Below are 288,358 nucleotides of genomic sequence, written 5' to 3'. Positions count from 1 at the left end.
ATAAATAAATTTAAAATCACAAATTAATATGAAATTTAATTTTCAAATGTGAAATTTGGCAACAGGTTCCAGCATCTTTGGCAATTAGAAGTCTAAGTCCAAAATCAAGCTGAGACTAGAATAGGAGGATTATCTTTGAAAATAAAACCCTTGACGTCCTTAAACTTTTAAAGCAGCTCAGTACTTTTAAAAAGTAGAATACAGTTCTGCCTGGGCCTGGCCTTCTAATTTCAGTATGGCTTTGAACAGAAGGAGGAAGCCTCACAGTTTGAGTAGGACAGTATGTGACATGGAGCATCTGCGCATTCCAGGGACAACAAAACATATAATGTCTATGTTATTTGATCTGTAGGTTGGAATTTAGCTGATGTGCCATCTATAACCATAAGCATATTCAACTCACCTCTGAATGGATGTGTTTTAAAAGACTTCCATGGCATTAGTGTGTTAGGCTACCTCAGCTTTAAAGTCTGTGAAAGTGATATGGAAGAAATAGGGATATGGTTTCTAGAGAAGAAAAGCCTGCAAGTGTCCTTTGGTTGGATGGAAGATCCCGCTGAACAGCTAACAAGAAGTGTGATAATGTATTGCCTGGCAGATCTGATAAAGTAAATAAAATCCACTAGATGGTGCTAAATGCACACCTATTACTTACAACCTATATGTTCATTGCCTTTTATGGATATGAAATAATCTAATCAGTAGAACACTATTTCAAAGAAGTGTCATGTAGTCCAAATCTTCACAGTAGATAACTCATCTCTAATTTATCCATTGTCTGCATTTCAAATCAATACACGAAGCAACGTAGAAGACATGAAATGTATCCGCACCCATAGCTGCCTGTGAATTGACAACTTGATGGAGATTTCCCATCTGTTCCTGCAAAGCTGTGGTGGAGAATTGCTATTCCATAACAGCTCGGTGGTTTAGGCAGAGGTTGAGAGTTTGATTCCCCACTGTGCCTCCTGGGAGAAGAGCCAGCCTGTGTGGCCTGGGGCAAGCTGCACAGGATTCCCCCAGAAGAAGGGAATAGTAAACAACTTCTATGTATTCTCTACCTCGAAAACTCTGGAAAGGGTTGACATCAGTTACAGTTGACTTGATGACATACAATTATTATTGTTATTAAGAGTCTCCCATCCCTCTTACAAGTTTCTCTTCTTTCACAGTTACTTTTGACCAGTGATTGGAAATGAGAGATTATTTGACGCAGAAATACGTTGCACACGCCTGACCTGTGCTCTGCAGTCAGAAAAGACATGAACAGGAGTCAGTTTTCTGCTTGTATTCTAGGTGCAGAAATACCCAAACGGGTAAGAGTGACATTTGGCCCTGCCTGTTTCACTTCTGCCTCGCTCTGCCCTGCCCTTGGTCATACAATGCTCCCCTTACTTATATCTGCTGCTGGAAAAAGGCCTGCAAAACCCTTCTCAAATTGGAATTCAGGATCTTCCAGGCCCCGTGTCATCTGAGGACCAAACTGTACCTACAGTGGGGTCTTGACTTGAGAACTTAATCCATATTGGAAGGCGGTTCTCAAGTCAAAAAGTCTGTAAGTCAAGTCTCCATTGACCTACAGTGCATTGAAAACCGATTAATCCCATAACAGGCCGTTTTTGTTCCATTTTGGTTTTTTTCTGGTCTGTAAGTCAAATCTCAGTCTGCAAGTCAAACCTAAATTTTGCGGCCAGAGAAGTCTGTAACTCAAAAAGTCTGTAAGTCAAGCCGTCTGTAAGTCAAGGGTCCACTGTATTCTGCTTTAAGTTTTCACTTTTAATTTCTTTCTCCCCACATGCTAGGACAGGTGCTGAGGCAGTGTGAATGCTAATGTGGTGAATGAGCCATTTGAGGGGTGGGGAGCCAGCACACGTGTCCTCACATTCCCCTGTGCTTGTTGGGTCAACTTAAAAAAACAGAGTGGCTGAATAGTGTAACTTTACATTTACCTGTAAATTCCTACTGTGATGAGAAGCCTATGGCACAAATTACACACTGGCTGAAATCCTGTTGTACAGTTTTGTGTGCACAATGGTGATGTCATCATCAGTGCAAACTGATACCAATTAATTGCTTCCTTTGGGGATTTCAGGGGGTGTGCAACTGGTACAGAATACAATGCAGTTGTGTGCACCCCTAAATCATCAAAGGAAGCCTTTCATTAGCTGCAGTTTGCTACTGCTGCTGATGTCATTTCCCACTGCAGAGCTGCATAACAGGATGTCAGCTAATATTTTATAAAGAAAGGTGGAGCTGTAAAATATGTTCAGGAAGGCCTGTATGCTTTCAAGGGGAAAAAGGCTGGATATGATAATAATTATTATTCTCTAAAACTCTTATTGTTGTATCTGAATCTTTCACTCTCAACCTGCAAAACTACCCCAAGGCTTCTAGAATTGGTTATTTTCCATCAGCCTTTGTTTGAGAGCTGCTCATCAGTTACTGTACACATAACACATCAATTGGAAGTCCAAGAGATCTGTGCTTACCATGCACAAAATCTCAAAACATTTCCCAAGACATCCCTAATTATTTTCAATGTAATCTACATTTATAGGGAGACAGGAAGTGAGGCAGTCATTACACTTTAGACTGGCAATGGGCTTTTGGTGGGAGTGAAAACACATGATATATCCTTATGTTTCACAGTGAATTACTGTGAACTGCAATTTCCCCCCACTCTGTTTCGAAGCTGACAAGAAGTCGGTTGTGATGGTGTGCTTCACACATATCTATAGTAGACACACCCTCTGTGCAAGGGCACACTCTCTTCTTGACCAGGTTCTTATTTGTACTTACAGTCCACCAGCTTGTTTCCCCCATTCTGTCCTCAAAGTGTTGCCTTCACTGGAGTGCCACTAAAGCTACATTACATCACAGTACATTTACTCTTATTCTCTCTCCTTGGCATTGACTACTTGTGGTGCCATGAAAGCATGTTGGTAAGCTCTGACCAGCACTGGGCACATGGCTGGAGAATGCAATGCTAAATTCTACTCTTGTAGTTTTTGGGGTTTTTTTAAAATTTTGACTCACTGCCATTGAATAAATGGCAGTTTGTTGAGTCAACTCCTCTGTAAATTCCGTTAATTCAATGGGCCTATTCCAGTTGTGATTTACTACTGGATTTCAGCCACATGTGACTTCCCTGACACTATGATGACAAAGTGACATACAAGATATTATCATGAATGATCATACAGATCCCACCAATGCTGATGCAAAGAAACTGAGTGTGGTGTGACACACATACAGCTGGGGAGGCTCACGGTTTGCCTTTTGAGTTCCTTAGCACACCTACATGGGTGGGGCAAACATCACAATAACAACTCATAGTACCAAAGGAAGAGGATGAGGAAAAGAGGAGGAAGAGTAAAACTAGCATGGAAGGGGCATGTGGTAAGTTGTGGTATGAAGGGAAAGAAATTAGCATGTGGCAGACAGCAGCATATCATCCAGGGTCTGTTTTCCCTTACTTCCTCATGCAAGAAGATATTCAGTGAGACCATTCATTTTAAACACGGAGAGATGACCTCACAGCAAAGCTTACAGATCAGTTCTCATATGTTTGGCAGGGTAAAAAATGTTTCTCCTCCTCCTCCTCCTCCTCCTCCTCCATCTCCTCCTCCTCCTCCTCCTCCTCCTCCTTCTTCTTCTGTTAATTCAGGTTCTAGGGCTTGTCCCCCAGCATTGTATTTTACAAAGAAGGTAGGGAGAAGGAGGGAGAATGGATGGATGGGAAGGAGAAGTATTAGTAAAGTATTATATCTGAAACCATTTAGTTGGCTGAAAGGGTGTGGGAATGAGAGGGCACATTAAAGCCCCACCCCACTCCCTCACCACCAAGAAGTCCTCAGCAAAATATACTTAGAGGACTCATATAATAGAGGGTTCTGCTTTATCTGAGTTCCTGGTCATGCAAGCCCCACGAGAGCCTTGAGGTGGACATAAATACAGTGTCTGCTTCAGTTTCATGTTCCTCTCAATAAAGTGTCAATGAATCTGGAGTAGGAATATGTAAGGTAGGCTGCAAGTGTTCTGCATCACCACCAAACTTCAAGGACTACCTGGATTTAGATGGTAATGCCTAAAGAGGGCTAGGAAAAGATAGCAAGGATGGAATTCATGACAATGACAGCACTGTTCTGGGAAAACAAGCCACTTTGCTATGTCACTCTCCCTTTATGCCTGTAGAGGGAAGCAGATAGTTGTTTCATGACTACAGCCTCAGCATTCTAGCTCATGAGTCCTTGTCTTCCATTCTCAGGCTCCACTAAGCCCATTTTCACATGTGACATTTAAATCAGTTTTTGCACTCCATGTATTATAAACTTATATACACAGCCTTTATTTTATTGTTAAAGGGCGTTCTGATTCTTTTTGTGTCATATTAACAGCCCTCTCACCAAAAAAGGACTCATTTTTATTCAACCACGGGCCTACCTATTTCTAGTCTGCATCACTTCTGCACATCATCTAAGTACAAACTGTCCTATTGCTTCAGTGCTTTGTAATATTACTTCAGATAGTGGTTCCCCTTCAAAGTTATATTAAATATTTGCTTTGTCTCAGAGTATACATTTGTGGATGCACTTTAATTTAAAATGAAAATCCAAAATAGCATCACAAAATTCAAAATACTATAAAATCTGAAGGATAACAGGATCTGAAGGATAATGCCAACCTGCACATTACTCTTGGAAGCAGAATCACTATTTGACCCACTTTACACTTTAGACTGAATGCAGCCCTTGGGTATCCCTATCAGTTTCATACTAGAAGGTGTTTTGAGGGCAGATACATAGCTACAAATTTAGATGGGAAGACAGCACAATGTAGTGTGGGGTGTGTGAAACTAAGTTAGGGGTGGGTAAGGTCTCTTGGATGGGTTTTGCTGGACTGCAGATGTGTCCCCTAGTCTTGAGGGGGCAGTGTGTGACAAAGCATACTTGGTGTTCCCTTCTGCAGGCTTCATCAAGCCTGAAATGGATGGACATTGCCATTTTGTTTTTTAAAAAAGTGTACAAGAAGTTTTGTTTTGAGGGGTGACAAAGTCTTAGGGGAATCTCTCCAAGATTCTGGAGTGGAAAAACACTACTTCTTTAAAACAAGCTATTTTGACCCCCCAAAATAGGCTTTTGGATTTAAGGGATGTGACCACTGGGGCCACACTTTGCTAATCTCTGGATTAGGGTTTGACTGATAGTCAAATCCCACACACGTTTGTGAAGCTAATGGGTCCAGTTCTAGGAAACAGATGGACCTAGTGCAGGCTATAAATTTGTCCAGTTCCCCATAGGTTTTATGAAAGGGGCTTCCGTTTTTATTTTTAGCCTCATTCTCAGGGGCATTTAGATTTTTTTTCAGTTCCATATTTTAACTTCCAATGTCATTCATTACATGGTGCTCTTCCTCTTTTTCTTCTATTACACATTTCTTTAGCACTTTGCGGCTTCCTTGGCTACAGTATGTGGAAAGAGTTAAGTTACATCTTCCTCTGGATTTTCCTAAAGTATAGGAGGCTGGGGAGGTGGCTAGCCACCACAGAAATGATTATACCGGGAAAGACAAGATAGCTGAGGAACATGTGACCTATCTGTTAAACAGTGTTAACATGATAATCGTGACTGAAATGGTTTTGCACTATATGTGTTATGTGTCAAAGTCAAATGTATGCCAAGAAAACAAAATCCACAGAGGAGTACATGATTTACGGTAGTTTGAGTCTGTAGGGGTCCATCACAGCTGACACTTTTCCACTGATAGAGTTAATTTACAATATCAGACTTTGACATGTGTATACAGGTTTGCATTTGCTTGAATGGTAATAGATGAATTTTCAGAACAACAATAGCTGAAATAAATATGTTCATTTCTCACACTTCAAAGGATAAATAACAATCACTTCTCTTTCTTCCAGGCAGCACAACCTGACATACACAGGCCCCATTACCCTTTCTATCCTTATGATAATGCAGTGAGGTAGGTGTCACATACAGCACTGATGGTACCTGTCTGTCATGGGTTTGGAGGGAAAGTTCCATCCTATGGGGAGTGGAAGGCGGGACATCAGGGAGGAGGGGCTGTACTGTATATATATTTAGAACTTGTGTGGAGTTGAGGAGTTGGAGTCTGTGTGTCAGACTGGGTACAACTGTGTGTCAGTTAGTACCTACCTGATAGGTTCAGGTTTCTATCTGGGTAGCCAGAACTGATAGGTTCAGGGTCTGTGCTTTACTTTAAAGTGTTCTGTGTGAACCAATTTGTTATATGTATATGGTTGGGACTTTGCCACGTTACATTATCTTATTTACCTGATCTTTTTATTTACCCTGTTTGTTATTTAAATAAACCTTGTTCTTTTGTTTGTTAAAAATCCATTCCTGGTCTGTGTGACTCCTTATAGGGAATGGTTGGTGGCAGCATAGTTATAGTGTGGCATACTCCAGTAGGTCTGGGGTTGTCACATTGATTGGTGTCCAGCGTGTGGGATACGTCTAGTCCAGTGGTCCAGTGGTCCAGCAAAGCCTTGGCAAGTGTGCCCAGAGCAAGGGGGGTCTAGTCAGGGACAATCTGAGGGCGCGTAGGTAATCTTCTAGGCTTACCTCACGGGGAGGTAGGCTAGTGGAAGAATGTGCACACTCAGATTGGGGACTAGATTAGGGAGCTCTGAGGCAACCCGTTTTGGCGGGAAACAGCTGAGGCAAAGCTGTGTGAAGTAACAGTGATCTAGCCTGTCTGCTGAGAGGCCTAGCAGAGGGGGTGAATTCTGCCTGGCAACAGTTGCAAGTTAGTGCTGAAGGAACAGCAGCAATCTATAGAAGGCTGTTCCTGAGGCAAAAGAAAAAAGTCGTCATTTTACTTTGAGGCTTGACTTTTGAAGGCAGCCTGTTCTGGGGGGGGGGATTATGCCCTTGACTCGAAGCCAAATGGCAGAAATGGGGGAAGTAAGAGACCCACAGGTAGACCAAGGTTCTGAGGAGGAATTTGGCTCAGTGCAGGATGAGAGCACGGGAGAACAGAACCCAGAACTCAGAAAAATGCTCCTAGCCCAACAGCATGAACTGAGGGTGAGGGAGATGGAGCAAAGGGAAAGGGAGAAACAAAGACAATTTAAATTAGAGAGAGAAAGAATGGAGGAAAGGGAGAAACAAAGACAATTTGAAATGGAGAGGGAGAGAGAGAAAATTGCTCTGGAAAAAGAAAGGATGGCGTTTGAGTTAAGAAAATTGGAAATGATGAACCAGAATAATAATAACAATAGAGATTCTGAGGTGGGCCAATTGTCTAAAACTGACTTGAAGAAATTCCCTGTGTACCACAAGGGAGATTGCCCTGAGGTGTTCTTTTCCCTCGTGGAAAGAGCGTTTGTGGACTTCTCAGTAAGGGAAACTGAGAAGATGACCATTATGCGATCTTTAATCAGTGGCAGCCTGGCAGAAGTCTATGCAGAGATGCCAGTGGAACTACTGAAAGACTTCGCTGAGTTTAAAAAACTGGTGTTTGCCAGATATGGGATAAATGCGGAACAGCTGAGGCAAAGATTCAGGTCACTCACAAAAAAACCAGAGCAGACTTTTACCCAAGTGGGGGCCCAACTGGTGAGGTTGCTAGAGAAATGGCTGTCTCAGGAGGGGACAGAGACCTTCCAGCAGCTCAAAGACCTGATAGCGCTGGAACAATTTTATTCAGTCCTGCATGGGGAACTAAAGTTCCATGTGAGGGAAAGGAAACCTAAATCTGTGACAGAGGCGGCAGAGATCGCAGATTTTATTTACCAAATAAGAAAGCCCTTAGGTGCTGAGGGGAAATCTGTAGGTAAACCCAAAGAAACCTACAGCAAGTACTCTCAGGGACCAGGGAAAAACCAGCAAGGGGGAGGGGCCCATGTTGAAGGGAAGCCCTCAGACATGAAACCACCAAGACCTCAGATTTTGGAGGGAAAACCAAAACCAGAGGAGAAAGACTCCAAGTACAGCAGAAAATGTTATTTCTGTCAAGGAAAGGGCCATCTAATCTCAGAGTGTGAGAAATTAAAGCAGCTAAAGGGAAATTTGCCTCATGATTTGAGTGGAACCAAGCCAAAAGCTGTGTTCTGTGTCCAGAAAGAGCAAAGCTCCTTGCCACTGAGGGAGCCTGTTGCTATGGCTACTCAATCTGGAACAGTTACATCTGCTGATCAGGCTGGGGAAAATGGTCCTCTTGTGGAGGTCAAGCACTGCTTACTAGTGAGGACAGATTTGCAATTGTTTGAGACCGCAGGGGTGGACGTAGGAATACTTGACCATCAGTATAGGGGGCTAAGGGATACTTGTTCCCAGGTGACCCTGTGCCATCCAGACATTATTCCTAGGGAGTATATAATCCCAAATGAGAGCTTGAAGGTGGCAGGGATTGAGGGGCAGGTGATCTCACTGCCAGTGGCTGAGGTACCTGTGAGCTTTCAAGGCTGGAGGGGAGTTTGGCGGCTAGCGATTTCATCGACTCTGCCAGCAGCCGTGCTCGTGGGAAATGACTTGGCTGAACATGTGAAATGGGTGCTAGTGATTACACGCTCACAAGCTACCACGGAGACAGTTCAGGGGGGTACTGACGAGCCCAAGGCTGAAGCAGATGAGGGTAGTTCCGAAGCTGTGGTAGAAACCTTAACCACAGACAGCAAATTTGGCCAAGAGCAAAAGGCAGACGCCACTCTCCGAAAGTGTTTTGAAAAGGTGACAGACACCCAGTTAACACCTGAAACCCCAGCGAGATTTCGTGAGGAAAAGGGAATTTTATATAGAGAGACCCTGATGAATATCTCAAAAGGGGGAGATGGGATCAGAAGTCAGCTAGTGGTACCTGAAAAGTATCGCCCCATGATCTTACAAAGGGGGCACTCTGACATGTTTGCTGCGCACTTAGGGGTGAACAAAACCCAGCAGAGAATCACACAAAATTTTTACTGGCCTGAAATAGGGAAGCAGATCAAGGAGTTCTGTAAACAATGTGATGTGTGTCAGAGGCAGGGGAATAACCGTGACAGGACCAAAGCGAAGTTGTGCCCTTTGCCTGTGATTGACACCCCGTTCAAATGTATAGGAGTGGATATTGTGGGACCTTTGCCCAAGGCCACAAAGAGGGGGAACAGGTTCATTCTCACCATTGTGGACCATGCCACGAGGTACCCCGAAGCCATTCCCTTGACTAACATTGAAACTAACATAGTGGCAGATGCCTTGGTGGGGTATATGTCCAGGATGGGATTTGCCTCAGAAATAATCACAGATTTGGGCACATCGTTTACATCAAAGCTCATGAAACGGTTATGGCAAATCTGTGGAATTAAACACAAGGAAACCACTGCCTATCACCCCGAAAGTAATGGGTTAATGGAGAAGTTCAATGGGACGCTGATGCGCATGATTAGGGCTTACTTGGCAGAGAATCCAAACAATTGGGACCAGAAGCTGCAATCCCTTTTGTTTGCTTATCGGTCAGTGCCCCAAGCCAGTACCGGGTTCAGTCCGTTTGAACTTTTGTTTGGGAGAAGGGTGAAAGGGCCACTTGATTTAATCAAACAAAATTGGGAACAGATCACCCAGGATGACCCACAAGAAGTTGTGACATATATAGACTCTTTAATGAATGACCTAAAGAGAAACCTAGAGCTAGCAGCAGAGAACCTGCAAGCTCAGAAGGTTAGACAGAAAACCTGGTATGACCAGAAAGCCAGGGAGAGGCACTTTAACCCAGGGGAGGAAGTGCTTTGGCTTAGGCCCTGCAAAGAGAACAAACTGCAGCTCAAATGGGCAGGACCATACAGGGTCATTTCCAAGATGTCGGATCTGAACTACCTTATAGAGCAGGAGGAACACCAAGCACGAAGGGTGGTACATGTGAATGCCCTGAAACCCTACTACAGAGGGGAACAGAGGGTTTTATTTGCAATAAAAGCAGCTGAGAGTGAGGAAGCTGAATTACCCTTCTGGGAGGGTAGAGGGGAAGTAAAATACAACCCAGATGAGGTAAAGATCAGTCCTGCACTCACCCAAGACCAGCAGCAAGAACTAAAAGTGCTGCTCACCAAATATCAAAAGGTGTTTTCAAATAAGCCGGGGATAGTGAAGGGAGTGATGCATCGGATCCATACAGGGGATGCAACCCCACAAGCAGTATCCCCATACCGAGTAACGGGACCCTATAGGGACAAGGTGCGGAAGGAGCTGGACGAGATGCTTAGGGAGAACATAATCGTCCCCTCTTCTAGTCCTTGGTCCTCTCCGATAGTCCTGGTGGACAAGCCTGATGGGAGCATTAGGTTTTGTGTAGATTACCGGAAATTAAACCGCGTAACCACTCCTGATGCCTACCCAATGCCCAGGCTAGACAACCTGATTGAAACCATAGGGGGTTGTCGGTTCATTTCATCATTGGACCTAGTAAAGGGATACTGGCAATTAAGGATTGATCCCAGGGATCAAGAAAAGACCGCATTTTGCAGCCCTTTCGGTCTATATGAGTTTAGAGTCCTGAGTTTTGGTCTCAGAAATGCACCAGCCACATTCCAAAGGCTGATGGACCAGACCTTAGCAGGGCTCAGTGACTTTACTGTGGCCTACATTGACGATATAGGGATCTTCAGTAATACCTGGGAAGATCACCTGAAACACCTGGAGATAGTGCTGCAGAGGTTAAGTGCAGCAGGGCTAACGGTAAAGGCAAGCAAGTGTCAGCTGGGTAGCCCAGAAATAAAATACTTGGGTCACATAGTAGGGGGAGGAGTGATCAAACCCCTAGAGGCCAAGATAGAAGCCGTTCGTGATTGGCCTAGACCCAACACCAAGAAAAAAGTCAAATCATTTCTTGGGTTGGTGGGCTACTACAGAAAGTTCATCCCGAGGTTTAGCGAGATGGCGGCTCCGCTGACCGATCTGACGCGGAAGAAGACTGATGACCGCATCCCGTGGACCAGCGACTGTGAGAAGGCGTTCCGGAGGTTGAAGGAGGCGCTCATCAATTATCCAGTGCTGCGTGCTCCTGACTTCGACCGGGAGTTCATCATCTACACCGATGCGTCTAACAGCGGGGTAGGAGCAGTTCTTTGCCAGGAGGATGAAAATGGTGACCAGCATCCAGTGTCCTACCTGAGTAGGAAACTCCAGAAAGGTGAGAGACATTTGGCAACCGTGGAGGAGGAGTGCCTGGCCATAGTATACGCGATTCAGAAGGCCAAGCCTTGCATCTGGGGAAGACATTTTGTTCTGTGCACTGACCACTCACCACTGCAGTGGTTAAAGACAATGAAAACCCATAATAGTAAACTTATGAGGTGGGCTTTAAACCTGCAAGATTATGACTTTGAAGTGAAGGTGGTCAGAGGGTCAATGAACTGTGTTGCTGACGCCTTGTCAAGAAGACCCGAAGAATGAAGACGGCGAAGAAACCATGGACTATGTATATTTTGGTGACCAAAAGTTAAATGTACCTGTTTATTGATCAGTCTTGGTTTGTAGTAATAAAGGTAACTTAATGTATTGTAAATTTTAATGTTTAAATGCATAAGTAATATGTTTAACATAGAGTGTAAGTATGGGATTGTATGTTATTGTATAACTGTTTTGTGTTTTGATCCTGGTTGTTTTTTGGAGAAAAGCACTTTAGCTTTTCCCCTGCAAAACAACTTATAAAGAGGGGAGGTGTCACATACAGCACTGATGGTACCTGTCTGTCATGGGTTTGGAGGGAAAGTTCCATCCTATGGGGAGTGGAAGGCGGGACATCAGGGAGGAGGGGCTGTACTGTATATATATTTAGAACTTGTGTGGAGTTGAGGAGTTGGAGTCTGTGTGTCAGACTGGGTACAACTGTGTGTCAGTTAGTACCTACCTGATAGGTTCAGGTTTCTATCTGGGTAGCCAGAACTGATAGGTTCAGGGTCTGTGCTTTACTTTAAAGTGTTCTGTGTGAACCAATTTGTTATATGTATATGGTTGGGACTTTGCCACGTTACATTATCTTATTTACCTGATCTTTTTATTTACCCTGTTTGTTATTTAAATAAACCTTGTTCTTTTGTTTGTTAAAAATCCATTCCTGGTCTGTGTGACTCCTTATAGGGAATGGTTGGTGGCAGCATAGTTATAGTGTGGCATACTCCAGTAGGTCTGGGGTTGTCACAGTAGGTTCAGCTCAGAGATGTTGGCCAGCCTGAAAAAGAAAAGTACCCAAAAAATAATTTTAAAAATTGTAACTTTTCCCATCCCTGTTAAGAGGAACTGGTGATATTTGTGACCACTATTCCTCATGTGACCTAACGTATTATAATAACTGCAATAAAAAAGACAACCATGCAAATAGTTCTGCTTGGAACTACTTGACATTGCCTGCAAGATTAGTAGTCACCTTTTGGAAGTGGGCATTTCTTCTTTCATAAGGGAAATAAAAGGGCAGAAAATAATTTGTTATGTAGAGCACAGACAGAATTCTGACTCCTGTCCTCTGAAGATGCCGGATACAGAGACTGGCAAAATGTTAGGAAGAACAACCTTCAGAACATGGCCAGACATCCTGAAAAAACTACAACAACCATTTGTTATGTAATTTATTGCTGCATTTTTAAATGCTAGAGAAAAGCTGAGGGACTCAAGGGACATTTTTTTGCATGTTGTGCCCAGAAATGACTGAGCTATGCACCTTCTGTTTTTTTTTTTTTTTAAGGGAGGTGCCGTTTGTTGTTCCACTTGGGTCTGATTAGGTCTCCTAACATAAATGTTACATTTTGAGGTTGATTCTGTGTTCCTGTTGAATATACTCAGGTAATTGGCAGATGTATGGAATTCTATAGACAGACATTTTATTAGGTTATTGACTGAATGATCACTGCCAAGAAATGTCTCCTACTAGAACACCAACCAACCTGGCAGTTTCCTGATATTCTGGGCTACTTCCCTTGCCAGCAATCCTTTCCAACATATGGTGATCATCACAGGATTTGCAAGATACGTGAGATATTCAGGAAGAGGTTTACCATTGCTAACCCGCCAAGAGTGTCCGTGGCCAAGCAGGGTCTTGAACCCATGTCTCCTTAACCCTAATCCATCACTCTGTTCACTACACCACACTGACCGTCACTAATGCAGTGTTAAACTGATTCTGACTTATGGCATCATTCCCACGATTTCCCAGTTCTACTCAGAAGTGGTATACCAGTCCTTTCGTATGGTAGAACTCTGGGTGACACAAGCAACATGACATGTAATCACACTAATGGTGCATGCTTAGGGTGATCTGGCCTGCCTCCCTATCCAGGATCCACAGTGTGAACTTGAACTCCTGGTCATTGGTTCTGCAGTCACACACTTCCCTCCATTGAGCTATACCAGCCGAGAACATATTACACAGATAAAGTCGCTTGGGGAATGATTTTCAACAGACATATGGCAAGAAAGGAAAGAAGCTATTTCTCTCCCCACAGGTCTTTTCCTTCAGATTTCAGCAGCTGCAATGTATTTTAAAAAGAGGAATATGGAAGAAGAGTCACAGACATGTTTAGAAATTATACTTCTGTCCTAAGATGTAAGAGCTGTGATGCTTTTTGCAGAAATATAATGTGGAGATATTATTTTAGGTCAAGAACACACAACTTCCAAATCACCTAAAATTGTTCATTCATTCATTTAGACCTTGCAGGGAGAGAAAAAATACAGGATACTGTTTCCATTAAAGTCCCACACAGAAGCCAGATTGTAAATGTTGCAGATTACGAATTGTGCAGATTTACATTGTTGGGTTTTTTTAACCAATGAGACTTCTTCTACTACTACTATTTTAAAAACATGCTTTCAAAATCATTAAATGACAGTTTGAGACAATAGGTATCGGTTTGCACTTCCCCCAAATTTCCTTGATAATTACAAGAACAGTTGAATTTTACTGTTAGCTGTTTATGCATAAAACAGAATAGTTAAATTGCAAATTAACCTCTCAACACACAAAAAGGATCGGGTCAGGTGAATGCAAAGATCAAGATTTCCTTATTACTTCCATTATCTCTAGGAAGCAATCTGGAAGAAACCAACTGGTAGGTTGAGCACTCTGCCCCCCAAACACAGATCTGACGCTTTGTGATTAATGGGCGTATGGCTCACCTTTTGTCGCCTGGCAAACTATATTTAACCAGCAGTTTGGCTTTATTTTATGAGCAATGTTCTTGTCTGAAGGAAAGTAGCAGGGTGGCGATGATTTACAAGAAAACCACAGTTTTAAGATTTAAACTTGTCTAAATCATTATCATCATAATGATCATAGAACTGCAAGACTGGAAGGGACACTATGGATCATCACGTCCAGCTGCTGTCAGGGAGCCACAGTGGGGAACTGAACTCCCAGCCTCTTGCTCTGCCACCAGATTCCTAAACCACTGCAGTTAGTTAGCAGTTCTTTAATGTTTGAGAATGTGGCAAAGCACTATTTAGATCATTCCCCACCTCTCAGAAATCTAGGATACATGCCCTTTTTTTTAAAAAGCATCAACTCTTTTAACTGAGCATCAGTACCAATGATTGGGATATATGCATGCCCTAAAAACATTTCTAATCTTTAAATGTGTGACATACTTGTACTAGCAATCTGAAAATGACTCTGACTGATATAACACTGATTTAACATGAAATACCAGTTACACAGAGAGTTTGGTCACCATGCAAAAACTGTGATTTTTTAGAACCTTAACCCCCATGATTATGCAAAGCTAATTTATAGTGCCTTGCCTGAGAGTGATAGCTGTTAATTTCCTTCCTGGATATAGAACAGAAAATAGTTGTCTACAACAGAAAGGTTATATACACTTAAAGATGGTTGAATCAGTGAGAGAAGCAAAATCTAAGAAGTTCCTATTGATGCCACATTATTCTGAGAAGCATTGTTTGCACCTGTAAGGACCAGAAAGAGAAGTGTCAAATACTTTCAGTAAATACATCTAGAGAGGGGTACCATATTAATTTTTTGTTACAAAAAGAACAGAAATCTATTTAGAGCAGTGGTTCCCAAACTTTGGTAACCCAGATGTTCTTTGACTGCATTCCAAGAAGCTTTCACCAGTCAAAGCAATAATGCAAAACAATCTATCTAAAAATCACACACAGGTAGCTGGTTACTGAGGGAAGGCTTGCCTGAAGAAAAAGGTCTTTGCCTGCTTGTGGAAGAACAGCAAAGATGGGACCAGTCTGGCCTCCTGTGGGAGGGAGTTCCAAAGGACACACAGGGAGGAGTTCCAAAGGACACACAGGGAGGAGGGGGAATGAGGCAGCCATCACTGGCAAGAGGGAAGGCACTCCGCTGAGTGAGGGAGTGGCAAACCCCACAAACACAATTTACACTGACAGAGGCATTTACAGTATATATACTAAGTCAATTTCAAAGGCAAGTTAAAATAAATGAAACTCTTACCAGTAAAATCCCTTGCTTTCCAACAAAAAAAATGCTTCCTGAGAAAAAATATTCGGCACTTCCATGCACGTTGTTTAGTCACCTTTTAAAAAACTGATTTAAAACATGCTAAACCCGATTCAAATATGGTTATTTTCCTAGTATAACCATACTCTTTGATTGTAAATTGATCTTTAGGACTCATGTGTGGGATTCCTTTTCAGTCTGATTTCACAAACCCAACAAGACTGCCTCAGTCACCTCTTACCAACATTACTGTAATGTAATTTCAGTTCCGATTACAGGCTGTCTTTAAAGGCTGTCCCTGGCTTCAGTCAATGAACATCCATGCAACAGCAAGAAAGTATGCTTCATTTTTCCAGCCAGATGACATCTGCTCCAGATAAAAATTAGTAGAGCACAGCTTTGTTTAATAAGTTTTGCACTTCTACAAAACACACAGAACTTGCGCCACTTTTGACACTGCCTAGGGAGAGGGTGTCAAAGGCACATTTATAAGCACATTTCCAATTTTCAAGAATGGTGGTTAAGCTTACATTACCTTAGAGGAGATGGACAGGGATTTTTTTCTTAAAACAAACAAACAAACAACACTTTAACTCCCATTTGTAATATTGGTAGTAGATATTCCTTCAGTCTCCAGCCACATTTGCTGAACCCAAATCCCCATGAGACTGATGCCAGGTAACCACATAAGCCTTGCTCCATTATTATTGAAGTAGGTATGCGTACTACTGGTAGAGGGAAGTGATCTAGCTCTAGCTCCTTCATGTTCCACTGCCCCAAATCATGTAGTAAGATTGCACAAAGAGCACAAAACCTCAGTTTCACAGACTCTTCTTGTGTAGGGCTGTGATGAAATTAGAAAGAAAGGGGCAGGGCTAGATTACTCCCCTCTGCCTACATATGGTAACTACACCTGCTGTGCTAATGACTGAATAGGGCTGTAATGTTCCCATGAGGATTCTAGCCAAAATTCAGAAGCAAGTAACAACATTACCTGTGCGACCACTTACTTTTATCTTTTAATCTGGTAGTAATCTGTATTATGTATTAGTCAAGGGGGCTATACAGGCTTTTAAAATTGTTGCATGTGTAAGCAAATTGGTACCATGGGGCTCCAGCTTCTTATTTTTCTGGGTCTCTTGTCTTTAATAAAAAAAGAGAGAAAGAGAGACTCGTTCCACTGCTTCTCCTCTGTCCCAATTTCAAAAACAAAGCTGGGGGAGAGAAGTGGCTTACATGGACACCCAGAAATGTATGTCAGCTTGCTAGCTCTCTCTTGAGCTCTCTGTTAAAGTGGGAGGGGGGCACAAAACCAACACCATGACAGATGCTGGATGAGAAATAGTTTGATTGCCTGGTGTCAATGGGGAAAGGGAAACGGGAAGAAAGTGACAGAGGCACTATTGCCACCACCTCCTCATTCCTTCCTTTCTTCATCTCACTTTGGAAATGTAGGTTTTGCCTTGATCAAGGTGCTGTAACAGCAACAGCCAGTCCCTTCCTTCTTCTCCTTTTTTTGGCTGGAAGCCAGCTGCCCCAGCCACTGCACATCCTTGGAAGGGAGAAAGAGCAGGCAGGCTGAAACAGTTAAATTGATATTTTTTTAAGAGCCCCGCATCATGTTTTAATTTTTAATTAAAATTGAAATAGCACTATGTCAGTGTTACAAATAGGGAAAAAATACAAATAGGAAAACAAAACAAAACAAAACAAAACAGCAGACTCCTGTAGCGTGAAATTTGTGATCCTGACATCAAGTACTTGAGAAACCCCACAGACACAATTTACTCCAACACAGACTGTCGCACACCCCCGGTGACCCCTGTGTGTTTTTCCTCTCACACAAGTTCACCTTCGGACACGACTTGTTCTTTACCCCTTTTTCGCTGCCACCTCAGGATATTATCTTCACTATATCAATTATGAGTCTCACACTCTTGCTGCCAAATAAAACAAGGTTTATTTAAGGATAAATAAGTGAATCACAGAAGGAAAATCATGGATGTTTTATTATCATTCATTCATTAAACGTGGGTTTGATTACTTATAAGCTTGCTTGTATTCATTTACTTTAATCAAGATCTCAATATTTTCTGATTGTCAATGTACTTCTAATTCCTTGTAACTCTTTAATATTCTCCAACTAATCAACTGTCCAATATCTTGTCTAAACACTTCATAGTCTTCTCTCTAACTGTCTAAATGCTTCACCATCTTTTCCCTAACTGACTCTCTGTCTCTCTCTAACTGCCTCTCTGGCACTCCCAGTTCTGTTGACTCTGCCCCTCCTGTCCTCTCCTAGGCTCCTGTACTAGAACTCTAAAATGACTGATAGGAGTGAGGTGTGGACTGTCTGCCACACAGGCAAATACATATGCCAACATGATACAAAATAAATCACATTCACAATCATGTTAAAATAAACAATTGCCTTATGATTGTTTAAATAACTCACTTTCTGACCCCCAAAAAATGTGCACATAGCTGTACATCGCATAGGAGGAAATTGTTTTGTCAATTTCAAGTGTGCCAAATCAGATGCAAAACTAGGATTGTTACAATGTGTAACTAAGCCCAGAGGCACTGTAAGGGGCCTTGTTGTTGCTATGCATGATGATGGAGGACTTTTTAAATGTAAAAAAAGAGAAAGAAATAATACGCTAGGGACCTCATGTAAAGAAAGAGAACAGCCTGCTTCTTCCCAGAAATTATTTTCAGTTATGTACCTTTCATTGGAGGTGCTGTCTAACTACAGCCACATGCATTGCCCCGTCCCAAAAAAACTAGGCCAAAGGCTTCTGTGGTGATCTAGTTCCACCTCCACAAGAAAATGGGAAAACTCTTGCATGGGGTTATCTCCAGACTGCTCTATATGGAGAAATCTAGCTTGATTATTGTGTTCCACCAACCAAAATGCATGACAGTTCCAGGACACTGAACACCCAGGGCCAATGAAGTCAGAGGTTCTAACTACATAGAGAAACCCATTTCCTAAAGGTCAAACACTAACACAGAAACCCACATTTGCTGCCAATAGCTATTGCCTTCAGCTTCAGCATCCTTCATGGCAGATTCCAATTTTCAAATATTAAGAGGAAAGTCTGCTTTTTGCCTTTCCTTACGGCAAGATCAAAGGCAATATTTGACACTCCTGGCATCCATGGAAATAAATAAATAAAAGGAAAGGAACAGAGGGAAAACATACTTTCAGAAGAAGAAAAGCAAAACCTATCAAAACAGCAGTGCTTTTGTTCCTGGAGGAATTTCTTTGTGTTCAACATGCCTACATCTCTTTCAGTTTATTTATATTTAACCAAACTCCCTGCCCAGAAACCTGAAGCATTTCCTTTCACCCTAGTTTGCTCTTGCCAGCTACTATGACACATTTACTGCACAAACACTGGTTTTGTTGTGAATGACAGACAGCGAGCAAGGATAAAAACAAACCCAGGTAGGCTACTTGGCCTTGCAAAGTATGAATAGAACCAAAGGCAACAAAGGGATTTCCTAATTGTGTCTCAAGGTTAATTGATACTGTGTCACAGCACTGTGTTACTATAGCGCATGTTTTAGGGTTATTCTTTTCAGGACTTCTAGAATGCCGAGGCTTCTCTTTGTCTCTTGGTGGAGATGCACTTTAGGAGCCCTTCAAGAGAGATTCTGCTCAGCATGTAATTTAAAAATGTATATATGTTGTTATGAAGGAGAAAGAGGAGAGGGAGAAAAAGAAGAAGAAGAAGCTGTATCTCAGAGGTGGGCAAGTTTCAGTGATCTTGGGGTGTCACATATACCTGTGATTTGGACGGTTGAGGCCACTTCCCCAGCCCCCAAGGGGGGGTGGAAATGTCTTATAGAACTATTTTTTAAAGGAACAGAATGCCTCTTGTACCTTCTAGTCGCCATATATCTGGTATATATAGTGTTAGGGGTGCATGTTGCCAATCTCTTCTCTAGCTTTTGGAATCCCTAGCATAACAGTGGCTAAAACCTAACATTGTACAATGCTGTCTATCACAGTACTATAAAACATGTACAGGTGTCATCTAGGCTTATGCACTGGAAGTCAATAGTGCTAGGGCATTTGGCAGTATTTTGGACTATATTTTAGCAGCAGTACAGGAGCTGAATGTTAGGAGCAGACAGCAGGAATGGGAAGTGATCTGTTAGTTGCTCCCTGGACCATGAGTTTGTATTCAGCAAGGCTCCTTCCAAAGTAAGTAAATTTTGATCAGTGCAACTGGATTTAATTGAGCTCAGATACTAGAAAAGTTACCATTCTTAAGTATAATTCCTAGAAACCTCAGCAAGCATGGCCATTGGATGCATGTACGCTAGGATAGTTGTAGCCCTAAAATATAACTTCGGCAAGCTCTGACTGAACACTGTTACATTTACGTTTCACACTTTTCCCCTGTAGTCATGAGGGGATTAGTGAATGGAGGAGATAGGAGGACAGTACTTAGCCCACTTTCCCCCCCCCAAAAAAAACCCCTAATGCCTGAAGAGGGCTAGTGTTAGGCAGCTTCTATGATGCTGCATAGCTTTTCCAGGGGCCCTGTCATGAGGTTACTGTTCACATGCCTGGGCATCATTTTTGCACATGTAAAAAGCTGGGCTGAACTATTTGCCACAAGCGCTCACCCACCCTTTGCAAAATATGTTGAAGCATGTTGGCAATCTCTACCTCTGAAGGACTGGGATAAGGAAAACCAATTCCCTTCAGGTACTGTTTGGTCTGGGCTTAAAGACTACAATAGGCTCCCTACATAGATGGCTGTTTGACTCATTTGTTCAGCACGTCTATGCAGCAAAATGAACACCTGCTAACCCCATCATCCTATCAATTTTTATACCACTGCCAGATACAACCTTTGATGCAAATATTTTCCTCCAGCCTGTGCTTATATTTATGCAGTATTTCACAGCATATCTCCATTATATACATAGATCTAATACCTGTTTCCACATTGACCTCCATTCTACTTCCTTTTCAAAGTAACTTGCCTTTGATTAGATTCTAAGCAGGGTGTTATTGTACAAGGAAGTGCACAGTGCTGATTTGTTGGAGATGCATTATAAGCAACATAATCTCAACATCTGTCTATCTGTCACGGAGCCAGGAAGCTATCCGTAGTTACCAAGCTAGCAAAGTTTCAGGTTCTCTCTGTGCCTCTGTTTACTATTCTCAAACAAAGGCTCGTGTCGTGTTCTCTCTTCACTGCCACCAGTGGATTACTTCAATCCACAATATAAACGACATTTGTCTGAACACTTGTCATGTAAACAAAATGGAACTTATTTATTGAAGTGAAGCAGTATGAATAATAACAAAAGTCTTCAAAGTATTCAGTGTACACAAGCATTTCATCATCAGTTCCCTCAGTACGTAGTTTTCTCAGCTTACAATCTCATTACCACCCTCTCTACCTGTCTCCCTAACCAACCTGACTTCTTCTCCCACCAAGCCTCATGGAGCTGTTGACTCCACCTCTCCAGCCCTCTCATAGGTTCATGTAAATCAGCTCATGAATATGAGTGACATGAGTGAGATGGGCGGCCGCCACACAAAGCTCTTCACTTTGCTGAAGTATATGTAGAAATGTAAAATTAGACTCTTTTTTTATATATATAATTTAAGCAGAAATGCAATGCATGTTCCTTGAGGCAGGAAGTGACTTACCTGCCTGCTGAGTCTATGGCCAAACATTCCAATGTCAAGGTGCCTGATCAACCTTCCTTACGGTTTTTTGCTTTAACTCAGATTTGGTCTGGGCAACCCTTCAAATGGAGAACACTGTAAACGGGAAGATGGTGCTTTGACGGCATTTCAAATGGAAGACTGTCTTCCCTTAAAGAGGTTTGTGGCCACTCTTGGCCCAACACATGTCCAAATGATTCTGTTGTTTGAATGATTAAACAAAGAGGAATGTCCCTGGCCACAATTGGAATAAACATAAGGGGACTATCTCAAGCGGTAGCTTCTCTAGGGGGGAAGTAGAGTGAGAGAAGGTAGATCTGAGCTGTTTCTCTCTTGTGAGGGAGATGCCTAGGTAGAACACATTAGGTGTCCTAGGGCATCTAAACTACCCTGCTATCGCAGGAAAGATGGAGGACACTAGTCTAGCTGAAATGTACAAGCAGTGACTCCACAGCAAGGATTCTCAATGGAGAATGGAGAAGAAGTACCATATGCTCATTTGCCCCCAGCAGCAAATATTTTAGGAGAGCCCCACAATCAAACTTGGTTATGAACTCTGACTGCTCTTCTGTATTCTGCAGAGTGAGGTCTTAATGCAAGCAGCAGCTGTGCAACTCTGTGGCACATTCAGTGCAATATTTTAAAAAATAAGTATGTGGTATTTCCTATTTCATTATTTTTAGAAACACACTTATGCTTTTTCTACTCATCATGTTGCTGTAAATGATTATCATTCATTAACACTGCTGATGGTGTGAATGTGTCATGAAGGAGTGTCTACTGCACATTGTTTTCATAAATAGAAATAGTTTGCTTGTGACAAAAGCAGGTCTCAATTTTTCTTTGAAGGAAAGAGTGAGGTGAGAAATACCATTTGCCTACAAGTGAGAAAATATCTACTTTTGACAGAAAATGCTAATACCCAGAGCACTAAAGTATGTCATTTAAAGCAAGTAGTTCAAAGCATGGTATGAACTGGAAGGGAAGCCAATAAGTAGGTGGATAACTCTTTCCATTTCCCTGCTTTTGCCTTTTCCAGATCTATCTGCTCAAGGTCTTCCTTCCACATTCACTGAGGGCAGTTTCTGCATCTTTTTGGTCCTCCATCTTAGCAAGATACAGTAACAGAACTCTAAGCATGGGAGGCAGCTTGAAGGCTTCTATAAATAAGTTTTAAACATCTTTTTTTCCTTCTGCACTATTATTAAATGGGCTTTCTAGTTAAAACAGTGGCCAAAATCCTATTGTTTTACAAGATCAAGTAAGGCAAATTGTGCAGGTAATCCTAGCTGCTGTCTGATGCATTCTCCAAGATCTACTGGTCACATAAAGAATCATCTTCCTGGTGGTGTGTTTGGCAGGTCTAAGGGGAAAACTGATTGCGCTGTTGCTCTTACACATATGGCTTTCTCCAATAGGATCTGGGCCAGCAAGAATTTATTTTGTGTTAATGCCAGTTTATGGAGTAATTATTGTCTTCAATGGTCAAAAGCCTTTGCACTTACCAGTAAAAATTCCAAATCATTCTAGCAAATTTGTCATCATGGGTAGCTATGCTTTTGAGCTCCCAGGGCTATTTCAGAAATATCAGTGGTTAGAGATTGAGCTCCAGCATTTGCACATAGAAGAAGAAGGTTTGCAGAAACTGCTCTCCGATCCTTCTCCCCAAATCCCGGACACACGTTGTAAATCAGCTCCTCTTTATATCCTCTCACACAACTTTCTTTCCTCAGGTTGCCTACCCCAAGGAAAGGGTTTCGAAATTGCTTTCTAATCTGCATTCTGCAGAACAGGCATGGAAACAATAGTTTATTTGAGAGAAGTTAAAGAACAGGTATGCTTGTCCATTGTATGCCTTGCACTCACTCACATTTAGCTTTGCCATTTCATTAAGTCCAAAACAAATGTCCAAAACATCTGGCACAGAGGGACTGCAGGGAAATCCCATGTGTTCTTGGTTCTGTCCTCCCCCAGCAACCCTATTACAGATCATGTGATTCATCTTCTGGGATCCTATAGCACTGAGTAATTCTTCACAAGGGAAGTCACTATTGGGATTTGTGTGTAGTTTATGTATTTTTAAATTCCCGTTTTAAAAACCAGGAAATGTAATTCTTCAAAGAACCACCAGTTTATGATGGTTGGATATTGTCCTTCTGCATTCACAATTCAGAACACCAGGAAATGACCTGATTTTGCTGCACAATATCATGCCTACATTACCTAGCAAAAGGTAAAACGTTGATGGCACCAATGCCAATAGTCAGCATGATCTATAGAATTCCTGCTTGTCCTCATTCACAAGGAGATACCAAGTGGGGAGGGGGGAAATCTCAGAATCCTTTTTTTTCATCACTTCTCACCCAAACACAACACAATCATCAGGGCTTTTTTTCAACAAATTATCTGAGTATTGTTGTTAGCCCTCATCCAGTTCATAATGCCCAGCTGTACAAGATGATTATGGTTACTGCCCAGAGTGGTCTTTTTCCTCAGAGTAGCATTTGGAAAGAGCAGCAGAAACACCAAGCTGTAAAGGATTGCTATAATGCCTGTGCAGAACATCATCCTTCCTGCACAGCATTCACCATGTCCCAAGCCACTTAGAGCTTCAAAGGCAAGGGCCCAAGGCATGAATTGTTTCGGGAAACAAACAACCAACACATTCAGTTCTTATAAGTTTAGAGTGATGTGACCCTACCTGACACTACCATGCCAGTTAAAATTCATACCTTTCAACTTGTCTTCAGTGGTAACTTCACACATAATACATGGAAATTCCCAGAGAACAGATCACAAAGGCCAGAGTGTTTCCGTCCACAAATGATCCATGTTAGTGGACCAGCTGAAGTTAGTAAGAGCTACTCTATGCCACCAAGACTGCCTGAATACCTAATGACTAAGTAAAACCAACTCTGCAGTATGTTCTTTCAGAGGAGGTGTGAAAATAGGAAAATGGAAAATACTGTAGGTTGGCTTCCATTGTCCCCATGCTGAGAACTTTCCACTCATAGTGCCTCCTTTTTGTCAGAATGCAGCCTCACTTTATTAGCCTTTTCATATACAAGATATATCCTAGAATGGGTGAATTTGGGATTATAGAGCAAAATGCAGCCTCAAGATCGCAAAGCGCTATGATGTGTATTTTAAAAGCAAATATTCTCGCATATGTGGGGAAAGAGGTGTCAGAAGGAGTGTGTTCTTTCCCAAGGTCTGCCTACCCCTATCCCTGTTAGTGACTTTAAAGCTGAATAAAAATATCACTACCCGAAATTGGCTAAAATCAATGTGCCCCTGCTACTATATGCAGACAATGCAGTTCTCATGTCATTCTCAGAAATTGGCCTTAAGTGAATCATACATGACTTTTTGAGCTATTGCAGGAAAAAGCCCACAATCAATTTTGACAAAACCAAAATAATGGTCTTCTCTAGACATAGTAAAACCAAAGATTGGGTTATTGAGGACTAACGGATAGAACAGTTTAAAAAATTCAAATATTTGGGAATTACCTTTTCACACTCCCTCTCCTGGACCTTCCACAGACAAACAGCAGTAAAGGTGCCAATAACACAAGTAAACTACTTAGACGATTTCACTATGTTCAGGATGGGGAGTTCATTCCTGCAGCCCTACAGATAGTCAAGCATAAAATCCTTGCACAGCTGTTGTATGGTATTGCTGTTTGGATTAAGGATTTTAACCCCTGTATTGAAAGTGTTTTATCAAATACATTGCAATTCTTATTTGTCATGCCAAGATGCACCTCTTCAGACGGTCTGTGGCTTGAGACTGGTATGCCCTCCGTAGAATGTCAAGAGTGGCTACATGCATTTAATTATTGGTTAAAGGTGGTCTATGCCCCAATAACCTGTGGCTATCTATATTATTTGCAGAAAGATGTCTTTGCTAGCTCATGGCACAAGGGATTTACAGAAAAACTGTATCTCTTAGGCTTCTCTATGGATTTCCTAGTGAGATAGCCTCAAGGTAGCATTAAGCCAATATGTATTCAAGATATAGACCTTCAGTACTCTCTAGCTTGTGCAGACAGGACATGTTCACCACTGTGTTTTGGCCTAAATTTTAACTTCCCTAAGCCTGCTAACTACTTATACCAAATTACAGCGCCGAGATATCGCTTTGCCTTTCCAAGGGTTAGGTTTGATTGCTTTCGCTCAGCCCTTTGAAAATGGTTGTGACAAATGCCTTGCATCACTCCTGTCACTCATAGAGGAACCTCATTTGCATGACCCTATGAGAGAACTGGAGGGGTGGGATCAGAGAGTCAGTTATGGCAGTTGGAGAGAGAGAATGAGGAAGAAGAGAAGGAGAGAGGTTTTAAGAGAGAGACAGTCAGAGAAAGCTTGAGAATTGTAACTAACAAAGATAAACTGGTTTAAGTGAATAAATAAAACAGGAGGTAATCGAATGTGTGGCAGAATATATGATACTCCATTGATTGTGATTCTATGAAATGTATGAAGAATACCTGTGATTCTGAATTACCCTAATACCCTTTAATAAACAAGTTCTGTTGTTGGCAGCCAATGTCAGACTAAAGTCCTTTATAGCGTGGATAAAGAAATCCACTGGTGGCAGCGAAAGTAAGAGAGAATGTCACTTGCATGAGCCCTGGTTTGGAGAAAAAGAAACAAGAGCACGGGTAAACTAACAATGGTTTTTTAATAACACCCCATACGGTGAAAGGATTTGTTCCTGTGGGAAAGAAATTATTGAGACCTTAGCACACATTATTTTAGAATGTAGACTATATAGGATCAAACGTATTCGATATCTTGGTTCACTCATGACTAAATGTACTGGTCTACCTTCCACAAGCTATTTGAGGTTTCTGTTGTCTGGAGTGAATTAAATATGTGGTGGTGCTGCGGGTTAAACCTCAGAAGCCTTTGTATGCTGCAGGGTTAGAAGACCAGCAGTTGTAAAATCGAATCCACGCGATGGAGTGAGCTCCCGTCGCTTTGTCCCAGCTCCTCGCCAACCTAGCAGTTCGAAAGCATGTAAATGCAAGTAGATAAATAGGTACCATATCGGTGGGAAGGTAAACAGCGTTCCGGGTCTAAGTCGCACTGGCCATGTGACAACGGAAACTGTCTTCGGACAAACGCTGGCTCTACGGCCTGGAAACGGGGATGAGCACCACCCCCTAGAGTCGAACACGACTGACTAAATGTTAAGGAGAACTTTTACCTTTACCTTACCTCAACTTACGAATGTCTCCACTTGCGAACGTTTCAAGTTATGAATGGTTCCATTTGCAAAAATGTTGCTTTGACTTGCTAACGAAGCCTTGACTTACGAATGAAAAAAAACTTTCCTGCCCTTTTTTTGACCTAAGTTCATTATCCCCCTAGTGGCTGAGTACGGATTAACCAGCTTTGCATTAGTTCCTTTGGGAACTAATGCCTCTACTTATGAACAGCGCCTCGACATATGCACGAAAAACAGCCTGAACTGATTAAATGGTTTTCAATGCATTCCTATGGGAAATGTTGACTCGACTTACAGTATGAACTTGTCGACGTACGAAAGCCATTCCAATACTGATTAAGTTCGTAAGTCGAGGTACCACTGTAATTACACAGTTGTTGGCTACGGTTTTATTTTCAGCTATAAGAATTCGCAAAACGCTGTAGCAAGATTTTATATTATGTCTTTATTTTATCTATTTTATCTTTGTACGAATGGGTCTATGACTGCACAATAAAACTACTAATGAAAAAATGATTTTAAAGAGGAAGCTTGAGATGCAATTGCAAAACAGTGGGGCTGGGGCTGTGTGCCTGCAAAAGTGTCTGAGCAAGATTTCTTGCACTGCCTTCTAAACAAATATTTAGGGCAAAACACATGCACACATCTTTGTGCTGAGCCAGTGATCCCTAGTGCCAGCAAAGAGTCAGCAGAAGAATGACATCCAGGCACTAAAGCCACCATGCACAAAAATCAAACCTTTTCTTCCTCCAGTGACCTGGCCCTGAGATTTGTCTCCATGTCTGGAAACCCAAGGATATAGCAATTCCCTGAGACTTCAGCCACTCTCCTGAGACTGGTAGCTCCTAGATCCCTTGAAGTTTACAGCACACTATATTCTTAGTGTGCTGTAAACATAGCGCTTATCCATATTATATGAGGGAAAGGAGATGTTCTTTCCTTAGGTGCCTCTGCTATGAGTGGCCTCAAGCCAAAGCTAGCCCTAGCTAAAGTAAACTCATTCAATGAATTTCTGAATGGAAAATCAACAGTTATGTAAACCTCATTGATTCGATGGATTTTCCTGAGTTAACAGTATCAATGGGATTTAGGCTGATCCAGCCCCCTCATGTTTTGAACAAAGCCTATGTCCCTCTACCTGGACAAGGTTTTTCATATCTGTATTCTCTTAGTTTTATTTTTTACTTTTTTGTCTGTCTTACTTTCCCTTTAAATGTGTTGTTTGGCTTTTCTCACTTGTCCCTGTCTCTTTATCCTTTTTCTTCTCCCCTCCTTGGAATATCTATTTCTCGTTTCCAATCCAAGGGCCATTTGAGGGAAAAAAACTGCATGATGAGGGAGGGAGACAGGAGTGAGGTAAGAAGCAGGAACATGGAAGGTTTTTATTGGCAAACCATAAGATAAAGTTCTTTCCAAGATGAAACATTTTTCTGAAGGCATATTTCTGTCTATAAATTTCAATTTACCCTTTGGAATTATTAGGAATGTCTAAGGAGAACCGAGTATTAAACCAGTGCCAAGATCAGGCCATTACGTTTTATTGTTCCAGATATGAATAGCTGAAATGCATATTCTGCTTCTCAAGACCACATTCAAGATTTATTTTATTTTTATTTTTTATTTTTACTTTTCCATAAATTTGCATGGTTTTCAGATCACAGGCATTTAGGGAATTAAAAAGAACAAGTCATTAGTCTTAATTTGATAGTGAATTATGAACATACCTGACTTGGAGTTACTATATAGTCATAATCACCCACATATCCAGGTGAGGAATCATATTGTTTCCTTATGGGCCAGGGGAGGAAGAGGAATCCACAGAAATGGCCTTCTTGCCATTCCTAAGTCTTTGCTGGATTAAAGTGCCTTCCATGAATAGAAGTACACAACTGGCTACAGCCCACAGTAATTCAAGGTACTACAAATCACAGTGTAACCACAACATCAGGCATTTCTCACTGCATATGAAGTAAAAAACTTTTTTGCAACATCTTTAATATCACTTTGCTTGCACAAGAAATCAGAGCAATGGCCCTATAGTTACTGTACTCCTTGGCATCTCCTTTCTTGGGGATTGTAATGTATGTTGAACATATCCAGTCTGTGGGCCTTTATTTTATTTTCCATATTTGCTGGCCTTTCTTGTTAGTATTTTGACAGATTTGGTCTCTTAGGCTTCTAACAATTCTATCTGTATCCCATTTATCCCTGGTGATTTATTTATTCCCAGTGCTTTCAGAGCAGCTTTCACTTTTAGAGTTGCAGGTTCTTTGCCATCAGATTCTTCTTCAAAGGAGTCTGTCATTCTGTATACATTTTCAGTATACTGTTTCCACCTTCTCTTTATTTTCTCCTGGTCAGATAGTGTGCTTCCTTGTTGGTCATTCAACATTTCTAATCTTAAATTAGAATTAAGAATTCAGTCTTTATCCTTAAATTTCCCTTTAAATTCTTGGATCTTCTGGAAGAGATCTCTTGTTTTTCCTCTGCTATTTATTTGCACTAGCCATTGCAATAGGTCTCTTTGTCTTTGTCATTGTCTCTGCATGACATTCACTGAAAGTCTGCATTCAGCATTCTGACCCTACTTCTGTCACCTTTTACTTTTTGTTCTTTCCTGTCCTTAACAATTTGAAATGTTTCTTTCATCATCCATCTAGGTTTTTCCCCCCACTACATATGCATTCTTCCTTAGCAATATCTCTGGTTTTAATCCACAGTTCTTCTGTTTCTCTGTCACTTGAGTTTAGCAATGCAAATCTGTTCCCTATGTGAACTTTAAATTCATCAGGAATGTTGTTTAGATAATATTTTGACACTATGATGCTTTTAGTGTTCTTTTTCAGTTTGACTCTTGTTTGGATATTCACAATTCATGATCAGTACCACAATCTGCTTCTGGGCTTGCTTTGGCAGAGCAAATACAGCTTCTGCATCTCCTGCTTCCAATTATGTAGTCTGTTTGATTTCTGTATTGACCATCTGGTGATCCCCATATGTACAGTCATCTCTTTTGTTGCTTGAAGCACACGTATGCAATAAAAAGATTGCTTCACAGATCTCTATGAGTCATTCTCCTGCTTCATTTCTTTCCCTAGGCCAAATTTTTCAAAAATATTTCATTCTACTTTGTTCCCTGTTTTTGTGTTCTAGTCATGTGTTCTACTATGATTATAAGCATGTCTTCTTTTAGTGTGTGATCAATTTCCTCCTGGATGCTTGCATAGAAGCTTTCAGTTTCATTTTCCTCAGTGTCTGTAGTTGGAGCATAGCCTTGAATGATGGTTATGTTGATAGGTTTTCCACAGAGTATTATTAATATTATTTGGTCACATCTTGCACTATAGCCCTTAACTGCCTATACTGCATCTTGTAGTATTAGATCCACTTCATTTCTTCTTTGTCACTTCCAGAATGAAAAAATTGTAGTTGTCTGATTGAAAATGCCCCATTCTAGTCCACTTTAGTTCACTTACCCAAAACACTGCAATATTTATGTTCCATTTCTTTCTTTATGATTTCCAGTTTACCTTGATTCATGCTTCTCACATTCCATGCTACAATTCTTTGTGTTGTACAGCATCAAACATTCCTTTCACTTCTGTGTATATCAGCCACTATACATTCTCTTGGCCTCAATCTAATTATGTCATTGGTGACAGAGCTATTTGTAAATGTCCTTTGCTCTTCCACAGTAGCCGATTAAGTGCTTTCTGATCTGGGAGTCTCATCTTTCAGCACTATCCCTTGTTTCATTTTGGACTGTCTCATCATAGGGTTTTCATAACATGTAAAGTTCAGCAGGAGTTTATCATTGCCATTTCTGTGCTGTACCAACAAAGGTTAGCTTGAGTGTTGCCTGCTCTGCCAGTGCCAACCTCAGCTAGCTACTACCCCAATCAGCACTGGAACTATCTGTTTTCTTCTGTTGATGCAGTCATTACTCTGAAGAGGGTGGATGCATCTTAGTTTGGTGCCTCAGCTGTGACCATTTTGCTGTGGGTGATTCTGTCAGGAGTTCTGACTAGTAATGGAATCTGGCGTCCTGGTGGCATTGTTCTCAGTTGTTTTGGTCACTCAAACCCCTTCACCGCATTAAGATGTGCATCCAGGAAGAGGGGCTTTCAAGATAAGTGAGATATTTAAGGAGTGGTTTTAGCAGTTCCACAACCCCAGTGAGTTTCCATGGCATCCTAAGTCCTCATCACTCTATCCACTACACCATACTGCTTATTTAAACATTTAAAAAGCTGTTAGTTGCATTAGGCATTATTTTATATTATTTTTTCATGCTGTGTTGTGAGACCTTTATGACTGATAAGGGACTGGGGGAAAAGAACATTTTAAAAATGTCTGTTAAATGCCTCCAAAAATATCTTTTAATAAAGAAACCTCAAAAGTAACTAGAAAGTGTTACTCATGACACCTTTAAAAAAATAGGGAAGGAACAGGTCACCGTTAGCAGAAGTCTATACTGATCACTTGGAGAGGGCTTTTGAAATGAGAACAGCATGGGTTACTAGGGCTTCCGGTTGCTGACCCAGATGATCTAACTAAATACGTTCGTGCTGGTGGTTGCTAAAGCAATGACCACACAGGTGCAAAGAAGAGTGCAGGAAGAGAAGAAGTGGTTAATGTTGTTCCAGTGTGCACTGATTCTGCACCAGTTATATAACATGGAATGGTACAATACCAAAGAGTCCCTTTGCTTTTGTTAAAATCTGCTTTCTAGAATGCGCAGAGTTTGTACCCATAGAAAGCTATAATAATAAAATAAAGAAAACGGTGTCATTCTGTCTTCAGGAGGAGATTGTTATTTTCCCTGTTAGCTGGGAAATGGCAATGACAATAACCCTGTTTTGCTCTCAAAGAGCAATCTGATAAGCAGATTAGTCTTCAAAGTCGTTGTACACCAGTTAGAGTTCTTACTTTATTTATTTAGTTCATCTGTCTCCAGTGGAGATTTATTTTTTTGAATAACCAAAACACTTCATGTACTAATATTTCTGACTTTGCAGAATGCACCAGTCATTATGGGCATGATCATAAATAAAACTTCCCTATAAGAGGCAAGTTATACAGCTGGCTAGCACCAACACCTGTCAGTGTAAGCATTTATTCTTCTACAAGCTTAGGTCTCCAATCACAAAGCCTTATTAATACAAGAGTTGATATATTTTCACTTCACGCTCCAGTGTGCTTTGTCAATTTGGCTGATCTGGGCATAATTCAAGTCATTTATTTAGGAGGAATGGAGCACTCAGCCTTATGTGGCATCAAGTTGTGCCACAGGATTTCAGCCATTGTTTCTGTCAAGGACAGGCATGTAGAGACCTTATGCATTTTCTACAAAGATATGTTACAAAATCAGACAATGATAAAACAACATGTGTACCAATATCAATTAAACAATTAAAACAGGATGGGAAGAGTGCAGCCTGAGCACCTCTGACCCACCATTCAGAAAAAAAAAAATCTTTAAAAATCCTCCATGCTCTCTAGGGACTTGAGTGTCGATTTTAACCTGTTCTAGTGCACCCACGTCTTCCGTCACCTACCCTCAGTCTGTTTTAGGCTGAGGGGGAACTCCTCCTCTCCCGAAAAATTAGAACATCTCAGCAGCTCATCCCAAAAATGGTGAATTCATTGTCTTTGGCCACTAGAGGGGGACTTTTCAGTTAGCTGTTCAAAAAAACAGAAGAAAACAAAATAATATTCTTGGGCCACAGCTGTGGCAGCAGCAACCAAATTCATAACAGCTAAACTTGTGATTCACCAGAGCGGTAAAAACAATAGCAGAACTAAAAAGTAAAAGATGTATTTAAATGGTTTTACCTTGCAGCTTATGTATCTTAAAGAGGGGTGCTTTTTGAACCTGTGTGAGGAGGGTGTTTTTTTTTTATAAAAAAAAACAACCCTCCCCTGGCAGCCATTAGTCTCACCTCCTCACAAAGCAGAGTCCTAGAGAAGGGTTTCAAATCCTAAAGGTCCTACAGGTTCACATGGCAGAAATAAATAAATAAATAAATAAATAAATAAATAAATAAATAAATAAATAAACAAATAAACAAACAAATAAACAAATAAATAAATAAATAAATAAATAAATAAATAAATAAATAAAATCTAGTATTTGTTGTCTATAACAGCAAACGTGTTACTATGCCAGGTTCAACCAGGAATGAACACATGCTGCTCTTCTTTCAGAATGGGTTGGAGTTGTCCCAAGCATTTTTGGCTCCTTCTCAGGAAGCTCAAACTCTGGGAAACAAACAACCACCTCCCCATCTCTTAAAAATTCAGATTAGCTGCTGACACCAACAGCAGCAGCTGCCTTCTTGATTGTTTGTTTTCCTCAGGAAATAAGGCCCATCTTGCTATCTGTACATGGTAACAAATAAGGCCCTTTAGTGTCATCCAACATACTACCGTAAATGCTACCCAATAAGAAACGATGGTATAGACCCCAAACAAAAGTAATAATAGGAGAGAGAGAGAGCCACCACTAGCATCCATGTCTCTTCATGTTAACCTTCAAATACAATGCAATGCAAATGTGCTGTATTGCCTACTGTGGATGGCCTGCTGGTCACAGAGATGCAGGAGTGTGTGGTGTAATGGTGCTACCTCATACATTCTTCACCTAACTCATGGATGGCCAACCTCCATCCATCCAGGGGTCATTTCTCCTGCTGAAGGCTGTGGAGATCCACACCATGCTGTTGTTCAAATTTTGCAAAAAGTGGAAGTACAGCACAGGTAGATATGCAGGTGCACACTTCATTTTAAAGCAAATTCATACTTCTGGGAGGCTTCAGGGAGCATGAATCTGCTTTAAAGCAAAGTATTTTTATATGTGTCTGGTATGAAAACAAAAGTGAAGGAACAGCTATTTTCCTGTTGTTGTTGACTTATTACACTGGGCAAAATTCTGCTGGTGAGGTGCCCAGAACTAGACACTATACTCTAGGTCAGGTCTGACCAAAGCAGAATAGAGTGGTACTATCACTTCCCTTGATCTAGACACTATATTCCTATTGATGCAACCAAGAATTGCATTGGTTTCTTGGCAGCCGTATCACACTGCTGACTCATGTTCAGTTTGTGGTCTACCAAAACTCCTAGATCCCTTTCACAGGTACTGTTGTCTAGCCAGGTGTCTTCCATCCTATATCTGTGCAGTTCTTTTTTTCTGCCTAGGTGTAGGACCTTACATTTCTCCCTATTGAAATTCATTTTGTTAGTTTTGGCCCAGGACTCTAATCTGTCAAGGTCATTTTGAATTTTAATCCTCTCCTCTGGGGAATTAGCAACCCCTCCCAATTTGGTATCATCTGCAAATTTAATCAACATATTCTCTATTCCTTCATCCAAGTCATTGATAAAGATGTTGAATAGCACAGGCCCAGAACAGAACCCCGGGTCACCCCACTAGTAACCTCTTTCCAGGATGAAGGGGAGCCATTGGTGAGCATCCTTTGGGTTCGGTCACTCAACCAATTACAAGAGAGACTCAGATGGATCAGATCTCAGATTAAAAAGGCTGAAATGGCCATGATCAAATTTTAATTGGGGTCCAAATATTTTAAATCAGTGGTTCTTAACCTTTGTTACTCGGATGCTTTTGAACTGCAACTCCCAGAAACCCCAGTCAGGACAGCTGGTGGTGAAGGCTTCTGGGAGTTGCAGTCCAAAACTCCTGAGTAACCCAAGGTTAAGAACCAGTGTTTTAAATGATACATTTTAGCTATAAAATGAAAGTGTCTGGTGGGGGGGGGAGAATGTCTAAAATAACAAAATACAGTTCTAAGCATGCTCAAATTGTAAGCACCATCAAGGGGAAATACCACTATCAATCATTCATTTTCACCATTAAGATTAAATTACAGTTGTGGAACATTAATAAAAGACACATGAAGGCATAAAAATGTTGTGCTTAATTATGTCTTCTGAGCACTATTCAAATACCAATATTTACCTCTGAGTCTACAACTAAATTGCATGTTTTCCAAGCCCACAGAGGATGCTTCCTGGAGTCAATATGCAAATTGCTTTGGGGAAGGCATCTAATAATTATGCTACTGATTGGAAGTTTCTTCAATAATTTACAGGAAGCAATACTGGCAAATTACATTTTAAAAACCAGCAAATCTGTTTGTTAGCTGGGTTAATGAGCAGGCTTTGCACTATCTTTCATTTTTAAAAATTCCATACCTTTTGAATATAGACATTTACCTGTGTTAAGAGACCATTGTTTTAATGACAAACCCTTCCCAGTTTCTAGGCAAAAGACTGAGACAACAGGAGATGTTTGTCAGGAAGCTGCGTCTGTTTTCTCTAAGAAACCCTGAAAGACACCTTCTTCACTATGTACATTTATTCAAAATAAAATAAAATAAAATAATTAATTAACCCATCAATTAATTTATGTTCAGATGCTACTGTGAAGCATTTCGTTTCTCAATTTCCAACACTGCTGGAGAGTTCAGAGTTTTCCTTTAGTCCAGATCACCACCATTTCATCAAATACAATGAATATCCACTGGCTAGAAAGCTAACTAAGTGTTTATTTCTTTGTTTGTTCGTTCATTCGTTCGTTTGTTCATTCGTTTGTTTGTTTGTTACTTATTGTTATCTTCCACCCATCTAGGAGTGAACCACTAATCTGGGTGGCTTACAAAGAATGTATAACAGCATATTTAGTCCACATAATTTTGATTTGACTTGCTGTGGCTTATTGCATCATATTCAGGAGATGTTTCAACAGCCTACTTCAGCTGTGGCTGACTAGGCTATGCAAGATGATTTCAGGAAATGAACAAGACACTGACTGAGGCTGCAGCCCTTCAGACTCTTGACTGGTAGTGTGTCCATGTAATTCAGTGGGCCTTTCTTCTCCATAGACTTCCACAGGATTGTGCTACAAGTAGCATTTGATTGTTTCGGACAAAACATAAGCATGCATTCTAATTGCATAAGAAACTTGGAAGAAAAATAATTAGCTCAGTAAAAATATTTCTAAACACTTTGACAGCATTTTAATTAACATTTTATTAGTTTTTCAATGTATCTACATTCAGTTCATGTTTGTTATACATTGTGTTACACGGGTTGCTTATAATTATTAGTTTCTGTATCTTGGTGTCTTCTTGTCTCTTCAAAATCTTTACATTTTTTAAACACTGAACCAATCATGTATGTATTCTACTGTACAATATTGGCTACTATTATAATATTGCTCTCATAGTATACAATGTTGTCAAATCATCTAATAAAGTAGTTAATACAAGCAATTCTGGTTTCAAGTCTATATAATTTTGCGGCAATTTAACCAACCAACTTTATATTTTATACCAATAACAATAACTATTATTCCTAACACATAATAAATGTTATCTAAAACATTTTATATAAATTTTCTTTATATAATTGCTTAGCCATTTCTATCTCCACATTTTCTATCATATCTATATCAATCATATCTAATATACGTTAATTAATAATAATAAACAGTTAATACTGTTTGTTTTACTTCTTTTTTATGTCTAGTTTCAATTTCTCTTAAGAACCACCTTGTTATGCCTTAACCCTGATTAATGATCCCTTATTTTAGTTTGATTCCCTTTTCTATGTCCCCTTACAATTCCAGAAGGTAGGTGTATACATGTTTCAATGTTGAAGGCCACCTTGATGTTTTTTTACGTTTGCATCTTTCTAAGTAACTCTTCTTATTTGTCTTTTACCAATTCTTATTCCTATCTCTCTAAAAATCATGCTGTCCCTTGTACCATCTGTGATCATTTTTTGTACTTGATCGATCTCCAATAGATCTTCCAGGCTATTTTAAATTAAATCTGCTGGTTCTCTCCCCTTATCTTCCCTTAGCACACCTAAGATTCTCATTGGCTCCAGGGTTAGAATTAGATCTCCTAAATTTTCTCCTCTAGTTCCCTACAGCCCCTCCTTTGACTGGCATGCATCATCCACCACCCTCTCATTTCCTTGTTTATTATTCCCTGTCTCCTGTTAACTATAGTCCTTCTTTAACTGCTCATTGAATATTTTCACCTCTTCATTGTGGGATCTCACTATTTCTAAAATTTCTTCAAGGATAGATTTTGTTTCATTCCAAAAATTTTCTTGTTGTAGCATTATGTCCCAAATATCCAATGATTGTATTCCAAGGGAAGGTTGTCCAGTTGCTTAGTAGTAATCAGTCTAATTCCACCAATACTTGCTTCCATGGATACATTTAATAGATTGGTCATCTTTAAACTTGAGTCCAATCTCAGACATGTAGGGTTATCCCTGCTTGGAAGCTGAAGGGCACTTGCTCATCAAATAATTCCCTCAATGTTTATATTCATGACCTAATGTATTTTGTAATCCAGCCCCAGAAGCAGTCCATTGCTGTATTAATTCTATCCTAGCTTGTGTTCCAGTCAAGTTCAGAAGTCAGGATACAGTTTAGGAAAAATTCCACTTTTGCAGAATTAGACTTTTGAGTGTTAATTTGTCTATATTTCAGTCAGTATTCAGAGAAAAAAAGAAGTCAAAATCTCCATAGAGTCTTCAAGGTCAATTTTCTGGGCTTTTTGCCAATGCTGTAGATAGCTGTAGATAGCTGTAGCCATAATATAACTAATTTAACTCTAGAGTTGTTTTATTAATAAAATTTTAGGAGAAAGATTTCTTAAGTTTCTAACACCAAAATAATATCAAGCTTCCTTCCTTGAAGTATAATTAAATGTCTAATTAGTGCCCAATTTATTTTCTTCTCTTTGCTTTTCTTCCTCTCTCTTGATTCACCACTGTTCTTTAAGAGACACTATTTCTATTAAAAGGATTGTCTCATATAGGGATAGTCATAAAACAGTATAGTTATAAATGTTTCTCACGCCATGATAACAGTGTTAATTATCTGGTATATCGCTTCTCAATTGCTGGCTGCCGACAACTTGCAAGCAAGCTTTTCAGCTGAATGTTTCCGCCCACTAGTTGATTGGGGAGTTTCATGGATCAAACAGGGGTAACTACCATCCCCCCTGTGATCAACAGGCAGCTCTCCCATTTCACCTCCTCTTTGGGGTGGTTTTAACCTCCTGAGGTTGGAATTCAGCCCAGGGGACAGTGCTCCATCCTCCTATTGCTGTCTCATCACAGCAAAATTGGAAGTCCACTTGACAGCGTTTTATTCTCTGCAAAGATATCTGAAATTCTGATCATTTCAGCATTTTGCAGGACTTTGCAGATAGGACTTCACTGAAACAAACAGAATAATACATGGTATTGTTCCAAACTTATAAACCAAGTGCACTCTGTAACGATTAATAGAAGGAAAATAAACTGAAATAATGTGATAAATAATGATCTGTAATTGATCTTCCAAATCAAAGAGTGGAGCCTTCTTTAGGCATTCTAAATATTCTATGTAATGGAACATGGGGAGAGAGACAAGACACGGATGTTAGCTCCACTTATTTCTGATCTTATTGCTATCATACAGATCAACCCTTGAAAAGAGATATTTTTCTCATGTAGGCTGTCCTCACATGACGTAGACTTCTTTTTTTTTCCCCCAGAGATCTGCTTAATGTATGCACATTGACTAGCTAAAATATACTCCATTAAGATTTCTCCAGTCAGGTTATACAAGAGTTTGAGTTTAGCAGCTTAGACAACAGTGTGTCTTCCCTGCTCTTCTAGCTTTCTAGTTTCACTGGAGTTCTGTTGAAGCATGCAAGAAAGCCGCATTCTTTTATGCTGTGAATTGTATTGCTCAGATAAAAAAAAATGTTATATCAGCTAGACAAATCAGTATCAGAAGCTTTCCAGTCATGGATCTGGAGTCAGGAAATATCACAGAAAACTGACTCACTGGAAAGAAATATCAGAGCTCACCCAAGGAAGATCAGAGGTAGATAGGTGGTGGGCAGCCCAGAAAGCTGCTTATTTAGAAAGGAGTGGGGAGAGAGATTGAGAAGCAACAAGGCAGGGACATTTGCAGAGCATGGACCCACAGTAGGAAGCTTGCATTGGAGGAAGGAAGGAAGGAAGGAAGGAAGGAAGGAAGGAAGGAAGGAAGGAAGGAAGGAAGGAAGCAAGCAAGCAAGCAAGCAAGCAAGCAAGCAAGCAAGCAAGCAAGCAAGCAAGCAAGCAAGTACATAGCTGAGTTATTTGAGATCTACTGCCTTCCTAGGAAAAACATCTCCATAAAAAGAAAAAAAAATGGTGTGAGAAAAGCTAAGCTCTAAAATAATCTACTTGCACTAATGGGGTGGCATATACATTGAATTAACTAATTAATTAATGATTGGTGTGCATGCATTATCCAAAGTGTTGCTAGACAATCACAACCTAGCAGCAGGTGCTGCACAATACAAGAGTAAAAGTGCAACGGGGACACATGCCCCACGTGGTGTGCAATGCAACCCAGAACTTCAGCAAAAAAGTCAAACCACATCCACATGCAACAAATGTGCACTTGAGCACCTGGAAAAAGCCATGAGTCCTAATGAAGGAAAACTTTGTATGAACTGCCATTGAACCTGCTTTCTGCTTCAATGGGGAAAGAACTAGAAGACGTATTGGGCACATTGCTATGGATGAAGGGCAAGCTGGGCTATATAATCAGGTTGACTCCACTATGTTGCAAAGAACAGAAGAAGACAAGATGAAGCCCAAGCAATCATCTTATTAGGACTGAGAAACATACCTGTAGATTCAAAACTATCTCTGGAACACAAGTGAGTTGCATCCCACTACCTTAATCTTTTCTGGGATAGGTTACTTGAGACTGTGAAAAATGACATTAGCCTAAAGGCCAATCTGAACTGTTTGTGTGAAAGAGAACACATTATAGGTTGATTGATCACAAGCAGCAGTTGGGAAAGCACTGATATGGTCAATGACGTTGTTGCAACAAAACTGCCCAGAGGAAGAGTTTTCCATTGTTACTGGCTGCCGGAAACTTTCAATATATACATACATAGATTTGTCTCTCTGTGTGTAGTCCCCTAATAACTGTAGAGACTGATCACAAACTACTCAAGCACATCCTGGAAAAAAACCTCTTAACCTCCACTCTTACACTCTTGGAAGCTGTAAGCATTAAACCTACAAGTATTACACAAGCCAGACAAACACAGCCCATAGTTGACTTCCTATTGTACAACTACAAGGGATGGGCCCCCTGTATTTACAGAAAAGGAAAATAAAACATGGAAAAGGCTGTCTTCTGGTTTGATTTCTGTTCTTTTCTTGATTACCAAAAAAAAAAAAAAAAAAAAAAAAAGGTCATCTCTGTCCCCTTATGGACAGGAGATCCCTAATAACACTGGTTCATGCATTGGTAATCTTGAGGATTGACTATTACAATGCTCTCTTCGTGGGGCTGCCCTTGAAGGCGGTTCGGAAGCCTCAGCAAGTGAAAAATGCAGCAGCCAGGCTGGTCACTGATACATCTAAATTTGACCATATTTCACCTGTCCTGGCTCACTTGCACTGGCTGCCAGTATGCTTCTGGGCCAAAATCAAGGTATTGATGCTAACTTATAAATCCCTTTATGGCTTATGACCTTGCTACCTGTCAGAGTGCCTCTTCCTCAGGTAATCTTTTCATCCCACCCACACCTCCCAGTCTTTAATGTTGCGGATGGCCACTCCAAAAGAGGCCCGGGAAGTATTAACCAGAAACCAGGCCTTTTCAGTAGTTACTGCTTCACTCTGGAACTCTCTCTTACTGTGGAGGTGCGACTGGCCCCCACCCTCCCGAGTTTCTGGCTTTTTAACCCAGACCTTCTCAAGCACCACCCTTTCATGAAACTATAGTGGCCTGTTGTCTGCCATCCTATGTCCCAGACTGGTGATTTTATGGGAGGTAGGGTTTTGTTTGTTTTCTTTTAATAGTTTTAATATTTTGAGCTGCATGTTTTATAATAGTTTGTAAAGTGGCCAGAGTAGTGGCGTGCTCACTAAATGGGCAGGGTATAAATGAATGAATGAATGAATGAATGAATGAATGAATGAATGAATGAATAAATAAATAAATAAATAAATAAATAAATAAATAAATAAGGCTTGTGGTGACGAAAAAACAGTACATGAATATTTTGTCTGGAAGTTGAGTCATGGCAACTGGACTTCTTTCTTATTAGGATGAAACATTTTGCTATTCATCCAAGTAGCTTCTTCACTTGGTTTCATTTCCCCCTGGTCTGAATAGACAGTGAGTGAAAATCCCACTTCTGCAGTCCTTCTCCACCCATTGTCATGGATTGTTAATGGTCGTTAACTGTGGTCTTTCTGGTGGTTGAGCTCCTGATCTTTCTGGGAACCAATGAAACAGCAGCATGATAAACAGGAGACAGATTGTAGGCCTCCACTCCTGTTGATTGAGGGATTTTCTATATGCATGTGTATGGCCTCCCTGACCCCTCCCTCAAACCACCTATCTTCTTAGTCCAAAATGAGTACATCTTGGTCATCAAATGAGTGTTCTTTGTCCTTCAAATGAAGGAACACTGCTGATTGTGGTCCTGAGCTATTGTTCCTCCTGTGCTGAGCCATTCTTCTGTTTATTGGCTGTTGGTTTCTCCAGTGTAGCACTCTGAACACTCCCCTTTGCATTGGACTGCATATACTATATTGCTCCTATTGTGTTTTGGTGTCCGGTCTTTTGGGTGGATGAGTCTCTGCCTTAGTGTGTTTGTGGGTTTGAAGTGCACGGGTATGTGATGTTTACCAAAAATCCTTTTGAGCTTTTCAGACACATCCACCATATAAAGGATGACTAGGTTCTTCTGTCAGCTCTGGGTCTCTGACTGTTCCATTGTCCTGCTGATTCAGGACATTGCCTTGTTAAAGGCCCATTTTGGTTATCCACAGGCCTTAAGAGCTGTCTTCAGATGTCTGTCCTTCTTCTTCTTGACTTCTGTGGAGATGGAGATGTTTCTTGCTCTGTGGTTTAGCATGCATTTTCTTATGCTGTGAGTTATCTACAACCCATAAGCAGTTTTATCATGTGAAGATCAATCTGTGCAGATGAGCCAGAGGTATGACATGCCATCTATTACGTATGGCAGGGAACTTGAAGGAGATGAGTAGTACTTGTATGCCTTCAGCCTGCTCTTGTTCTCCCCTAAATATTGTCAGGGGAAAGAATGGCTAGAAAGAAAAACTGCTTATGTTGCAAGACAATACTTTGTGACTCAACCTGTTCCCACTATGCCTAACACTTCACTGGTGCTGTCAAAAAAAGAACAGAAGACCTTTCAGGCAGAGCCGACTGGGAACAATTTTCTTGATCTGAGTAGAGGTGAAAGACGGCTACCGAAGGGAGTCTTCATTGGGCAGGAAGAACACTCATTAAGAAGTAGAAACCATTCATCACTACAAACTGTGACAGTGGAAGAGCAAAAAGCTCCTCCAAAAGAACCAGATGTGACCCTTCAAGACCTGCCATGGCCACAAATTTTTATACATTTGAGCTATCACGGAAATATCAATAAACCAAAGGAACTGGCAGCTCTTTCGCATAGCCATATCCTCTTCCAATAACAACCAGCTGGTGCAGCTAATTCTTACATTTTAAAAACTCATTACATTTTTCAAGGATCCTTTTTACGGAAAAGTTGTTTACTATTGTAACATTTTACGCAGGTGGCAGCAATACTACATAAGGGGAATAATTTTATATGGCAGAGTTCTGTTGTTGTTTACAGTCAGATTTACCTCAGGCTTACGATGAAATGGAGCCTGGAGAGGGATTCCACAAAGCAGCCCAGTGGGTAGCCTTGGTGCAGAGAGGCAGGAGCAGGAGCAGAGGAAGCTTCGAAGAATTTGAAAGCTGCTACACTGCTATGTTACTTCACACTGGCCCACCAAATTCTGCTTCACAGCATGTGTACCTACATCTGGACAGGTATGTGCAGAGCTTGAAAATTTTTAGAACATCTCACTGGTCAATCAGAAATTTCACCAGTCAGCATGACTGGACTATAGCCTTGCAATTTAGGTTAACAAATTTAAACTAGCCACTTGTTCACTTTTATTTCTACGTAACAATGCGTACAAATCCAAAATAAACTGTATTATGTACATGGGCATCACTGATCTATACCCTCAGACTTGGGTTGCTTTATGTGCCTGTGGAGTCATGAAGCTTGTATTTTGAATGCCTTTCTTTTGAATGTCTCCAGGAAAAATAAAACTGAAAACAAAAGTGCATGGCCTCTTAAGGAGCCACGGTTGCCTCCCACCCCAGGATGTGTCCTTGTTTGGTTGAAACTGGGAGCAGGAAATCTCCATATTCTCCAGCATGGGACTACTCTACATTCCCCTGCAGAGCTATATCTCTATGTGCCACTCAAACTCTCTTCTTGTGAAAAGAGGGCAGTTTTCCTTTTGCAATGGGAGGGGGGGGAGGACTGCAGGATGAGAGAGAGAGAGAGAGAGAGAGAGAGAGAGAGAGAGAGAGAGAGAGAGAGAGAGAGAGGATCATCAAACAGCATTTTTCACTTGTCACAGATGAATGGACGAGTGCATTTTTCAGCGTCCTAAACTTATCTGTTCAGTGTGTAGACAAAACATATTGTATGCAAAGCCAGACTAGATTCAGATAAAGGTGGAGTGAAAATTGGCGAGGGGGGGGGGAATCATCAATTTAAGATATGCAGATAACACCATTATGACAGATGCCCTACCTCACGCCTGTCACTCAGAGCTGGGGCTCATTTGCATAGCCTATGAGAAGACAGGAGGGGCGGATGCAGAGGGTTAGTTGAGGCAGTTAGAGAGAGAGAGTGAGAGAAGAAGAGGAGGAGAGAGGTTTGCAGAGAGAGAGAGAGAGAGCCTGAGAACTGTAACTAATAAAGACAAACTAGTTAAAGAGAATAAGTAAAACAGGAGGTGATTGAATATATGATATTGCAATGATTTTGATTCTGTGAAATGAATAAAGAACACCTGTGATTCTGAATTACCCTAATACCCTTTAATAAATAAGTTCTGTCATTGGCAGGCAGTGTCAGACTAAAGTCCTTAACAGTGTGGATAAAGAAATCCACTGGTGGCAGCGAAAGAAAAAGAGAACGTCACCAGCATGAGACCTTGGGGTTGAGAAAAAGAAACCAGGGCGCTGGGTGAATGTCACAGCCATCTTAATGGCAGAAAGCAGCAATGGCTTGATACGACTATTAGGAAAAGAAGAAAGTGCCAAAGCAGGACTGCAACAGAATGTTAAGAAGACAAAAATCATGACTACAGAAAAGCTGAAGAAATTTAGCCTTGACAATGAAGAAATTGAAATAGGGATTTTGCATACCTTGGTTCAATCATAAGTCCAAATGGAGACTGCAGCCAAGAAATCTGAAGAAAATTGAGATTTGGAATAGCAGCAATAAAGGAATTAGGAAAGAGAATCAAGTATAAGGATGTGTTACTGGAGACCAAGAAAAAATCATCCATACTCTTGTACTTCTGATCACCATGTATGGGTGTGCAAACTCGGCAGTAAAAAAAGCTGAGAGGGAAAAAAAATGATTCGTTTGAAATGAGAGCTTTGCAGATATCCTGGACTGCCAGAAAAATGAACAAGTAGATCCTACATCAAATCAACTGAACTATCTCTGTAGGCAAAACTGTTGAAGCAGAGGCTGTCCTATTTTGGGCACATCACAAGACAGCAGGATATTCGGGGAAAGACAATAATGCTGGGAAAGGTGTAAGGTAATAGGAAAAGAGGAAGATCAAATACAAAATGGATAGACTCCCTCAAGGAAGCCACAGGCTTGAGTTTTCAGGAACTAAGCGGGATGCATGAGGATGGGACATTTTGGAGACTGTTTGTGGGGTCACCATGGGTCAGAAGTTACTTAATGGCACATAACAATAACAACAATACAGAAATTTTTATCACTACTAATTTTTATGTAAAACTGCTCATGTTCATATATAGCCTAAGGTGATGTATAAGGGCACTGAGAACATTTCCAGGAAGGAAGCCAAATCAGCACTAGAGATGCCTAAGTAAGATGATTTACAATGGATTTTGAGGAAATGGAACAGAACACAGTGGAACAATAAAGTACTGTTTGTAGCTTAAAGTCGGCCGGGGACATGCTTTTAAAACTCAGTTCATAACTTGGCAACCCACATAAAATTACCTCTGGAGATATGCAGCTGAGGCATGATTTATATGAATAAAAAACTCTTAAATGAGGCCCGTGTTTCAACAGATGATTATTAGCTGATGATGATCCAGAAATTGAACTTTCCTTTTACCATAGGACGACTGTGTCTGCTCTGAAGCTTTTGTGAAGGACTTTGTCAAGTGCACACTGGTCCAGTAGAAACCCAATAGCAAGCTGCATCTAGAGTAGAGTTGCATCATTGAGTCAGTGGGAGTTTGATGAATCAGCTGCTCCATAAGTTCTACTGATTCAATGGGCCTGTTCTTGTTACATATTATTGGTGGATTTCAAACAATATGTTAATCCTCCCTATAATCTAGATGCCTAGTTGTTGTGCACCCCAGTGTCCCCTGTTTGTTTTCCCACTCATACAGGTTCACCTTTGTACAAACTTGTTCTTTTCACCCTTTTACGCTGCCACCAGAGGATATTACCCCCAATGTACCAATTATGAATCTCAGACTATTGCTGCCAGATATAATAAGGTTTATTTATGGTTTGGTATGTAAATCACAGAAGTAAAATCATTGATGTTCTTTTATTATTATTTTATTCAATAAACATGGATTAGATTACATATACGCTTGCTTGTATTTATTCACTTTAATCAACGTCTCAATATATTCTCACTATGTATTTCTTATTACTTTTAACTCTTTTATATTCTCTAACATGCCAACTTTTCAATCTCTTGTCTAAATACTTCACAATCTTCTCCTTAACTGACTCTCTGTCTCACCCAGTTCTGTTGACTCCGCCCCTTCTGTCCTGTCATAGGCTCCTGCACTAGAGCTCTAAAATGACTGACAGGAGTGACGTGTGGGCTGTCCGCCACACTAGTGATGCTCTCAAAGAACTCTAAAAAGTTAATGACATGAAACTGATCTTACAACTGATTCTTCTGTTATATATACTGACAGACGTTTTGAGTTTACCACACCCCTATGAATTTCTGCCTTCCAGTTGTTGCAATATATATATATATATATTTTAGCCTATGTTTCACTACACTGGTAGAAATCCAATTCCTACTCCTAACAAAAGTAGAACCACTGAATAAATGGAATACTGACTCACCAAGTTCTTACTGGTTTAATGGCAAAGATCCTATTGCTTAGCATAGTAAGTTGCAACTGGAATAGGCCCACTGAATTAAAGAAACTTACAGAGGAATTTACTCAATAAATCTCCACTGATTCAGTGGCATTACTCTAGTGCAACTGACTATACAAAACAACAGGATTTCAGCTATTGTGCCTGTTTTAGCTGTAGCTAACAATTGAATTGAGGCCATTTTCTTTAATCAAATTTTCCACCACTTTGCCCAGAACAGATGCTAAATTAAATGACTTTATCCTGCTTCCAGAGTTAGAGGCTCCACCCATTCTGAATATCACCTACTAGGTAATGGCCAATACTCTCATGTCCTAGTTGTAAACTTCTCAAAGGCACCTGTGTGGCTACTGTGGGAAATAGGAAGTTATACAAGATGGACCTTTGGTCTAATCAGCACCAATTTTCCTGTTTGATCCTGTAGGCCAGGAGTATGGATGGATGGATGGATGGATGGATGGATGGATGGATGGATGGATGGATGGATGGATGGATGGATGGATGGATGGATGGATGGATGGATTAAACATACCCGCCCATCTAGTGGACAAGCCACTACTCAGCTTCCAAGAAAGTAACATAAAAATACAGGCAACATTGGAATAATAAACATATAAAATCAAAACCCCATTCTAACCACCACCCCCAGTCTAATGGACATTACAAAACACAAGATTGTGAGTGATGAGGTAATCACAAAATTGTCTCAAAAGTGAGATTAAAATGGGGTGAAGTTTTTGAAGCCCTAGGTAAATAACCAAGATTGATTGATTGATTGATTGATTGATTGATTGATTGATTGATTGATTGATGCCCCCCATCTAGTCGATTAACTATTCTGGTGGCTAATTTGCTTCCTGACACTCAGGATGGCAAGGGCCAATTGCACCTCCACCATGAGGGAGGTCCACTAGGAGTAGGAAATACAGTGGTGCCCCGCATAGCGAGGTTAATCCGTTCCAGATTAACCCTCGCGATGCGAAATCGTTGCTAAACGGGTAGGGGAAATGTATTGAAACGCATTAAACTTCGTTTAATGCGTTCCAATACCTTTGTTACTTACCCGTTCAGCGAGGATTCCAGTTGGCGGCAGCCATTTTCGCGCCTTCGCTAAGCGAGGGCAGGGCGCGAAAACGGCTGCCGGCAGCCATTTCCGGGCTTCCGGCGGCCATTTTGGAACCGCCAATCAGCTGTTCGGCGGCTCCAAAATGGCCGCCGCAATACCCGCTCTTCGCAATGTGGGTTTTCCCCATTGCAACGATCGGGGATGTTTCCGTATAGCGATCCCGAAAAAGGGATCGCTATACGGAAACATCGCTATACGGTGCACTCGTTAAGCGAGGCACCACTGTATGTGGCTTTCTGGACACTGGAGTGCAACTTTCCCTTACCATTTTTTAATTAATATTTTATTTTTAACAAAGGGTGACAAAAAGGAAAAGGGGATTGAGGTTAAGGGGGAAAAGGAGAAACAATGACATACTAACATCCATTCTATACATATTGCCATGTCAAAATTCCAAATTGCTCTTTTTACTATTTTCTGCCTTCCAAATTTAAGTTCTCATTTCAATGTATGCTCTTTATACGATGTCCGTTTACTCAATCCATTTATAGAATAAGTCCCATCTTTCAGTTGCCTTTTGTAAAGGACAGTCCTTCATCACTTCTGATAAAATGTCCATTTCCGTTGTTTCCCGTATCTTCTCTATAAGATTTTCTTGTTTCGGTACCATTGGACTTTTCCAGTTTTTGGCATATAGTGACTATGTGTATAACTACAGTATATACTCCTTTGTCTTATCTATGTTATCAGGTATCATACTCAATAGAAACAGTTCTGGGGTTAATGGCACCTTACAGAGCAATATTTGTTGCAACACAGCATGCACTCTTTTCCAATACTGTTTCACTACTCTACATGACCACCATATATGATAATAGCTTCCCGCATGTGCTTCACATTTCCAACACATATTTGATACATCTGTATACATCTTCGACAATTTTTCTGGAGTCATATGCCACCTGTAAAACATCTTGTATATATTCTCCTTAAAATTAACCGATCTTGTAAGCTTTATATTATTTTGCCACATTTTCAACCATTGATCAATATCAATATTGTGCCCTATGTTTTGTGACCACTTAATCATACATTATTTAACCATTTCATCTTGCATTTTGATTTCTAACAGATAGTTATACATTTTCTTAACTATTTTATCTTTTGAACCTAGTAAAAGCTTATAACTTTTCCTTACCATTTGTGATGTTCACTAGGACTGACAGAAAGTACAGACTAACAACATTGAGAAGCTGCCTCTCCCTACTGTTGGTTCTACCCAATGAAAAAGCCCTGCATTTTCCCATTTGTAAAGATGTATCATGGAACATGCAGTGCTTTCTTGGGTCACTCTACAACATTCAGTATTTTGCAGTGCTGAGGGTGGATAATTAAGTCAGTTTTTGTCTGCTAATTACTGTGTAAATAAATGTTCCAAATTCTTGTAAGATACACTGGGTGTCAGCAGAAAGAAGCCTTCTTGCAGATTAATTTTAGGATAGTTTCCACAAAGGTGAGGCAGTCTGTTAAAAACTGTTAAAGTGAATCACATGAGAGCTGGCATTATGTTGTGGCATTTCCACAAGTCATCCATTTCAAAAGAAATGTCCAGCGCCTGGACTAAAAAGCTGTATAATTTTATTCTCTAAATCATGGACATATGAAGTATTGACATTTTGAGTCTATGGGCCAGACTTAAGATAGATATAATAAGGGATGTGAAAAGAAGCACTAAGGTGGAGAACAAATTATTTGCAACTACATATAAGTCTGATTTTTTTTCTTTTTTTAAAAAAATTACAAATTGAATTACATTTAAGGCTAATGTGTAGTGTTCTCTATTCCACTTTACTGATTGAACAGCTATAAACCAGTGCCTTTTATGTTACAGAGGTGCATTCACTGTACTTATTCCAAATAAAAAATTGTTTTGGATTGCAAAATTTATGATTGTAGTGTATTTCCTACGAAGGAAACAGAAAATAGAGTAGGACCCCCATATCCACGGGATCAGTATCCACTGATTCACTTATCCATGATCTGAATATATTAATTTTTTTTTAAAAAAAGCCTAGAAACTGGCCACTAGAGGGAGCCAGAGACCATGTATGTATTTTGTTGTTGTTGTTTAGTCGTTAAGTCGTGTCCGACTCTTCGTGACCCCATGGAGCACAGCACGCCAGGCCCTCCTGTCTTCCACTGCCTCCCGGAATTGGGTCAAATTCATGTTGGTAGTTTCAATGACTGTCCAACCATCTTGTCCTCTGAACGTCCCTTCTCCTCTTGCCTTCACACTTTCCCAACACCAGGGTCTGTTTTCAGTGAAACACTGTTTTCAGTTAAACACAGAGTCACTATACAAGTATGTATAGTGTTCACAATTAGAATAGCATTTGCTGTAATCTGTGTTTTTTAGCATGGGACGGTTGGAACCAACCTCCCATGGATATAGGGATCCTATTGTGTTTACAAATACCTCATCTTGAGGGTTTTTCATCCCACGAGGCAATTGTCTAGTGAGGCACCACTGTAAAGGGTTCTCAAGACCAGTGATAGACACTTTGCCATCTGCTTGATTCAGTGGCAGTTATTTTCACTTGCTGATTACAAACCTGAAACTAACCCCAGAAAATATTCCCTGTTCATAGTCAGGAATAGAAAAAAGGATTTGTGACATGAATGTAAGAGAAAAATGAAGTAAGATGTCATACAATAAAGAGAAATATTCATACTAAGCAAAAGCTTGGTGGTTGGGTCCCCAATGACATATGTAATGCACAACAATCAACAAGCGTTTCACTGAAAACAAAATGTAGAAGTTTATAGATTTATGAAGCAATTAGCACTATAGTTCATGTAATTTTCCAATTGGAGTAAAAGTGGATTAAGGGATTTTATATTAAAGAACTCTTATGCTTATGTCTATTGGGAAGCAGATGTAGATACCTTGATGCTGTGAACACTGATTGCACAGAAGACGAATCCTACAAGTCCTGAGCCCATAATGCCACAAAGAGCCTCCTTCATAATTAAAGGGAAAGGGACCTTTATACCCATGCTGTCTGACAAGTTGGGGAGTTTTGGTCTGAAAAGGGAATTTTTCCAAGGTCTGCTCGTACTTCACCTGGGTACACTATCACCATGGAATCATAGAATAATGAAGTTGGAAGGGGCCTATAAGACCACTGAGTCCAACCCCCTACTCAAAGCAAAAAAACACATACAACAACAATACAGAAAAACAAATACAACCACCACCTGGCAGATATCCTTTAATATCTGTCAGGTGGTTGTCTGAATTTCTCTTCAATGCCTCCAGTGCTGGAGCACTCACCACCTCTCGAGGAAATTGGTTCCTTTGCTGTACTGCTCTAACAGTTAGGAGACTTTCCTGATATTCAGCTGAAATCTGGCTTCTTGTAACTTGAGCCCATTGTTGCATGTCCTGCACTCTGGGATGACTGAGAACAGATCCTGCCCCTCCTTTGTATGATAGCCTTTCAAGTATTTGAAAAGTGTTCTCATATCTCCCCTCAGTCTTCTTTTCTCAAGGCTGAACATGACCAGTTTTTTCAATCTTTCCTAATAGGGTTTGGTTTTCAGCCCTGGCGTCCTTGTTGCCTTTCTCTGAACTTGTTCCAATTTGTCAGCATCCCTCTTAAAGTGCAGTTTCCAGAACTGGACACAATACTCAAGATGAGGCCTTACCAGTGCTGAATAGAGGGGAACTAATACCTCATGGGATTTGGAGACTGTACTTCTGTTAATGCAGCCTGAAATAGCATTTGCGGGTGTTTTGTTTTGTTTGTAGCCACATCACACTGTTGGCTCATATTCCTCTTATGATCTATGATGCTTCCAAGGTCTTCTCACTTGCAGTATTGTTAAGCCAGATATTCCCCATCATGTAACTGTGTGTTTGGTTTCTTTTTCCTAAGTGCAGTACTTTGCATTTATCCCTGTTGAATTTCATTCTGTTGTTTTCAGCCCAGAGCTCAAGCCTCTTCCGATCATTTTGAATTTTGTTTCTATCTTCCAGGCTATTAGCTATTCCACCCAATGCTGTGACGTCCACAAATTTGATTAGCATTCCCTGCACCCTCTGATCCAGGTCATTAATAAAAAAAAATTAATAGTACTGGGCCCAGAACTGCGCCCTGGGGTACCCCACTTGTTACCATCTGTCAGTCTGAAAAGGAGCCACTAATCATCACCCTCTAAGTATGATTCTGTAGCCAAGTGTGTATTCACCTGATACTTGATCTATCCAGCCCACACCTAGTTATCTTGCTAATCAGAATATCATGAGACACTTTGTTAAAAGCTTTGCTGAAATCAAGATGTACTATGTCTACAGCATTCCCTCTGTTGGTGAGGTTATCTGATCGAAACATGAGATCAGATTAGTCTGGAGGGATTTGTTCTTGACAAATCTGTGTTGGCTTCTAGTTAGTACTGCACTGTTTTCTAGATACCAATCCAACCTCTCTCAGCCTAAGCCCCCTCCAACTTGAGGTGGGAGAGGTACTACAACTTCACATCATTGCTACAACCAGTGCCATTTCCTGATTCCTCTCTTTCCCCTTCCGGAGCTGCTGCCTTGTCTCCACTATTTCCTCCCACACATACAGTACCTATATACTGCTTCTTCTTGGAGTTTTTACCATCTCACATGCTCTCTCTAGTAGGTGCGTCTGGGAGGGGCCTTTCTGGGCTTTGGTGACTATCAATCTAGCCAGCATTAACCAATCGTTCCTTCCCTCTGAATTCAAAGAGAGCCCTGCCTGTCTGCTCTGTGCTTTCCCTCTCTCTTTAATCTGTTGAAAGCAGTGAGTTTGTTGAAGTCTGTTGCCGACAGCAGTCATTTCTGTCAGTTTGACGTATTCAATTGTAAATAATGAAACCTTCTGTTCTTTCTCATTCTAATGTTTCAGACTGAATTATTGAGACTGTAAGTGCCAGTTGATGGGAGAGAGGGGTCGTCTACTCTGGAGAACTTGAAGCTATTCTGTTCTGTGAATCCCTGCACTTCTGCTGTGCAGCAAAAGGAATCTGACCAAAATTCAAAACTCTGCAACACTTCTTTCCTCCGTCAGCCTATGAAAATGCATTTGCCACAGCCAGATCATAGTAGCCTGGGGTGGTGACAAAATTGGCCAACCCCTCTTTGCTCAAAGCCAGTGCTTTGTGTGGAGAGGCAAAGCACTAGCATTGCCAAAAGGCACACTAGAATTGCTGTATACTTTGTTTGGCCAGTCTATCCCAGACTGAGGGCAGGCATGGAGGCAAGCAGCAAGGTGATGGCAGAAGGCAAGGCAAGGCAATAATACTCACCACACACTGAGGCATGAGGACTAATGGGGGAAAGAAACAGTTCACTGCTCCATGAGCCCCATCACAAGAGGTGGCCTCCTCATGCAACCTCGTGGTTTTGCTGGCTCTCCCATTAAGAGAAGGCCTCAAAGGGAAGCTGGTCGTGTTCTTCCTCATGCATTTGCAATCAGAACTTTCAGCCTTCAGAAAAGGTCTCTAAGATTACAGCAAGCTTCTTTTCCAGTTTTTGTTAAGTCTTGGTTCAACAAGTGCAGGTGAAAGCCTGCTGAAGGTCAAGCTAGTAACCCAAGTCTACTGTGGAACCTCTTCATGTTATCAATTCTTGATGGGGATACTTACGTTATATTTTCAGCTGCAGCAAGAAGAAGAAAAGGAAGAAACAACACTTGGTTCTTAACAGCTAAGCATTACAAGTTTACTGACTTTAGTTCTCAATCAAGTAATGCCAAATATCAACAAAATGGTTAAAAAGGAAACATCGCTATTCACACAATTACTTAGGAATGCATGGAATGATATTATGAAAACCATGCTATATGAATTTATAAGGTGAATGTACCTCATAGCTCTGATATACTGATCTTAACAACATTCCAGGTAAGTATGAAAACATGAGGATCTGTATATTATATATATTTAATTTAGGAACTGGGAGATGGAAGAAATAGTTCTCCATTGCAGATGTGAAGAATATTTGCAAAATGTCTCATTTTTGACAGGATATTCTTGACATGACATGTCTTGATTCCTGACATGTCTAGACAAAGAAATTACTAGCGTCTACAAGAGATTTTGCTTCTAGTGGAAGACCAGGAAAAGAAGTGTGGGGGGGTTGGGGTTTTTTTAAAATCAAGGTTTCCATCATCTACACGAAATGTATCCACATGAATGTTACTATTGTCTTTTCCATCTGTGCAGCAAACATACATGTATAACAGTGGTCCCCAACCTTTTCTGATCTGGGGACTGGTATAGCATCTGGGTGGGGTAGGGGCGTCCATGCATGAGAGGGCAGGGCACCGGCACATGGGTGGGTCGGGCACTTGTGCGTGCATGCATACATGGGCAGGACATCCGTGTGTGGGTACATGAGGGGCAGGAGATATTTATCCGTAGCCCGGTCCTGTCAAGGTCACAACCTTAGAAAGAAGGAATGTTTCTGATTTATGAAAGGCCATCCAAAAAGAGAACAGCTATGAAAGCTTTCCAGAATTTGCACAATTTGTTGTTGACTTGTGGCTGAACAGTCCTGGTCAGCAGTGACAAAACACACCCATATCACACCAGCTTATGGAGTTTTGACCATTTAAATTAAAATATCCATTTAAATTGTGATTTAAAGCATGGCTAAAATTAATCTGATTTTTTGAAAAATCATTGCCTTGCTCACATTCCAATTTCCTTGAAACTTAAACCCTCATAAAGAGAAATTGTCAGGGTTGACTGGTAGCAGCTGCAATGCAGACTGTATGTCATACTTTACAAACAGCACCTTGGGGTCTGCCACCCAGACCAAGAAAACTGCATGGTCCAATGATACATAATGCACTTAGCAGTATTCTGATGGCATGGCAACATTGCCTTTTGGGACAGGAGAGGTTGTGAACAATGTGGTATTCACCTGGAGCTTTTATTTTTGGTACAAAGCCCAAGGGGAAACCCACAGGTTCCGTAAGCAGCGGTAAGGAAAAGAGCTTACTAGCATCCCTGCCAGGAGTTCTTCCTGGGTTTTGGTGGCTGCCACATGTGGCAGGTCCCCTGCTGATATCACATTACCACATTGGGTCCGAGATATGTGACAGAGGTGCTGCGTTACCAGACTACGCCAGGGGCGTAATGGTGAAGTGAACTGCCCAGAGATTAAACCAAACAGACACTGTTGTGGTGTTGAAAATATTATTTACATTAAAGTCCATATATACAGGGGTAAATACAGCTTCTCTTGGTCTTTATACAGTCCTGGTCATTCACAGTAGTTCTTCAGTTAGCAATGGTAAATTACAGTTTTCAGTAACCAAAGATTGTTACCAATGTAAATAGTCCAGCATCCACGAAGTCTTCTCCTCTCACCACGGAGATAGTCTTCTCCCAGGATCTTCTCCTTGCAATATGGCAAGTCTTCATCCAACGATGCAGTAAATACAGTTCTCAGCAACACGATCACCAGCAACACAACAGTACAACCACCCAAACTATCCAACAGCCCAACTACCCAAACTACCCAACCTACCCAACAGTTTGTCTCTGTAAGCTTGGCTAGCTTTATTCTTAGTTTCTCCAATCAAATTGGTTGTCCCACAGCTGCCTCAATTAACTCAGCTGTGCTCCTTTGTTACATGTTGCTTACTAAATCTGATCCTGTAACAACTTATCCACTGAATTGCAATGAACAATTCCCTAGGTTGACTTTGAGACCTGTCAATCTCCTCCAATTGTTTATAGCAATTCTGTTACATACATTGTACATTGCCTTGAACATATACAGAGTTCTTTTTTTACATTCACATACATATTTTATATCATTCCCAACATTTCACATGCTTTGTTATGTTTAGTTGGCCCCAATACTTTTGTTAAACAATCAGCTTTATTATTTTCTGTTCCACAGTATATCAGTTCAATTAAACCATTTTCTATACTTTGCTTTACATTTTGGTACCTGATATCTGTGTGTTTAGATCTGCTTTTTACATTTGGTGAGTTTGCCATTTGTATGGCAGCTTGATTATCTTCAAAAACCTTTATTTGTGATTTTATATTCACACCCAGATCTTGTGCCAATTGTTTATAGAATACTAGATCTGTACACAATTCAGATAATGCTGCATACTCAGATTCGGCAGAAGACAACGATATAAATTTCTGTCTAGCTGTCTTCCAGCTTATCAAACTTTCTCCCAAATGCACAGTCATGCCTGATGTTGATCGTCTGGTTGTTAAATCACTACCATAATTTGCATCGGCATAAGCAGTGATAGACAGTTCTCCCACTGGTTCTAAATTTAGCCTTTTATTTTGTGCTTCCTTTAAATACCTAAGTACTCTTTTTGCTGATTGCATGTGCCTTTCATTCGGCTTGCTCACGTTCCTAGATAGCAGGTTTACAGCTATAGAGATGTCTGGCCTTGACCATCTGCTCAAATATAGTAAGCTGCCTACCAGTGATCTATATACATCAATATCACAATCTGGGCCACTAATATCTTCTTTCTCGAACTCTATGTTCATTGGAGTTGCTGCACCTTTACAATCCTCCATCTTATACTGTTTTAGGAGTTTTAATATTTTGCTCTTTTGGGCTATTTTAAATCCTTTCTTACTTCTTTCTATTTCTACTCCTAAGTAGTTACTTATTTCTCCTAAATCTCTCAATTTGTAATGTTTCTTTAACATTTGGATTATTTCTTCAGCCTCTTTCTTACCTTTGGTAAATATGGCTAGATCATCCACAAATACTAATATTATAGCTTGTGTTCTCTTATTTATGAATAAACAAGGGTCAGCCTTTCCTTGCACAAAACCATTATCTTTTAAAGTTTTAGTTAAATGTTGGTTCCATTCATGGCCACTTTGTCTGAGACCATATAGACTTTTCTTCAATATCCAGCATTTACCTTCACTTTCAATTCCTGGTGGAATTTCCATATAAATTATGTGTTTCAGGTCAGCATATAAATAGGCTGTTTCTATATCAACATGCCTGGTCATGAGATTATGCTTGGCTGCATAGGTTAAAGCAAATCTCAATGTCTCTGGTCTTAGAGCCGGTGCAAAAACTTGATCATAGTCGTTTGAAGTTTGTGCATATCCTTTTGCCACTAACCTTGCTCTATACCTCACATTACCATCGGCATCCACCTTCCTTTTAAATACCCATCTGGAACCAATTACTTTTGATTTTTCAGGCAGTTTCACCTCCTCATAAACTTTCAGTTGTTTTAATGAATTTAACTCCTTCTCCATTGCCTCTTTCCATTTTATTTGTTCTTTCTCAGGCATATTACATATGTCATCATATGTCTCTGGTTCAGCCACATTGAGACAATAATAGGTCTCAGGCTTGTACCTGTCTGGAGTTTTTCTCTCTCTGCTAGACCTCCTAGGTAATTCTCTGTCCTCCTCTAGAGTTTCCCTCCTTTCTGAGTTGGATGGAATTTCTTTATCTGATTGCATTTCCTCAGGTTCTACCTCTCCTTTAATTTCTTGCTCTGTTTGTGAGTCACTTTCATCTGCACTATCTTCACTACTTTCATTCCTTTCATGCAATTTAATTATTGTTTCTGGGGGTTTGCATATTTTGTCCCAGTTACTGTGCTCATTAAAAGAAGCACTGCTACTTATTACAAGTTTGTTGGTATTTGGCAACCCAAACCTAAATGCTCTCCTATTTTGCTGATATCCAAGGAAATACATCAACCTGGCTTTCTTCTCTCCCTTTCTCCTTATTTCTTTTGGGATGTGAACCCATGCAGGAGATCCAAATACGTGTAAAAATTTTAAATTTGGTTTTCTCCCAGTCCAAACTGTGTAGGGTATGTTGTTTATTCCACTGTGCCAAAGAATATTAATATAAAAATTCGCACAAAGTGTAGCTTCACCCCAATATTTCTCTGATAGATTACTCCCCCTAATCATTGCCTCAGCCATGTTCTGCAGAGTTTGGCCCCTTCTTTCAATAAAGGCATTCTGAGTAGGTGTATAGGGAGCGGCTCTCCTGTGAGTAATGCCATTTTTCTTTAATATTGCTTGAAATTTGGCATTTGTAAACTCTGTTCCATTGTCAGTTTGTACCACCTTAACCTTTTTCCCTGTTTTACGCTCTACAAATTTGAGCCATTTTTCAAACTCTACATGTACTGCACTTTTATCTTTCATAAGATAACAGTATCCAAACCTGGACTTTTGGTCTTGGATAGAGAGAATGTATCTAGCTCCTCCTAATGATGCACTTTTGGGTCCAATTACATCAATTGACACCAAATCTAATATATTTTTCACTTGTACATCACTATGTTTCATTATAGGAGCTTTCTTACTCTTGGCTAATTGGCATGCTTGACAATTCACATATTCATTACATTGTTTTAGATTAACTCCTACTGAGTTTTCAATTGTTTTTCTAAGTGTTTTGTAGTTTGCATGTCCAAGTCTTTGATGCCATAAATGAATACAATCTTTGTGTATACATTTGTTCTCATAGACATTGTTAGCCTTAGTACAGTTTAGTCTATATAAATTATTTCTAGCATAGCAATTCAATTTTTCATTGTTCTTGCTAGTTATTATACATTTACTCTCATAGAAAGTGCTAACAAACCCATTCTTTGCTAATGAACTCACAGAAAGTAAATTATGCTTCAAATTTGGAACATGTAAAACATCTATTGGTCTAGCAATATAAGGTAATTTCACTTTACCTTCTCCCAGTACCTTAGCACTAACACCATTTGCTAAGCATACTTGTTGGTTGGATACAGGTTGGTAGTTAAATATTAGCTGTTTGCTCTTACACATGCTGGCAGTTGCTCCTGAGTCGACAATCCACTCTTCACCCTGTTCAGAGTTATAAATTTCCTCAGTCAGGCTTAGTGTTTCTCTCTTGCGTCTGGTTTGTTTTTCTTTTCCTTTCTTAAATTTACAGTCTTTCATCAGATGTTTTCTTGAGCCACAGGAAAAACAGCGTTTTCCAGAATGAATGCTTGCAGCTGTGTCTCCTTCCTCCTCACTTTCTTTCAGCTTATCACGTTGATTAGTGAGTTTGGAGTCTCGGAGCTGTTTGTTATCTTTTCTCTTTTGTTCCTCTTCCAACAGTTTGCTCGTTATATTAATTACTGTTAGCTCTGCTTGAGGAAGAATTTCTAAATTGGTCACCAGCTGATCATATGACTCATCTAATGAAGACAGAATAATAAATGCTTCTTGTATTTCTGTAAATGTGATGTTCTTTTCCCGTAAGTCCATCAACATTGACTTCATTGCCTCTAAATGTTGAAGCATACACCCTCCAGCTTTCAGTCTAGTTCGAAAAAGTTTCCTGGCAATTTGAATCTGGCTTCCAACGTTATCTCTTACGAAGAGTCTCCTTAAATCCTCCCATGCTTTCTTTGCTGAGTTTTGGCCTCTCAGGTGGATAAGAAGACGGTCTTCTAGAGTTAACCCAATAATAGCCAGAGCTTTTGCATTTAGTTTCTTTTTCCTCTCATTTAGGACTGCTGGGGGATTTTCTACAATGTCCCATAATGCTTCTTTTTGCAATAGCAACTGAACCTTCTGCTGCCAAGTTGCATAATTTTCCCCATTCAACTTTTTTATGCACAGTTCAGCCATAGACATTTCGTTGGCCATTTTCACCACAGACTGTAGCCCACACTACTTGGCTCTCTCTGTTCAGCAGTTTCTTCAATAACTTCTTAAATTTATACCTGGATGCAGTCTGGTGCGCTGTCTGGGCCCATAACCAATTGACAGAGGTGCTGCGTTACCAGACTACGCCAGGGGCGTAATGGTGAAGTGAACTGCCCAGAGATTAAACCAAACAGACACTGTTGTGGTGTTGAAAATATTATTTACATTAAAGTCCATATATACAGGGGTAAATACAGCTTCTCTTGGTCTTTATACAGTCCTGGTCATTCACAGTAGTTCTTCAGTTAGCAATGGTAAATTACAGTTTTCAGTAACCAAAGATTGTTACCAATGTAAATAGTCCAGCATCCACGAAGTCTTCTCCTCTCACCACGGAGATAGTCTTCTCCCAGGATCTTCTCCTTGCAATATGGCAAGTCTTCATCCAACGATGCAGTAAATACAGTTCTCAGCAACACGATCACCAGCAACACAACAGTACAACCACCCAAACTATCCAACAGCCCAACTACCCAAACTACCCAACCTACCCAACAGTTTGTCTCTGTAAGCTTGGCTAGCTTTATTCTTAGTTTCTCCAATCAAATTGGTTGTCCCACAGCTGCCTCAATTAACTCAGCTGTGCTCCTTTGTTACATGTTGCTTACTAAATCTGATCCTGTAACAACTTATCCACTGAATTGCAATGAACAATTCCCTAGGTTGACTTTGAGACCTGTCAATATGGAGTCCAAAAATCTTAGCTGAAATCCTCCCAACATGTATAAAACAGATTTCCCATCAGAATAGGCAAACAGAAGTGAGCCTGATAGGAACGTGGGCTTAAATTAAACAGGCTTCTGCTGGCCCTGGTGTCCTCACTTGCCTGACCCTGGTGTGGGGACTGAAGAAGCCCCACCAATGGATCCTCCCTCCCTTCGAGCGGTACCTTTGGAGGGGGGGCGAACTCTATGAAAGGGCTCCTGGGCAGCCTGTTGATTTAGTGTCCTTGGGTGGGGACCAAAGCAGCTGTCATGGTTGTGATCAAACTTACAGTGCAGCTGTTGCCATTTTTCCATATTATACCCCCAGAACACTAGTTTCAGAGCCTCCTTTCTCCCCCCAAGCCATTTCATAGTGTTGCCCTCATCTACTTTGTCACAGCTTGTCATTGATGAGGTCCCACCTCATGTTAGCATTCTGAGATGTGCATTTCCTCAACATCTTGTTACATTTCATTGCTAGAACTATATTTAAACAAAACACTTTTCATTTATTTATTGTCCTGCTTTCCCCTTAGTTTTATCCATGTGTGAAAAACAGGTCTTCTTTTAAAAATCACAAACGTTGCACTCTCTTTGTATGATGGAAATCCATTATTTTAATCAAGGTATGCTAGAAACAATTTTTGTGATGAGATGATTGGAAAATGAATGGTTCTGAGGCATAGCTTGATTAAGAGCAGTCAACTTGATTTTATGAAAATGGAGAACCATCTTTGAATGACTGCAAGACAAGATTTCATTCCAGAAATCACTGATAACAGTAAAGTTCCATGTTGTACACTTGTAATATAACAATAGAAGAGAACCACACCATATTCCCAGATCTGTTTTCCACTTTTCTTTTTCAAAACAAGAGGGTACCTGTCACAGGCAACATTAAGTCCTAATGTAACTTGCAACAGAAAACAAAGTGTATTTGATAAACTGCTAAGGAGAAATAAAGGCTGAACGAAGGATAATACACCAGTCCAGAAACATTTCCCAGGTGAAAAATGGTCTAGTAAGCACATTCTATTATTTAGAATGCATTTATTTATTCTCTGACTTTCTAATATTGCTGGGTTCATCATCGTTCAGATAAAATGAATGATGCAGTGAGTTTTAATATTTAAACACAATTAAATTAATTAGCATACTAAAGCAGAAACAGTTTCCAAATCACACTAGGGCAGTGGGAAGTGCAATATTTATTTTTATTTTATTTTATTCTATTTCCTCTCATTTCATTTCTATACTGTCCCATTAATGCAACACCTTCTTTCATTAGACAACAGTTCCCCGAAAATGAATCAATGTCCAAAAACCTGCTGAATAATCTCCATCTTTCCAATGGAGAAGGTAGAATAAACAAATACTAAGAAAAACAACAGCCCCACATTAGCAAATAAAAATATTCCTTCTCCCTTTTACTTCATATCTGCAGAGCAATGGATAGCAGGTTTTCCAACTGATCCTAACCATCCCCACTTGTTTTCCATTGGTTCCTGTCTGGTCAACTGGCTGCTCACCCACCTTGCCCCCATTCATTTTTTGTTTTGTCTTTTTTTAAAAGCTGCACACCTTAAAGCAGACAGACGGCTTTTGTATGGCACTGTATCCTTGGTTGTCAGAAGTGGAAGTGGCTGCACCCATTAATGGAATATTTGATGCAAAAGTTGGCAATCCTAATGGAAAAACCTCTGCAGGAATTAAAAGATTTAAAATGTGCTGCATTGTGAATAACTTATAAGGATGAGCTATATGAGCAATTATACCAGGATGCAAGCATGCAGCTGTTAAAATATTGATCTAAATGACCTAGCAAAATGCCTTCACTTTCAGTGGAGCCAAGTCAGATAGCAACCCTTGAAGATCTGCATTCTCAAATGTAAGTGGACAAGGACTGGAATGTGAAGGGAAAACTGAAGACAAGTAAAGGCAATGGCCATGAACAGAAGGCTGGACTAAGCAGGCCTTTGGATTCATCCAACACAGCACTTCCCATACTCTTCTTCTGTTACATCTACACCAGTGGTGGGAAGTAGCAGGGCCTGTCACTGGGGGCAGGAGGGCCATTCGTCTTGGGCCTCACATTCACAAAGGGCCTCAAATTTTAAAAATCCTCTTTAGGTATTTCTTCATGTCTAAAACTCAAGTCATGAGTACCAAAAAAACCAAAAGTTACTCTCTTGACTTCTGAGGGGCCCTAGGAGGAAGTGAAAGAGAGGCAAACACTACAATCCTGGTAGCAGGATATTATGCTTAACAGATACAGTACTAGTGGCATAGTGTGTGACTTATTCACACCATTAAACCTTGGAATTGTAACCTCATGTGAACAGCACAATGATGGAGGACGGGATGCGAACTAAGTGAAGCATAGCCCCACAGCAAAACCAGATGTGAATTATGCAAAAATTGGACAAAGGACAGTTTTGGTGGCCTTTCCAGTCATGTCCAAGTCACAGTATGAACACTGCCACGTGCTGCCTTTACCAAGTTTCTTGGGATGCTGGCTACAGATATTGTGCAACAAAAATAGCTGGAAATGGATAAGGTAGGAACACCAAGAAAAATAGTTTGAGACAGAGCATGCCCTACCAAGACATATTTTTGTGAGAGATGACATGTTTGCGCCTGTCTGTCGGTAAACATGGGAGCATATTGATGCAAAGAGATCAGTGTTCTTCTGCAAACAAATACAAGAAACCATGCATATAAGGGGTATGCATAAGAAGGTGTGCAGAGTGACCAAGTGCATTTATGTTCATCTTTGCAGTGTTTGCCGTGAAAAGCGACATGTGCCATGGAAATAAAGAAGCCACGGCATCAACTCAGTGGTAATCATCATGGTCCAAATAGAAAATAAGGGAAGGGAATGTCACAAATCCCAGTGCTGATGTCTCAGATAGAGAAAAATCCTCTGTCTGATACCCTGGAGTGCCAATGCCAGTCAGTACGCAGAGACAATCCCGAGCTAGGCAGATCAATTGTCTGACTCAGTATAAGGCAGCTTCCTATTTTCCAATCCAGGTCCTTTGGGATGATGGCTGCAAGAAAAGCAGTTGTCTGCTTGCGGTTAGATTTAGAGAAAGGGATTTCTCAGGTGAAGCAAGCTGGCAAGAGTGGTGATGGTCTCCAATGGTTCCTAAGGAACCAGTGATATTGAACCATACATTGAACCATGTATATTCCCTCCAATTAACCTGTTTTCGTCCTACAATGAGGCTTCTAGGCAATCCCTCAGCAATCAGACTTGCAGATTAAATTTACTTTCCAAGGTCCAATCAGATAACAAAACTGTACCAATACACACTAAATGCAAGACAGATTTGTACACTGAGTTGCCTTATGGTGGCATTTCTAGAGTGGAAAGATCAGCTGTCAGAGCACTGATGTCAACCAGGGAATGCCAAAACATTTTCATATCCTTCAAGAAGAATCCTTCCATGTTTCTCCAGGTTTACTTTAATATCAGAAATAGTTCTTCAAATGAATAATTATTTTTCATAATTTGAGCAACATTCTTTGAGTGAAGAAACTATTTTGGATAGGCAGCAATTAATTTCTTCAAACCAAGGAACTGTGAGATAGTTTAATTAAACTCATGTAACAAATAAGCATACCAAGAAAAAGTCAAAAGGCCTGGAGATTATATTGGCTTAGCAATGACCCAAATAAAGGTCTTGTTCATGCAAACATTTCAGCAAACCAAATAGCCCACCAACTCCTCATTAATGGCAGATCTAATAATCTCCACAGAGAACCAGAACTTAAACTTGAAAGCAGCAAGCTAGGAGAGAAGATTGATCTTACGAGACCATTCAGTTTAAGCAAACTTCCTCCCCATTTTTATCCTCTATCATTCAGTGCTCCCTCAGCATCTCCCCTCAGCATCTCCCCTCTCTGGCCCTAAGGCAGCCACATGCTCTTCTTCCTGTTCGGCCTCTTCACTCCAGTCCAAGGGGAAGATACTGGTAGGAAATTCTCTCTTGACTAAAAGGGTGGTCTGGCCCACTGGCTCCAGCCACAATGTCCTCCATGGGGCTCGTTCCACTCCCACAAGGACTATTCGGCTTAACCAAGTTGGAAAAAGATATTTGTAGCTGCAAAATGGCAAGGCAGCAGCCCTGGGTGACATCCATGTAGAACAGATAAAATATTTTGGTACAATAACAAAAAATGTATCTCCTTAATTTATTTCTCAACTGTCTTGATGCTCTCAGGATCTAAAATCCTGGAGAAAGGCATGAGTGCTCATTGGAAAAGAACCCACAGACCTCCCAAAATTCAGGCTGATCATTGTCATTTTTATAAACTCCCTGGAAAAATTATTCTCAACCATGTGCATCTGTTAACTGGTGTTCTATAATTTCAAACTTCCCAACTGAGCACCAACTGTGGGATCATCCACATAAATATAACATGGAAGTAACAGAACCACTCCTCATCCTACATCAGGCCGCCTTTACATCTGGGAAGAGTAGTATAGCACAAATACTGCATTTAATGCAACATATTGCTGATGGCTGTAAAATTTACCAGATCAGGGGCATAGCTTTTATAGCCTTCTCAGCCACTTACAACACTATTCATCATCAAGTATTATGGCACAAAATTATAATCTAACTAAGGTTCAAAACTGCACATTTTTTGTTAAATTTCAAGGATAACACAACTGATGGAGGACTCAAAAGACAAGTCTATATCAGAGCAGTGTACTGACCCTTTATATATATATATATATATATATTCACCAACAACCAATCACTTCCTCAGTGCACCAGAAATTTAATTTCTGCTGATGATGCCACAGTTGATGCTCAGTTGGAGATGACAGAACACTTGTTAACAGCTGTACTAGAAGAATAAGACATATATGTATTATGACAGAAACCAACTTAAGCCCAACCTTGCTAAGACTCAAATATGTTCCTTTTACCCAGAAAACAAGTAGGCAGTTTGGAAACTACAAGTGGTGCTTCTAAAAGAAAGAAAGAAAGAAAGAAAGAAAGAAAGAAAGAAAGAAAGAAAGAAAGAAAGAAAGAAAGAAAGAAAGAAAGAAAGAAAGAAAGAAAGATAAAAAAATAATTTTGCATGACAAACAGAAAATGTTCTGTGACAAACCTTTGAGCAAGTATCTCTACTAAAAAAATACCAAGCATATGTAGTTGGACCCAAAATCTATTTTAAAAAACAAGCCACAGGTCTGAACTGGTTAATTCTTTTTGAGACATCCTAAAAGCAGCTGTAATTGCCAAATTAAGAATGACTCACTGAAAGTACTGTGCATCATTTGTGATCAATACCATACATTTTTAAAATGGATATCCAAATGCATGTATAGTTTATTACCCTAATTAAAAATCTGTGTTTCAGTACAAGCAGTACAGCTCATTTAGTACCACAATAAAACACCCCATCCTGAGTCCCTTAAGCATTTATGATCTGAGAAATCTATTTGTGGAAGGGAAATCACAGTTACACAGGTGACAACCTGAAAAGAGAGTTTGTCCTTACTTCACCCAATATCTTGCCAACCCTACCCTCTTCTCGTCAGTACTCAGATTTCAGGACAAATGCTTCTAGTTCTGGCTGGCTGTGTTGCTGTTCTTCACAGGAGCTCTATTCATTTTTATTGTCCTCATAAAATTGTAATGCTTTGAATTTAGTTTCATGGAATACAAGTCTGATCCTGAATTCCTCAAGGATGCATGCATGCATACGTGCATGTGTGCATGCATGCACACACAGAGACCATGGTGCAAACTGAGGTTCAAGTACCCCGTATGACAGAAGTGAATTGCCTGGAAGGCACCCTACAGTTATCCTGCATGAGTGGTTCAGTCATAACGGATGGCTTCAAATAGAATCCAACATGCCTCCTTTTCATCTAGCATCTGCATGAAGTGAATACAAACAGATTCTTGTAAGTAGATAAATCCACCAGTGGTTAAAACTTTGATGATAGAAACTCATGAATTATAACTGTAAAACACTGTCTAGTTCTGGAAAAAGTGCCATCTTGTGATGGACTGTCACTGACTTTACCACTAATTTGTTGAGATGTTCTCACTGTTCATCAACCTATTGATATGCTCTGATGTGATGTGAGTAACTGATTTGTAGTGAACACCTCCTAGTTGAGGACACTGTGACGTCCCTCAGTGGAAGCTCTCTTCTGCTGCCAAAATAAAACATGAATTCTTTGTCTCCTGGCTCCACATTCCTTCTCCCTGTCAACCTCTTTTCCTGCTGGCTTCTACCTTCATGACTGCCTGTTCCTAAGTGCCTTGACTAGTGTAGTGTACTATAGTCACAAAACACTCTACAGCCAAAATTCTCTGGCCAGTCAGTTTATTAGTGGGTAGAAACACATACACACCTTGGACAAAGAGCTATAACACAGAGATTTAGAATATTCCCTATCCAACCAATAAACTTCATGATATTTCACATCTACCTATCCGCATATGTCAAAAGCTTCTCCTTTTCATATTATCAGATCTTTGTTTAACTTTCTAAGATACAAGACAGAAATTTACTTGTTACTTTGAACTCCTGACATTCAAAGACCACAACATTCTCTGGCCCAAGTCATCAATGAAATATACAGTTTCCCCCTACTTTACTATTAACACTTGATTCCTCAGGCCTTGTTTTGAAACAGAACACATTTACCTTTTCCATCAGGTAACAATGTCATTTTTCTTTTTTTGGACTGTACATCAAAACAGATTGATAACAGATTCACACCATAGTTTAATACTAAAGAGGAATGCTCTTGCCCAATCTTTTTCTTTAAAGGCTCTTCTTCATGAAAGGCATACTTAAGTAGCAGAACCCATATTCTGGTGTCATTGGCAGAGACGGCTTGAAAGAAAGTCTTGGAAAATTCAAGGAAGATAAGTCAGTTGCTATTAGTCCTGTAACTTAGGACACTTCTAGTCAGGGGAAGTTGAAGTGGTCTGGTTCATGCTTATGGAGTTCTTATATTGAGTATAATCGATTTGATCTCTTACCCCAAAGTTTTCACCTGTGAAAAGAGTCCAGACAAGTTATTGGATCACTCTAATTTGTTTACCTTAATATATATTACCTTCATGGATTGCTGCCTTGTTGTGGCGAAGGGGCTTGAGTAATTCAAAGAAGCTATGGGCTATGCCGTGCAGGGACACTCAAAATGGACAGGTCATAGTGGAGACTTCTGACTAAATGTGATCCACCTGGAGCACAAACTGGCAAGCCATTCCAGGATCTTTGCAAAAAAAAACCAAAAACAAAACCCATGGACAGAAACAAAAGGCTAAAAGATATGACCCTGGAAGATGAGCCCCTCAGGTCGGAAGGCATCCAAAATGGGCGAATTCAATTCAGACGATTACCATATCTACCACTGTTGGAAAGAATCCCATAGAAGAAATGGAGTAGCCCTCATAGTCAGCAAAAGAGTGGGAAAAGCTGTACTGAGATATAATCTCAAAAATGACAGAATGATTTAAATACAAATCCAAGGCAGACCTTTTAACATCACAATAATCCAAGTTTATGCACCAACCACCAATGCTGAAGAAGCTGAAATTAACCAATTCTATGAAGACTTACAACACCTTCTAGAACTGACACCGAAGAAAGATGTTCTTCTCATTACAGGGGATTGGAATGCTAAAGTAGGGAGTCAAGAGATAAAAGGAACAACAGGTAAGCTTGGCCTTGGAGTTCAAACAAAGCAGGGCAAAGGCTAATAGAGTTTTGTCAAGAGAACAAGCTGGTCATCACAAACACTCTTTTCCAGCAACACAAGAGGTGACTCTACAAATGGACATCACCAGATGGGCAATATTGAAATCAGATTGTTCTCTGCAGCCAAAGATGGAGAAGCTCTATACAGTCAGCAAAAACAAGACCTGGAGCTGATTGTGGTTCTGATCATCAGCTTCTTATAGCAAAATTCAAGCTTAAACTGAAGCAAGTAGGAAAAACCACTGGGCTAGTCAGGCATAATCTAAACCAAATCCTTTAAGAATACACAGCTGAAGTGAAGAACAGATTTAAGGAACTAGATCTGGTGGACAGAGTGCCTGAAGAACTATGGATAGAGGCTCATAACATTGTACAAGAGGCAGTAACAAAAACCATCCCAAAGAAAAGGAAATGCAAGAAAGCATAGTGGCTGCCCAACGAGGCCTTAGAGAGAGAAGTGAACGGAGACAAAATGCAAGGGAGACAGGGAAATATAAAGAAAATGGAATGCAGACTTCCAAAGAATAGCAAGGAGAGACAAGATGGACTTCTTACATGAACAGTGCAAAGATATAGAGGAAAATAATACAAAGGGAAAACCCATAAATCTGTTCAAGAGAATTGGAGCAATTAAAGGAACATTTTCTGCAAAGATGGACATGATAAAGGACAAAAATGGTAGGGATCTAACAGAAGCAGAAGACATCAAGAAGAGATGGCAAGAATACACAGAGGAAATTACACCAGAAAGATCTGGATGTCCTGGACAGCCCAGATAGTGTGGTTGCTGACCTTGAGCCAGACATCCTGGAGAGTGAAGTTAAGTGGGCCTTAGAAAGCTTGTCTAACAACAAGGCAAGTGGCGGTGATGGCATTCCAGTTGATCTATTTAAAAGCTTAAAAGATTATGCTGTTAAGGTGCTACACTCCATATGCCAGCAAGTTTCGAAAACTCAGAAGTGGCCAGAGAATTGGAAAAGATCAGTCTACATCCCAATCCCAAAGAAGGGCAGTGCAAAAGAATGCTCCAACTACCGTACAATTGCACTCATTTCACACGCTAGCAAGGTTAAGCTCAAAATCCTACAAGGCAGGCTTCAGCAGTATGTGGACTGAGAACTCCCAGATGTACAAACTAGATTTCGAAGAGGCAGAGGAACTAGAAACCAAATTGCTAACATGTGCTGGATTATAGAGAAAGCCAGAGAGTTCCAGAAAAACGTCTACTTCTTCTTCACTGACTATGCAAAAGCCTTTGTCTGTGTGGACCACAGCAAACTATGGCAAGTTCTTAAAGAAATGCGAGTGCCTGACTTATCTATCGCCTGAGAAATCTATATGTGGGACAGGAAGCAGCAGTTAGAAATGGATATGGAACAACTGATTGGTTCAAAATTGGGAAAGGAGTATGACAAGACTGTATATTGTCTCCCTGTTTATTTAACTTATGCCCCGAATATATCATGCAAAAGGCTGCACTGGATGAATCCCAAGCCGGAATTAAAATTGCCAGAAAAAATATCAACAATCTCAGATATGCAGATGATACCACTCTGATGGCAGAAAGTGAGGAGGAATTAAAGAACCTCTTAATGAGGGTGAAAGAGCAGAGTGCCAAAAATGGTCTGAAGCTCAACATCAAAAAAATAAGATCATGGCCACTGGTCCCATCACCTCCTGGCAAATAGAAGGGGAAGATATGAAGGCAGTGACAGATTTTACCTTCTTTGGCTCCATGATCACTGCAGATGGTGAGAGCAGCCATGAAATTAAAAGACACCTGCTTCTTGGGAGGAAAGTGATGACAAACCTAGACAGCATCTTAAAAAGCAGAGACATCACTTTGCCAACAAAGTCAAAGCTACAGTTTTTCCAGTAGCAATGTATGGAAATGGGAGATGGACCATAAAGAAGGCGGACCGCTGAAGAATTGATGCTATTGAATTGTGGTGCTGGAGGAGGCTCTTGAGAGTCCCCTGGACCACAAGGAGATCAAACCTATCCACTCTGAAGGAAATCAACCCTGACTGCTCACTGGAAGGACAGATCCTGAAGCTGAGGCTCCAATACTTTGGCCATCTCATGAGAAGAGAAGGGGATGACAGAGGATGAGATGGCTGGACAGTGTCATTGAAGCTACCAACATGAATTTGACCAAACTCCGGGAGGCAGTGGAAGACATATTAAATATGTCTTCTACTCTGCCACTTTAATATATATATATTAAAGTGGTAGAGTAGATGAAAATAGATGATGGAGGTTCTCTGTTGTCCCTTTTAATTTCTCAGCTCATCAAATACATCACAGGGTTGTCACCTCACATAACACCACTCATAATTCTGTTTGGAGGTGAACTAACCATCCTCAGATGCTGAAGAATGGGATAATTAGGAGTTTACAAATCACACCCCAAAAATGTAACTCTAATTCCATGTCAAAAAGGAGCAGCAAAGATCTTAAAAAGAGGGCAGGTTAGATCTCTGTAAGTGAAAACACGTGTGGACACTCTAATTTGATTTGAACCAAACAGCACCAAAAGTGACCCAAATAGTGAGCTACATGCCCATCTAGACTTGCCCATTATATATATTTATCTCCTGGAATAATGACTGACTAGTTTTTCCAAAATATTTTTGGTTCCAAAAATGTGACAGTGTATGATGTGACCTGGTCTGAGCTTTCATTAGTTAAAGAAAAAATATTCATGGCGATTTCCATACATCTATTTTCATCAATGGTTTAGGTCTTTGGCTGCAGAGCCAGAGGTTGTGAGTCTGATCCTCCACTACGCCTTCTTGACAGGAGCTGGACTTGATGATCCATAGGGCCCCTTTCAGCCCTGTAGTTCTAAGAGAAGATATAAAAATAAGAAATATATATGGCAATTTCCTTTTCCCCTTCTATGTTTATACATTTTGACCTAAGTCCTCAAATTGGCAATGGTTGTAGTCATTTGTCCAGTTGAGAGGAAGATATGGACTTGTGACAAGCCCAAGGAGAACATTGGCCATTTGCTACTATCACTTTCAGTGCAATGATTTGCAGTGTATTTTACCAACCACATACGCTTTTGGAAGGAATTTCTCAGAACACATGCAAAGCATTTGATATTAACTGTGGAAAAAGTTTGAGGCCATGAATGAAGGACAAATAGTTGTTATATATTGATTGCCATCCACTTCGAAATCACAGTGAGTTTGTACCTACTTTAACCCATCAGATGCATTCTGCTGTCTGTGGTTCCAAACTTATAGCCTTTAAAAATAGAAACAAACAAAAACAAAAACCTGAAAAACTGGTGTGTTGTTTTATTTAATGGGGAGGGAGAGAAACAGAAGTTATATACAGCCTTGTAATTAGAGCTGAAAGCATGTTAATTGTGATTGAGGCAGTCCTTTGGGTTAATGAAATCAAACATCAGAGGAATGCTTAAATCTTCAAGACTAATCACCAAATCGAGTAAGCAAATGAAAGAATCCCAGAGGTGAGTGGAGGCCCTGTAGTGATGCTTGGCTTATTTGAATTAGTTAAGGATTTTCCTCTTCAAGTCACTGACTACTACTTAATGTGAGTTTCTAGTCCTACTTAGTATTGAATCACTCCTGGTCATGAATTGTCTTTGACATCTGTTTTTGTCCTAATCTAAGGCAATGGAAAAAATCATTTTAAGTGTTAAAATTGAAGAATAATGCTAAAAACAACATGAATCAAAAAAATACAACATCATTTTAAAAAGACTTCTATTTTTGAACCACAATAGCTATAGAATCACAACAGCAGAGATGGCACAGACCTTAAAAGCTCTTGTGGTAATATGTAGTTAGAAACTGCATACTAGCTACCTGATTCATTCCATGCCCAAATACAGGCTCACAGATCAGAACCCAATTTGCCCTGTGCCTTTTAGGGACACACTGATCTGTCCTTGGTTCCAAGCTGATATTTGTGTGTTAAATTTCTGCAGCAAAAAGACCTCATTGCTGTGAATGGGGAAGCACAGTAACCTATAACTTGAGGAAGAGTTACACAGGCGATCAGAATTATTTCTGTAAGAATCCATTATCCAACTCTAGCATAGAGAAAGTAAGAAAAAGAGAAGCATGGAAAAGCTATTGTGAACACTGGCAATGATGCAACCACATCAACAACAACAAAAAAGAGAAACTAAGAGGATGATGAGATAGACCCTTAATATCTTAAAAGTTCAAAACCAATGCAGGAAAGCAGACATTCACCTGCACATATATACACACATGCAAGGTGAGAGATAGACAGGGCTATATCAACTCATGGCCAGGCCCCTAGTCTTTTAGGTATTTGGGGGCCCCTCCCGAACATCATTCATTCACCTCACTACAGCTGACAGCCTGACCCCAAAACTGGTGGGTCCCTCATCCCTCCAGGGTCCCTCTGCTTCAACCTAGTCAGCCTTATGAATAATACAGCCTTGATCCTAGCCATGTAACTATATTTTAAACAAGTAAAAGAATACCTGAGAATGGAATATCAAGGCAACAGCTCCACTATTGTACTGTAAATTCTGTGGGCAGCCATTGAACTCATTTAGAGGTTCTCCCCAGCTCCTTGGCAGTTATGAGATATGGATGTGTTCAGTCTCCTTTTCTTCACCTTTTCATCATACAGTGTCATTTTCATTTTCATTTTGTTCACCCCATGAATATGTTAGATTGAACCCAGAGAACCTGAAGATGCTGCTGCTCCAGCACTCGTGGACTGTTTCCTACCTCCTATGGTCTCCGTGGGAATGTGCAAACAGCCCTGGTTCATTTAGTGTTTCAGCTTTCGTCCAAATACAGTGAACTCTCCCAATAACAATGTTAGTTTTTAATACTAAATGTTGTGTTTTTTTAGGTCAACCCTTTGAGGTAGTTCAGTCATATCCAGTTATTGTAGATGTAGTATAAGGTAGTGGGTGGGCTGGCTGGAGAGACAGAATGACATGCCCAAGATTCAAGCCATTCATAGTTCAGTCTCTTGACTACCTGTGCTGTACCACATAATACCATGTCCTTTAACAAAAGATTTACTGCACCAAAACCACAATGAAATTAAATTCATTCCATTCTGAAACAGATGTTAAAATCTATTCTAAAATCATACACATCACAAGAAAGTAAGCAAGCTTACACACATACACCAGGCAGCTTGTTCTTTGTCTCCCAGCTGAAACAGCCACAAATTAGATCCAGCTACTTCACTTATTATTTAAGGCCCAAATGTCAAACTCCTTAATTCAGGGAGTAAGTAAACCTGTAATTAAATGCATCATGTGAGGTGCTGTTCTTCTTCAATTAACAGTAAATACAAAACTTACATTTTAAATTTGGACTGCAACACTTGAGGAGAAAAAAAGGTTTCCCTTTCCTGACAAAATTTTTCTGTTTGTGACAGAAAAAAAGGGGGAAACTTTCATTGGCACTAATGAAAGCTTGCCCCTAAGACTATTATTGATCAGTCCTTCAAAATAAAACTCTGAATGTGTGAGACAGTTTCTGAGCCCATTATTCAAAATTGCAGGTAACTCTCAGACATTGCCCTGCAATATCATGCACACATTCTCTCCTCCCGCGTTGTGACTCCTGTCTCTTTTTGTGGCTCCCCCCCCCCTCAGACTCTTTCTCTCCTGCTGATTTTCTCAAGCCCTGGAGAAACCTTGGAGCAATTACTACAGAATACTTTAATGAGCATTTACAGTCAGAGCTAATGAATGATTTCCCATGTAAGAAAAACACTTTTAACGACAGGTATCTTTTAAGCAGATGGACTGATTAATTTCAAATGAAGAAAAACAAGCAGAAGAAAGCACATTCTTTTCAGGAAGCAGAGGTGGCTGCAAAAAGCATTCACAGAAGGAAATTGGAACTTTAAATCTACTTGTCTAAATTTTTCCAACATTTAGCATGCAACATACCCACAGTAGCTACTGTACTATTATCACTCTACCAAATATGGTCTCAATGCTACCACTGGTTCAAAAGTTATAACTTTCTGTTTGACCTCACCCTTCTTATCAGCAGGAGCCTACAAGATGCTGTACTGACTATCCATGCATTGGAGAGCTTGATTTCTAGTTTCTCCTTCTTATGACACTCTGGGACCATGTAACTTGTCCAAGGTCATGGGGGAGGGCATGCAATCCCATCAGCAACACATATTCTCCTGAAGATTTCTCCCTGGAGGCACAGTGGGGATTTCAAACCCATTCCCTGAGTCTACAGCCAGGACAGGAGTTGTAGGAAATTAAAAAGTTACATAGCCAAAATTTTGTATGACAGGTTGGCGGGGCCTATAGTACTCAGGGATAAAACAGAAAATTTATTTATTTATTTATTGGATTTATATACTGCCCACCTGGCAGCCAAGGACACTCTGCGCTGTTTACAACAAATAACAAAGAATAACAGAGTAACAATATAGCAAATAGCAACATTAATACATAGGGGTGAAAAATAAAAAAAGCATAAAGTGAAGTGAGAGTAAAATTATAATACAATAAATACAATTAAAAGCATAGAAAAATAAAACATGGAGCATGGCAGTATGAGAGAAGTTACAGGATAATATTGTATCAGAGTACAGTATAGTTTGTTCAGGAAAGGCCTGTCTAAATACCCAGGTTTTTAGTAGCTTTTTGAATGTGCCCAGTGAAGGGGCCAGTCTGACTTCAGGTGGAAGAGGGTTCCATAATTGTGGTGCTACCACCGAGAAGGCCTGATTTCTAGTGGTTGTTTTCCAGGCCTCTCTCAGGGTCAGAACATTCAGCTTCCCTGCCTGTGATGATCTTATAGGACAAGCAGACTTAACTGGAAGGAGGTGCTTGGCCAGATATACAGGTCCCAAACCATTTCGAGCCTTATAGGTTAGTACAATCACGTTGAAACTGGAACGGAAGCGAACAGGTAGCCAGTGTAAGGCGGCCAGGGTGGGGGAGATATGTTGGTATTTTCTAACCCCACTCAGAAGTCTGGCCACCGCATTCTGGACCCATTGCAGTCTCCGCAGCAGTCCCAATATAGAGGGCATTACAGTAGTCTTATCTCAATATTACCAGCACATGGCCCAGGTAGGTGCCGGGTAGGTGGGGCTCATCAGCCATGGAAGGCAGCCCATCTAGGAGAAGGAAAACTCCAATTTCAAACCTCCACTGCCTTGTGGCTATATCCACTCATGGAAAAGGCTTCAGGAGTTAACCTCGAGGCAAAATCCGGAGCTGGAGTCCCGAAGGCAGCATGTGTCGTTCTGCCAACTCCTGCAACATTGCTGGAACCAGTTGTATTGGCTCTTGCCTTTCCATTGGACTATTTCAGCAATGTGGAGAGGGGGGATTTGCTGCTTGGGTAACAGCCTATCCTCCATATTACCTTACCCGGGCTTCATGCTCTGGAGAGGACACTCCTCGATTCAGAGCATGTTACCATAGTCTCTCGAGACTGAAGGATGCCTATGATGGCCCAGCATGGTGAGGGACCCGGTGTCAAGGTAGGGACATAGCTGGGTGATACACTTTAGGTGGAAATAAGCAGATCAGACCAAAAATGCTATCTGAGATGTCATTGATAACTGTGGGTCCAAAAGCACGCCCAAGCTACAAACCTCATCCTTCATAAAAAGAATACCCCCCAAAAGATAGGGAGGCACCCAGGCCACAGACGCTAGGGGCCCCCACCCGCAGGATTTCCATCTTGTCCTGGTTCAGCCTCAGTCTGTTGTTCCTCATCCATCCCAGCACCACATCCAGGCAGCGCTCAAGGGATAGGACATCATCCACTGCAGAAGGATGAAAGGAGAGATAGAGCTGAGTGTCATCCACGTATTGGTGACACAAAGCTCCAAAACTCCTGATGACGTCCCCCAGCGGCCTCATATATATATATTAAATAGCATTGGGGAGATGATTAACCCCTGTGGGACTCCATAATTGAGACTCCACAGAGCAGACATCTCCTCAAGCTGAACTCTCTGATGATGATCCTCCAGGAAGAATCAGAGCCAGGACAAAGTCTGACTACTGATTCCCAACCCCAAGGAGGATACCATGGTATCAAAAGCCACTGAAAGGTCAAGGAGGACCAACAAGGACATTTTGCCCATTGGCCCCCCTTCAAGAGGTCAATTTGCAGGCCAACCAATGCTGTCTCCATGCCATGATGCGGCCTGAACCTGGACTGGACTGGATCAAAGGCATTGGTCTCCTCCAGGAGAGCCTGAAGCTGATTGGCTACCGCTCTCTCCACCAGCTTGCCAATAAAGGGGATATTGGTGACTAGACGATAGTTGTTAATATCATCAACCTCCAGATAGGCTCTTCTTAGTTTTGCCACATGCTATTTTCATGCCAGATGTTCATTTTTCAGACAGTGCCAGGGTCTCCATATGTTTCATTTATGTATGTCCAGAAAGTCCATATAAGTATTGACAGTGCTGATGGATAAGGGGAGCTGCAGTTCAGCAGCCCCTGATGAACCATACATGGGGCCTCAGATACATTTCAAATCTGTGAAGTTATCTTTCGTACTGCCAGAATATGGCTGCCATTGGAAGTGTTTGAACCTTAACTATAAAGCCACATATTTGACCCTACAGAGCAGAACAAAATATCTGTCTCACAGAAGGAAAACCAGTGATGTTGACACACACATTGCATCTACAGTCAAAACACATCATACCAATAACAACCCCACCTCATCACCAACACATACATCCCACAACCACTTTCACCACCATAAAACAAAATTTTTACAGGAAAATCACATGCACTATAAAAGATCCAGAAGTCTCCAGGGTGAACAGAAAGCACTGAGGTTTGTTTGTTTGTTTTGCATCTAGGGACAGTTTAGGCTTTATTTGATCCACAACCCACTTATTTGTCTTTCTGGCAATCTATGCCATCCGTAAAACCAGCACATATCAAAGAATACTAGACACGCTGCCATTCTTCTCTGAACCCAAATGAAACAAAGAAGCATCCTGGAGAAAGGGAAAAATCCTGGAGAAAGGGAAAAATTATTACAGGTGGCTGGATTCTCCTTTTACTCCACCCCTTCACATTAATATTATAAAAGAAACTAAATGGGAGGGCTTTAGAAGGCAATAATAAATGTGTGTGCATATGCTGTGGCATTTGTTGATATGTTCAGATGCCAGCTGTAGGTGGTAGCACCTGTTGACACCTGCTTTGTACCCTTCAATCCGCAACAACCTTCTCATATTTGTCATACATTTCCTTAATCTTTTCTCTGTACAACACATATATACTTCATTTTGCTTTTCTTCATGTCTTTCAATATTATCATATACTAAAATATCCTACAGGATCCCCAATTATTCTAGGATACAACTACTGGCACATCTGACACTTTTGTCAATTGGAAACCATTCTATTTCTCTCTACAGTTTAGGCTATGCGCCAGAACAAACAAATATGGGATACAGCCATTTATTTTAGAATATCCCTGGATTTCCACAGTACACACAGTGAAAGGCTTTGCTGTTATCTATAAAGCATTTCTTATTAAATTGTTTAGTATGTTCCAGTAGCCAAAGTATATTTGCAATATGATCTTTAGTGCCTCTTCCTTTTCTGAATCTAGCTTGAACATTTGGCTTTTCTCACTCCACATAAAAGCTAGGCAGTAAAGAGAGCTGACAGGATGATAACTGATTTGATTGAAATGTGGTGCTGGAGGAGAGTTTTGCAGATATCTTGGACTGCAAGAAAGATGAACAAGTGGGTGGTAGATCAAATCAAGCCTGAAATATCTCCAGAGGCAAAAGACAGTAGTGCTAGGAAACGTGGAAGACAGCAGGAAACAGGAAGATGAAATATGAAATGGACTGCTTCCTAAAGGAAGTCACAGACTTAGGTTTACAAGAGCTGTGCAGGGCAGTTGAAGGCAGGACCCTTTGGAGATCATTCATTCATACAATTGCCATGAGTCAGGAGCAACTTGATGCCACATTATAAGAACAACAATGTTCCTCATGTGGCAAAAGACTTTTTTGCTTTGCTTGCATGGGAAATAAATGCAATGGCTCTGTGTTTTCTGCATGCATGCTCAAGGCTAATTCATCACAGCAAGCCATTACAAAATGCAATGTGAAGGAAGCACAATGTCCTCATTCAAAGTTAAGTAGGCCATTTCCTTTCCTTTTCCTCCCCTCCCCTGTATTTTTTCAGTGACTCAAACTTAAAATATAGTTTCCATTTTGTACAAAGCACAGTGCCAAATGAAATATCACAAGGTTTATGTGTGCACATATGTTTAGTTATAAAAATAAAATGTTCTGGCATTGTTATGTTCATCTTAGACATCCGTTAAAATAATTCACACATGCAGTGTTGCCTTCAACTTTAATCAACACATTGCTGCAAAAAGATTTTAGCTGCTCATTTCACAATTGATTTAATTTATTGCACTGGTTTTCCTCATATATTCACCTACACCTAATACTGTATAGCAGAGTGGGAACATCAAGGAAAGAATAGGAGGTCCTGTACTTATAGTAGCTGGCTTGTTGAAATCAAAGGCAAAGAGAGGCTGGGTTGCATGTTACAGATATCTCAATTCTGTGTGGCCTGGGTTGCATGGCATGGATATTCAGACATAACAGATACACTGTGTTTCTGCATTGGTTGTGATTTTTATTTCCTTATTTTTAAACTGTGCACAATTTAGCATTTTTGGGTGATGATTTACCAAATATATATACATTTTTACTCAAATTTTCAGCTAAGACCAGAAATGCCGAATTTGGAGAAGTGCACAGTCCAGAGCATAACTGGGTTTTGATCCATTCATCATAAGGTGCATATAAAACCAGTTCACTTACTTTACTTTTACTTTATTTTTATTGAATTTATACCCTGCCCCTCTAGACAAAGTCTACTCGGGGCGGCTTTTCTGTATCCAGGAAAGCAATGTTCTCATGCTTTGAGTAAGAGTAAGAGCTATACAGAGATAGTTGTCATAAATTCATCTGTTACTGAAAATTAACAGATCAAAGTGCATGCATTGAGAATTACAAATAATAGTAATAATCTTAGAACTGTAGAGCTCGAATGGACCTTATGGATCCTTGAGTCCAGCCCCTGATTCCCCAGGCACAGTGGGGGACCGAACTTCCAACCTCTGGCTCTGCAGCCAGATGCCTAACCCCCTGAACTATGAAATATTTATTTTTAAAAATTCCATCAGTCAAGTTTCTCAAGAGTTTTCTCAATTTTACTTTTTCTCTTGTTGATCCAGACATTTGGCAGGCATAGGGCAGCAGCACCTGAGATCAAGTGATACAGCTGGTTTTCACTAATTTCCTAAGGGTACTTAACACTTGACCTTGCTGGCCAATATGAATGAACAATTTACACCACCCGTGTATGAGGCTGTAGACAATAGGCAATATTCTTTTAAATTCCTTGACGTTAAGTGGGTGTCACTGATTTACTGCTAAAGAAAAACGTACCAAATGAAGCAGCCCAACTTAAAATCTACATGGATCACATAAAAGGATTTAAAGGCTTAAACTAAAGTAAGAGTGTTGGGAGTGGATTCTGAAACTTCTAGGTAAGGGTTGGCAGGGTGTTCAGAAAAAAAAGAGAGTGTGCCAGCATCATTTGTTTAACAGTTTCTTAGGGCAGTTTGTGGCAGACTACATGGCCTGTACTTCCACCAGGAATGGACAATTCCCACAGGCAGGATTAGGGCTACCCAACAATGGTTTCTCACAGACAGTGTGCTTAAGCTAAGTTTAGAAACCTCTTATCTGAGGGCAACGAGCAGTAATCTAGGAAAGCTTGCCAAATAAGTCTCAGCTCTTCCTTTTGAAATTAAAGAGCTGTTTGCCCTTTAAGGTTAGAGAACTGCCTCCCTCTCTCTCTCCTTCTCCTTCTTCTTTTTGAGGATGGGAGGGGGAACTGAAATGATCCCAGCCTTGACTCCAAAATGCAGCATTCACTTATCTCAGACTACAACCCTTGAGAGCTGCTCAGTATCGCTAACTCTAGCAGCTCCCTGCTATCCATCCCTACCCGGCTGTCCTTTCCTTTGACTGAGAGGGAGAATGTGGAGTCTGGCATTTGCCATTCAACTGACCTACTGCATAGGATGGTCTTCTACCCTGTCTTCCAGCTCAAAACAGAAAGGACAGCACATGCCATGCAGAGCTGCTGTTTCCAAGCCTGCAGGTCCCCATGAGGTTATCTCACTTCCTGCAAGGCCACAGACGTTCGTACCTCCTTCCACTCTCCCAGAGAGATGGGAAACAGCTGCAGAGAGCCCAGCATGGTGCTCAGGCAGCTGTCAGCTCCAAAAGAGGCCTGCTAGGCTGACACAAGGCATCATGCTGCTCTCTGCCATCAAAAGACACAGAGAGAACTCATATAGGCAGCCTTCGTTTCACTTGTTTTTGCCCTTCCTTTCAGTTTAGGACTTCAAGGCTAGAAGGACTTAAGACTTAAGGTGGGAGCCACAGCTTTGCCCCAGTAAGAACATGCCATGTTTGTATCTCTTTAGAACTTTATAGAAATAGAGAGAAGGCCACTTGTGTTGTTCAGTTAATGATTTCTGGCAGCTACACAAGAGACAGCTTCTTGTTCTGATAACAGAATTTGAAAAGAGATTTCACTCATTATGGTGCTGAATGAGCAAGTTATTTTAGTTACATGTTCAAACACTGGAAAAGTAACTCAATACATTGCTTAAATGATACTTGAGGATTGATAAGAGAATGGTATTAAACTTGGAAAATGCCATAAAAGGACCTCTAAAAGCAACTTTTAGTATAACACTCATTATACTGACAAAATAACTTTGATCTTACTTGTTTTTGTTTTTGCTGTTTAACTTTGCTATGCACTTGCTACCTTCAAAGGTAAGCATTCACAGGTAATTATGATACGTGGTGGCACTGTGGGCTAAACCGCAGAAGCCTGTGCTGCAGGGTCAGAAGCAGTCGTAAGATCGAATTCATGCGACGCAGCGAGCTCCTGTTGCTTTGTCTCAGCTTCTCGCCAACCTAGCAGTTTGAAAGCATGTAAATGCGAGTAGATAAATAGGTACCATCTCGGTGGGAAGGTAAAATGGCGTTCCCTAGTCACGCTGGCCATGTGGCAACGGAAACTGTCATCGGACAAGCGCTGGCTCTATGGCTTGAAAACGGGATGAGCACCCCCCCCTAGAGTCGGACACGACTGGACAAAAATGTCAAGGGGAACCTTTACCTTTTACCTTATGATACTTGTAACTTATTCTAGGAGAATCCCAACACACATGTGATCCTCTCACCTATTTCGTAATTGAGCCACATATACTAGTTCATAATGACTGTGACCAGCATGTCACCAAGTGCAACAGCGGCATATTTACGACAGCAAGCAGGAGAATAAAAGTTGGAGAAAGGGGAGAATACTGAAAATTAGAAGGAAGAGAAAGAGAGAGCAGAGATTGGAGATGGGAAGAGAGTGGTAGTCAGAGAGGAGAAATGCAAACAGAATCTTTCTAAAATATATATACATGTTTAGCTGTTTCATTTTAGTTTAATTTACTTGACATTATTTGCTTATTTTAAGGCATGTGATTTCTGCCAGAATTAAGTTATAGTTTTCTCATTGAACTTATGAGGAAATTGAGTTTGTCTGCAACAGCTCATCTTGTCTGGGAACCAATTAAGTTGTAAATGTAAGAGGCCTGCTGTATGTTGGAATTACTAATCATTACAATTTCTTTCACGCAGACAGCCTCCTTGCAGTATCAGGCCTTTTGACCATACTTCACATCTGGCTGTTCCTCAATAGCCTTCATGTTGTTATTGTTACAGCTACATATTGGAGTTTTTCAGCTCATGCTAGTTTTGCAACTGCAGTCCCTGACAGGGCCTTCTTCATGTACTCTTCACACTACCATAGGTGTACAGTACTGAGTTGTGTGATTGCCTATACAGTATATAGAGATGGTTACTAGTAAAAAGAAGAATCATTTAAACTGTTAAAATGATAGACAATAGTTTTTCTTCCCTTCAAACCCATGGCTGAAGACAACATTCAACATAAAGTCTGCCTCACAATATAGAGGACAAGCAACAAGAACTAATCAAAAAACAAAATGCCTCAGAATTGAAAAAGGTTAAGCACCTAGTGGTGGGAAGGAATGAGAGCTGTTGATTAGTTGCTTAAAAACAAGTGAACAAACAAGTTAGTTTTCCTAGAGATCTTTTATCTTCTAAAGGAGATCATGTGAGTCTCATCTCAGTAGTTAATCCATGCATAGCACTTTGGTTTGTTACATATATCAACAAGGTATACCAGCCACCTTTAAAAGGTAGGTCCTGCCCCAAGTGAACCTTGCATTTTAGATTTTCATGCTGTTGCTAATAAGGGGTCACTTAAAATGCTGGCTGCCACTTTTCTTTAAAAAAAAACACATCACCAGTGATTTAAGCAGCACACTTTGCTTTGCTACAGAGAAGGAGTCTTTTGTTTTAAGTGTACAGTACTTCAGTTTTTTTCCCATGTAGTGTTTCTGACAGAAACCAAAACATAGGATCCTAGTATGGGAGAAAGTTGAAGTCCTGGTATGGATGTGGGTTTTTTATTTGTTTGTTTGTTTTGTTTTGTTTTGTTTTTTTGGGGGGGGTTAGGAAAAAGTGGTGGTATATCTGCAACTTGATGCAAGGAAGAGGTGTCTAGGTTTGAAATTTGCTTTATCCAGACAATATATATGTACATTCCAACGTGTCCATGATAAATTTAGAGTTTTTCAAGTATTCGTCAGAAAAAACAAGGCAGTATGATCCTCAAAATAATGCTAATATAATGTAGGAACAGTGATACCTTTTTTGGACTGTTAAGAAAATTAAAAAAATAAAGTGAGCTTTCGATGATACTTCATCTTCCTCAGGCTATGCACCAATTTCTCTGAAGAAGATGAAGCATCATTGAAAGCTCGTTTTATTTTAATTTTTTAAAAGGCCAATAAAGGTATATCCTGTTCCTGCATTTGTCAAGTATTCTTATTTAGCTGTTTCTGTTTTGCAGAATTTCTCCAAGAGCAAATAATTGAAATTAAAAATAAAATAAAAAAGAAGGTGAAGGGGAGTGCGAGGGGGATACAGAGTCCTTGTATAAAGAGTTGGGCGAAAAATACCAAACTACTGGTGGCACTGCATTGTGGCGCTGCAGGCTAAACCGCAGAAGCCTGTGCTGCAGGGTCAGAAGACCAGCAGTCGTAAGATCGAATCCACATGACGGACTGAGCTCCCATCGCTTTGTCCTAGCTCCTCACCAACCTAGCAGTTCGAAAGCATGTAAATGCAAGTAGATAAATAGGTACCACCTCGGTGGGAAGGTAAAAAACAGCGTTCCTTAGTCACGCTGGCCACATGACAATGGAAACTGTCTTCGGACAAGCGCTGGCTCTATGGCTTAAAAACGGGATGAGCACCGCCCCCTAGAGTCGGACACGATTGGACTAAAAATGTCAAGGGGAACCTTTACCTTTACTGGCTGAGGAGAAGTTTGAAATCACACCCTCCACACAAGCCTTTTGCAAACTGCATCTGTATCTCAAGAAGCTAACGTGGCCCCAACAACTGCCATGAAACTTTTGAACGCTAATAAAAGTATATAATTTTCTGAACTACACACAAGAACTTGGTGCACAGCCTGAAGACGATGAATTATCATTGAAAGCTAGCTGTTGTTTACTTGACATTTTAAGTGGTGTAATAAAGGTATCACGTCCTCCAGTTTCTTGGATGCTTTATAATATTTTGGCTTCTTGAATTCTTAAGATAAAAAGCTAGATTCCAGGAAAAAAATTAAGGAAGTACTATTCTTCCTTCTAGAATCTTCCTTGTTCCTTCAGTCTAGTAGATGTCCTGGGGAGGACTAACTTGGAGCATTGTAATATACTGACTTACACCAAGTAATAATAGATCTGTCTTAAGCACTGCACACATGATCTAATAGCTTTTGTAAGAGTAAGTAGCCAGAATTGTTCATGTGCTCCTTTGTCTTCTATAAAATCTTAAGGCTCGCAGCTTTTAAGAAGAGCAAGTATAAAAGGAAATGTTGAACCTTTAGAATGCAATATATTGAGAGAGAGAGAGAGAGAGAACAAGAATAAGGGGACAGATTGTTTTTTGACATGAATTGTTTATGTTCCCGTAGTCAGTTACCCCTGTGTATTATTATTTACACATAGTTCATTACATATTAATTTGGCTAGGTTTGTCTAAAAGGGTGGAATAGAAATCTAATATATAAATAAATATTTTGCCCAGAACGATGGTTCACAAGAAAATTTAAATAAATACAGATAAAACAGATTTTAAAAGTAGAGGAATAAGATGATCATTTAAAACACAATTAGTTTTCTATCTGGCGTAACAGTGCTACTAAAGAAAAGTGTCTGTATGTTGCTCCAAATGGCAGCATGTGTACACTCCAAATATGTGAATCCACTGGCTTTCTTCCCTGACCCCTCCTTCTGCTTCTCTCATTTAGGGATGATCTAGACAGATGCATGAGATAATGTCTTGTTTGCTTTATTGCTAAGTTGGGTGCTTCAAAATGCTTGCACATATTTTGTGTACTTAAGCTGTGTCAAGGGAAGTAGCCCTGTGCTATTATTTTGCATTCTTTTTGTGAAGAAAGAACCATAGTCTTTTTTGTTTAATAAGGATTAGGGTACTTCATCTTGGATGAAATTCAGCCTACCCAGTGCCTTTTATTGACAGGCAAACCAGCAATATCCGTGGCTAGTGAATGGATAAAATATAGCACTTCGGTTTGTTTATCCAAGCAGATTGATTGATTGATTGACTGACTGACTGACTGACTGATTAAATATGTTATCTTTATCCCCATAGGGGACCCAAGGTGGCTCACAGATAAAACAACAAATTTTAAAACATGGTATCAACATTATTTATTTGTTTAAAATATTTTTAAAGTAAGAACTCATGTTCTTATTTTAGTTACACATATAATCTCTCAGGTTTACTTTTGCTGACATCAACCAAATAGTTTAGAAACACCACACAAGCAAAGTTCTTAGACGATACCACTATGTCCAGGGTGGGCAGTTCATCCCTGCTGCTCTACAAATAGTTAAGTACAAAATTCTTGCACAGCTCCTACTGTATATGGTATTGCAATTTGGATAAATGGTTTCAATCCTTCAGTTGAACGTGTTCTGTCAAACTTGTTGCGACTCCTATTTGCCATGCCCAGGTGTGCCTCTTCAGCTGCTTTGCATTTGGAGGCTGGTCTTCAATCAGTGGAATGTCAAGCTTGGCTGTATGCATTCCGATTCTGGTTGAAGGTGGTATATGCTCCCACAACCAGTGGGTATTTATACTATTTATAAAAATATGTTTTTACCAGCATAAGGGATTTATTAACAAATTACATCTTTTAGGCTTCTCTATGGACTTCTTTCTGAGTCAGCCTTATGATAGTACCAAGTCAATGATTGTACAACGCATTAAAGACATAGATCTCCAGTATTCACTAGCTTGTGCAGACAGGTCCTGCTCACCAATGTACTTTGGCTTAAATTTTAACTTTCCCAAGTTAGCAAATTATCTATATCAAATCACAGTACCAAGGTATCCTTTTGTCTTCTCAAGGGCTAGGTTTAACTGCTTTCCCTCAGCCTTGTTAAAAGGGTGCTTTAATAACATTCCTTATAGAGAAAGGATATACCTCTGTGGGGAACAAACAGTTGAGTCCTTGGCACACACCATTTTAGAATGTAGCTTATATAGGTCTGAATGTAACCATTACCTCTACCCAATAATGTATAAATGCACTAGTACACATCCCACAGACTACCTGAAGCTTTTGCTGTCCGGAGAGAACCAATTAATAACACAGTCGGTGGCTAAGTTTTTATTCACAGTTTTAAGAATTCGCAAAATGTTATAATAAGACAACTACATGACTCATGTTTTATACTGCTGATATGTTTTAACAACTTACTTATTCTGTTTATTTTATATAATGTGCTTATTTTTGTATTTTTGGGTCTATGACCATATAATAATAAACTTCCTTCCAACTTCCACTCTTCCCTCTACTTTCCTAATTTTCTCATAGTATCATAATGGGGAGAGGAAGCAGTTTTACTTTTTTAAAAATTAAAAACTCTTTGTTCAAATTTCCATAAATGTGGGTTCAAAGCCCAGTTTAACATTTGTTAATTGGAGGGTGCCCCCATTTTTAGAATTGCCTTGTAGAATATTGGTTTGATTTGGTGCACAATATCATTGGTGTACCCTTGTGCTGCAATAACTTCTGAAAAAATGAAACTGATGGCAAAAGATTACAAGCATATGGGAAGAAAAAAAACCACCATAGCTTTGACTAGTGCAATAATATTTTTCATTATATTAGTGTATATTAGATTTTAGTGAAGAGATGTTGCCAATGACATGTGGATGATATTTCAAGGCATATCAATCTATCTTTCATTGCATGTGACAGTTTTTAAAATTCTCTCTCATGTACATAGCCTTTAAAATTTTTCCAGACTAGGAATGGGTATGAATTTCAGTTTCATGGAGCCCAGGAAAGTAAAATCTGTCACTGCCTTCATATCTCCTCCTTCTATTTGCCAGGAGGTGATGGGACCAGTGGCCATGATCTTAGTTTTTTTGATGTTGAGATTCAGACCGTTTTTGCACTCTCCTCTTTCACCCTCATTACAAGGTTCCTTAATTCCTCCTCACTTTCTGCTATCAGAGTGGTATCATCTGCATATTGGCGGTTGTTGATATTTCTTCTGGCAATCTTAATTCCAGTTTGGAATTCTTCCAGTCTGGCCTTTTGCATGATGTGTCCTGCATATAAGTTAAATAAGCCGGGGGACAATATACAGCCTTGTCCTACTCCTTTCCCAATTTTGAACCAATCAGTTGTTCCATATCCAGTTCTAACTGTTGCTTCCTGTCCCACGTATAGGTTTCTAAGGAGATAGATAAGTCAGGCACTCCCATTTCTTTAAGAACTTGCCAAAGTTTGCTGTGGTCCACACAGTCAAAGGCTTTGGCATAGTCAATGAAGTAGATTTTTTTCTGGAACTCTCTGGCTTTCTCCTTAATCCAGCGCATGTTAGCAATTTGGTCTCTAGTTTCTCTGTCCCTTCGAAATCCATCTTGTACTTCTGGGAGTTCTCGGTCCACATACTGCTGAAGCCTGCCTTCGAGGATTTTGAGCATAACCTTGCTAGAGTGTTCCAGATGTTATCCATCTATAAATTTGGCCACTTTCTGTTAACAGTATGCACAATACAAACACAAGATAAATGTTTGTAAAAAGAACAAACTAATCAACACAAACTGAAACCAAGTACAAGCCTAAATGAACAAGCAAGCCAAACTAGTACCAATATAGAAAAGGTGTAAGAAGATGAGTGCCATTGTCTTATCATGTCCTACCATGTGTGTGTGTGTACACACACACACACACACACACACACACACCATGTTTGGTCTCAGAATGACAACTACAGTAGTGTGTGTACAACACAGGGTTGATTCTGGCAATATGAAGGAAGGAGAAAAACAGTCTATATTAAAACAAAATACTATATTACTACCACCAAGCACCAGCAAATTGCTCCAGATGGGCCCAATCTGATTTGGCCAAAAGCGTTGCACGGTCCTTATAGAAATGTTACTTGTGGGAAATGCCAGCAGCTATGGCCACAGTCGGTTGCAGAGTTCTGAGTACTTCCCATGCAGTCTTATTGAATTTGGGTGTGGCAATTCCTAAGTAAGTAGAGCAAGGTGCAGCAATTTAGGCGGGTCTGAGGCTGAATTTCTTTCCCTGGAGTCCCCCAGATGCCTTTAAGACCACTAAAAATGCACAAATTTGCAGAAACAGAGAGAGACCAGAAGCAGCTGGAAAACCATTGCGTTTAAATAACTTGTATTTCAAGGGTACTAAATGTTTCAAAAAGGGATGTGGTGGCGCTGTGGGTTAAACCGCAGAAGCCTCTGTGTTGCAATGTCAGAAGATCAGCAGTCGTAAGATCAAATCCATGCGACAGAGTGAGCTCCCATCACTTGTCCCGGCTCCTGCCAACCTAGCAGTTCAAAAGCATGAAAATGCAAATACAATGGAACCTCGACTTACGAACGTAATCCGTATTAGAATGGTGTTCGTATGTCGAAACACTCGTAAGTCGAAGCAAAATTCCCCATAGGAATGCATTGAAAACCATTTAATCCAATCTGGCTGTTTTTCGTTCTTATCTAGAGGTGCCATTTGCATAGGAATTAATGCAAAGCCGCTTAATCCATACTCTACCACTAGGGGGAGAATTTTTTTCTTCTTTTGACCTAAGATGAACTTAGGTCAAAAATGGGCAGGAAAGGAGGGAGGAAGGAGGGAACACATTTTAAACAGAACACACTTTTTCCGTTTGCAAGTCGAAGCACAATTTTGCAAATGGAGCGGTTTGTAAGTTGAAATCTTCGTAGGTAGGGATGTTCGGAAGTCAAAGTTCCACTGTAGATAAATAGGTACCACCATGGTGGGAAGGTAACAGCATTCCGTGTCTAGTTGTGCTGGCCACATGACCATGGAAACTGTCTTTGGACAAACGCTGGCCTTACGGCTTGGAAATGGGGATGAGCACTGCACCCTAGAGTCAGACATGACTGGACTAAATGTCAAGGGGAACCTTTACCTTTACCTTAAATGTTTCAAAAGGGCCTCTGACCTCTCTAAAAGAGGAATAACCACTCATGAAGATCTCTAGGAGCTGCACGTTATTTTATTTTCCATGAAGTAAATAATCCTTTAGGAAATTCTCCAGGAACCGGTTTTTCAAGGACTTTGGAATCATCAGGGACAGCTGCAAGTGGTGCACTAGTTTTAAAAGTTGAAGTTCACTCTTGGCCATCACTGAAATCTGGGCTTCCAGGTAGAAGATCTGTTCATGGAGAACACCCAGGTCACAAATTTGGAAAAAGAATTTGGAAACTCCACCCAGCAGAGGCAAAAACAGTGCAGGAAAAAAAAAAGCACAATATTTTTTGGCACTGACAAAAGCACCGAATATTTATGGTCTTTCTCAGAAATTTCTTCGGTTCCTTAACAGAGTGAAGGATAGTTTTGACAAGAGAAAACTGTGAGCTGACAACGAAAAGACCTGTTATGTTGGTTAACTGTCAAAATCTTCTCCATAAAAATAGTGAAAATTCTCCCTGTGGCAAGTCCTAATTTGTCCACCATAAATCAATGCTTTCTTCACATTTGAAGCTTTGTTTTCCTGCTGAAATGATTTCTCTGGCACTTGGATACAATTCCTTTTGAACACATTACACATTTCTGTACATTATTGGGCCATTTGGCACAGATCTAAGCTTCAGGCTTACCACTACTACCATTCAGTCTGGAGCATGTTTTTTGGAGATATTGATGGGTCCAATTCAGTCTGATCTGATTCGGATTTGATCTGATCTGTTTCAGGTCCAAATCCCTGCAGAAAACTTACAGTTCTTCACATTTCCTATTGCTTTGCATTGGGAAACATAATTAGCTCTGCTGCATTTCAGACTGGCAATTCCAGAGAGGGTTGTGCTAGCTATCTTTAAACTTCATTTTAATATGTTTCAGCTAGGTAGCCATGGGTGCTGCTTCTCTGCAAGATGGTAGTGCATGTATCTGTGTTGTTTATGCACTAAGACACAGTATATACAGTACAGACAGAATTAAAGAAGCGAAAAAGAAAAGACAAAACAAATGCACTAAACAACACACTTTGAAATGAAAACTAAACCTGCCTAAGAAATCTGGGTCAAACTTGGGAGGTAGAGACAAGGAAAACAGCACAGTCTAATCAAGGAACTCTGAGACATACAGTACTGTCAATTAAGAAAGTCTAGATGTAATTTAATTCCAAGGGTGAAGTACATTCTGTAACGATCACCTCTCCCTAAAGAGAGTATGATGTTTGGACAGGGAGTAGTCACTCTGGGCGCAAAACTATCACCTTTATCCCCGAGGTAGGTCGTTTAGGCCTCAGAAGTGCATAGTACAAGCCCCATGTACTATCCTGACCTTAAAAAGAAAAGCTTTGCTTACTTTCCAAGTAACCAAGCATTGACTTTGTGCTTTCTTAGACAACACAACAGCCTTGTTAGGTAGGGCATCTTAAATATAGTAGCAACTTAGTGACCTTCTCAAATCTCCACTGGATTTAGGTGTAAGTCCTACTGTTATCAAGAGACCAGTCCTCTGCTTAAGAATTATATTTGTTTTTATTAAGAAAATAAAGATTCATTAGCATACAGTTGTAGCATTAAGGCATAAGCTTTAAACACATCCATCCATTACAATGGTTAAATAAAACTACTATTTTAAAATAAAATAAGATCAACTAAACCTCTACTAAGTAATCATTTTGGCTTCTAAGCTGGGCTATTCACTCCCCCTTCTTCTTGAAAAGAAAAAACAAACTTCTGTGTCTCTCACATTCTACAGCATTCATGAACCAACCTTTCACATACACAAACAATGATTTTTCTACATGTCTAGGACCTCCTTCTTCCTGACACTTTCTAGCTGTCAACCAATTTATTGCAAGAAGGCTTAACACAACTCTCCACCCATATTCCACATGAGATCCACAGGTGTCATATCTTGCTTTCAATTAAGCAATATTGTTGTTTGGTCTTCTTTCTAGGCCTCTTTGCCCTTGCCTTCTTACCTCTGTACCAGGCATCTCTGTACCAGGCAAGTAACTGCAAAAACAGTCCCACACATTCCATTGTTTTAACTCATCTTACACAGAACCTAACAGATTCCATCTTTATATGACTACAATTCCTAGCATCCTTCAATTCATTGCACATTCTGCTAACCATTCTGATATCTTGGGTGCTGAAATCACTAGTTAACACCAAAAAGGAAAGAAGATCCTTAACAGAACTCTGGTTGGTTGTTGTGGGTTTTCTGGGCTGTTTGGCCATGTTGTTAAGGTTTTTCCTTTAGTTTTGCCAGTCACTGTGGCCGGCATCTTCAGAGGACAGGAGTCAGAACTGTCTGTGCTCTAGAGACTGGTGAAATATTTGTTTTGTTTTGTTTTATTTATATCCCGCCTATCTGGTCTTATGACCATTCTAGGTGGCTTCCAAATACATACATAAAATGACAGGTAAATATAACAGAAAAAATTATTACATCAGATAGGAAGAAAATTATTACATCAAATACGTTAGGAAGAAAAACCTTAAGAACACAGCCAAGCAGCCCGGAAAACCCACAACAACCATCAGATCCCAGCCGTGAAAGCCTTCAAGAACTCTGGTTCTTTGGAGCATGTTGTCTGTTAGGACAATCCAACTTATTTTAGGGTTGGTGTTATTGATTTTTTTAGTCTAATTTTTAAATATATGTCTCTCTCTTTACAATTTGCCATTAGTTTTCTGTTTCAGCAACCAATCATTTGATTTGATGATTGCACTGTCCATCTTGTTTTTGAAGAAGCATGCATTGATTTGGCATTTGTAAATAAAAATATGGGGAGGTATTCACTTGGCAAATGAAAGGATCAAATCAAAGCACACAAACAGCTACAGTGTGTGGGGCTGCCTAACCCTACCTGAGTCATCTGGTGTGCATCGTCAGCCTCCATTTGGTGACAGGAGAGGAAACTCAGTCTCTGTCCCTCCCTTTTTCCAGCCAGTTTCCAGACTTGCAACTCTACCAGCAGTGACAGCTGGTACATTAGAGCAAATGGGGCACCAGGAAACCACCCAACATCAAGATCAGGCTGCCCCCAATAAGCCTACTCTTCCGTGTCTCCTCACCAGAGATGCTGCTTAGTCTGCTCCTTAGAAATTATTGGCTCAATTTATTCCATAAAAGAAACACTGTATGAATCTATGACTTGAAAGGCTCTTGAGAATGAACTTTTCACAGATCTATATGAAGCACATTTTCCATTCAAAACTGTGCTCCTACTAAGTAGGACATGCACCTATTGTTTCAGTTGTTCAGTTTTCTTCTCAGCTGCACTTCCTTGTATCCATGGTAGCAGCAACTGACATAATGGGCTTTGCTGAAATACACCCTCCAAATACAGTCTCAAAGCTAGGATGTATGGGCAGCTTGGGAGGTGGAGGGGGTAGGAAGCAGACACAACAGTTTCTAAACCCAACAGGACTACCATTTCTGTAAGCCTAATTAAAATGCTTATTCTATTTTACAGTGAACAGAAAGGGTCAGGAAGCAAACACATGGGTGATGGATAATTAATAGCCAGAAAAAGACAAGAAAGAAAATTAACACGATGGATGCATTTACTTTAAAAGCGTGTGTGCACCAGGCAATTACCCATGTCTTAATTTGCCATGTACATCATCACCATGAGTATCAGTGAGGCATGAAATACCATACTTGGCTACTCAGGTCAAATGTTTTCTCTCATTTAACCCTTTGCAAATGGAAAGAATGGCATATAGGTGATAAGCAAAGTAATGGCAATGTTCTCTAATTTGCTCTGCAAGTTATTAATATCCTGCATATGGTCAACATATACTGATTATGGTTAGAGTGGCCACCTACACAATAGCAACAAAAACACATGTGCCACAAAACAAAAAGAGGACAGAGGACGACACTTTCCTTCATGTGTAAAATTTTATATGTACTTAAAATTACATATATTTTTTAATTTTAGACAGAATTAAAATGTATCGCATTCAAGTGGAAAAAGATTGTGACAAGGGGACCTCTCTGCCTACTGCCCTCTGTAAAAGAAGGGCCACACCCCACCTTAACTACAGCAACCCTGCGGGAGCATTCTCCCTAAAAACTGCTCTTTACCAGGACTGGTGCACTGGGCCCATAGAAAGATGCTTAGGATTTTATTTTATTTTTTAACCATTCTCTTTTCTAAACTGAGAAACAACAGAGTTAAATCCAATATGGCACTAGCATTATTAATGTGGTGTGGCAGTCAATAATAATAATAATAATAATAATAATAATAATAATAATAATAATAATAATAATAATAATAATAATAATAATAATAATAACAACAACAACAACAACAACAACAACAACAACAGCAACAACAACAACAACAACAACAACAACAACAACTATTATTATTATTATTATTATTATTATTATTATTATTATTATTATTATTATTATTATTATCTGTCTCCCTATGTATTTATTTTTGAATTCCAGGAGTCTCCAAAAATTCCCCAGGTAGAATTCTGCGGATTACAACTCACAAAAACATCTGAAGACGCATTCATTTCACTCATTTGGACAAGGCTGAGGCCTGCTTCTAGGCCTTCATTTCCTGCTGTAATGTTTCCTGGGGGGAAGCAGCTGGAGCTGGGATTAGCAGTTATTCAGAAGATACCCTCTCTGTAGAGCAGAAATGACAACAAAACTTTATAAATGTGTCTCTGTCACACATATTTTCTTATAGGCTATTTCTGCCCTTCCAATTTACTGTTTAATAAAGATTGTTTCATTTTCAGTCAATAACCAGAATTGCATCTATTCATTCATAAATCTGTTTCATTTTCACATTGGGGGGGCAGGACAAACATTTGCATTATTTTAATGTATAGTTGCACAAAATGTGACACTTTTTTGCTAACAAGAGTATCACAAAATAGAAGGAAATATAACAATCAAAAGATATTTGTGCTTCTAGCTGCATAATAGACTAGATCTGAATAAGGTCACACTCCTTATAAATGTGCATTGAACAAAATAATCATGCATACCTGTTGTTAAAGCATAAAACTAATATCAGAACACCTTTCCATCCTATTGATCACAATGTCCTCAAATGGTTTGTGTTTAACAGATACAATACTTATTTATGATCTCTCTCGTCACTGAAGAATATTGTCCTTGTCACAAATAAACAAACATTTTGTTTACCCAGTAGGAAACAGAAGCAAAGTTGGGAAAAATTACTTTTATAGGCTACAATTCGCAGCCCCCCGCCACAAGACCTGTCCACCAGCCTCAAAATACCAGTACAACAGAACACTGCTATTAAAGCAACTACAGACTATGACAGGGAAAGACTACAAAAATTAGAAGCAACTGAGACAATATAACCTTTTCAAATGCCATGGCAAATAGAAATGTTTTTGCCAGGTGCCAGAAACATTATAATGTCAGTGCCAGTCATAGCTCTTTAGGGAAGACACTTCATATTTGGGGGAAAGAGACGAGCAGAAAAAAACAAAGAGACCTGTTAGGCGCTCCGCTCCATATATAGCACAACCGTAGTGATATGAAAGAGCTAAAGTGAAACGTGGGCTCTGATGGTATCAACAGTATCCACGGTGGAGTCCAATTAAACCATATTTAGGGGAGGTTCCACTGTTTTTGTTGGGCTTAGTCCTAGCAGGAGAGATTTTATTCTCCTTTAGAAAACAAAAAGAATGTAACTTACTTCTTGCGTTCAGTGGAGATGGAAGTTAAGGTGCAAGAGGTAGAAGTTAAGATACACTATTGGATGGAACTCACAAAAATCAGAGTCATGCCTTGCTTTTACTGTATTATCTACTAAGGAAAAATAATTGTAATACCTTATTTAATGTGCTAACTGGAGGTCAAACTACTCATTAAGGGACATGTGCATTCCCTATTATTGACCCTATTAAGACATTTTCCATTTCTTCAGAGAAACATGCCTCAGAAAACTTACAAGCCAAGTCTGTGTTTTGTCCAAACATGCAGTGCTAAACAGATTTCTTTTTAACCACACAGGGAGCCACCAGTGTTACTAATTTGGAAGTAAGTTTCATTTAAATTGCTCTGTTGCATTCCATTCCTTGCCACTGGTATCCAGCATAACATTATCTTACCTGTAACAGTACAATCTGGAAGTGAAAAAATGTATTTACAAGTATGAATCAAGCTGGTGTTCTCCAGTACAGAAATTGAAATAAAATATCCTGGAAGGTTAATTGTACTTTGAAAACTTCTCCTTTTTCCTATTCTTTCAAACATTTAGAACCTATTCAGCTGTTAGCAAAGTTAAAATACACCATCTCATTATAGCAGCATGTATTGTGTAGAGATATTATACCAGTACAAATAACAACAGGACGTTTCAAGTATTGAAAGATAGAAATAGGTCACAACATTGTGGTAATCCAACTATAAATCAATGATAAATTTCTATTCCTGTGATGTATGTCTCTGAAAATTACAAAAGAAGGAACCCAACACAGCACCAGATGAGATAGCATGATAGATGGGATGGCAGATTGGGGGGGGGGTATAAGACCACAGATCACTTCCAGTACTAGAAATTAAGCATTCACTGTCACTTAACCTGAAATAGTATAATAAACCTATGAGTTATGAAAGGCCCAGTGGGTCCAATCAGCCACTGATGCATTAGAGATAAGGTAAGGCAATGACATGCCTCTACATAATTGGTTCTCTCCCCCTCCTTCCCCCAGTGGAGGCTGTGAATAAAAACAAAAGGTTTTGCAAGATGGCTTCTTTTCCACCAAATAAATCAAAATGAAAACAGGAGTAATTCTCCTCAACACCAGTTCTGCAAAGTTGGCATGTGACTGAATTTGATTGGTTCTATGGCAATTGTCACAAAGCCAGTTCAGAGGAATGGCAGAAAAGATCCCATTTGCTCTGCAGAATAGTAAGTCAAATAATTAGGAGTTACATAAGTCAAAAGAATAGAATAATGCCATTTTCTTTTGCCCTGCTTCTTTGTACTGTATATATTGTCTCAAAATCAATATTCTGAAATGTCTCCCTTTAACTGGGACCAGGAAATCCTGAGAGCTTTGGGACAAATGCCTGGGACAGCCACATCTCCCTCTCTGTTCTCAGTCTCTATTCAAAACAAGGAGTACACTTTCATTTGTTCTGCCTTTCCGAGAGAACCATCCTCATTCAGAGTTCCTTGCCTGATATGAAGATCATAACACATACATTTACAAACGACAAACTTCTATACCTTTTACAATGTGATTCTCAGCTCCAAGACAGTGTACAAGAAAAGTTTATGCAAAACATGTGGAGGAGGGAAGGTTATGTACATAAAAGGCATAGTTAAAGAAAATTGCATACAAAAAGCTATTTTAGGGGAAATTGCCTATGAAAGAAAGATGAATTTTGATCCATTTTAAATAAAAATAAATTACAGAAATGGCTAAGAATGCATGAAAAGCTGTTCACAGCTTGCTAATGTCACTTTTTGCAGCTTGTTAAAGTAGCTCTGCTGTAGCTATGCCTCCTGCACATCTGGATGGCTAGAGCAGAGCTACCTTTAAAACACTGCAAACAAAGTAGATGGCCAACTTCCTCCTCTCTCTCTGCTGATTCCTGTGTGGTCAGCTAAAGGGAATTCACTTGGAGAAATCGGATTCATTGAATGAAACTTTACAAAGGATTCATTCACATTTTTCCCATTGTATAGTCACAATGTGAAGTTTTTGATACAAAGGGACTTTTCCTAAGTGCTCATGGTCACAAGAAAGAAAAGTGCTAAATGGGAATGTGACTGCAAAAGAAATCCTGGACGTTTTGCATTATTTTGGTGGGTGCCGTGTGTCAACTATGACTGATAGGAAAGCTTCATCTACTAGAATTCTACACAACTGTTTGAGAAACATGAAAGGAAAGGTTTTACACAAACATGCTTTGCATACTCTTGCCATTCTAAGATAGGTTTTGTGAGTTTTTAAGGGTTCCCTCAGGCTAATCCCGAGTGCATGAAATTTCATGTCCTCTTTGCATCAGTGAAAGAGAAAGGGAGATCAGACATATCCCACAGTGCATTTGCATAACACATTAAATTTTAAGTCAATAGTTTGTTCTCGTTTAAAACATCATAAGTTTCCAATTAGCTAAGTATAAAGCTCAGATTGTTAAGAAAGTACATTCTATTGACTCTTAACCATTTGTTTGCTTGCTGCATATGACCTAGTATTGCTCTATTATGATAAGCAGACACATGTCCAGAGTTGAAAATTAACCTGCTTCAAGAAGGATTTCCACCAGATATGAAATTGTAGCTCAGTTCTGAAATCTCAAGGCACCTGAGACTTCTTTTATCCATGTTTAACACCAGCTTATTCACATGACATAGGAATAGATATCTATCAGATTTCTTCTGGATCTCAGGAGTCAAATGCATAGCAAATTCAGAAATTACAGACTATGTTATGACCTCTGTATAAAGGCACACTATTATATTTCCTAACTTGTCTAAAAGCTATAGCCTAGTGATTTTATATACTGTAACAGTGTTTGCGTGAATATAGGAAAGCTCCAGAATTAGCTCATATTTTCTAACCTGCTCAAGATGAAAATGAAACTCGCCTTTTCTGCAGAGAAATCTGTGGTATGTTTTTGGCCTGCAAAAGGCAGAGGTGTATCCTTTGCAGGACAGAGCTTGTAGTCATAGTGGCTGGTAGATTTGGGGAGTTGTGAGTGCAAAGGGAAAAAAAGCCCCCATTAGAGTTTGATACTCTGTCTGTTTAAGAGTATCAAAACTGTTATGGGGGAGATGTAACATATTGCCAAAAATTGTGCTTTTAAATGTGCAGCATGAAAATATTGTTTACTACAAGTGTTGTTAAAACAGTGTATCAGTCCGGCAAAGTCATTTAGATCATAACAATACTTTGGAAATTGTTCGGTTTTGCTATCAAAAGTACAGTATACACAAAAGATATGAAAATAATAAAAAGTGACATCTTTTGGGTAATGGTGTAAATACAGTACAGGCAATTAACTGCTTCTGGGCAGTTGTATGAAATACACTGTTTATGCATCTGCTTGTTGGCTGTCACAGATGCTGGAAAGCAGGCAAAGTAAACAATTGCGAAGTACTTTATACCTAGAAAATCCTGGAAGAGCCGCTGTATTTTGGAATCCATACAACAGCACGTATATGTTAATTATAAGCTATGCCTATCTCCTGGACTCTTATCACAGGCTCCCACTACAAGCGTCCTGCTGCCCCAACTCACACTTAATATTTTCTAAGGGGCATAACTGGCAGTTGGGGTGGGGCTAACTAAGCCAGTGTATAACTTAAAAGCATGGAGAAACTGGAACGTACATAGATGACACACATTCCATTGCCTGTAAATACATTTGTACAGATAGGAACTACTAGACAATAGTTTCTGGATAAAAACAGAGCTGGCCATGATGACCCTAAATCCTGGCAGTTTGGACCACTCAAAAAACAAACTGCAAGCTCTGGTTCATGGGTTTGCCATCTTCCCAGTGAAGCCTCTTTCCTTATTGCTCTTTACTCTGTTTGGAAAAAATTATATGTAGGTCTATTTTCCAAATGTCTTTAATATAGTATGTTTGAGTGATTGGTGATTCTCATCAGGAAAATGGCAGGGAAAAAAGGTTTCCTTCCCCTGCCCTCAGTAATGTAAGGTTCTAGGACTGGTTTAAGACATTTTTCTGCCTGCTGAAGAAGGAAGGATGGCATTGTCATCCAGATCCAAATACTGAAAAGGGTGGCACAGATCAGTCCTACTCCACCACTAGTAATGGGATTATATCACACAGTGTGGCTGGCTAGTTTAGAATATGCACAGAACTGTCTTCTAACAAAAAGGAATGGCCATAAACCTCAGTAAGTACAGTACTGTACTGCCCAAGGTGAGGGGTGGAGAGAAGCCAGCAGCTGGCATGGTTGGGTGTACTCTGTTTTATAATTATTGTGAGAAGCAAAGCAATTTGATCTCTCAATTATTTCTTCTAGAAGGAGTGGATGCTTTTGATAGCTTCTCATTGAAGAGGCAGGATATTCTTGATCTGAAGTAGTGCTTTCAATGTCAAGACTGTTTCTTGTGGTTATAAGGTTTCAAACACACACACAAAAACTCAGAATCACTTAAAAGTCAACATAATATTTAAAGAAATGGGGCTATGAAGTGCTTTTCTTTAATATGGTTACACTGGAGGCACTCAGTTAATATAGATTCCATGCCTAATAGGAAGGATTCTATTACAAACGTTCATTGGCTGGGATAGTGTCCCCCAAATAAATAGTACCAGAGGATAGTAAACCTGAATAGTAAAGTGATTTTGGGGCCTGTTGTGGAGTATACAGCTGAATCACAGAGGAATACTTTCAGAAGCCTTTGGAGCTATGAAAGGCTCAGAAAATCTAGACACAGTGAACCTCTGTCTTTTGGAAACACCTTCAGAATTCATCTCTTTCTCTCTCCCCTGCCCCCTCAGCTCCCTTTAATAGTAGTTGAAAGAGCTGATTATAAACAGAGTTATAACTGAATTATCAAGTTGAGGATACAAAAGTGTCCTATAGGTTTTCATAGCCTGGTCATTAAGGGGCAAACTAGATGATACACTTAGAACATTTTAGAAGAGGAGCTCCCACAAGTAATAAAATATTTCTTCTTCCCATGGCACATAGTTATCCTCACTTACTATTTGTACCTTGCATTTATCATGCTTTGCGCTCATAAGATAAACAATAGCTTACTTTACAAATCTGATTTCTGAAGCACTTGTCTTTTAAGAAATCTTACTGTAGAAGGGAAAGCAAGTTAAGCATAGGAAATATAAATTGTGTTGGTTGTTGTAGGCTTTTTGAGCTGTCTGGCCGTGTTCTTGAGGATTTTCTTCCTAACATTTTGCCAGTCTCTGTGGCCAGCATCTTCAGAGGACAGGAGTCAGAACTCTGTGATCTGGTGCAGTTTGTGGGGTAGTTGAGTATTTATAGCTGTGGGATCAGCTTTTTCTCCTTTTCAGGAGATTGGGTGATTATGGTGATCAGTGTGCTTTTTGTTCTGGGTTTACTCAACAGGCTTTGTTGAGTTTTAGACTTTCTTCTTTTTTGTTGAAGCTCTGCTGGTGTTTGTGGATGCCCATCCACCCAAATATACAGTTCACGATGGAAAAAGAAATAGAGGGCCAACTTCCTTTCTTAGATGTACCAAAGCACAGAGCTATTCATCCAGAGTAGATTTCTGTATGAAGTAGACTGGAAGATACATTTACTAAACTAGTGGCCATTTATTAGTCACTTTTGACTTAGGTCCTTATAGAGAACTTCAGATGTTCTAAGTGTGAAGTGATTAAAAGTCTGCAGACTTTGGATAATTTAAAGAAGGACAAAATACTGCTGTAAAAATCTGAGAAAATGATAGGTGTTACGCAGGCAAGGTAATTTATTTTACTTTTTATAGAATTAGACCCTCAAGAAGGTTACTGACTTTTGCTTGTTGAAAAAGCAAGAAATAGATTAAGGAAGTTTCTTTCTGTCATTTAATGATCACAGTTGGAGGAAGGTAGCTTTATGGAAGTAGCTTTTGTTAATCAACATGCATTTTGCTAGATAATGTGTGGAGATGATTTATATATTTTTCTGCCTTCAGTGTACATATATAATCATAGAGAGATAAATGTTAAAATGTAATTAGTTTTGATACATTGTTAATTTCAGAACAGACAGAAGAATGATCTGTCTGTTCTTCAGCAAGTTGAGGAACAAAGACATGGAGAGACAGAAAGTTTAAGTTCCGAGGATTTTTTTTTAATTAAAAACATTTTGTGGCTTTGCAATTGCCTCTAAAATATGAAATGTTTAGGATTCTGAAAGACAGGTTAATAAGAAGTACAGGTTTCTTTTGTTTTCCATCTTTCAGATTACCCTGCTTTTTTGGCCTTTTATTTTATTGATGCTTGGAAGCATTCCCCACTCCAATAATTTTCTTCTTCATTGCCTGAAATGCCTGTCTGCCTGCCTGCCTACTCTTCACCTGGTGGGCTACTGCCTGTGCCCCTGAACTGAAGCTGTCAAAGTAGAAGGAGGGAAAGCTATCTCCCCAGTCCCCCATATTTGGTGGTGGTAGGGAGGTCAATAACATTGGGATGGGTCAATAACATTGCCCTTAGTGAGTGTTTGTGTCCTTTGTTTTGATGATGATCATGTTGATGATATCTTTCTCATATTTATTGTTTCCTGCTTATGAAGTGATGAGGATGAAATGGATGGAGATGTGATGGTAAGTGTGAACATTAAAGTACTATTAGTGCCTGCAAAAGTCTGTGGACCATTGATTTGTCATTCTCATGTGCTGTTGCTATTGCTCTCATAATATACAGTGTTCTCAAAATCCTCTAATAAAATACCTAATAAAAGCAATTCTGGTTTCAAATCTATATAATTTGAGGTAATTTAACTGGCCAAATTTGGATTTTGTACCAATAATAACTAAATAGGTTTCTAATGCATAATAAATGATGTCTAAAGCATTTTATATACATTTTCTTTATATAATTGTTTAACCATTTCTGTCTCCACAGTTTCTGTCATGTCTATATCAATATCATATCTACATGTTAATTAAGTACTATTTGTCTTACCTCTTTCTTATATCTAGCTTCAATTTATTTATTTATTTATTTTATTTATTTTATTTCTATCCTGCCTATCTGATTGTATTAGACCACTCTAGGCGGCTTACAATAAAAACAACAATGTAATTTTAAGACATTACCTTAAGAGCCACCTTGTTATGCCTATACCCTGATTATTGATCCCTTATTTCAGATTGATTCACTTTTCTAATATATGATATGTCCCTTTACAATTCCAGAAGTTAGGTATATACATGCTTTCAACCTTGAAAGCCCCTTAATATTTTTCCTTTACATATTTCTAAACAACAACAACGGCGTTGTTGTTGTTGTTGTTGTTGTTGTTGTTGTTTACTAAACCAATGCCATTTGAGCTTCCCCAATACCCACCCCAGTCAACCTTGTACTTGTAAGATCTAACTATTCTATGTTTTTACCAAGCTTAGAGAGAAGGAAGAGAGAGGACAGAGGCTGGACTGGAGTGATGTAATTCTGAACGAAGAGCATAAGAAAAACTGATTCTCAAGACCTACCTCTGCTCTAAGCTGTCAAGGCTGAAGAAGTTGTGCTGAGACAAGGGGTGGCAACAGGATGTGGGAGGGATCCTTGTCTCTCTTCTGCAGATGGAATGGGAATGGTGTTCTAGGTAGCAGGGAAAGTTGTGAAGGAAAGTAGAGTTATGGAGTGGGGGGCTTGATCAAGGAAGCTCTAAGGAAAGTGAGAAAAGGAAGTTAAGAAGCCCCCTTACCCAGGATATTTATTAATTTATTTTTTTAACTATGTACAGCCTGCCTTTCTCTTTAAGACGGTGGCTTACAGTATTAAAACAAACAATGTAAACACTGGAAGAGGGGCAATAAAGGTATTTATTTCTGATTCCTAAAAGCCAGCTCCAGATTTTCAGCTCTCTACTCTAGCCATGATTGTTGTTGTTATGTGCCATCAAGTTGCCCCAAGTTCATGGCGACCCATCAGTGAACAATCTCCAAAAGCTGCATTATTTAGTTCTTGTAAACTCAAACCTATGGCTTCACTTAGGGAGTCAGTCCATCTCATGCTTGGTCTTCCTTTTTTCCTGCTGCCTAGTCTAATCAAGAACAGTTTCTTGTAAACTGAATTCCAATTTTTGGCATCTTTTGCTTTTCATCTTCTCAGGTTTTTTTTTTTAATTGCTGTGAGTACCAGTGAAGTGTGGTCCAAATCTCCATCCCCCATCCCAATGATTACCTGTAAGGCCATTTAATTCTTTTTAAAAAACAAGTCAGTGTTATTAATGTGGAATACTGCTATAAAAAGGGAAGAGGAAATTAACATTCTATAAAGCAATTCTAAAAAGAGCAGCCCAAACAAAAAAAATTAAAACTCTTTAAAAATTAATTTTATTATTGTTCATGCAGCAAGAATAAAACAAAACTTATATCTTTTTTCCCCTAGAGTTTCTGTTCATGGCACTTCCCTGTGCTTTAGATGCTTAGTCCAGGTCAAATATTTAAAGAAATTTGCTGTGACCCCTTTTGTGCTTAGGAGTAAGTTCTACTGAGCTCAGCAGGTGCTATTGCGTTTGCAGTGTACTGCAAAATAAATTTTCTTTTGCTTCTGAGAAGAAAAAGGGACCAATGTTAAGACCCTTGCTTTCAGTGGTTCTGAGTTACTCATGGGGAATTAAGATGCCCTGAATAAACTCCACAATATGCTGTAAGATAGACTAAAGAACTGGGAGACATTGCAACATTTTAAAAGATTGTGATGATGTACAGAACAATAATCTCCAGCCCTCTAAAACAGTTTCCATAGTAACATGTCATCAAGCATAAGAACATACATCCACAAAAAAATATATCTTTTTTTTTTAAAAAAAATTCTGTCTTTCATTCATAGAGGCATCTGTGTTAAAATTTTAATTCAAAATCAGGCAGTTTGGTATACATGCTCACAGTGGCTTCTACCAAGGCATAGCAAAGCATGCTGCTTATATACCACCCCATAGCACTTCAAGCACTCTCTGGGTGGTTTACAAGTTAATTATGCAGGTTATACATCCCCCCCAGCGAGCTGGGTACTCATTTTACTGACCTCGGATGGATAGAAGGCTGAGTCAACCTTGAGCCGGATACCTGGGATTGAACCCTAGGTCGTGAGCACAGTTTTGGCTGCAGTACAGCGGTTTACTCTTTTCATCCCATTCATTTTCCTTTATTCAAGTTGCCAGTGCAAACAATATAAGCACCAGGGTCTGCTTATAGAAAGAACAGGACAATACTTCACCTCCGAAATTTAGGGGGAGGTGACCCTCCTTGCTCCGGCCACAAGCATCTGGTGTGAAACAGTATCTAGAATTATATAAATAATGCTGGGAAAAAAGGCTTTGAGACACTGAGACAAAATATAAATAATAATCTTTATCTAGTTCTCTTAGGACAAGAGTAAACAGGATATCCTAAGAAAACAATAAAAATACTAAAACTGCATTACAAAACATATTGAAGAGTAAAGGGAATTAAAAGCAGCGACGGCTCAGGCATTGCCCACAAACTCAAGCAAGGACACACATGCTTTGTCAGTCAACACCATCAAAGGGTGAAAGGGGGGGGGGGGAGAGAGAAAGCTTTATAGAACCTTATTGATTATAAGGGACAGGTGAGGTCTTTAAAGAAAATTAACCCACAGTGGGTAGAATGTTGTATCTTGTGATATTCCAACACATAATTGATACTAGTCATTCACTTATTTAGTTATTTAATTAGTTACTTACTTAGTTACTTATTTGGGACTGTAGTTCTCCTTGGAATTGGACTTAAGGCAGTTTAACATAAAATTGAATAAAGAATACAGTTAACACACACACACAGAGAGAAAGAGAGAGAGAGATAGAGAGAGATAAAAAATTAAAAGAGAATTGAAGGCAAAAATCTAAAACAGATTTTTCAAACACCTCATTAAGGAAAATACAAAGCCTAGCAAATGGTCAGCTGCCCAAAGCCTGCCTGCATGTGATTTGTATCCCAAGAAAGATTATGCATTTGTCTTGAAGAATATTCTCGTGATGAGGAATTGGCACATGGCAGCAAAAGAATTTTGCATCAAGTATTTTGCATACCTGTTTATTACAAGACACATCAGACTGGATTTATGCCAGTTCATGTAACAAAAGAGCTGTTTTCATCTACAGTATCTGTCATGATCCAGAGAATTAATGTGCAGTGTGCAGTTTTGTCATTGGGAATGAAGACTCACTAGTTTCTAACAGAAATGCCTGTATCTGTGGAACAGAATCCCTCCCCTTTTCTGCTGCCCTTGGGTACATTTTTCACAATCTTTTTGGAGAAGTGGAAAACCTCCTGGGCTAGATGCTGGGGTTTTGCAGAGGGTTTCAAGGGGAAGAGGGGGAAAGGAGAAGAAGGTTCTTTCAAGCTGGCATAAGTAGGCCATAAGCTCTTCAAAGTGTTATGTGAATTGGTCTTCAAAAATGGCCGCAGGTAGATATAGGACATACAGCAGATTGAGAGAGAGAGAGAGAGAGAGAGAGATGTTGACAGACCATACGTAATTATATTTGGTAAAGGATATATTTGCATAAATATCTCAGGGTGCAATATAAAATCCAGGTTACAATCAAATCAATGGCATATATATATGGATTCTGTATGTTGTATCTGATGTACTTAATTCTCCCACTGAAATCTATGGGACTAATTCTAGCTGGCATGTGCCCCTATAATTTAAGTCTTTTATGGTAAATTAGAGCTAGCCTTTGATGTGCTGTGGCAGAGCTGCTCCCGTACAAATAAAAAAGAAAAATGCCAGAGGCACAGTTTAAGTAGTACAACTTGAGGCAGCTCTCACTGAAGAATTAGAAAGGTTAGTATTCTTGCTTCAGTTAGTTTTACAAGGTTTTGCTTTCAAGAGGCCTCTTTTAATGATATTTCAGTGCTCCTCTCATTGCTCAGTGGATAAGTAAAAATTTCCAGTAATATCACTAACTCCTGTGTTGAAGAAAAAAGTAAGTTACTTTATTTATTTTCTCTTTCTTTCACCTCATAAAGTTGGCATGCCAGTTATATTCTTTGTCATGTTCAGACAGCTGTCCAAATTTCTGAAATTTTGTAGGTAACCAGTCCCAAACAAATCAGAAAGTAATGGCTGAATTTGCAAATACATTTTTCTATATCAGCAATCTGCCACTGTCCCATGAAAAGCATTTTCATAGTCTAATGTCTGAACTGCTTGATGATTTGAATCTTTTTCAATTTTATTTTTTAAAAAATTGTATCGCAAGCATACCTTCCAAAGCCAGGATGTTGTAAGATTCGGGGAGAAAAAGGGCAGAAAAACATATTCCAGGCTTTTTGAGGAATTGGAGGTAGGGTAGCTCCACTCCAAGCAGCTGAAGGCAGATGGATCTATCCAGGCTTCTAACTTTCTGTTGTTGTATTCTTGAAGGCTTTCATGGCCAGGATCTGATGGTTGTTGTGGGTTTTTCGGGCTCCTTGGCCATGTTCTGAAGGTTGTTCTTCCTGACGTTCCACCAGTCTCTGTGGCCAGCATCTTCCGAGGAACAGGAGTAGGAACTTTGTCCATGCTCTGTTTCTGTTGTCTCTTCAACGCACTATTGATTTACATTTATAGGAATATAAGAGTGTGCTGGTTGAAGCCACTCTAGCCAGATAAACCCACTATGACTCACTGTCAGAGTAGAGAGTCTATCATAGGCAACATTTTATCAGAGTTTGGAAAATACTTTGATTTGTTTTGATTTGATTACCACTCCCAGTATCTCTTAACTTGCATAGTGAATTATATGTGTTGCAGAGTTTTGGAATTTGGTGAAACTCCTCTAGCTGTGCAGCAGAAGTGCAGGGCATCACAGAGCAGAATTAGCTTCAAATTTCCCAAATTAATCCACCCCTTCTCTTTCATCAACTGGCACTTACAGAACCAATCAGGCACTCTGAGATATTTGAAGTAGAAAGAATAAAAGATTCCATTTACTTACAGTTGAACAGATAGAGCAGCAAAGAGAACAACAAAGATTGGTTCAAGCAACAGGGCTCTACACACTCACTGGCTATGGCAGACCAAAGAGAGGGAGAAGACTCAGATCAGAGAGACAGAGCTCACTTTGAATTAGAGGCAGGGAAAGAACTATTGCTCAGTGCCGGATACATTGACAGTCACCCCAGCCTAGAAAGGGCCCTCCCAGCCACACCTACTAATAAAGGCAGTATGTGAGGCTGCAATAACTCCAACACTATGGGAAGTGATAGCCTCAAAAAACTAATTTTCCAAGTTCTACTTTTCTTACGGCATCTCTAATTTGAGGACACCTCTATTTTCCCCAGTACATCCTTGCTTAGGGCTGTGAGAAGAAAATGATGTGAATATAGAAATGGTTGTTCTGGTTTTTTCGGGCTCTTTGGCGTGTTCTGAAGGTTGTTCTTCCTGACGTTTCGCCAGTCTCTGTGGCTGGCATCTTCAGAGGACAGCAACCTGTGCTCTGGTGTAGTTGGCTTGGGAGTGCAGTATTTATGGCTGTGAGATAGGCTTTTGTCTTTTCCTGTAGATGGGTGATTAGTGTGTATTATTGTGCATGTATTGTTGTGCTAAGGGGAAGAGATTATCTGTTCCTGTGGTTGATGGGTGTTATTAACTGGTCTTTTGTGTGTAGTGATCCCCTGTCCTTGTGGGTGGATAGAGTTCGTTGACCATAGAAACTTGTGAATCAGAACCTAAAGTATTTGCATTTCTCTATCTTACAGCCATTAGGGTGGCTTTAAAATTTATATACATGAGAATTATCTCAGTCGACAATCTCTGTAAGTTAAATTTCTTCCTGCATATATTTGCCAAATGTTTAACAATTACCTGCTAAGATGAGTGAATAATTGAATAATAAGAAATGTATCCAGTTATTCAGGAAACATAGAAAGACAGATGACAACTACTAGGATGTGATAGAAACTGTCATTTACACTGTAAACCAATGATTCCGCTTTTAACTTTGTTTGTTTGTTTGTTTGTTTGTTTGTTTCTGCTATATAATGACTTGGAGTGAAAGCAGCCCTTTGAGAAATGGCACTTTAAACAGCACTTTAAAAGACTGGGGAAATTGTAAACCATACTGTGCAATATCCCTATGCCTTTTGAAAAAGTATTGAAAGCATACGTATGCAATACCCTAATATACATGCTTAAAATGAAAAAGCAACGATATTTACCAGAATTCAATTCCACTTAAAATTGTTTTTGCCAGCAAAACTGAGAGGTATAAAAGGCTCTGTCTCCTGCAACCCCATGCCAGAAAATCTGTCCCAGAGGTCCACAAAATCCTCTGGACAGAGTTTAAGGTCAACTTGCAGAGTTATGGGAGGAGTGTATCGGAAAAAGAAAACACTGCAGTAGCCTCAACTGCAATATTGATGTAGGTCATTAACTGCTAAGAATAGCAGGGTATATCCCCATACTTCATAACTGAGGGCAGCTTTCTTGAATCTGAAGCCCTCTATGTTTGTCAGACTTTGACTGTGGATGACAGCAATTATACCTGAAGAGGATGCCAGGTTGGCATGGAAGGAGGCCATTGTAGCTGGAGCGAGAGAGAGAGAATTTTATGATAGTATAAACGTCGAAGTGTGAGATGTTTAAGTGTGAAGAAGAAGAAAAGAAACATGATTGCTATGATGTGGTATGTAAAACTGCATCATGGCTGAGAAATGTGTGCTTTGATACCAATGTAACCATTTAAGAAGTTATAACTGACAGTTCAGCTACATATGGTTTATATGTTCTTGTGACAGCCTTATAAATTAGCTGTTATATGTTGATGTTAAAACTGCCTTTGTGCGAATGGATTTAGGAACTGATGATTCCTGCTACGTTACCATAGAAACTCTTAGAGACACAGCCCATTTCTCTGGTGGTAGTCCTTCATTCTCTTTGTGATCATCCCTGCAGTGAATTGTATACTGGGAAACAGAAGGACATAAGATCGTAGGGAAATAAGGAGGTAGCCAAAGGAGATGAGCAACCTGGGTTATGTTTGTCTGCATGTCCCATGACAGGCTTTCAGGATGAGAAACAATAAGGCCCTTCAACCAGATATACCAAAACTTGCGGATGGGTTTCTTCATCTCAAAAGCAAGAAAGAAATGTTTTAAAATGAATTTGAATTGGAAATTTTCACTATCCGTCCACATGTTTGTAACTGAATGCTGGTATATACAGTACTAAACCTAAGTAGGGGCTCCCCCCCCCAAATGTATTTTTCACAATGTTTCACAAGCAACCACAATTGCCATTGGTGCCCATCCTAGTTCTTTCAGTTCTCACATGACATGTATTTTGAGAAGTGACTAAGTGGAAGGCTGGTGATTTCTTTAAAAACCCAACTCATTGCCGAATTATGTAAGAACATTTACATAACTGAAATGGTCTGATTGGTACAAGCTCTGTTTCTTGTTGTGGGAGCACATACGCAAGACTCAGCTGAATTCTGTGTCAAGTCAGGTTATGTTTAAGGGGGAAGGGAAAGAGACAATGAATCCCCTCTTGCAGTAAAAGAGTGATGGAAATTGAGCCTGCACTGGCTTTATATGCTTGGTGAATATAGAATGTTTTTTTTTCCAATATATCTGTGCTGTGATGTATTCGTTCACGCTAAATTAACTGTGAACTATCACTTTTAATGAGATGCAGTCTCCAAACTTCATGCTTCTCTGGATAAATGTTAGCTGAAAGGGCCAAGGCATGGAAATTATATGAAACACACACCTTTATTAATAAATAGCTCCAGTGTACTCTGCTAATCTGTAAAACTACAGTTTGAAAAGAACTTAGCAAGCTACATGCTGATGATCAGTAGCACTCAGTTACATCAATTGAACAAATTATTAAAATTTATATGTATATGATATATCGATATGCCAGGACAGGATCTTTTAGAAAATGATGTTTAAAAGGCAAATAGATTTTAAAGGGTTATAGAAAATGTACTTGAGACATAAATACTTGAAATGGTTATCAAACTGAGAGAGGGATTAAATGTTTGGTTGCTAGGAAACATATCAGGAAAGCTTTTAAAGCTTTTAGCTCCAATGAATAATAATGTTTACCCTGAAGTTTGTATACAGTATTTGTATTTACTAGTTGTTAAGATGACTGTGTGGGTCTTCTTGCCACTATCAGCTGCCTAATCATCCTCCCTCTGCCTCTGGGACCAATTTTGGCTGTTGTCTCACAATCCCCACGTGGCCCCTGCTTGTTTCACCAAACTAAGATCTCACACTACGTGTCTTTCAACTGCCACCAGCTGAAATACATCAACATTATCTATTATTAATAATAGATGTCCAGGCCATATGTCATTTTAAAAGAACCAAAAAGAAATTGTTTATCGTTACTTCAAACTCCAAAACTCTCTAAACTCTCAATTTCCTCAACTAAAACTCCCTATCTCCCTATCTAAACTCTCCCTCCTCCTGCTGAGTCTCTTATATCTTGTGACTCTGCACCTCCAGCACTCCCATTGGTCTATGCATATGAATACTCATGACCTGGGTGGATGCCACATTCCTCCCCCCCCCCTTAATAAGTTTGTTTTAGGAGGGGAAACTTAATGATTTGCCCTACTAAACAAATGAAGGTTTATGGAGGGATACAAATACAGTACTAACCTTTTACATCAGTTACATTACCAAGGATACATTACATTCCTCTTACATTAATAAAAATACATTAACCTCTTACATTACTTACATTAATATGGATATATTACATTAATATGAATTACATTACATTACTTTTACATTAATAAGGATATTCACCATTATTTCCACCATCACTATACACTAACAATCAGCCTGAAGAAAACACAAGTCATGAGCCAGGGCGTGGACTCATCTCCCTCTATTACCATCTCCACCCAGGAATTGAAAGTTGTTTATGACTTTGTGTACCTTGGCTCAATGATCTCTGACACTCTGTCCCTAGATGTCGAGCTGGATAAATGCATTGGCAAAGCAGCTACCATGTTCTCTAGACTCACAAAGAGAGTATGGATCAATAAGAAGCTGACAACATACACCAAGATCCAGGTCTATAGAGCCTGTGTCCTGAGTACACTCCTGTACTGCAATGAGTCCTGGACCCTTTGCACACGGCAGGAGAGGAAGCTGGACATGTTCCATATGCGTTGTCTCCGACACATTTTTTGGTATCACCTGGCAGGACAAAGTTCCAAATAGAGTAGTCCTAGAACGAGCTGGAATTTTTAGCATGTATACATTACTGAAACAGCGACATCTACATTGGCTTGGGCATGTCGTGAGAATGGCTGATGGTCGGATTCCAAAATATCTCCTGTATGGAGACTTAGTGCAGGGAAACCGCCCCAGAGGGAGACCACCGCTGTGATACGGGGATATCTGCAAGCGGATTATGAAGGCCTTAGGAATGGACATTGACAGATGGGAGATCTTGACATCTGAGCATTCAGCCTGGAGGCAGGTGGTGCATCACGGCCTCTCCCAATTTGAAGAGACCCTTGTCCAGCAGGCTGAGGCAAAGAGGCAATCCCGAAAGCAGCAAAATCTGGGAGCTGGACAGGGGACAGATTGTATTTGTCTTCAGTGTGGAAGGGATTGTCACTCTTGAATTGGCCTTCTCAGCCATACTAGATACTGTTTCAAGTCCTCCATACAGAGTCTCGAGACTGAAAGATGTCTAATCTAATACACACTTCTCAATTTATCAACATCCAAGGAAACTCTGCACTTTAAGCATATTCCATAACTATTTCACAAACAGAACAATTAATACAATATTACAAACTTTTATCCACCCGTGGGGTTTTCTTGGCATAGATACTGGAGTGGCTTGCCAAACCCTGCTCCAGGTGGATTGCGTTAAGTCGGAACTCTCCACTATGACCTGTCCATCTTGGGTGGCCCTGCACGGCATAGCTCATAGCTTCTCTGAGTTACTCAAGCCCCTTCGCCATGGCAAGGCAGCAATCCATGAAGGGATATAAATACACACACACACACACACACACACACACATATACACACACATATACATACATACATCATAGGCATCCTTCAGTCTCGAGAGACAATGGTAACATGCTCTGTATGGAGGACTTGGAACTACATCTAGTGTTTTGACGCTGTATTCGAAGCCAAAGTGTCCTCTCCATGGCATGAAGCCTGGGTAAAATAATATGGAGGATAGGCTGTTACCCAACCAGCAAATCCCCCCTCTCCACATCACTGAAATAGTCTAATGGAAAGGCAAGAGCCAATACAACTGGTTTCAGCAACGTTACAGGAGTTGACAGAATGACACGAACTGCCTCCTGGACTCTGGCTCTGGATTTTGCCTCGAGGTTAACTCCTGAAGCCTTTTCCATCAGTGGATATAGCCACAAGACAGTGGAGGTTTGAAGTCAGAGTTTTCCTTCTCCTAGATGGGCTGCCTTCCAGGGCTGAACAAGTCCCATCTACCCGGCCTGTTCCCTTATGGCATGGGCGGCAATAGCAACGCCTCAGTGGGAGTTTGAAATCAGAGTTTTCCTTCTCCTAGATGGGCTGCCTTCCAGGGCTGAATGAGTCCCACCTACCCGGCCTGTTCCCTCATGGCATGGATGGCGATGGGGTGCCTCAGTGGGGGTTTGAAATCAGAGTTTTACTTCTCCTAGATGGGCTGCCTTCCAGGGCTGAATGAATCCCACCTACCCGGCGTGTTCCCTCATGGCATGGGCAGCAATGGCAGCACCTCATACATACATACATACATACATACATACATACATACATACATACATACATACATACATACATACATACATACATACATACATACATACATACATACATACATACATACATACATACATACATACATACATACATACATACATACATACAGTGGTGCCCCGCATAGCAACGTTAATCCATTCCAGAATTAACGTCGCTATCCGGATTCGTTGCTATGCGGGGGGAAACCCATAGGAACGCATTAAACTCCTATTGGGGAAAAACTCACCCCTATGCGGGGAATCCTCCATTCGGCCGCCATTTTCACCGCCCATTAAGCGAGGGCAGGGTGCGAAAACAGCCATTTTCTGCACCCGGCGGCCATTTTGGAACCACCGATCAGCTGTTTGTAAAACATCGCAATGCGACGTTTTCCCTATGTAAAACATCGCAATGCGATCGCATTAGCAATCGCAAAAAACGCGTCGCTATGCGGATTCGTCGTTAAACGATGTGCTCGTTAAGCGAGGCACCACTGTACATACTATTTTAAATCCACCTTGGACCCGAGGCCTCTTACAACAATTAAAAGCCAATATTTAAGATTAGTAACAATGAGTATACAATACCAAAGGATCAATGAATGTAATACGAAAAAATATAAGCAACACCAAAATACATTCCAAGCAGTAAACTACAGCAATCCATTATGATTGTTATTCCAGGGGCTGGAAGAATAACCCCACTCCGATAAGCTAGGTGTGAGCTTTCCATATTTCTCATCAGCAGTGGTGGGCCTAAAAAAGAAATGCTTTGGGTAAAAAGTCTAATTCAGGAGCAAGAGTTGATACTGCTACGAAATAGTTGATTGCCCATTAAACATGAGCTGCAAATGAGTCAAAAGGCATATACTCGTATTATGGGAAATTAGTTGGACCCAATAGAACTGTGCTCATCAGCTACATTGACTGTCTTTAAATAAGCCTGATCGCCCAGGTGACTCCATTCAAGGCATCTGCAATTAGCATACTTACATACTACAAATTGCTTTAGAAAACAGCCTTAAAAAAGCCAGCTGCTATACATAATTGGCACCTAGCCTTGTACTTCTGTCACTTAGGATATGCGGCAATCTTAGGCTCGGGTCTCTTTTTCCTGCTTTTTCTCCCTCCCAAGCTGAATAGAACATGAAGTCGCTTTTCAAAAAGAGCCTATCATTTCTGCCCAATAAATGTAGCAAACTCCATTTAGGTGATGGAATGACTTTAAGCAGGAGATTCTTCAGATCCCTACAAAGCAAACACAGTTGAAATTCAAACTAGCCTGAAGTTCAATTCAGTGATCTCTATATAAGAACTATACACATATCAATTAATCTCTCCCTCCTGTTGGCGCAAATACACACAATACACATCGAGGCCTTAAGACTCTGGAGTGAGTGAGGGGAAAGTGGAGTGATTCATCAGATCACTGAGAAACTATCAGATAGCTTGTTGCCACTTGCATGCATTAGTTACAACTATTAATCAGTAGTTTGTTAAGTAATTGCCTTTACTACTTGCCCTTGTTCCACTGAACTCAAGATAGTTCTCCCTGTTCCCCTTTCTCCTCACACCAGCTCTGTGAGTCATGTGACACTGAGACCCTATGACTGGCCCAAGATTACCCAGTGAGGTTTATGGCCATGTGGGAGCTTGAATCCAGGTTTCTGAGTGACAACCCAACACTATAACTAGCTGCTATCCTATCCGTATATCCTCAGGTGAAAATTACATTGAAGCTGACTGGATAGCTCATTGAGTTGAGTACCTGACTGTGGAACTAGAGGTGAGGATTTGATTCCCCACTATGTTCGAGGAAAAACTAACCTTTGTGAGCTTGGGCAAGCTGCACCATCCCAGAGTAATCCCAGAAGACAGAAAATGTAAAGCACTTCTGAGTAACTAGAAAACCCTGGAAAGGGTTGCCATCAGTCATAATTGACTTGATGATACATAATTATTATCATTTTATTAATTCACAATGGATTCAGTGGGATCTAACTCTGAATAAACATGCAAAAGACTAGACAGCATGGCAGCATTGCATATAACTTCTACTATGAACATTATTATGTGGTCTTAACCAACCAGATAGGTGGGATATAAATAAAATAAATAAATAAAATAAATAAATAAATAATGTGTATAAATAGAAGTATGAAACGGAGTCGTCTCTTTTTTTCCCCTTCTAGTCTTTTCCTGTACCTTGCCAGAGCCTGCTTTAGCTCCCCCCTCCTTTTTTAAAAATCCTTTTTAGGAAAGTTCTCCCATTCCTCCATCGTCCATTTTACATAAAGATCTCTGTTCCTAGTGCTCTCCTTTTTGCCATACTCTTTGTCCTGTCTCAGACTATTTCTCTTCTGTTGCCCCTCAAAGTAGCTCATTTCTGGCTCAGACTTGATTCTTCTGCTTTAACCTACTTCTGTCAAGTTCCATTCTACTCAACAGATTTCCATGTACCATTTCCACATTACCACATTTGGGGAATAACATTATACATAACTAGGATTTTTAAAAATAATAATAAAGATGTAGGTACAATATAGCAAAACTACATGTAGATTCCATGGTCCTAGTTTATTTCTACTGGTTTGTTTGTGTATATTTCATTGACTTAAGGCATATCCATTTTACACATGACTTCATTATTATAAGAAAGTGAGATTATTGTAGTTTATCCCTCAACTGGAACTTTAGCTGGACGATCCCATGTCACCGCTTCACAAGGTATGATCCCATAGCCTAGGTTTGGAGGCAAGGAATAAGCTTCAAAAAGTGTATGCCTGAATCTGGAAATTTCACACCAATATTTACACCAAAATAACATATGGGAAAAGCAAGACAGACAGTATTTTATGTGGGTGAAGAGGTATTTGATTCCTCTCATTTTGAATCATAATTCTAACACAGCCCGCCCACCCCACAGAAAAGCTGCTATTGATCATGGAAGAAAGGACTGAATCTTCTTCTTCCTATACAGGAGTAAAAGTCTGGAGGAGCCACATGCAGCTGCTGTTTCATTGTAAAAACATGTGTAAAATATCATGTAATCATCATCACCATCTCAGAACTGCAGAGCTGGAAGGGACCCTATGGATCATCAGCCTCTGAGGCACAGTGGGGAATCGAACTCCCTACCTAAACCATTGAGCTATCCAGCATTGGTGACCCATCCATTCTATTTTCCAACAAAGAGCCATACTGTTTTTTTCCTTTCTTTTTTCATTGAAATTATCCCTAAGGCATGATTTGTCCTCCTGGCAGAGCTGTGTCAGCTCTTATATCACAAACCCTAGAACATTTGCCAGTTCTAATCTATAATCTGACGGCTGGACTGAAGTGACTACTATAGAAAACGTTCACCTTTCACTTTTAAATGTACGTATTCTGCCAGTTCACTCACAGTTACGATTTAAAGAAACGGAAAGTGCAAATCTAGTGTTTCTTTCCAGTGATTGCTTTTTTCTCAAATTAGGTTTGGTATTTTTTGCAATTTGACATGGATTTGCAATTGCTTGAGTCAAAGTGGGAGGGGATGGTTTCTTGAGACTTTCCTCTGCTTTTCATAGCTCCGTATCAGCACAGTATCCGATGCACATTTTCCACACTGAAACTTCAAAACTGGGCCTTTCGAACTGCTGTTTAGAAAACTAAAAATGTGTCACTCTGAGTAGTATTTTTAATTCTTATTAATTTATGCAGCAGAATTTTCCATTTTGTTGCCATGCTGTCTTGATTTGCCTTGTTCTTTGATATAATGTTAAACCTTTCAGTTTATCTTCTGGTCTCTGATTTGTTTCCCTCGTTTTGCTTGGAAAAGCATTTATCATTTTAGGGCTGAGACCCAAATTAGCCATGCTTAGAGAAGACCCAGTGAAATCCAGAGCACTTAAAGTCTGCTCTAGATATGACTCTAAATAAGCCTGGGTCCAATTTTCGGTTTATTGCTGTGATTCTGAATCCTAGGTTTCTTGCAATTTCCAGCTTCAGCCTGCAGAAGCTTCTGCTAGCCCCAGTCTATGGTAAGGTGTTCTGGGAACTGAAGTCAAAAACATCTGATGATCCAAAGACTGAGAACCACCTGCTTCATTGTAAGTGAGCTTTTGGTGATAATGTTCTTTGCCAGTTAGCTCAGGGAAACCTAATGTGCAGTGTAACTATACCAGGGGGCAGGCAAAGTCCAGCCACCCAGATGGTTGTTGGACTGCATTTCCCAGCATTCAGGCTAAGGGAGATGGGAATTGAAGGCCATCTAGTGGACCATAGTTTGCCCACCCCTGTAGTAATGAATTTGTCCCATCAAGACATGATGAGTAAACATGATTAAAGATTCAAAAATATGTGGACTCAGGGTTCCATATGCCACGATTCTTCATTTAAATTACATCTCCCCCACAACATGCCTTGTTACTCCCCAAATACCATTTCAAACAAACCAAAACCTGTACAGCCTGAAGAAGAAGAAGAAATATCATTGAAAGATGGTTTTGGGTGGTTTTTTTTTTTTTAATTTCTTTAGTGGTTGAATAAAGGTATCACCTGTTCCTGCATTTATATTGTTTTGGAGAACACATGGCCTTTTCCTGATTTTTCCTGAACTGATTAAAATATAACAGACAGTCTTTAAGATGTCTCTTTTAAAATTTGTTCTTCTGTTTTGTTTTTACCGATAACACTAATTTCAGGATTGTAGAAATTATAAACTACATAACTAACTTTTCACAGTTCTGTTCCTATGTATTACTAAAAAGGAAAATTAAATTGTCAAAAAGGGAGATGTCAGAGGATAAGATTTGCATAAAAAGTACGTGTACTGGTTTATTTGTTTAGCTGCAAAATTAGACATAATTACTATAATTTAAATATAGTAACACAATAGCTGAAATCGTATTGTGCAGTTTTGCATACACAACCGTTATGGTGTCATCATTGGCAACATATCACTGCTGATCAAAGGCTTCTTTTCAGCAATTTTGGGCTGCATGGTGAATTTGAATCGGCAGCGATTGCCTTGAATCAGTGATAATTTGGCACGGATGCTGATGTTCTCAGCATTGTGTATATGGAGCTGGGCAAATCTGCCAATATGTTTCAACACTGAGCTGCCCTACAAACATCCTAAATCTCCCCTCCATGCAACAAATAAAAGTACAGGAGTCCAGACCACCTTCGCCTACATTCACCCTAGTAATACAAGAAATTGCTACTAAAACCTGTGGAGATAGCAGTTATATCTTGTTACATTTGTGTGTGATATAAGAAAAGCTGAAGGAGTGATGTTTTTTTAAATTTGCACAATGACCTTTTAAAGTTACTTAACAATACACATAATTTAAAATGAAATCGTAGAACAGAGATGGACAACTATAATCTTCCAGATCTTGTTAGACTGCAGCTCCATTTGTCCTTTAGCATTGACTATGCTTTATTGGACTGATGGAAGTCACTCTCCAGCAAGATCTGAAAAGCCACAAGTTGTCAACTCCTGTTAAAGAAGAAGAATAGAATTTGAGGCAACCTTCTTACCCATATCTGTCTGGAAGCAAGTCCATTGAACTATATGGGGCTCCATTCTTAGCAGAAATGCATAGGCTCACCCTGGTGTGAACTACTGGATTACATAGAAATAAAACCTAGTGTCATGTAGTAGGCAGAGTAAGAAACTAGAGCTCATGAGACCCGAGTTCAAATCCCAGCACAGCCATGAAATTCACTTGGGGGAGATGGCACTGGGAAAACTACTCCTTAAATATCTCACTTACATTGAAACCCCTATTAGAACCTCTGTAAATCAGTTCAGACTTAATGATATAACAAAAAATTATCATATTTTGTTAAATTTATTTCACAGTCAATCAGTGAAATCTTACTACCTGTCTCTAGTTCATCTAACATAAAATTAACAAATCACCAAGTGTTTTATATACAAATTATTTTGTAAATATATGTGTGCACATAGCTGGTCCAGAAAACAAAAGAGAACAATGAGTTAGCTAATGAAAACACAAAATGGAATAACAAAGAGCAGACAGTACTTGACAACCGTAAGAACAGCTTGTACAAGAAATAATCAATAGAATATTGGATTTTCTTTCTCAGAGACAATTGTTAACATTTACAAGTCAGCACGATGGATTACAGCCGTAAACCTAATTTGCCTGCAAGATCTTTCACAACTTAAGATACAGTAAAACTGACTCAGTTTGCTTGGAGTACCTGAACAAAATTTATTTATTTATTTATTTATTTATTTATTTATTTATTTATTTATTTATTTATTTATTTTATATCCCGTCTATCTGGTCTTACGACCACTCTAAAATGTCTAAGTTAATTTCAGTTTTGAATCAAGCCATATTGTAAAGAAACCCAACACTTAAAAATGAAAAATGGTTGTGAAAAGAGCAATCAGGAGGAGCTTTTCAATACAACAGGGACAGGGGAGGAAAAGGACAATGTATTCTGTTATATGCTCACATCTAGCTCAAAAATGCTTGCCACTGATGCTGCAGTTTTATGAGTATTTTTTCATGGTTCTGTGCATACTTCCCTGGAATCTAATATTCCCAATGGAAGCTGTTCAGGAGGCAGAAGATTTCCCCAGTCCCCCACCATCCTGCAGATAACCAACATCATGTACAACTCCATCATGGGGAAGATACATTTAGATTTGCTGTGATTTGCATTTTTTTCAAATCAGGTTTCCTCAGGTGACTTTCATCCAGTTGTCTAACATTCTGCAGGAATTAGCAGGGACAGGGGCAGAGAGCTTGTTTGCAAACCAGAAACTGACTCAGACAAGGTGCTAATGGACAATGTCCACCTCTTTTTTATTTATTTACTTTTCGTGAACTGACCTATCAATACAGAGATCCAGTGCTGCCTTGAAAGCCCCCCTTTAAAGCAAACATTCTATTTCCAGACAAAAGGTACTCGATTTGGGGTAGATATCCCCACAAACATCCTGTTGCCTTTGTATCAGGTAATCACACTGGGCAGAAAGTGGACAAATGCAATGTCAACCTGATCGGAGCATATTTAAACTACTCCTGGAAGGTGAACAAAAAAAGATAATTACTTGCTTTTTAATTTTAAAAAAATTATTTATTTTTTCCAAACAAATACAACAATACAAAATACTAAAAATCTTAAACACAGTGCACCCCCCATACCCACGAGCCCCTTTGGAGCAATACTTTTATTACGAACCTCCTTTCCAAAATTGTATTAATTGTTGCTTAGAGGCTTTCCCCTTTCCTTTCACTAGTACAAATTCAATAAATCTACCTGAAATAGAATACCCGAAATAACATTTATTTTTTTATTTATTTAATTTATATCCCACCCATCTAGACTGAAGTCTACTCTGGGTAGCTTATTTAAACTTATTTCCTCTGTTTTCATCTTAAGTTCAGTAGTCAGTTTGTCATTTAGTGCAGTGTCCCATACTTCATTATGCCAATCTTCTAATTTAATATCATGTTTGTCTTTCCAGTATCTAGCTATTAATAATATAGCCCTTGTCATAAAATTAGAAATCAATTCCTTTGAGCAATAATCAAGTTCTATCTTATCAAAAGTGGGCAGAGGCAATTTTAGAGTTAAATTCAATATCCTTTCCAAATATATCACCTTTCCTTAAAAATCAATTTCCAAAATTTTTGAATCAATTTACACTCCCACCACATATGATAATACTTGCCAATTTCTTTGTCACATTTCCAACGGGCCTTAGAATACTCTGAATTTATTATGTTCAATTTCACCGGAGTCATGTACCACCTTAAACTAATTTTTAAAAAATTCTCCTTTATTCTTATCAACATTAATCTTAAAACTCTCATCTTCCAAATTCTTTATCCAATCCTCTGTTCAAATTTCTGTCTTCAAATCATATTCCCAAATTGATTTCAAACCTTCTATATCAATCTCATTTTCCTCCTGAACCAAAATTAGGTTAGAAATTCTACTCACTACTCCCCTCCTCAAAGCATCCTTCTGCATATCTTCATGTGATGATAGAAATTGTTCATACTTAGTGCATTCTCTACATTTGCCATTAGTCCTCAAACATTCATTAGTCCATCTGTCTAATTGGATATAATTGTACAGTACCATGATAATTTATTAGTTTGAAGTTTAATTATAATCTGATTCTCATTTTAATCATCCAATCCTTCAATCTGGCAACTTTTTTTATCCTTAAATAAATCAATTAAGCCCTTCAAATTTGCTGGGACATTTTCTATTTCAGTCATTAGTTTTAGTGGAGAAGTAAAGGGACAAAACTTCTTTTTCTATCTGTTCCACAGATTTAACATGTTTCTTAAAAAGGAGTTATTCACCTGATTTATTATATTTCTTTTTACTATATTAAGCAAATATTTTTCAATATTCCCTTGTATTTCTGAAGATTCCATATCCCATCAAATTAATCTTCCTTCGTTATATATAATATATCCAATAAATCTTAGTTGATTCGCTATATAATAATATTTTTTTTACATTAGGAATACCTAACCACCATTTCTTTTAGTCTTATACCAATAACTTTTATTTATTTTTGATTTTTTTATCTTGATTACAAAATCCATTAATTAATTCCTACCAATACTTAAAATCATCTTCTTCTAATTCTATTGGGAGCATCCTAAATAAAAAAGTTATTTTTGATAGTATTGGTAGTATTTTCATTTTAACCATAGCAATTCTCCCAAACCACGAAAGTTTCTATTTAGAGTACTCCAGCAATTTATCTTTAATATTGCTTTTTAATTTACTAAAATGTTGTTCCTTTAATTTTTGATCCACTTGAACTAGATCTACACCCAAATATTTAATATAATTGCACACTTTAAAACCATATTTATTTACACACTTTTCTTTTTCATATTTATTGTGATTAAAAACCATTACTTTTGTTTTTTTGCCAATTAATAGTTAATCCTGTTATTTCCCCAAATTTTTCTAAATGAGTTTTGATTCTATCCATACTTTCTAATGGGTTTTTAATTCTTAGTAATGAATAATCAGCAAATAAATTAATCTTAATTGTATCATTTTCCCCCTTCATGGATTGCTGCCTTGTTATAGTGAAGGGGCTTGAGTAATTCAGAGAAGCTATGGGCTATGCCGTGCAGGGCCACCCAAGATGGACAGTAGAGAGTTCTGATTAACTAGCTAGCAAGTACAGTATATGCTCAAAATCCTACAAGTAGGCTTCAGCAGTATGTGGATCGAGAACTCCCAGAAGTACAAGCTGGATTTCAAGGGGGCCGAGGAACTAGAGACCAAATTGCTAACATGCACTGGATTATGGAGAAGGCCAGAGAGTTCCAGAAAAACATTTACTTCTTCATGGACTATGCAAAAGCCTTTGACTGTGTGGACCACAGCAAACTATGGCAAGTCCTTAAAGAAATGGGAGTGCCTGACCACCTTATCCATCTCCTGAGAAATCTATATGTGGGACAGGAAGCAACAGTTAGAACTGGATATGGAACAACTGATTGGTTCAAAATCGGGAAAGGAGTACAACAAGGCTGTATATTGTCTCCCTACTTATTTAACTTATATGCAGAATACATCATGCGGAATGCTGGACTGGAGGAACCCCAAGCCGGAATTAAGATTGCAGGAAGAAATATCAACAACCTCCGATATGCAGATGATACCACTCTGATGGCAGAAAGTGAGGAGGACTTAAAGAACCTCTTAATGAGGGTGAAAGAGGAGAGTGCAAAAAATGGTCTGAAGCTCAACATCAAAAAAACTAAGATCATGGCCACTGGTCCCATCACCTACTGGCAAATAGAAGGGGAAGATATGGAGGCAGTGACAGATTTTACCTTCTTGGGCTCCATGATCACTGCAGATGGTGACAGCAGCCATGAAATTAAAAGACGCCTGTTTCTGGGGAGGAAAGCGAGACAAACCTAGACAGCATCTTAAAAAGCAGAGACATCACCTTGCTGACAAAGGTCCGCATAGTCAAAGCTATGGTTTTTCCAGTAGTGATGTATGGAAGCGAGAGCTGGACCATAAAGAAGGCTGACCACCAAAGAATTGATGCTTTTGAACTGTGGTGCTGGAGGAGACTCTTGAGTCCCCTGGACTGCAAGGAGAACAAACCTATCCATTTTGATGGAAATCAAATATCCTTCAGATCATAATTTTTAACTTCTTGCTCAATATTGTATTTCTTTGGAAAACATCATTCCAATCAGAAAAAGTTTTATTATTTATCTTATCCATAATCATATTAATCTCCTGCCATAATAACATAGCCTTTCTTTACCTTCTCCATCTCTTTAACAACAGTGTCATAAAAATCTCCATGTTTAATATTAGGTGCATAAACATTAACCAAAGTATATTCTTCCAAACTCATTTTACCCTGTATTATTATAAAACTACCATTACTATCTTTTGCTACCTGTTTCACTGTAAATTCACAATTTTTTAGAAATTATAATTGCCACACCTCTAGATTTTGTTGTTCCAAAGTTTTTTTCCATAGATGTCTATATTGTGCATATTAAGTTCATTAACTCCATCTTGTAATTGATGAGTCTCTTGCAGAAAGACAATGTCCACCCTATTTTTCTTCAAAAATGCTTCTATTCTTCTTCTTTTCACTATTGATCACAGGCCTTCCACATTTAAAGTAGCCAATCTTATTCTTTTACCCCTGTTCAAAGTCTTTCCTAGCAGGCCTCCTAACAGGCAACCCATCCCCCCAAGGAAAAAAAAACACTAAAAATTAAGATCAACATATCCCAAACATACAATTCTCTACCCCTGACAACCCAGTGAACATTTATCTTCTTTCCCACCCCACCATATCCCCCCAATCATATCTACTAGTGGGGGCAAAATGTGGGGAAGACGCCACCACACTCCGGCGGAACTGCAACCAGAACCTCACTTCTGCTCTTTTCATCGAAATTTTGCATTTCTTCTTAATATTTTAAAAAACTGAAGCCCCCTTCTCTACCCTCCCTCTCCCTTGTAATTATAATTAAACTAACAATTAGTATAGTTAGTACTAAAGAATAGAAAGAAAGAAAAAGGATTTAGGAAGGGGAAGACAAGAGGTAATCCATCTTCCAGGCATTCAGCAGTCTGATTCCTTGCTTAAATGGGAAAAATCCACAATAGGCTTCTTTACGTTAGGCTTTATTCAAATGTATCTGGCCATTAGAGGGAGCCAGAAACCATAATATTTATACTGCTCAATATTATAATAGTGTTCACTATAATCTGCATTTTTCAGCATCTGCAGGATGGCTTGGAACTGATCCCCTGCAGATATATGAGATCTATTGTATTTTCTCCTGTGAAGGTATCCAACAGAGTGGTTTCGGTATTTTTCCTGCTGTCTAGAAGGCGTATGGCTAGTCCCTTATAACCAGTTTATTGTTCCTTCCATTTGTTTGTTTGTATTCACTGATGGCATGATTTTTATCTGTTTTAGTTTTTGGCTTTGTATAGAGTTTAGTACTATGGCATTTGTAACAGGAAGTTGATTTCTATATCAGAGCTAGCTGGTCAATTTTCCTGGCTATTTTGCTTATTTAGTTGTCTGTAAAAAAAGTTTTTAAATCTTCCAAAAGCAAAGATTCAGCTGGGAAAGATCCCCAAGAATTAGGAAGATCTCTATGAGCAGTTTTCCAATGTGCGAGGATTCCTTGTGTCCAGTGTAGAAGCAAAACCCAGTAAGGTCTGCTGTCTGTCAAGATGAATTGTGATTAATTCCAATCAATTGGAGTAGAACATTTGCTCCATCTAGATAAGCCATCAAAGCCATTCGTAGATTTCTGTGCCTCCCAATTCAATAAACTGGGCTGCATGCACAGAAAACTGTAGCCAGAAACCTATTGTTGTTCATGTAAATTTTGTTTCACTTGGCATGACTAATTGCAGTTAATTGACAAGGTGCTGTCTACAAAGGGTTCATCACCTTTGCCCATCAGAAAAACTTTCCTTAGCAAGCTGACCCTTACAAGGAGGGGAAGAGGTGAGGACTGGCCGTAATGGGGCACACTTCCTAGAGAGGACTTCCTGATCATATTCACACAGGCAACACATTTTTCCTTCTAGTCTTGGAACTCAGAAGCTAGAATCGTACTGGTATTTGCATAAGGCTTGTGTAACCTGCTGCAACTAATTATAGTTAATTGACAAAGTGCCAGGATGACTCTCAGTTGCACAATCACGTACATGATTAGGGGACTAAGACACACCCCAGTACCAATTAGCTTCTGAATTCAGGGAGGTCTGGGAAAAATTATCATGGTGTTCGACTTCTGAACCAAAAACATTCATAGGCCAAATGCTCTTGTTCAGTAATTTACTAACATGATTTGTTGAATTGATTGCTAGCTAGTAGGTTGGGTAACTTGATGATGATGATGATGATGATGATGATGATGAAGATGATGATGAAGAAGAAGAAGAAGAACAATATAGAGGGGGGAAACAAAATCTAGAGCAACGGTTACAAAGCAAGTAGCGAACCAGTGTGTTAGTGGGGATTTGGGGCACTGTAATCTAAGCCGGGCTCTGAATTGATGTCCCTTTTGGAAGAGGATTTTGAGCTCAGGGATCTTTGTTTTTTTAAAGCTTTGCCAAGGTTCTTTGGCAGAGTTTTAATATCTAATTATATCAGTAAGTCTGAAAGAAGTCAGAATGCTGGAGTTGCTCAATTAGGATGAACATTGTTGTCCTCCAGGAGAAGGTGCCTCTACTTCAGTAGGGGACAGAAAATCATTACAAATGGTTAATGCCTTAGTTGGTCTGAGTAGAACTCTCTAGGGATATATAAAACTGTTTATTTGAGAATACTGGCAATAGATAGAGCCAGAGACATTTTTATCATTTTTGTTTCCATGGATACCATTGCCCTGCATAAGCCTCCCCTAAGATGTATGTCAAAGTTAAACCACATTGCTTAAAGCTATATAAACTGTAAGGTAGTGAGATAACATAACACTTTGGTACAAGGAGGTCACTCACCCAATTTACCAACAAAAGTACTTTAGTACTAATCATACCCCTAGTCTGCAGGATGAATTCATTTTCTAGTTCTGTTTTGTAGGAAATTTGGCCCCAGATTCAAAATTCAACAGGTTCAGTTTGTGCATCCACTCATTCAATGCAATGCTGTAAATTGTCTCATTTAGCATAAGGCCCAAGAATCCATGCTGTTACTCATGCTGGTTCCATCTAGCTGAATAAAAATACACATCGGTATTACTTTATATATTTTTATCTCAGCTGCAGCACATGCCAGGTATATAATTTTAGACCTTTAAAAACATTCAATCAGAGAATCATAGAAAAGTGAAGTTGAAAGAGACCTGCAAGGCCATCAAGTCCAACACCCTGCTCAATGCAGGAAAACAATCAAAGCATATCTGCCAGGTTATTATCTAAGTTTTTCTTGAATGCCTCCCGTGTTGGAGCATTCACCACCTCTTGAGGTAATTGGTTGCACTGTTGTATTGCTCTAACAGTTAGGAAGTTTTTCCTGATATTCAACCAAAATCCGGCTTCCTTTAACTTGAGCCCATTGTTGCATGTCTTGCACTCTGGGATGATCAAGAACAGATCCTGCCCCTCCTCTGTATGACAGCCTTTTGGATATTTGAAAAGTGCTATCATATCGCCCTCCATCTTCTTTTCTCAAGGCTAAACATGCCCAATTCTTTCAGCCTTTCCTTATCAGGCTTGGTTTCCAGGCCCTGATGTTCCACTTTTACTCCCCAGTACGTCATACATTATACATCAGGTTTTTGTGACACTTCAGAAATGAATCCAAATATAATGAAACCTTGCATATCAGAAGAAAACACTATGCTCATTGATCTCACAAAGATTTTTCTAATCTTCTCTCTTTACCTACAGGTTAGACCATAGTTGTTGGAATGGCTAAGCAGCACAGAGCTCTTGGCATTTCCCAAAAATATGGGTAGCAGCAAGCCACACAAGTTGCATCACATGTCTTTCTTGTTACTTCTGTGCTTGGAGAGCACACAACATGATCCCACACTGCTTTGTAGCATGGGAACTTTGTGTTAAAGTACAAAACTCCTCAGTGGTCACTTTGCAAAAAAGGTAGAAGCGGCAGTCCTTCAAACAGCAAGTAGCAAGTGCAAATGCTAACCACTATCAAATCTCTAACAACTTGCTATAGCTAATTACAGCAAACTGATGAAGTGCTGGGATGCAATCAGGCATATGACCAGTACACAACTTACCTGTGCCCCGGTACCCTGTCAAATAAGTGCAGTTAGGTGCAGCACGTTATGCAGACTTTAGATGAACATTGTTGAGATTCCAGTCATTACATCCCTACCATGAAATAGGGATGAAAAATTCTCCACACTTTAAGGGGGAGGAGATTGTTTTTCTGTATGGGGAAATAGTAGTTTCAGGAAAATGCTAGGAAAAAAATGCAGTGTATGTGGAGGGGGGGGCTAACAGATTCAAGGTTACTTTTGTTCCTTTAGAAAGTGAAATTAATTATGTATTATAATTGGTTTTCAAATTATATTATTTTGGTATATTGGTTTGAAAGCAGAGTTTATTCAGAAAATAGATACCTTAAGTTTATTTTTAAAGTTACAAATAAGACTATTACCTCCTGAAGAAGTTCAACCAATTTTTAGTTTCGCCAGTTCATGAGAAGCATGCCATGACTTAAGTTGAACGCAGAGGAACTCATTAGTCTTACATTAAACCAAAGGCCATTGCTACGGCTGAAATCCTGTTGCTTTGCCATGCATGTGGAAGGTAAATACTGTAGTTCAACTTTCACTGAATCCCAGCTGGCAATGAGGAGTTGGCACCAAGCCAATGGGAGAGCACACCCCTAAGAATCCAAGTGGTGACTGATTAATTGCCTGCAAGAACCCTTCCATGTGCATGATCTCAACAGGATTTCAGCCTATGTATGCTGAACTTCATGGTGTTAAGCAGATGCAGAAAATGCTGTTTCACAAAAAAAAAAGAGATCAGAAAAAAGGGTTGAGAGATTAAAGCCTCCTTAAATACTAATTCCGATGAATAATTTATCTGATTTTATGAGCTATCACTATGTCACGTTCCCGGGGGTTACAACAGCCGAAGTCTGATAAACTAGTCCAGGGTCACGGATACCAAGAATGCAAATCCAATGTCCATAAATCAACTCACAGAATGAAGTCCAGTGTCAAAGTCCAGAGTCCAATACACAGCGTAGTCCACGGGCAGAGTTCAGAGTCAGGAACACGGTTCAAGAAGCATGGATGCAAGCCAAGGTTTTGACTCTTTGCTTCCACAGAATTTATGGCTTCACTGGGAGCTGTTTTATAGTAAAACAGCTCCTTGAGCTGCTGGAAAGCTTTCTATCCTGCTAATACTCAGGACTAGATGAACGTAGGTTTCTGTGGACAGCCTTTGAGCGATCCTCTGATCTTCTTGTCCTAAGTCTTTCCCGAAGCCTGGCCCGAAGCTTGTCTGCTGTGGAAGGAGAATCTGGAGGCGGTTCAGGTGTTTCTAATCTCTCAGCATTCTCTTCAGCCTCAGTTAACCCTTCTGGTTCCAGGTCTTTGGATGCACTCATGACACACTATTACCTGTTTCTGCTTTTTCTGATCTTCATACTTATAATGTACATCATCATATGCCGTCAAGTCAATTCTGTCTTATGGCAACTCTTTAGGGGCTTTCCAGGTAGAGAATAGAAGTGGTTTATTTTTCCCTTCATCTGGGGACATCCTGGGACTGCGCAGCTTGTCCAAGGCCTTACAGTCTGGGTCTACGCACAGGAGGCCCAGTGGGGAATTGAAAGCCCAGCCTCTCGCTCCATAGCCAAATATCTAAAGCACTGAGCTTTCCAGCTAGCCAGTATAATGTTCATGGAATGAGAAAATGAAGGTTTTCATTTTCAAAAGGAGTATTTTTTAAAAAATTATTATTATACCTGTCTATGTGTTGCCTGAATATAATATTTCTAAACCTAGGTCAACTTCTTTATGTTGCAAAAAGAACATTAATAATTAAGCCTTTATAGCACAACAGGATGCTTGATAAGTGTAAAGCTATGGCTGAAATCCTGTTGCTTAGTGTAGTAAACGGGACTAAAGTAAGTCCATTGAATCAATAAGATTTGGTGAAACAAACCCTTTGTAAATTGCATTGATTCAAGTAGACCTATTCTAGTGCAACTAGCTACACTAAGCAACAGAATATCAACCAATGTCACTGCTGAATATTAATAATATGTGTTTTTGCTTTACCAAATATTTTGAATGAAAGAAACCCAAGCTGCTCCGTTTGAACTGTGTGGAACGACCATCCTGTTGCCCTCCAGATCTTTCGCAGTCAGGAAGACCTGGGACTTGCCCTGCTTGTGTTAGAGCTGCCAACTTTTAAGCCAGCTTCTGTAGCTGTACTCCTTAACAGCGGCATGATCTGTAGACATTAGCAGGGATAGTGAAATAGCTCAGGCTTTGTGGTTTCGTTTTATTTCTTCTTAAAAACCAATCGGCAACCCCCACCTTTCTCATTTTGGTCAACTGGTTTCTAATCCCTTCGAAGTTTATCAGCACTCTTTTAGAAATGTTACATGAATAAATAAGTTTTCCCCGGGGAAAGAAGACTTGCCAGACATCTCCGTAGTGTGAAGCACTTCCAGAGGGGAAACAGCATTCCTACGTTTTGTTATATAAGCATTGAGTGAAGGAGTTTAACATCAGATCAAAGGCCTGGATATTCATACTGAACCAGCTGAATAATTAAATTACGTTTCCTATGTATCTTATTAAGTGATTCCTTTCAAGGTTAGTTATGTCTGAGTCCTTTTTTTTTGAAACAGTAACTTTCCTTTTTTGTCTTTTTACATATTTCATAGCTAGCGATGTGAAAACTCCTTTATAATGTGAGCAAAAACAGCACAGTTTATAAGTCATTCTTTCTCAACTTGATGCCCTCTTGGATGTGTAGCAGGGCAAGTCCCAGGTCTTCCTTACTGCAAAAGATATGGAGGACAACAGGATGGTCGTTCTAAAGTTGGCACAGCTTAACAACATTGTCTGAGCATAAATAATGGCAAACTCTGAAAAGGAAGAACTTCCTGTCCATTTTACCTTGGGAACAGTGTGGTACCTGGCAAACAGCCTCTGCCACTTTGCTTTGCCCTCAGGAATGGTGAAGTTATAGTGCCTCATTACATCTGGATCTCTCACTGACAGTTCTTGCTTCCCCATTAGTGGAGCACAACTATAACAGTCCATCTCCCATGACATTCCCCCTGAGTCAAACATTTGGAACAAACAAATAAAAACTAGGAATGGCTTGGAAATAAGACCGGGCTTCTCATGGCCTCTCTTGCTCTCGAATTGCAAACACATTCAGTTTGCCCAGTGCCATTATTTATGCTCAGACAATGTTGTTAAGCTGTGCCAACTTTAAACTGAATGTAAACTCTTTGGCCATTCTCTCTGACTTAAGAGCTTATAAAATTGTGCAGATATTTCTACCACAAAAGCCCTATATAGGCGTTCTCTTTCCATGTACAATAAGCACTGGAGGAAGAGAGGGTGAGTTTCTGATGAGGAAAACTCTCTTTACTCCCAAAAGATCCAGAGTATATTTGAAGGTATGCAAGAGAATAGTGAGAGGTTGGGTGGTTCTGGGAGCTGAAGTCCCCAAAGAGTGGCTTTCCCAGGCCTTCAATCAGGATCTCAGACTATGCCAAGAAACGATGTCAAGAAATCTTACCTCCCAGTAACATCTAGCAGTCAGTCTTTGCTACTGGGAGGTAAGGATGTCCCTATTGGGGACTCAGGACAAGGAGGAGATGTCTTCTCGCCTGATTGTTAATTGCCTGAATAGACACACCCAAAGAGGACTTTACCACAGTGTGCTTGCTGCCAGTGCTAATGTAGCAGTTAGGAGAAAATCTGTGACTCTTACTAAAAAGAAATAATAGCTGTACTCAAATGAAATAATTGCCTGAGGCTTGCTAAAACCTTAAGCCATGGCAGCTTATTAGTCACTTATTATAATTACTGGACTCTTTGAACTGCAAAAATAGATGCCAGAATGAGATGACTTTCAGGATAAGTACAGCAAAAATCCATAATTTAACTGCAGTGTTTCTGACAGATCTGTCATATGAAGGAACCTTAGCACGGAACAGGCCACTGAGGTATCAGATAGGCAGTTTGGAATTTGTCCACTCCAGTACTTGAATGTACTTCCAAAGAGGAAGTGCAATTTAAGAATATAAGAAGGGCCAGGATGGATCACACCTAAGGCTGGTCCAGCTCAGCATTCTTTTCACTCTGTGGTCCACAAATGTTCTATAGAAGGTACACGAGAAGAACAGGACAACTGCACCTCCTACTTTTTGGCCCAAGCAACTGATATACAGAAGCAGAGCACCTTTGATACTGGAGGCAATATCAGAATGAAGGCAGTTATGTTAATCCATAAGAGGGAAATAAAATTCATCATCCACATGAAGAAAATGCCTTTGTTATGACCAGCTATGAACCAACAATAGTGTGCAAGGGTTTTAATGAGCTTAGAACTCTTCATGCATGGTGTGGTTCCAAACCTTGGGTTCTCAGATGTCCTTGGACTACAGCTTGTAGAAATCCTGGGCAGCACTGCTAGTGGTGAAGGCTTCTGGGAGTTTTAATCCAAGGTTGAGAAACTACTGATCCTAGAGTTAAATAAAATAATGGGAGGGGGAGAAGCATCCAGAAATTTGCCAGATGGTGGAGTAAACAGTAGCATTAGTCAGATATGCTTTGAAATATGTGGAGCCCACATACATGTAGAAGGGAGCATGCTAGCTGCACCCCCTCTGTTGTTTTTGTAACCACAGGAAGGTGTGTCTCTGAAGACAGGATACATGCTCCATGACAGACAGAATCCCAGGTTTTTGTTTGGCTGGGTTTTGAGATGTATGTGTGTGTGTCTCATTCTGAGAGATTACCCTGGTACAGGAGCCTCCCCCACCTCAGTCACATTTCTGTAGTTAAAAAAAGAGCAGAGATGTGTTGAGGCTTGTGTGTGTGTGTGTGTGTGTGTGTGTGTGTGTGTGTGTGTGTGTGTGTGTGTGTGTGTGTGTGTGTGTGTGTGTGTGTGTGTGTGTGTGTGTGTGTGTGTGTGTGTGTGTGTGTGTGTGTGTGTGTACACACTCCTCAGCTGGGGCATGCAAGTGGCCAGTGATGGTGGTGGGGGGGAAAAGATCAGAGGTGGTAAACTCAGACAGCAGAGAGATGTGCCTTAACTGCTAGTAATTGCCACCTGACATAAATGGCTTGATTTGGCTAATGGCTAGATAGCCCTGGCTTCACATCCAAGTTCTTCAGAAAATGTTGGACAGATACTATCTGAACTCTGTAATGTCTTTGCAACGAGGACTCTTCCAGGAGAAGAAGAAAATCTATTTGGATCAGATTGTCAATCTTCCCTCCCAGAAATATCAGCTCAGGCATCGGTTCCTGTCATATATCTTCTGTAGTGCAGACATATGAAAAGGATCCCTGTAGGTTTTCTGCAGCCAGAATTTAAAGGAATAGTTATCCTCTTTTAACTTCATTGTCGGCCAATGATCCAACTGCCTTCATGGCTGGTTTCCAGTTTGTAAAGTGTTCATTTTTTTTTACTTATTGGTCCTGATGCTCCCGAAAGTCTAGTTTCTAACCCTAAATGTCCACTTGGTTCCTTTTCATTTGTCTCATTCAGGCAAGGCTTCCAACTTCTGAAAGATACATTGTTTAATCTAAGAGCTTCAGATTGTTCATTGACTGTGTGAGGCTGTCTTGGACTTTACATTTGTAAATAACATGCCACGTTTCACTATAAGGATGAGACGTTGATGAGCATTAGCTGGCAGTATCTGGAAACAATGATACAATATGCCTTTTATGGGAGACAGACAAGAGGCAGAGATTATTTTATTTTTCTAAAGCTATGATCTTCCAAACAATAGCACAAAATAAATAATCGTTGCATCAGTTCTAATTACACACCAGACGTTATTAATGGGGATTATATGGAGTCTCTGATAATAAAGGCAAATGTTGTAGATAATATTCATGAATATAATTAAAACCTGTTGAGCATATTTAGATTAAAATCTCCCACAGCAGCCTCATGCAAAGATGTCAGTGCATCTACATTTCCATGTGCAGAACAAGGTAGGTATTTACCTTCTCTGGTCTCACTGTGTGTTTCAATAGGAACAAAAACCTCATAGAACTATTGATCCCATTTAAAAATTATCCTTCTTTTATTCCCTCAAAATCTTTTTGAAATATTAAATTAAAAGATATTAAATTAAATTAAAACATTAAGAAGACAAAAATCATCACTACAGAAGAATTACACATATTTAATGTTGACAATGAAGAAATATAAGTAGATTTTGTGATTATTCTCGTTCATTCAGGTGAAGTTACAGTATCTGGAAGTTGAGTCATGGCAACTGGACTTCTTTCCTGCTAGGTTTAACCTTAAGCTGAAAGTCACACTGAAGAAGCTACTTGGGTGAGTAATGTTTCAACCGAACAAGGAAGAAGTCCAGTTGCCATGACTCAGCTTCCAGATAGTTCAAGATTTTGTTGCAATAAAGACATTGGTTCAGCTATCAATCCAAATGGAGACTGCGATCTAGAAATCGCAACAATACTGAGACTATGAAGGGCAACAATGACAGAATTAGAAATGATTGTGTACAGCTATGTCACTGGAGATCAAGACCAAGATCATCCATACTCTTGTATTTCCAGTCATCAGGTATGGTTGTGAAAGCTGAGCAGTAATGAAAGCTGGCAGGAAAAAATTGATTTATTTTAAATGTAGTGCTGTGGGAGAGCTTTGCAGATACCCTGGACTTTCACAAAGACCAACAAGTAGATCCTAGATTAAATCAAGCCTGAACGATCTCCAGAGACAAAATACTGTAGATGAATCTGAGGCTGTCTGACTTTGGGCACATCACGAGAAGCCAGAGGAAAAGAGGAAGACAAAATATGAGATGGGTTGACTTCATGAAGGGAGCCACAGACTTGAGTTTACAAGAGATGAGCATGGCAGTTGAGCCCGGGACCTTTTGGAGATATCTCATTTACTGATTGTTGTTATGTGCCACAAAGTAGGAACTGACTTATAGCAACTCTAATAGGGCTTTCAAGGGAACAGAGATATTTAAGGAGTGGTTTTACCAGCTCCACTCCCCCAGTGAGCTTCCATGGCAGATCATGGATTTTAACCCTGGTCCCCAGAGTCTAGTCTGTCACCTTGTCCACTACACTGCACTTGGTAAACTCTCTCATTCATAGGGTTGCTATAAGTGGGAGGCAACTTGATGTCACAACAGAGATTGGAGAACCAGGTGGAAATGAGAAAATTCATCAGGTTCCTTTTCTTTTTGGATGCCAAAAAAGAAGATAATAAAGGGCTTGATAGATGGGATAGCACTTTGAAGAGGTGGTTGTTTTTTTTTTTTTTGTTTTGTTTTGTTTTTTTTTTTTTTGCTTGTAGAGGGATTTTAAAGCAAAACCTAGGAGAACAGCCAACCATCTTCTACATTCCATTCCTTCTGAAAGAAAGGTGGGAAAAAAAAACAGCACATAAGGCACAAGCTTTCAGAAAGAATGCATTCAAATGAGATTAGGGGGAAAGGGCTCTCCTCTCCAAAAGAATATTAGGCATCAAAAAGCATTAGAGATCAAGCAGAACATTGTCTTCAAGAGAAGCAGAGATGAAAGGCAGGACCTCTCAACAGGAAATTGCAGCAGGCTAGCTAAAATTTCTGTTTTCAAATGTTGTTGTTCTTAATTGTATGAACTGTGATGGCATCTTTTGTGCCAGAGGTATGGGAGCATTGGTGTTTTGTCTGTTGCAGTGCAACGCATACACAATACACAAAGCATACATCAATAAAATGTTGGCTCTCCCTCTTGGATTGCAAATAGAGGGTGCCAAAAGTGATAGCTATTCTCACTTTGCAGCACAGTTGAGGAGGTCATAGTGGGGTGTGTGAGCAGAGTTTCCTATGCAAACCATATAGGACACCACCTGGAATGCTATATCATCCAGTCATTCTGCTTCTGTGCAGTGCATATCAAAGCTGCAGAGCAGGGGTCATCAACATCACTGCACCCATAACTATCATCCAAAATAATTGAACAAGGGACTTACTTTTTCAATCAAAATCCATCTAGTTTATCATTATTTCCAGAGGTACCCAAACAAACAAGAGCTGCAAGCAATGAACAGTGCTTTTCCCACCCCTAGATTCTCCATATGGAGGTTCAATTTGAGGGTCTTGGCTAGAGCCATTGGTAGACCAGTCGTTCATGGATAACCTCTTTCTTCAAAGTCACTTTAAACCAGTAGCCCTAATTTGCTTCAACTGTGATATTACCTGGCCTGCATATGATTTTCACATGAGCAAGCTACAAAAGGAAGAACATAATAACATAACATCCACACCCACCCTAAATGGCTGGCAATTACATTGGCAAATATTCACACAGTAAAAGAGAATTGCCTGTAATCTCAGGATGCAGTGAATGCATTAATATGATTGATGAATTCATTTGTACGGGAAGCAAGTCAAGAGCAAATTAGCTTTAATTTGACTAAATCAGGTTAATGGTTATAGCTGTATTCCCCCATGCTTTTGTAATGTTGATAATAGGAAAAACATATCACAAAGCCTTGGCTGTTCTATCTAAAATTCTGTCTAGTGCTTAATGGGGGGGTACTACATGGTGGTATAAGAGGGAAAGAGGAAATCAGGTAAAACTGAATATATCACAAAAGTCTCAATCAAATTGTATTTTTTTTATTATTGATCCTTATTCTTCCTTCTATGTTCCTTCACTTGTTGACCCTCAAATAGAAATTCATTTATTTATTCATAAATTTACATTATTTAACCCAACAAAATGTAGAGAACCTAAAGAAGTGTAGCATTTCACACTGTATCATCAATATGGAATTTATGTGTATGTTGTGTTGCTAAATCAAAACCTTTTCCTTCTGGTTTTGTCCAATATCCAGCACTAGCCAGTGTTAGTCATCATATTTGTTGGCAGAAAATAAAATAGTTTTAAAGGCAGATTGGAGGGTAAAATGATGTGTTTACTGTGCTGCGGTTTTGTTCTTGCATCATATTCTCAGGGACTACTCAACCCTACAAAAAGTGAATAGAAATGAAAGCTTTTGTTGTTGCTATATAAACGCATTGGCAAAGCAGCTACCATGTTCTCTAGACTCACAAAGAGAGTATGGCTCAATAAGAAGCTGACGACACATACCAAGATCCAGGTCTATAGAGCCTGTGTCCTGAGCACACTCCTGTACTGCAGTGAGTCCTGGACCCTTTGTGCACGTCAGGAGAGGAAGCTGAACACCTTCCATATGCGTTGCTTCCGACGGATTTTTGGCATCACCTGGCAGGACAAAGTTCCAAACAGAGTAGTCCTAGAACGAGCTGGAATATTCAGCATGTATACATTACTGAAACAGCGATGTCTACGTTGGCTTGGGCACGTCGTGATAATGGCTGATGGTCGGATTCCAAAGGATCTCCTGTACGGAGAATTAGTGCAGGGAAATCGCCCCAGAGGGAGACCTCAGCTGCGATACAAGGATATCTGCAAGCGGGATCTGAAGGCCTTAGGAATAGACCTCAACAGATGGGAAACCCTGACATCTGACCGTTCAGCCTGGAGGCAGGCAGTGCTTCACGGCCTCTCCCAATTTGAAGAGACCCTTGTCCAGCAGGCTGAGGCAAAGAGGAAGTCACAAAAGCAGCAAAACCAGGGAGCTGGACAGGGAACAGATTGGATTTGTCTTCAGTGTGGAAGAGATTGCCACTCTCGAATTGGCCTCTTCAGCCACACTAGACGCTGTTCCAAGTCCTCCATACAGAGCATGACACCATAGTCTTTCGAGACTGAAGGATGCCTAACTCTAACTGTCTAATTATGTTTACTTACGGTGAAAATATGGTTGGTTTGGTAGCTCATTGAGACAGGCATCTGGCTGTACAGTCAGAAGTCAGGATTTTGATTCCCCACTGTGCCCCCCGCGAGAAGAGCCAGCCTGTGAAACCTTGGACAAGCTGCACCGTCCCAGGATGGCCCCAGAAGAAAGGAATTGTAAACTACTTTTGTGTACTCAGCACTTAAAAAAATATTGAAAGGATTGCTGTAAGTTAGAATTTACTTCATGGCACATCATCATAATTAATTAATGGCCTCAAAAGTCCCCATCACTAACAGCCCTGCTCAATCTTGTGAATTAAAAACTGTCTTCCACTATTCCTATCGGGTTTTTTTTTTCAGTGATTCTTCTTCCATATCAGAGCACAAAAAAAAATCACAGTGGCATGTATAGATCTATTATGGGAGAAGTAGGAATTTTGTATTTTAAATGTATTTTTGCACACATTTGTATTGCTTTGCATGCTAAGTGACTGAGGTTGGTTGACAGTTATATGTGAAATATGTGCCAGGAGTGACAGTTATAACAGTTAAGAAACATTAAAAAATGCTTGTAAATGGAATTGCCAGCTAATTGGTCTATGTAGTGTCTGGCTAGAAAAGGTGTTTGTTATATAAAGTGTGTGAAGGAGAGTAAGTCAGACAGAGTGTTCGTGCTGTCAGAGTGGCGAGTTAGAATTCAGGAGTTAGAGTAAAATGTGAGCATGAATGTAGTCTATTTTGTGAAAAAAAAACTGAATAGTAGTCTGGTCTTGTTGGTACTTGTATTAAAGCAAGTATCTGTCTATCTATAAGGAACAGAAAGTTTTTATGCCTGAAAGAAAAAAATTGTAAAGTCTTATGATTATATAATGAATAAACTGACAGATAGAAACATTGCTCTTATATTTTACTTTTACCTGTTCACTAAACCGTTTTATTTCCTTGTCGTTTTCAAAATAGTAAAACTCTTTTTGGTTTACAAATCTTGCTTATCTTTTTTTTAATATAGCAACTACAGGCTATTATATCTACATCTACTTTTGAACTGGATTCATGTGGTGTCACCAAGTAAACAAAGTTTTGTTTTGTCAATACTTTTGAAGGGGCAGTGTGAATTCAGGCCTTAGCTGTGACAGTTCTCGCAGCAGTGTAGAAGGGAATATTATCTGTTTGCCTGGGTTGGTGATAGGGATAATCCAAGGAGTCCCTATTCAGGGGTGGTGCATGATTGGATAGCAGTACACACAGGTAAAGAAGGTGTGTGCCCACCAGAGGAAATGAACTTGAATGTTCAGGACACTTTAGGGGCGTGTGTGTGTGTGTGTGTGTGTGTGTGTCTGTGTTTTTTCTGTGCTGTCAAGTCAGAACCAACTTATAGTGACCCTAATAGGGCATTCAAGGTAAGTGAGAAATTTAACTCCCTCAGGGAGTTTCCATGGCCAAGTGGGGATCTGTCCCCTGTTCTCCAGAGTCCTTGTCTGTCATTCTATCCACTACACCACACTGGGAATCCTTAGATGGGGATAGGTGGCTGAATGTACACTCTTAAAAGAGTGGAAGAAACACTTCTCTATGTACAGTGCACTAGAAAAGAATATTCCCAGATCAGCAGATTTTTTTTTGGCAAGAGTGATCTGATGAGTTCATGTCATTTTATAAACAATACAAAAACCCTTCCATCGCATGCACTTACTTAAAAAGTTCCAAAGACTTTTACCCAGTGTAAGATTTGTCTTATGTATTTCATTAAGACTTTGGATGTCAGAGAATGGACAAGACTTTTTAACTTGGGGATTCAATTCTGTGTCTATGGATTTTGGTTTTCTTTTCTCAGTTGGACTGATGCCTGTAATGGGCTTTCAACTCTGCATCCAAGACACTTAGCCACCCATTATCCATTATGATAGTACTGTTGAGAACAACCTCAAGGGATATTACAGGAGTCCAAACTAAGGGGGCCTGGCTCTGTGAGTAGTTCTAGATAGATCGTCAGTGAGGTTAACATACATAAGCTAGTCTGAACTAGGAGAGAGACAGGGGCATGTCCAAGAAGAAGAAGAATGCTGCCTCAGAGCCTCTGTATACGGGTTGCCTCATCCCCTCTCCATCAGTATATTGTGCTCTTGTCTGTATGGTGGCCTTGGACTCCCGTGATGTTTTCATTTATAGGATTGTTCTTAGAGTTGTCAATTTCACAAAGGGCCATCATGCCTAGCTATAACACAACTGTGCTGGCTAAGTGAAGTGATGGCTTTGGTTTGACCTTTCAGCCTTCTGTTTCAGACTCTGTTTTTCAGCTTGTCCTTTTCTCTGTAATGCAACCACTTAAGATTTTTACCTATGTATTTGTATATTGGATTTGTATATTGGAATTGAATTGTCTGTCCACATTCAGAGCCCCATTTCACATTTCCGATGAAGAATAAAAAATTAAAATAAAAAGCATGCATATTATCACTGAAGACCAAACTTAAAGGAATAAAAGATGGTGAACATATTTAAGCCACCATTCTTCATGTTGGATTTGTTTTCCAGTGCTAATATTGCAGCTTTGTTGTTAAAATACACCTCCTCAGTACTTTTGCTCAGATTTTCAGTTGGATGGATAGGTGGGGAACATTTCCAGTGTTATCTAATTCTTCTGCAAGTGGTCTTCTCTGTATAGCAGTGCAAATCTGAATATATATCCCAGTGCACACTCAAGAAAGAACTGAATGTCTTCCTGGGTGTGATGCCATGCATATTTGGCTTATTATTGCAATTCCTAAAAGGAGAGATAGCTCAGACAACTTCATGGTGGTCCCATTGACATCTGAGGCTGAGGGAATCAATGCAGAAGACTCCAGGGAAACTGAAGGGTTTATTTTATGTATCCTTAGAAGAAATCCAGAGTGTAATGCTCTCAGAACTAATCAACATATATAAGTTCCAAAGACACTGGGATTGCCAGATGCCAGTTTGCCATCAAGACTGGTCCTGAAAGGACACATCTCTTGTCTTTAATTCTAAACCTAAAAAGCACAAAGTAGCATAATAAAATCTTATAATTATGTAGGGAGCAAAACAGAACCAAATGTTGTTGGGAATTTTGCCTAGGGGAAAGAAATGAAGCAGGAGAACAACTCATAGAGTGCTACAAGGGCAGCCATCTTTATGTTGCAAAACAACAACAACACATGTTTCAAGCAACCAAACAGACAGCTGTACATTTTCTTATTTTGATAAGAAATAGCAGCTTTATTTAACTATTGAAATCTTTGGACATGTTCTATGCTAATGCTTTGCAAACAAACTGTTTCTATGAATCTATCTTTTCTTAATAAAAAATAAATTTAAAAGCTCAACTGAGGACTAGTCTCTTGAACAGCAAGGTTACACTTAAATCCAGAGGAGCGGACTAGGTCATTAACTGGCTACCATTGAGAAGTCCTACCTTACTGAGCTGTTGTGAATTCTGAGGAATAACAAAGCCCATGCTTAAGTACTTTAAAAGTAAAGTGAAGTGTTCTTCTCAGGCTTATCCATGGAACAGATCTCATGCACATCTGAGGATTAAAAGACTTGCCTCAGAGGAAAGGTGGTGGATTTGTGTCCAAAGTGACTCCCTGTCTAAACCTCAGATTCTCCTTAGGGAGAGCTAGGCATTACATCAAAATAGAGTTTGAAGCAGAAGGCAGAATTCTCTGGGTGGAAGGTAGCAGGAAAAGAGGAAGACCAAATACAGGATGGATTGACTCCCTAAACAAACCACAGGACTGACTTTACAAGAGCGGAGCAGGGCTATTGTGGTCAGGACATTTAAGAGATTACTTACTGACAGGGTTGTCATAACTCAGGGGTGACTTGATGGCCTGGAACAACAAGGAACATGAACTTTTTTTAACAAAGCCTCTTGCTATAAAATAGAATTGTTCTCATATTAACCCATTTTCCTGAGAAAAAGTACATCTTCTGGAATTACATGTGAGAATAACAGAATGTGTTTCAGGGGAAATGTCCAGGCAAGAAATACATGTTAACAATTCATCCAGTATTCATCCAGTAATTCTTGTAAAGAAGAAATTCTGGAGTAGAAAGATGAGTGTTAATTATGATGTATTAAGTGCAGAACTATTGAGCCCTCACCCTATTTTGGATATGCATATTGGGCAGCCACAGTTATCTGCTTTCATGAAAAATGTCTGCTTGTAGAACGTACTGCCAAAATATATGCATGCAATGTGATCTCATACATGGCTGTCCAGAAATAATATATGTTTCCTTCAGTGGGATTTGGGTCTAGATAAGTATCTATGATTACTACAATGTAAAGGATTTAGAACAGAGCTGGGGAATGTGTAATCCTCCAAAAGTTGTCGGAATGCAACTCCCATCAGCCTTAGTTGGCACATTATAATGTTATTATTTGTTTTTAATTTAGTTGCCAGATGTTTCTCACAGCAGTTAGCGTTGGCCCAAGACATTCATCTTCGGAGAGCAGAGGCTGAAGAGACCTCTCCCAGATAAAGACCAACACTATGAAAAAGTATTGCTGTGCCATTGAAATATATCATGTCATCCCCACCTCAAAGTATCTTATGGTGGCACCTAAAATTGCCCTTCTCTCTTTCATGTCTGGTCCAGACCTGAATGAAGAAGAAGCAAAACCTGTCCATTCAGTTCCTATGCAGAATATTTTTAGAATTCATCCCACAACCTTTTTTTCCTCAGTGGGCTTCTTTATTCCCATACCAAGAGATGGTAAAAGCATGCTTGTTTCATATCTTCTATTTCAGGATATCTGTTTCCAAACTATAACCTCTGTTTGTTGTACAACAGTTTTCTTTATGTAAAACAACTATACTGCATTCATGGTCTTTCACATTCTGTTGTAGTATCTATTCTCTGGTATTTGGCTGCAGTGTAATTATCCTGATCATGAGGAGTAATGCAATTTAATGGAGATTCATGTGGGCTTCACAAATATTAAGTATATTAAGTTTAATCAAACAATAGAAAAAGAAGCAATAAAAATTAGTCATCACTGAAAGCAATGTCTAGAAATTGGTTCAAATTATTGTAATATTATCTTCAGCTTTCATGAAATTAACCAATATTTCAATACTTTAGAGTGCTACCTTGCTGGCAGTGAACTGCATCGGGGAGGGTGTAAGCCATGGGGAAATACTTTAATTTTTACTTTATTGCTGGAGTTGGCCCAGATGTAGCCCATTATACTTGGCAAGATAAGAATTGCATTCTAAGGGTGGCTTCGTAAAATAGAGTTGTGTATTCACAGTATGAATTGGGAAATGAGCTAGAGGCAATTTGCAAGGTTGGTGGGAATGCAGAGTATTTGCCATAATTCAGCCTAAGGACGATTAAACCGAAGCAGACCTGATCTGTTACTCGTGGCTGAAGATGCTATAGCTACTTTCCCAAGAGCAGGGCTTGGAAAGTTACTTTTAAAAAGTAATTTTATATGTAGCTCATTGTGAAGGTTAAAAAAATTGTCCCCACTAACACTTAAAAACAAATATTGAGTAATTCATTGTGTTATTTGTATTGCTCAGTACCTTTTCATTACTTTTTAGCTCACTGAAAACAGTAAAATTCTAAAGTCTGACTCATTGTCATTCTAACATATAAAAGTAATTGACCCTTATTCTTTTTAAAAATAATGTTACTTTCAGTCCACTGCTTCTGAGCTCTGTTGCTACAGCTAAAGATTTCCACTGTTAGCACCACTTTCGTCTTGCTGAAAATATCACTTTCTAGAATCCTGTGAGTAATAAACAAGTTTTGTAGTGTTCTTTATGAGGCACTTTATCACTGCTTTACCTCTGAAACTGTGAACAGAACATGAAGTTTAATATCAGTATGTCACATTAGTTGTGGGATCTTACTGTTCTTCACATTTGCTTTGATGAGATACTAGGATATTGAGGGGAGGGAAAAGACATAAACCTAAAGAAGCAAGTCAACTTTTCAAATAATTATGACCACCAGCAGAAGTCCATTGACTCTTCCAGCACTCAGGGGATTTGTTTTAATTAGGACAAAGAGAGATGCCTTTGCTAGCACCTCTGCTGAGAAAGCAAAGGAGTTGTCACAGCTGTCAGTAAAAGCACATCATCCACGCAGGTGCCTGCTAAATCACTACTTGTACTAATACAATGAGATTTGACATTCCATGATTATGTTGTATCTCAGCACTGTCTTTCAGAAGGCAAAGCACAGCCTCCACAATGGGTTCTTAATCTAGCTATGCTTGGAAGGCTAGGGGCAGGAAGAATCAGGGCTGGTGAAACATCTAGTTTTTCCTCCCCACATATTGGGAATTGCATGGTTCATTTTGCAAACGTAGCCAAGGCCTTTAAATATTTAAAAGTAAGCACAGTGTTTGCTGATTCTTTTCCCCATAGTAGAATGAAGTGAAGAAAAACATTTGGGACACAATACAGCTAAAGTTAAGTAAGGACATGCTTACCGGCCCTACTGAAAGCTATGGAAGTTAGTTTAATGTTTGCAGGATTCTCTTCTTTGTTTCACATTTTTAATTCAAAGACTTACACAGAGGGGGGTGGTGTTCAATATAAGCTGGTTTAAAAATGAGTGTGTGTAGCAGAGGGCAGAAGAAGGATTTAAGTAACTCCAGAATATCTTAAGATCCAAGGTCAAAAAGAGAGGTGAGACCCAGGCTTCATAACTAAATGACATGCACTTGACCTTTTAATTTGTATTATGGATGATACTTCTAAGAAAGCAGATCTCAAGGAAGTAAAAACAGCGAAGAGGGGATGAAGTAGTAGAGAGGGGAAATTGCACCAGATAGAACTGGACCAAAAAAGAAAAAAAGGAAATAAATCTGTGTGATCTTAAGTATTTTAAGAGAGAAAAATGTAACCTAGAAAAAATAGCAACTTTCATCCTGTACATTGAAAATTGTGAATTGTTTTACATAAGGTCATAAAAAAGAGCACATGCAATTATAATACCACAAGCAGTCTCACTCTTTGACAGGATATCTGTTATAAAACTGATCATATGACTTATCACATGAACAATTTGGCAACTAGTGTGTGATTAGATGTGTGATAGATATTCTTCCATGGGGGTGGAGTATCTGTGGAGTTACTATTATATTCACAGCTTTTCCCAATATTCTGGCCCCATAGCCTACAACTGAAGGTGGTTTTTTTCAGCACAGTTCCAGAAACGGCTCAACAAGTCCTTATATGGCTTTTAGACAAAGGTGCAAAAATGAATTAAATCAAGGGTATAAATTCTGGAGCAACCTTGAGGTGAAGCAAAGATTCCTACTGCTGAACAAGTTAGAGAGCAAATATGAACCCTAGAAGGATTTTATTTTCAATGGAAAAAACATTTGTTCTATATACTGTTCTATATATTTTATACTGCAGCAAATTTAGGTACTATTATGTTCTTTGCTGTTAGCTAAGGACAAATTTTTGCAACAATTCGTTGTGTATATTCAAAACTGTAAATGGACCAGACCAGTTAGACATGCCACCATAATCTCTTTACACAATGTAGGGTTACCTTTTGAAGACAGCTTGGATGCAGCTGCTAGACTGAATCCAGGAAATCTGTTTTTACCCAAAGGCCTTATTGGCTGTGGCAAGCATGTCTGGGTTATATGACAGCAGCAGGTTGGAACAAGACAAGTAAACCTTCTAAGATGCATCAGACATAGAGGGCCAGCAGTTAGAGAACCAGCTGAAGTCTCTGCACCAGATCTCTGGGTAGGAAGAGAAATCTCTGAGCACATGGCACCTCAGGAAGAGAAAGTTTGATGTTTGGTGTTTGAGGTGTTTTTTAAAGCCTGAGGACCCCTCTCCATCCATTTCCTGCTTGTACTGGTCACTGGATCAACACAACGTTTTTTCTTTTGCCCAAAGTCAGGGTGCAAAATAGATAGGGGAGCAAGGAGACAAAGTGGATGAGTGCACACAGTTGGGGTCATCATGCCGTTTGGAACAAGAAGTGGAGAGCCAGCATTGTGGCTTTTTAGTAACCCTAGCAGGAAGAGGGAAGAGTTAATATATCCCTGGAGGACGGGGATATAAATATGGGTTTGATGCCAAAAGAGGAGAAAAAACTAGCAAAAGGGAAAGACAAAAAGGACCAAAGCCTAGCCTTTCTTGGGGTTCTGTCCATCCATTTTAAGAGGTTCTTTGTTTCCACATTATAATTCTAGCATCCTCCGCTGGTCCTTCAAGATTCACAGATATTCTGGATAAAAAAATCTTTGTGATTTTAATCTGGAGAAAACACGTACAGTCACCAAAAAGTGGATCCACCTCTGGTGCAGTTGCTTTGAGTCTTTAACTATTAGTGGTGACTTCTCTCCATGTCAGTATATGCAATGCCTGCCAGGTAACTGATGTTACCAAGAGTGTTTGGCTTCAAGCAATCAGTAATAACTGATTGCTTGAAGGAACAGCTTTCATTGAATGCTACATCTAGCTGTTTTGCATGGGTTGAAATATACCATGTCAGACTGGTGTATTGGCTGCATAGGGCCAAGGCTGTAGTTCTTAGTGTTTGTGGTTGTATGTCCCAGCTGGATCCTGATAGTTTTCAAAGAAAATTGTTCCTTGCATAGATCTTCTGCTTTGTCTTTTGACAGTTTTTCTTATAGGTCAGCATGCAATCCAAAGTTACACCTATTGAGGGTACAAGGTAATGATGTAGTTGGACACCCTTTCAGGTAAGCCAGAGTTTCAAAGATGTACACATGTTTCTTAGATGGAAGACATGTATTTCAGTCTTAATGGGGTTGGATTTAAGTTGGTTTCTATTATAATATGCACCAAGTTCTCTTCATGTATCCGCAATCTTGATATAGAGAATGAGGTTACAGCACATACCAGCATTTCAATCATGAGATTTTCCTTTTTCCCTATTTACTGAGGGCACAGACTTATAACTACAGGCTGAGTTTGTTAAATTAGTTATGCCAAACAAGGCATGGCATTACCACTTACTAAGTTGTAATCATGGCATGTAAAACAGGATTAAGTACAAATAATGGTGGTTGGTGTTGATTGTGATTGGTGGAATGGAAAACACAGGACAGGTGGGCAGACTCTGGAGTGAGAGGCAGAGCCAGGAGCAAAAAGATGTATTCATTTAGAGACACATAAATAAAGGCAGGCAAGGAAGTGTTCACTCAGGGGATGGACATAAGCTTTGGTCTGAACCCCCCCCCCCAGCTCTAGCCGAGACCAGTAGGAGTGCACTGGATATGGGAAGCTTGAGACTGAGGTGAGAGAGTGTTTCATTTCTCCCACTAGGGGAGAAAGGCAGGAGAAAAATCAAATCAATTAATTAAAACAAATTAAAGAATAGAACATCTGGCACTGATTACAAGTTCTTCTTCCAAACTCCACTGGAAAAATGCAGAAAGAATTTCAGGCAGCTACAAATGCACTTCCTCATGAAACTGATCTGGCACGAAATCAACAACATGCATCTAGCAAGACCTTCTCTGACATGCATGAGTCTTAGAATTCCTACAGTCTGGGAGTTCAACCCATCTGATGTTGTTGAGAGCCACTGTCCTGCATGTATGGGACGACCAAGAAGCAGGGCTACAGTCACTGAGGTTAAAATAGACAGGAGTTGGAAAGTAAACAGTGGGTTAAATTGAGCACTGCTTCTCTTGTGAGTAGACCCATTAGTATGAATGTGTCTTTTTAGTCACAATTCACCTGTCCATTGATTTCAGTGAGTTTATTCCAGGTAGTACTAACATTGCATTTAACTTGATACTTTCCAGAAAAGAATCTAAGTACATGTTTTCCTTCAAGAGACTTTAAAGCCACATTCTGAAGAAGAGAGTTAAAAAATAATGATCAACTTATAAGAGAGAAATTTTGGCTTAGATTTCCACAACTTTGATTGTATTTTCCTGGGGTGCTGTCAGATGGCAGAAACTGCCTAGGAGGATGAGCTGTGGCACCATGGAATATTGGACCCCCTCCAGAATTTGTTCCCAACATTTGCCCCACCACCATCACCCCACGCTTCAGAACAAATGATGGGAATAAGAATCTGATAGAAGGAAATGGCTTGGCTATAAAGGGTGAATGAAAAAGCCAAGAACCTGGAATCCTAGTCTATTGTGCAACTAAAAAGATGACATGTTCATGCTGTGCCATTGTATGTCTGATTGGAAAAACTTTACTCATTATAATCAACAATGAAGAAGCTAGAGAGCAGATGGACAAAAGTTCCCACCAGCTTCAGCCTGTTTGCTGTAAAGGAAGTGTCCAGAAGATATTGGAGTAAGTTTAAGGCTGCTAAAAGAAGCTATAATATCTGATTAATCAATCAATCTTCATTTTGCGGTCTCTGACCTATTAAAATACATACATGAAATATTTAAAATAAATGGAAGCAATTAATATATTTCAAGATAGCTAAAACAGTGAAAATTGATAAAATAGATTACCCGTACATTAGTTTTTTTAATTTTTGTTTTTGTTTTAAGACGGGGTTAGGTAGAGGTCAAGATTGTTTTTCGTATTCTTTAAGCAGAGAGAAGGAATTTGGCCACTCTTGTTTGTGTTGCTTAATAAATATTTTGTATGCCAAATCAGAGTCCTACCTGGGAAGACATTCATTATGGGCTTGAGGAATTTGATACGCTCATTTCTGTAAAAATTACACTCCAAAAGGAAGTGCTTCAAAGTTTTGATTTATCTATCCTTACAAGGGCACAATCTTTTTTTGTAAGGGGTGCCAGAATATCGCCCATCTAAAATTGCAGATTGGAGACAGTTAAATCGGGCTCTTGAGAAGACGTGCCTGTATTTTGGGATAATCAAATTCTCTAAATACCTAGCACTTTGGGAGAAATTATAGTTTAGGCCAAGGTGCAAGATGGAGGATGTTTTGCGAACCATTAATTGAATTGGCCACAAACCAACAAGTGGAGCTTTTTTATATAGCCTGCAGTCTTACTTATGTTGGACAAAAACAATCTTTATTTCCAAATTAGCTGCAATACTGTTTCCCTGAAAATAAGACTTAACCTTATGAAAGACTTAACCTATGAAAATAAGCTCTACTATGATTTTTGAGGATGCTTGTAATTTAAGCCCTACCCCTAAAATAAAGCCCAGTTAAGTGAAACCCCACCCTCCACCAGGGACTCATTGTGCAGCAACCAGAAGAAGATGACATGACTGTATTTGAATAAATGTAGATTATTGTACATGAAAAAAATAAAACATCCCTTGAAAATAAGCACTAATGCGTTTTTTGGAGCAAAAATTAATATAAGACCCTGTCTTATTTTTGGGAAAACACGGTAGATTTGCAGACTATTTTAGATGTAAGATTGAGAGTATACATCAGGACCTGGACTTGGTGTTGATACCAGTAGAGCTATCTGAAGGAGACTATAAGGCCCATTCCAAATAAGCTAAATTTGGCAACTAATGATTTTAACAACAATAGGCCAGTTATCACTCTTCCATTGTTGGGCAAGTTGAGAAGATGGTGGCTGACTAGCTGCAGGTGTTCTTGGAAGAAACAAATAGTCTACATCCATTTCAACTGGGGTTTAGACGACTGTCATGACAACATGGAGCTGAAACAGCATTGGTTGCCATGCATGACAATCTCCTTAGTGAGGCAGACAGGGACAGTTTAATCCTGTTAATCCTCCTGTATTTATCTGTCGCCTTTCATACCATTGACCATAGTATCTTTGTGGGATGGCTATCACATTTAAGATGGGGGGAACCATTCTTCAATGGTTTCAGTCCTCCCTAAAGGTCCATTCTCAGATGGTGCAGCTTGGGGAGATGATGTCCACTCCTTAGGACCTCTGTTAGGAGTCCCTCAGAGGTTGGCTGTGCCCCCAATTCTCTTTATCATCTATATGAAGCTCTTAGGTTGAGTCATATGGAGATTTGGAGTTCAATGTCACCAATATACAGATGGCACAAAGCTCCATCTCTCGTTTTCTATATATGCAGGTGATGCAGTGCAGTTCCTTGAGTGCCATCTGACAGTGTTAATGGACTGGATGAGGGCCAATAAACTGAAACTGAACTCAGACAAAAAAGAAATCATACTGTTGAGAGGATCATGGGATTGGATAGAGGGATATTTACCTGGCCTGGATGGGGTTACACTCCTGCTGAAGGATCATGTTTGCAGCTTGGGGTATTCCTGGATCCAGCTCTCACTATGTGGCCAGGTGTAACTTTTATCAACTTCAGCTAATTGCCCAGTTACACCCCTTTCTAGATAAGAAATGTCTAACAACAGTGGTCCATGCTTTAGCAATCTCCAAAATAGACTACTGAAATGATCTCTATCTAGAGCTCCCCTTGAAGGCAGCACAGAAATTTCAACAGGTCCAAAATGCAGTGGGGCAGAATGATAACTGGTTCCAGAAGACTCAAACATATTCCCCAGTTTCGGCATGCCAGCTTTGGCTCCCTGTTAGTTTCCATGCTCAATTCAAGGTGCTTAACACCCTTAAGGATTTATGACCTCAATACCTGTTGGAACGTCTACCCATCCCACCTGCTCTTTGCAGTCCCTGAGGCTAAGAATAGCTACACTGAAGGAGGCCGAAAGAGTAATGGTGGCTTCTTCTCTTTGGAACAAACTTCTAATGGATGTTTGACTGCTTCCTTTCCTCCAAGTGTTTAAGAAGTAGGTAAAAACTGTACTTTTTAAAGCTGCTTTTTTATTAATGTTGACCTGAGATTTTAAGCCATATCATAGATGTGTGGATACTATGAGCTCTTGGGTGGGGACTTACGTATTGTTATGAGGGTGTGTGTGTGTGTGTGTGTGCTTTGGTCTGGTCTCTGAGTGTTCTTTGTGAATTTTGTTGTATGTGTATATGGTGTGTATACATTCAATTACAATAAATTGAACTGAATTGAATTGAAATTGAATTGAATCATAGAAATCATAGAAAAGTGAAGTTGGAAGGGGCCTACAAGGCCATCAAGTCCAACCCCCTGCTCAATGCAGGAATACGATCAAGGCATATCTGCCAGGTGATTATCCAAGTTTTTCTTGAATGCCTCCAGTGCTGTAGCACTCACCAACTCCTAAGGTAACTGGTTCTACTGTCGCACTGCTCTAACAGTTAGGATGTTTTTCCTGATATTCAACTGGCGTCCTTTAACTTCAGCCCATTGTTGCATGTCCTGCACTCTGGGATGACTGAGAACAGATCCTGCCCCTCCTCTGTATGGTAGCCTTTCAAATATTTGAAAAGTGCTACCATATCACCCCTCCATCTTCTTTTCTCAAGGCTAAACATGCCCAATTCTTTCCACTTTTCCTCATAAGGCTTGGTTTCTAGCCCCATGATCATCCTTGTCACCCTCCTCTGAACTTGTTCCAATTTGTTAGCATCCTTCTTGAAGTGTGGTGTCCAGAACTGGACACAATACTCAAGGTGAGGCCTAACCAGTGGTGAATATAACTGTCTATTTCTATTTAAAGTCAGGTTGTTCATGGCAGTAGAGTAATTATTGCTGTTATAAATTTCATGTTTATTGTACTGTGTTTTATTTTATTGCATTCATAGTTGTACACTGCCAAGAGAGAGCCATGCACTGTGGTGCACTACACAAACTAAACAAACAGACAGACAAATAAACAAACAATTTTAGACATTGCTATGGGCTAAAAAGGTTTCTTTTGAATCCTGAGGTGCTGTTTAAGGTTTTGGATGGATCAACGTCAAAGAAAGGAATTGTCAGTGTAGTTGTGAAAAAAGCCAAGGGGATGATCATCTCTCTCATGCACACAAACACTGCACATGTTTGGGTGTATGTGTGTACATGAGGGAGATCAGGCCTTTGATAATATGTTACATCTTGTCAAATTAGAACTGACTTATAGTGACCATAGGGTTTTCAAGAGAAGTAAAATATTTAAGGAGTGATTTACCACTTCCAGACCCCCAGTGAGTGTCCATGGCTGAGTGGGGAGTTGAACCCTGGCTTCCTGAGTCCTAGTCTTTTACTCCATCCACTGTACCTACCACACTGGGTATCTCTGTGATAATTTGCACATGTGTGCACACGTGTTCAGTATATGCATAGCTACAAAACTAAACTATAAAAACTAAAAACAAATAAAAGCCAGACAATGTATTTAATTCATACCTTACTAAAAACTAGAGAGCAATAACTTATAACAGGGTGGGTAAAGAATTTTATCCATCTTCTCCTTCCATGGATGAAAATCCTGTGTCCAAGTTATTGACTTTTTTGATTCAGCTACGAACATGGTTCCATCTGGATTTTCACTGTAACCTTTTTTCTTATGATTGACTTTTCAATCGTTTTCTGAAATATATCCTTGTTCATATAAATGGGACATTGCTATCAGGTGAGTATTTTCCAAATGCCACAAAGCTTTTGTGGTATTTAAGAGATTTGGATATATCTTCCTTTGCCTAGTGCAGGACAAAACATTTTACATTTCTATAAGAGCATGCTGTGAGGGAGCAGCCTGGCTATCATTCACCAAGTGAAATTCTGCAATGCTGTTTAACTCACTCTGGCAGATGAGCAGATTACAGGACTCCTGCAGAGTAAACCTGGGAAAGCCGTACTACTTATTGTTCTGAAAACTGATGTCTTGTAATACGTGGGGAAACTAAAAAGGATCTTAATGGATGACACCTGTTTGTATGCAATGAAGCAGATGAAAATTAGGAAGTAGCAAATACACCAAACTGAAGAGTTAGTTTATTTACTTCTCAAGCACTGCATTCAATAATTATTTGAACAGCTGGTCAAGTTTATTAACATGCAAGACCATAGCCATGGAATCTTAAGTGACCTTTCTTTGAAATGGAAATATGGAGTATCTAAAGTTCTTCAGTGAAACAAAAGTGATGCTATGAGCTCTTAAAATATATATTTTGGACTGAATGCAGAGCAGTACATGCTGGTGACTAATTTTCCAGGGATCTGCTCCAAATTTTAGTGCAACATCTATAGACCTATATCAGAGGTGTCGAATCTACCTGCATATTAAGCTCAGCTCTATGGGAAGTACTGACATGTACTGAGAGTTCGTACACAGTGGTTCAACCGTAGTATTAAAAAACCACATAGATCATGAGTGGTATTTTCCACTGTGTGTGCCGGTAGCTAAAAATAATATACACTTGGTATATTATTTTGAGACTGTAAGTTTTTGTAAGATTTTGAGAATATTTGCTGTAGAACATATGTAAAATAAACCAGCAGTGCTTGAAACATTTGGCTTGCTATAAACTTGTGCTTGACAGCCTTATAATGGTTTCATATTATCTTCCTTATCAGACATACTGTAGTAACAGACAGCTTATCAGACCAACAGAACAAGCAGATAGTACCTAACAAACCACACAGACTTTTCTAAGAAACATCTGTGTTAACAGGCTTCCTTTTCTATCTATCTGGCACTTCACCCGTTGGCTAACACTAGGCAGAATCTGATTGGTTACAGAAGTTCTAATATGACACAACTCAAAATTCTTGTACACACATACATACAGGCTGTCCAACAGGAAGCACCTTTAAAGTTTGGCCTAAAACTTGGACACTTCCTTGCAAAATCAAAATAACCTGCTTCCAGTGACTTACAATTTCCATGAGAGGAACTGTCCTGAAGGGATATGCCAACTGGTGGAGAAAGCAAGTTCCATTGATTTCTTCTTCACTCTACAGACCCTTGCACGTAAAATCTCCTTTGGGAAAAATTATATCTTACAGATGTACCACCTTTAGTAGCTAAAATTTCTTAATTGTCAGAGATTATTCTGGCATTCTTTTCACAATGGAGCAATCATACTTGCAGACAAAGCTTGTGTTTATTTGGTTTTCAAATTATAGATGGTGTGAAAAACTCATGCTGTGATGATCAGATATCTTCAGTAGTTACCAGTTCCACTTCTAATGAAAAAATTATCTATAATGTGTAGCTGGGCATCTGTAGGACAGATGACCTCTAAAGAGGAGTTGGAGAAACTATTCTGGAAGCTGCATTCTGGAAGCCAGCTTCTCTCTACCTAGGGGATCTGAGTTCTTTCCAGAAATGGAAGCAGCCCTTTTGCAACAGTTTGATTTTGAGTTCAAGATATTTTTATAGAGGTAATACATTCTCAGTGGTGAGAATAAACCCAAATTTATCATTGATTTGAAGTAAATAGTTCTGTAGTAAAATAAACATTTTATCTGGGGTCATAGGGTGCTTGCGGGCAATGTTTTTGCTACGTAATTGCAATCCTTCTTTTACAAAAGCTTACAGGAACTTCAGATTTCACTTCAATTTCATTTTTCATTGGCAGTGCTCCTGTGTTTTCCCATGGTTTCCTCCATCTTTTTTCTTACCTGGAAAAAAGGGTGTTAAAAAAAAATACAACGTACGTGAACAATTTTTTCCCCTGGAATTGTAGAATTAGAAGGCATGGCAGGAGTCATCTAGCTTTTAACTATGAGCAATAGGAAACAAAACTGCCTGGATAGCTCAGTGAGTTTGTTACATAGCTGCTAAGTGAGATATCAAGAGTTTGATACCACACTGTGCTTCCCTGGGAGAAGGACCTGCCCATGTAACTCCAGATTCCCCTCCTATATTTCATAACTTGTGTTATGGTAGTTAGTGATATGCATTAGATGTGGATGCAGATCATGGCAAAGTGGACCATTCTGAACTAGTTTCTGAAGTGAAGCAGTTTTCTTCTTGAAATTTATAATGTTGAAAAGATTAAGCACAGAGGAAAGGGAAGTGGTGCAGCTAAGTGACTGAAAGGTTGCCTTCCTAAACCTTTTAATCCGAAAGCAGGTTTTATGAGGAGCTCTTCTGCTGTTGTGTTTTGGGCTGAATCAAGGACAGGACAATTTTTCCAACATCACCATAAGTCACTATCTCCTGAAAATTTGACATCTTTCTTGTCTAGGAATAACCTTATTAAGTAAGATATTTTCATATAGATTTTTTTCCCAAAAAAGTACAACAATCATCCGCCCTCTCTATGGTAGGACTCTCCTTGCACATCAATTTTTACATCTATTCTTCTGAATTTCTGTAAAGATTCTGTAGAATTTTCGTAGTTCCAAAATGGTCCGTATGGAACCTAGTGTGGTAACCTTTTTTAGATGCCTCCCAAATGGAAAGCCGGCTCTTAAATACATTTTTGAACCTGTTTATCTGAACCTTGGCATCTTGAATTCTCTCAGAAGAGATACCTATGACTACAAATTTCTTAAAATTCTTCTAGGAAATCAAAATGTTGCTGGCAATTCAGGTTTTAAACAGCCAAATTTCAAAGGCATAAAATTTGTCTTTACACCACAAAACTATGCTGCACTTACTTATCTAGGATTTTGCAAGTGCTGATTTTCCCCAGATGGACTACTATGTTTGCAAATTTCATCCATGTCCGAGAAAGAGGAAAGTTGCAGCTGTTTTAGCACTTCCTATGATAGTCAATGAGCGATATGAACTTTCAATTTTCTGTTTTCTGACTTGGTGTGTGATCCAACTTGAAGCAGATTGGCTACGAACTGATCTAAAGAAAATAGGTCATTTTCTGAACCATCTAATCAAGGCCTTCAACATGCCTTGTGGTTAATGCACTTTTCTTGATGTAGCAATTTCACTGCATGGCAGAGTGAGCAGCAATGTTAGGATTTACTAGTAGGATGCTATGAATGATTTGCAGCAGATCAGCAAGGATACACAAAGCCCAGAATTTCAGCAGTAGAAAATATCCTTTTCCTATCTAAAGTAGATTCTGCTATGTTAAAAGAAAACAGACAAAAAGGTTGAAATGTGAGTTAGTGAGGAGTGGAGAAGGCTTTTATACGAAATGATTGTGAGGTCATTTCATTTCTAACAGTGCAAAGTAAATCCCTAGGCTCTTTTGTTATCAATTGTATGTGTTTTGCACCTGGCTGTAGTTCATGGATCTTAGGATGAATGCAAAAAACAAAGTCAATCGAACAAATCTACAATCTGTTGAAAACTTCAAAAAGTTGCTTTTTTAAATGTAACTAGTCCAGAAAGTATTGCCATGGTCGTCTGGGCCAAAGGCATGATCTACCAATAAGGAAGCGATGTACTCTTTAAATTTGATGCCTTTGGGCTAAACCCCTGTTGCCTTACTCTAGTCAACAGCACTGTCTGGCATATCTTTGAATTAGTCAAGGTTAAGGTCAGGTCAAGGAGGCCAACACTAACCTTCAGACAAACTGCCCAGACTTTCCTCCTGTGGGTAGATTCCAGAAGAGTTAAATGGGCTGAAAGCTGGTGGAAATCTTCCTTCCCGGTACCCCTTCCCAACATGTTGAGTCAGTCTGACTGCTCAGTGCTCCATAATGCTCCAGACATTCCCACAATGCTTCCTGTATATGTAGTAAGACATTGAGAACCATATCACCGCTCACTTAGAAGATCTCAAAACATGCTCTCTCCTTTCCTTCCCTCCTATTTTCTGTAGACAGACAGACAGACAGACAGACAGACATTTCTGTGTAGAAGTTATGACTCATGAAATTAACTGAGCCCCTCAGATATAACAGAGATTTTTGAGACACTGTTACCCTTCACAGTAACTTGCCATTGATTTGTTGGTGATTAAAGTTTGTTTGTTTTTTAAAAAAGAAGCTATGGAATCCTGGTGGCTTTGTATCCAATCTGTATTAAGCAGCTTGTAGTAAAACACTACATACCTTAGAAAATAGGTCAAATAGATGTGGCATATGATTCAGTCTGTTCCTGACATATGCACAGGCACGTTTTTCATTTGCATTAAAAGCTGATTTTGCATCCATTTCTAAATGGGGGTGGGTGGGGGAAAGAGAGGCTTGTTTAAAAGTTGTAAAATATAAGGTTGTTTCCTGCAACAGTCAGTCGAGGCTGTGTGCACATGTATTATTTCTAGAAAATAATAGCAAGACAATTAGCTGAGCGGCTGTAATGATTTTTGAATGGGAGTAGGAAGCGTGTGAGAGAAAACATATGGCATTTCCTCTACTGTTTGTAAATATTATAGCAGAATAGTATAGAAGAGCGGATCTCTTCTCCCACCCAAATCAACAGAGAAAATCACTGAAATAACTCTCTAATTGCTGACTGTAACTACCCATTGTGATGTTATCATCCAGACATTTTATCCATTGTGTATGTTTTCCTCTCACTTATGCTCATGCTCTTTCTTATCCCAGTCTCTCTCAGAGGACTTCCATTTCTGCCTTGCTTAGACTAGCCCTGAACATATATAGGCAGAACTAGGTTGACATTATTTTCTCTACTGGCTGCCTTAGGGTACGGGAATGTGGAAGTTGAAGAGGACTCCATAGCGTCCATGTGTGCAGCCACCACCAGTACAACTGGCTGGGGAAATCTTGGGCTTAATAGATCTGCACTGGAAAATCTTCCATGTGCATATTTCATAGGCTTAGCTATAGATATAGATGTGCATGTATGCATGCATTCATATGTCTCTCTGTGTAACTTATTATGTTTATATCCTACCTTCCCCCCCCCCATGGGTTTGTGGTATACACAGCTCTTCTCCTTCTTCCTCCTCAAAACAATCCAGTGAGGCAGGTCAGATTGAAAGATGATGATTGTACTGAAGTCACCCAGTGGCTTTTATGGCTGAGTGAGTGGGGATTTGAACCCAAGTCTCATGAATCGCCGTCTGACATTTACCCCACCTTGGCTCTCCTGAAATTCAGATTTGGTGCTAAACTGGAAACATAAGAAGGTCCTATAAAGACATACCCAGAGAGGAGGAAGAGAATGATGAGTGTCAGTCTTGGCCCTAAGAAGAGGGTGTTGTCCTCAGAATGGACATGGCACCAATCAACATTGCAACTGGAACAAAACTTGAAAACCCCAGTGGGTAGAACATAGTGTCACAAGATGGTTGCTGACCAGCTTCTGGGGGCATTTTTGCTTTGTTCCTGTACCACAATCTTTGGTTGCGAACAATTTAAAGTGCTGCTAATTATCATTCATCCTTTAGGGTCAGGATACCGTAAGATCCTTCTTTTCCTACGTAACCTCTTCGTATATAAATTGTTAGCATTGGTGCCACCAGTTACGTCCACAGCTGAAGGCACAAAGATGAATGAGGTGGACCCACCAGGGGACTGTTTGCCCTCATAAGTCTCCACCCAGCCTTGAGTAGCTGCAAGTAAAAACAGGGTGAAGGGACTTTCAATAGAAGTATCTCGATTGTGGAATTCTCTACCTCACCCTGCTCTACTTTGCTCCTTCCATTATTTCTCCTCACCAGGTTAATGCTTTGGTTTTCCCTTTGATTGATGGATTAAGATCCTAATATTGTTTTTTGTTCCTCTGCTCTTTAATTTTATTAACATGAAAACTGGACTTAGAAGGGAAAAAATGTACCATGTACACGCATGGTTTCAGCCACCCATCCAACCAGCCATGCTCCCTTCCAGCATACTCCATTTCATTCTGTTTCAACAGAACATGAGTGGTCCATGCTCATCTAAGAATCCATAATTTTTACTAGCACTGGTTGCAATTCTGAAATTGTGGATGTTCTCCTGAGCTTGATGATCCTTCCACAGTGAGAGACACATTTTTTGCCACAAAAAGAACAACTGGGGCTTGTTGTTACATATTGTAGCATTGTGAGCCTTTGAGTCATGTTGCGTTCTGGCAGCCATGCCCAGGGTACTCCATTCCCCACTCCTCTCCACAGGACTCCCATATTCTGTGGCCTCTGAAGATGCTCGGCCATAATTAGCTTGTTTCTTGGTGGGAGGGGAGTGCATATTCTTAGACTCTCCCAACCATAGCCACACTTTTGTTTCTTAGTAGTTGCCATATTTTGGTTTTGATCTTATCAGTTCATGGCAGCTCAGTTAACATGGTTAACTTTTTTTTAGTGTCTTCTTCTATTTTATTTTATATCCCACATTTCTCCCAGTACAGAGAGATAAGCCATTTTGCAAATGTTTTTTTAAATGACTAAAGCTGCAATAGATGTTAAAAATAAACATATTACATTAGAATACCAGTGAATTGGAACATTTTGAAGCAACTTTAAAGTCCTTTTTAAAAAGCTAAAATGCACTGCATTTCTCAATAAAAGCCCCTTCCAAGCACCCCATTCAGGCCAGAAATACAAATCAGAGATGGCCCATAAATAGAGCTGGAACCATATCATATTGCAGAGAAATGACTAAGTCCGTCTCTTCTGGTTTGTGAAATTAAACTGCCAAAGAATCTTAAGTTTAAGTGCTGAAAGAACAGTCACTGAACAAAGCAAGCTGATACTCATACTTCTATATGTTCGGAAAGTCCTCTTGTGACACTCAGTATGTTTTCGTTTGTTACGGATTTTTCTGACCCAGTTCTGGTCTATCTCTAGCATCCGCTTCTGGTCTCAGATGAAAAGTAGAGAAAGTCCTTGCCTGCTGTCCTAAGCAAGTCATTGTGGGAGACAGGTTTGTTCTGACAGCCTTTTGGAGAGCCATAAAGAAAAAAAATCCAGCAGGATATAAATTCAGGAGAAGAGTGTACTTCTTCTCTATCACTGCAAAATCCTGTGTGAAAGTGGAAAGCTAAAGTGGATCTTAAGAGCATGTGCCTGCCAAGGTGTAGAAAGTGGAACCACACATGGCTGGATGCATGCCAGCATGACCATTAAGGATCAGGTGTCAAGTTGTAAGACCAGCAGATGGGACAGATGAAATTCCCTCTGCACATCCTTCTTCTGAGATAAAATTGAAAGCTGCCTGTCCAGCCACGGTGCTTGTCAGTGAGCTCCTGGCCATCATTACTGTGGCTGCACTCAGTGTGCATGTCCATTTGGTTGCCCTCCTTAAAGGGCAGAGGGGAAAGTATAGTAAAGCCAGTTGGGGCTGAGTACCCTGCAGAGCAGTGATTCACCAATGCTGTGGCTGTCTCATGGAGAAGGAACAGTGTTGCTGCATATGGAGGCACCAAGAAGGGAAGTGTAAACACTGCATGGCCACCCACCACTGGCTCACTTGTCTACTCAGTCATCCATTCACTTGACTCCACCCCAGTCTCCTTCCCTTCTGTTTAACGCTTCTCCCTGTTGACTCTCCACCTAACTCCTTTGGCCATTCATCCATTCCCTCCTTCACTTATTCTCTCACTCAATGTCAAGAAGGCCCTTCTGAACACTACCTAGTCTGCTTGGTCACCTCCCAAGGCAGTAGGACTGAAAACTCTTCTTCCTTTACCCACCCAGCAACTTCCTTTAAAGAAAGGAAGCAAGGAGAGGATTTCATAATTAAATTGCCTTGGGGGATAACAAGGTGGGAGAAAGAGGAAATACTGCATATGTGTAGGAGTAGACAAATAAGAACCAAGAAGATGACCCGCTCCAATGAGGGGCGGTGGGCTTCCCAGTACAACTTGTAAGAGCTGGAGCCAGTCTTCAGGATTTTGCTTTCTCAATAAGACCTCTGAATGTTAAAGTATCCAGGTGGGAAAACGACACAGGTATGAATGGCACACTGTCTAAATAACAAAGCAACAGATCTGGTTTCTTTGACCTGCCAGGGAGGGTTATTGTAAACGGTTTATTTGTTGTTGTTTAGTCGTTTAGTCGTGTCCAACTCTTTGTGACCCCATGGACCAGAGCATGCCAGGCCTTCCTGTCTTCCACTGCCTCCCGGAGTTGGGTCAAAATTCACTGAAATTTAGCTTCGATGACACTGCCCAACCATCTCGTCCTCTGTCGTCCCCTTCTCCTCTTGCCTTCACATTTTCCCAACATCAAGGTCTTTTCCAAGGAGTCTTCTCTTCTCATGAGATGGCCAAAGTATTAGAGCCTCAGCTTCAGGATCTGTCCTTCCAGTGAGCACTCAGGGTTGATTTCCTTTAGAATTGATAGGTTTGTTTTCCTTGCAGTCCAGGGGACTCTCAAGAGTCTCTTCCAGCACCACAATTCAAAAGCATAAACTCTTCGGCGGTCAGCTTTCTTTATGGTCCAGCTCTCACTTCCATACATCACTACTGGAAAAACCATTGCTTTGTCGGCAAGGTGATGTCTCTGCTTTTTAAGATGTTGTCTAGGTTTGTCATTGCTTTCCTCCCAAGAAGCAGGTGTCTTTTAATTTCATGGCTGCTGTCACCATCTGCAGTGATCAAGCAGCCCAAGAAAGTAAAATCTGTCACTGCCTCCATATCTTCTACTTTTATTTGCCAGGAGGTGATGGGACCAGTGGCCATGATCTTAGTTTTTTTGATGTTGAGCTTCAGACCATTTTTACACTCTCCTCTTTCACCCTCATTAAGAGGTTCTTTAAGTCCTCCTCACTTTCTGCCATCAGAGTGGTATCATCTGCATATGTGTGGTTGTTGATATTTCTTCCGGCAATCTTAATTCTGGTTTGGGATTCATCGAGTCCAGCCTTTCGCATGATGTATTTTGCATAAAAGTTAAATAAGCAGAGGAACAATATACAGCCTTGTCGTACTCCTTTCCCAATTGTGAACCAATCTGTTATTCCATATCCAGTTTTAACTGTTGCTTCCTGTCTCACATATAGATTTCTCAGGAGGTAGATAAGGTGGTCAGGCACTCCCATTTCTTTAAGAACTTGCCATAGTTTTAAGATTTTAAATAGTTCGACTGGAATGCCATCACCTCCACTGGCCATGTTGTTAGCCATCCTTTCTAAGGCCCACTTGACTTCACTCTCCAGGATGTCTGGCTCAAGTTCATCAACCACACAATATGGGTTGTCTGGGATATCAAGATCTTTCTGTTATAATTCCTCTGTGTATTATTGCCACTTCTTCTCAATGTCTTCTGCTTCTGTGAGGTCCCTCCCATTTTTGTCCTTTAACATGTCCATCTTTGCACACAGTGTCCATCTTTGCACACAATATCTCCACTTTTCTTGAACAGATCTCTGATTTTTCCTTCTATTATTTTCCTCTATTTCTTTCATTGTTCATTTAAGAAGGCGATTTATAAGCCAGTGTAAATCAACCTGCTCCCATATTTTGATATTTTTAACACAAATACTATTTTATTTTATTGTTTATTCATGCCATTACCTATGTATTATTATTTATTTTATTCGTTATCCTAGACATTCTGCTTTTTCTCCGAACTACTGTACCAATAATCCTCACTCGTTAATGTTGCCAGCCTAAAAGAATCTCACAATGATCTAGCATCAGTTTTTAGTCTGACTTGGGTAAAAGTAGGTGTTCTTTTGGGTACCTGGACGGATCAAGAGTCCTCACATGCATTCAATATGGATACAGAGTGAATACACGTGGTCTCCGGAGCGGCACACACGGACTTTCGCGTGTATGTTTCCAAGATATTTGCTGCGTGAATTACCCTCTGGTTGTGGCGAGTACCGTTATTTCCACGCCATTCTTGTGCAGCCTGACTGTGTACATTGCATTTAAGGCAGGGGCAAAAGCCTTCCCTGAGGACTCCTGTTTGCATTTCCATTCATAAAAACTTGTTCTCGGGCCCTGCATGTCTCGAACGACTTAAGGGTTCCGGAAAGAAAAGAAAGACCCTGTTGAAAAACAACCGACGAGCACCGAGACGCGACGCGCCTTTACCCAAGCAGAAGCCCTTACACAAGTTCCCTTTGGGTAAAGGGCGCCTCTCGACGGCAGCACGGTTTCCTGCCACTAGGGGGAGCTGTTTGGGCGCTGCTTCCAGCGCGCTCCGCGGCCTTGGCGCACGGCGGGAGTTGCGCGCAACTGGTGGCGGGGTGCGCACCCGCCTCCCTTGTTTAGGCGGGCTCCCCCCCCCTCTCCCCCCCCTTGCGACCCACGACCTTCTTGGAAGTACGGCGGCGGCGGCGGCGGCGGCCGATCGGGCGGGACTGGGAGCGCCGTAGCCTCGTGGAGAGCGCCGAGGAGGGGCGTCGCTACTGCCGCGGCGGCGGCGGCGGCTTCCTCCAACTATGCAGGCGGCTCCCCACTTCTCTAGGCGGCTGTGGCGGCGGCGGCGGCCGGTGGACGGCACACAGCCGCCCGAGCAGCAGCGGCGGCGGCGGCAGGGCGTGTGAGCGGCCGAGGAGAGCTCCTCTCCACTCCCAAGGATGCTGGGGGGCGATGCCTGGTGGCAGGGAGGACGCGATTTGCCAGAAAGCGCTGAAGCTGCTGGCCGAGCTCTGCTCCGACGGGACGGTCGAGCACGACCGATGCCGGGAGTTCAACTACTTCCTGCGGGAGAGCGGCAGACCCCGGCCCACGGACGCCGGTAAGGAAGCGCCCAGGGGAGCCGGCGAGCGGACTGGGGGGTGGGTGGGTGGGAGGAGGGAGCGGCGACCGCCCCGGAGCGGGGTGTGTGGTTGTGTGTCCCTTCTCCTGGTCGCCACTGAAGGGATGCCCCATCCTTCCAGATCCTGGGGAAAAGGGGCACCTCAAGAGCCTCCTCTCGCCCCCATGGATGCGCACTCCGCCTAGATCACGCACCGATTCCCAGGCGATCCAGATTCTGCTCCCAGTCAGTCAGGCCGGAGTTGATGATGTTCGTAGCGGATGCAGCGAGGCAGCATGCAGTTCTGCCAAACCCCTCTCTCCACCCTCTCCACTTCAGTTTAGGCGCCAGTTTCCCGGGTCTCAGGCGACGGCGTCTATCCTTCGATGGGGAGGGGGAGGAGGACGGTGATTTGAACAAATTGGGAACGGAATCTTGCCTGTCTGAATGCAACTTCTTAATTTAAGATCACAGGTTTGCTCCTGTGCGTGCGCGTTCACAGGTAACGTGTGGAGAATTCGGTGGCGCTTCCCTGTTTGGCGTCTCAGCCATAGGGCAGGGTAAGGTGTCATCGAAAGTATTTTTAGATTCCCCCTGGGTTGAGTTCCCATTGCTTCTGTACGAGCCATACATATGGATTAACTGTATAAACACCTCTTCAAGAAGAACAGGGGTGACAGTAGCTCAGACTGGACACAACGAAGTGATCAGGGTGGCTTACGATCCTTTCCTAAGGCATAACGCTATTCTTTGTTTTTCAAGTAGCAGAGATTAGAGAGCTTCTATCCAGACAACTTGTTTGGGAATGGCTGTTCACTGCATAGACCCCACCCATGAATAAATGCACAAACTCTCTCCCTCTCTCTCTCTTTTCAATGGCCACAAGAGTGAAATAAACTGAATGTGAGGGAAGTATTAAGTTGCCTTTCTGTATCTCCTGTTAATATTCTAAGCAGTGCAGTAGATGATAAGACTCTGTACTTTTCTTAGATCCAAAAGGATTGTGGAAATAACTTGGAAATATCATTTTCTTTAAAACCCGTTTCCTGGAGAGTGCTGAGTTGGATTGGAACTAGGTGAGCAAAAAGACAAAGCTACAGTTTAAAAGCAGAAGTCCGTGGAATATGTAGTAGTTAGATATTAAGAGGTGGCTCACTGTGTAAGTTTATTTGAAGCTTGGCAGCTGGCTTTGGTAAATTTATTTCAGTATTTCCAGGAGGTACTTCTGTTAGTCTGTTGCAGCAACAAAAATGAGCTTTGTTAGCACCCTGAAGTCTAATTCATGTCACTATGATGAAGGCTTTCGTAAATGACAATGTGTGCCATAATAACATTGGGTAGACTTTGAAGTGTCTCTTAAAAACAAACAAACAAACAAAAAACCCCACCAACAACTCTTTGATGTTTCATATGATGAGGCTTTGAGATTTATTCTAAGTGTGCGTATGGAGTTGTTAAACAGATAAGTGTGTGTTTTTCTTCTTGAAATGACTTTCTGGTCTGTGAGAAAACTGGTCTGCAAGCAAGCCTTGTTAAATCGAGAGGTGCTTACTTTCAAATGAAACATGTTCATGGTATTGAGAGAAGACAGGAGGTGGGCTTTGGGCAGCAGATGGGCATTTAAATCATTGTTTTTCTTCTTAAGTACAATCCTGTCTTATGTCTCATGATGGCATTTTTAATATACCAACAACCACATTGAGTCCCCCCCCCCCTTCCTGACCGAATAAATGTGCCTGGCAGCCTTTGGGACTGATTATGGGATTTACATTGGATTATGTCTTTAGAGTAGCATCTTTCATTTCTTAATCTTTTTGATAATGTTCTGATTGAAATTTGTCTTTCTTAAAGAAGCACCCTGAGCTGCACTGTTGCTGCTCTACTTTCTAAAAGGATGTTGAAAATTATTATATTGCCTAAGAACCTGGAATTTTCTGTTCTGTGGATTTTAAAGATCCCAAGTTCTCCCTGGTGAATTTATGGATTTGTATTCAATTCGGGAGGTATTTTCTGCATAAGCTGCCTAAGGCCTCAGATGCACCTGACTTTTCTTATATTTGCAAGAACTGCAAACCTCAGAGTCTGACGAAAGTCCTGCCATGTGCATTGGACTACAGATTCCATCATCCCCAGCAAAACCAGAGGATCCTGAGTGTGGGACTCCTAGTCTGAACACATGAACAAAGCAGCTAGTCTGTATTGTGCCTCTATCCATTTTGCATTGCAGATTCATGGTGAAAGCAAAATTTTCCCATGCTATATCATACCTGCTCTTTCTTAGTTTGCCTCTTGGACTTTTAAGCTTATTGCTTTAAGACTAAATCCTGACCTGCGAAGAAGTGCACCTTTAATGCAGTTTTTGGTCTTCAAAAACCATAGTTAGTTTAGCCTAAATGTGTGATGTAGAGATAGGCATAAAAACTGCCAATGTGGTGGTTCATGCTGGTTTGTTTATTGGCTGACAAAGTGGTTCACCCACTAAGACTTCACAAGTTAGGTCCACTAAGGTGGTTCACCAGGTGGGCGCCCACTCAGAGGCAGTGCCTGGAGGAGGCAGGGCAGGGAACCCAGGCTGTGCTGCCTCCGATTGGGCGCTTGCCAGAGGAGGTGGGGCTCTGAAGCACCAAACCTTTGTTCAACTGATAAACGAACCACCAAACTGGCAGTTCATGCCCATCTCTAGTCTTACTGGAAAGTGCAGTCATTGAATTCAGTGTAACTTATTTTGGATCACGAGTATAAATGAGACTCCATCTCTCTCTCTCTCTCTCCTCTATATATTTAGCCTTACCTTCAGTGCAGCCGAAGAAATATGGAGGATACTGGATTGCAAATCCCAAAAAGCTCAAGCCTCTGTCTGACCTATAATGTAGAGTGCATGCCATGAAGTACTCTTCGTAGCAGTAATACACTCCTCAGTGTGTAGTAGGGGTATAAGAGTGAACTATACAGCAGGGTTTCTGTGTACCACTCTCTCATTCCAACCTGCAGTATGGGAGTGGCAGCAGATGTGCTGTCTTTTGGATTCCATCCAGCCTTTAGTAAGGGTTTTATACTTAGGGACAACACTAGAGGGTTGTTGTAAACCATGCAGAACCTAACTTGTGAAGCCTAACTACAGGAATATGACTAACCAGGAATATGACTAACCAGGAATATGACTAACTGAAGTGTGAGCTCATTGAATTGTATTTGTTTGGAATGTGTATTTGGAAAGTTGTATTTTAAATGTTCACATTAGGTAAGAATGGAGATTAGGAGCTCTTCTCTTTGCTGTTAATTTTTGCGGGGGGGGTGTGTTAAAGAGGGAAGGCAGGGATAGGGCAGACATACTGGGGGCCGATCCTACGTATTTTAAAAATCATGAATTTCTCAGTGCAGTTACCACTTTTATCTCTAAAGATATTGAGAAACACTTTTTGGTGACAACATTGATTTGTGCATACCATGTGATGGGTCTGTATGCCTCTCCTACTGCCATTTTACTTGTTTTCCTTGAAGGAGGAAAGAACAGGAGAGAATAATGGAGGAAAAATAACAGATATGGGCGGGGGGAGAGGGCTGGTAACACTATTCCAGCATGCTATTAATCCATTCTAGGTAATAGTCTGCATTTTATGGGAGCTATCCAAGGCGTGGAAACATATCACTAGATATAGTTTCAGGACCATGGCCAGCTCTTATCAAGTGCAAATTAAACTCAAGAGTGGATTCACAACACCCCAGAATAGAGCCATCAGCTGCTACTGGACATAACCACACGTTTTCCAATCTGTTCCTTAACCTCTCAGTGGTTTTTACCTTTTCTCTTCACTGGCTTGTCTTCACTTGCATTTTGAAGCTTCATAGGTGTTATGTGGCTACACTCTACGTGTTTCTTTTTGAGAGAGGCAGACTTCATGCTCCCCCTTCAATAGTAGTTGTTTTATTTTTAAAAATTTTAATGCAGCGAACTTTGTTATTCTCTCAAACTGCCTCTTTGCTGTGCCTAGATTGTGCTGTTTTGGATACTCATCCCTGAATTCACTAAAAGAGGGGGAAAGTATTGCCCAGAATGAAATGTTGCATTAATCTGGGAGAAACATTCAAAGCTTTCCATTCTTAGGCAGGACTACACTTCTAACTGTTGCTGTTTTGGATACATAAGAAATGGCAGTTGAAGATTTCAATGGAAAGTAGAAAACTGAGCCAGTTTGTGAATTCAGCAAGGGGATATTACAAGTCAAATTACATTTCATTGGTTGTATTAGTGGATTGAGCCCATAGGTTGTCATCTGGTACTCAGTGACTAACACTGTATGAATGTTACACTGTGATGTAGTGAATATAATTTCAATACTTGTTCATTGTATGTATTTATGCACAGTTTTAGTTCCATTACAGGGAAGTAGGGAAGCTTACAAATTGGTAATAAACCCTACAAATATGGTTTAAACCACAAAAAATTGTAATAGTAACATTCAGTTAATCATACTATCATAATTATACTGAAAAATAATTACAGTATATAGAAACAAAGCAAAGTGAAGCAAAACAGAGCATATAATATCTCATGGTGTTTTTAGTTTTAGCCCTGCATATATAAGTCCACAGAAGCTATTACCCAATGAGGGTTTCTTCCACTTCCCCTACCCATCCATAGTATGCAGGTTACTCATTTCAGCAGCGCAGAAGTAACCAACCTTCTTCCCATTTAAAGCAACATGCCTGGAGGCAGTTGTTACTTGAGACAGGCAACCAATTAAGCACCTATTTGCAAACATATTTTTGTATCAAATTTGCTAGGGGTTTTATTACATCTTAGATTGGTTGGCATAGCCTTCATTTCAAACAAGCCTAAGCATTTCAAGCAATGCTTCTTGAACATAAAGTTAAAAATAAGGTGACAAGTATTAAAAATTAAACATGGGTTTCACAAATCGAGCTGTAGCTATAAATTATGCTTGGTGTGTCTGATGGATATCTGTCAAAAGAAACTATAGTAATAAAATGGTTACTTCATTCTGCCTTTGCCACTATGTTGTAAATGTGAATAACTTTTCTGGGACAACACACAATATTAGTTCAGACTGAACTATTTTGAAAGAGTTCCCCCCACCCCCAAATCCTTGTTTTGTTCTTTGTCTCACCTTACCCAGGTCCTAATGAGAATGTAGGCATTGTCTCTGTTTGGCTGCAGATTAGGTTAGCCGAACTGTAAAATCATTCACGTTATTCCAAAGCATTTAGAATGTCTTCCAGAAATCATTTTGCTTCAATTGGGATATAGGATGCCTTTATAGAGAGTTGACAGAGTTGTCACATTCCTGTTTTTTTTAATCTTTACCCTAAAAACAAACTTGGAAGTAGTAACTTTTATTGATGCAGTAATAGTATCATCCTGTCCATGACAAGTGGAATGTCTTTCTCTGCCACCAGCCCAGTAATACATTTGTGGACTTTTATTTTTCTACCTACATGTTCTTCCCCCTACAAATAACACCCTTTTGCATACTAGCTGCACCACATGAATTCATTTATCTCTGCGCTCTATTTTCTTTTGTGGTTTAAATACTGTAGAGGACATGTAGCCACTGACAATAAGTATCCTGTTAATACTGTAGAGTAGAATGAAGATTTTTTTCAAGCAACAAATAATGTAATGTTCCTCACTGTTAACGTACAGTAGATAACTTTGCTGAAAAAACCCCATACAAATTAACGTGGTTGTGTGGTCCATGAGCAGAACCCCAAAGCAGGAGTAATATTTTTATTGAACCCCCCAAATGTCCTAAAAAGGTGAGCTTTCAACGTCTCGATACTCTTCATTAGGATGGAGCTCAGGATGTGGAGGGTGGATGGAGAAACAGAAAAGTCTACAAATCGTTGTGTCTAGGTGGTAAAACCATAAATCTAACAAGATACTGAGGGACTTATGAAGACTCAAATGCTGAGCAGTTAATGATACTCCAGTAGTCCAATAAAGTTATTATCAAACTTTAACTTTGCTTGATGTCTGCATTTGCCAAATGAGATTTTCACATATTCATTTTCATCAGAAGACAGAGGACAGTCTTGTCTCTGTGTATGCGAGTATATGTTCTGCAAATGGTACTAAAAAAGCATCCTTTCCTTACGCAGAGTTCCAAGTGGGGATTGCTAGAAAGTTACAAACAATGCTGGCCTTCAAATTCCTGCCCAGAGTTTTCAAAGATGGTATGAATCTTGGGTGCAGGGGAAGAAGTAGACTGGCCCTCAGAATTCAGACAGATGTGATGCCCATTCTGCTTAAAAACAGTGAAGGAAACACTTCCCATGTTTCCTCATTTTTATTTTATGCCAGCTTTCCCTCGTGATGAGTTCTGGTAGAGCTCAAAGCTTGCTTTATTATTGCTTTAGATTCCAGCCATTGAAAAGGGAACTAAAAGCACATTCCTGTGCTTTTAGCTTATTTTTAATGGCTGAAATATCATTGTGAGAAGATTAAAGAAAGCCCCTTGCTGTCTGCTTCTCTTATGAAGTCAATTAGCTGGCTAGCCTTGTAGTGCAGTGGTTAAACTGCAGTCAAAACTCTGCTCATGATTGAGTTTGATCCCAGTGGATTCAGGGTGCTGGCTCAAGGTTGGTTCAGCCTTCCATCCTTAAGAGTGCCCAAATTGAGTACCCAGCCTGCTTGTTGGGCTGGGTTGGAGGCAATGTGTAGCCTGCAGAATTAAGATTTTAAACTGCCCAGAGAGTGTTTTAAGTGCTATGGGGCAAAATATAAGCAGCACGCTTTGCTTTCTACTGACCCAATAAAGGTGGCATCCAACCTGGAACTTTGTTTTCTGCAGGTGGATCACACAGTTCCTTTTAAATTTTTCGTCACCCAGTGGTATCATAGCATATTGGGGGGAGGAGGTGGTAGAGCATGCACTTGGCATGAGAAAATACATGTTTCTGATGTAATTCTACATCTTTTACAATTCTGGTGAATCAGGAGCAACACAACGTGTTGAGGTATCCTGCCCAACCTTGACAGTGAGTGTGGCTAAGCAAACACATATAGAAGGTCATGGTTTGTTCAGTCCCTCCCAATTGGAGGCAAAGGGTTAGGTGGCAAGCATCAGACTCCTGATGTGGTGCCACAAAGCTGCAGCCTTAAAGACTGTTGGCTTATTATGGTCCGCATGTGTGGTGCGCTGTGGTGGGTTAGCTGGACGATGGGTTACACAGCCCTCGTGTTAGCATGTGGACACCATTAGCAAGCCTGCATGTGCATGTCTTAGCTCCATGCTCGAGTTCAGTCTTCATGTTCAAAATTCCTTCTCTGTGTTCAGGTTTTCTCTGCAATGGGATTTAGGATAATTATTGCCTATCAACAGAATACAGTTGAGTGGTTCTTAACACAGTGCTTATCTAAACAATGTAATGCATTTCTGTGTTCTTAGTGAGACCTATTATGTCTTGTTGCTTTAGATTTGCTTTATTATTGCTTTAGAATCCAGCCATTGGAAAATGAGCTAAATGTACAGTCCTGTGCTTTTAGCTCACTTCTTAATTGCTGATATATCATTGTGAGAAGATTAAAGAAATCTCCCTGCTGTCTGCTTTTTTGGTCATGAAGTCAAATGTCTTGCCTTAGTTGGAAAAGAATATACAGTATCGAGTTTACAACCACACACACACACCCCAAAAAGGAGAAGGTAGTGCTCTCTGTGGCTCAGGAGAAAGCCATCAAGAGTAGACAGGCCGAAGACAGCTTGATTTATTCAGACGAGACGTCTCATTGAGTTAGTGGAAGACAATTAATGCACTCTGAAGAATGTCTCTTCCAGTTTCAAGGATTGGAGGAATGGTGGCAACAGCATGGAATCAACTAAGGGGGGGGGAACAACCAGCCTAATTAGCTTTCAGCTTCAGTCATGTAAAAAAAAATTTGCAGTAGACTATTTGGCCATTATAGGAAAGATTGTTGAAAGTATGTAAGCCAGCAAATGTTTAGAAGAACAAAAGCACTGAGAAAATGAAAACATTTGATTTTTGCATAGTACAAAGAACACTTTTGCAGAGTGCGGTGGAGGAGCGGGGTGGGGTTGCCAAGTAAAACAATTGTTCACTTAAAGGCAGGAGTCTTGCAATGTGAGATAAGACTAGGCAAACAACTGACTCAGGTTGGTAATGCCTTTTTCTTTAATTTATGGGATCATTCTTCTATCTGTGGGACACCTGTTTGTTTTGTGCAACCTCTTACAGAATCCTGCTGTGTGCAGTCAATGTGAGGCCGTGCCTTGATATAGATGTACATCCACTGCCACTTTAGAGTTCAGCACATCACTATAACAGTACTGTTCCTCTTCTTGCATGCTGGTTTCTTCAGGCTGCATACAGTGCCTTGAAAAAACAACATGTTCTTGAGCCATTTGATTTGGGTGTTCTTTCATTGGACAGGAGTTAGCTATACTGGCTGTTTGCCTCCCTGTGCAATGTGGATGCCCTCTTGCTAGTCACAATGTCAGTAGCTCCCTTCTTTTGTCCTCTCTGTTCCCTAGCCCAATCCGTGGCTATTCTTCTCTTCTCTGTATTGTATATTACATAAAGTAATGTATTTAAAATCAAACTTGATAACACAAACTTCCAGACATACTATCTGTCTTTATTTCTTCTCAGCTGACTGAGAGAGGGAGATAAAGGCTCTGAGATATGCTGCCTTAATGCAAGCACACTAAATGATTCCTTTGGCTGTAGAACTCATATACTGTAAAAGGATGGTGAAAAGCTTGTGGGAATCATTGTGGAGCAAACCATATTAAGAGGGCATAGAGGCATCTGAGAACCACAAAACGAGAAACACTCTTTTCTTTAGAGTACCCCTGATCCCATTGCTGGAAACAGGTTCTGAATAAGGTAGACACTACTACAATGCACTTTTGTTTTACAATCATTTCCATGATAAATCTGGGACTAGCCTCTGTCTCAGATAGGATGCTTGTCTATCTAGTTGTTTGTTTAAGAATTGTATCAAGGGGCTGGAATGTGACTAGATGAGGGCAGGAGAAGCTGAAATGAGATGTATATGTTTCCGTCCGTCCGTTTAGTCGTTTAGTCGTGTCCGACTCTTCGTGACCCCATGGACCAGAGCACGCCAGGCCCTCCTGTCTTCTACTGCCTCCCGGAGTTGTGTCAGGTTCATGTTGGTTGCTTCGCAGACACTGTCCAGCCATCTCATCCTCGGTCGTCCCCTTCTCCTCTTGCCGTCACACCTTCCTAACATCAGGGTTTTTTCCAAGGACTCTTTTCTTCTCATGAGATGGCCAAAGTACTGGAGCCTCAGCTTCAGGATCTGTCCTTCCAGTGAGCACTCAGGGTTGATTTCCTTTAGAACTGATAGGTTTGTTCTCTTTGCAGTCCAGGGAACTCTCAAGAGTCTCCTCCAGCACCACAATTCAAAGGCATCAATTCTTCGGCGGTCTGCTTTCTTTATGGTCCAGCTCTCACTTCCATACATCACGACAGGAAAAACCATAGCTTTGACTATTCGGACTTTTGTTGGCAAGGTGATGTCTCTGCTTTTCAAGATGCTGTCAAGATTTGTCATCGCTTTCCTCCCAAGAAGAAGGCGTCTTTTAATTTCGGGGCTGCTGTCTCCATCTGCAGTGATCATGGAGCCCAGGAAAATAAAATTTGACACTGCCTCCATATCTTCCCCTTCTATTTCCCAGGAGGTGATGGGACCAGTGGCCATGATCTTAGTTTTTTTGATGTTGAGTTTCAGACCGTTTTTTGCACTCTCCTCTTTCACTCTCATTACAAGGTTCTTCAATTCCTCCTCACTTTCTGCCATCAGAGTGGTATCATCTGCATATCGGAGGTTGTTGATATTTCTTCCGGCAATCTTAATTCCGGCTTGGGCTTCTTCCAGTCCAGCCTTCCGCATGATGTATTCTGCATACAAGTTAAATAAGCTGGGGGACAATATACAGCCTTGCCGTACTCCTTTCCCAATTTTGAACCACTCAGTTGTTCCATGACCAGTTCTGACTGTTGCTTCCTGTCCCACATATAGGTTTCTCAGGAGACAGATAAAGTGGTCAGGCACTCCCATTTCTTTAAGAACTTTTCTGATCATGGGGCGTTCTTGGCAAAGATACTGGAGTGGCTTGCCATTTCCTACTCCAGGTGGATTGCGTTTAGTCGGAACTCTCCACTATGTCCTGTCCGTCTTGGGTGTCCCTGCACGGCATAGCCCATAGCTTCTCTGAGTTACTCAAGCCCCTTCGCCATGACAAGGCAGCAATCCATGAAGGAGAGCAATCCATGAAGGAGTTTAGCCTGCAGAAAGAAGACTGTGATGGGATTATCTGAAGGGCTGTCATGTGGAAGACAGAGCTGTGGTCATACCAGTGAAATGTCCCCCTGTTTTCTCATGCCTTTTACTCCCGGTGCAGTCGTGTTGCGGTCATGTGACCTATATCCCAGAGTGTGCAGTCTGGCATATTTTTGAATTACTGTAATATTTCTCTAAATTTGTTGTGATACGATCAGCTACATTTCAGTATTGAAATATTTCTCTCTGGGTTGTTCATGACTCTGTGGCTCCTTTTTCCCCTTTTAAAAATAAATAAATACATTTCATTACACTGATATTTTGGCAACATTTCCTTGATAGGTAAAAGTTTCTCTGCTGTGTTTGTGCCTCTTGCAGCAGAGAAACTCATAGCCGGGCTTTGTTCTCATTGCAGTTCTACCACAAGGTCCCCATGAGGAGAGCATGAAGGGGCTCAGGGAAAGGAGCACCATCTGATGGATGGCGCAAATAAGTGAAGCGCAGAGGCTGATGACATACATTTTTTAATGTGTTGACACTCCACTTGCTAAAAATGATTTTAAAAATTTAAGGGACATACAGGCAAACAACATCACTGATGGAAGCAACACAAGGTGGCTTGCCAGAAAAATATATTGGTACAGCTATGCACACAAGATGCCACTGTAAATCCTGCAACAAAAAAGTAGAAGCTTCCTGGTGGGCGGGACTGAATGTGGGAATAACATGGAGGCAGACCAAAAGATTTGGTAATGGTGATGCATTATCTGATTACACAATCACAGTCAGTGAGGAATAGCTGGGAAACATTTCGCTAATGTGACCATGACCGGAGCAAACTTGTTTGTTGTGAGTTCCGATGATAAGACTCAAATGAATGGATTCAAATGATAAGAAAGAAGATTTTGACTAAATATTCAGAAGACTATTAAGAGCTGTTTGACAGTGGAACAGACTATCTTGGGAGGTGCTGCACTTTCCTTCGCTGAAAAACATAAAAGCCATCTGGTAACAAGGGTGGCTACTAGCTTGGGAGATTTTAGTGGTCAGTTAAATTAAAATGCTGTCTAAATAGTGGTTGTAGGTTTTTCAGGCTGTTTGGCCATGTTCTGAACACGGTCAAACAGCCCAAAAAACATACAACAACCATAGGGGGCCAGCTGTGAAAGTCTTTGAGAATACACTGTCTAGATAGCTTAGTGGTTTAGGTATCTCTCTCTGGAGCCAGAGGTTCGGAGTGTGATGCACCACTGCGACATCTGGGAGAAGACCCAGCCTGTGTATTCTCTACCTAGAACACTCTGGAAAGTGTTGCCATCATCATCATCATCATCATCATCATAGGCATCCTTCAGTCTCGAGAGACTATGGTGACATGCTCTGAATTGAGGAATGTCCTCTCTAGAGCATGAAGCCCGGGTAAGGTGATATGGAGGATAGGCTGTTACCCAAGCAGCAGATTCCCCCCTCTCCACATTGCTGAAATGGTCCAATGGAAAGGCAAGAGCCAATACAACTGGTTCCAGCAACGTCACAGGAGTTGGCAGAACGACACATGCTGCCTTCAGGACTCCAGCTCTGGATTTTGTCAATAACAGCAACAGCAACAGCAACAGCAACAGCAACAGCAGCAGCAACAACAACAACAACAACAACAACAACAACAACTCTTTGGCTGTTTAACCAGGCCCAGGCAGAAGCACTGCCTCCTTGTCTGAGTGGGTGATCAGTCAAGGACACGGGGCAGGGAAGCCTCTGCTCCTGCTGGAGGCAGGTCAAACAGCCAAAGAGAAGGAGGAGAGGAGTGTGCTCCGACTGATGAGTGGGTCTTTGGTTGGGGAGGCAGGGGAAAGGAATGTGCGGCACCTGTTGTGCCATGCGTATGAACTGGCACAAACCTCCAAACCAAGGTTCATGCCCACCTCTAGTTTCCTCTTTTGCAGCCAAAGAGGCAAAGAGAGAGTGAGCCAGAGGTTAGTCTTGGGTCATGCCCGTAATGATAAGCCACATTTTTACTGTGATACCTAAAATGGGAAGTTGACTAGCGTGGCCCAACATGGTCCTTGGCCAAGCCAATTCAGCAGAATTCCACAGCTCTTCCAGCAAAGTTCTTGGAGATTTATCTGCAGCTGTTTCATTCCATTTCTGTATGTATGAATGTTTGAAGTCCCTTCAAATAGGACTGTGATAAATACCAACTGTCGTTGGAGGCAGTTTTGTTAGATTTTGAGAATGTACATCTCCAAATGAAGTGGTATTTTTACAACTGTGTACCCGTTTGGAAAATGAAAAATAGTGAACATTATCTCTCTTGTTCTAGAGCAAGGGTGGGAATCATGTATCCAGAAGGCCACTTTTTGCAATCCTTTAGAGCACCAACCTAAAAAACATCAGCCCAAATCTTCCCCAGAGGGGAATTGTGCCTCCAGGAGGCTTGAATTTTGCCTAAACAAGGTATGTGACCTCCTCCTACACACAAACATTGGCCACAATCTTACTGCATATTGTAAACAAAGTTGTAAGTTTTGGTCCATTCCTTGCAGGGTTTTTTAAAATTATTTTCTATGATTGTTATGTTTGGTTGTGTTTGCCAGCTAGAGTAATAGCCTCGGTACTAGTTGGGCTGGATAAAAATGTAAATAAATAACTAAAGAGCTCCACTGTGCTTCTTCGGCATGGGCATGCACCATGCCAGAGTGTGAGAATTGCAGTGGGGGCCCTTTATATACTCATGAGGAATGGACTGAAACTGACCACTTTGCTTACACTACACAGTGGGATTTCGGCCACTGTGATCTAGTAGAAAGTATGGAAGGCATTTAATCAGGAAGTGTTTTTTTCCAGACTGGTAGTGAGGAGATTTGTGGGGGAAGGGAGATACTGGAACCCGCCCCCCAGGTTTCCTATCTTTTAATTAAATTTAGAGCATAAATAAATGCTCTGTATTTCAAATAAAGTTTTCATTTTCCCTTTCTCCAGCACTACAGCATCTTTCTTCTTCCCCATTTTGACAGAAGTAGACTATCATTGCCACTTAGAAGAATGACTTCCCCACCTCAGATTTCCTGCCTGGACTCATTGGCCACTGAAAAAGAGGTGTGTGTGTGTGTGGGGGGGGTAATCTATCTGCATACTCAATGGGATCATGCACTTTGATGTAGTTCAGCAAGATCTGCTTGAAGGAAATGGTCAGCCCAGTGGAGAGCAACCCTGTTCAATAATTGGGGAACGTCAAGTCTCAGAAAAAAGAAATAAGGAAATAGGAAAAGGAAAGTAGAATGAAATGTCCTGCTTGAGCTACTAACAGCCCATGGTATCACAGAGGAAAATATGACAGGTGAGTTAGGTGGCTGTCACTTTAAGCAGAAGTTCTCCTGTTTGGTTGTGAGCATACACACAACATTTTGTTTCAGGTTCTGTTTGTTCGTATGATGGTAACCATATTTGGGAGGTTAAAGGGGGCCTGCCGTCTTCATCCTAGCTTTCCATGTATGCTGAGCTAAATTTGAAGATGAAGCCTGTTCCTCTCCTTAGACCATCTCCATGTGAGTGGGAACCCATCCACAGATACAGTCATGGCCAAAAATATTCTCACCCTTGCAATTCTGTTAGGAAATGCAACCCTTCTCTCAGAAAATTGTTGCAGTTGCAAATGTTGTGGTACTCACATGTTCATTTCTTTGGTTTGCATTGGAACAACACACACTCGCACACACAAACAGAGAAGAAAAGTCAAATCTGATACAGTCCCACACAGAAACACAAAAATGCCTGACCAAAATTATTCTTACAATTTAGACAGAAATAATTGCTTGTCAAGCATGTGATGCTCCTTTAATTTGTATTTAGACACACCTGTTGCAAGTAAGAGGTGTGGGCAATATAGTAACTACAGTTTCAACCAGTTAAGATGGAGAAAAGTTGACTCAACCTTTGTGTTGTGTGTGACACTGAGCATGGAGAAGAGAATGAAGTGTAAAGAGGTGTCTGTGGATTTGAGAGAAAAAATTGTGGAAAGTCCATCTGCAGAGAACTTAATGTTCCTGTGTCCAATGTGCGCATCAAGAGGTTTACAGTCCATGGCACTGTAGCTAACCTCCCTGGATGTGGATGAAAGAGCAAAATTACTGAAAAAGTACAATGAAGGGTTGTTTGAATGGTGGATACAGAATCCAGATTAACTTTCCAACAAATTCAAGCTGATCTGAAGGGTACAACAGTGTCAGCTCACACTATCCGTTGCCATCTGAATGAAAAGGGACGATATGGTAGGAGACCCAGGAGGACACCACTACTGACACAAAGGCATAAAAAAGCAAGACTGGAGTATGCCAAAACTTATGTGACAAAACCACAATCCTTCTGGGAGAACGTACTGTGGACAGATGAGACAAAAGTAGACCTTTTTGGTCAAGGACATTGTGGCACTGTTTACAGAAATAGAAATGAGACATTCAAAGAAAAGAACACAGTCCCTATAGTCCAACATGGTGAAGGTCCCAAAATGTTTTGGGGTTGCCTTGTGGCTTCTGGCACTGGATGCCTTGACTGTGTGAACAGTATCATGAAATCTGATGATTACCAAAGAATTATGAGGCGCAACATAGTGGCCAGTGTCAGAAAGCTGCATATCCACCAGAGGTCATGGGTCTTCCAGCAGACCGACCAGAAACACACTTCAAAAAGCACTCAGAAATGGTTACAAACAAAGCGCTGAAGAGTTCTGAAATGGCGAGCAATGAGTCCAGATCTGAATCTCATAGAACACCTATGGAGAGATCTCAAAACAGCAGTTGTGAGAAGGCATCCTTCAAATCTGAAGGCCGTGGAGCAGTATGCAAAAGAAGAGTGGCCCAAAATTTCATTAGAGAGGTGTAAGAAACTCATTCACCATTGCAGTATTTTTGGCCATGACTGTAACTGATTGATATTATAGTTTAGAAAATTTGTGACATGGGCGTCATTTTCATTGTTCCCCCACAATAAAAGAAACATGTATTTCGTTCCCAAGTAAAGCAGATAAATGCTATTCGAAAACAGGTTTACTCATCTGTGAGCATTTTCTCTTGTAATACATTTCTCTTGCAAGGCTTTCTCAGAATTAGAATGGTAAGCTTCTCATATCAGATTAGCATTTGTGAATGTGTGTGTGTGTGTCACTGATATGGGACAAAGGTGTGACTACGGCTTACCAGGCACAAAGGTAGCTTTCAGAAACCTACGTACTCCTATGTTTTTCATTCAGAAAGAATACCCTCAGTGGTGCTTTTTTCTGAGAAGCTAGTGAGGATTTGACCATTGGAACCTGCAATAAAAAATTCATAAAGGGCATAGGGAGACTGTTGTGAAGCTCCAGAATAGGATGGATAGAGACAACAGGAAATACTTATGTGGCTAAAGATGATAAGTAGAAAGGTCATTAATTATGGTGAATTTCATTAATGCCATACTGAGTGGAAGAATGACACTGCAGATATTAAGTAAATCTTCCTGTTCTTTATTCTCATGCTGGGATGTAAACTTCAGAAGCCTGGCAAAATAGACAGATAATTTGCTGCTACAGACTGTTTGTTTACTTTTTTTGTATCTATGTTTTAAAAGGTTCAGAGAAATTACAGTGTAAGTTGATATTGTTGGTTTAGCAGCCAATAGGGCTTTTCTGGTGGTTATAAGTGAAAGGAGGGAAAATATTTGATCATTTATTCAGGTTACAGGCAGAAGCATAAATATGAGAAAACAAACCAAACAGAAAGTCCGAACAAGTCATAGGTGTCACATGGGCTCTCTGAGACATTTTTAAGCCAATGGGTTGAGGGTCTTCACGTTAATATTCTGCTTGTATAGAAGTGGGCTTAACTTTGCTCTTATTTCTGCAGGTAGGAGTAGAAACAAAGCTGCATCGATTTGAAACATGAAAAAGAAAAAGTATAAACACCTTGAACTGATTTTATTTATTTTAAATTAATTTAATTTATTTAATTTATTTTTTTCTTTTTCCTTTTCTTAACTATCATTTATTATTTTTAGTATGTTTGTTAATAATGGATGTTCATGGATTCATATTGTTTTAATTGTATTTTTTTTTCTGTTGTTAGCCGCTCAGAGTGGTATAATTATACTAGATGGGCGGGATATAAATCAAATAAATAAATAAATAAATAAATACATAAAATTATTTCTATTTCCCAATTCAGATCCCCCCCCCGCATGTGTGCTTCATATCTGTTGTCACCAAATTCTATTACGTTTTATATTGTGCATATTATGATCATGGGTGGATTATGTTTGCTTAGTGTTTCTCTGGCATTGATAACAGTATTTGTAAAAAAAAAGAAAAAGGATTTGTAACATGGAAAAAAAAGGATCAGTCATTCAGATGATTGATCAGTCAGACCTGGGGAAGAAAAGGATTTCTTCTCCAAGTCGGATAGATCAATCATTTAAGTGGGAAAGTGACTTTCTTTATTAGTATATATGTTTTTCTGCTCTTTGGACAGTACAGGCATATCTTGTTTCTCTTGAGAATTTACTTGTGCCACATTGAAGTCAAGATTACCCTCAAACACTTTTTTTTTAGAATTATTTTGTTGCACTCATGGTTGCTACTTTTTAATTTGGAAATCCTTGCGCTGAGTGGAGAGCAAAACAAGACTCAGAAGTGATAGATCATGGGTGGTAAGTCATGGGGAGGGAGTGGCTTGATGAAGAACAAGAACATTTTCTTCAGACTTGCTCTGAATTTCACAAGGTTCTCCATGCCAAATACTGGTGGTTTTGTTATTGTTGTTTAGTCATTAAGTTGTGTCTGACTCTTTGTGATCCCATGGACCAGAGCACGCCAGGCCCTCCTGTCTTCCACTGCCTCGTGGAGTTGGGTCAAATTCATGTTGGTTGCTTCGATAACACTGTCCAACCATCTCATCCTCTGACATCCCCTTCTCCTCCTGCCTTCACACTTTCCTAACATCAGTGTCTTTTCCAGGGAGTCTTCTCTTCTCATGAGATGGCCAAAGTATTGGAGCCTCAGCTTCAGGATCTGTCCTTCCAGTGAGCATTCAGGGTTGATTTCCTTTAGAATTCAAAGGTTTGTTCTCTGTGCAGTCCAGGGAACTGTCACGAGTCTCCTCTAGCACCAAAATTCAAAAGCATCAATTCTTTGGTGGTCGGCCTTCTTTATGGTCCAGCTCTCACTTCCATATAGATGTAGATGCTTTCCTGGAACTCTCTGGCTTTCTCCATAATCCAGCACATGTTAGCAATTTGGTCTCTAGTTCCTCTGCCTCTTCGAAATCTAGTTTGTACATCTGGGAGTTCTCAGTCCACATACTGCTGAAGCCTGCCTTGTAGGATTTTGAGCTTAACCTTGCTAGCGTGTGAAATGAGTGCAATTGTACGGTAGTTGGAGCATTCTTTGGCACTTCCCTTCTTTGGGATTGGATGTAGACTGATCTTTTCCAATCCTCTGGCCATTGCTGAGTTTTCCAAACTTGTTGGCATATTGAGTGTAGCATCTTAACAGCATCATCTTTTAAGATTTTAAATAGTTTGATTGGAATGTCATCACCACCACTGGCCTTGTTGTGAGCCATGCTTTCTAAGGCCCACTTGACTTCAATCTCCAGGATGTCTGGCTCAGGGTCAGCAGCCACATTATCTGGGTTGTCCGGGACCTCCAGATCGTTCTGGTATAATTCCTCTGTATATTCTTGCCACCTGTTCTTGATGTCTTCTGCTTCTGTGAGGTCCCTACCATTTTTGTCTTTTATCATGTCCATCTTTGCACAAAATGTTCCTCTAATATCTCCAATTTTCTTGAACATATCTCTGTTTTTTCCCTTACTATTATTTTCCTCTGTTTCTTTGCACTGATTGTTTAAGAAGACCCTCTTGTCCGTCCTTGCTATTCTTTGGAAGTCTGCATTCCATTTTCTGTAACTTTCCCTTCTCTTCTCTGCTATTTGTAAGCTCTCGTTGGACAGCCACTTTGCTTTCTTGCATTTCCTTTTCTTTGGCATGATTTTTGTTGCTGCTTCCTGTACAATGTTACGAGCCTCCATCCATAGTTCTTCAGGCATTCTGTCCACCAAATCTAGTTCCTTAAATTTGTTCTTCATTTCCAGTGGGTATTCATAAGGGATTTGGTTTAGATCATACCTGACTAGCCCAGTGGTTTCTCCTATGTACTTTCTTCAGTTTAAGCTAGAATTTTGTTATAAGAAGCTGACGATCAGAGCCCCAGTCAGCTCCAGGTCTTGTTTTTGCTGACTGTATAGAGCTTCTCCATCTTTGGCTGCAGAGAATATAATCAATCTGATTTAGGTATTGCCCATCTGGTGATGTCTATGTATAGAGTCACCTCTTTTGGTTACTGGTGCTATAATATTTTCATGTTAGGAACATCGAGATGATGGATATTTGGCAAGCCTGTGTATGGCTTTTTCCCTCTGACAGTGGTCTTGTGTGGTTTACATTTCATAGATCAAACTATGAGATGGATGTTGTGATTCATTATCTTTAGCGCCTTACAAAGCAAGACAGTAGAAGCAAAGTGTGCTGCTTATATATCACCCCATAGTGCTTAAAGCACTCTCTGGGTGGTTTACAATTTAGTTCAGTTATGCAGACTACTCATTGCCTCCCCCCATGAGCTGGGTACTCAGTTTACAGACCTTGGAAGGATGGAAGACTGAGTCAAAACTGACCCAGCTACCTGAATCCACTGGGACTGAGCACAAGTGGTGAGCAGAGTCTTTACTGCAGTACTGCAATTTCACCACTGTGCTGCTACAAGGTTCTCACTTACAATTCTTTGAATGTTTGATTTGAAGGGCCTGCTTGTTGTATATGAAACACAGTGTGTGGGGTGTCTTACTGTTGGACTAAGTAATAGGACTGTATGAAATATAGGTAATTTTTTTAAAAATTTAAATGTTCAGATAATTATACTGTCTCTGGGCAGAAGCATTATCTCAGTCATTTGCTAGATCTTCTTTTGTATATTTGGTGGGGCATAAATTACATGCACATAAGTGCTGCATTGACTGAATTTCTCTACAGTCACAGAAAATATGTACTGTGTCCAAGTTGCCCCATTTTACTTGATTATTTTTTGATCTTCCTACTTTGCTTCAGAGTTTATGAAATGATTTCCAGAGGTTGTTGTGGGTTTTTCGGGCTTCTTGGCCATGTTCTGAAGGTGGTTCTTCCTAAAATTTCGCCAGTCTCTGTGGCCGGCATCTTCAGAGGACAGCAAACTGTGCTCTGGGTAAGGCTTGAGAGTGGAGTATTTATGGCTGTGAGAAGGCTTGTTTGTGAGAAGGCTATTGTCCTATCAGGAGATGGTTAATTAGTATGTTTTGTTGTGGCTGTATTGTTTTGATAAGGAGGGGAGATTATCTGTCCCTGCGGTTGATGGGTGTCATTAGCTGGTGTTTTGTGTGTAGTAATCCCCTGACCTTGTGGCTGGGTGGAGTTCATTGACCTTTTGCACTCTGTGTTTTTGAGAGCAAGGAGCCAGGTTTTGTTGAGTTTCAGACTTTCCTCCTTCCAGTTGAAGTTTTGTTGATGCTTGTGGATTTCCAGAGGCTCCAGCTAGAATCTTTTCCTGATGAAAGTCTGGCAAGCACTATAACCTTTCTCTGTGTTCCTGGATTTGTCAAACAGGTTAAGCAAAGATGACTTACTTTGGGGTTTGAACAATCAGAGAGAGTTATGCTGATCAGAAAGCAAATATGTTTGCTGTCTGATCAGAATCCATACTTGGGTTGTACCTTTGTTAAGCTAGCCAGAAAGGAAAAATGGAAAGTACCCTTCTGTTTGACCATATGTGTGGGGAGAGGTGTGGAATAGCAAACATGCTTTGCCAAGAAGGAAAGAATGATTACACTGTGGATTGCCTCTATTAAAGTTGCAGCTTGCAAGAGTTTTGCCACTTTAGATTAACACTGTTCAGTGTGATCACTCCTGTCCCTCTTGGCAAATGGAATATTGGCTTATGGACATATTTGAATAAATAAATAACCGGGCAATGTGAGCATATCCTATTGCATATTGTTATGGAAAAAGCAGAGTTTAGAGCTGTAAGTTTTGGGAATATCACTCCAGGAATTTCTCAGTCAGTATGGTCATGAGTAGTAGTTCAAAAACTAAGCTTTTTCAAGCTCTGTGTAAAATGCTTGCAAACTTCAGTATTTGACATAATCCAGAGCAGTGCTTCCCCCCTCTTCCATCTGCATGCAGCTTTCCTGCTTACAAAAGTAATGATGTCTTGGTAGGTACTTAAAGTCCAAAAGTTCTTGGCAAGATGGAATTCACCAGGCACTTAGATGTAAGCCATGGAGTGTATGGTTGTTGTTTTATGGACTGAGTATAACAACCCAGTTTTCTAAACAAAGAAGCGCGCGCGCGCGCGCGCGCGCACACACACACACACACACACACACACACACACACACACACACACACCTCAAACATTTTTCTGATTGGCCAGGGAGGAAAGGGTGACAAAGAAAACCTGAGTCTTCCATCTGAGAATTGGGGTGATACTTTAAGTATACTCGCTAGGTTTGGCCAGTTGGGGTCATATTAAAGTAAAATGATATCACCTCGTGGTTGCAGTCCTGCTCTGCTGATACTGGGATTCCATGTGTCTTTTTGTTGGTGGGGGGGGCAGGGTACACCTATGTCTTGGTATCCTTTATTTCAATGGAGTCTCAACATCAGTAGGTTTTCTGTGTCACTCTCCTCCCTGACTGAGCAGAAACATGTCTGTTTCAAAGGAAGGCCAAAGGGTGAGAGGTTTGTGTGCGCACATGCATGGCTTGTGCTTCTTTGTTTAGAGAACTGAGTTGTTACACTCCATGCATAGTTGCAACCATAAATCAGCAGCCGTATACTTCCTGGCTTATATCTAGGAGAAAAGTGCCAGGTGAATTCCATGTTGCCAAGAACTTTTGGACTTTACATCTAAAAGTAACTTTCCTAGCAAAAATCTATCTTGCCGTGAAATTTTGGATTTTAGGTTCTTCACACCAGTACAAACCTAATGAAGTAGTGTTTTTATCCACGAAAGCTTGTGTGTTGTATGATTTTTTTTTTAGTGGTCTATAAAGATATCACCTCTTTTTGCATTTGTATTTTATTTTCTTTGGACTACACGGCTACCCTTTATTTCAATAATTCATTAGAGTTACCTGTGTGATGACAGAAGCATTGCTCTCCATGTAACAGTGACCTGACCTCCTTCACTAGATGGCCCTTGGCTAGTTGAGATCACCCTAGGAAGTAGCAATCAGAGGAATATTAAGCGGATGCAATAGCAGCCTGGTTAACAATGACTGAGTGTGAATAATGGAAGAAAGAGGGATAAAAAGCATTTAGGAGATGACACATTATCTTGCCTCCTTCAAAAACACAATAACCTGAAAATGTTCCCATGCAATTGCTTGATGTGGGCCTATATTTCTCTCTTCATAAGCTTTCATTTCATTTAAAGGATCTTTAGCTAGGGCTAAGTCCTCAGGAAATATAAACGTAAAAGAACTCAAAATACAGCTTGATTTGAAAATATAGCGTTTATTTTAAAATAATGTGAAAATAATTTGAAAAATAGGAGCATATATAATATTTTATCATTGAGCAACTCGGTGGTTCAGCTGAGTTTGGTCAAACATTTTCGTAACAGAATGAGCTCTTAGAGAATAATTTAAGCATGACAAATTTCAGCCAAAGGGAGAAAACATTTATGAAGTCAAGACAGAGTGAGACTGGGGTTTATAGGTGGAACAGTTCTTTCAAGTTGAAGTATATTTTATAGTGAGTTAGCTATGATGTGACTCATCAAGGGGTATATTTACCATTATTCTCCATCATCTTATAGAGGTAATGATGCTGCCATCGTGAACTGACAGGATTTCAGCCATTCCTTGAATTACGAATTTAGTGCAGTGCAGTTGATGGCAGCAGTTTGAATCTTCTGATAAACCTGCTAGGAAATCTAAAAATCTAGATACCAAATTTACCTCCCCTATACTTTGGAAGTTTACAACCTCTAGTTGTATAACTTCATACCTGTGCATTGCCCCACCACTGGCTTTTTAATTGAAAGCTTTCATATTAATTGCATTACAGTCAGGCTCTAATACTTAGGAGGTGCAGTGCTTCGTTTTCATCACCTCAATTTGATTTGTGTCTAAGTGACCAATAATTCAGTGTATCGAAGTATTGTTGATGCAGCAATTAAGAGATGCTGCATCAGAGGTATATATCTATAGCATTTCCAACTCCAGAAGATGTGAGAGAAATAGGGAAGTGCATAAGCAAGATATAAGTAGACCCCAGGAACTAGCACTGGTGATAATCAAGGAATCCAGATATTGTTATATAGTTGTCCCTGTATCTGATAAACAATATTTAATTTGGTGTTGCATTTTATCTTGTAGCTAGGAGTATTTTCATGTTTATCTTAAATCAAATTTCCATTGGAGATACTTTAATTTTTAAGTAAATGAGAGTATCTTTTATGCCAATATTTACTGTGTGTTATGTGCTACCAAATTATGTGTTACAACAACCCTAATAGAGCTTTCAAAGTAAGTGAGATATTTGAGGAGAGGTTTTGCTAGTTCCGGTGGGGGCATGGGGGCGCTGTGGGTTAAACCGCAGAAGCCTCTGTAAGATTGAATCCATGTGTCAGAGAGAGCCCCTGTCACTTGTCCCAGCTCCCGCCAACCTAGCGGCTTGAAAGCATGCAAAATGATACATAGGTACCACCATGGTAGGAAGGTAACTGTGTTCCGTGTCTCGTGGCACTGGCCACGTGACCACAGAAGATTGTCTTCGGACAAACACTAGCTCTATGGATTGGCAACAGAGATGAGAACTGCCCCCTAGAGTCGGACACGACTGGACAAATTGTCACTTTATCTTTACCTTTACCTTTGCTAGTTCCAACACACACACCAGTTACTTTACATGACTGAGCAGGGATCAAATGAATCCCTGAACCCTAATCTGTTACCATCCACTGTGCCACACAGAATACTACAATATTTCATGAGCAATGTTTATATTTCAAGAAGACATGAAGATGAATATAAAAACGAATCAGGATATTTGTTAAATATCCCTGATTCGTCAGATATTCATTGTTTCATATTCTTGGGGTCCAGAGACAAATACGAAGCAATGAATATAACCCTTTTATGTTCGTTCCTTCGTTCCCTATCTGCTTATGACCCTGTTGATCAGCTGTTCCTTAGAAGCATAAGCAGAGAAGGGTTTTCCCTTCAGCAGCTTCTAAAGCCTGCCTGAAGAGAATCCCACCCCTGGTGCTGGGGGATGGCTTGGTTCCCTTTCATCCTCTTCCTATGCCTGCACAGCATAAGAAGAGGAGGAAAGGGATCAAAGAGGGATCAAAGGGATTCCCCAACTGCTGCAGGATTGCTTTGATCCCTGCTTTCCCTCTCCTTGCCGTGCCCTGCAGGGATTAGCAAGAGGAGAGGGAAGGGATCAAAGTGCTTCGCTCGACCGCTTTGATCCCTGTTTTCCCTCCTCTTGCTATGCAGCTCAGGGCATAACAAGAGTAGGGAAAGAGGGGGGGAAATGACCCGATAAATGACAAATTCATTCGTTGTTCATCATGTCACTGCGGGGCAATTCATGATTCGTGGGTTGTCAATTCTGATGACCCATTAACCAAGACGGAGCACCATTTTGTCGCTTCATCCCCATCTCTAATTTCAAAGATAGGAAGGTATAAGTGCATACGTGACTGCACTTTAAAGCAAATGCTAGAACAAATTCTCCATTGATAAGGGAAAATGCTGAAGAATTCAAAATGCTGCTTTAGTGTAATTTTAGAAGTTGTACTTGAATTAATCAGTTTTAGTTAACTTTAAATGTAATGTTTGCGGGCACTTAACCTTATTAGCGTCAGTGGGTGATGTTTAAATTCTGAGGTTACAAGCCAGAAAAAGCTCCATTACGGCAATATCTGACAAATAACTTTGGAGATATGGGTTAAAAGATGTATGTTAATAGGTTAATTTTTTTGCAAGTAAATGCTATTTTTACTCAGTGAATTATTGCTTCACATAATACTGACAACATATGTGGCTTTACCATCACAGAACCAGTAGCTGAATGTGCTTAAACATTAAGAAGACAAAATAACAATTACAAAGGAATTATATAACTTCAATGTTGACAATGAACAAATTGCAACAATTAAAATTTTCAGTACCGTAGTTCTATCCATATAGAGACCCCAACCAGGAAATCAGGAGGAGAATGCAACTCAGAAGGACAGGTTTGAAGGAATTATAAAAGACACTCAAATGTAAGGATATGCTGCTAGAGACGAAGGCCAAAATCATTGATTACCTATGGATGTGAAAACTGGACAGTGAAGAAAGTTGACAGAGAAGTGTTTCATTCACAGTATGGTATCCTACTGGAGGATACTATGTGGGGCGAAATGCCAACAGGTGATGTCATTCCTGCCTGTCCATCATAGAAGCTCAAAAGGGAGGAGCCAAGGATAGGGCGGAAGGGGCGGAGACAGAGGGAGAGTTGGGGGATGTGAAATGGTAGTTAGAGTTTAGGAGAGAGAAGAAGAGGGATAGTGAATTGAGCTGAGAGTGTTAAGAGAGAGAAATGAGAAGGTTAAAATATATTGAAAAAGCAGGAATGAACTTATACTATAAGATAGATATTGGTTAAAAGTATATAGTAGATTGGAATAAAAGTACTTGCAACCCAGTACATAATCAAATCCTTGCTAATACCTGATACAGTTCATACATGATTTACCTTTTTGATTTACTTGACAATAAAAGAATAGTTGTTAATTAAACCTCTGATTCCTAAGGTCAACAAACCTTAGTTTTGGCAGCACACGTGTATAACATACATAATCGTTATTAGGAGAATACCTGCTGGCAGCTAGAAGAGAAAAAGGGCATGATCCTTAATGAGGGCCAAGTAAACAGGGACAAGGTCAAGCGCCACACTATGGAATTTCAGAAAGACAAATAAGCAGTCTCTAGACCAAGTGAAATCTCAGCCTATCGTGCTTTTGGGCACAGTTAGGAGAATGCAAAGGTCACCATTGTTGGTTGTTGTGGGTTTTTCAGGCTCTTTGGCCATTTTCTGAAGGTTGTTCTTCCTAATGTTTTGCTAGTCTCTGTGGCTAGCATCTTCAGAGGACAGCACTCTGTGCTCTGGTGTAGTTGGCTTGGGAGTGGAGTATTTATGGCTGTGAGATGGGCTTTTGTCTTTTTCTGTAGATGGGTGATTAGTGTGTCTTGTTGTGGGTGTATTGTTGTGATAAGAGAGAGAGATTATCTGTCACTGTGGTTGATGGGTGTCATTAGCTGGTCTTTTGTGTGTAGTGATCTCCGGTCCTTGTGGCTAGGTAGAGTTCGTTGATCTTTTGCACGCTGTATTTTTGAGAGCTGGGAGCCAACTTTTGTTGAGTTTCAAACTTTCCTCTTTTTTGTTGAAGTTCTGCTTGTGCTTGTGGATTTCAGTGGCTTCCCTGTGCAGTCTGACGTAATGATTGCTGGTGTTGTCCAGTATTTCAGTATTTCGAAATAGAATTTCATGTCCAGTTTGTTTTAGGGCATGTTCAGCTACTGCAGATTTTTCTGGTTGTTTTAGTCTGCAGTGTCTCATGTTCTTTGATTCTGGTATGGATGCTTCGTTTTGTGGTTCCAATGTATACCTGGCCACAACTGCAAGGTATCCGGTATACTCCTGCAGTGGTGAGGGGGTCCCTTCTGTCCTTTGCTGACCGTAACATTTGTTGTATTTTTGTGGTGGGCTTGAATACTGTTTGTAGGTTGTGTTTTTTCATAAGTTTCTCCATGCGGTCCGCAACCCCTTTGATGCATGACAGAAATACTTTATTTGTGGGTGACTGTTTTTCTTCTTCAGTTCGGTGTTGTTTTCTTGGTTTGATGGCTCTTGTGATTTCATTTTTGGAGTAGCCATTTGCCTGTAGGGCCCAATTCAGATGGTTGAGTTCAGTGCTGAGAAACTGAGCTTCACAGTTCCGATTTGCCCGGTCTACCAGTGTTTCGATTATGCCTCTTTTTTGTTGTGGTTGGAGGTTGGAGTTTTTGTGTAGGTACTGGTCTGTGTAAATCATAAATACTCCACTCCCAAGCCAACTACACCAGAGCACAGAGTGCTGTCCTCTGAAGATGCCGGCCACAGAGTCCGGTGAAACGTTAGGAAGAACAACCCTCAGAACACGGCCAAAGAGCCTGAAAAGCCCACAACAACCATTAGATCCCGGCCGTGAAAGCCTTCGCGAATACATTAAACATCACCATTGTTGTCAGAGAAGATAATAATACTAGGCAAATTTGAAAGCAACAGGGAAAGAACACCAAATATGAGGTAGGTTGACTCAATACAGGAAGCCATAACCTTGAGTTTTCAGTACTGAGCACATCTGTTTATGATAGGTCCCAATTCCTTGGGTCACCATAAATTAGAAGCAACTTGGTGTCTCACCACCCCTACCCCCACCACTGTTATAGGGTTTAAAACTACATTTTTAGTAATACCTTTAACTCATGTCAAACACTGCATTGTAAATGTTATAAGATGTCTTGTTTATTTCATAAATTTCTCTTTGTCTGTACTACAGGCTACAGTTTTAGAAAATGTGCATCCTGCTATGTTCTTATAGCCTGCAGTTAGATAAGCCGTTCTGTCTGACTCAGTCCCGTATGAGGTGCTATTAAGATAGCTAACTTCTTAGGGCAGTCTATACATTTAATAATAATAATAATTTATTGTCATTGTAAGTACATATACACAGTATACCCATACAACGAAATTTCTATTCAGAAGCAGGAGTTCAGTTGGATTTACTTAGAGGCAGGCAAGTAGAGCAAGAGTGGGAAACATCAGGTGTTGGTGGACAGTTCCAACATGCACGAGTAATGGAGCCAGCGGTGAGGAATAAAGGGGACTGCCATCTAGCAACATATTGAGGACAACATTAACTGCTAGATAGCTCAGTGGTTTAGGTCTCTGGCTGAGGAGCCAGAAGTTGGGAGTTCTGTTCCTCACTGCACCTTCTTAACAAGAATGGGAGTCAATGATCCATAGGATTCTTTCCAGCTCAGCAGTTCTAAGATTATAACGTATTCCCTGCCTCCAATGTATGGAAGAGTGGTCCGTTTTTGTGGCATTTCAATATCCTCCAGTGCTCCGTAGAAAGAGCTTTTTAAAAACTGCAGTTTGCCACCCAAATTTCAAACAATGGGCAGTATCAGAAGGGCAGTCTTTAATTTAAGCAGGGAGCCTTTATTTTGTCATTTGATCTTTAAACAGGAAGCCTTCATTTCCCACTATCTTCCCAGGTTTTTTCCCATCTTTGCTCTTCCTGAAAACATTGACTGTTGAGGATTAAACATTTTGTAATTGAAGAGCTTAATTGTTGATAATTAAGAAGTTTAAATCTGGGGGACTGATAACCATCAGAGAATCACAGCCCTGCCACTGCTGCCAAGCACCTTGTTAAAGTAAATGTGGGGAAGTATTTAAATAAAGATAGAAAATGATGAATTAATTCTATTTAATAAATTCTTATTTAGCGAATTAGCCTAATGCAATACTTTTGCTTTTCATAGAATGAATAGTGATTTATAGATTTTCTTTTTGTTTTTAATGGTCCTTTCCTTTACCATTTTGGCCTGCCCCTTGAGGTTGTGGCCCCAGAGCAGCTGAGCAATCTAAAAAAATTGGCTCATCCAACAAAATGGCAAAGATTTAAACTCCAGGCACACCAGAGTTGCCCATCCTGATTTTCTAATTCAAATCAATACTAACAATGGCTATATGACTAGGGACAGTTTCATAAGGTAGAGCCGAATTTTCTGGACAAACTGTCTATTTCACCCCTTGCTTATGGGCTATTATGAGTGTAAGGTGAGAGATGGAGCCACTATTTAGGAATCATTTTGGATTCCATCTTCCTAAACCATCAGTATTATTGGGTCTGCTGGCTAGGGTTTTGCCATCCAACTGCATCTGGAGTGATACAAATTGTTGGCTCCTATCTTAAGCTAGTGAGGTCCTGAAAGCCTATGTCTGACCCTTGAACACCATCCACCAAAACCTCACCTTCTCCAGGCAAAGGTTATTGCTCAATGCCTGTATTCCACTGACAGTTGAATAAGATGGATTTGTTAGTATAATGTTTTCTTATGAATAAGCCACATAACATACAATAGCACAAGATCTCAAGTTGGAGCAAAATCTGGTGCAGCACAGTGAATCAAACTAGCTGCACAGACAAGAACCATCTGAAAACTGTTCCAGAGGAGGAATGCAATATTGTGTGAGATTTATTGATAAGCAGGATGGATTAATGTCTGGGAGGTTCATCAGTGGCTTGGAAAGAGTCCTTCTTCAGCTTTAGTATTGAGTCAGTAAAATAAGAATTCAGTTTGCAGCATTGCAATGTGCTTGGGAGGACAGACAGGTTAAAATTTACAGTTCAGTGTTGTGCATGTCTGTTCAGAAGAGCAAACACCACTGGATTTCCAGGTAAATGAATAGAGAATTATGACCTTGCTAGCACATTGTCTATTAGTCTTAAAGGTGCTTATAGCTCAAACAGGTGTTGCTTTACCAAAGTGAAGGTCGGTGGCCCATGATAATGCCAGAGTCTCCTCCAGCACTAGATATCCCTATTGGTTTAGTGTAGTCTTCTACTTGAGGTTTTTGAATAACCAAAAGAAGCCTTTGCCCTGTCTTTTGTGTGCATTGCTGGACTTTCTCCTAATAACTGCCTGTCCACATCCAAAGCATGGCTATTTATCAGTCAGCCGATACATGGAGTCCTTGGGGCCAAGGAGGAGTAGCCCCAAAGTTGTGTCAGCCACTCCTTTCACAGCAGTTTGGCCCCAGTTCTCCCAGACTAGGTATTATCCATATACCAGGCTGAGAAGCAGCCATACTATGCAAAGGGCAAGTGGCAGTTCAAGGAAAAGTGGGCCTTCCTCCTCTTTCCCTCCCTGTGAGTGAGCAGCCAGGGCAGGCCAAGGGCTAGATCTGCGGAGTCCTAGACTCCTTGATTGTAAATAAGACAGTGAGTTGTGGTTCATCTGAAAAAAAATTAAGATGAATCTATGGGAATCTGGGATGGATGAACTGCAAATATTTATTTATTTATTTATTTATTTATTTATTTATTTATTTATTTACTTATTTATTTATTTATTTATTTATTTATTTATTTATTTATTTCATATCCCGCCTATCTAGTCAATTAAGACCACTCTAGGCAGCTTTTATGTGTTTTGTCGAAACAAAAATACATAAAAAATATCAACAGGGCTCAAGCAGCAGGTCAGTTGACTTGTCTTCCATGCTAATCTTCTAATCAGCTATGCAGAGCATTTGTGTATATTTTGCTTCAAATTTTGCATTACCATGATCACACCAGTTAGAAATAATTTTGCCTTAGTGTAAGAAGCATCACCCTCAAAACCTGAAATGAAACTCATGCTGTATACACATTAGAGGTACCACCACTGAATAAAGTGATTAGAAAAGGAAACTTACTCTGGAAAAGAGAATATTAAAAAGCAGCACCAGTCTTCCATTCATTACCATTACAATTAAGCTTGTCATCTTCACTGCAGTTTCTTGGAAGTCAATTGTACTAAAAGACAATACATGAAATTCATTATTCCCTCTTACAGGGACTGCATATCAGGGTGTGGGGGCAGTTCTTCAAGCTTAAGTTGGGCCAAATAAACCAAACAACTAGTGCATATTAAAAGTACAGTTCTAGATACTGAAGCTGTGCTGAATCCAAGTCCCTGCCAACCTAGCAACATTGGGGGTTAATTAAAGCAAAAGCAAAGCATGCGGTTTACAACATAATTGTGCAGGCTACACATTACCACCTCCCCCCCCCCCCATGAGGTTGGTACTCAGTTTACCAATCTCTGAAAGATGGAAGGCTTAGTTAACCTTGAGCCGGCTACGTGAGCCTGTTGAGATGGAACTCAGGTCATGAGCAGATCTTCGAGGCAGTACTGCAATTTAACTACTGCACCACAAGGCTTAAGAACTACTCTTGCAGTGGCTTAATGTTGTACCAACATTATGGCCTCTCTTCCTAGGCTGGAGGAGATGTGGTTCTGGAGTACTTTGGCTATTCCATCACCTTTTCCATCTCCCTTATTTGGATCTTCCACCAGCAGAACAGTTCCTCTGGCAAATCACTGTATTGGTCTATTTTTGAGGTTTGCCAGCAGAAAGACACTGATTTTTCAGGATGCTTGTAATAGAAGCCCTAGCCCAGAAATAAGCCCAAGTTAAGTGAAACCCCACCCTCCACCATTGTGCAGCAACCAGAAGATGACATAACTGTATTTGAATAAATGTAGATTGTTGTCCATGAAAAAAAATAAAACATCCCCTGAAAATAAGCCCTACTGCATTTTTGGAGCAAAAATTAATATAAAACCCTGTCTTATTTTCGGGAAAATATGGTAGTACATAGACTCATTTAATTGGTAGCAGATACCTAGGCTGGAACTATGCAGTGGACACCCTTAAAGGCAGTCTTAATGACTAATCACAAGTGGCTTGAACACATAACGGGATACCACTCTTTTCTTAAATGGCATCCTTAGTTACCAGTGCAGTAGAGAATAGAATCTACTGACAACATTTGGATAAAACAGGAATGATACATTTCTATGTGCTACCTTGGGAAGTCTTATTAGAGTGAAAGGGCAACTTGTAAATATTTTTAATAAATACATTAATAGAGCCTCAAGACGTGAAGCTGTATTTTTAAAATGAAAACTATTTGTAAATTAATGCACTCTAGGGGTTTTCTATAAACTGTGGATTGTTTTGTGCCAACATGTATTATTTAATTAATTATTCATGTATTTGATTTATTTCCCTCCTTTCTTCCTCTCAGAACCCAAGACGATTGACAATACAATTCTAAAAACAGATACTCGATGACAAATTATAGCATTAGAACATTCTTAAATAAATTATCACATTAGAAGCTGTGAATTTGTGTAGTTTAAAAGGCATTTAAAACAGAGATGTACAGCACACTTCAGAAAGACAGTAACCAAAGGCCTGTCTACATAAAACTGTCTGTGTCTGTTGGCAGAAGGATAGCAGGGAGAAATCCATCCAAGCCTTGCCTCCCTCAGAAGAGAATTCCATGGAATTCCATAGAATTCAGTTCTGGGCAGCCACCAAGAAGGCCCCGCCTCATATCCTCACCAAATAGGCCTGTGAGGATAGTGGAGCAGAATGAAGGTCCTCTATCAAAGATCCTAGGACTCAGCCAGGATCAAATGGGGAAATGTGGCTCTTCAGACAGCCTGTGCCTGTTATAGATTAACTAGTGCTTTGAATTGTGCCCCAAAGTGGATGGTTGGCCTGTGAAACATTTGCAGCAAAAATAGTTCCTGCTGATGAAATTCTAGTTACAATAGTTTAATATGTCATACAAAGATCATCCCGTTTAGGCAGTGCAAACAATCAGCATAAAATGCCATTCCGCCCAGAGACCTTTGGGTAGAGTGGGCGGCATATAAATTAAATAAATAAATAAATATTTTCCTCCTGTCTCAACTGCCTGGCCGGACCATCTTCTTTATCACTGCTCTGCTGGAAAATTGCAGTGGTTGAAATAAGTAGGATATACCTGTGTGTTTTTGTTTTAAAACAGAAGTTTATTTGCTTTTGTAGGATTATGTAATACTTTGTGTGATTGTCTTCCTATTTCGTATACATACAGTAACTGTGTTTAAAAGGGTCACTTGTCTGGCATGTCATCTCATCTTCATACTTTAGTTATGACCATTAGCCCAGTCCTCTTCTTCGTATTATAGAACAGTTGTAATATATGACCAACAACAATAAATATTTTCTATTCTACGTGGTTGAACCATAATCAAGGCCACTACAGTTAGACTGTCTCTTCCTCTTTCTGCTGGGACAAAACTGATGGGCTTGGATAAAATAGGCCTACCGTACCATTATATTAGAAATGTAACATGCACAAGTTCAATTGAAAACATGTCTTGATTGCATAGAGCAATCCTGTGCTTGTTTAGTCTTCCCTGTGCCATTTAATTGAATTTATTCCCCGAGTCTGTGATTGCCACCTTATATTTTCATTGTGTATCCAGCTAAATAAAAGGATAACATGTGAATCCTTTCAACCCTTATAGGGTTCTGATATCCAACCTTGTGGTGCTTTTACTACTTGCAATACTATTTATATATTATATTTGGCACTTGCTTAAATTTCATAAATTTTTTTTAGTATCCTCTGTCCTCCCTCAAAATCAGAAATACTTCTCTGCTTAAAACAAAACTGTATTTTAAACATTCTTGTAGAGCTCAGATGCATTCCTGGCTTTAATTTAAGCTGTTTTAGAGCTTTATTTAGAAAGAGCAGGGAGATTATTTTAGTTTAAAGCTTCATTTTGCTTTTGATGTAGATCTTGTGACGTCTCTGGTTCCAGATTGATAGGAAATCACTTGAGGCCATTATCTTAATTCACAGGATGAGAGCGAGATGAAGGAAAGATTATTGGGAAAATGTATGTGTAAGAGATTTTTTTTTTTACAATAAAGTGTTAGTACGTATATTTCTGTGCATATTTATCTAAATAATGTATTCTCAGGCCTGTTACATTAGTTCTTGAAAAAATAATATTGCAGAGAAAACTGATTTTATTTTTCTGTGCCTGAAGTTTTTTTAAAAAACTATTCTGAGATACTATTTGTACATAGCAGCCAATACCTGGAGATCACACTGAAGCCTCAGTATTACTGGATTGTGCACTTACTAGGGGAATACAATTATGATTCAATTATCTGCATATGTACTCAGAAATAAGTCTCACCGAGTTCAGTGGAACTTAACTCCAAGTGTGCGCAGAATTACTGCTAAAGCTGAGTGGGATGAGTTTTACTTTCATCTATAATAAATTCCAGAGCTAATACTGTATGTATCATTAGATAGCAGTATCTGCTTGCAGATCAGGTAGCCTGTGAGTTTGACTCCTCACTGTGCTTCCAGAGGCCAGAGCACTTGTAGCTGGGAGGGGCTATGTGCCCTCCTGTCTTTACAGCCTTCTGTTGCCTCATAATTTATCTAGCAAGAAGTAAGTCCAGCTATTCAGCTGAAAATGAACAGGTTTCATTTGCTGAAGGACACGTTAGCTGAGTGATAGATACAGTACATTTAGTGACGTCTGTATGTACATCAAATAATACATCAGGAGGGTGTAAAAATTGGTTTCCTTACTTTCAATCAGAGGTGGGGAAAGTGTGAACCTGGGACAATGCATGGTGTCCCTAAGCCTGTCTTTGCTGCCTCCAGCTCTCCCTCGGACCCCCTTTTCTGAGAAAAAGGATTGGTGGGGGGGACCTGCTGCCTCTGCGAACCTCCAGGAATGGTCGTTTCCCATTTAAAAAGGTCATGGGATCTTTCTGTGTTATATATCTTCACAAAATACTCGTAGTCTCAAAACTGAAATCAGACTTCTAGCCAAATTCTTCTATTTCTTCCTCCTCCTTCGCAACCCTCAAAGGTTGAGTCATTTTGCTGTGTCACAAGTTAAGAAACATAATATATACAAGGGTTACAGTAACATTGGAGGCAAGAAGTACCTCTAACAGACAGTTGCAAATGCATGTAATAATCATTTCCTACCTCTTCATTGCATGTTAAATCAGGTGCTTGAGGTCCCTGCTCATTCTGCCCAACACAAAGACCACCCTTCAACAAATCTCTCCATCAGACCATGTATTTATTGACTGTTTATTTTTTTTCCCAAAGAAATCCATGTATCTAGCCATTTCACGGATCAAACATTACAGCAGGGCTGAGGAACCCATTGACCTGCAGATGTTGTTGGATCCCAGTCCCTATCATCCCAGATCATTGGTCGTTGTGGCCAAGGCTGATGGGATCTGAAGTCCAGGAGCATCTGCTGTGCTACGTGTTCCCTAGCTTTGAATCACGGTGTTACCCAAATGAATCCCTTCTTGGTTCAAGCCCATTGTTTTAGCTAAATACAACTCTGTAATTTTCCTTTAGCCTGTGGTTGTCATTTTTCGAAGCTGGGTTTCTGCGTGCTCTCGGTTTTAGCTCTGTGCAGCAACTTAAATGGATAGAGTCATCTGCTCCAGAGAAACAAGAGAGAAAGCCCTCGAGGGCAAGTAAGCTTTGCGTCCAGAACTCGCACACCTGCTGCAGTTTACTGTATAAGTCCGAACTCCATTTTTTTTCATGCCCATCACTTGACTATTTTTCCATGATTTTTGCCTGTAAAAATGAGCATATTTTGGTAGATTATTTCCTTTTAAAAAAAACTTTAGATTTTTTTAAAAAATAATTATTTCAGAAGAGAGATAAATGCTTTGTTGATCCTGTTTTATAACTGCAAATTAAACTTTGTTACCAAAATAACAAGCATGCTGTTCTTCAAAGCTCTTGTCCTTGTGCAAGCCTTACTGCTTCCTCTTAGGCATTTCTTTGTCCATTTGATATCATGCTTTCTTTCTTCTCCTATCTGTTCAGAGATAAAAGAGTGGAAATGGGCCATCTTGCTATTTCTGCTGCCTCATTTTCACTTTCTTATTTCCATCTTGACTTTTCTTTCCTTGACCTCCTTCCACATAATTAAGATCATGAAAGGTAAAATTTTGTTTGTCTGAAAGGGTTTCTCATCTTGTTTGTCTGGAAGGGTGCCACACGGATCATGAGAAGAAAGACTGTTCATGCCAAAATAAAATTACAGCCAGTCTTACATTTGGTGGAATGTGTGCCCCAGCCAGGTGGCAAATGCAAGGGACAACCCATCCCTCCTTCCAGCATAGTCCCAGGGCACTATGGCTGTTCCTGTCCATTAAACCAGTGATTCTCAAATGACTGAACTGATGGAAATGCATTTGATTCCAAAAAAGTAAAGGAGGCAGAGGAAAATACTACCGGGGGGGGGGGATTCTGGGCTGTTTTACATGGATTTGTATATTATGTAGTCAGGAGGAAATACTGCACTACAAATTAGACTGTTCCAACTGCAGAGCATTTCCCACATTATTTATGAATGTAGTCACACCCTAAGTTTTGGTTCAGGTGTTGCTGGTATGTTGATAGGGGTGGAAGAAGGCAGACCTGGCCATCTGTAAATGTGCCATCAGGAAAATCACGCACACACACACGCACACACGCACACATGCACACACGCACACACAAATAGAATATACCTGATGCCTTTTATCTCTTTAAATCCCCATAAAATACAGCATGAATAAGTATTTTAGAGTATTATGAACTGAAGTGTTTCTGATAACAAGAGATTCAGCTACAAAAGCACTGACCTTTCATAACCCATGGCTTTCAGTACTAATGCACTGGATTTTTAAAAAACTCTATTTTTCTTGAGTGCAGGCATTTAAGTACTGCAAACATTTTCTCAACAGGGTTTGCTGATTCATGATCTAAGAAAATCAAATAACTAGATGGTAGTGACACATCTTGTTTAGACAAAGAGAAATATGAAAAAGCACTTCACCTGAACTGTAAAGTATTTATACATTCCTAATTGTCCTAAGAGTTCTTAAGATGACCAGTGAATTCTTATTAAAGCAGTGCAGTGCCTATGTAATGAACTTGGAAAGGTTTAACAGGGTCTCCCAAATGAGACACCTGACAAAATATGGGCTAGCTACTTGGCTGTTTCATGACATAATTAATGTATCTACAACTTCTGAAGTACAGATGGGCTTATAAATAAGAGCATTTCAGAAACCCTCTTTTGGTCTCATCCCCAGTTCCCATCTTTTCCTATTGGCCTGTTGAATATAAATCTAGTGAACAGAAGTCTTTCAACTGTTTCTACTAAGTGAAAAGCTCACAGGGTTTGCCAAGTGTCTCTGCCAAACTAGATCAGCCACCACCAATCATCATCACTTAATTGAATCAAGAGGCCTCTGTATCTTCTTCAATCTAAAACTAACCAACAAGTGTTCAGAGTCGATCCAGTTCAGCATTGGGTTATGAGGAATGTGACTCCTTGTTCTCACCAGTTTCGGCTGTCTTCACACTACAAGGCACCTCAGTGAGAAATTTCCAAGCACAGCGAGAGCGAGATAGGGCATGCTTCATTTCTTTGTCAAGATTTGTGTACAGTGCCTCTGTGGTAGTCTGCATAAATCTAATGCCCCTTCCTTTTTAAAAAGTAAAGTGTTGGAACACAGAGCGCGCTTAGAAGGACCGGCTGCCTATTAAAAAGAAATGTAAACAAACCTGACCACAATGCTTCTGATTCTTAAAGATTCATGAGACAAGGCAGGAGACATTGGAGTGCTGAGCAATTCCTACCAATTGTGCGAGTTATGTAATTTATGCAGGATACATAATTGGCTCAAGATACATGATTGTCAAGTTGAGCAGAATGTCTTGGGAAGTCAGGAAGAGATTTCTCGTCCTTATCTGCGAAGCCAAGAGAAGCAAGTACAGTATTTAAATCCCTCATTTGACATAAGTAGGCCTTTGCTGTGCAGGGGTATGTGTACCCCCCCATGCCATCTATTCACAATCCCATTCAAGTAGAGCATACATTTTTTGGATTTTGTTTGCCTTTAAATATTTATACAAATATGGGTGTCTGTGATGCAATGAGATATCTATACAGTACTATTACACCTTCAGTTGTAGCATGACTCTATAGCAAGTTGACTGTGGCAATTCTTCATCTTACAACCATGGCATGGTAGAACAGCTAATTTTAAAACTGACTGTGGGTCAAGTTGACCACAACTTGACTAGCTGGATTTACAACTGGTATTTCATGAAGACATCATAATGACATGGAGTGGTCACTTTGTTGTTCTCTATGGCTATGGGGCAATGTATAAATAATTATCCTATGGTCTTACTCTTATGTTTGAGGAAATGGACTTGATTTGCAAAAGTTCACATTAAAATACAGCAATTAGTCTTTAAGATGCCCCAATATTGGTCTTTGTTTGTTTTGTTTTGTTTTGTTTCTTCAGTCTGCTTATCCAAATTCATTGCAGTATCTCATCCTCTCAAACCAGCCATTATCTCTCATCTTGTTTTTTAACCCTCTCAAGTCAATTCTGAGGCACCGCAGCCTTACAAGGGCTTTCTAGGTAAAAGTACTCAGAGTTCACTATTCCCTTCATCTGGGGGTATCCTGAGATTTTGCAGCTTGCCCCAGGCCATGCAGGATGACTCTTCTCCCAGGAGCCACAGTAGGGAATCAAACTCCTAACTTCTGGCTCTGTAGCCAGATACACCTAACTCTGAGCCAGCCACTGCTTTGTTCTACAGTAAAAGCCCATTCTAAGCATACAGATCTCTGAGTGTCAGAAGAATATCTTTTCAGTTTTCAGCATGAAAATATAAAATTGTTCCATGTCAGCTCTTGTATAGCCCTTCCTTTGGTAGCTTCTGGAGTAAGTATTTGCAAGTATTTGTGCAACTTCAGAAGAATGGATGGCCTTGTGAGAGGTGGAATTGCAGTTTCCTTCCTTCCTTCCTTCTAAGAGGCATTTGCTGTACAGTGGGGTCTTGACTTAAGAATGGTTTGAGTTAAGAACATTTTGACTTAAGAACCACTCTCATAGGAAAATATTGACTTGACTTAAGTACTTAGATTTGAGTTAAGAACTGAAAAAAAAACCACGTGGGAGGCAGGGAAAGTGCAAAATGTGAACTTTCAGTTAACTGTTGGCCAGTGAAAAGGGTGCCTGTCTGCTTCCTCACTCCTCCCAGCGTTTAGAGAGTGGATTGGGAGACAGTCTTCAGACTGCCTGGTACTGTACTGCCTGGACTGTATTTTCCCTGCCTTCCCTGAGCCTTTCTTGACCTAAGAAAAAAAGAAACAAAATATCCCCCTCTAGTGGTCGAAGGTGGAATAGCAGCTTCCCATTAGTTTCTATGGACGGAAAAGAGCAGATACGGATCAAATGGTTTTCAATGCATTCCTATGGGAAATACAGATCTGACCTGAGAACTTTTTGACTTGAGAACCGCCTTCCAATACGGATTAAGTTCTCAAGTCAAGACCCCACTGTACTTATTAACCACTACAGGCATGCAAGTGAAGGAGAGTGGACAATGTTATATGCTTGCAATGGAGATTATTGTATAAACCAAGCAAGATAATCTAAGGAGCTGTTGCATGCAAAGTTATTGGCCTATAAGTAGTTCAGAAATCTTTCTGGATAAACAAAGCATGCTCAATAATGCTGTAAATAATTCCTGAGCAGCCATTTACTTAATTGCTAATAAACCAAGGCAGAATAAAGATTGTCATTGACCTCTACTAGAAAACTCAGACATGGAGGTAAATGCTTGAAATGTTGTTTTCAGGCAAACTCCCTTAAATGGCATAAGGTTTCAAATGTAAAGATCCCTTGGGGTAACAGCAGAAAAAAAATTTTTTCACTTGTGACTCACCAGGTTCTTTAATGCCTGCTTTGTGAGGATGCAATAAATATTTTTAAATATTTCTGAAAACTTAGAACACAGATCTCCAGTAGTTCCTGTGTACATTGAAGCAAAGCTGTATAATTGGGTTTGAATTTTTTCTGCAATAAATAAAAAAATTATCGTAGTGGTACAGCTTGCTATGTTATTGCTCTTTTCAATTGAATTAACCTGGCAATTTGTAGGAATACTTCCTGTACTTGCCTTGCTTGATTTATGATCCAGTTTTGTCCAGTCTCTGGGTTGAACACAGGCATATTTTTTATTCCATTATCATGTGTCTACTTGCACTTTTAAATTAATTACATTGTTGTTCCCTAGATTTTTATCCTGCTTTTTTTGGTAAGCCTCAGACCATGGTACGTACAGCACAAACACAATATCCCCAGCAATATATACAATTTATTCATTTTCAAAGTTGCAATAATATTACGATCTATAAAACAGAAATAATCCCATATGAAATCTAGTTTAAAAGCTGTTCAGTCCTCCCTAACCATAGTTTGAAGACCAGTGTATTTCCTACAAGTAAAAAAGAGAAAGCTAAAATACAACATGTCACCTACCCTAATCCATCAAATGGTTGTATTTGGTAATTAACAGGTTTATCCAGAAACTCCAGCACTGGAGCTTGTAACTGGATGGGACAGGCAGTCATGCAGGTCTCGTCTACTAAGGAGGAGCCAAAGTGGAAATAAAGATGTATTCGCGAAGGCTTTCATGGCCGGGATCTCATGGTTGTTGTGGGTTTTTCGGGCTCTGAAGAGGAGAGCACAGAGTGCTGTCCTCTGAAGATGCCGGCCAGAGACTGGCGAAACGTTAGGAAGAACAACCTTCAGAACACGGCCAAAGAGCCCAAAAAACCCACAACAACCATGGAAATAAAGACTTATTTTCAAGGATAAAGGTCCTGTCACGTAAGGGAAATGTCTTCTAATTCTTCCAGCATTTTCCATACCTTTGTTGTACTACATCGTGGCCATGTGGTTTATATCCTGGGATGAACATCCCAAGAACTTTTAGCAGTACCGATTTATTTCCTCCTATTTGAATTGTTATGGCCAGCTACACCATGGTACCAGTTTATTTTCTCTCCTGCTTCAAGGGGCAGTTTTATATATCTAGTTTCGATATCTAGTTTCAATATATGTCAGAAACAAGGTTCCATCTAAGGTGCATGACTGCACCAATGGACATGACTCCACCCCAACTGGGCAGCTTTCCTTCTCTCCCATGCATCTACAGCCAACATTTCTGTCCCCTTTTGTTCCAGTTGCAATGGAATCCCATATGAGATATTTGACTCTCATGCGCGGTGGGGCAGACACACGCGCAGGAGGTTGAACCCCACCCAGCAGGGCTGAAAGTTAGAGGGAACATTGAACAGGAAGGGGTTTCAGTTTAGGAACGTGTCTTCTGTTGCGCTGGCTGCTCCTGCAGAAATGCATTGCACACAATGGGCATGGGACACCCGAGTGACAATACTGGCGATCACCACCTCTGACATTGGCATATCAATGTCTCAATATATTTTCCCATAGAAATAATTCAAAAATACATTACATGTAATGGCAGCGTGACATACTCTTACCAACGTATTGATGTATCAGGCATGAATAAAAATAATAATATGAGTGCTGTAGTAATGGTGGCCACCTTCCTGGCTTCAGTTCTTAAAAGAAGTGGGGCAGGTCATGCACACAGGACAATCCTGGTAAGGAATGCACCAAAGGTACAAGATAACTCAACCTTCCTGGCAGTGGGGAAATGTTCTGTAGTTACACTACTATGGAAACCATAGCTTGATAGAATTGTTTGACATCCCAAAAAGGATGACCTGCATTTTTACCCATTGCTCCAACTTCTGGGCTCATTCTGCCCTAGAGGCAGGCATCTTGAGCAGATGGGAAAGGAAAGCACTCAAACAGCTTTCAAGGGTGCTTCATTCCTCACACGTGGCTGTTAATCCACTACAGCGGTATTTCTGTCCACTGCCCAACTCTTGCATACACTGGCCTGTGTATTTCCGCATTCCAAAAGGGAACTCTTGGTTTAAAGCAAAAAAAAAATCTTTGAAGCTATATCCAAAGCAAAGAAATTCAGTTCACACAGCAACCCCTCTCACTCATAATGTAGGCACATTGATGTACACTACTCTTTTTTAATGTTCTGCCCCAAATAATGACTACAGCATAATCCCAGTAAATACTCCACTTCCTGTAGCACATCACTCATTATGTGAAAGAAAGAGCTAAAGTGAAAGACTGATACTGCCAGCATGTACAGACAACAGAGCTGCTGCACAGTCCTGTAACTCAGTGGTTCTTAACCTTTGTTACTCGGATGTTTTTAAACTGCAACTCCCAGAAACCCCAGCAAGCACAGTTGGTGGTGAAGGCTTCTGGGAGTTGCAGTCCAAAACTCCTGAGTAACCCAAGGTTAAGAACCAGTGCTGTAACTAGTACAATATAATTGATCTGTATTTTGGAGAAGGAAGTCTCACTGTTTTTAATGGGCTTAATCCTGTGTAAGCGACAACAGGGATGCCGTTTATGGCAGTGGTCCCCAACCTTGGGCCTCCAGATGTTCTTAGACTACAGCTCCCAGAAGCCTTCACCCCCACCTCTGCTGGCCAGGATTTCTGGGAGCTCACCTGTTTGTATTTACTTGAAGTGGAAGTTAAGGTTGAAGAAGGATGCAACAGTATGCCAATGTTTTGATGGAAAGGGGCTGATCTTTTCTTCGGGGGTATACCTGCACCCACAACACTTTGCATAACTGAAGGGATTTTCCCACTGGGAATTCTCCAGCTCTTTGAAATATAGAGGTAGGCATCTATGTTGGGAAAAGAGAGCTTAGACTTACTGTAGATCATTTTCTCCAGTCAGTTCTGCCCTGCTCTAAAGAAACAATGTCGGTTTCCAATGGAGAGGAGATTGTTATTTAAGCCTGCATCTTAAAGAAAAAGGTCTTGCATGCTACTTTTAGTATGCTATACGTACCAGAACAGCAGGACATCAGGTGCGCTTCACAAAAAACAAACAAACAAAAAACCTGAGGAGATGTGTGTTTTAAAGACCCACAATTTTCACTCCATAAGTAGCATTGTAAATTTCAGTAGAAGGCATAAATAGAAATCTCAAGCTTTTCAAAAGCAAGGTTGAGAGGTAGAACTACAGCATCAGTGAATAATGGCTGCAATATCAAGGTTGCCACAAAGGAGAGGAGAACATAGTTTTCATCATTCATTTCTGTTGAAAAGATAACATAGAAATAAGATATCAACCATAGCTATAAAGTGAATAGAAGCAGTACATTATATAGCAAGGTAGAACAGTCCACTTGTGAGAGAAAACATCCCCCTGTTTTCCTGATCAAAACCTTCCACATCCATGTTGCTGTTCTGTCTGAAACTTCTAGATTTCCCGCTGAACATCAGTTCAAGGGATGGAGCTTTGATTGAATAAGTAACTCTTCCTGCTCTGAAACACTTAGCAGCCCTTCTCTTTGCATGCATTTTATTTAAAAACCTAGAGTTGCAGATTTCCAGTGAAATTTGGTCCTAACACCCAAAGGCATCATAGTAATGCAAATGGCACATACATAGAGTAGTTGCTGTACTATTTTGGATTGTGGATATTTATAACCCCTAATGGAATACAAGCAGAAATATTACTGAAGTGATTCATTGAAGGAACAAAGATAGGCACAATAAATATTCTGAATGTTGGCAGGTTGATTAATTACTTTTTAAATTGCAAAACCCCTGGTTTCCCATTTAGTGAGAGTTCTGTTACTGCCAGTGGCTCAGAGGGCATGGGAAACAGCAACCCACTTCTCTGGGGGATCATCCAGTAGCTTACTGCCCTGCTTATTGCAGAGCTTGAAGTCCGCCCCTGGAGCTAGTCAAGGAGAGAGTGGTAGAAACTTTTCTGTTTGATCCATTCATGGGCTGTAAGCAAATGCTTTGTCTGGTATACTTGGCAGTGCCATTGGTGACTTGATCCAGACCAGATAGTCTCCAAATTCATCTTCAATTGCCTCTGTGGGTCTTCAGGGGGATCGCAAGAAAGGTGCTGTTGTGAGCTGTCTTATACAGAGGAAAATGTCCAACCAGTTGGCAATACTTAGAACATTGGTAAGTACTGGCGCTACAAAATAAATAATTTTCTTCCCTCTGTTTTAGTCTGCTTGACTGTTGTCTGGGGAGTCACAGTAGGAAAAGCATAGCAAAGACTGGTGAAAAGCATGCCAGAGACAGAGAACTTGTATGGTTTCAACTTATTTCATTGTTAGGCTTCACTCTTTCCTCCTCTGATCATACAGTGAGCAAAGATAAACATGTCAGCTGCGGCGGAGTGGTGGTGGTGATGGCATGCAGGAAAGGATGGCTGCATTACACACTCTCTCTTTATTCAGCATGCCAGCCAAACTCTGTAAAGTGTTAATAAAGGGTGTTAACAAATGCCACAATCTTAAAAGCTCTGGCTTTTGTTAACACACTTCACCCTCTCTTGCACCCTGCCTTCACTCCGTGCTGTTTATCAACCCTGGTTCTTTCTTACTCAAAACTTCTATTAGTGGCAGTTGGATGGCTGTAGCTGTAGGCATCCTTCAGTCTCGCAAGACTATGGTAATGTGCTCTGTATGGAGGACTTGGAACAGCGTCTAGTGTGGCTGAGAAGGCCAATGCGAGAGTGACAATTCCTTCTACACTGAAGACAAATACAGTCTGTCCCCGTCCAGCTCCCTGATTTTGCTGGTTTTGGGACTGCCTCTTTGCCTCAGCCTGCTGAACAAATGTCTCGACAGTTGGGTGCACATGCAGCAAAGAAGTGGCCTGATTCTGCTGCTTGAGCCATGCCTACCTCAGGAGCCCACTGGCTAGTGACCACTGGGAGAACTGTTCTTGATAAGTGTTTCTGGGCCATATGCTGCAGACTCAGTAACTAGCTGTGGACGAGAATCATTGGGATGAGAGAGCTGCTTTTCTAGTCTGAACCTATTATTATTCTTTTTGATATTTCTTTAGGCTGTGATCATATGGTGTTTACATTCCCCGCGGAAGCTCATCTGGCTTGATTTGTTGGCTTAAACAGCTCGTATGTAAAGTTAAATTGGATGTGTGTCTTATAAATAGCACAGGAAGAAAGTCAGTGGATATTACAGAAAAGAAGACATAAAGGTATTTTTCACTGGGCTCTCTCATGTTATTTGCCTGTTTGAGAAAGCTGTTTTGTCCTGTTTTTCATAACCAGCTGTTACAGATCCAGGCAATAGGCTTCTTTTCCCATCAACAGTGGATTAAGGTATTGTCCAGAGAGTGCCATGTCATTCTGTGAAAAGTAAATTTTCTGTTGGGGAAAAATGTCCTGAAAACATGATTTTATCTCAGTTTCCCAATACGGGTCCTTCTTTGCTGGTAAAAGGCTCTAGATTTCTTAGCACATCTCCTGGCACTTAAAATGAAGCACCCTTGTGGATTCTATCCCTCTCAGTCGCCATCTCCTTTTCAGTCTCCATACTTGGCATTGATTGCTTTGGCTTGACATGCCACTCTCAGATTCACAGCCTAATCTAGTATTCATAAATATTGGTTTTCTCCATGAATTTTACATTTTGAATTGGATCAAGTTCTTGCCATCTCTTAGGCAATAATATAATGTAGTCTCCATAAATGTGTGAGCATGCAATACGAGAACCCAGTGTTTTATAATGAGTTATATGATGTACGTAATTATATAAATATCTCATTTTTAATTTATTTCTGAGCATATTTCTGTTCAGTCAATACTCACATCAAAGCACTGCAGTTTGGAACCATTTGTATCTCAAATGCTTTCAGAAAACACTGATTTTAAAAAAATAGTGATATGAAACTTCTGCTTTCTCCTAAACTCAGTGGAGCAAATCCCACACATATAGAATTGTTTCTCTTCACTGTAGTCTGTACCCTTTGCATACAGAGGAGAGAAGGCTGCTGAGGTGAATGATAAGATGGAGAAGGGTGGTGGGGGGGAAGGAAGGGATAGGCTGTCCAAACTGATCTACTATGGCAGCAGGAGAAGAGTAATCTCTGTCAGGACTTCTGGGGGACTTAGGGAAGAAAGAGGACCACAAATATGTTTACATGTGTCTGTAAGTATGCACACATGTGCAGTCACAAACCCCTGAGTTAATATTACATGCTTCTACTGGTGTCATTTAACAGTAACCGAATGGCAGATTGACCAAAGCTGAGATGTGCAGACACATTGGCTTTGTGAACTGCAAAGGTTGTATTTGTCAAACATCAACAGAATATTGATGGGCTCATTACCTTTTTCTGCAGTTAAAACATGCTGATGAATTACATAGATTGCCATCCTTTACCTGAGCAACATGCTTGTCATTACTGTATGAGTTTACAGAGGACCCTAGGTGATGATTGTAATCTCATCAGAAAAGAGAACCAGAAACAACAGAATTATATTTTAGCAAGTGAGAGTACCCCTGTTAGTATTGTTACTCATTATTGACATAATCAGTTTCTGCTAATCCCATAGGCTTTGCTGAAAAGTCTGATAATCTCTCCATTTTATTCTTGAGTATAGAATACAAAGGGTTTCGCCAGGAGACAAAACACTTACATTAGAGATCCATGAGTACTGTAGTTTTCACTGAGAAAGGAATCTGGCTTTTTCTTTTATTTCTTAAATAAAAACTTCGTTTCCAGAAGAATAGCACATAGGAGGTTTTCATGACAGTGGAAGTTATGGAAAAACAAAGTTCAGATATGTATCAGAAATACAATTAGTATACTTTTATTTAAATCATTTTAAATCCACTTAAGTTTGACAGCAGCATGCCTTGGAATGATTCAAGTGGTTATACACTTTGCAGAACACTGAACACACTTCACCAAATCTGTGTTGGTTTTACACAGCATCTGAACAATTTCTAGTTTCTGAAGGCTACCAGACTATCTTTCATGTCTGTATAATGCACAACCCATAATCGTTTAAAAAAAAATAACACCACAATTCGATGGTATAACCTGTCTGTTACCTTTGCTATTTTCCTCTAACTCTGTTAGCAGTAAGAGTTAATAGTATACTGCTGCTGGCTGTACCTTTTTTATATGACAAAAGGCTCTAATCCCTTTTGGCTTCCATTTTTGCAGCTAAGCAGTTTTAAGGGGTTTGTGCTAGGCAGTTCAATTAAGTGTGTTAATCCTGTGCAATTTGAGAAAGGCAGTAAATTGTATATAATAGTATCCCTAATCAGATTTTTTTATTTTCATTTTTTTAAAAGGTTAATTTGTAAGCATGAATGGGGAAGGAGTTCTAGATCCACCCCCTGCCTGTCACGGCCTCCACAGAAAGATGACTGTTTGAAAAGGAGAGACAGTTGGTTGCTTGTGCACCTCTCCATGTGATCAGGAACTCTGATCGACCAGGCTTCCCAATCACATGTAGGGAGACCAAACTAAACAAAAACCTTCCTTTTCAGACAATTTGTATCCCCATGAAGGACAGTGACTGGTGGGAATGGGGCTAGAACTGGTCAGATTTCCAAATTAACTCATGTTTTAATGCTGGAATAGGGCTAGTGTTCAGTGTCTAGGTCAAGGTTGGCTATAGCTCACCTGCAGCAGTATATTTTTATTATGCACATGATACTTCATTGAACATATCGGGGCTGCCCTGTCTGTTTCACCTTGCTCAGGAATCAATAGGTTTCCATAATTTGACTAACAGAGGGAAGTGGAGAGAACTAGGGTAATTTTATTCATCCAAAATCAAAACACTTTGTGAAATAATCCTGTGCAGTTTGTTTGGAAAATAAATCCCCTTAACATTTCTATAGTTTATTCAGTAACATTAGGCATCAGGCAAGGTGGGAACTGTGGAATAAGTGAGGAGAAATGGCCAGTGTAAACATGCTCACTCTTTAAAGAAAAGTGATGATTGTTCTAAATGGAAATTGATTAATAGCCCAACAGTCTACAGGTAGCTCTTTCGAGGAAAGCCAAAGATGACGCTGTTTCATAGGAAAGGAAAAGGAAAACTCTTCTGAGCTATACCACTAACACTGCGTTGTGACCTGTCTATATTTTGCAATATGTTAATATAAATTCAGAATAGACCAAAATACCTGAGAAAGTTCCACAAAATAACCTAAATGGATAGTTGGTCACTGAGACTGATTTCTTATATAGTTGATAAATGTTTTCATTAAAAAAAAACCCATGTCAAGAAATATCAAGCACAGAGAGTAATCGAAAAGCTTTCTCCTTATCGTCTTGCTTCTTGCTGGTGCGTCTCAGAGTTTTCCTGCAGCTCTAAGCTCTGCACCAGGAATTGAGTTCCATACCTCGTAATCCCACGATGCCTTTGACTTTGTATATAACTTCTCCATCCTCTCCTTCTTCTTTTGGCAAGAACCACCTCCAGTTTGGCTTCATCTTCCCAGCCTCTCTTATTTAATTCAGTGATATTCATTTGTAAATCAATAGTTTATCTATGGTATGGTTAGATAGGTGTGAAAATTGTCCATTCCATAGGTAACAGGAGAGAGAGTTACATGTAACAGTGAAAAAAATACTGAATGTATATAATGTACAGCACTACCAATTTTTCCCCATATATTGTTATAGCAGGACATGTGATGAGTAAGCAGGGGTGGCCAGAGCATAGTTCTCTAGGTGTTGTTTCACTGCTGCTCCCATCAAGCTTGTCAGCATAGTAAACAATGAGCTTTTATGGAAGTTAGAGTCCAAGAAACATCTGGTGGGTCCAAGAAACATCTGGTGGGATGCACTTTCAGGAATTTTCTTAAATCACTAGTAAATGAATAACAGAAGCCCAGCTAATTAAGGTCAGAATTAGCTAGAGAAGTCTCCAGTTCCACCTCTCTCCAAAACTGGTACTTTGTATAATAACACTGAGGAGGCTATATTTAAATTAAAAAAGTAAATCTAACATTCATTGGCAATACTGTATACAGATGTCATCATTAACCTAATCACCAACATAGCAGAAGTAATCATTTTCTGTGGGGCACTCAAGGAGGATCTGTTTTCATGTCCCATTGGCATGGACTGGATCCCCTCCATGGCACACTATCCAGTAGTGACTATGTCACTAGAGGCAGGATAGTGGAGAAGTGTGGAAAGATAGAAAGAGAAAAAGAGCAGGAACAAACCTGTCAAGGAAGCCTCTTGCTAAGAGGGGGATATAAGAAAGTTGAAGGAAGAGTTGGCGGCAGCTCAAAGATGAGACAAAGAAGAGTATGATCAAGAAGACTGGACAGATCCCCCTGAATCAAGAAATGAGCAGTTAAGTGCTGAGGTATGTGTCCTTCATAGAATCATAGAAAAGTGAAGTTGGAAAGGGCCTACAAGGCCATCAAGGCCAATCCCCTGCTCGATGCAGGAATATAGTCAAAGCATATTTCCCAGGTGATTATGTAAGTTTTTATTGAATGCCTCCAGTGTTGGAGCACTCACCAACTCCCCAGGTAACTGGTTCCACTGTCGTATTACTCTAACAGGACGTTTTTCCTGATATTTTCCTTTAACTTGAGCCTATTGTGTGTCCTGCACTCTGGGATGATCAAGAACAGATCTTGCCCCTCCTTTGTATGACAGCTTTTCAAATATTTGAAAAGTGCTAACCCCTCAGTCTTCTTTTCTCAAGGCTAAAGATGCCCAATTCTTTCAGCCTTTCCTCACAAGGCTTGGTTTCCAGCCCCCTGATAATCTTTGTTGACCTCCTCTGAACTTCCAATTTGTTAGCATCCTTCTTGAAGTGTGGTGCCCAGAACTGGACACAGTATTCAATGTGAGGCCTAACCAGTGCTGAATAGAGGGGGACTAGCACCTCATATTTAGCTTGTGGTCTATGAGAATTACAAGATCCTTCTCACTTGTAGTTTTGCTGAGCCAGATATCCCCCATCTTGTAACTGCAATTGGTTTCTTTTTCTGAGGTGAAGTCCTTGTGACTTCAAGATGCCCTCCTCAGCTTGCTGATTGGTCCCAGACTATCTAAAGGAATTCAACCTGGAAGAATCCAGGGGAATCCCAAACACTGGTCTAAAATTGTGGAAAGCCTGGCAAGTAATAGGTCAGTGAGGAGGAATTTAACGCTGAATTAGTGGCACTGTCAACACAAACAACAGCAATTCCAATGGGTGCAGCCATTGGTGTGGGGCATATGGGAAGGGAGGCTGAGAGTATGTGAAGCACAACTTGTGTGGATATTAACTGATTCCCACTGATATATTGGTTTAGAAACATTGTAAATAGTTCTTGATAAACAAGATAACTGGAAGTTGGAGACTGACTAAGTTTCCTATTGAATGATGGATGATACCAAGGTATCTGTTTTGATCCCCATCTCCCATGGATGAGACATACCCCTTCACACATACCAAAAAAAAATCCAAAGTCATTATTCAAAACAGGAAGTCCCTCTGTGCAAGTTGATAGAAATTGGGGCACTGTGCTGTGGTTGTTTGGCGGTGGTACCAGCCATAGCAGCTTCCATCTCTGTGTCACAGAAGCTTTGGCAAGCCTTGTTGGTGTGTGTGTTAGACAAATGCATGTCTTGCACCTAGGCATTGTTCACTTTTATGTATAGGAAAATAATAGAGAGGGATGAACTCTGCACAGATACCTTTGTCATCAAGGAAAAGAGCATTTGGAGAATTTAGAATTTGCACCATTTTAAGCAGATGGCGATTATCTTGAGGGGAGAATTGACCCTCAGATCATTCTACTCAGATTATCCTCTGTCTTGTTTCTGTTTAACATTGCAACCTCACCAGGATCCTTATATTTTGAATGGGTAAAAATCATATAACATTACATTTTAGCCTCAGAGTTGTTTTTAGTGCCGAATAAAGAAGCCACATCACATGAGATTCGATTTGGATATAATGCTGTGTCAATGATCAAGAAAAAGGGAGACCAGTTGACTGCTTGGTTCTCCTGCTTTGATCATGGATGTTTCCAAGATATAAATGAGCTTGTGATTTTTTCAGTAAATTTCCAGTGTTTCTTTTACAGTAAGATGAATGAGTCTGGATGTGGCATGTGCTTATTCTGTCACAGGGCAGATGTACAAGTCCTCTCCCAACCCAGTATTTTGAAAGAAAAATAGCAGACTGATTGGTTGTGTATCCACCTTTTGTCAGTTTTAAGAATGTGCAAAAATATTCTCAATATATGACTCATTAATAGTAGAATCCCTTAATACATAGAATAGGGCTACAGAATAATGCCTTTGGCCATTCTACCCATCTTTTTTTAAACACACTTGTAGTTTACCAGGTCCAAGAATATAGAGCAGGTTTCTATGCATAGAGGTCTACATATGTGGGCCTCCTTTGAAGCTGTTCCCACATAATGTTGATGTCACAAGACTTTCATACCACCATTTGACTTTGGGATGAGACCGAAATATGATCCTGCAGCCATATTCTTCATGTAGCTCCCCTTCATACATTGCACATGGGAGCACCAAATAACAGTGAGGTAGTTTGAGAGTAATTGATTTAATCCATTCCATCATTGAATACATTATCTAGATTCTTGCTGGTTTCTGGATTTCTTTTGGCTTCGAAGTAAACAGTTGGATCAAAGAAAGAATGTCACAGTATTGCAGTCTGAAACAGACTGTTTGGAGGTTGCACAAACACTTGCTAAATTCTTGGGTACACCCAGTGGTGATCTACATGTATGAAAAGCATGCAGTTCGTGTAAGCATCTGGGAATATCACATTTTAGTGGTTTGTACAGATCACAGTGTGGGACTGGAAACAAGCAAGCAAGCTAGTAAACTACATTCTCACAATTTGGCAAGCTCTAAATTTAAGAGTCATTAGTATGACAGCAGACACTCTTTCCCATAAGTATGAAAGAGTACAGAAGTTGAGCTGGGCCAATTTCTGCAGCAGTTTCTGAAGTGGGAGAGATTATCAGAATTGTTGGGATGAAAGGGTTTGGGATATCTTACCATAACATAGTTAAATTGTAAATTATTTCCACCAACACCATGCACAAGACCTGTGCAACCATAGTTAAATTCAAAAAGCAAAGGAGTTGCTGTTAGCTACCTCTTCTGACTACATCAACCAAACCTATGCATTTCTCAGAATATTTCTTAGACTTCTCCTCCCCCTCTAAAAAAAAGTGGTATTGCCCAATTTGAGAGGGAACAAGTCCTTCCCAGAATGTGGGATGGAGGAAGATTTGGGGGAGATCTTGATTTAGAGCAGAGCAAATAATCATTGTACTTCCATTTTTCTCCTTTCTTTGTCCTTTGTTGTTGTTTTTGATGTGTCTCTAAGAGGTCTCTGTCTTTAAATATTTCTTTCACCACCCACCTTTCCCTTTCATTTGTGACTCTTTATAGCTTTCTTCCCTTTCTAGTTTGCATTTTTTCCTTTGGGAAAGACAAAGGAGGAGATGACAGGAGACTATGTTTCTAAAATGTAGCATCTGAAAATGTAGAAGCCTTTTTTAACCTTGGCTTTTAGTCTGCAGTGACAGAAGAACTCTCTGCTCTATATTCATTTTTAACCTCTTGGGACGCTGACACCACTAGACCTTGAAAAAAGAAGAAAGAAAATTCTGAGTTTCACTTGGGTTTTAAAAGAGTGTGTGTGTGTTTTTGTTTTTTTTTAAATCACAGTAAGGAAAAAAAAATACCCTGTCTTTCTTCCACAACTATGTGATGTCTCCTTAAAGAGTGACTAGGAGGCAATCTGTCCAGAAAGTTATCACTTTAAAGTATCAGTGCTTGAGTCAGATCTGTTGACCTTGATGTATGACCATGGAAATTGGGGTGTCGGGGAGGAAAAGAAAAACTACTAGGCGATCTGGTACACCACCTTGAATGATGGCCAGGTTCAAAAGGATCTTGTAGTTGTCACCAAAGTGTAAATAGCTCCTTAGCATTAAACCACAGAAGTACCACCAGCTTTCATTCTTAAAGGGAGTTGTGGAAATGCTGCCAAATCCACATTTGCATGAGTCCACAGAGAGACAGGCCTGGGCAATGTGCTGTCCTTTGGGGTGGGGAACATAGACATATGAAGTGCAGATACCTTGCATTAGTGCAAGGGTGGTGGCTGGAGATATTACAGAGGATGTTTCTGGCAGGTATAGAAGACAGCAAGCCTAAAACTCCTATGAAGACAGCATGAAAACTTTTCAATAGAAGAAAAAGGTGCTGTGAAGAAACGGAAACCTGGGGAGCATGGAATATGGCACTTTTCTGTAAAATTCAGGTGTAACTGTTTGTGCCTGGGAAAGGCTGGCTAGGAGGGAGGGGAGAAGGCAGTATCTGTTCAGTAAGGAGAAGGAAGTAACACCTGCAGTTTATCTTTTTGAGCCAACCTTCAAGACCAATTTGGCTTGTTCCCCAGTACTGTGCTAATTGAAAAAAATGACTTTAGCTGTCAGAAAGGAGAAAGACAGAAAGTCCTCTTGTCTTCGTGAACATTTGAGGGAACTTGAAGCCTGATTGACAGACCATCTGGAAGAGTCCAGGATGTGGTGCCCAGTGTGTAAAAAAAGCGGTTCAGAAGTTACTTTAGTTGGCATAGCTTACCTCTCAATCGATGCTTGTGCTCATCTGCTGTCCTATTATGCATTGCCTAGAAGGATGCACTCTGTGCATGCTTCAGAACTATGCTGGTGCTATGCTAATGTAGATTAGGTAGATTACCTAGATTTGTTATTTTCTAGTATATTTCTACTAATTGTTTCAGGCTCAAATTGTCTTCTCTCCCCCCCACCTTGCTTTTTGAATTTTGGGGGGAACTTTTGACTTGTCTTTATTAAAAGTTTGAAAAATCTCTCTAACCAACTGTCTGTGCAAACTACTTTAGCTACTTTGGTACTAAAATCAGATCTTGCTTTGACCACTTACCGGAATTTTTGTGGGTGTGATGGCAACTTTACTTTGCAAGGGGGATGTAGTGGTTCTGAGCAGCTAACTGACTGGACTTGTAGAACTCACTGGAAACACTGCCCAATCCAGACAGAGTGTTAGGAAGCACCGGAGCTAGGCAGATTCTCTAGTCAGCATCACGTTTGACGTTCCTGGGTTTACCCACTCCAGGATAAATAGAGTAGTTTTGTTGAGTGGCTAAAGAGAGACTCCCTGAACTTGGCATTCAACTCCCCACTGTGCCTCCTATTGTGTGGCCTTGAGCAAACTTTCCACTCTTGTATGTACATATGTACGTACACACACACACACGCACACACGCACACACGCACACACACACACACACACACACACACACACACACACACACACACACACACACATACATACATACATACATACATACATACATAGGACAGCTTTAAAGATACAGTGGACTATCAGAAAGACAAATAAGTAGGTTCAATATCATATTAAATCCAAATTCTCACTAGAAGCTAGAATGACTAAAATAAGGCTGTTGGACTTCGGATATATCATGAGGTGATATGATTTGCTGGGAGAGGCAGCAGTGCTAAGAAAGTTGGAAGGCAATAGGATAAAAGGAAAATGAAATATGAGATGGCATGATGACAACATTTTAAAAAGTCACAGATTTTAGTTTCAAAGACATGAGCAGGGCTCTTAATGACAATACCTTTGGGTACTTCTTAATTCATAGGATGACCATTAAGTCAGAATTGAGTTGACAGCGTGTTTAGGGATGGGATTAAAAAAAAATTTTTTGAACCACATATCCCATAATTTTCCATTCTGGAAGCTCTACATGACAGACAGAAACTTTCCAGACACCTAAATGTGGCTCACCTGTAGAGAAGGGCCTCAACTGGAAGAACGAGACTTTTCAAGTACAGTACTCATCACAAAAATTCCATCCCTAGTAACAACAGCAACAGAGAAACCTTTTTGCTTGGTGTCTGATGGTAACCACAAAATTGAATGATCTGTTGCCAGAATGGAAAGCTGCTGGCAACGAATGTGAGACCTGCCCAAACTGCTGCTGGAAAGCCTAGATTTTAGATAGTTTGTTTAGTTGGATTGTTATGCATTGCTGCTCTGACTAGATCTTTTTTCCATCTTGAAGCACTAGTTATTTGATGTAATAATTTCTTTTTGTTATATTTACATGTTGCTTTATGTATTTGGAAGACACCTAGAGTGGTCGTAAGACCAGATAGACGGGAAATAAATAAATAAATAAATAAATAAATAAATAAATAAATAAATAAATAAATAAATAAATAAATAAATAAATAAATAAATGTCAAATATGTGGATTTATCTCTGTCTGTCCCTTCCTCACCTCCCCCATTCCCCAAGCCGTTGGTCTTCCTTGACTGCTGTTGTATCTTTAGTTTTTTTTCTCTTTTCTGCCTCCATTCACACATGCAAGTGTGCAGTCTTTTTTAATAACCTTTAATTAAGTTGTACATCCATATATGCACAATTTTTAAAAATTAAAAAAAGGGCAGGGCAGGGCATAATATTCCAGTCATGTGAAATCATGCCTAGCCTTTGACATGCCCACAGTGGCATTATGCGCACCCACACACAATGGATTAAAAAGTAGTTCAATGTTGGTGTGTGTTGAATTGATTAGCTTTTTCACAGCTAATCTGTGTAGTATATATCTTTATTCACGATTATTACAAACATTTAGTTCCAGCCTTGTTTCTACTTATTTACTTATTTACTTATTTACTTATTTACTTATTTACTTACTTACTTATTTAATTAATTAATTAATTAATTAATATCCCTCCTATCTGGTGGTTAAGACCACTTCCATGTGGGAACTTCCACATGGAAGTTGGTGTAAGTTAGCAGAGTTTTTGTCCCTGTCCAGGCAGTCCAATTGATTCACACAAAGACACCTTCTTCCATCACCAAATGTATTTACAGTATATACAGAAGTTCAGCAGTACAAACCGGCAGCATGACAGCATGACATTCATAGAAGAGATCTGTACATCTTCTCCACAGGTCCACATAGTTACACACATGCACATTTACATACAGCCAATCAGTGTGAACATTGCATCATGCCAAGACTGCATGATCCAGCATTTTGCACACCTGTCAAGTATGGCTGCTGTTTACCATATGCCTTGTTCTGCCTCAGTGTGGAAATTATCCTTGGCATGCTCTGTTGCTGAGTGATCTTCCTTTTGTCTTCCAGTGCAGTGGCAAAACAAAAGCATCCATTTTCTGGGGTTTCAACAAATCAGTTTGTTGTTATGTTTGAATGGGAACAATGTTTGTTCCAGTTGTTTCATTTTAAACTTGAGTCTACTGAAAGTAGCCAAGGTGAAATCATAGTTTCCTTTCCCATCTTGATTCTATAAACAGTAATTCAGATTAACCATGTCTTCTTCTTCATATGTAACAGCAAAGTAAATTAGTTTAAACCAGCAAGGTTACTTCCAATCTCCTTGTAACAATATTGAAGGAGGAGAAACCTTTGAGCCCCATTCATGAAACATGCTCATTCCTATAAAGGTATTAGAGTATTCAAGTACAGTATTATATTGGTAGAACTATGTCTCCATTGTGTGCTAGAGATAACTGATGCCTGCAAGTACCCATGGTATTTGTATAGCTTAAAGTGTACAACTAGGCAGTAACCTTTCCAGCTATTTAGAAGCAGATGCACTGCTGTGATTCTTCTGAAAATGGAACTTGTAGAAAGATTGTCAGTATGTACCTTGAGCACTGACTCAGAAATGCAAGCTGGGCTTTTGCTGTTTGCAGTTTCTGTGCATTTGAACTGTGTCACAGGAAGATGTGATTTGCTGAAACCAGGTCAAGAAATAGCAATGTGTATTTGTGCCTAGATAGTTTCATAATAGCTGAACTTGACAGAGAATGACAGACGAGCATTAATGTGGAAGCAGAAGCACTGATCATGGGAGAGCAGCTCTGCTGGAGCCCAGTCCATAAGTATTGGAGAGAGGAATATTAGGCATTATGGAAGGGAAGAGTACTTGAAGAGTCTCGTTGCTGGCAGCTTTCTGAATCCAGTCATGCAAGGACACTTCACTGAGATTGCCCTCTCCTCTTTATTTATTTTTGTATTGTTTTTGTTGCCCTTCGTTCTGTGTAGGAAATTGCTAGCATTCTCTGAAGCTTAGTATCCTTTCCAGTGAATTATGCACAGGAAAGATGCCATTCTGTGCAGGAGTTGCAACAATCCTCCATAATTTAGTCTATATTCCAGGGTGGTGAGAGACCAAAAAATCATTTGAGAAACCCTATGACACTTCCCAAGGGATATCTTAGGAAAATACATCTCACAGAGAAGTCTCAGTATAAGGAGAAAATGGAGACTTTTCTTGCTTCTTACTGAGAACAAATGGCTGGACGATTCACATCTGTAGCAGGAACACTCGTTTCTTGAGGCTTCTGTAGTCCAAATTATTTATGGAGTTTTTTTATTCAAGTGTCTTCCCCTCCCCAGGCCTTCACATCTGTACACTCAACACAGAGAGACATATGTTGGGAAAGGGTACCATGTGACAGGCAGGCTCATGCGTTGCCCTCCACGTGGACAACAGCATCTGCCATGGCCTAGTAAAGTGATAGATGTGGTTTTGCAAATGTCACCAGTCCATGTCCCACCATTTGGTAATAAGTAATATAACTTCTCAGAACATTTTGTTAATTTTATGTTGTTGTTGTTGTTGTTGTTGTTGTTGTTGTTGTCGTCGTCGTCGTCGTCGTCGTCATAACTTTAGAGGCTGACTGCTCCCTGTGTTGCTTAGCCACGACCAGGGTGAATTTTTTTAAAAAAATTCTTTAAAATTTAAATTGTCTAAAAATCCATTTTAAAAATTAACTTGTGATTTAAATTAAATCCACCCTGGCATTCCTTTTAGCTCCCCCTTCTTCTTTTTTTAAGTGCAAATACTAGCAAAGTTTCATTCAGCTCCCTACTCCAATTTCACTATGGCTGTTACATTTTTATTTAGAAAAACATATACAAAGAATCCCCCTTTTTTAAAAAAAACCCTCAAATGGCTGTTTCTTTCAGTCTCTTTCTACTGCTTCTCTCAGTTGTAACCTAGATGTGTCAGCACGGCTACATGATAATAGTAGGGTGTTGTGAAAGGAGAGCAGATAACCAAATTTTTCAGTTCCCCATGGCTCAAAGGCTTGGGAAGTCCAAGAGAGCTTTAAAAATAGCAACAAAACACATGTGCTGCTAGAAGGCGCCCAGGTTAAAGAGCAGTTGGAAAAGGGGATGATTGTTGCCTAAGAAGACAGACCATTTGCTTGCACAAGTGACGGGTTTCAGGAGACATGGAAGTGCTCCTGGCCTTTCATTACTGCATACAATACACTTGTATTGTTGTTTTCTGCAGTTCAGTTACTGGCACACCGGGCTTTCAAGATTGTTGTGCTGTCTTGGAGAAGTACTTCACTAAAATCTCCTTGAGGGAGCTGTGGATGGATGTGGAGATTAAAAACTGGTATGACTGTTTCCGAGCTGTGGTGAAAGAGATGTCTATGTTTCTGTTGTCTTTTACAAGGATAACATTACTCCTTTCTCATACAGCAGTGGCCATCATTTCAAGGACATGGTCTTCTTTGTTAATTGTGCATTTTCTTTGAAGAATCTGTGATTCTTAGTGCAAGTACACATGGCTATGAATTATTCTTGTTATTGTTTTTATTGCGATATGTTTGGTGTGTTATGTAGAAGTCTGTTCTGCCCTGTTTCTGCTTAAGTCAGGGATGTTTAAACATTCCAAATGCAAAAAAAGGCAAAAAGAGGTGCCATATTGAAATCTATAGTTCCACTTAAAATACATAAGTGTGATAATATTTTCTTTCCAAGAATGCAATTTCAGATGTTTTTCAATTGCGTTTTTGAGCCAAGAACTATTACACCATTCAGAGAAATGCTAAATTCCAAAACATTATGTTGCCATCTACACCCATTCAGTTTATATCTGAATTCAAACATATAATTCATCCAACGACTCTAATAGGTCTCACACTGTTCTCAGAGAGGACTAACACAAATATTCATGTTAACTTAAACTGGTTTTTTAAAAATTGATAATGAATGATGCCAGGAGCTGCTGGAGATTCGCACATTCAGCAAGTTCAGAGGAGGGCAATGAGGATGATCAGGGAATTGGAAATCAAGCCCTGTGATAAAGACTGAAAGAACTGGGCATGTTTAGCCTTGAGGAAAAGAAGACTGAGGGGAGATATGATTGCACTTTTCAAAGACTTCAAAGGTTGAAAGGTTGTCATATAGAGGAGGGGCTTTCTACCAGAATGCAGGATGCATAATAATGGGCTCAAGTTACAGGAAGCCAGATTTTGTCTGAATATCAGGTAAAACTTCTAAACAGTCAGAGCAGATTGACAGTGGAACCAATTACCTTGGGAGTGCTCCAAAAACTGGAGGCATTTCAAAGAAAACTGGACAGCCATCTGTCACATCTGCTTTGAATTGGATTCCTGCACTGAGCAGTGGGTTGGACTTGATGGCCTTATAGACACCTTCCAACTCAAATTATTCTATGATTTTCCTCAGCCCTCTGCTAAGCTTTAGGATCTCAGTCTCCTCACCATGGGAATTTCTTTTAATTGGGGATGTGCACTACCATCAAAATTTGGATTTGAAATTTGGAATTTCAAAAGTTCAGAATTTTCAGATACCTAGAACTCTGTTACCATCAATCTGAATATTATATCGTCATTATTTCCCCGCTTTTTTTAAAAAAAACCCCACAAACAGGCAAAATGGTTTTAAACAGTTTCCCTATGTCTTTGGACACCTTCCCAGTGATTCTGTCAAACAAAATGTTTGCACACCAACAGCCAGCAGTGCCTAGGTTTTAGGAAATGACTGTAATTGACATATTGATTGAACCATGAACAGTGGGGATGGCAGCAGAAAATACCAGGTATGTTGGGGAAGCAGAGGACAGGTCACACTGGAGAGTGTGCAAATGCCCTGGGCAACACCCGCAGGCAGATTGAAACAGCAGATAGCCTGTGGTGGGTGAGAAATGTACCAATACCATGGAGCTCAGCACAGTTGAGTGAGAGAGCAGAATCTTGGAGTTGCAGCTGGAAGAATGAAAGAGGTGAAAGGAAGAGGCAGCGGACTGAAGCATGACACATCTAGTACTGTGAGCAGAGTATGTCATTCTCTCTTAATTAAAGGGACTTCAAGGAAGTCCAACAGGTGAAATAGGCCCTCTGTGATTGACCTTAAGGAAGACAAGTATTTCTACAGATCCAGGTTACAGGTCTGATAAATAAATAAATAAATAAATAAATAAATAAATGAATGAATGAATGAATGAATGAATGAATGAATGAATAAATAAATAAATAAATAAATAAATAAATAAATAAATAAATAAATAAATAAATAAATAAATAAATAAATAAATAAATAAATAAATAAATAAAACTCCCTCTGTCGTATCACATCGTCACTCCACCATCCCAAACTCTATAAGAAGAGATTTAAAAAATTATTCATCAAGGACGCAATAGAACCTATACAACAAAACAACGATGTTTTTCTCTCTCGTTATTTCACCATCTCCAAAAAGGATGGAGGTTTACTACCTATTCTAGACCTCAGAAAACTCAATATGTCATCACCACAAAATTCCGTATGGTAACCCTCAAATCCATTCTACCTCTTCTCAGAAAAACAGCTGGTTCACAGTCATAGATTTACGAGATGCATAATTCCACATCTCCATCCACCCCTCCCACAGACAGTTTCTTCGATTTCAGTTTGGGCCCCAAGCCTATCAATTCAAAAGACTTCCTTTCGGGCTTGTAACAGCTGCCAGAGTCTTCACCAAGTGCATGGTCCTAGTGACTGCCTTTCTCAGTTTTCAGAAGATCCTCATCTTCCTATACATAGACAACTGGCTCCTTGTAGCTCATTCCCGCCACAAAGCTCACTGAGACACCCTTTTCACCTTATCCCTCCTTCATAATCTCCGTATCATGGTCAAGATGCAAAAATCCAAAATGAGCCCTACAAGGATTATTCATTATATTGGGGCTTCCATAGACTCCACCCGAGCTCGTGTATTTGTCCCGCTCAACAAACAACAAAACTTCATCTCCCTCCTCCAAGGTTTCACCCTCCATGCCTTATTTTCTGCCATCCTCATTCAACGTGTACTAGTCACCATGCCCCCCATGACCTCAGTCATACAGTACATATGCCTGAAGATGAGGTCTCTACAGTTGTGTTTTCTCACACTTTTCAACCCACTGATAGATCCTCCCAACACTCTTTTAAGAGTGACTCCCAAACTCACCTCACAACTCTAATGGTGGTGCTTCATTCCAAATATCTCTATGGGACGCCCTTTCCTGCAACCACATCCTCAAATACAGGTCACAACTGATGCCAGCCTTACCAGCTGGGGAGCATATTGCGGCTCTCTCAATTAGTCCTGCAGAGAACGTTCACTCCACATCAACGAGTTAGATCTATTAGTGGTAATGAAGGCAAGCAAAGCTGGCAAGGTGGTCCAAATTGCCATCGACAACACCACAGCCATGTACAGTGGTACCTTGCTTAACGGCGATAATCCATTCCAGGAAAATTGCCGTTAAGCGAAAACATCATAAAGCGAAAATAAATCCCAACTGAAACGCATTGAAACCCGTTCAATACGTTCCAATGGGGTAAAAACTCACCGTCCAGCAAAGACCCTCCATATGGCGGCCATTTTGAAACCACCGATCAGCTGTTTAAAAATCATCATTTTGCAAAGAATCGGTTCCCGAAGCAGGGAACCGATCATTGCAAAGCGAAATTCCTGCATTTAGACCATCGTTTTGCGATCGCAAAAAGATCGTTGTAATGCGGGGCAATCGTAAAGAGAGGCACCACTGTACTATATTCTCAAACAAGGAGGCACACACTCCCCAAGCCTCCTCTATTTGGCGGTCGACCTATGGAAATGGTGCCCCTCACACCACATGTGCCTCACAGCTCTGCACATTGCAGGCCAGGACGACCTAGCCAACTCTCTCAGCCACACAAGCTCACAACCCCATGAGTGGGAATTAGATAAATTTTCCTCCACCTGTGCAAAAGATGGGGAAAACTGACTCTAGACCTTTTTGCCTCCCGCAAGAATCAGAAATGCAAGCGTTATTCCTCCTGTGCCAAGACCAGCAAACACTCCCGAGGAGGCGTGTTCATTGGCCGCTGGCCCAAGACCCTCACATACCTCTTCACACCATTCCCACTCCTCCACAGGGTAATTGTCTGAATAGAATAGGACAAACTCAACACCAACCTCATTGCTCTTTGGTGGCTGAGACGGCCCTGGTTCCCAGTGCTATATCACCTGCCCTCTGACGTCGATCACCTCCCCCACCTACCACACCTCTTCATGGAGAATAACTCCCAGATCCTTCATCCTGACTTACCTGCTCTGCATCTGGCAGCGTGGAGGATTCTCCCTCCTTGATGGATGTTCTCTGTCAAGCAAAGAAACAACTAGAAAAGCTTACATGTATAAATGGAAAAAATTGATCTTTTACTACAGTTCTTTCCCTTCCTGCCATCAACCTGTCTCTCTCCATGGTTCTTCGATATTTGCTCCATCTCAAATCTTCTGGTCTTTCTCTCTCGTCTATTAGAGTCTATCTCTCAGAAATTGTCTCATACCAACCACTGACCTTTCCAGTGGCTCGATTTTTCAGACATCCCACGCTCAAGCGCTTTCTTAAGGGATTGTCACATGCTTGCCCGGACGTTTACCTGCCCTCTCCACAATGGTCCTTCCATCACCCACAGTGTGACTCTCAGAGGTCCACTCAACTACAATTACAGGTGAGAAACCTGCCATTCTCCCTCTAAAGAATCCCCCACTCACCTCAACTATTGCCCATTATGTTCTCCATCATGCTAACCAAGCCCTGGAACATTGGGATTGCCTGACTAAGGATGGATGGCCGTCTCCCCATTAAGGACCTGTGCTGCAGTCTCAAATCTTCAGAGGACATAGACCACTTATGTACCATACAGTGCAAAGCACCCCAAACTACTGGGTTGAGAGTCAAGGCCATACTCTGTGCCCTTTTCACCTTCCCAGTCTTCAGTGCTGCCACCATGTTTGCCCCAGAGATCTGGAGGGGCAGGAGGGATTTCAGTGTCACAGCCTTTAAAATAGTGCCCACCTGAGTCTCCTCAGTCTCCTTCTTCCCTGCAACAGATATATTTATACTTGAAGGAAAGTTCCCAGCAACCACAATGTTGCTTTGCATAGGAGATATTTGCTAGGAATGGGGACCAGGTATGAATATGGAAGGCAATGTCTGGTGCTCTTCAGAAATTTCCAAGTCCAAATGCACACCGCTATTTTTTTAAAAAAAATGTTAACATGTTTGTGTTATGTTTATGTTCTTTTCAGATATCACAGTGAGTTTACTGTCCTTAGTTGTCACAGCATGTGGACTTGCTTTGTTTGGGGTCTCTCTATTTGTGTCCTGGAAACTTTGTTGGGTTCCTTGGCGAGAACGTGGCCTACTTGGAAACAAAGACAAGCAGGAATCCCAGAACTATACAGATACCGAGACCAATGACCTTGAATACAATGAGGATTACCTGGGACGTCCTGCTACCTACCCAGACTCTTCCATGAAGATTAGCCACACCTCTCCTGACATTCCATTGGATGCCAAGGCAGGGACCAAGGAGAACTGTGTTCACAATGTCCGGATACATCGACAAATCACAGAACCAACTCCTTCTGCAAGGTCAGTATAGTTTAAATGTCTTTGTTACAATAAGGATAATGGCCGTGATGTATTAAACATTGCTGTTCCAAAAGTATCTTTTCCTTCACAGTCTATGATTAGTGGAGATTTGGAGGCATTTCCCTGAAGTGCGGGGTCTGGGAGCATCCCTTGCTTTACCAAGTGTTGTAGGAGAATCCATCATGGGAAAGAAAGGAATATCTGAGCAAGAGGGAGTCGCCATTCTTGCTCTATGTGGGGCATCTTGGTCCCAAGAGACCGTAATAGCTGATGCTTGCGTGAAGGCCTGAGACCGGGGAGCAAAGAAATGGCATGGAAGGCAAAGACAGCTTCAGCTTTCAGTGGTTAGAGGAGGAGTCGAGAGACTTGGAAGAGAAAAAGCTGTGTTAAGGGATAACTCCCTTCTCTCCACCTGAGGGCAAAAGGATTATGAGGTTTGCCTGACCTCCCTCCTCCCACACTGAGCACAAAGTAACATCCTGTGTGATGCAAATAAAGCAAGGTTACTCCTTTATTCCTTGTTCACTTTACACCTTTACAAATAGTTAGGACTATATCACTATATCATTTCAGAACATGAAACATATTCCAAAGAATCCTGAAGTCAATAAGGTGCCCTCTGTCTGATCCCATGCTGACACTTCTCCATTGTTTTCTGCTGCTGCTCAGCTTTTGCACAATGCCTCATTGCTATATCTAGCAATTTTGGTCAAAAGAGAAGGCTATGTGTATTTCAAAGCCTGTGGTTTCCTTTATCCAGTATTTCAGTATTTTGAAACAGAATTTCATGTCCAGCTTGTTTTAGGGCATGTTCAGCTACTGCAGATTTTTCTGGTTGTTTTAGTCTGCAGTGGTCAAAATACTGAAATACTGGACAACACCAGCAATCATTACGTCAGACTGTACAGGGAAGCCATTGAAATCCACAAGCACCAGCAGAACTTCAACAAAAAAGAGAGGAAAGTTTGAAACTCAACAAAACTTGGCTCCCAGCTCTGAAAAATACAGCATGCAAAAGGTCAACAACCTCTAGCCAGCCACAAGGATCGGGAATCACTACAAACAAAAGACCAGCTAATGACACCCATCAATCACAGTGACAGATAATCTCTCCTCTGTATCACAACAATGCACCCACAACAAGACACGCTAATCACCCATCTCCTGAATAAGACAAAAGCCTATCTCACAGCTATAAATACTCCACTCTCAAGCCAACTACACCAGAGCACAGAGTGCTGTCCTCTGAAGATGCCCGCCACAGAGACTGGCGAAACGTTAGGAAGAACAATGTTCAGAACAAGGCCAAAGAGCTCGAGAAACCCACAACAACCAATGCTTATATTCTTTAGCCCAGCAATCAGTGGGTGGTTGGAGGTTCCTAAGCTTAGAACTGGGAACCGTCATTGTTGAAGGAAAACAGTAACTTCAAAGTGGAGGGTTAGAACTACATTTGCCCATTTTAGCTTTTAAATATTGTCATTTAATTATGTAAATTAAATGCCCTGGATCATTTTAAATGTGAAAGGTGGGGTAAAAATATTTTAAACAAATAAATTCTACTAAGACTTGCATTATTTATATGGAGCAGTCCTCGTCACAGTGGAAATCAGATAGTTTTCAGCTGGTGTGCTGAATATTAGTATATCTGAGAAAAATGAATATTGGTTATATTAATTGGAACAAACTTAATGACTGGAACAAGTATTTAATTTGCTGTGACAGCTCCATGTTGGTAGGCAACAGGTAGGTGGAAAAGCACACAGATTTCTTGTTTTTTTTCTGAGCTAGACAAAATTGCCAGGTTGTTAAAAGCTCGCAGTATGTGAAGACAACCTCAATTTAGTCTTGCAAAGGATGCTCATTTACACCATCTCTACTTTTGTAGGTGTTGATATATCCCTGCAAAGATTTCAGCAAAAATAGATCAGGTTAATAAAACACTTGTGAGAGTTAGAAATATGAAATGCTGGGTTTCAGCTACAGCTTTGATTGGCTGGTTGGGATGTGAAATCACACAGGGAAGACCAACTCAGCAAAATTACATAAAGGAACGCATATATAAAGATGGAAACATGAATTACAACGGGCAATGCTAAAATCAAAAGAGGCTCTATTAGGTTTGTGTGATTCATTTATTTCAGTGAATTGTTGCCTGTATTGGCCAAGCATATCAGCATCTGTTAGAACTGTATATCGAACAACTGAATGGTTCAAAACTGGGAAAGGAGTACGCCAAGGCTGTATATTGTCTCCCTGGTCCATGGGGTCACGAAGAGTCAGACACGACTTAACAACTAAACAACAACAGTCGTTAAGTCATGTCTGACTCTTTGTGACCCCCATGGACCAGAGCACTCCAGGCCTTCCTGTCTTCCACTGCCTCCCAGAGTTTGGTCAAATTCATGTTGGTAGTAACATGATATACATTGTAAGTAATAGCTGGATTTTTTCTTTTTTAACAGCTGTGAAACACAGTGCAGAAAGGTAGGGATTGCAGTCCAATTTTCTTCTCTCTGTGTGCCCACAGGTTGAAGTCTAATGCACACCTTGTTACCTATCTCACTGGTTCTTAACCTTGGGTTACTCAGGAGTTTTGGACTGCAACTCCCAGAAGCCTTCACCACCAGCTGTCCTGACTGGGGTTTCTGGGAGTTGCAGTTCAAAAGCATCCGAGTAACAAAGGTTAAGAACCACTGACCTATCTTTTTCACACAGTTCTTGATGTTTCAACTTAGATACTACCCCACAGTGCTAGAGCACTCTGTGGGTGGTTTACACCATAAATATGCAAACAACAATTTGTCCCCCACCCCCCATGAGCTGTGTACTCATTTTACTGACTTCCAGAAGGATGGAAGGTGGAATCAGTCTTGAGCCGGCTACCTGACCCCGTCAAGATTCTCACGTACGAAATTATTCTTTCAAAGTTCTATCATTTCATACTTAAAGAATCAAGGAACAGGAAAAGATATTGTAGCCTGCAAGTCTCAGGATTCCGTCTTGGATGCTTGAACTTTATTTTTAAGATAATTGAGGGAGGGGCTTTTAAAATTATCACAATACTTCCATTGTCAACCATGTAGTCAAGGGAAGGCTTTTTTTTGGCACACTTTTTAAACAATTCACATGTTGACATTTTAGGATTGTTTTAAAATTCTGTTGAATTTTAAATTCGGGACGAATAAAAATTAATGATTTGTATTTAAAATTTTGATTTAAATCATGGTTTAAATTTTAAAAATCCAATTTTTACAATTTTTTAATCATGATTTAAATGAAGTTGAAATCAATTCAAATAAATTTGATTGAAATAAAATACATCCTGATTGGATTGTTTTTGTTTGTGTGTATCACTTTGAACTATTGATTTTGGCAGCCACGTTATCACACAAGGGACTTTGGAGAATTCTTGGAGGGTGCTTGGAGGGTACTGAAACTGAATGTGAACCTTCTACAGTGGGTCTCAACTTACAAACTTAATCCGTATTGGAAGGCAGTTTGTAAGTTGAAAGGTTTGTAAGTCGAATCTGCATTTCCCATAGGAATGTATTGAAAACCATTTAATCCGTATCTGTTCTTTTCTGTCCATAGAAACTAATGGGAAAGTAATGGGAAGCTGCTATTCCACCTTTTACCACTAGAGGGGGATATTTTCTTCTTCTTTTTCTTAGGTCAAGAAAAGTTCAGGAAAAGATGGGGGGAGGCAGGGAACAGTTTTAAAAGCAGTTTTGAAATCTTTTTTTTCAACAAAGCCAATTTTAAAGCATGTTTAACACAGAGACAGGAGTCTGGAAGTCACACCTTAGCCCAGTCTTTGCAAGCCAGAATGCCTGACCCACACAATTCTTCTGCAAAAACACAGATAGGCACAATTTTGGAACTCACACGTTAGCCCAGTCTTTGCAAGCCAGAATGCCTGACCCACACAATTCTTCAGAGCCACTATTGGTGGTGGTGGTGGGGCTCTGAAATGCCTCCCATGGCAGCGGAGAAGCCCTGGAAGGCATCTCAGAAGTCCCCGCCACTGCTGCTGCCGCTTCCCCTGGGAGACCCAGTCTACCAAGCTTTCCTCAGGCAGTAGACCAGGCCTCCTGGGGCTTTGTACGTCGATTCTCCATTTGCAAGTCGAAATGGAATTTTGTGGACGGAGAAGTGTGTAAGTCGAACCATTTGTAAGTCGAGACCCCACTGTAAGTACCTGTGGTAAGCAAACTCAAACGGTTTGACATTATGAGAGGAAGATACGAAGGAGATATGAATTAGATGTATTTTTTGACAACTGTAAAGTGGGTTCCTATCCAGGTTGTAGTGAGAGGAACCACCAGGAAAATAGGGAAACTGCAAGGGGGAAAGTCTGCAGCAGAAGTCTAGTTGGTAAGCAGAAGAATTAACAGTGAATACCAGTGAAACTATGATAAGCTGCTGAATTGAAACCTGTGTTTTTATTAGTTATGTGATACTGTTGACATTTGGAAGGTGCCATATTTCTGGGCCAGGCATGGAGGGACATGTTATGTTAGAGGGCTCGATTTTCCTCCCTCAACCTTCCATGATTTGGACTCGCTCCTTGACGCTGTCAGGACTAGAGATGGGGGTATTCATAGATGAATATGAATATCTCCCCACAGGTAGAAATAATGAGGATCCAACCCCATAGAGCTTCCTATCGCACTGTGCTCTGCAGTGGATTAGCCACTCCTGGCTGGAGGCAGGATGACAAGCCTCTCTGCCAGGTCACATAGTGGCTAATCCATTGCAGAGCACAGCGCGATAGGAAGATGCCACTGCGCCTGCAGCAGTGGCTGAACAGTGAGGGGACAGTCCAGCTCCATGGGGCTGGACCCTCATTATTTCCACTTGTGGGGAGATATTCATATTCGACCCCGGATGAAACATCATCTCCCTAGCTGCTCTTTAGCCAAGAACCACAGGCTTTGCTTCTGTCCTTCCCTTTCCTCACAGAGAAGAGGAGGAGGACTATTCTCAGCTGATATTCACTTCAGGATTCAGCTGGTGATTGAAAGCAGACAGCTTTGCTTCTTTGTTCTCTTCCTTGCAGAGATAAGCAAAATGGAAATCTCTGTTACTTCCAGTCATTACTAGTAAGTGGTGCAAATGTTCTCCAATATCAGAATTTTTCAGAAATATTTACTTTTTATCTTTGTGGTGGAGGAACAAAAATAAAAGAAGGGGGGGGGGAACCCACAACAGTCTTGCTCAAGGAGAATTTTGACTTGAAAATTCCTCAGTCTTAAAAAACAAAAAACAAAGGTATGCTGTTCCTACTAGTGTAATCATATTTGTGTTTAATTAGATCCATAAACATTTGTTCATGCTTTGTTTTGGGTTTCACCAGTAGTTTGCTTTGAGAACCCTTTTGTTACAGAATGACTTTTAAATATCATGAAAAAAAAAAAAAGAATGAATGGATATTACTGTTTTTATTTAAGGCACAACTCAATTCGACGGCAGCTGAATCTCTCAAACCCAGACTTCAACATTCAACAGATCCAAAAGCAGGAGCAGCTGACTGGGATTGGGCGCATCAAGCCAGAGTTGTATAAACAAAGATCAGTGGACACAGACGATGGGCGGAGAAATAACAGCAAGTCTTGTGGAAGACTTAACTTTATTGTGAAATATGACTGTGACTTAGAACAACTGATGGTGAAGATTCACAAAGCTGTCAACCTTCCTGCAAAGGATTTTTCTGGAACTTCGGATCCTTACGTCAAGATCTACTTGCTTCCAGATAGGAAGACAAAACACCAGACTAAAGTACACAGAAAGACCCTAAACCCAGTATTTGATGAAGTTTTTTTATTTCCTGTTCCTTACAATGATTTGAGTTCAAGGAAACTCCATTTTTCTGTGTATGACTTTGACCGATTCTCCAGGCATGATTTGATCGGCCAAGTGATCGTGGATAATTTTTTAGAGTTGTCAGACTTTCCCAGGGAGTGTAACATGTGGAAGGACATCGAATATGTGACCAATGTAAGTATGACTCCTTTATACTGCAATATTTTTTGTCTCACTGAAAAGCTGCTTTTTCATTTTGACTTGCTCAGCTGCTGACAAGGTAGCTGATTTATGAAGAAACAAATGTTTAGACTGGATACAGTTCAAGTCCAAAGGCTGTTAGAAAACATTTTTAATGGAAGAATTTCTCTTAAATTATGTAGATGTTGACAACTTATCCATGAATTCTGTTCCCATTATTTCCATTAGACCTCTTAGTGGTTTACAGGATGTAACATAAGATACTTGGTTATTCTTAGTGATTGGACAATTAACATGTTTTAGCATGAAGTATATGGACATACGAAAGAGTTTCTACCCTTGGTATGCTATTATTGTTTCAACTTCTACCCGTTGGAAGAGGTTGGGAGCAGTATTATAGCAGCCGTTCTGTGGACAAGGGATATTTAAAAAGATATAAAGAAGGAGCTATGAAGTTTCAATGGCTAAATTTAGTAAAGTTGTAACGGAATTTTTTTTTTACCTTGCTTTTGCGATTAATCACGTGAAAGACCTGTTGCTGTGATACTTCATGTGGAAAACAGAGGGAAACCTGACAAGTACTGTATATTATGTTTGCAGCAATATATCCTTAAGAAACCCATAGCAGAACCATTGTGGAAGAAAACCATTAGGTTCAGAATGTTGTACAGTGAATGAGGAAAAAGCCTTGTATGTTGCAGAAGTTTTCAGAGCTGCCTTAAAATTGTAAAAATGTACTTATGGAATTAGGGTGATGGGAGCAGAAATGAATTCTGCAAAGCACTGGATGAGGAAAAGAGAGTTTTGGAGTTATAAGGGAAAGAAATCAGAGCAGGCTAAAAAAAAAACTGGATGCATTAAGCATTTTCAGAAACATCACCTGTGGCCCTCCAGATGTTTTAGGATCACAACTCACATTATCCTTATCTATTGGCCCTGCTGGTTCAATCCAGTACAGTTTGCAACATAGCAGGAGCTGGAGGGCTGTAGATACTCCACGCCTCCCATAGGCATTCATATCCTTCACAAACAAGAACTACGGACTATTGAGGGCTTCCGGTTCCGGCTCAGCCAGGCAAGACGCTCATGGCTACGCAGCGGTGATTTTATCTTTATTTTATGTAATTTTATATGGTTTTTATAGCTTTTGTTTAGTTGAAGCTTCTATTCTACTTCTTGGCTGAAGGCATGATTTTAACCTTGGTAAAAGTAAACACAGAGATAATGACCACTGGAGCTGCCGAGAGATATTAGAAATACCTCTGTACGAAAAATTACACAACTGCAGCCTTGGGAAGAAAACAGAAGAAAATAACACCGCTATTGCGGACAGTAAGCACCTGCTTGAATCAAGTCTGCAAGAAAAACATTTACTTTGTTTAAGAAAAGCCGTCTGCCTTCGGGGGTTGTTTGGCATACAGCAGGGGCTGATCCGCTGACTCCGTCAATTTACAATTGACTCACAGTGAGTAAAAGTCCTCCAAGGAACGGGTGGAACAACCTGCCCTTTAATGGTTTATGTTTGAGTGTTTACCGGAGCTAAGAAGTGTTTTTATACAGCTACTACTGACCGAACTGTGAAACCCACATTCTTCTCCCTTTGAGTGGTAGTTTGCACCTGCAGAAGTAGAGGGGGACACTAAATAAGCTTAATTTGTGGAGTAAAACTATGGTCACTACTAGGACCAAAAAAACCTATGGCAAGTTAAAAAAGGCTCCCCAAAAGCGAAATCAGAAATCTATAGCAGACTTCTGTGTGGTCTCAGATCAACGTGAACATGTACCCTCCTATAATCAAAGGCCGCTGAGGGAATTTACATCAAGTACCCCACTTACTACGGACAATGTAGGCATAAGTAATGGAGAGACATACCAGGGGGCTGCAGTCGGAACTCCGCACTCTGGAGGAGAAATCGGCAATTGGTCTCTGGACCCAGAACTCCTAGAGAAGGCTCTCTCTGCCTCTATGGAATCATTCTATAAATACTTAAATCTATCAACACCTGGGCCTAAGGAGAACCATATGGAAGGAACAGTAGGCCCCCAAGATGCTCAAGGGCCCGAGAGTGAACAAACTAGGATTATTTACACCCAACTACGTGATCAGTGTCTCCTCTCAGCTAAATCCAACCAGACCATTTTCAATAATCTGCATGATCTAAAGAAAGAAATCGCTGATACTAAAGCAATACTACAATGCATTGCTGACATGATAAAGTTGGGGATTTTAAAAGCAGCACCCCCCTCAAACCCTCAGAATACTGAACAGAGAGGACTTCAGGCAAAAAAGGAGCTGGGTACAAAAGATCAAACACACAAAGATAACTCCCTAGCCTTTAAAGGTCAGAGTTACCCACAGTTATCAGAAAAAGCAACTCAGGACCGAATGCCCATCTCTGGGAAGACCCCAAAGGCCTGGGCTGATCCATATGAGCGAAATGAGGACACAGAGGACACAGAGGGACCTGACCTAACATCCTCTAATCTAGAGCTAATAACCATAGACGAATGGTGGGGAAACACCCCAGAAGAACCCTATCCCCAGCATCCACTTGCTGTGACAACATGCAAGGAAAATATACAGATTAAAAAACCCCAATGGTCAGCAACCTCAGACAGTGAAGGGTCCACCCCTGCTGAAAGCCCATCACTCAAGCCTGTGAACCACATCACCATCTACAACTGGCCACTAAGAAAACCAAATGGCACCTGGGCCTCCAACTCAGAAGTATTGCGGACAATAACAGAAATTCTGGGCAAGGATTGGGATGCTCAAATGAACACAAAATGTTACTGCATCTATCCCAGCAAGCCCGGGCAACTAAGAGGCAGGGTGCACTTGATCTTCGCCAATAGTGAACAGGCCCATCATTTTTGGAGCCTGTTGTACAAGTTTGAAAAAATAGCAGTATCATTCAAATGGGGAATACATACAACTTACTCAAATATCAACCTAAGACCGATCACAAAATTGGACACCTACAAACTAACAAATACATCCAGAGAAATTCAGGTTCCAGAACAAAGAGATGGCCCCACAGCCGCTTCCATAAGGAAGATAACAGCCGAAAACCCTAGCTATGACCTGTACAGAGATAGGGCTGAAGCTTCCACCATTTACAACAGATCACCTTCCAAAACCAAATCAGATGGCAGAGGAAAGGAAACGCAGATCAATGTTGCAACCTTCCCAAACAATATCCCAATTAACAAGCCTCGTGATCTTACAAGCAAAATCAAAAACCAGAGTAATCAGGTGAAAATGCTCTCAAGGCCAAGGCATCTTTCAAAAGGTATCACATCCTCCAGAAAAAATAGAATATACCATCCATACAAAGAGAAGTTACATCCAGCCTGCTCGATGGGAACTATTTCCGACTCCACCTCCGAGTGGCATACGGGCAATAGATATGCCCCTTTAGTAGCTTATCCCCAGAACTGACTATTGGAAGGCAAAAAATATAAACATCTTAAGAAGCCTTTGTCCAGGAATATTGCAAGGGGGGAAAACAAACAAAAAGTCCAACTCCACAAAGATACCACAGTTCCAAACACAACAACGACTACCTACCTGGGTAGAGCTGAAAGATATCCCTTTAGCAGAGAGACACAAAGAAATCAAAACAACAAAGACTGGGCCCGTAAAGATTATCCTTTTCCCACACCAGTTGCTCCCCTCACCTACAGAGGATGTCAGTCATCAGATGTATCCCTGCCTGCTCTGGAGAAGCTAAAGTTATACAAGGAAGGGAACCCCATTAAAATGCTCTCTGCCACAAGAGGGGAAATGATCCCAAAGGCAGAACAACTGAACATTCAGGAGCGAAATGAGGCACCAGACACTCAAGAATTGCGATGTGCTCCAGAAAGCAACCAAACATCTGCATCTAAAATTGAACTTTTATCATGGAATGTGGCAGGTTGGACCAGATGTATCTCCCAAACCCACGATACTCCTTTCTTTCGTAGCAAATATGACATCATTCTTTTGCAAGAAACTTGGTCTGACAAAGATATAATTCTAGATGGTTTCAACTCTTTCATGGTAAAGGCAATCCCAGGGCGCGGACCGGGGAGACTGAAGGGGGGACTGAGCATCCTGGTATCAACGGCTCTGAAAGTTAAATCTACGATGAAACCCCCCCTGAGACAGCTGGCCATGGCAGTAGTACTTACAGGAAGTATGAAAACCCTATTGATTATTAACATATACTTACCTCCCACATCCAGAAAAGCTGAAACAGAAGGAAACTGGACAGACCTTGAAAACTATGTAAGAGAGCTTATCATGGAACATCCGGATGCTTTGGTCCTGACTGGTGGGGATCTAAACGCCCGTATGGGACCAGATGATGACTATCTGGGAACCAAATTTAAGATGATAGCCAACATAAGAAATGATAATGTGGGGACCCTGAATCAGGAGAGGGCATCTAAGGACCAACATGCAAATTATGCCGGGGCCTGTCTGTACAAATTTGCCTACAGACTGGGCCTCTCAGTTTTAAATGGCACAATCACAGGTGATACTCCAGGAAAATATACATTTATGGCAGCAACTAAAGCTAGTACAATTGACTACATCCTGGTGTGCAGGGGGCTCCTTTCCATGGTCAAAACTCTCCAAGTACTTCCTTACATGGAGGGGGATCATTTCCCCCTACATCTAAGTTTCCACCTAAACGTCAGAAATTTAGACACAGAACCAAGATATCATACTGAAATTACAGCACTAGAAAGAGTGGGTTGCCGAGTAAGATGGTCACCTAAACTGGCACAAAATTTAAAACAACTTTTAACTTCGAAAAATCTGATTGATGCCCTTAATCCAGTAGGAAGCCAGACAGTCCACTGGAATCCCATAGATAAATATGAAATTCTCCTACAACAATTACAGCCACATCTCATCCATTCATATAGCAGAAACCTTCAGAATTCATATAACCGATCCAAACCTTGGTTCAACCAAAGCTGTAAGGCAGCAAAACAATTAGTTAATCAGACATACCAGGAATACCTGAGAGCAGAAGACCATGTCAAAAAAGAGGCCCTCCTAAAACTACTGGTACATAAGAAAGAATACAAACAGCAGATACATCATAGTAAAAGAGAACACACGAGAGAACTATGGAGGAAGGTGATTGAAGCAGCAAAAGCCAAAAATCCATCCCTTTTCTGGAAACTAAGATTATCAGAGCCCAAACACCCATTATCCTCTTGTATTCCACCAGATAAATGGGTATCCCACTTTACAAGTATGTATGAGGATGTCATTGTACCCCCTTCTCCAGTAATGCTTGGAAGCACTCCCAAATGGCCCCCGGTGACCCCAGGTGAAATAATAGCTCATATAGATCAGTTAAAAAATGGAAAAGCCCCAGGCCTTGATGGCATCCCACCAGAACTCCTAAAAGAAAACAAGACATGGTGGGGCTCCTTTCTAGCACCTCTCTTCACCCATATTAATGACACAGGCCAAATCCCAATATCATGGAAAACGGCCACAGTGGTCCCATTTTATAAGAAAGGGAAAAGGGAAGATCCAGCCAACTACAGGCCAATAAGTTTGCTGAATATTATAAGCAAACTATATGCAAGGCACCTCCTAGACAAACTCCTGGAGTGGCTCGAAGTAGAAAATATCATTGGGGCAGAACAAGCAGGCTTTCAGCCAGGGAGATCCACAATAGAACAATGCCTAATTATACAGCATCTTATAGAGAAATACTCAGCCAAAGGAGTAACATCACTCTATGCCGCCTTTGTGGACTTTAAATCAGCATTCGATTCTATATCGAGAACACACCTCTGGGACAATCTATCAAATTCATCTATAGACAAAAGACTTCTATATCTAATCAGGGCCCTACATGAAGAAACATACCTGAGAGTCAGGTGCAGCAGACAGGGACACCTCACGGAATCTGTGCAAACGCACAGAGGTGTTAGGCAAGGCTGCCTACTGGCACCAGCATTATTCATATTCTACATAAACGACTTATCAAGCTGGCTTAACACCGCCGATCTCCATTCACCTAAACTTACAAATAGAACAGTGCCAGCCTTACTCTATGCTGATGATACAGTAATTCTATCCAGAACCCCCATAGGGCTGAGGAGGGCACTTAAGAAGCTTGCCTCATACTGTGAATATAAATCATTAACGATTAACTATCAGAAGACCAAGATAGTCGCCTTTGGACAGAGACCCAAGAGTAGGTCATGGCAAATAAATGGACACAGTATCGAGCAGGTGAACAGCTTCAAATATCTGGGGGTAGTATTACAGGCCTCAGGATCTAGGCTTCAGCATAGTAAATTTGTGGCTGATCAGGGAGAAAGATCGGCAAATAGTATAGTAAAATTCCATCTCTCCCAAGGAGGGTCCTTCATACCAGCAGCCCTCAAATTGTACAGAGCAAAGGCATTAGCCCAGCTGCTGTACGGCTCATTCATGGGGCCACCCAGTTCTCACTTCGCACCACAAGAAATAGTCCAATCCAAATTCTTAAGAACTATACTCCAGGTCCCAAGATGTGTGTCAAATGCAAGGATAAGGCTAGAAACAGGATGCCTTAAAGTAGAAGCCTGGATTAGAATTCAATCTATATATATGTGGCTAAAGGGACAGTTAAATCCAAAAGGCCTATTTTCCTTGTTATTTAAAGATAACTATCAATCTAAGTGGGTTAAATCGGTCCAGGGCTACTTGGGGAAAATTGGCCTCTCACCTCAGGCACTTATATCCTCTGGAATAGAGCAGGCAAAACAAATAGTTAAACAAAGAATAGAGGACAATGAATACCAAACAGACCTTTCTAGCATCCAAAATATGGCAGCAAGGACTTACATCAAAAATTGTATGGTACCGGCCAAATACTTAACATCTTTGGAAATTAAAGGAATTAGAAGAGCCTTTACTCTGGCAAGGTGTTTGGCCCTCCCCTCTGCTGTACTAGAAGGGAAGTATAAAAATACCCCTTTTGCTGAAAGGTTATGCTCCTGCCACCTGAGGGAGATCGAGACCATACAGCACATGTTCTTCACTTGCCCATTGAATGAAGTAGTGCGAAAAGAGACTATAACCCCCATAATAGATAGATTGCCAGGACGTTCGGAGGGAAATAGGCTAGAGTTCCTTCTCTCAGATGTTGATGTCCAGATCACCTGTCGGGTTGCGAGGTTCTGTGTAGCAATTCTTCGATTGCGGAAGTTAAATACCAATTAGATTGCCGTTCCCAGTTGTATGTATGCCAACATGTTCTAATGGAATACTGAAAGTTAGAAATTTTAAGGTTTTATAAGGTTTTATACTTATGTGACTGGTCTAAGGACTGTAAATAAACTATTGATTGATTGAAACAAGAACTACAGGGAGATAAGCAAGAACACCATCAGTAAAAACAAAATCACATCTTTTGCATGTGAAATCTGCGGTCTTGGATGTGGCTGTATTTCTTTGCTGGTTTCACAAAACATGAAAGAATTTGCTTCAAGCTATTGTAATTTCACTAGTCCACACATTTCTGTTAAAACACTTTTAAGGCTAACAGTAAAGCAACAGAATTAATTACAGGGAAGTATTTCATCACACCTGTACATTCCAAATGCATTCCATTTTTTTTTTCTTGATACAATAACTGGTTGAAAGTGCTTTGATTTGCAGTAATGACTTTAATGTATTACATAGAGTTTAGTTGATCCTAATTGAACAAGGAATCTTGCTGTCTCCATCAGCTGTGGGATTCTTTCTGCACTGCAAATTTCTCAGCAGGAGCCATAACCCAGTTAAAGAGAGAGAGATGGTTTCTGGATAAGAAACTCAGAAAAATGAATTTCCTACCATGTTCTGTTTTCAAATTAATAGTTTCCAGCTTTCTATTCTGTGAATGTTTGTAATTAAAAGAATAATTCAAATATTATGCATATTTTATTTCTGTCTGTCACTCTCTTTCTCTTTGTGTTCTCAAACACTGAAAATGCAATCTCAAATCTTTGTGTAGTATACACCAGCAGAGTATAAAATCCATTCTATTGCCTATTTGGACCTTTGCCAAGGTTCATGAACCATTTTGATTGAATTGAGTGATAAGAAAAAAAAACTAGAACTGATTTATTGTGAAGAACAGAAAACACAACATTTTGACCATTCTTAACTTTAAATTAGAACGGTTTCAAACTCTAAAGAGAATCCTATTTTATGTATACAGTGAACTCTCGACCTACGGAATTAATCCATATTGGAACGGTGGCCACAGGTCGAAAAGTCTGTAGGTCGAGGTTTCATTTCCCATAGATCGGTGGTGGTGGGACCTCCAAGAGGCCTCCGATGGCAGCGGGGAAGGCCTCCGGAGGTCCCCCGCTGCTGCTGCTGCTGCTGGGAGCCAAGCCACACTACACTCGGTCAGCGGTGGTGGCGGGGGAAGTCCAGGAGTCCGAGCATGGTTGGGATCACCTGGCATGGCATGTCTCCCAGCAGCAGCGGCAGTGGCAGGGGACATCCGGAGGCCTTCCAGGGCTTCTCCGCCACCGTGGGAGGCCTTTCGTATATCCCCCCGCCACCGTCGATCGTGCTTTGGAGGCACAATCGGCGGTGTGTGGGGGGAACCTCCAAGATGCCCTGGAAGTCATTCAGAGGCAGATCGGCAGCCTACGGATTGGAAGGGGAGGCGAGGAAAGTGCCAAATTTGAATTTTGTGCTTTCCCCACATCCCCCTTGTGGTCCGTAGGTCGATTCTGCGGCAGCAAGTCGAAGTTAAACTTTGCGGCTGGAGAAGTACGTACGTCGAAAAGTACATAAGTGGAGTCGTTCATAAGTTGAGACTCCACTGTACCAGGTTTTAGTCGGTTAAAATACTTACCATTAAATCTTCTGAATTTGTTGTTGTTGTTTAGTCATTAAGTTGTGTCTGACTCTTTGTGACCCCATGGACCAGAGCACGCCAGGCCCTTCTGTCTTCCACTGCCTCCCGGAGTTGGGTCAAATTCATGTTGGTAGCTTTGATGACACTGTCCAACCATCTCGTCCTCTTTCGTCCCCTCTGAATAGATAGTTCTATATCGCTCTGTTTGTGACAGAGCTATATAGAGCTATGCATTACGTGAAGAAATTGAATAGGGAGACAATTTTTACTGTGTCTTATAATGTCTGGAACTAAGGATCAAGCTTGAAGCTGAATGCTGTTTCAGAATAAATAAAAGGAAACTTAGAAATTGCTATCAAAAGATGGCCGTCAACTTGAACAGCTTTAAGAGATTAATGGACAATATCAGTGACAGCTAGCAGGGTGGATTATATTTAAATCTGGATTAAAATCACACTTTCAATTTTGAAATATCAATTTTTGTTAAAATGTAAGACAAATCCAATTTTAATTTTTTTTTTAAAAAATTAATTTTTAATTATTTAATTAAAGTTTAATTTTTAAAAATTTAAATCATGATTTAAATTGTGGATTAAATCAATTTGATTTTTTAAATGATTTTTATACAGCCTGACTGCCAAGTTACAAATATGTGTCCCCTCCAGTGTACGTCTGTATATCAGTTACTAAGGAGTGTATGAGTTACTGTCACATGTATGTCTTACTTATGGGCTTCTTGTTGGCAGCTATCTGACCACAAAGCACTTGCCTAGATAGTTATTGGCCTATTCCACCAAGGTTCTTTTCATTTATGTAGTTGACCACATTTTGAGGAATTGTCCCTTTGAGAAATAGGCATCCTTCCATCTCGAGAGACTATTGTCCATTGTACCCATGCAAATATCCTTTTGTAGTTTTCATATAATTCTCCATCTTGAGCAATTAAATGGTTTTGTTTGGGAGTTTTTAACGTTTTGCTTCTGGAACCCTCCAAGAGATATGATTCTTGACTAAAACTGGTGCGTCTTTATTTGGCTCCAGTCCACTTCCTCAGAAACTAGGCTTGGACCTGTAGGGACCTAGGAAGATGACAAATGTAGCCAGGTGAACCCAGAATCTTTTGATCAGTAACATCAAAATTTGCCAAAAATCTTGTTCATGGTCTAAAGGTGCAGAAGGTCAAACAAAATTACAAGTGTAATTTCAATGTCGGGGCAAGCTGCACATCAAAATGTATGCATGCATTGAGTTGTTCATTAGCAGTATTTTAACCTGACTTTAATTCTAGGATATGAGGTCAGTAATCCAAAAAGTATTGGATTACTTTTTGATACAGTACAAGAAAAAGGTTGAACAGCCTCCAATTAAGACAAGCCAGATACATTTAAAAAAAAAATGGAACTGTGTATTTTTATGTGTTATCTGGATTAACTGTCTCAAGCTATGAAAAGATGTGGTATTAATTAAATAGAATTTATACCTTTAGCAATAAGAATGTCAGCATACCAATCTGAGCATAAACTAGCATAACAGTTTAACTAGCCTGAGCAGAAAATTCAGATTAAATCTAGTATCAAAATGTTAGTACATTAGTACCAGCTGAGCGTCAGTAAGGAGACCAGTCCACAGGCAAGGTGCCACTACTGAGAAAGCTGCAACACATTTCCTGCCTAATGAGTTCCTCCAGCAAAGAATTCCAGTGACCTGGGCTTGGAAGAATGGATGAAGGATCACATGGTGGTGAAGGAAGCCACTGAGAAAAGATGAAGAAAGAGGCAAATCCCATTTGTTGGAATCCTTAGATCTATTTGTACTCAACCTGAGCTCAGTTATCCCATTCCTTAGTTTTAGGAAATTCATTTTAAAAGATTCTGACAAATTAGTTTTTAAGGAAATGGGTTTGCACAGTATCTTTACATATAAACAACTTGAAATCAGTATTTGTTAATGATTATATCGCAAATTTGAACTTATTTTGTTTATGGAATATCTGAAAAACACATGAGAAATTTGATTTAAATCCATGAGAAAGATCCATTTCTGATTTTTAATCCATGATTTATTTAAATCATCCTGCTCTCTGGGCAACAGAAGAATGTGTGTGTTTTTTTTTTCCTTATGCTGACTCAAAAGTCACAAACTATTATTCCAGCTTTTAAGTTCTTTGGCACCCTTCATCTAGCTGGATAATGGGAAATGAGTAAAGATTTCAAGCATTCTAATTAGGCTCCACCAGGTACTGAGATGGTTTCATACCTACTTGTGCCCTTCCAGTGGTTCACTGGGACAGGAGAACAAACAACAGAAGATCCTCTATGCATGCACACTTTTGATGCGTTGGTCATCCATCCTGTTGAAGACTTCTGAAAACCTTGAAACCTGTCAGAGGGTTTTTGTTGTTGTTGTTGTTGTTTTTTAATATTCGAATTGGCCTAACAAAATATATTACAGTATCTAAATATTAGCTTCTATGTCTCAATCCCTCCCTTTCTTTTTCTCTCCCTTTTGGTCAACTTTCTCTTCTTTGGGTGTAACAAAAAAAAGGAGATTGTACCATTTTTAAATTAACAAGTTTCAGTTCAACTGCATTATACACGTATCTCTGTTCTGATCAGTGTAATATGTTCTTCTGACTGCTACTGCAGTTTGTTATAACATTTCTAAGATTGCTCAAGTCAGGATGCTGTTGCAATGTTGTCGCTGATTGCAAAAGATTGTACCTTGAAGAAGAATCTATCACTCCACAGTATTTCTCGCAACCCCACCACCACTTTTGTTCAGAAGAGGGAACATCCCTTTTCTGTTCCGATGTGATCAGCTTCTGAAAAGCTATTTTCATTTTGGTTGCAGAAAGCATACTTGACATGGACAGATACAGAGATACAGTAGCATCTCTGAAAACGTTAAACATATTCCTGCCTGATACAGCGGGCTGAGCAGCGTGAGAACTCTGAGCATTCTAAAGTGGTCCCTATGCTACTGGCTACGCTCAGATCCTGAGGGAACTTATGAAGTGGCCTATTCAGTGATGTGCAGCCAGGTTCCTTGGGAGGGAGGGAGGGAGGGAGGATATACAAGCCAAACAATGCATCTTGGTAGATTCTGGAATTAAACTTCATGAGACCGCTGAGAGATATGTAAACTAGGTATAGAAATTGTAGTCATGAATCACCAAGAAACTGAAGTGAATCAGATTGGCAATACACAAATATAATTTTTTTTTAATCTCAGGAAGAATACTCTGGTGTTCCATGAACTACTGTTTGTCAGCGAAGACTAAGGACCATTTTAAAAGGGGCAGACTGATTTGCAGCACAAATAAATCATGGAAGTTTAATTTATTCTATGTGATTTGCCCAGTTTCATTCTGTGCACAGAACTAATTCTTGGTTGCACATTCGTCTGTCCTTAATACTAAGCCCCATGCCTTTCTGAGATAGTAAAAGGTTTCAGCAACAACAGGATAGGGAGGTCTCCAGGGGTGGCTGTGGTGGGTGCACTTTGCATGAGGCTGCTCACGCAGATGGCTGCAGATGGCCACTGATTAATAATCAAGTGGCATATTATATAGCTAAGGTAAGAGGTGTGAAGAAATTTGAGCATTTTTGAAATATTTTAAGAAGTCATGCTTTGACCCGCTTGTTTGGTTGCAGTCTCGAGATTAAACAGTAAAGCCTGCCACAGATTTTCTGGCTTAAAACTTTGTTTAATCAAATACATGAAGTGGGTTATACAAGGCCTTGGACTGGCAGTTATTTGTGCAGCTCAATGTTTTTGAAACCTCAAGAGACAGAAATAAGAATGATTTTGCACTGTTGAGAGAAGGGGAAATGTTCTTTACACTTGTTTCTGTAACACCTGGGTCACTGCACTCAAGTGTCAATGGACTGGATTTTTAAAAACATAACTTACTTGACACTGTGATAATTCTCATCTTCCACGCCACTTTTCCAGTACTGGATTCCTTTTTCTTAATACAATCAGAGAAGTTTTAAAAAGATATTATGAGAATTTCTGTAATTAGGTAGCTTAAGGCTGGAGATGAATGACAATTTGTTTAGAAAGAGGGTGGTAGTATGAGCAAAACAACATGACTGTGTATGTGCAGCCCATGAAAAGAGCTGGCAATAAGAATGATACTATGATTTCTATAGCCTTTCAGACCTGGCAAGAGGACAGCAGTAGGACAAAAGTTATGGTGGTTACACCATGTCTCTATCATTACAACTTTCAGCTTTCTTAAATGATTAGCCTGCGACACGTACAAGACTGCAAAAAAGGAAGGAAGGAAGGAAGGAAGGAAGGAAGGAAGGAAGGAAGGAAGGAAGGAAGGAAGGAAGGAAGGAAGGAAGGAAGGAAGGAAGGAAGGAAAAGAAATCATGATGGAAGAAGGGGGTAATACGAATTCTTCAGATGCACTTTCAGACACAAACAAAAACTGCATTTGTTGTCTCTAAACCCTTTTCCAAAATACATGGAGGCATGTATGATGGAAGTCTTCACACTATGCAGTGAACATCTGAAAGAAAACATTGTCTAACACTTTAAAAAAGGCAAAAAAAAAGATCTGTAGATCAGATAGCTAATCTTTGCTCCTTAAGAAAAAGCGCTATAATAAACTGATTCAGTGGAAAGCTTAAGAGCATAATCTGTTGGATTTCTGCCTGCTGCAAGCTTTTGTAGAAACAGGAGCTGGGGTGGAGTAACCTAGGCCTATATTGCACATATTGTTCAGAAGCTATTGGCAATAGAATGATGTTTCGTATTACAATATTTTTATTGTTAATTTTTTTCACCACTCCTTCCTACAAGAATGCAGATTGTGATTTTTATTTATTATTTATTATTTTTTAAGGGATATACTTAGTAAAGTAAAAGGGTTCTGGGATTTGATTCTCTTAAGACTAACCAGAATATTCCATTGATTCAATTAGTTTACCCTAGTTCGTTTGTATCACTGGAGCCTGCTATATTTTTCTTCTTCAACATTTATATTTATTTCCATGTGCCCTCAATTTCAGACTCAAACACTAGGCCTTGATCTTTTCTGAGTTGTCTTTTCATCATGTCTGCAGGTGTTCTGCATCTTGGACTCATTTAATAGCACCTTTTATTTCCTTCTGATTTGGGAAAATAATATTCCGCACTTTTTACTTTTTTCCTATGAACGAGGTTAATATTCTGGTCTGAGTTTGTAACAACAAGAACAATTAAGCCTTTTCAGGATTTTCTAACTTTACACACTATTCTAAATTGGTTTGCACTTCCATTCTTCTGGAAGCCCTTTGGAACCATGCAGATGGCCCCAGGCCACGCAGACTGGCTCTTCTGAGAGAGACAGTAAGGAATCAGACTGTCAATCAAATGCTTAAGTCACCAAGTTATCCAAGATACCTATGTCTCAGTGACATCAGGAAGTAATCTTTCCCTTCCTCTCTGTCCGAGGGTTCTCTAGACCTGCTCAATATCAACGTGCATATTATTTGATGCTCAGCTGTGACCTCTTTGTCATGATGCAAATGTTTAACGCTGGTGGATCTGCAGGTGCAGCTGCATTTGTCAAGACTTACCTTTTATTCTAGATTGGGGGGTGGGTGTCTCTCAACTGACCTTTTCTCTTTAACATTGTGCTGAGTCCTAGCATAGTCTCCAAGCAGCTCCATATATTATAGTCTGTCTTCATATTCAAAATAAGGTTTAGCTGATGTTAGCTGATACCTTATTTTTAGTTTTGTGTACATTTTAAACTGTTCAAAGAATTCCCCCATCTGTTTCTTTACAGTGCTTTACTAGTCCTGAGAATTCACACTGAAAGAATCTAAGTGTTGCCATTCCTGGTTCAGTTGAGAGAGTCTTAACTAGAATGCATTCCTTCCCCCGCCCCCAAAATAGCACATACTGTGCTTATTTGAAGTGCCTCAAGCTATTTTTAGCCTTTAATCTCTATAAGAGATCAGAACCATCCGTCATTCTTCTCTACTGATTTGTTCATTCTTTCTAGATCTTAGGTTTCATATAGCTAGTGCTCAGGATTCCTCCCTTCCTCCCTCACCCACCCCTTTCGGGAATGGTCTCCCTTTAGCCATGATTGTTCATTTTAAAATATTATTTAATGCTATATACTGGTACATTAGGCTCAGTGAAGCCTAGTATATCCATCTGAGTCCCCAATCTTTCTGGATTATGAGATGGAAAGGTAATTGGAACCTCTCATTTGCCAGAGGCATATTGTTCTCCCCAACACATTAGTTCAGCTTAGTAAAGGAATGGGGAAGAGAAGCTAGTTTTAGATAGCAATTTTTGGCAGGGTCATGCTTGGGGCTTTTTAGAAATAATCATAGACCTCCAACTTTAAAATCCTGTACATGCTGCAGTCGAAGATTTTGGAAATGAATTCTGTGTCATTGAAAGTGCTTTACCGAACTCCAGGCCTAACCTGGTTTAAAAGGAGGGTAGGAATTTTAAAGAGGCAGGAGATTTCGATTGGTATTTTATCTTTGGTTGGTTTTTCATTTAATTAATTTATAATCCTGTCTACTTGTTCCTTATTTACAACAGCCTTGCCTATTCTTGGTACCTTCGTATTCTGATTTTTTTTTTGGTCATTTTCTTTAAAGCTACTTCAATCAACCACCCCTCCCCATCACATGTGTCCGCTGAACGAACTATTCATTCACTCATTAAGTCATTCAAAATATTTTCAGCCTGCCCTTCTCCCTAGAAAAGGACCCAAGGCAGATTACAACATTAAAATACAATGTCTAAGAACAACACAATGAATATACAAAGGTAACTGCTCTATTCCATTGTGGCAAAACATGCTTCTGGTTAATGTGACCCATTTGTGAGGTTTTCTCATTGAATAAGTACCCTTTGAGAGGAAAAGGGCATCACTTACACATTAGCCCCTCCCCCCAAAAAGTGCCACCGCAAGGGGGACACAGATTAGTAAATGCTACTTTATAGAGAGAAATGCACATTTAGAAGAAATTATCATTGGGACGTGGTGGCACTGTGGGCTAAACCGCAGAAGCCTGTGCTGCAGGGTCAGAAGGCCAAGCAGTCGTAAGATCGAATCCACGTGACGGAGTGAGTGCCCGTCACTTGTCCCAGCTCCCGCCAACCTAGCGGTTCAAAAGCATGCAAAATGCGAGTAGATTAATAGGGACCACCTCGGTGGGAAGGTAACAGCGTTCTGTGTCTAAGTCGCACTGGCCATGTGACCACAGAAGATTGTCTTCGGACAAAACGCTGGAAATGGGGATGAGCACCGCCCCCTAGAGTCGAACATGACTGGACAAAAATTGTCAAGGGGAACCTTTACCTTTACCTTTACCTATTATAGGTTCAATAAAAATATAATATGCTGGCTGGATAGCTCAGTGATTTAGGTATCTGGCTGCTAAGTTTGGGAGTTCAGTTCATCACCCTATATCCCAGAAGAGCCAAGCTGTGTAATCTTGGGCAAATGGCACAGTCCCAGGTTGGCCCCAGAAGAGGAGAATGATAAACCAGTTCTGAGGATTGTATATCTAGAAAAGAATTAGTCAGGACTGACTTCATGGCACACACAGTTGTCAGTAAAAGTATAGTATAATCTGATCAATACAGGGCAGGCTGACTCTTAGATTGTCATCCAAGTGCTTGCTTTTGATTGTGAGCTTCAAGGCTCCTGCTGTCAGTTCTGACAATTTTTTAAACCACACTTGGACTGAACAAGCTTACAAACAGATAATGCCTCCCAGTAGATCATTGTCTTATGGCATCCCTTAAAATTGAATTCTGTCCTTTACAAACAGGAACACATGGCCAACATAAATGGATTTTTCGATGGATTGTTATGCATTACTGCTTTGACTGAGTTTTTAGCACTACTTGGGTTTAACATTTCTCAGACTGGTATTGTTCCTTTTTAATAGTTGTATATTTATTCGCGAAGGCTTTCACGGCTGGGATCTAATGGTTGTTGTGGGTTTTTCAGGTTCTTTGGCGGTGTTCTGAAGGTTGTTCTTCCTAACATTTCGCCAGTCTCTGTGGCTGGCATCTTTGGAGGACAGGAGTAGCTACTCCTGTCCTCTGAAGATGCCGGCCACAGAGACTGGCGAAACGTTAGGAAGAACAACCTTCAGAACACCGCCAAAGAACCCGAAAAACCCACAACAACCAGTTGTATATTTATTATTTTTAGCTTTAACATTGGCTTTTAATGATGTAAGCTGCATTTTTATATTCATTGTTCTTAGCTTTAAATATTGTCTTTTAATTGTGCAAACCACCATTCTATACTCATTGTTTTCAGCTTTAAATATTGTCTTTCAGAAATGTAAGCCATCTTGGGCCCTTTTTAATGAGAAAGGCAGGGTAAAAAATATTTTCAGTTAAATTAAATTAAACATAGGGAGAGGGCTGCTGCAGTGGGAAGAAACATGGGCAGACGGTCTATGTGGTTGTGCGCTCTTCACACATGTTTGTGACTCAGCAAGTTGTTTGTGTGTGTTGACCAGGATAGGCTGGCATCTTGTTATCCTTTGCTTCCTCATGATGAGTTCCTTTTGTAAAACGGGAGTGCTTAGTAATCATTGCTACAAGAAAACAACTGGTTTTTGCCATGATGAAACTTCTTCATCCCACAGTTAGCTTGTTGAAGTACAAGGCACTGGGGTTTTCTTTCCCCATCCAGCAACCTCTGAATATGTGATCAGGCTTGTTTAGTCTTCTAGAAAGTGGAATGAAAAATGCTCTCTTTTTTTTGTTTTGTTTCAGACTGATGCAGAACTCTTATTTACAGTCATCTAGAAAAAGGCCATGCTTGCATTGTTAATTGTATTTGAAACGAATACAGTCATTACTCTTTGCCATTCAAATTCTTCATTAGAGTTCTTTTTGTCTGAGAGAAAATGAATCAGCTTGTTCACCAGTGCTGGCTTATTTGTGATCAATACCCTAAAGCAAATCACCAAATGTTCTCAGTCTCCTTTATTACTTACGTTTTCTAACTTTATATTCTCTTCAGAAGCATAATTAGTTACATGTAAAGGCAAAGTGGTACATTTCTTGTCGGTATTCCTTGATTTTTTGGTAGGATGAAATCCAGGGAGCAGTAGAGGAAAAGCACTAACACTTTCCCTTCCCTTCTATGTGTTATGTGAACCATTAACATAAAGCCGGATGGACCACAGCTGCTCCTGTTCCAGCTGTCTTGCTCAAGGCTAAACTGGATGTGATCTGGGAGATCCGGCTCTCCTGAAGGGATTTTTTTTCTCAGTAATTAGTACAGTAACTCTACTGCTGCTTTTTTGACAAATGGGAAATGGGAGTAAGGAGAGAGAGAGAGAAAGGAAGCGTTAACCTTTTCCTCATTTCCAATTCCCTGATTTAAACACAACCTGAAAAACCTGGTATTAGCACCAAGAATCAGGGAGAACACAAATACCACGTGGTCTTTGTATTATGGCCCCCCATCTGTGCTGCAGTGTAAGTCAAGGAAATAACTGGGTGACCTTTTATTTCTGAAACGGTACTCCTGGAACACCTACAAAAGATGGTTTGCTCTTTACACAAGCAGCAGGTAAATAAGCAAAAGGACTGAAAGATTAATATCTGTACTTTACATTAGAGATTACATTACAGTTCTTTCTTTATGAAAGAGAGTTGTCAGGGACAAACAGCCCACCAGAAGCAACTGTGACTCAATCATTTACTCAGCAAGAAATGTGTGACTGAACAAAAGAGAAATTGTTATGGCCAATACTCTGCGGTGCAAATGGCTCCCGCACAAAGTAATGGGGAGCCACCTATGTTGATAATGTCCCAACTCATTTTTGTTTCCCCTTTTTAAAAAAAGGGCTATTAAAATTTCCCCAAAGTTCTATGTGTTCTGCCGTATCACATGGATTCTCCAAAGGTATTCAGAAGGCAGATCACTCAGAAAGAGAAGTCAGCTGGATAGCTCTGTGAGCTGGGAGTTCAAGGCCCTGCGGTACCTTGTAGGAGAGCAGCCAGCCTTGGGGTAGCTTAGGGTCACCATAAGTGAGAATCAACTTGACAACACATAATTAAAGCAAGGACAAGATTGCAGCCTTTACTGGATTTAATAATGAACTAATAAGAAACTGTTAACTTCCTGGCATCATGTAATATTGCACACCACCTAGTGAAAGCATCAATTGCTAGATGGCTTGTAGCCTTGTTCACAAGAAGACTGGATAATTCTTTTATTGAATCAGTGAAAACATTAAAAAAAACACAACAGGTGGGTTTATGAGTCCAGCAGGATCTTTCTTCGGACAGGATATGAAAGCTTGCCCTTCTTTAATATTTTCAGAGTTCCAATAAGGGCTTTAGATACCCTGATTCTGAGACTGTGTGAAAGGACCACACACCCACACACTCACACACGTTACACGCACAGCCTTGTGTCTGTTTCTTTGCTCTATTCAGGCCTTCAGCATGGGGCTAACATGTGTACATGATGACAGGGAGCAGGCTAGCTGGTGTGTGGAGAGTAAAAGCCTGAAGAGGAGAGCCTCTCCTATGTGCGGAAACCCTGCAGAAGCCTGAAAAATCACATTTTACGATTACATGGAGATGCTACACATGTAGAGGATGCTGTCTTTTTCAGACTCTCTCTTCCCCACGTGTGTAGAGTGATAAAGGAGGGGTGAGGCTAGCTCTTTTGGGAACTCTTGAATAGAACATGGATCCAATGAGGCTCTGATTTAGTGTTTATGCTAGTTCTTAGAGGTGGAGAAAAAAAGGAAACTATTTTAAACTTCACATGTGTTTGTTTAAAAAAGAATGTGCTTTTACGTCAGGCTGAGAAGAAATTGCTTTGTAGTCACAGGTCTTGCTTGGTTGGCCCTTCAAGTGTTGCGGCCTAGCATACTTTTAATCAAATTACTGCTTGAATCTGAGCAATAACAATAAAATTTTGCAGTGGTGTAATAGAAATGCCCCAAAATGTGGAGTGATCTGCATAAATGAATGGCGTGTGCCATTCAGTGTAGTAAGCACCAAAAAACTGTGGTGCTTTCCCTCCCAGAGAATGCAACAAGCAAACAGATCGATAGATATTTTTGCTAGAATCTCATCATATATACAGACACATTCACATGCTGCTGAAAACAACAATTTATTTTGTATCTTCAACACCAGGTAGTGCTTTGAAAATGTAAATATCAACCTGCCAAATACTACTAGTTTGTCTAAATCTAGTACAGTTTTATTTTGCTTTTCTGGCCATATGTGATCTGTAAAAAACCCTAAATAAATAAAAGGACATCTACTAGTGTAGATGGTTCTAAAATCGATGGAAATACGTAGATGCCAAAACTAGAAATGCAGCTACAGTACATCTATTCAGCAGTTACAGAAATAGAGTCACACTGTGCATACTTGTGAAGACACCTTTAGTGTGTTGATTGCTATGCCTGTAGTTCTTAAAATTGAAATTTCAGTCACTGCATTTTCTTAGTTTTAATATCTCTAAACCCAAATTAAGTTTTCACTGCAAGTAAATTTGGGTTTTCTCAGGTGTTTGTAAGATTTCTTTTTCAGTGCAAAAGGGTGTGAAGAAATGGAATGGATTTGTGGGCACTGTAGACTGAATTTCTCAGTAGAACTTTTCCCTCTGTTATTTTTGCTTTCTTCTTTATCTTTTTCACACGGTAGAAGATAGGAGAAAGGTTGGGGGCTTGTGGCAGTCTTTACTACACATGCAGGGGTGGGCAAGTGGCAGAGCAACCCTTTGGCTCATGTTCGGTGTCCCTTTGCAAGCAAGCTGCTCAGGTCTCTGGAAGGAACAAACTGTCCCTCCCTGCAACAACCCACTAAGCAGTGAAGAAAGGAGGAAAGGTTGTGATCTCAAGATCGGCATGTTTTCAATATTCTGAAACATATTTTAAAAATTAAGATTCAGTCTTTGTGAAACAGTGGTAGCAAGAGCCTCTAAGCCAGCCCAAATTAATTGGAATGGCCTTCTAGCTAGAAGGCATGGATTTTAGGTAGTCTCTTCTTTCCATTAAACATTTTACATTAACCACCGTAGACTCAGGACATTATTTGTCTCGAACAGCATCTTAGGTCATGTCTGTAACTGGCCATCCTGCCACTTTTCTCTCTCTCCAGTAGAGATCCTTCACTGGGGCACGTGTGTGTGTGTGTGTGTGTGTGTGTGTGTGTGTGTGTGTGTGTGTGTGTGTGTGTGTGTTTAAACTAGTACATATGATTTTCTTTTTTAAATATCTGCCCTTCACAAAAGACATAAAAATCCTACTAGAAGATGGATATTCATTCTCATTATTAGATGTAATCCCAAAGAGTCATTACTGTTGGCATTTAGATCCTAGTCATTCCTGTATACAGAGCTGGTTTCCACATAATGGTAAACCAGAATGTGACATTACAACAAGAAGCCACGCTGATCCTTGAGTTTCTCATACACCTCTTCTTCTTCCATTTGCTTCTGGTTTGATTAAATATGATTTGCTGTATTATTCATAGCTAACAAAATGTTTTTAATGTTCTCTGTGTTTCTTGAAACGGCCTTGTTGGTACAAGCTACAGTTCAGCTTAATCACAATGTAGAGGTTGAAACAGCATTCTCAATTGTAGTCATCTAAAGAAAAAGGAGACATTTCTTGTTTTTCTTCATAGGAAACTGGTAGGCAAAAAGGTATAGTAGAATTCATCCTCTTTGTGTTGAACTCATCCTCTTTGTGTTAAAATGCTTAACTCTTTGTGTTAAGCATTATGTGATGGCATCCAGTCTTAACAGAAACACTGGCGAGTATCCCGTTCTTTGTGGAGTGTAACAGTTCCACGGGGAAAGCACTCTGCCCTGTCAGTCTCCAGCCGGCAGTTACACAAGGCAGAGGTCATCCCATTGCTTTTAAACAAGTGCTCCATTTGCACAAGGAGTTGCTGGATCCCCCCCTTGCACAAGTGGTGAGGAAGGAGGGACCATGTACAGACCAGATTGTTCTACAGCGCATATGCAGCCAACGTGATACTAGTCATAGTCTTTCACAGTCAGATTATTTGTACCTTTATAAACCCCTCCAGTCTCAAAATAATAGTTGGTAGTTGAAATCCTATTACTCTCATATTTTACTTTTCACCTTAGGCCATGGTCCAACCTAATGCTGTACAATTTAGCCTCCGCAGGACAGACTGACACTATTCCATTTGCTAGTTTGGAGGCATGAGGAACAAAGGAGATAGGATTAGTCTATATTCCAGTAGCAGCGATGAAAGGCTCCAGTTTGGGAATTGTAACACTGAAATCGTGGCTTTCGTTGTAAACAGAAGGACAGGAACACTAATGCAAATAGGCTTCTGGGGAAAAAAATCAAAGATAATTTACAAAGTAACATTAGTCCTGTCAAATCATGCAGTAGGATCACAGTATTCATGGGAGATCAGTTTCAAGTGCCCCACCATACAAATGCCCCAAAACATGGAAGTATGGAACATTATATATTGCATCATCTCCGAATCCGTCCAGTGGCCATTTCTGGTAAATACTCTCTAGAAATACATACGTACTGTACTGTATTTATATTTCTGGGTTTTTTATTTAGTATTTTCAGGCAGCCTATAGTGATCCTGCAGGTAGGGGGGTCCTGTACTTTTGGAAGATTAGATGTAGCTTCTTCTCCTATGTAATACAGAAGTCATGGAGTTAGCATTAATACTAACATGTTATTTTCATGCTTCATATAAGATCAATTTTCACCCCCAAAACAGTGAATTCTCCCTCTTTCACCATGCTAATCACATCAGTCCAATAAAGTTTATTATTATAATTCAGTCCCTTTATATTCCTCCCTCCTTTGTAAAAGTTTAAGCCAGCTAACAATTCAGATGAGAAGGACAAGGAAAATAACAAACCATTTCAATCACAAATTAGGGAGCTGTAACATTTCACATATGGAAAACCAAGGATTACTGGTGTCTATTATTAATCTAGATTCATTTTATAATCTTAGAACTGCAGAACAGAAATGAACCCTATGGGTAATTGAGTCCAGCCCTTGTCAAGGAAGCACAGTGGGGAATCAAACTCCCAACCTCTGGTTCTGTAGCTAGACACATAATCCACAGAGCTATCCAGCAGCAGTAGAATACAAGAAAATCAGCATAACTGCAGCATGTGTTTCTGTGTTTCTTTCATTTTATTTCTATCCATTTCAATATTTTGGTCATATTGCATTTTAGTATCATTCTTTAGAATTACATTCACAACTTTTAAACCAGTAACCTATACCATCCATTGACATATCTTGAATAATTTAATGTTCCCTTTAATTGCAGCTACTTCATTTTAAATCACTGAGGTGATTTCTCCACAGACCACTGAAGCTTATTAGTTCTGAAGGAAATTGCTTGACTGTGATTAAAGGTATATTATTTTAAAAGAGTAACTCTGTAGATTAAATGAATTTGATACTTCATTATGCTTACGGTGTTATGAAGCCTGTGTCCTGGAATCCTGCTGAATTTTTTTTTATTTTTTTATTTTTATGGCAATGCTTTGCCTTTTTCCAGATTTAACTTTAGTTTATACATTGGTGCCTCGCTAGACAGTTACCCCGCATGACAGTTTTTTCGTTAGACATTGACTTTTTGCGATCGCTATAGTGATTCGCAAAACAGTGATTCCTATGGGGGAATTTCGCTGGACAATGTTTGGTCCCTGCTTCACAAAGCAATTTTCACTAGACAACGATTTTGACAGCTCTCCTCGCACTGGCAAAACGGGTGTTTTGGGGACCTAAGCTTCGCAAGACAGCTATTTAAACAGCTGATCGGTGGTTCCTTTCCTATGGCTGATCTTCGCTAGACAACGACGATTCTTCCCCATTGGAACGCATTAAACAGGTTTCAATGCATTCCAATAGGGAAATGCTTTTTGCTAGACAATGATTTCGCTAGACAGCAATTTCAGTGGAACAGATTATCATCGTCTAGTGAGGCACCACTGTATATAAATATAAAGCCACCTATCTGAGAGTAAGGCATTTATTTTAATGTGGCATTGTGTAAAGCAAGTAGTCTCAAGGTTTCAGTCTCAATAAGAATGGCAGCTAACCAGCACCATGGTTGATCAGGTCCATTATTTTACTGCATTCACATGTTTAGGAGTTTCTAGAAATTTGCAAGTCTGTGGTGTGCCTGGGATCAAGATGTGCTTTTTAAAAGCAACACCTCTCTTTTATTCACTTAAAAAGAGCTACTACTAGGAAATCTGCACTAACAAAGCATCATACTTCACAAGGTCTTTAAAAGTGTTCCTTTTACTAGATGTGAGCAGAAAAGAAAATCACTTGAGCATACTTTATGTAAGCGTAATAATACATCATTCTGCACTTACAGAAGTTTCTTGTAGAGCATGGAATGGGCATCTCTAACACTTGCTGCTGCCATCTCTGCCACATCAATGCTGCCTAAGTGTTTAGCTTCTGTCCCATTCAATATGATCTGATTAGAAGAAGGCTTTCATACAAGAAATAAGTTGGCAGTCTTTTCATCACAGCTGGTCAGGTAACAGAGAATCTGCTGTTCAAGAGCAGGGTCTACCATTTGTATTGCATTCAGATTTAGTGGTTCTCACTGTGTCAGTATAACTTTCCTCCTGCTGTTCCATTCAATGGGATTTAATCAAGACTGATGATTCTGCCCTTCGGTCTCACTGCCTTCAAGTATCATGGGATAATTCCTGCTCGTTGATTTTTAAAGGAAGTTGTTAAAAGTTGAAGTACTGCTGAAAGTTGGGAGTTCTCTATATACAGTCTCAAGTATCTGAATTGTTCCATTTACACTTTTACCATCACTCAATATTTTCACTTTATCCATTTTATAAATAGGGAAAATATAAAAGTTCTGGGTAGAAGGATCTTTAATATATAAAGACTTCACAGTTGATGCCGTCTGGGGCACTTGGAAGATTTTAATATTTATTCCCAAACTCTCCTCTGTATATTATTTGGAGAGTTGCTGCCGCCGTTGTTGGCACTTCAGTCAGTCCCAACTCTGACCCTGCTCAGAGCTTTCCAGGTACAGAGAACTCAGAAGCGGTACATTTCCTTCTTCTGGGGATGCCTTAGGTCTCTCCATCTTTTCCAAGACAACACAGGCAGGCTTTTCTTCTACAAGGCACAGTGGGGAAGCAAACTCCTGAGGTCTGCCTCTGAAGCCAGGTATCCAACTCAGGGAGCTGTCCAGCCAGGCCCTCTAGTTTTAAGATTTTGAAAACAATGTATGTATCTGTTCCAGATGTAAGCTGTGTCAAATTGTTGACCTGTTTGGTTATGTAGATGTGTGTTGGCAATATGATAAAGAGTTCATCAGCATCCAATGCAGTGTTGAGTCGGAAAGGCTTTCCCTTCCTGTTTCTCAACATAATCCTGAAATGTTACTCTAGAAAAACATCAGTCGTCCTACCATTGCTACTGCACAGCAGAAGAAAGTGCCCACTTGTTCACACCACAATGTGTGGAGTATTATCGTCGCCAGAAAGAACTAATGCAGAGTCTCTCTGCTGCCCCATAATGTTCTATTAATAACAAGACCGCTTTATTCTAGCAAATTTAAACCTGTTCTTTTCTTTATGGAGTCAGTTTACGCTATATTTGGTCTTCCTTTTTTCCTTTTCCATTGAGTCTTGTCATCTCATGTTGTGCCCAAAGTATAACTCAGATTCAATATTTTTGCCTCTAAAGAAAGTTGAGGCTTGATTTGCTCTAGGACCTACTTGTTTGTCTTTCTGGTGGTTCAGGGTATCATATTTCGAATTATATTTTTTCTCTTGTCCACTTTTTTCACTGTGCAGCTTTTACTTTTCATGAACCAAAAAGTTCATGTGGCCTATTAAACCTAGACTGAAATTCTTCTGAAATTCTTTGGACCTACAGTATATTTGCATATGATCTCAAGTATCTCTTCTTTTTCAGAATCCAACCTGAACATCAGATATTTCTTGCTCCATAAAAGCCTGTGTTGCAACATGTTGAGCATAATTTTGGGTACATGTGAAATGAATGCAATGACCCTATAGTTACTACACTCCTTGGTGGTATCCTTCTTAGGAAATGGGATGTGTATTGAACATTTCTAGTCTGTGGGCCACTGTTTTGTTTACTGTATTTTTTTGGGATATTCTTGTTAGGATTTTGACAGATTCAGTCTCTGTACCTTGAAATAGTTCTGCTAGTATCCCACTTACTCCTGGTGATTATTTTCTTCCAAGCACTTTGAGAGCAGCTTTCACTTCAGTTTCTAAAACTGCAGGTTCTTTAAAGCATTCTTCTCTAAAGGCATCTGTTATCCTTGCATCTCTTCTGTATAGTTCATCAGTATATAGTTTCTATGTTCTTTTTATGTTTACATGGTCAGATAGTATGCTCCCCTGTTGCTGTTTCAGCTTTCCTAATCTACATTTAAATTTCCCTTTGATTTCTTGGATACTTATGGAATAAATTGTATGTTTTTCCCTCTTTTGTTGTTTTCTTCTACTTCTTTGCATTGATCGTTGTAGTAGTTCTCTTTGTCTCTCCATGACGGTAGCTAAAAAGTTGCATTCAAGATTGTGAAACTGTTCTGTCACCTTTTGCTTCTCACCTGTTCTTAGCAATTTTAAGTGTTTCTTTCATCGTCCATCTGAGTTTCTATTTTTACTAACAGAATTGTCTTTTTGCATTTTCCATGATAATGTTGCTATAATGAGACCTTACATATGCCAAACTTATTATAACTATCTTAGAGTAACTAGGAGTCTGTGGTTTCACTTCTTGCTACTACTTAATGAAATCCTCCAGCAAGGCCCACCCTAGTTCATTCACAAATTCCACAATGGTAGTTTCGTATGCAGCTCTTATACTGTGCTTGTACGAACTTTGGGACCTTATAGCAACTCTCCTTTACAGACTTCACTCTGGTCCAGCAATTGTTTCCCCTGGCCTCAGCTAATAACTGGCATTCACTTTTCCACTCTTTGAAGGCCTAGCACAGGAATGTTCCTCTCCTCTTCAGACTGTCGTGAAATATTTCAGCTTCTTCATCTTGCTACTGCCACCACTGCTATCTCTTTCCACATAGCCTAAGCTTGTGTTAGGTCTTCTTCTGCTAACCCACCTAATGTCTCTGTTCACAGCTCTGACTGAATCCTATTATATACTTTTCCAATCAGACCCTTAGCCAGTTCAGTAGCCAATCAGTTTCAAAATGTTGACCTATCACACCAGCTTGCCTGACATTCCACAGTCCTTAGAAAACTGTGAAACTGATCAATCAGATTTTTACCAATTTGAATTTCATGTGTATTATATCCATCTTAAACCTGCTTTCCTAATATTATTCTCACTGGCATTTACAGTAGTTATAGGTCAACAGCCAATATATACAGGCAAACAATGCTTCTGTCCTCTAACCAATGTGTTCGCTTTTCCTCCTTTTGTGTGGTTTTATAATGCTTTCTTTATTAAACAAAAACATGTAAGCTATGAACATTTTTCTTCACTGCTTATCTGTTACTTTGCAGTCATTTTTATTTCTTGTTGAGATAGCTCCGTCCACAGCTTGCTTGCTTGCTTTGTGTTTATTCGTAACATTTAATGTTGCCTTGAATCAAGTGTGTCAGGGAAGTCACAGTCCTGTCAAAATCAGTGCAGTTTGCAATTAACACAACTAGGATTTCACTGGATTTTTCTCATAATGTACCAGGGTCATGGTAGGGGGGCATTTAATGAGGTAAATAGCTGCAGAACTGTTTTCCACTCAAAGGCTTAACCACCTCAGTTTCTGATTTCCTGTAATAAATATATGCTGATGAATATGGACACCAGCCTGCCCTGCCCTCCACACATTACAACATCTGTAAATGCTAATATGAAAATCCATGAAGGGCCAATGCCTTTATTAGTCTAATCCCAAAGGCACAAAAATCTATGCAAGCTTTTGAAAGCACAGGTCTTTCTCGGGTATGATGTTACAAGTAGCAGGGACATGGTGGCTTAATGTTAAAGTCATGTCGTCTCTATTCTCTTTTAAAACATAACATTAATGTGTGCAGACTCACATTAGGCTCCTAATATTTCACCTTGAATGGCCCCTAGGTTTGCTACAAATAGAAAACAATAAACGTTGCTGCTTCCTCTGGAAAAAGCCTTGTAGTCATTTGATTCCATGGACTCCTTCATTGCTTTGATTCTCCACTTTAAACATGCCTAGTCCATGTCTCGTGGCCGGCACAGCTGCCTCTGCTTTACGTATGACTTTCACAGATTAGTTCTACCTGCAGTTCTGTCATTCCTGCTTGCAGGCAGCAGATAAAGAAAAGATTCTTTGGTGTTGAAGATTATGCAGTTGGATATTCTACCTCATACCTCCATCGACAGACCAGCAATAATTATAATTATAATAGCTTATAAGCTACCCAAATGTTCCTTGTCTTTTCACCTTTGGACTTTACTATTTAGTTTAAATGCCATGCAAACTCCTAAATATTCTGCTTGGCATTCCCTTTACCCTTTCCTTACAAAAGAGATTTGTTTTAAAATCATGGTTTCTACACCCTCGTTTGCATTTCAAAGGAAGTTGACATGCTTGTTTCAGATTCCAAACACTTCAGTTACAAGTTGTATCTGCAAGGAGAGATACGGAGTTGATCTTCACTCTCTGTACTTAAACACTGAGGAACTATTTACTTCAGTGCCGAAGGTTTGTGCCCTAGACTCCTCTGAAGGAAGATTCCCACAATAAGGAAACTATAAAAACAAAGTTGTATTACAAAGAGTTTTGGAGAGGAGCAGTAGTAATTATCCACTTTGTACTGTTTGTATGTATATCCATTACTACAAGCACCGTGTTGGAGCTGCATATGAAACCATCAGTATGGAACTTGTGAATGAACTAGGGTGGGCCTTGATGGAGGATTTCATTAATTAGTGTCTGGGAAGTGAAACCAAAACCTCCTAGTTACTCTAAGATGACTATAATAAGTTTGAAATATGTAATGTTTCACTATATCAATGTTATCATGGAAAATGCAAAAAGACAATTCTGTTAGTCAGAACAGCAGCTATGATGGAAGAAACACTTAAAATTTGAATTGAGAGTTGTTCGATGGAAGACTCGTTATCTTCACAAAGCCAAGAACAAACAACCAGGGCAAAAGGAAGTTGTTCCTCAGCAGAGCCCTTTGGTTTCCTGTTTCTTCCTCTGTGTCCCATTCATCCAAATTGCTGTATTCTTCCCTCCTCAATGCCCTGGCCTGTAATACTGGGTCACAACAGTCCCCCGTCTTGGTGGTTTGCAGAGTGCTTGCTGCTGACCACAGTTCCCCCCCCCCACTCCTTCCATCCCATGTATGAATGGGAAATGGAGAGAGGGCAAGGAAGGTATTGTTGCATCCAGAGAATGTGCACAGTAAGGGTAAATTTTGATCCTGTTAGTTGTAGGAAGGGAGTTGTATTTGAAAGAGTCCTCAGGCTTGGTTATACTCAATGTGTAATGAACTCTGACAGTCTAATTGGAAACCAGGGAAGCAGAAGAACAAAGATGTGTCACTACCACAATAAATGGTTACAATCCCTTTGGGCCACTTTTCAATTCACTTCAGTTTTTTTCCTTCAATATTTGTCCTGCCAAGGAGCTTAGCCCATATTAAAGGCTCTTCCTAGTGCTGTGCTCTAAAGAAACTGTGGATTGTATGATGTATACCCAGTATCAGATTCTCTGTTGTTTGGTAGACAAGCAATTCCTTTCTCTTTTCAGTTTTCTTAAAGTTTGCCAGGAGGAGTAATAGATGCAAGCACACCCAAACAGTGGGCAATGCTCTAAGGAGTCTGTCACAGTGTCTGTTTGATTTGTAAAACTGGCTTTGGAGCATAGGTGAACCACATGACAACATACTGCCTGTAGCGAAAGTTAAATCATACACTCGAAGCAATACTGAGCTTGCTGACACATTATTGACATCTTGGCCTCATACATTTTGAAAGTTGTCAAGAGAGGAGTCAAAACTGAGTTTCTTCCCCCCCCCCCAATGGTCAGGTCTTTGAATTCATGCAGTGGGTGTGTATGTGTGGATTTATCTTGAATAAACTGATAAATAACCAGTGTCTGTCCTCCCTCTATCTCCCACCAGCATCATGTGATAGTTTTCCTGGATGCACTAAGTTGTGGTAACAGGAGCAGACACTGTGACATCAGGCATTGCCAAACTAGTCTCTCTACACATGCTCCCATTCACCGAGTACTAAATAGGGAATTCCAATAAAATCCTGCACTACTCTTGATCCTCTGAGGATTTCCTTTTTTCTTACTATAGCAGGCATTTCAGAGAACGTCACACTACTAAGTGCACCCAGGCTTATAGTAGCATAAATAATTCTAAAAGGATTATAATCTTAGCTTGCTTTCCTTCTTATAGTATTAAAAAATAGTATCATTGCCATCATTGGAAAAGCAGGCAGCAGATACAAATTATGTAAAGTCCAAAATATAGGCCAGAGTATAGGAACTGATTATAAAGGGTAGACTGCTTAATTTGAATACAGTTTCTTCAGGTAAATTTGCTGCAAGCATTAAGAACAGCTCTGTTTGACTACAACTCATTATTCTGATTTGATATAAAGTGGCATGGAAATGTCTCTAGATCATAGTAAGATGATGGCAGAAATCTAATGAAAATACACATTGCAAAATTCTTTCTTTCTTTCTTTCCATGTGATTCTGAAGTCAATTAAAATCAAATGGCTGTAAACATAGGTTCCTTTCATGGTGTAATATCTGACTGTTAAAACCCCATGGGGATGATCTCTCCAATGAGTCAGAAAACACAATTGGGAAGAGACTTATCATGTATCTCTTTCTTCCTAGTGTCAGAAGGACAGTGTTTTCTCAAGGATTATATTTCTTGCTGGTATCAGACCAACCAATCCATCTGGGTGGAGTGGCTGCCATTTTGTTTTGTTTCGTTTTATAAATGTTCATTAATATAACAAAATATAACAAATAGAATCAAATATAACAAAATGACAAAAATAACAAAATGACAAATAGAATCATAACACAAAAATATATTGTGTAACCCACCACCCTTGGGAATCTAAATCTATATATTTAACAATGCTAACATTAGACATGTTTGTATATCTGTCCCTAGAATTTCTTTAATCTCATTAAATATAATGTCTCTCTTCACACGCACACACCACATAGGATAGTATGTTGCCTTTTCTTTTTCACATCTCCAGCATATAGATAACTCTTTATTCAATGGCACAGTGAGAGAGGGGGATCATAATAAAAGAACTTATAATTAGTTTGGCCCTCAGTGGCTTTAGTCAGGTGTGGTTTCTGGAGTGATGCCATTATTGTGACCATAAATGTCGTCTTCTCATTTCAGTCATTTTGAAGGCATTCATGCCTCCTACATGCAGGGAATTCTCAGTAATGCCTAATTTTTCACTTTCTTTATCTACTGAAAAATTGCAGATTTAGGACTGAACCTATGTGAAACTGACATAAACTGATCCAGTTATCCAAAGAGCCCTGACAGATCCAGAGGGTAATTACAGTCCAGGTGGAGGAGAAGGTTATGAATCTGCCCGCTTTCTGAGCTACAATTGGATCCAGTCTTTTCCCCTCCCCTTTCTTGAGATTCTTACCAAGCATTGCTCGCAGTTTCTCCCTGTTAAATTTCCGTGCCAGAAATGCAGGAGCTAGGAGTGCAGAAGCTGATCCACTAGCTTTTGCACCATAGGAATAAGCGCCAGATCCATCAGTTTGCACCAGTGGGGTCAGTTAATCTTGCCTAGGCAATCTGAAAGTGTAAATTATTATGAGACTTGAAAAGAATATGCCACAGATCAATTAGAAGGCAGGCTGTCAGATAGGTTATAGGGAGCTGGGATAAGATTCATTCCAGTTTTAAATAACCATGAAATGTGGATAAGATTGGTAAATGGAGTCTCTGGATACCCCCCCCCCAAAAAAGTTACCACCAATCCTCTCAAAGCATGTATTCACTCTTCATGAGGTGTATCTTAAGTAAATCAGATTTTTGAGAGCATAATGCTAACACGTGTTTAGTTATTCCAATCTTCTCCAAAATTGTATTTCTAAAATCTTGTATTCAACAAGTCAAGAAACGGCTACAGTCAGGTGGATAGTCAGTGGAGGTGACCTTCATGGAATGGGCTGGTGAAGGCTCTCTGGTTTTCTTGGTCCCCATGCCAGTTACAGAGAAAGGAAAATCTCTTCCTCTATCAAAGACTGGTTGAAAAAGAGAAGGATTCCTTTTTCACATTCCTCCTCCACCATCCCCGTTTGGTGAAACTCAACCTTTTAAACTACCTTGCTAAAAATATATTACCCTGCCTTTCCATTGTATTTGTGGACTTGCCAGCCTCCATGAGCAGTACATATAGTGGGGCTGTTAGCCTCTTTAGATGAATTGCTAGCCAAACATACAGGACAATAGCCGTTGTAGGTTTATTTAGAAGTCCTGTACTAAGGTCAGTAAAAATAAATAAATCTTGCCAGCTGTGTTTTTTGTTGTTGTTGTTTGAGTGCTGAGTAAACTCCATACAAGTCAACTGGAGATTTGGTTTCTTTGATAGAAGCAGTATCCGATGGTTGTTGTAGGTTTTCCGGGCTGTTTGGCCATGTTCTGGATGTTTTTCTTCCTAATGTTTCACCAGTCTCTGTGGCCGGCATCTTCAGAGGACAGGAGTTAGAACTCTGTGTTCTGGTGTACTGTGTGGGATAGTCTTTTGTGTGCAGTGATCACAAGTCCTTGTGGCTGGGTAGGGTTCGTTATCCTCTTTGCAGGCTGTCTTTTTTGGTGTTGGGAGGCAGGCTTTGTTGAGTTTTAGCCTTTCTTCTTTTTTGTTGAAGCTGTCCTGATGTTTGTGGATTTCAATGGCTTCCCTGTATAGTCTAACATAATGATTGCTGGTGTTGTCCAGTACTTCTGTGTTTTGAAATCAGATTTCATGTCCAGCTTGTTTCAGGGGTCTTCAGCTACTACTGATTTTTCCAGGGTTTTTTAGTCTGCAGTGCCGTTCATGTTCTTTGATTCTGGTGTGCATATTGGGACCACAAAACATAACATCCACACCAGAATCAAAGAACATGAAGGACACTTATTAGGTCATGGCAGTAATCATGAGAAACGTCTTTGTGAGGCTTGCATTTCTGCCTGAACCTTCGAATGTAGAAAAAGTTCAGGGATTTGGGGTCTCTGGAGGTCCCAGGGCTTCTTCGCATCAGAGATGCAGCTGTGAGTGCTCAAAATGGTATCCTAGATACAAGAAGATGCACGTCCTTTGCAGAATACTCAGACCTTCCTGAAAATTATTTGCCTCCTTGCTAATCACATATGTAATCTGTGCAGCTAATTCCTTTTCCTTTTATAGTTCTCCTGCTGGATTAATTTCACACAAAGAAAGTAAATATATTTAATGTATACATGCACAGTTCCTTTGATCTTGATGCCAGTTGTACCCAGCAATTCATTAAATATCACCTCCTTGGATCAGTGTTTTGATTTGCAAGATAAGCTGCTTTTATGTCCCCATTTGCTTCTTTTCAGAAATAAACATGGAAAGTTTACATTCATTTAGTTTTATTTTTAGTAATTCATTGGAATTCACTTGGGTCTGGAGTGTATGGCTGGATGGATCCTGGAAGAAAAGCGTACCACAATATAGTGTTCTGGTTTCATGGTCTGTTGTCATGGAATAATAAGCACCAAAACACTTACCCTTTTTTAATCTGTTTATTCTTGTAAGGCACTCAGATTAGAGGTCATTTAAATATCTTTTTTCTGAGGAGTTCCGTGTTACTGTAATTGTTCTTAGAGAAGTAGCAGCAAATGAGTTCTTGCAACAATTCCACATACGTACAATAATTAATATGAGAAACATGGGCAAGGTACAGTACTTGGGTTAAATGATTATAATTGTAGTTAAACAATATAAAAATATAGCCAACTACATGTTTTCCACTAAACTGCTTTCTCATAATATGCTACTCTTATATAAAAAATAATAATGATGGTGTTGAACTGGGCTTTTTAAATTCCTTTAGAAGAACCACTTTATGTCCTATGACAAGAAACGTTATGTGAAATATATGAAGACATGTAGAGAGATATTTTTTATATTGCCTCAAATGTTCCATTTTTTTATAGGATAAAGTAGATCTTGGAGAGTTGATGTTTTCACTTTGCTATCTTCCAACTGCTGGTAGACTAACAATTACTATAATAAAAGCAAGAAATTTAAAAGCAATGGACATAACGGGAGCATCAGGTATGCATATCTTTTTCCCTCATTGGTACAACAAACTGTTTATATTCACAGAATAATTATATTCTTCTGTTTTATCCTCGAGTTTTATAGAAAATCATGGTTAGCATATGCCCATCTTAGTGTTTTCTTATCTACTGTGTACCTTTGAATGCAACAAACACATTAATTGATTAGAAACAAGGAGTGTTTTCCCCCCTTAGGCTCATTGCCCAGGATCCTGTTTGTTCTTAGCTGTGCATGGAAAGGTCAGTTCCAGGGTGGATTTAAATCACTAGTCTGTAAGAGTCAGTTAAAGTCATGTTTTTTAAATGTAGACAGTCCTTTCAGGTACTTATAATTTTTAATATTTGCAACCAGATGAAGATTTCATATTTAGAATAATAACCTGTCAGATTATCAGTACAGTGGTGCATCACACAACGATGTTAATTGGTTCCAGAAAAATCAACGTTGTGTGAAACATCGTTCTGCGAAACACCATTTCTCATAGGAATGCATTGAAAACCGGTTAATCCGTTCCAATTGGAACGGATTGCCATCGCTGAGTGAAAATCCCCATAGGAAACATCGCTGTGTGAAACAATGTTTCCTTCATTGGAATGTATTGAAGCCGACTCAATACATTCCAATGGCTTTGCGAAGTCCTTTTTCGCTCCTGTAAAAGTGTCTTACAATGTTTGGAAGCTGTTTTAAATGATTGCAATGGTTAGTCCACCTCCTGAAACCTATGCAAACTGATTTTGATGTTGTTCTGACACTTCGTTAATTTATGATGATTTTTTGAATTTTCTCCATTGGAAACCATTGGATGGTCTGCCTAATGGTTTCCAATGGAACAAACAAAAAATCATCATAAATTAACGAAGTGTCAGAACAACACCAAAATCAGTTTGCATAGGTTTCAGGAGGTGGACTAACCATTGCAATCATTTAAAACAGCTTCCAAACATTGTAAGACACTTTTACAGGAGCGAAAAGGGAGATCGTTGTGTGAAAATCCCCCATAGGAAACATCGCTGTGTGAGGCAGCAAATTTGACAGAAAAAGGCATCGTTGTGTGAATTCATCGTTGTGTGAGGCACTCGTTGTGCAAGGCACCACTGTACTGATTTTAGTTTAATAGGCTAATCACTCGTATTTGGAGAACCTATTAACTGAAGTGGTTAAACACAATATCTTTTTAAAAAGCAAACTATTTTCCAAGCCATCTAGAAGTTGAATTATGGCAACTGGACTCTTTCTTATTAGATTGACTGAAGAAACTACTTGGGTGAGTAGCAAAACATTTCAGTCTAATAACAAAGAAGTCCAGTTGCCATGACTCAACTTCCAGATAACTGCACCTGGATGACTGAGAATCTTCACAGATATCTTCCAAACAATCTTTCAAACCTAGCAAAGATACAGTAGGAACCCTTCGATCTGTTGATTTAGAATCTCCTGATACACTTATACACTGCCTGAAAATACTAAATCCGCCCACCTAAATACATATTTATATGTATTTCCATGGTGTATTTACCAGAACTGGCCACTAGAGGGATTCAGAGACAATGCAATGTATAGTATTCACTACATATACATTTTTCAGCATCTGTGCGGAGGCTTAGAGGCGATCCCCCATGGATACCACGGTGCAACTGTAATGTGTTCATTGTTTCTACATACATTTGCAGAGCAATAAAAGGATTAAGGTCTTTTCCTCAACTTCATATATTTGTATCACACACACATACCTTTTCTTGTTGTTTAGTCATTAAGTCGTGTCTGATTCTTCGTGACCCCATGGACCAGAGCATGCCAGGCCCTCCTGTCTTCCATTGCCTCCCGGAGTTGGGTTAAATTCATGTTGGTGGCTTCAGTGACACTGTTCAGCCATCTCATCCTCTGTCGTCCCCTTCTCCTCTTGCCTTCACACTTTCCCAATATCAGGGTCTTTTCCAGGGAGTCTTCTCTTCTCATGAGATGGCCAAAGTACTGGAGCCTCAGCTTCAGGATCTGTCCTTCCAGTGAGCACTCAGGGTTGATTTACTTCAGAATGGATAGGTTTGTTCTCCTTGCAGTCCAGGGGACTCTCAAGAGTCTCCTCCAGCACCACAATTCAAAAGCATCCATTCTTCGGTAGTCAGCCTTCTTTATGGTCCAAATCTCACTTGCATATATTGCTACTGGAAAAACTATAGCTTTGACTTTGTGGACCTTTGTTGGCAAGGTGATGTATCTGCTTTTTAAGATGCTGTCTAGGTTTGTCATTGCTTTCCTCCCAAGAAGCAGGCGTCCTTTAATTCCGTGGTTGCTGTCACCATCTGCAGTGATCATGGAGCCCAAGAAAGGAAAATCTGTCCCTGCCTCCATATCTTCCCCTTCTATTTGCCAGGAGGTGATGGGACCAATGGCCATGATCTTAGTTTTCTTTTTTTTTTAAAGGTTGAGCTTCAGAAGATTTTTTGTGTTCTCTTTCACCCTCATTAAGAGGTTCTTTAATTCCTCCTCACTTTCGGCCATCCGAGTGGTATCATCTGCATATCTGAGGTTGTTGATATTTCTTCCAGCAATCTCCATAATCCAGCGCAGGTTAGCAATTTGGTATCTAGTTCCTCTGCCCCTTCGAAATCCAGCTTGTACTTCTGGGAGTTCTCAGTCCACATACTGCTGAAGTCTACCTTGTAGGATTTTGAGCATAACCCTGCTAGCGTGTGAAATGAGTGTAATTGTACGGTAATTGGAGCATTCTTTGGCACTGCCCTTCTTTGGAATTGGCATGTAGACTGATCTTTTCCAATCCTTTCTGGTTTTTCCCTTTCTATTATTTTCCTCTATATCTGTGCACTGTTCTTTTAAGTAGGTCCTCTTGTCTCTCCTTGCTATTCTTTAGAAGTCTGCATACAATTTTCTGTAACTTTCCCTATCTCCCTTGCATTTTGTTTCCCTTCTCTGCTATTTGTAAGGCCTCGTTGGACAGCCACTTTGCTTTCTTATATTTCCTTTTCTTTGGGATGGTTTTTGTTGCTGTTTTTGTTGCTGCCTCCTGTACATTTACGAGCCCCCATCCATAGTTCTTCAGGCACTCTGCCCACCAGATCTAGTTCCTTAAATCTGTTCATCACTTCCATTGTGTATTCATAAGGGATTTGGTTTAGATTATACCTGACTAGCCCAGTGGTTTTTCCTACTTTACTGAACTCCAAGGCCAAACCTCCCTGTTGTTCCTTTTATCTCTCAACTCCCTACTTTAGCATTCCAATCCCCTATAATGAGAAGAACATCTTTCTTTGGTGTCAGTTCTAGAAGGTGTTTTAAATCTTCATAGAATTGGTCAATTTCAGCCTCTTCAGCATTGGTGATTGGTGCATAAACTTGGATTACTGTGATGTTGGAAGGTCTGCCTTGGATTCATATTGAATCCATTTTATCATTTTTGAGATTGTATCCCAGTACAGCTTTTCCCAGTCTTTTGTTGACTATAAGGGCTACTCTATTTCTTCTGCTGGATTCTTGCCCACAATAGTAGATATGATGCTCATCTGAATGGAATTCGCCTGTTCCCGTCCATTTTAGTTCACTGACAGGGATGAAAAACAAGGTTTCTCTGGTTCTTATCCAAAACTCTATTTGGTACGTCACCCTGGCTTTCCATTCCTAAGCAGCAATTTATTTTCACTGCTTATTCCAAGTTACCAGGAAAGATGTGAGTGGTTTGTTGCAAGTGCTAAGTACATTCAGTCACAATAGAGTTGCAGTTGCTAAGATATCTTATTCTTATGAAACTTGGAGAGACAGAACAGTCTCCTCTCAGAATATCTGTCTGGAGTGGTTTAGACTTTTTTTTCTGGAAACAAGAAAGGTCAGGGGTTGCCAGCGGCAGCTTGCTAAGCCATGATATGACCTATGTTGGCACAGCCATAAATTCCAATATGCCCTCAAATGCAACCACATCCTAAAAGGAAGCTAGCATTTCTTTGAGTTTGATGGATGTAAAAGCTAGCATTGTATGTACTGAAGAAGGGCAAAACAATTGTCTACTCTGCGCCATGGTTGAAAGACAGCTAAAAAGAGTCAGACATCCTTCTGTACTACAGCTAAAGGTGGGATAGGTAACCTGGACCAATTTGTAAGGACATATGATATGCCAGCTGGTTCAAGCTTTGTTTCATTTTGATATGTGGTCCAGGCAAGAGTGTACAGAACAGAAGGTGAAATGTTGCCACACAATTGTACTCATCATACAAAAGCTTCCCTTTTTCCAAATTCTTCCTTAGAAGGCAAATCAGCCTGAATTTTTGTAGAAAAATCCTGAGGAGGTATCCTGCACGATAGTAGACATGGTCATAGTTAAAGAACATGCTTTATCTTTATAGCCATAGATCAGAAGATTCTAAGAAATGAATAGAAAAACAAAGTTGGGTAAGAATCTCAGGCTGATCTTTGCTTTGGACTTCAAACTATTTTAAAGGAAAGTAACTATGTGTATTCTATGCTTCTTAACAGATCCCTATGTGAAAGTTTCTCTAATGTGTGAAGGGAGGAGATTGAAGAAGAGGAAGACATCCACCAAAAGGAATACTCTCAATCCTGTTTACAATGAAGCCATAGTATTTGATGTCCCTCCAGAAAGCATTGACCAAATCAGTTTATCTATAGCAGTTATGGATTATGACCGGTGAGATATCTGGACATCTTCTAGGAATAAAGAGCAGATCTTTTAAGCTCATGACAGTAGTTGCCCCCCTGTCCCCCACCCACTCTTGATGCTTTCATATATTATGTGCCTGACTCTAGATCTGTTTAAAGGAGAGATATTTGGTTTAACGTGTCAGCTGTATCAGTAAACATAGGACAAGTGATACTGCTATTTTTATTTAAGTATCATGCATTGAATGCTTCCCCCACCCCCATTCTAATATGTTTAGAGAAATGGACAAGGTAATATTCCTAGGGTGCAAAATGAAAGATGGGAGTAAAATACCTTCAATACTTCCATCAGATTTTTGGGATATACATCATAACCTGATATGAGATGGGCCTGCAGGAGAACTTCCAAGTGTCATGTAAAACATGCTTTCTGGCTTCACTGACCTGAAAAGTCCCAGTAGATTTCACACTGGCACTTTGAGCTCTAGAAAGGGGTGAACATCTAGAGAGGATGATGGATAGAGACTCAAGGGGCTTAATATTTATTTGTTCTACTTTCCTCCTTGTTACATGGGGCTTCCAGTAGCCAATTCATTCCAAGAACTGACCACTTGCATAGTTTTAGCAACTCTGTTACCATCTATACTTTCAAGCCATTCTCTAGGTCCTGAAAGTCAGTGGGACTTTGAAGCCATCTGCCAATTTCCAGCCTACATTGACTGTGTTTCTGCAAGGCAGCAGGCTGGTGCTACTCTACAACAAGCCCCAGCTAATAACTATGGCTTGTTTGGGGCAAGTGAGAGTTTTGGGTTATGTGTCACAGGAAACAGGCCAAATAGGTCTACATTTCAGTCAACACTTGCAGGAAGAGCCAAGTGGGTACAAATATACAGCAGGGTTCCTTAGGCTAAGCCAGGGTTCTTTAGAATCAATTCTATGTTTAAAAAAAATCTTCATCCGTGTCTTAGGACAAAGCAAAATAAAAATAAAGATGACCAACATGTTGTGACCCTTTAAAAACTAACTGCTGTATTTTAATGTGGGTTTTTGTGGACAAGTCCACTTCCTCAGATTTCTCCATGAAAGTTCACATTTAAATAAGGTGCCACAATATTTTTTGTTGTCTTTTTTAGTTTCATTTTTAATTTGCTTTGACCTGAGATGCTAGCACAGACTAACACAGCTACCTCTTTAAAACTTCCAAAATGTGTGTTATATTACATTGTGAAAGGGATATGGAAAGCTTGCTGTCTGACATTTTGTTATTTGTCCGTGTGTGTGTTTTGTAAGAGCTGCTCTTCTCTTACCAGAGGGCCAAAATGCACATGGCAAGAACTGATTCTTACCAAGTAATGTGCATGGTTTTAAAGGGAGGTGGCTATTAATGGGATCAGTGGCTATTAATGGGATCAGTGTAGGCATGGAAAAGGTATTCCTCCTCCCCTTCCTTGGGTTTCTGAGGAAATCTCTCCCCTAAAGCTGGTATTTGGTTTGCTAAGCAATCCCCTCTAGGCAAGATATTCTCCTATCCCCCACTGGCAAGGACTGTGTTTAGCAGGAGGAATTGTCTTCGGGTTAGGAGAGGGTTAATGACTTCTCCATGCTTCCTATGATCCTATTAATGTTGGGTGCAAAGACTTGCTTAGCATTGTATCTAGTTAGGCCCTTAGATATTTTTCCCCCTTCCCTAGTGGCTTTGAACTACATGGTTCCTAGAGATAAAATTTTAAGAAATAAATATTATTGAACATTTTCACAGTGTAGGTCACAATGAGGTCATTGGAGTCTGTCAGGTAGGCAACGATGCAGAAAGCCTTGGGCGAGACCACTGGAACGAAATGCTCTCATATCCTCGGAAACCAATTGCTCATTGGCATCCACTTGCAGAGGTAAGATTCCTCCTTCTCATATTCTGGCTTTTTGAGTAAAAGTACACTAGTGCTGGAGAAAAAAACCTCCCCCTCCCTGCCAAACCAAAATCCCTTGGCATAGGCTAAATCCCCGTTAAGACATAATAGAATCCAGAGGCTTACAGTATGATTGATACAAAGTGCAAGTAAAATCTGATCCTCAAATATTTTCTTTTTATGGCAATGTAAAATGCTTCCACCCTAAAGTAAAATCCAAGTATTATGTGTAGAAGACATTTGGGTGTGGATGGGTGTTCTCTTTTAATAGCTAAAATTTTGAGTAGACAACATTGTCTTTGTCTACACTATTTGATATGTCTGGGTAGAACCCTGGTGTTCTAGATTCTCCTAAGGCTCATTATGTCCACCTATCTACATTTATGGCAGAAAGGGCTTATTGTGATGTTTATATTCAAGTCAGAAAGATGGCTTAATACCTTGTAATACTATAAGTCAGCTGGTGTCCAGAGGGCTATCAAATTAACTTGAAATCCTCAGGCATTAGGACATGTAGTCAAAACTTCTCCTCAAGTTACAATTAGATTCCTCTGTTTCTTTTGTCTTTATTTAGGGCCCTATTCAGCAGAAATGTTATGCGGGCCTTCTGCGCATGGATGGCTGCCGAAGAGGCTTCCTCACTCTTTTAACCTATTCAGCAGAAATTTGGCATTCCTGTTGAACCCTTTCTTAGCCATTTTCTCAGGGGCCATTCCGCAGAGAGTCCAAAGGGGTAAAGGCATCCCTTTAGTTCCATTATTCGACCCTCCTCCCCGCCTTCCAGCACCAGAATAGATTAACTGTAAACCACACAATGCAAAACCCTGTTTTGTTAGATACAAGTGTACCTTTGTGTCTGAGGCTCTCTGTAGTTTGATTTTAACACAGATACCTCTGTCTTATCAGTAACACCCCATATTGCCATCTATTCCTCACCAGCTGATTGCATTGTTGTGTTGCCTCCATCTAGATGATAAACTCATATTCATATATGTTTTCAAATTCATGGGACAATGTGTTTAATTTTTGTTTCAGTTCTTGGAAAGATGGACTTGCTCTGTTTTATGTTCCTTATCCTACTGTCTGTTAGTCCAGCATTCATACTTTTCATGGATATACATCCCCCCATTCATAAAGTATGGATTAGAATGTCTTTATGATATGAAAGTTTCCTAAGTTGTGTTTGTCACCCTTTCAACAATCAGTAGCAGCTACTAGATAACTCATGCAAAGCTAAGAAAGTAATACTGTGCCAATATTGTAGCTCTATGATTTAGCACATAATGGTCAAAATCCTGTTAGTTAGGCCCAGTGGTGTCTTTTTTAGCCAGTTGCAGCAAGGTAGGAAGTTAGTGGAGGCCTTTACTGTTGAATGCTGAATTCTGCAATTCAGAACACAAAGGTCTATAATATTTATGCTTGTTGCATTATGCTGGCATAAAAAACTCAATAGGATTCTGACCCATATGTAATTAAAAATGAGTAGGGACTCAGTAGTGTACAGTACATGTGTATATTACTCCCATCATAGCATTTTGAAAATTGGGGTTTTGTAGATTGTCCTGACCCCATGCGTTGAGTAGATTATGGTAACAGGAGGCAAGTCCAGTTAAGCAAAAAGAAAGAGTTAAAAACAATGATGTTTGTTCATCAGACATACATTCTAAACTGCAGCAAAGTGACATAGATTTATGTTGTGTCCAGACTCAGTGTTATTATATGATAGTTTTTAATCGTATTTTGTTATTTAGATTACAATTTGTTTGGCCTAATTAGGATTTGTTATATTTACTTTACAGCACTCTTCTTAAAGGGCCTGAAAAACTTGAGCCCTACATCATCTCCTTTTTGGAAAGGCTGAATAAACTGTAGTCCAATTAACAAATCTTAGGGAGGGATTTCCCACAGAGCTGCAACAATTCATCCTCATCCGGGAAGAAACCGCCCATTTAAGCACTTCTTACATGGCAGTCAACAATGATAAACCAAGAGATGGAAGTGCTATCAGGCTTCTATTGGAGTGTATCTAGACCAAAGCAGCTTTGCTGTCTTATTTTAAGGGTGAGGATTGAAATGTTTTTTCTGAATCTGATTCTAAAGGGCCAGCAGTTGAGTGTGCCTGATGGCAACAACAGTCACCACTAAGTTTACAACAAAAGAAAGGAAGACAAAGAAATCCAAAATTCCCAGTAATCCTGCTTTTGGAAACACTATCTAGTCTTGAAAAGATTTAGACTGTTTTTATTTGGTTTGTGATAGCATGTTCCATTTTTGAATAAAAACTCCCAGTCAACTCATCATCTCCGATAATGTTATCCGGTCCTGTTACAATACAGGTTACAGAAGTATGAGGTATTTGACCTTACTTGCATAATTAACATAGTAGAATTTGAAATGGAACCATCTCTTCTGGATGTGGGATGTAGGAATTAGAGAACTATGCTTCTCATAGGCCAAGGGAATAGGGGTTGGTATGCACATTTGCATTAAAATGCAAGTGTGATGAAGCCTGTAATTTAGTCCTTGCTCCATGGTTTCCCTGCTGCCCCAACTGTGCTGGTTCTTGGGTAACAGTGCTAGCAGCAGGAAGAGCAGAGAGCAGAGAAGCCTCAGTTCTCATCACCTTGCAGCAGACAATACACAGGTTCATTTGTTTCAGCTTGTGCAAAATAGGTGGAATAGGGTCTACCCTGCTTGTTGCTAGTATTCTGTAACAAGGGCTGAGTAATAAGGGCTGCAAATAATGAGCATAGCTAGCTTTTTCTCTTGAGTATAGGTTTTTAATGAGAATCATGGACATGGTAGAAAACCTGTTGCTTTCCAACCTGATACTGATGAGATCAGTTAGCTGTGCAGTTTGTTTCCTGTATGAATAGGCTGCATGGAACAACATACCTACATTATGATGGGTTGCGCTGAAATAAAGATTCAATTTAGGGCAAATTGAAGGAGCTGTTGGCCTGAATTCTATTGGTTATTTACCCAGGCAGAAGTATTGCAGCGTAAAAATGCAGCAGCAAATTGTCACTAGTTAAGAAGTTGCTGCTTGTCTGGCTTCTTGCCTGCTAAATTGCTTGATTGGTCCATAATGAGGAATATCAGCAGAGACTCATTAACTCATTACACTTTGCCCCTGTAATTAATGTCACTGAACACCAGCATAAACAATCAATAGGATTCTGGCCATTTCGTTGTCATTGTTGTACCAGATTCAAAGTAAATAGCATCATGACTAATACAGACTAGTTTTCATAGAAACACAAGAAAAAAAATCAATTGGACAAGCTTCACTGTGCAGTCTCAGCTCTCAGGTTCCTTTCTGAAGAATACCCCAGTCTAGTTTTTACATTTCCTTCTTCTTCACTGACTTTATGCACTACACATTAGACTCCTAGGTGGCATCTTATCAAATGCAAAATGCATCTCCCAATGGAAAACATTTAGGAGGTACAGTTGCTGCTCTTAGCAGAATTTTTCACTGTACAGTGGACCCTTGACTTACAGACAGCTTGACTTACAGACTTTTTGAGTTACAGACTTCTCTGGCCACAAAATTTAGGTTTGACTTGCAGCCTGAGATTTGACTTACAGACCAGAAAAAAACCAAAATGGAACAAAAATGGCCTGTTACAGGATTAATCGGTTTTCAATGCACTGTAGGTCAATGGAGACTTGACCTACAGACTTTTTGACCTGCAGCCACCGTTCCAATACGGATTAATTCCGTAAGTCAAGGGTCCACTGTATAGACACCTGGAAAGCCTATCTTAATTTATTGATAATTGTGAAGAGTGCTACATAATAATTACAAGCCATGGCATATATTACTTCTTTAAAATGACAACAAATGACTTGATGGCCACCGTTGCATGACACAATCAAGTCAAGGAACAATGAGAACTCAGGCTGGTTGATTACAATCAACTTGGTTGTCCACACTGGCCAATTACTCCATTGGCAGTATGAGCAGGTAAATTAGGAGTAGATAAAGTGCAGAACATGTGCAGTACCCCAGTATCCAATTCCTGTGGCATTAGAAAATAAACTCATAAGAGGATGGTAGTAAGCTTCAGAAGAAAGATGACCAAATGGAATACTTCTGTCTTTCTGTCTGTCTGTCTGTCCGTCCAGCCATCTATTTTACTTTTTTCTCCATTGAAAATGATAAAAATGGAATAATTGAGAATAAGAAAGTATTGCAAAGGATTAAAACAAAGGCTCCCACATTTAGGGTGTTGGATTGGTTTACAGACAATTTGACTAAGGCAGCTTTCTGGGTCACTGCCATTTACTCATTTCCAGTATAGCATGCCAAAAGTAATGCTTCACAGTGCAATCAAGTGCATACCCATGCAGAAGTAAGGCCTGTTAAGTTCAGAAAGGCTTACTTTGACATGAGTTACTAAGGATTTTAGTCTGAACTGTGGAAATCCCATGTTCATTTGCTCTCAGGGACTTTTCTGTAAGTGTAAATCTAGGTTCAGATGAAGCACATGTTTCTTAAGGAATACAAGCTACAATATTTACAGCCAAGGAATATCCCACAATCAAATGAATATAGGAACTTTTTGTTTGCATTTCACCTTCAGCACATATTTCTAGATTTCTCTTCAGCATGTAGCATGGACAGTTATGCCAAACCACACATGTAAAAAGAAAGAAAGAAAGAAAGAAAGAAAGAAAGAAAGAAAGAAAGAAAGAAAGAAAAGTGTGGATTTAACCTTCTTGATTGCTTAAAGGTTTGGCGAAAGTTGGCAATACACATCTATTTTCATGGCTCTCTAAAACACAATTGACAGCTGTCTTTTTCTGTCATGTATTGAATGTCCATTGTGACCAAAATCCATATTTGGGCAAAGCTTCCTTTGGCCTAATGGCAGGTAGACAGCTTCTAAAGCATTGTTGTGATGTCTTGTTGCTTATGTGTTATTATGGTACCTCTAGAAATTGTTTATAGGTCCCATTTCAAAAAGCCACGGCAGGTGGTCAATCACTGGCAGGAGTGATTAGTCCCTCCTCTAGGTGCACACCATGCAGGAAGCAGGAATGGAAACAAAAGAGAAGAAGAAACTAACAAGGGACACAGGACATTAGAAAGAGCTACTAATCTCCACATTGCTCATATATAGTTTTACCGTATTTGCCGGTGTATAAGGCGACTGGGCATATAAGACAACCCCTGAACATTCCCACTCAGAATGTAGAGTTTGTTATATACTTGCTGTATAAGACTACTCCCTCTTCCGCATGTGTGATTCTGCTTTGGCTGCATCATGGGGAGAGTTCCTTTTTGCCCCTTTTGGTTCCTTTTCGGAGAGAGCCAGGGTTTGCTGGAAGAAGGAAGAGCAGAGAGGTGGCAGCCATTTTGGAGAGGTGGCAGCCATTTTGAGAGGCAGCAGCCATGTGGTCGCATCTCAAAATGGCTGCCTCCTCTCTGCTGTTCCCGACAGTCAGCTGTTCGGCGCTAGAGTCAGGCTGTTTCCAGGCTAGGAGCGGGGCTCTACTCGGTCTTACTACCAGGTAAGTGACTTCGCTTGGAGAGAGGGAGGGTTTGCTGGACATGCACCCGGCGTACAAGATGACCCCCCCCCTTGGACACATGTTTTTCAGGGCCAAAAAGTCATCTTGTATGCCGGCAAATACGGTACATACACGCATGTGGATGCTAGAGGCCATCAAGGTGATTTTGACTGATAGCAACATTAGTAGGCTTTCTGAAGAATGTGAGGTATTTAAGGAGTAGTTTTACTAGTGCTATTCCCAATGAATTTCCATGGCTGAGTAGGGATTTCAACCTAGGTGTTCTGAGTCCTAGTCTGATACTTGGCCCACTACATTACACTACCTCTCGCAGATATATAAATCAGGCAAGCAAAAACCTTAGCTTGCCTTCAAACCAGAATTGAAACTGTTTTGAACTTGTTTCCCAGGTTTGAAGCAAAGTGTGGATGAAACCAGTGGTTCCCAAACTTGGGTTTCCAGATGTTCTTGGACTACAGCTTCCAGAAATCCTGGCCAGTTCAGCTAGTGGTGAAGGCTTCTGGGAGTTTTAGTCCAAGAGCATCTGGGGACCCAAGGTTGATAACCACTGGACTGGACAAACTAGGAGTCACAGGAACAAGCACAATGCAAATAAGGTTATATGCAAACAGTGGGAGGTGTAAAAAGCTCCTACTATGACAATCACACAGCTTTTACACTTAAGAATGTATTTGTAATACACAGTTTGGCCCTAAGTCTATTTCGTTTGCTGTTAATACTACTAAGACCCAAATCCAACTATTTATATATGTAAGTATTTATCTAATTTTATTCACTATTTCTATCCTGGCTTCCCCCCCCCCAAAAAAAAGGACCCAAAGCAGGTGTGTTTTGGAATCTGGGGTTTCTGATGATCCCACCTCCCCCAGTGCATTTTAAAAACCTGTTCCAAATGGTTTCTGATCATTCACTTTAGCTTTTTAGGCTGCTGTGGGGTGATGGGTGTCAGGAAAGAGTGGGTGTGGTCCAATGCAAGTATACCGTAAAAGCTCACTTCACAGTTTCTTTAAATATGACATCATGTTGCCATTGTAAGACAGCCAGTAAAAGATAGAGGAGATTATAGCACCATATCTGAAGTTCTGGTGGGAAGACAAGTCAACCCAAGCTAGAGAGAACAAAATTTTGAGGAAAACAATGGAATACTCATTTTAGGGATATCTTTTTCTCAGCATGTTCATGTTTAGGATGCCTTAGACACTCAGTGTAGGGGTGATAATTGGTAAAGAAGGAAAGTTAAAAAAAGGCATCATTTAAATTTGTCCAAAACAGGCTAGAATATTCTAAATGATCACAGTGTTCTTTCTTTTATTCTTTGAAGAGCAAAATGTACTATAAAATGATTGTGCCTCAGAGTAAAATTGGAAAATAATAACACTGGTATTCATGGAGAAAAAAAAACTGTCATGCAGCCCATTTATATAAAATAGCCTGTTCTGTGGAAAAACCATAACAAAGTAGTAATTCTCACCCACCCACTCATAAAGGAGAACTCTGATGTCTCCTTCATGTTGGTTCCCCCTGTCATTAATGGTTGCTGTCTTCCTCATAATTGTTCTTCACGGTTCCTCCCTCAGAAAAAGAAAAGCTGAAAAGAAATAAGCTGTACCTAAATGACATGTGATGTAAATGGAATTGTGCACTCCATGAGCTTTATATCTTCAAGCATTGCATTAAAAGGTGATTTCTAATGCAGTGGGTTGGGCAAGGAACTACATCTGGAAGCATGCCAGGGTCCTGCAGTTCTCTCAAAGGGCCTCCATCTCCTTGAAGGAAAAAGAACTATATAAAGTCCAAATGACTGTGATGGGACCACACGCAGGAAGGATAACAACATGGATGCACCCTTCATCTGCTAAATAAGCTAGCACGTTTAATACAAACAAGGCATGTATTGAAGATGGTCTGTAAGCATCTGGGTACTTCTATGACTTTGCTTTCCCCCTTTTTAATGTTTGGTTGATTTCTTTGTTACTTTTGTGTAGAGAATATGGACAACCATTTATCAGGGGAAGGCATGCTGTGATGTCTAAGGAGTCATATGGTTGGTGGGTTATCTTTGCTGCCTTTCAAGTTTTAGGGAGAATCCTGCCAACCTTACTTTACCACATGAAGTGGTAAAAATTTATCCTGACAGTTTGGGAAAATAGTAACACAACCAGCTTGCCAAGAAGTTAGTGATTAAACAGGCTGGAAATTCACATGACTTGATAAATGGCAACCTGTATTCATCTATGACCAACTCTCAAACTGGAATGTTTTATTTTATTGCATGCTGGACACTCAGCCTTCCCCCTTCCTTTTTTATTTAATGTTCATTGGAAAAGTAGGTAAGGAGAGAGGCCTGTGTTAATTAGATATGACTTTGTTTTTATGACATGCAGACAGTGTATTATACCTTTATATTTGTTGACCAATGAGTAGTCCTCGTATGTTCAATGACTAATTTTGGAGCGTAAAGCCACATCTTTGTCAGGGCTTTGTCAGTTTGGTAGAGTTTTTCCTCTCTTTGTTCAGTAGAGGCAATGCATGATTCATTTGCAGTTACAGTTTGAGGGGTGAAATAAACTTATATTTCTTAATTTTATAAAAGTATGACATTCTTATAAATACAAGTAAAATGTACTGTGGTTTTATTTATATAGATCTAGTCTGTCCAGGAAATTTTGTTCTTAATAAAATGATGTAAGAAACTGTGCCATCGTAATTTATGCCTATTTTGTATTTACGTATTAAAGTTGAAGTGAATGTTTAAACAGCTGACATTCAATGATTTGGAAGTGTTTTAATTCTGTGTTCCCTGATACCGACCCATGGGCTAGTTTTCACTGATGCCAAGGAAAAAATTAATATTGGAGGCAAAATAAGCAAGCACCTTATGAAACAAAGAGAGGACAATACAGCAAACACATTATTTGGGTTCTCCGTTGGAATGAAAATCCACAGGATGAGAGACAGTTTCTACAGAGTTAAACATTATTTCCTTAAGCACCACTGAGCAATTTAAGGGCAGTATTGTAATGGGGTTTACCCACCCACCATGCTTCACATTTTAATGGCATTTTTCAAACTGACAAGAGTATAATTTTCTTGTTTAAAAGAGTAAGACTGACTTTTTTATCTGCCAGGGTTTGACATGTCATTCAAGAAAATTGTTAGGTGTGCTCAGGTAAAATATGGCCGTGCATGGAGAAAGACGAATAGGGAAAAATAAAGCCTCCTTAAATGAAGATTCATACACATTCCTTTTGCTGGCCAGGAGTCAGTTCATTAAATTCAGTAATGAATTTCTGAATTCATCACACCCTTTTGACTTTAAACTCAGTGATACATTCTAAACATATATTTTCTAGATGTGGAATGGTTTGTGCCATATTCCTGAGATAAATAAACATGCATGTACTATATAAATTGTTCATTTTGTAAGTTCTTCTTCGTGGCCTCTGTGAATCACACCCTGGATGATTCATGCCTGTGCAGAGCCTCATTGGAAGATTCTAGAGCTTCTGCGGTAGCAATAAACACATTAGAATATTCCCCTCCCCACCCGTATAAGTACCTTGGCGCCAAGCGTCCCCTTTCAGTTTCTTTCAACCACCGCAGTGAGAGCCTCATAATTCTGCTTCTGTGAGTAAAAGAGAAAGAGAGCTTATTCTTGATTCCTTCCTGTTATCATTCTTTTTTTTCTTTTAAACCATTAGATCAAACTCATTATCATCAGAGATTTTTCCTTTCCCTTGCATGGCCCCTGGCCCCAGCACCTCGCCCTTTAATCATCAGTTTTTCTCCTCAATTATTTTATCCTATTCATGACCCCTTTGGGCCTGTTTAAGCACTGTGTTGTCTATGATAATAAGATCCCACTTTCCAATGGACACGCTAAGTGCCTTTTCTGTCCCGGAGAACATCAAACTTCTTCCTGTACCCATTGCAAAAATTTTAAGCACTGAGTTCTTTGATTTCACCTCTCGAGGCTAAATCTCTGACTTTGGGAACAATCCTTACAACCACTTCAAATGGCCCAACCTCCCTGTAGGGCCACTTCCCAAACCAAAGCAATGGAAAAAATCCATCGGCTACACCAGCTCATTCTGATTATCCATCTGCATCGTCTAAGACCTTGAAGACACACAAATCGAAACCCTCAATACAGAAGTCCTCGACTTCGAAAACAACTTCTAAAGATCAGGACCTACTGAAGCTGCTCCAGCTCCAGAGCCTTTTCCTTCTAAACAGTCTAAGCCTACAGACATCCCATCACAACCACAGCAACTCTCTGAATCAATTTAGGTCAGATCTCCCTCAGATGATGACAGACTTCCGTCCCATCAACTCTGTTCTCAGTCTCCAGAATGGGATGATAGAGTCGACTGATTAACGTCCTCTCCTCCCAGTCCACAACCTTCTATTCCTTCCAGCAATCCTTCAGTTATTCCATCACCCAAAGATTCTCATCCCAAACAGCTTGACACTGTTCCATATTCAGTGCCCTCGGATCGCCCACTGAGCCCTAACCAGAACCATTGACATCAACAATCTCAACAGCTTGCTTCATTGTGTGTGGTTCAAACTCACACGCAGCATGTGCATCAGGTTGCCATTTGCCACAGCCAGTGCTCTGCTCAACAAACTGCACTGACTAGTCAACCAGGTGTTTGACCCAGTTTGATAATACCATCCGGTAGTCGGCGTACCTCTCAACAACCATTGATGTTGAAGTGGCCACATCACCGAGAGATGGCTATACCTCAACCTGCTCCCCATTTGGTATCTAAAATACCTTGGCGCATCGAGCAGATTCCATCCACACGTGAGGCTTTTGCAGCCCCAACCTCCTGATACTTTCCTACTAGAATAGATGACAGATATCACTCTTCATGCTCGGCATCGCCAGCATCTGTTTATTCTACTGCTATGCCATCACATCAGCAACCTCCATTTCGACATCACAGATACACAGGCTCTGATATTGACAATCCTCGATATTCATCCTGGTCCATGGACACACTCCATCCTGTTACATCAACACAATTTCTGTCCTCCGGTAAATCCAAATCATCAACCCCGGCACCCTTGCAACACCGAGCTCGACACCGAGGTCCATCCTTACCAATCGAGGTCTGTCAATGCTCAACCACCATCTTTCGATGTTGATGATCCTCAACATCAACAGATGTCCATGGACATGCCACCTTAATCTTTTTTGACTAATAACTGGCAATACTACGAAACTCAGCCTTTCGACACCGAAGTCGATCGACAATCTGTCGACTCCAGACACGATCTCAATGACTCTGACCATGGATCTCGGCCACAGACTCCATTGGTATTACTTACCTCTCCAGAGTCTGACATTGTCGATACCGACCTGATGTCACCGGCAGAGGATTTCCAGTCCTATGTCCAGCTTATGATTTGCATGGCTAAATCCCTTGATCTGTAAATCCACCGACCATCGACAGAACCAGCCAATCATCTATATGATCTGATATCTAAAAATACAGCTACAGTACTCTGGTACACATATCGATGTTGCCATTTCTCCTTATTACTGCACAGAGACCATGGACAAAACCAGCTTCCTCCCATACCATGTCTAAGCAGATTGATAACCTCTATAGAATCCATGACCCAGGAGCCATTTTCCTCCGGAAACAACCAGCTCCAAATTCTATATTTGTCGAAGCCTCTCAGTCGAGATCTCGACACCAACAATCTCTCATACCACCAAATAAACAGCCGATGAATAGACTCTACTCTTCTTCAGCCTTCACCATGCGAGTTGCTAGTTATCAAGGAGCCATGGGAGCTTACCAATGCTTCCTCTGCGACAGCATGTCCACCTTTATTCAATCCCTGGCAAAGGATAAAAAGATACTAGCTCAAACTTTCCAACAAGAAGGTCTCTCCATTGCTGAACAACAGATGCTTTCTGCCCACCACACGGTAGATGCTACAGCCGTCCATGGCCACTTCAGTAACCATACGCTGTTTTTCCTCGCTCAGAATGGCCATCTTAGCCAACAGTGCTTGGGCATGTATCGAAGACCTCCCCTTCAGTGGAGCAGGTCTTTTCCATGCTGAAACTCACAACATACTAGAGAATGTACAAAAGAAATGTTCAGCAGCCAGACGTTGGGGATTTCACCCTTCCTACCAGCAGCATCCTCAACAAAATCAATGGAAACGACCCTTTAACTTGTACCAGAGCTTCCAAGAAGACCCCTGACAAACTTCTTACAAGCCATACTTCAAAAACCAAAGAGCCAAAACCCAGCAACAGCCTGCCACTAGGCGGAATAACTGGAAACCCAAACACCATGTTTGACATTCCTCTGACCAAGATTGCCACCCACCCCACCAACCCTGCCCTCTGGAAACACTTACCTGCATGGGAATCCATCACCACAGATTCCTGGGTACTCTCCATCACCAAAAATGGCTACCGCCTCCACTTTTTTGAACTTCCTCTGACAACACGCATAGTTACTCCTCCACCACAAACCCTGCAAGAAGAAATAATGAATTTACTTTTCAAAGATGCCATACAACCCATCTATCAAAACAACACCAGGTTTTTTTCCTCACTATTTCACCATTCCCAAGAAAGACGGGGGACTTCGCCCTATTCTAGTTTTAAGATTATTAAACAACTACATTGTCACCACAAAATCCTGCATGGTTACTCTAGAATCAGTTCTTCCCTTACTCCGAAAAAAAATCAACTGGTTCACCATCATAGACCTAAGAGATGCTTACTTTCATATTGCAATACATCCTGCACACAGAAAATCCCTGTGTTTCCAACTTGGATCACAAGCATACCAATTCAAAAGACTCCCATTTGTCCTTGCAACAGCTCCGAGAGTGTTCACCAAGTCCATGGCCCCAGTAGCCGCCTACCTCAGACTTCAAAACATTCTCGTCTTTCCATATATCAACGACTGGCTCCTTGTAGCACACTCATATCGCAAAGCTTGATGAAACACTCATTTTGCACTCGCCCTTCTTCATGATTTTGGTCTAACTATCAACAAACAGAAATCAAAATTAAAGCCTACAAGGACTATACATTACATAGGCGCCCTCATAGACTCCACACGAGCTCGTGAGTTCCTCCCTACACACAAAAAAAATCTCTTCACCCTACTTCACGGCTTCACTCCGCATTCCTTGATATCTGCCTTAATGGTACAACGAGTTCTAGGCACCATGGCCTCTATGATGTCAGTTGTACAGCATGTGCGTCCCAAAATGAGATCTCTCCAATCCTCGTTTCTGGCCCTATTCGATCCACTAATAGACTCTCCCCACACTTTCCTAAGAGTCACTCCAGAAATGGCCTCTCAACTTCAATGGTGGCATTCCCATACCAACCTTTCTATTGAGCAACCGTTCCAATAACCTTGCCCAAAAATACATTGGCGAACACCAATGCCAGTCGCACTGGCTGGGGGGCTCATTGCAAATCCCTCACAGTTCATGCCAAATGGTCTCATAGAGAAAAACTGCTCCACATAAACAAGTTGGAGCTACTAGCTGTCATCAAGTCCTGCAAGGCTTTCAAAAACCTTCTTGTAGGAAAAATGGTACAGATTGCTACCGACAACACTATGGCGACGTACTACATCCTAAAATAAGGTGGCACCCACTCCTCACATCTCCTCTACCTAACGGTTGACCTCTGGAAGTGATGTCTGCAACATCACATCTGTCTCACAGCCTTAGACATCGCTGGTCAAGACAATGACCTAGCAGACTCGCTCAGCCATACAGATGCACAAACTCACAAGTGGGAACTAGATCAATCAGTATTCCACCAACTATGCCGGAAATGGGGCACACCAACTGTTGATCTCTTTGTCTCCCGAGTGAATTGGAAATGCCAACTGTATTGCTCCCAAGCAGGAATAGGAAAACATTCCCAGGGAGACGCGTTTGTCAGCCGTTGGCCCAAGACTCTTACCTATCTTTTTCTGCCGTTCCCTCTCCCCCACAAAGTTGCCATCCATCTACAACAAGTCAAAACCAATGCCATTGTTATAGCCCCTTGGTGGCCAAGACAGACTTGGTTCCCTGTTCTCCACAGTTGCCTCATCAGATATCCACCATCTCCCCCACCTGCCGCACCTTCTCACACAGAACAACTCCCAAGTCCTACACCTGGACTTAACTGTTCTGTACCTGGCAGCGTGGAGGAATCTCCCTTGTTAATGAATGTTCTTCATCATGCCAAAAAAATCATCCACAAGGAAAACCTACCTGTACAAATGGAAGAAATTTCAATTCTTAACCAAATCTTCCTCATCATACTCCATCAATACATCGCTTTCAACTGTTTTCCACTTCCTCCTACATCTCAAATCCAAGGGTCTCTCCATCTCATCCTTGAGAGTCTACCTTTCGGCAATAATATCATATCAACCTCCAAATTCTCCAGCAGCAAACTTCTTCAAACCATCCAACAACAAAACATTTTCTTAAAGGTCTCTCTCATATCTACCCCAATACTCAACCTCCCTTTCCACAGTGGTCACTAACTCTTGTTTTGAAACAGCTTGCCAAAGCTCGTTTTGAGCCATTAGCTACAACTAACTTAAGTTCCTCACCTTTAAAACAGCTTTTCTCATAGCCATCACCTCAGCCCAACGAGCTCATGAACTGACAGCTTTACGCTATCTACACTTATAGATATAATTATACAATTATATCTATCCTTATCTACAATTTTTTCCCTGATAAGGTGAAGTTATTCATGGACATTTCCTTCCTCCCCAAGATTGTCTCTCAATTTCATCTTTCCCAGCCAATTGTCCTTCCTTCATTTTTTCCGTCACCTTCTTCAAATCAAGAAAAAATATACCACATGTTGGATGTGAGACGAGCTCTTGCTTTTTATCTCCACCTTTTAGACAGTCATCTCTTCTCTTCATAAGCCATCAGCTACCTACAAAAGGCTGTCAGGTGACTTCCCAATCTATCTCCAGATGTGTCGCCTCTACCATTCATTTGGCTTGTCAACTTGTTCAACAACCAGCCCCTAGAGTGGTTTGCCCTCACTCCACCAGGGCAGTGGCAGCCTCTACAGCCTTTCTCCATGGCATACCTCTTCTGAACGTCTGCGCCTCTGCCACTTGGGCACAGCCATCCACGTTTATCCGTCATTATAGACTCAACCTCCGGCAGAAGTCTGATGCGGCATTTGGGCGTGCTGTTTTAGCCTCTACCTTGGTGTGACACCCTGCCTCCAGATAAGGCAGCTTATTAGTCACCAGGGTGTGATTCACAGAGGCCATGAAGAAGAATGACAGGTTACCCACCTGTAACTGTAGTTCTTCGAGTGGACCTCTGTGATTCACACATCCCGCCCATCCTCCCCTCTGGCATGCCATTGCTTTCGGCGGTTGACACAACTGAAAAAGGAAGCTTGGCACCAAGGTACTTATATGGGTGGGGAGGGGCATATTCTAATGTGTTTATTGCTACCACAGAAGCTCTAGAGTCTTCCAATGAGGCTCCGCACAGGCGCAACTCACCCAGAGTGTGAATCACAGAGGTCCACTCGAAGAACCTGTCGATCTCTGATGTTCCAGTGGACAGATTTTTGTATCCTTCATAGGTAGTATTAAGTACAGTGGTGTATGTTTCCATCATATCAAATATTTCCATATGCATTTGTAAGAGGTATTTACTAGTATCCTCTGAAGTTCCAGATTTTTTTCAAACATTAATTTCTAGATATAGAAAAAAAAAAGAGTAAGAAGATGATAGAATTCCATAATTTTAGAGCAAATCCCAATGGAATTCTGTCTTCTTGCTCATCTCCTATCAGAGTTTGGACCATCGTGACTCTTCCAACCTTATGGCAGCTCTAAACAATGATGTTGTGTTACACCCAAGCCATCCTCCATGCTCTTTCAGCCAATACATTCTCCTTCCCGGATATCTATTCAAATTTTTTGAAACTTGATTGACTAGCTGTAACAATTTTGGTCACTCCCGAAAGGGATCAGAAGGCAAACAATGGCTCTAGTTGTAAATACAATATATGCTGTGTGATGTGTTTAAGAAGCTTCTTCCCAGACAGGTTGCACTGCTTGCTTCAATAAGAATTATTTTGCACATGAAGTGGCATTTCACAGAAGGGAATGTGGATGAGAGGGTCCATGCACAACCCAAAACAGAAGAGGGTGACTGGGTAAAGTGTGGCCCTTAATGTGTTGTTAGAAATCCTAGTTTCCCTCATCACTGATTTTTGCCAGCCATTTGCATTTCTAGCCCAGTGTCTGGAGGATTTTATTATACAGTACTCAAAGTAGCTGTGCACAATCCTTTCAACTGTCAAAGAATATTTATCACAAGTTGGGGCAGATGAAGCTCCTCTTATAGCCATAATCATCTGTTGGGGAACTATGATAGAATGCAGATTTTGTTCATAAGCCAGTGAACTGCTGATTTTCAGTCTTGGTTTTATATTAACTCCCTTGATTTTAGTGGAACTGAATACAATTTTTATCATGATGACTTCGGCTTTAACTAGATTCTGCTACTTTTGGATGCATTTCTGTTTATTTTTGCTGTAGGAGTTGTACCCTACCCAGTATCAGCATGACAACCAAGATTTTTTTATTTTTTTCAGATTCGGGTTGTTAAAAAATCAGACACGTACATTACTATGAATGCGGGATCATTTCTTCCCTTTTTCACTGCTATCACAGCCTTATGATTTTCATTCTTAATGCAATACATATGCCACTAGGAAAAGCAAGTCATTTGGGGGTTTGATTCCTATAGTTTCTGACTTGACAAATATAAAAATCCATAATCCATTTGATGCTAAGCTTAAATATGAGCATATGCTTGGTTTTTCCTACCTAATCATAGACAGATGAAGTCACTTCCCGCTATCTCCATCTGCCTCTAAAACATTAGTCAATCCCTACTTTATTTTGTTAGAGGAAAATAAAACACAGATAAAACACAGGAAAACATGAGCTTTCATATTCATCACAAAAGCCAAAGAGAAAAGGTTGTGTACTTCAATTAAATGTCATTTTATTGTCATTTATATTGAAATCTACAGTAGTATTTTGTACAATATATTCTAAATAAAATGTCCAGAGCTTTTTTCCTTCCCCTTTGCTTGATTCTTCTTCTACCCATGCAGATTTTTTTTTCTGAAAGTTTTTACCACAATCCTTTCCCTTCAAATTAGCATGATCTTGAAAGCAGGTTATAGTTCAGTAATGCCACATCTAACTTCACAGTAGCCCTTGTTGTGTCAGAACTGCCTGTAGGTTTAGCTTTTGCCATTTTAATGGAAATTACCAAATTTGCACTTCCCAAATTAGTATGGAATGCAGTTATTCTGTCAATATTCAAACATCTCAGAATTTTGCACACACAGGAGAGAGAGTTAAGAAGTTTTTCCTGATATTCAGCCTAAATCTGGATTCCTATAATTTGAGCCCATTGTTATGTGTCCTGCAGTCTGGGATGATCGATAACAGATTCTGCCCCTGATCTCTATTGAAGAGTGCTATCACATCTGTCCTCAGTCTTCTTTTCTCAAGTTCTTCTGATCTTTCCTCATAGAGCTTGGTTTCCAGTCCCCTGATCATCCTTGTAGCCCTCCTCTGAACTTGCTCCAGTTTGTTGGCATCCAACTGTGTGGCCCAGAACTGCACACAGCACTTCAAGACGAGGCCTAACCAATGCTGAATAGAGGGAGACTGGTACTTCACAAGATTTGTATATCTGTTAATGCAGCCTTAAAATAGCATTTGCCTTTTTTTGCAACCACATCACATTGCTGGCTCATATTCAGCTTTTGATCTACAACAATTCCAGGATCCTTTTCACATGTAATGTTGCTGAGCTAAGTATCCACCATCTTGTAACTGTGCATTTGGTCCCCCCCCCCCAATGTAAATGAACTTTACATTTATCCCTGTTAAATTTCATTCTGTTGTTTTCAGCCCAGTGCTCAAGCCTATCAAGATATTTTTGAAATTTGTTCCTGTCTTCCAAAGTATTAGCTATTCTACCCAGTTTTGTGTCATCTGTAGATTTGATATGTTCACCCTGCACTCCCTCATGCAAGACATTAATAAAAACATTGAAGAGCAATGGACCCAAAACTCAGCCTTGGGGTACCCCACTTGTTACTTTTTCCCATTTTGAGAAGGCACCATTAATAAGCACTCTCTGAGTATGATTCTGTAACCCCCTGTCTATTAACCTGACCCTTGTTATATTCAGCCCACAGCTAGTTAGCTTGCTTATCAGAATATCATGGGCACTTTGTCAAAGGCTTTGCTGAAGTCAAGATATATCACATCTACAGCATTCCCACCATCTACCAGGGAGGTTAACCAATCAAAAAATGAGATAAGATTTGTTCTTGACAAATCCAAGGCTTCTAGTTAATTGATGTCAGATAGACTGTCTGTAGTACTCTGGTTACTCTCCCCCCACACTTTTTTTTTTTCAAAGATTGGGAGAAAGATAAAATCATTTTGATCTGGTCGGACTTAGAGGCAAAGTATCTAGATCCATGTTGCTTCACTGGGTACTAGTTTGTTTCTGGCCCCAATTCAAAGTGTTGGTAAATACCATGAAACCCTATATGGCTTGGGTCCAGGCTATTTGAAGGATCAGATCACCTCACACGAGCCTTCTCAGCTTTTAAGATTTTAAGGGGAGGCCCTTCTATTGGTTCCACCACCTTCCCATGATCACTTGATGAGGAGACAAGAGAGGGGCTTCTTGGCACCTGCTCTCATTCTTTGGAAAGCGTAGCCCAGAGAAGCCAGTTTGGCCCCCTCCCTCTTTCCTCTCCGTCATCCGGCAAGAGCCTTCCTTTTCAGACAGGCTTTTAAGTAATAAGGGCCTCAGGAACAATTTGTTCATTAAAGTTAAGAGATTTTCAAATGTTTTAAAGTTTTTTTTTTTTAAAAAAAGGCTTATTTTAAATCTTGATATGTATTTTTTTAATGTGGTATTTTAAAACTGTTGATGTATAGTTTTAGTTGTTGTGAGCTGCCTTGGGTCCCCTATGGGGATTAAGGCAGAATATAAATGTAAATAAATAAATAAATAAATAAATAAATAAATAAATA

The 288,358-nt window shown here is 40.2% G+C and overlaps 1 protein-coding gene and 1 long non-coding RNA gene across 7 annotated transcripts; one reads left to right on the top strand and one right to left on the bottom strand.

Annotated features, from left to right (window-relative positions):
* Nucleotides 1-135,541: 135,541 nt before the first annotated feature.
* Nucleotides 135,542-159,909, bottom strand: LOC140702374 (uncharacterized). Its single transcript, XR_012081506.2, has 2 exons — nt 153,353-159,909; nt 135,542-151,500 (listed from the first exon to the last, which is right to left on the bottom strand). It is a non-coding gene; the product is annotated as an uncharacterized LOC140702374 (long non-coding RNA).
* A 25-nt stretch (nt 159,910-159,934) lies between these two features.
* Nucleotides 159,935-278,002, top strand: SYT9 (synaptotagmin 9). 6 transcript variants are annotated; one of them, XM_078384006.1, is made up of 7 exons: nt 159,935-160,367; nt 222,623-222,968; nt 228,422-228,968; nt 263,037-263,157; nt 267,646-267,817; nt 269,549-269,678; nt 270,271-278,002. In XM_078384006.1, the coding sequence occupies exons 1-7, from the start codon at nt 160,220-160,222 to the stop codon at nt 270,376-270,378; spliced, it is 1,572 nt and encodes a 523-aa protein (XP_078240132.1). In that variant the 5' UTR covers nt 159,935-160,219; the 3' UTR covers nt 270,379-278,002. The 6 variants fall into 6 exon arrangements, 3 of the variants coding, with proteins under 3 accessions (XP_078240132.1, XP_072841910.2, XP_072841911.2); XR_013540895.1 differs by having other exon boundaries at nt 159,937-160,367; nt 269,554-269,678; nt 276,934-278,002; XR_013540894.1 differs by having other exon boundaries at nt 159,937-160,367; nt 269,554-269,678; nt 276,815-278,002.
* The last annotated feature ends 10,356 nt before the right edge of the window (nt 278,003-288,358 follow it).

This window comes from Pogona vitticeps, chromosome 1, assembly GCF_051106095.1.
Source record: "Pogona vitticeps strain Pit_001003342236 chromosome 1, PviZW2.1, whole genome shotgun sequence".
In the NCBI taxonomy this organism is placed as follows: domain Eukaryota; kingdom Metazoa; phylum Chordata; class Lepidosauria; order Squamata; family Agamidae; genus Pogona; species Pogona vitticeps.
Note: the sequence above shows the minus strand (reverse complement) of the source record. Positions and strands in the feature narration are given on the sequence as shown.

What these genes read in the sequence shown, in the direction of transcription:
- SYT9 (XM_078384006.1), top strand. Translation starts at nt 160,220, where the DNA reads ATGCCTGGTGGCAGGGAGGACGCGATTTGCCAGAAAGCGCTGAAGCTG. An exon ending in ACCCCGGCCCACGGACGCCG is followed by an intron (nt 160,368 to 222,622) that starts GTAAGGAAGCGC and finishes TGTTCTTTTCAG; the next exon opens with ATATCACAGTGAGTTTACTG. An exon ending in GCAGTTATGGATTATGACCG is followed by an intron (nt 267,818 to 269,548) that starts GTGAGATATCTG and finishes ACATTTTCACAG; the next exon opens with TGTAGGTCACAATGAGGTCA.